General features: G+C 33.4%; 3 protein-coding genes across 9 annotated transcripts; 2 read left to right on the top strand and 1 right to left on the bottom strand.

Annotated features, from left to right (window-relative positions):
- The first annotated feature begins 5,941 nt into the window (after positions 1-5,941).
- LOC124354046 (ribosome biogenesis regulatory protein homolog) lies at positions 5,942-21,199 on the top strand. The gene is made up of 6 exons (XM_046804208.1): positions 5,942-6,236; positions 13,819-14,071; positions 16,936-17,172; positions 19,127-19,264; positions 19,424-19,539; positions 21,017-21,199. The coding sequence occupies exons 1-6, from the start codon at positions 6,088-6,090 to the stop codon at positions 21,168-21,170; spliced, it is 1,047 nt and encodes a 348-aa protein (XP_046660164.1). The 5' UTR covers positions 5,942-6,087; the 3' UTR covers positions 21,171-21,199.
- A 6,069-nt stretch (positions 21,200-27,268) lies between these two features.
- On the top strand, positions 27,269-40,409 carry LOC124354044 (serine/arginine-rich splicing factor 2). Of its 3 annotated transcripts, XR_006921653.1 has the most exons (5): positions 27,937-28,265; positions 33,785-33,925; positions 35,460-35,656; positions 37,318-37,375; positions 39,039-40,409. XR_006921653.1 is itself a non-coding variant. In XM_046804207.1 (4 exons), exons 1-3 carry the CDS (start codon positions 27,427-27,429, stop codon positions 35,650-35,652), a joined length of 516 nt encoding a protein of 171 aa, XP_046660163.1. In that variant the 5' UTR covers positions 27,269-27,426; the 3' UTR covers positions 35,653-35,656; positions 37,318-37,845. The 3 variants fall into 3 exon arrangements, 2 of the variants coding, with proteins under 2 accessions (XP_046660163.1, XP_046660162.1); XM_046804207.1 differs by lacking the exons at positions 27,937-28,265; positions 39,039-40,409 and adding an exon at positions 27,269-27,608 and having other exon boundaries at positions 37,318-37,845; XM_046804206.1 differs by lacking the exon at positions 39,039-40,409 and having other exon boundaries at positions 37,318-37,845.
- Positions 40,410-56,530: 16,121 nt separating this feature from the next.
- On the bottom strand, positions 56,531-234,654 carry LOC124354043 (protein tweety). 5 transcript variants are annotated; one of them, XM_046804202.1, is made up of 14 exons: positions 234,533-234,654; positions 146,783-146,840; positions 102,865-103,020; positions 93,491-93,651; positions 92,804-92,915; positions 84,308-84,546; positions 79,040-79,135; positions 78,712-78,784; positions 76,156-76,374; positions 73,274-73,413; positions 67,734-67,835; positions 65,647-65,739; positions 59,117-59,246; positions 56,531-58,128 (listed from the first exon to the last, which is right to left on the bottom strand). In XM_046804202.1, the coding sequence occupies exons 3-14, from the start codon at positions 103,003-103,005 to the stop codon at positions 57,964-57,966; spliced, it is 1,671 nt and encodes a 556-aa protein (XP_046660158.1). In that variant the 5' UTR covers positions 103,006-103,020; positions 146,783-146,840; positions 234,533-234,654; the 3' UTR covers positions 56,531-57,963. The 5 variants fall into 5 exon arrangements, 4 of the variants coding, with proteins under 4 accessions (XP_046660158.1, XP_046660159.1, XP_046660160.1 ...); XM_046804203.1 differs by lacking the exons at positions 146,783-146,840; positions 234,533-234,654 and adding an exon at positions 141,730-144,223; XM_046804204.1 differs by lacking the exons at positions 146,783-146,840; positions 234,533-234,654 and adding an exon at positions 111,059-111,208.
- Between the last annotated feature and the right edge of the window lie 15,998 nt (positions 234,655-250,652).

Below are 250,652 nucleotides of genomic sequence, written 5' to 3'. Positions count from 1 at the left end.
CTTTCACCCTGTATAGCTCGCTAACTAAGCGTTTCTGGACTTATGTGTATATGAACTTTTTTCGTTATTTTCACCGTAAGAACAAGTCCTGACAGTTTCTCCGTTTCTTCATGGGACACCCTGTATAGTATGTATGTATACTGTATATATCTAAAATATACTAAAACAGTTAAAAATAAATAGCTAAAATTGCAGGTGAAATAGAAGTTATGGGAACAATTAGACTAGCAAATCAGTGGAATACAACTCGGTAAGAATAATCAGTTTTAAACCCTGGATGGGGATCCATACGTCATTTTATGTTTCCTTCAGATTAAACCTATATGTAATGTAGTATGTTTGTAATCTGATGTACCTAACAGTGTACTCGAGACCCTGGTCAGATAAGAGATATACGTGGGAGCGACATGGATCACATTTTAATTCGGTCTTACCTATGTAGGAATCAAGTCCACGTAACATGTCCATTTTGATCTCGAGATATCTCTCTGAGTAATTCCATAGACGGATATGCATCATCATCCAACTCAGTCTTGCTTTTTTATAGTATTGATAGTTCTTGCCAAATTTCAAGTATATAATTTATTTCTTCTCCCAATGTATCTCACAGAGGACAGACAAACTAACTGTCTGAAGAGGACTTTTGACATACCCCTGAGTGATAGCAAAATATTAAGTCTATAGCTCTATTGTCCACATTTTTCTAGCGAAAAGATATGCGGACAGGTCGAAAGCACCTATGATGTAATATGAGGGGCTCTATTTACCATGAAACTCTATGAAACTGTAGTAGGCATATATCACATATATCAGGTAGACCTACATATTTCCCAGTAATGTTCAAGATTAAGATAGTTAAAGGTTATAAGAAATAGCTTTGGTTATATTATATTTCAAGTTTTACAATGTAGGAGTTTTAGTTCAAATTACTGTAACTATATTTCTGACTATACTATTCGACCGAGGATAAATTTAATACAGAAAAAAGAAGAATCAATGAACATGTTTATATTTTAAGGTTCCAAGCCATATCTTCGGAACATCCTATAATAATAATAAAGTGAATATAAGAACCTATACCTTCTTGACAGTAAGTGTCCTAGTTTACTAATTAGGAAAATTAGATTTCTTACTGATGGTATATAGTACAACATGTCTGATTTCTTCTATTCGCCGTATATCATGAGTAGGGAAATAATGTTGAACCTGTACAAGTTTGTAGTTTGGGAAAGTACATGAATTTTGTTTTGTCCAGAGCAGTTATTTGAAAAAAGGAAGCTCTGCTTACATCAATAAGATATGTCTTATATAATTATTTTAAAAAAAACTGCAGACTTCGATAAGGCCTTACTGGTAGTGTCATCATGGTAGAGAAAAGTCATCGCTGTGTTTTGTATTTGGTTTGGTATTGTACATATAAAACTCATGAAGGGTAATTTCCTCATGTAAAAGGTGTTTTGTAGTAGAATTAGTAACATTGGCACATATTGCATAAAATTAAACAGAGATAGCCGAGGAGGCTCATCTTCCCCTTCACCCTCATGATTCAAAACATAAAACATTTTTGTTTCTTTTTTTATGATCTATAAGCTTTGCACAGCTGCTCTTTTTACATTTTAAATTAGATGTGGACTTATCAATTTCAATTTAAGCTCTTAACATGTTGAACAAGTATCGATTTGTGGTCTGCCAAATGTTAGGCTATAATTTTTATTAAGCAACTAATTAAAGAAATTGTAGCTGCACTGCAAGTCAGGATATTTGTCTTTAAATAGGCTGTAGATTGAAGTGATAGTAGGATCTAAGTACAGTTCAGGGTTTTCAAACGAGTAGTGAGACACTTTTTTAGGAAAACTTTCGATGTGATGTTTTAAGGGTTCTCTTGTTTCAGGTAGAAGAGTAATTGTACTGTGTGCCTCGTTTATCTTCTGGGGTTTTGCCCTCCACAAGTAGTTATCTAAGCCTTTTTACTCGTGAGTCCGTTTAAGTGAACAGAAAAATAGGCTTTATAGCAAACCTCAACCCTTTTTTTTACCTCCGATAACAACAATGTAGATAAACATTTATTTAATTTTCTTGATTTATCTTTCCGAGGATAGTGCTGTTTTTCATTGTTTGCTTCAAATAACGATTGAATGTATATATAAAGTTCATTTTTTGACGGCAGACCAAGAACTTGTTGAATACATCTGTTTCCTTTTTCTCTGATATCCGTTTAAAGAAATTAAATTCTATTACGTCAGCTAATGCCAGCTGTCAATTTAGGATACACAGTCTATATAGGCCTAGCCAGAAATTATATAGACTTAAATAACTTTTATGGTTCAAATTGCAAGTCCTTGTGGGTAATACAGAAAAGTAGATTTTTCTAACCCAGCTAAATCTAACATGAACGTAACATAACTTGTTTTATTTTGTGTAATATCGTTGAAAGCTATATATCGTCGGTGAAAGCCTGAACCATATTGGTTAAAAAAACTTTCCTAAACTGAAGAAACTAATGTAAGAAGTAAATCTTTTCTATCATTTTAGCCTTACCTGCAAAGATTTAAGAAACAGGATTATTAATTCTTAGAACCAAATACCACCTCAGACTTTCCAAAACGCCAGAGAGGCGTTCACCCTACGCTTGTCTCACTGACAAATAGTAGGAGGGCTTCAGTTTGAACATTTGATTTGACTTCGTGACATGGCGAGTTATTAAAATTGTTTTGGTAATACTGGCAATTATTTCGGATTAGGAAAGAGATAGCGATCTCTGGTTTTCACCACTATTTAAGTTTTTTCATGCTCTTTAAAATGAGGGGTCACTTGATAGGGGTTTACATTTGAAATTTTCGGGTTGCCCCCAAAATTTCGCATTTTTGGGGGACAAAAAAAGATTTAAGTATCATAAAATGATACTTCCTTTCCATATTGCACCACTACCCAAAGGATATCTCCTTATATTACCTGTAGAAAAAAATAGAGGGGGGGGGTCCTGACTTTATATTCACCCTATTTAACCCGTTTCTTCCCACTGTCGACATTTGTCGACACGCAACTTAATATTTTTTGTGGGAAATTTTGATTGTCTAGGACTCTTACGATAATATCCCGCTGTTATGTTGGTATCTCTGAACTAGCAGTTGATGCGCCGCGGCAGTGGCTAGTTTGGTGCTTTTGTGTCAACAACTCTACTGATTGACTCTCAGCCTCACTATGTCACTGATAGACAGGTAAGTGTATTACAACCTTGTAAATAATAATATTATTTACCGTACGCTATTTATAGTGATATAAGATATGTGTTTGACGTATTACTGTGTTGAACGAGTAAAATATTGTTTTAGGGTATCGATTTTACAATCATAAATATTGATGTCGACAAATGTCGACAGTGGGCACCAGCGGTAGGGGTCGATGTCCATTACAACAAATTGTTTTTTTTAGGTTGACGGTAGCTGACATCGCTAATATATTGGAAGAGAGTGAAAATATTATAGATCCAACATTTTTTATTGAGCCACCAGATAATCCAGCCCTCAGTGACTGTGATTCCGATGACGATGATAGTGGCAACATAAATCATTTATCTGGCAACCAACTCAGAGCTGGTGGTGAGCTGATAGGAAGAAAATTAACTGAAGGTGGGTTAGTTACAATAAGAATTGGTGGAATACCTGAAGAAAAAAGTGACCAAGAAGAAGTGGAACAAGTAGAAGATAAGAAATTTGAGGAACCTGTGGACGAAGATGACAGTGTAGTAAGCGTAGATGTTGTTTTTGAAGAAGAAACCCAAGGAAAAGTTAGTAAAAATACGTTAGAGAGCAGAACTAAAAAAAGAAAACAAATAAAAGATGTTAGAACAAAAAATAAGGTGAAAGGAAATAAGTCAAAACGTACATGGGAAGAAAAAGACATTGCAGATGTAAGCTCTATAGAGTTTACTCGTGCGAATTTCTTGTCAAATGATTATTCTCCTGTAGAACTGTTTGAAATGTTCTTTGATGACGAGGTCGTAGAGTACATTGTTTATTGCACTAATCAATATTCCCTAGAAAAAGGAAACATAAACTTTTCTACATCAAAAAATGAAATACGTCTGTTTTTCGCCATTCTTTTTCTATCAGGATACAACACTATGGCTCGTTACAGAATGTACTGGGAAACGGCAGAGGACACACATCATGAAGCAGTTTCACGTGCAATTTCACGTAATCGTTTTCAGGATATCTTGAAAAACATTCACTTCTGTGAAAATGATAAATTAGACAAAGATGACAAGTTTGCCAAAGTTCGCTCTGTTATGTGCATGCTGAACGAGCGATGGCTTCGTTACTTCCCAGGTGACATTTACTTATCCATTGATGAATCCATGGTACCTTATTTTGGAAGGCACGGGTTGAAACAACATATCCATGGGAAGCCTATCCGATTCGGATATAAAGTTTGGATATTAGCTACAAGGTTAGGCTACGCTATTCAAGCGGAACCGTATCAGGGCAAAGCGACTGGAGCAACTATTCCTGAGCTCGGTGTGGGAGGCTCAGTTGTCATTGATCTTATATCTGAACTCCCACAGGACAGAAAATATAGTTTGTTTTTCGACAACTTCTTTACATCTTTAAAACTGCTTGAAGCGTTAAAAAACAGGGGATATCATGGTACAGGGACCATAAGGGTAGACAGAGTTGAGGATGCCCCTCTTCGTAAACCTCAAGATCTCAAGAAAGAACCAAGAGGTACTTTCCATCAAATAACTGACACAGACACCAACATAACACTTGTAAGATACATGGACAACAGTGTTTTTACTATAGCGTCGACAGCAACAGGCGTTCATCCTGAGGGGAAAGCAAAGCGTTGGTCCTCTAGCAATAAAAAACACATCGTTGTGCCACAGCCAAACTGTGTCAATTGGTACAATATGAATATGGGTGGGGTGGATAGGCTAGATGAAAATGTATCTACCTACCGTATTCATATTCGCAACAAAAAGTGGTATTGGCCAATGGTTGCATACATGCTGAATGTGAGTATGAATAATGCTTGGATTTTATACAGAATGACGCCAAAAGGAGCTGAAGAACAATTAGATCTTCTTGGATTCACCCGCTACATTGTCCGTACGTACATGAGAACATGCACAAGCCATCGATCCTCTGCAGGACGGCCAAGCCAGACAGTATCCAGTAGGGTGTTGCCTGAAATCCGATTCAGTGGAAAAGATCATCATTTAGAAACAGTTCAAAAGCAAATTCGCTGCGCACTGTGTTCCAAAGCAACAAGGAAACGGTGCAAGACTTGTCAAGTTGGATGCCATGTGCTTTGTGCGGAGGCTTTCCATACTTCCTGAGGAAGTAATCTCTTATACAATCCTTTCTGATATGTAATCTATTCATAAATACTGTAATGGAACAATAAAAGCATCATTATTTCATTTTTTTAACTTATTTTAAAACCACCCCTTTCATTCCCACTGTCGACAAATGTCTACATTAGCCTCTATTCTCTAACTGCACCCGTTCATGCCCACTGTCGACATATGTCGACATGCTATAATTTATTGTTATTATTAAATTTTACATATTTCATACTAAAACTATAGTAAATAACTGATAATAAAGCAAATAACCAAAGGCCACCAAAAAATCTGACAAAAAAATAATTTGGGCAGAAACGGGTTAACAAGATAAACCAACAACACACAATATGACTTAGATATTAATGAACATTACTAACATTTCAAAGTATAACTAATAAATGTGACTTACTAATATACTAAAACCCCTTGTTCACAGCTGTGATTAACATCAAGGCAACCACAATAATCGAAATAACAATGCGCAAAATTATAACAAGTGCGGAAAAGGTTATCAGTTATCAGAGGAGAAAAAAAAACAAAAAAAACACTTGGCATTGGCATTCGTGTTTGGTCATGTCTTAATTGCCTATGTTCTGTTTTCGTGTTCAGAAGTCATGACAAAAGTTGTGAAACCATGAGGGGAACATAACCTTACATTTGTTTCATCTTATGCGATTTAGTAGTGCAGTTGGAAAGGAACAGTTTTATATCTTAGGATTATTTATTTCAAATCTGAAACTATGGATGTTGTTGCAGAAGCCATTGAGAAAGCTGCTAAAAACAGTGATAGATACAGATCAATACAAGTTGAAAAACTCATCGAATTGGAGTATGATTTAGGTACTCTATTAGCTTCTGATACAAATGAATTAAATACGAAGGGAATCAGGTAAGTTTTAAGCCTCATTAACTTCTTATTTTTTTTTCAAAATAAATTATTGTAAATTATTGAAGTTTAGTTTTCTATGAAATCCTGGTTTTTGGCATTTGTTGAGTTTAGGGACAATCTAGACTGCAGTATAACCAGCCAGCATCACAATCAAATCATTGATTTACTAAACTACAAGGTATCAATTTAAAATATCGTGGCCATGGAACCCCTAATTCAATTCAAATTTTACAATTTTGTAGTTGGTATTTATTTACAATACTGTGACCATGGAAAATGGACTTTTTTTCATGGGTTGGGCATTTATAGCCTGGTATTATTATCACAGGTGCATATAAACTGGGGGGAAAGAATATTATTGTATTATACTAATGCCTTTCGGGCATTATTGTGTTAAGGAGCAGGGGCATCACGTGATCTGGGATTCGACTTTGGCAAGCTCGAGTTAATTTTTTTTCTAAAAGAGCAAGCAGTGCGCAGCACTGCGCAGTGGGCAGGCATCGTTGACAGGATTAACGTACTAGTCACTATAATTTCAGTAACTTATCACTTACCTTAATGTTCAGGTGGGGAATTGCTTCCACGTAAGATAACGAACATCCAACACAAAGGTGTGCCATTACCACTACTGAACTAGGAGGTTAAGAATAGACACGGAGGAACAAAATAGTTCAAAATGGCGTCCCTTCTTTATTTGAGAGAGCCGCGGAGTAATACCAAACTGTCAAATAAGGAGGTTAAGAATAGAAATGGAAGAACAAAATAGTTCAAAATGGCGTCCCTTCTTTATTTGAGAGAGCCGCGGAGTAATACCACACTGTCAAATATGGATAGGCCTAGTGTTGCCAGAGGTACTGTCAAAAACAGAGTTTTCAGAAAATTTCAAAAAATCGTAACTCCTTTGATTTTCGTTGCCGACGAATTTTTTTTCACTATTTTTTCAGGAAAAATTGTAGTTTTCAGGAAAAAAAATGAACATACCTTTCCATGGTCACGGTATTGTAAATAAATACCAACTACAAAATTGTAAAATTTGAATTGAATTAGGGGTAGGGTACGATAAGCGGACCTGGTTTTTTATATCGAAATTGGCAAACGATATTACTAAATCATAACCATCGATATAATCAATCGATACTGATTAATTATTTTTAACGATTAATTAAATAATCTATATGAATAGCTGTTAACACTTTGAAATAATACTCTTAATGTAGTATTTCAATTTTATATAACATTTGATTATTAAAAATGACGGTACTTTGGGATTATACCGACCACACCAGTATGAAGAACACAAAAATATAAATTTATAGAAACAAACATGATAGAACGAAGAAAAAACTCTTTAATTACAAACTTACAAGCATATCCAGGTATTGTGATTGGTATTGTTGTCGCTGTTATCTCATCTTTCTCGAGAATCCCGATTACAGCAGGCAGCGCGGCATCACATGATTATTTAAGTTTTTTGCACGGTACATAATTGCCTTTCCATTACAATTACAATTCAATTTATATTTCTGATCAGCCCCTCTAGAATTTGATATTTTACTGATAGGTACTATCTCGAGGGATGTTTTTCTTTCATTGACATCAGCGTGGGCTTCGGCAGCACCTTTGGCCGGAGGCACTCGCATTTTGGGTGGCGGAGTGTGATCAAAAATAAAAACAAGTTTTGAGTGTTTTTTTCAATAAAGAGTTTAGTTTTTGTTTGGTAATGTTTGTTTTTGTTGAATTTTTGCGTTTGGAGAAATGTAGGGGTAACACACGGAAGTACAACAAAGCAACGCACCAGCTGAACGGGCGGCGGGCGGTGAGACTCTGCAATCACGTTATCTACTAGACCGCTCGACTTTGACCTCTGTCTGAGGATGGGTTTGCGATAAGACAATTCCTGTTTTATATTGACGAAATATTGTTCTACGCTAATCTAGTAATCAGTAGAAGCAAAATGTCAAATAACGATTCATGTCTGGGTGTGGTCGGTATAATCCCAAAGTACCAAAATGACAGTCAATTTTAGAAAACTACGCGACATTGCTTTGGAAGATGATAAGACATGTACAACATGGAAATATTGCTCCATGCGTGAACAGTTGTTTCATTTTTTATGTTTTAGAACTTTATTATATCTCATTTCCACCCCGTCAAACCTTATATTGTTTTACTCCAATAAGTTAATAATGCGAAACTCGTGTTTTGCCGCTCCGGCCGTTAATGTGACAATAATTACCGAGAATTCTTTCCTCCATTTCACAAAAGCAGTAACTTATTAATATCAAGCTGGGCAAGTTATAAATATCGTTAGGTTTCTTTGATATCTAAGTCTAGGCCATAAGTTGTTTTGTAATGTTATTGTAAAATTTATGTTTTTAAAATTGTAATGTACGAAATTCTTCTTGTTACGGTAATTTATTTTAAGTCTTAATGTGTACAATTTTTACATACATCGAAGTTGGATAATAGCCTATATCGAATTGTTTGATAATAGCAAAAGTTAATATGATTTTATATCTTAAAAAAATAATAGTTAAATGATTAAAAGACTATTGGCTAACAAACTAAACAGTATAAGATTTAGTTACTTTTTACTATTTTGAAGGTTAAACATGTCTGACAGCTTGTGACACAAATAACACTTCGCTATTTTACTTGAGGCCATTAAAACTTAAATACCATACAAATGATAGTTTAAATTAATTTAGAAAGAAATTGTTATTCAGTACATTAAAAAGGCTGCTGCTGGTAATAATTAAGTGTAAATAACCATAATTAGAAAGTATGTGGTACCTTAGTATTATCCAGAGGTTATTTTTGGAACAGTTTTTATTACCAAGGACCTCCAACAATCAGATAGTTAGGTTAGGTGAGTTTACATTAGATTTTTTTAACCCTCCAACTGATAATAAGAAACTCCCAGAATGATGATGGGTTTTGTCTTTGTGCTGCAAATTATTTAGATATTTTTTAAAAGATATGCTAAATGCTAACTAATAAGTGTTATATATTAATCTTTTTGTTAAAAAAAATTTCTAATGATAAAATAGACAATATCTTTATTTGCATAATCTTGGAGATCAGCATGGCGTCACAACTGTTACAGAGAAATGAGCTCTGAAACCATTCTGCTGATTTCCCTACTATGCATATTGTTTGTAGCTTTTGTAGTAGGCAGTTGTGGCTGAGACGATCAAAGGCCTTGCTAAAATCCAGAAAAAGGCTGTTAACGATGCAGCCTTCCTCTAGTTTGTAGATGATGTATTCGACTAGTTGTATCAGCGCGGTTGCCGTCGATTTGCCTTTCAGGAATCCATGCTGCTGGTTGGTTAGCACATTGTTTTGGTCAAGATAGCTTGTGAGCTGTTTTAGAACAATTTTCTCCATGACTTTAAAGAAAGTTGAGATGAGCGAGATCGGTCGATAGCTGTTTATTTCATTGTTCGGGCCTTTAACATTTTTCATCGTATGCAGTTAACAGTTTTTTTTTTATTTACACATAAATTGAAACATGTGTATTGTTCATTTTTTAAAGTTTAACTTCTTGTAGCTTTCACATGACTTGTATTGTAAATGTACAAAATACTGTATACACATTTTTGTAGTAAACAAAGATTATAAAATACATACACTTATTTAAATCATAAAAAAGTTATTTTTCCAAACTTAAAGTATGTACTACTTCTTTTTTGTGCAGTACTCATCCATTGGTATTTGGTGAATTTTTTGGGCAAGAGGAATAACAGATAATGATGATTGGTGTCACTATAAATTTTGTTCATAACCAAACTCACATTCCACTGGTTCATAACCATCTAGACTACCTGACAACAAATCCGACAAAGATATATCATCATGCACTTTATTTGTCAATATATTACTTTCAGCTGAATGCCGTGGAGCCTTTGGAGTGATATCAGCTGATAACGGGTAACTTAAACGGGTTTCGTGTAATAATAGCGGAAAGTTGAACGACGGCTGTGCCGTCTTTATCAGTTTACAAGTGGTATTAATGAACGTCTGTGCCGTCAGTCATCAGTTGGAGGGTTAAATTATAATCAATGAATCCCGGGTAGGCTAGATTACTCTTGGATAGGTTGGTAGGATTGTCAGTCAGGTAATTAGGTTATGTGTGTTTGTATTAGTTTTATATTTATAAATCAACATTAAAAGCAATAAGTTATATATAAAAATTACTAATGCTGACTTAATTTTTACACACATAAACTTATATTACTATAATATGACTCACAGAGCTATAAATGTAAGGAGTGTAGCTTGGTTTGCTGCTTTAAAAAATTGTTGAACAAATTCAACAGCTTTATTTTTTCCATTAAATTGTAAACCATAAAGTAACGCTTTTCTTGTTTCCTGACAGAACATATAAATTGTATCTATAATGAAGTGATTCACAGTTTAATGAAAAAGACACATTGCACTTCTTGCATATCACTTCCGACCATATTACACTATAAAATCACAATCTGCCCATCATTCAGTTTATAAATAAAAACAACCGTAATATAATTAAATCTATGTGATTGGCACAAAATGTTTTCTATTTTTATTTCTAGAGCAGTTGGACCAGCCACAGTAAATGTATTTGATTTATTGGACATGGACACAGACTAAATTGCTTATTAAAAGGAAAAAAAACTGGATCAGTTAGTACTTAAGACATTCACTGCTGTGGCAAATTATTTGTTCAAGTAATTGTTGTAATTGTTCTTTTGGTACGTTATGAATATATAGATCTCGCTGCGTTAAGTAAATTCTGCACATTGTAGAACGTCATGAAGCACTAACAGAACACTCCAGAGTCTCTTCCAAACTGTTAGGCTGTCTGCTTCAAAGTTGCCAGTCAGGATTAAGGATTTGATTACTGTTGTTATAAATTTTACTTTGTTAGGGAATTAAATTAAATTGTGAATAAAATTTAAAAAAAAATTGATTACAAAAATTTAAAATGACCACAAAAATATATTTGGAGATGATTTGCACTTGAATAATATGATTATGGTTTTATTCCTTCATATATTGTCACATAGCAATGTTGATATGTACTTAATCTACAAATTCGATAACATTCTAGGATTTATTTGTAAATGTTGGTAAGACATATTATTTCAAAAATAAACTGGAATATAATTATGTGTATATAAATGCAGTTCTTCTAGGTAAACAGTATTAATTTAAACCTTTTTAGTGGTAGTAAGCCGTTCTAAAATTAATTTTTATATAATTTCAAACTCTGTATAGTATGCTGCATCTGATAACTCAATATCTACCTTTTTAGCACTGTTATATTCCAATACAAACTTTGGTTTGAAGACAGTTTGGTTTTTTTTTTTTTACCGGTATCAGTGATGGTTCTATTATAATCAAGAGTAGTTGCGACATACAAACAAAGTGAGATTAGTTGTCTGTGAAATGAAATCTGTAGATCTCATAGCGATCAAACAAGTTACCTTGGAAAAAATAAACTTTCTGGCAGTATAGATTATTTTTTATTCAGATAATTAGTAGCTGAAATATTGTAAATGCATATATAGAAAAAACCAAATATTTTATTCCTACATCCCTTGTAATGAGGCTCTGAGATCTCATACCGCAGTTAATATTAGTGTTGAACATAATAAAAAAATACAACACTGCAAATAATTCTCAAAAGATTAACTAGCAGCTGTTGTGTAATAATGAGATGTATGTGTGTAATGTCTGGTGTTGAACTTTATCATATACACTTCAAATTTTAACTGGAGATTAATTGACTATGCCAACATAACAGACTTAATCTTTACATCAATATAATTAAAACATGATTATATACACCGGGTGTCCCATGAAGAGGTTTTAACGTTTGATTTTATATTACTTGCCCATTTATGCAACAAACATTTTCAAAGTATACAATTCATTAAATAGGTTTTAAAAATATTCTGTACAAATTTCAGCTCTCTAGCAATTAATTGTGGATAAAGTGTGGCATTTTGAAAAATCATTCTTCATAAACAGTAAAAAAATCAGTATTTTTGGTTACGTACAATTATTTATTGTCATATTCTAGACAAATAAAGCATTTCAATCAGAACATTAAAATATAGTCTATTAAAAAACCTAAAATTAAAGTCCACAATCATTTGAACTATAATCCATCCATAGTGACTCACTGATAACAGCGCTTACAAATGAATCGTAAGCTCTTACAAAGAAATTCTGTGGTATCCAGAGAAGTAGTTCCTCTTAAATTGATTGTTTAAATTCTTCATCATTATTGAACCTTCAAGTCTAAACTTGTTCCTTTAGGTAACCCCATAGAAAGAAATCATACACAGTTAAATCTGGGGATCGGAGTGGCCAATCTAAAAAATCACTTCCAATCATGACCAATCCAACGGCCAAGAAGGTTGTCATTTAGTAATAGCTTGACAGGATTTGCGGAATCAGGAGGAGCACCATCTTGTTGGAAGATTGCTTAATCCATTTCTGGAACCGTAAAATGAGGCAAGACTTAAAAACCTGTTCATACCTATTTCCAGTCATTGTACTGTCTCAAATATCGCAAGATAGCTGATAGCCCCATTACAACTGACAGCTGCCCAAACAGTAATTCCTGTTGATTTGAGTAGAGTCTGTTCAAGAATGTGTGGATTATCAGTGTTGTAATAATTGCAATTATGCCTATTTACAATACCATTGCAGTAGAAAGTGGACTCGTATGAAAAAACTATTTGAGTACGCTAATTAGGATCTAGCTCATGAAATTCAATGATACGAGAATAAAATTCCTTTCTCCTGTCCGGTTTATCTTCAAGAAGATTATTGACTTGGTGACTTTTGTAAAGTCTATTTTGTTTTTCTTATTCTCTGTACTTAAGATTTTGGAACACCAGTTTCAAGTTCAACCTTTCTTCGTGATTTCGGTTTACCTGGAGAGTGGAGCATTGATGCGCATACTAGTACTGCTCTTTCCTCATTTGGTCCTCTAGAGTACTTTTTTACGATACTTCCAATTTCTAACAAAAGATTTTCCACTTATTTATTGTTGGATTGCTCAACTCCTAGGTAGGCAACCTGAAATTGTCTAATTGCTTTTGTAATGTTGCCAAAAGCAATTGCCCACGCCACAACACTTAACTTTTTGTTCAACATTAAAAGCCATTTCTCGAACTTCAGTATCAGTAAAACTGTAATGGAGGAGGTTAGGTTATGTTTTTATAGCACAAGCAATATTTTTCAATCAAACAGCTGTTTTCAACAATGAGCGTTATTAAACAGCTGTTTTTTAAAACTGCAACGCAGTAATCAAATCAGTTAATTCAAGAAATGAATTTTTATAGGATGCAAAATGGTAAATTTTTCAATATGTCATAATTTTGTTTCTACAATTGTTAGGGAGCTTTATTTTTTTTTTTTAACCTACTTTATTAGTTGTGTAGAGTTTGAAAATGTTCAGTGCATACATGGGCAAGTAATATAAAATCAAATTTTTAAACCTCTTCGTGGGGCATTCTGTGTATACAGTCTAGATTTGTCTGGTGAGTTCACATTGAAAAATTTTAAATTTTTGAAAATATTATAGGAGTGATAAGGAGAAGTATCTTATGTCGCTGGCTAGAGACAACACACAACTGCTCTTCAATAAGCTCTGGGAGCTGCCGACAGAGACAGTGGAAGATGCAGTGGTGGTGCGATTACCAACGCCCAGGTACGTTCTTCCTCGAGAAAAACCAGTTCCTAAGCCCAAACCACTCACCAAGTGGCAGAAATTCGCAAAGGAAAAGGGCATAAAGAAGACTAAGAAGGCAAAACTGACTTGGGATGATGTTTTGAAGGTATGTAGCCTACTTAATATTAAAAACATAATGGCAATAACATTTCCCATTGTAAATTAAACCAATATAAAATATAGGCCTATCAACTCTTACAATAATTACTTCTCTTATCAAGTGGACACTAAAAATTTATGATTTTATTGAGTAGCTTTTATTAGAAAAATGGGAATTTTTTTGTATTAAACTTGGATAAGCGAGAGATGCAATTGGTTTCACTATTAAAAATACATTTTGTCTTTTCTATTAAGTTAGTCATTAATTTAACAAAGATTTTGTTGGTTTGAGAATATATTGAACATTTTTCATCACATTTTGTTTCTATGTTATAGTTTCTGTGAACTGATATTTTAAAATGGCTGTCATTTAACCCGTTAAGTCCCGGGTTGTAGCAGTACAGGTACCCCCACTGACCTGGGAATTTCCTGGCACTTGATTGTTATTGTGCATTACAGTTATTATTTGCTCCTGGAATATTTATTCTACCTATAAGATTTATTTAGATTATATTTATGTTAATGTTATTGACGTTTCTGTATATATATTTACATAATTTTATTATATATATATATTGGTTCATCGAGATAGTCTAGATCATAGCTGAAGTCTGCATCATGAAATAGCTTGTTAAAATTGAATCATCACATCTGTCACAACTGAAAATATCCACTTCACTTTCTTTGTCACTATTAGATAAACTCACTAAAATCATGGCACAATAATTCATTGATATTTTTATCGAATAACTCACACTTTCTTCGAAGCCATATTTGTGTTTACAAACAACAGCTGCTGGCTGAAATGCCTTGACATTTGGAGTAAAAACAGGCTGCCAAGTATCGTGCAAATCGAAATAGACCTTAAGAGAAAGCCAGTATTCTGCTGTGAATCTCAGTATATTTGAACGTTATTTAATTTAGCGAGGTGTGTCCAAGGAATTGTGTTTCGTCTTAACTAATAGTGTGAATTCATAAAGTAGAAATAGTTATTGTATTTAATGAAAATAATGTTCTGACAATTTAGATGTTAAAATGGAGAATCCTCAGAGATCTGTTTAGACCCCTCCTTATTATCACTTTCAACAATAACAAGAAAAACTGCTATAATAAAACAGATTTATACTTTCTCGTGTACAATGCGTCTTTCTTATTCATCAAATCAGCTTGGTAAGAAGTTGATACTTTCATTGAGTTAAATTCCTTACTTCAGTGGCTTGTTGCAAACGGTTTGGTTTTTAACACCAGAAAAATGCATGTTTCAACTTCAAACTTACACCACCTGTTTAACGATACAGTGCAACCTCATTAAGTCGGACCCCTTTATGTCAGATCTCCAGATAACCCAAATTAGGTCAGGAAAATTTTAAATTAGTTTTTTGTTGTCCGCCCAGACTGCCGAGCGTGGGATGGCTGTTTATTATTGGACTGTTCGTAGAATTCAATTAGTCAGAAGGACAGATGACATCTTGTGGGAAAGGGGGGAATAGCGTGCTTGTTCAGTTCAGGCCACCACTCACTACTGTGTACGTGTCCCGATTCATTTCACTGAAATGTTGTGTCAGTTTAGTTTATGTGTGTTTATAACGCTAGCCTTTCTTTTCTCTGTTCTGTATGTACAGTTGTTGCGTAGTAAATTTCTGTTTTTAAACAATGGCAACATAATGCAAATATTTTGTAACAATGGAAAAATTTTACAAAGCTCAAAGCTTTATGACAAATTGAAAAAGGTGAGCCATTAAAATTAATTGCAGCTGATTATGAAGTTGGAAATTCTACCATAATGGCTTGTCGCAATGCGTCAGACAACCATAAAATTCTGCTACTTTTAATAGGAAAATAAAAAAACCCAGAGCACTGAAAAATGTAAATCGTGACTCTACCAATAATGTACTGATCCAAAAAGAGTGCGTAGATGGACAACGTGATTTTTGAAGACTGGTTTTTTTTTTAGTGTTTTGTTTCCGGTGTTACGAAATATTTAAAGTAGCCTGTCAAAGCTGTCCTGCTTATTGATAATGCCCCTACAGACCTGGCTGCTGAATCACTTGTCAAAGGGATCATCACAGTTAAATATTTACCGCCTAATGTAACTGCACTGATTCAGCCAATAGACCAAGGCGTTTTAGAAACCATCAAAGCGTATATAGGCGACATATGTTAGGGTAGCTAATTGAAGGGGAAGAACAGTGCGTGGTGGACATTCTTAAATCATTTAATGTCAAAACAATTTTGAGTCATGGGAATAAGTTGGTAGAAGCATGTTCATAACATAGTCATGGAAGAAGCAATGGTCTAATGTGTATGACTTGCCGGAGAACCAGATTAAAGCCGTGGGGAGAGAAACTGACAACAAAGTGCAGTCTCAGGAGTTATTAGGAATGTTTAAAAACTTCGATCTTTGATTTAAATTTTTTGTAAGTTAATCGAGATTTCTACAGTGTATTCAGTTCAGACACATGCAAACATTCCCAGTTTCCCATCATAACACTTCATTTTTTCAAAAATATACAATTGTATAAAATTATTCAACTCTCTGTCAGCATTTTTGACGGTAGAACTATCTTTGCACTCTTTCACCTGTTTGATAAAATAATTTGCCTTTAACAAAACATTTTACCATTTTGTCCATAATTAATTAATGATCCAATATAATTAATTTAAATACAGTGTTGTGTTTTGTTTTCAGAACATGTTTAATTTACACATGAAATAATGTATATTAGGAACTTACTAGAGTATTGTACATTGACCGTTGCAAATGCAAGATATTGTTTTGTAGCAATAAAGAGAGTTGATGTGATTTGTACCAGATCAGCATTTTCAGAAATGCCTAATTTACTGATATATTATTTTTGTATTTATTTTTAGAAATGGGTGCCGCTGTATGGTTACAAGAAAGCATCTGCACAGAGAGACAAAGACTGGGTCCTGGAAGTGCCCCAGAATGCTGATCCGTTTGTGGACAGGTTTGCTGATAAGTCAACGCTCAAGAAGGAAAAGGTAGCTAAAAATGAGTACCAACGCCTGAGGAACATAGCAGTTGCAAAGAAGATAAAGATACCTAGAGTGGGAGTTCTGCCAGCGGAGAAACCTGGGACTGATCAAGTGAGTCATTGTTCCTTGTGTGGTTTCAATAGATACATCATCCCTTACCCTAACCTGGGAACAGATATCTACAAAAATATTCGTAGTCAATGAATGGCAATAGGAGAAATCTCCTATGTCCTCACCATACCCCATGTCACTGCAATAGGCCTATATAACCTGTGTTCTCATAATAGGGATACCGTCAGAAACCTTTCTTAAAAAATACTTGTAGTGATTTTTATGCCAGGGTTCCATGACAAACATTTCTTAGGAGCATAAAAAAATCTAATTCTGATTCTAAAAATAATTATACTATTGCTATGATCCTGATGAATTTAAAACATTTGAAGACTAGTTGGTCAGAGCCCTGAGGTTACAGAATCAATTTCTTAGGGATGTTGAATAAATAAGTTTACAAAAATATGTTACATTAAATTTAATAGTCATTGAAATGAATGTTAAGTTTTTTTTTTTTAATTGTGAGCACCTTAAAAGTGACACTTTGTATCAAGTATGCAAAATGACCTTCATGGACAAGGTAGAGAATGATGCTGCTTATTTCAAACTTTGCAAGATTTTGTATTGTGTCTGTAAGCAGTTTCAGAAAACACTTATATTATTACAATAAGATGGTCACAATTTAATTGAAAATGAGCACAGAAATTATATCCACACTCCTTCCTTTTGCTTGCTAGTATAGAAATTGCTTAAACTGCTAGTACTACATTGATTGTTCATCTCGTAACAGTCCAGTGTAGTCATATAGAAACAGTAGTAATCACAGTATTTACATACTTGTGTAGTGCTCTCACTTCAAAATCTGGCCTACGAAGAGTACCAAATCACAATAAAATATTTAGTAAAAATATTAAATTGTGATGAAAGTGTCAACTTCTATGTACTCGATTGTCCAGACTTATTGTTCTCTTAAAAAAACTTAAACTGTATACTAGCTCTAGTTCAGTTATTAAGGCCTACAATGCTCTTTTTCATACCCACCTTCAGTATGGTACCCTTCTCTGGGGGAATTCTAGTTATGCTGCTGATGTCTTTCTGTGCCAAAAGAAAGCTTTACGCGTTATTTTTAATGAAAAGCCTACTGATTCATGTAAGCCTGTCTTTGTAGAACGTGGTATTCTTACACTTCCTTGTATCTTTGTTCTACAAAGCCTTATGTATGTAAAAGAGAATCTTGATGTATTTAATGTGAGAGGCCTAACTCATGATTATAATACGAGAAATAGAGATCTAATTGATTTAAAACATGTTAGGCTAAGTAAAACCCAGCGTACATATCTTTTTACTGGCGTAAAGCTGTTAAATAAATTACCATTGAGACATTTCCTGTAAACATTTTAAGACAGTTATGTTAAAATGGCTCAAAGAAAAGGCTTTTTACTCTGTTGACAAAATGTTACATTGTAGTATGGACAATTTATGTTTTTAGACTTCTGACCTGTACTTTACCGTATGCAATCTAGTACGTAAGCATAAGCCTAGGAATTATGTGCTTTGTAGTCTGTAGGTTTATTGTATTTCTACAGACAAAGGTACACCTTTGACACTGTCAATACATTGTATATGTGGGATGACAATAAACATCTTGATTCTTGATTCTAAACTTTCTCAGCCATATAAAAGTAGAGACATTTTAACAAAAACTTTTTTAAATTGCTCAGCTTGTCCAAAATCAGATATAGAAACATATAAAATTAAAGTTTTAGCACTATACTGTTTTTTTATTTTTTATTTGAATAAAGTAAGAGAGTAAAAGAGAAGAATACTTTGAATTTGAATTAAAGTCGAGTAAGTACCATTCAGGAATTGAAAACACCATAATTAAAATTCCATTTTTAATTTTTTAATTGAAGTACTGTAGAAACATATTAATAGACTAGAAAATGTTTAAAAAGAAACACCTCTAAACTTCTTTCATGTGTGTTCGTGACTGAATGATCATTTATGCCCATAGTTAAGGACAGCTGCTAATGTGGCAAGAGTTTCTACAGCCTCCATAGGAAAGTTCCAGCCTCGGTTACCTCGGGAGAAGTCTTTGGTTTCTGCTGACAGAGCCTTGCCTGGAGTTAGGAAGAGGAAGCTTCCACATATGGTAAACTTTTTTGAATATTGTTTAAATTCTGGTTCTTTAAATGTTTCTTTCTTTTAACAATGTATGAAAAAGTTTCATTATCCCTTCATGTATATTATTTTAACTGTCTTTTGGACTTACATTCTCCATAAATTAAATTTTATTTGTGATTGTTTACAGAGACCAACTGAGGAAAAAAAATCTAACATGAATATAATAGACTCAATTCTTAACAAGAGGCCCAAACTTGATGTGGAGAAAGCGGTGAATAAACAAATCTTCCGGGAACAACAAGAGTAAGTGTGCACTAGATTCATGTATGAAACAATTTCTACCCAAAATCTGTTATAAAAAAAACCTAAGAGTCTAAAAAAGAATATACTAGTTTTCAGCAGAAATATTCGTTTTAGGAACTCCCAAGACATAAATTGGTATTTGATTTGCTGTAACCAAACGAAGACACTATTTATGGCATGTAGTTTGAGTTGCCAAAATAGCACAAACTGGATCTCTGTAAAACTTGCTAAAAGATTTCATTTAAATTTTTGCAGGAAACAGCTGTAACTGGCATCTAGGTTGGTTTAATACAAGACAAAATGTATTAGTTCAAAAATTGGTTATCGTAAGGAATTAATATTTTGACTAGTAATTCTGCAACAAGTACCACCTGGTGAAATCCCAATAGCCACATGTGAAGCGCTATGGCGCTAAAGGATTCATAATAATGTTTCGTGATAAATAATCTCTCGCTTAAATATGTATACAATCTAGTAAAGTGGATAAGAAACACTTTCAAGTAGTTTCCATCGTTACCACTATATTGCAGTTGCTCTTTTGTTTATTTCTTTTTAGTTCAAATTTAACGCCATATGACAGTGTTCAATCAGTTATTCCAAGCAGCTGATTCTGTCTCTGTTTGTGTACAATTCTTTTGCTATATTATTAGATATAATTATGTTGTAATCTCATTTTTACTTTGCAGTTTGACCTGATAGTTTGTAATTTTTTTGGTTTACCATGAGTAGATAAATGTGTCTGTTAGTGCAATTAATGATTGTGTGAATGTAGTTAGTGCAGTTATTGAATTTGTAAAATGGCAATAGAAAACTTCCCGACAAAATTTTAGCTGAGATTTTAATGAACGATGAAAGTGACTCTGACAGCTGGATAAAAACTCAATTTTTAGAGCACTCTTACAGAGAAAAAAAAACCCACTAGGCAAAGGGTTAATGAAGTATAATATTTTAAAGAAGTAAATGAAATTGGTTCTCTTAAGAAGAATTACATTCTCAAATCCCTCTTGAGAAAGATGTGTTACTTAGTTCGAGGCACGCTGTATATATTAGTCTGTCAAAGCAATTAAGGCTAGTGTTCCTTTTTAACATGAACTAAACAAAAATAAATATACTGATTTACAACAGTCGATAAAATTTCCTTTGCAAAATAAACTTACATTATTGTTGTACACTTCATTTGATTGAGACATTACACCAGTAGAGTATTCCATACAATAAACAGTTATGGAAGGAACCAACTGACAAGAATAAAATGACGTGATAGACAAATTAGAACCAAAGTCAATGTTCAGATAAATTATAGTTGTTATATTTTTGGTTTAGGCTGTGTTCAGAAAGATTTGTTTACCACATACCAACAAAATTTGAATAGTTACATAATGTCCTGTAAACATAACTTGATTCATAACAAAACATTCATATATAAAATAATTATTATAGAAACAGTTTGCCTTTAATTAATATTGTTTATTTTCAGAGCATCTTCAGAGAAAAAGAAAACTCAAGGAAAGGGGAAGAAAAGGTCTACATTTGGAAATAAGAAAGGAAAAGGTGCGGGAAAACGACCAGGAGCTAAACCCGCAGCTGGGAAAGGAAAGAGAAACAAAGTAGGAGGGAGAAAAAGGAGATGATAAAAAAAAAATAAATTTGGTTTTTATTACATTGTGTTTATATATTTCCCATTTCATTCTATACATGAACTATTTTAATGTAATGTAATATTTTTATTTATTGAATCTAAAATTAGTCAGATGCTGGCATTCTTAGTATTAGTTATAGTCTAAAAATGTATAAACAAGAAAAATATTTAGCAGGAAATAAGTGTCTATATATCCCTTGAGACCCAGGTGTCACAATTGTAACATTTCTTTTGATCAAATAGCCAAACAAGCAGGGGAGCGGTCAGACCTGCCTCACATGATAGTGACTCTTTTGAACTGCTACTGTAATTTTTATTGGGATTTTTCCGTTGTGTCAGTTGGCTGCACTGTTGTCTGTTTCCTTCTGTGTCAGCTGTTTTTACACATGCTGTGACTTGTGTTTGTGTTTTTATGTGTTTCACATTAAACTTTGTGTGTTTTATAAATAAAGTATGGTGAATACAAATACATTTGTGCCGTTTCTTTTAACTAACATTTTGATGGTGAAAAGAGGGGAATATGATAAATACACAAGAGATGATAACAAGATGGCTCTAGTGATGTGGATAGACAACAAAGCTATTATGATGGGTTCCACAACTTCAGAACCCCTCATTGATGTCAAGCGTTGGGACAAAAACATGAAAAATATGTTGATGTTTGCTGTCCTTGACCAAATGATGGAATACTACAGGTCATGGATCCGTACAAAAAATGGCCATTAAAAGTTATTCTCCACTTTTTTGATCTCACAATTGTGAACTCCAGGTTTGAGTACAAACTGGCATGTCAACTACAAAAAGTTAAAAATAAAGACCAATTGGGCTTGATGGCATTTAGGATGTCAATTGCAGAGTTCCTCAATGCAGGAACAACAAGGAAGCAGTCTCTGGAACACGTCGAAAACGATGACCAACCTCAACTTCGGCTCATGAAGAAAATTAGAGCACCCGTGTCAAAACCTCCTCTGGATTTGCAGTTCGATGGGTACAACCACTGGCCATCAGTGAACAATTTGAAGAACCCACACATGTATCACCTAGAAGGGTGCAAATCTAGATCTAGAATGAGATGCAAAAAATGCAGTGTGTATCTTTGTCTATCTAAAAATGCAGACTGTTTGTGAAGTTTCACACTGTTGAAAAGAAACACTAAAAACTTTTTTGACTCAAGAACATTTAAGATTTTGTTATAATGTATTAATATAAGTTTACATTGCTACACTAACCTAATGTTCTCATAATGTATTTTAAGATCTTATTATGTGTAAATAAATTGTCATAAAACTTTCACAATTGTTACAGTTTATTTTTTGGAAGCCTTCAGACCCATCCATTTATCACAATTGTGACACTAGCACCCCCCCCTTACCTAAGGGGCAAAACATTTAAAACAAGATTTTTTTTATCAATTTAAACCATAAAAATGCTATTAAAAAAAAGTAATATTTGTTTGGCTTTAGGTCTGAAAGGGATATGTACAGAGTGTTCACAAAAGGTTGTCACAAATATCTGTGGGTAATAGTATTGATCATTTCAAACTAAAATTGTCATTTTAACATAGATTGAGAAATGTTTCGTTCACCAACTAGCTCCATTTTGTACTTTTTATTAAAAAAATTATCTCTAAAACTAGTTAAGCTAAAGAAACCAAATTTGGTAAATAGGTTTGAATAGATAAAGGTCTAAACAAATTTGTTTTATTTTCTTTAATATTAACAAAATGGTGTCTGATAAAAATCTTTAAGGTTAAATAACAAAAAAAAGTATAGTTATACAAACTTTACTAGATACCAACTATTAGTACAGACCCAGCAGGGATCACTTCTGGCTGGTTTATACCTCTCAGTTGAACCCACCATTTGGCCACAGCAAAAACCGATGTGTCACTTCAATCTGGTTAACCTTATGGATGTCCAGGAGCGGCACATCACTAACCGCAAATTTCGAGATTCTGGGGTTCATGGGCAATTTGATAGGCCTAGTCTACTGTGTGGGAGATGACTGTTGGAGTTGGTGGGGTTTGTTCCCTAACCTCAGAGGTTCTTGTTAACCTCAATAAGGGTATGTCACCCCCTGCCTGCTTTGACTGGAGAGGCTGGTCGACTGGTGCTGGCCTCCCCTTCTTCCGAGGAGACATGACTTTGTGATGTAGTGCCCTAATTCTTCCTCATGGTTCTCGATATGAGGCGGCCCCTACTCCCTAACCTTACCCATCCTGAATATCCTGTCACTCTGGAAGCAGTGCAAGGTTCTTATAGGACTAAGTGCAATTTATAAGCTTCTTGTCCTAAGAGAACAAAAAACTATTAGTTCAATTTCATTAAAATTTTAATGGTACTTAATTCAACGAAATCCGTCAGTGCATAAGCGAGCACGACCACTTTAAAGATAGGCTTGCACAAGCCAGGAACAAGAAACAACTGTTACTCCTCAAATGAGACATGTTTGGTACTCCCTGTTTTTGCAAGCATATCTTTAAAGTGGTTGTGCTCGCTTATGTGTTGATGGATTTCATTGAAAGAAAAAAAACTTTTGGAATTGTTTAAAAAAATTGAAACAGTTTGTATTTTGTAAAATTTTTGTAAACTATCAAAAACAGCTACTTACTGACTATCAAAAGAAATGTTTGCTGCTCCTGGCTTGTGCAAGTGTACCTTTAGAGTGGTCGTGCTTGCTTATGCATTGAAGGATTTCATTGAAATAAGTACCATTGGAATTGAAATTAAATTTTTCAAATAGTTGGTGTCTAGTAATGTTTGTATAACTATACTTGTATTTTTGTTATTTAACCTTGAAACTTTTTCATTATACGCCGTTTTGTTAATATTAAAGAAAATAACACAATTTTCTCTTATCTATTCAAACCTATGAGCCAAAATTGGTTTCTTTAGCGTAACTAGTTTGAGGGATGATAATTTTCTTATAAAATGGCGACTAGTGGCTTAGCAGTGAACTTTTTACTCACTGTTACAACTTTGCCCATCTCACAAAATGGGATTTTGGGGGGCAACTCAAAATTGTTAAATGTAAAGACGCATTAAGTGACATCTCATTTGAAAAGTCTTGATAAAAGAATAAAAATGGAAACTAGAGCTAATTTAACTTTTATTTGTATGCCTAATATTTGGTTTTAGTGTATTAAGCTAATAAAAAATATTCCCAGTGAGAAGATTATATTTTCTTTTGATACCTTCCCACCTTAATAAGCATCATGGCCGATGATAAATTGCTTAATACCTTTCACAAAAAGTAGGTTTCATACTTATACAATACAAATTGGCTCTTGGTCCCAAATGACTATGATGGAGCAGTAGGCTTTTAGTTAGGTCAATGTTTTAAAATTGTAGTCACAATTCTTCAGGAATCACTTTCTGAAAGCCGGAAAAATTGAATCGATAATCACTCTATTAGGAATTCTAAGCATTTGGCTGATAATAAGGATAGTTTTATAATATTTATTTGTATTACAACTTAAGGGAATGATATGTTATTAAGTGGAATTTGATTTAATAACATAGAATCAGAAATACTGTCCAAATGTAGACTATCTGATAGTGTGTAAACCCATAATTGTCAAGTGAGTAAAGGTAGTACATTTGGTCCATAGGCTAACTCTATTGTGGGGAGAGATACATTTTCCAACCAACAGACATGTTATTGTTACCTACTTTTAGCATTGTCTACCCCACTTTTGAGTGCTCAGTTGAGTGGCTTCTCACTTCCAGTACAGACAGACCTAAACCAGCCATTTTGGTTCTTATTGATGCAATTTTTTTATTAGCATTGTCATTAATAAATAAATGCATTTACACTATCACTGACACCCATACTTACGGTGACTGTGTCAACTCTTACTTGCAATACAATAATTGTGATTATGGATATTAGATCTGAGTCAATAGATGATTGGATGAAAAGTATTAAATTTTTAATTTCGTAAAACTTCTGCAGAACACCACATTCACTTATAATATAACTACAATATATTTTTAAAACAGGCTTGATATTTTTCATTAGATGTGTTTTATCAACTTATTTCTGTAATGAAAATGAGTTGTGATTAGACTTAAGTAACATTAAGTCTGGTAAGTTGAAATGTATACTTTTCTAACCTCCAGATCATATTTCAAGTCGGGTTTCAAATCTGTGTGTTTTTGAACTATAAAAGTCATATTTTAAAATATATTTTCTCTATAAATTATTCTGGATTATGAAATAATAAATCAATTTTACTTACAGACACAAAGTCAAAATTCCTACTTACACTTCACCTCTTCAATTATTACAAAAAGTATTAGAAATAAAAATTGTCATTATTACATTAACAACATAAATTAGTACAATGTAAGAATTGCTATAGGTTGAAATTTCCAAAGTAAGGATATAAAAAGCAACCAATAAAAATAGAAGTACAAATGATTTACAAAAAGCACAACCATAAAATCTCGTTCATTCTACCTGCCTGCCTTAATGAGGAAGGAATTTTGGATATTGGGCAGTAATAACAATAAAATCTGTTGTACAAAGAGTTTTATGGTTTAATTGTGTGTTTGATATGTTTAAATCTTGGAAATAAGTTTCTGAGTTTTAAGCATTTATGGAAATTATAAATTATTATTCTTTTGTGAAATAGTATGCAGATTTTATTCTCTGATATGAAGTTATACTTTTGACTGTATATAATATGTTATATGAAAAAACATGTTACATATAAAGAGAAAAAATTATTTTTTTAAATATTCAGTACCAAAGACAAGACACTGTGAGTTTGGAATTAATTGGATTACATTTTGCCAGCTGATTTTGATAAAGGCCTACAGTCCAAAAAAACTTTTAACATAGATTTTTAGTTTTAATTTGTTCAGAACTTGCTCCAACCACATCACATCTTCTTAATTTGAGTAGTTTTAAAAATGTATATAAAGTATAGTAATAAAATAGTAATAAACTTGGATTTAGATTCATAATTTTTACAAGTGTCTTGTTTCTACAAGTTGTTGCCTGTTTCTAATATTCCCATTTTTGGGAAGGTTTTTTAATCTCTTATTAAGATTCAACTCCAAAGGTTTCTCGAGGATGATGGTTTGTTCTCGGATGCCCAATATGGCTTTAGAAAAGGCCTTTTCACAGTGAGTGCAGTCTCTCACCTGGTTAGTGGTGTACTAGATGGTTTTGAGCAGTCTAAATACAGGGGTAACACTCTATGACCTCAGTAAGGCCTTTGATTGTATATCACGTGGTATATTGCTTGAAAAGTAAAGGCACTATGGTATAAATCACAATAATTTGAAATTGTTCAGGTCTTATTTGGGTGGCCGAGAGCAGATTGTCACAGTACATGGTTGCAGCTCTCGGGTAGGTGCTATACTGCACAGAGTCCCACAGGGATTGATTCTTGGACCATTACTTTTTCTTGTTATGGGAAAAGACTTATCTTGTAACACCGACTCTGATGTAATTTGTTACGCTGATGGCACCACTCTGATTGATGTTAATGCTGATATACATGACTTGGTCATATCGATGCAGGACTCACTTGACTCCTGTTAATAAAATTGTCTTGTCTATTGTCCAATTGATGCTGTAGAGTTTTTAAGGCAATGAGTATTTTGAATAAAATAAAAAATTACATGTCGCACCCTAAAAATAATGGTAACACTTATTGTTAATTATTTCTCAAGTGTCATATGCTGTAAGTTTGTGCACATTAAAATGTCAGTTGCAATCATGCTAAAATAATAAAAAATAACTCCATAGCCAAAACTATTTGAAAACCAAATATACATGCCTAGAAAGCGGTGTCTTACTTAGGTTTACTAAAAAATTAACTCATAGTAACAGATTTTCTGCATATATTAATCACTTGGTAACCATAATACCTTAATTAGAAGTGTAGCCTGTTCCTCATGGGTTAACTGCTTGTTTTTGTTAGCCGTGTTTATAAATCTGTTATTAGTCTGTTATCATTATTCTTTAATTATATTGAAAACTGAATGTTGCCGTTGATGAATAAATTAGGTCACTGTTTGAATCTGCCGCCTTCTTATCATTCCCGCTCAGCCCCTCCCCATTCATGTCGTCAGTATGCCCTACCGCCAAGATCTTGAAGTACCATCCCATCGTACCACACGCATACAGTGCTAGCTTCTCTTTTTACTTTAGGTTATTATTAAGCCATTGGCTTTCGAATGTGATAAAATAGTGTGAATATTTAAATTTGTGATTTTACATAGTAAGTTTCAACGATGAGTTATGGAAGACCTCCGCCCCGGATCGATGGCATGATATCACTGAAAGTTGGGAATTTGACCTATAGGACGACATCAGATGATTTGAGACGAGTGTTTGGTAAATTTGGTAGTGTGGGTGACGTTTATATTCCTAAAGACAGATTTTCAAGAGAAAGCAGAGGCTTTGCATTTGTTAGGTAAGTGTGCACGTAATTATATTTAACCAACTAAGTTGCACTATTTACATTACGACATATTTATCCTCTCCCCACTCCGCCATTATTTTATTTTTTATTTGACTTTGGTTAAATAATAATAATAAATGTAATATTCTCTATAAAACACGTATTTATCGTATTATAGTAGATTTGGTCACGGAAGTACACTATCGATATTTAATTTAAAAGTACAGCTAAATCTGAGGAAAGGAGGAATGAAATCGTTACAATACTGCCAGCTGTAAGAACCTGATTTGACCAATTTCCGGTTTACAAAACCAGTCACCTTAGTCACGGGTACTGTTTCCGCTTTTGCCTTCTTTCTCGTTTGGTCCTCGTCTGTCTCGCCATCTTGCGTGGACTGGTGCAGTCTGTGTAATTTTCATATTTTGTGTTGGATTTTGTGCTGAAATTAAGTAATTTTTTAAAGAGTTTAATACAATAATCAACGAGGATGAGTTACGGAAGACCTCCACCTCGTATTGAGGGAATGGTTTCTCTCAAAGTTGATAATCTTACATACCGAACAACGCCAGACGATCTTCGACGCGTTTTCGAGAGATGTGGAGAAGTTGGAGACATTTACATTCCTCGGGACAGATTTTCTAGGGAGAGCAGAGGCTTTGCCTTTGTCAGGTAACTGAATTGATTATTTTTAGAATTTGGTTACTTCCTCTAATTTAGTCTTCAACCAGACAAGGTGGACTAGGCCACTATAGCTTAGCATTTTCTAGCAATTAAGTTAATAATGTGGTAATTAGACACGACAGTTAGGAAAACCTGTATTGTGTTGAATTAATCAGTAATGTAGGCCTAGCCTATTCAACTTCTCATAATAGCCTGTGGAAGAACTTAGTTTTAGATTTTGAACCTAATAGGCTATAGGCCTAGCCTAATGGCTTTCAACCCAGTAGGGCCTATCTTCTATAGAGAGGCATCTTGTGACACATTCTTTACTGCACTGATGATTACATTATATGTTATGTTTAGTGGAAATTGTTATTCTATATTTGGCCTAGTCTACATGGGGGTAGAGTACTATATAGACCCAGATTTTTTATATTGATATTATCAAAGGATATTTAATTATTACACCCATGATATAATCAGCCAATAATAGTTAATTTGAACAAAAATAAATAATATGCACTAACTGTACCCACATTTTTATATTCTAAACACAATTTGTTTTTTAAGTAAGGCAATTATAAGGTCAAAGTCCGACCTGCAAATAATGATTTTGACATTATCAACGTATTGTGCTCATCCTCCTGAACAAAAATATATATGGTTTTAGGAGGTGCAAATGATAAATGAAACATGGTTTTAGGGGTATATTCATAAATAGTTTTTAATGCCCTCTTTGTGTATCTGTAAATATGATCTGCGGCCGGGACTGATACCGTATCTGTTATGTGAGCGTTCCAGAGCAGAAGTCAGTGCTTCACATGATATCGTGTACTGTAGTTTGGATTGAGTGACAATCATGGATCAACCATCCATTAGTTCGACGAATCTTAGTGAATTGTGTGAGCCTGAGTGTTTTCTCGAGACAGATTATGGTTTGGTGACCACGTTGTTACATTTGAAACCAGTGAGACAACGCTATATTTTGTTGAAATTTGTCTCAACCCGATAACAACTAATTAATTTGTACCTTGAAATTAAGAAAAACCTTATTCATTTGGGTCAAAATTCTGCTCATTTCAGTATTATTTTTCATTTACGTTATAAAGATGGCGCCGCATCTGATGACGTCATCGCGAGTTTGACTCACTGTCACAAAAGGTCACGAGACACCTGACGTGGCTGTACAACATGGAAATATAGCCCCATGTGTGAACAGTTGTTCCATTTTCAATGTGTTCTACAATGCTTCTGATTTGCACCCTCTCAAAGCTTAAATATTGTTTTGTTCTGTAGGACGATTCCAATAAGTTGATAATGCAAAACTTGTATTTTGCTGCTCCGGTTGTTACTTTCACTATTACCATAAGTAATTTCTTTTAATAAAACAGACAGTTAACTTAGAAAACTATAAAAAATAACATTAAAAGATGATTTACTGGGTCTTTCTCAGTTTCAAGGTGTTTGTTTTGTTGTTATGTTTTCTTTATTATTTGAATGTAATTTTTCCTATCACCTGTCTTAATTTTATCATTTAATTAATGGTTATGGTCTTTATTATTTATGATATCATGTAATTATATAACCCTCCATCAATGTTAGACGAATAGTGACTAGTTGTTAAAAGATGTTGCTTCAATGTTTAACAGCTAGTCAGTAGTCGACTTTGCAGTCATCTATTTAATAAAAGGTTTGCTATCGAAAATAAAACTTAAGTAGGCTAGGACAAATACTATACCAAATTAATTGTGATATTTCACTGATTAATGTGACGTATAGTTTAATGAATAATCATATGTAATAAGTACGCATAAAAATTATAAAGTTGCAATACAAATGTTGGTTTGCTGTGTCTAGTTGTGCACTTCGAGAGAGCGTGAAAAAACAGGACTTTTTCCCTTATATTTTTGCTGCAGGAAAATTCATTTAGGAATGAGTTCGGTTACATCACTGCGTTCAGAATTTATTTCTTAACAAGATCATCTGCTTTCAACATCTGTTTGTTGATATATGTTGCAAAGAAAGACCTTCGACATAACCGTTGTTTGCGACGTGTCTCGTAATATTATTAGAGTTGTGTTAGTATCAATCGACATCAAACTTTTCCTTGTGAAATTTGCCATTATGTGGTATAGCCTACCTATCTTCAAGGAATAAGTAAATTATAAGTGTTTATTTTATGATCAAACTTTATAAATTTGAGAGGACTATAGCCGCTATATTGATAATGGTTTATTTGTAATTTATTTATTGTACAATAGTTTAGTGACATTCACAGGTTTGTGGGCTAAATTGTGATATAAAAATCGTTATACCTAGGCATACACCTAGATTACAAATAATGTTTATTTCATTATTTTTTATTTATTATACACAATGAGTTAATTGTAATTAATTTAACTTACTTAATTTTAATACTTTCACTGCCAACAACGTCTTTTGATGGCGCCAACTTTTACAGCAAAGAAAATGCACTTCAACGTATTTAGACCACTTTGGCATTGGTAGTCATTCACCATTTCCATCTTTTTATTTCTTACTGTATGGGTTATGATCTATAAACTGTTGTTGGCAGTCATCTGGAATATCGGAAAAAAGTGATTTGTTTACAAACTCGTCAGGGCAGTTGTCGTTTTGTTATCACTCTGCTAATTCGTCTTCTTCATTGTTATTTTTTTGCTTGCTATTACTTTAATTTACAACTATTGTTTTGTGAGTAAATACAATTAATCGTGATAGCATTGAAGACAATCAAGTGCTAGAAGAGTTACACAGATTTTCAAGAGTGAAAGTGATTATTATTCGAAGATGACATAGATAATAATCCTTATTCTACTACCGATGGACTTGTTGATATTGTTTTTACTCAGAAAACAATATCAGCATACTAGTAATAAAAACATTATATTGTTGTGTTTTGTAAATAAGCTAATTGGTTTATTACAGAATTTTACAGTTTATTATTTATTGTCAGTTTTTGATGATGGCCCTGGAACAAGTAGGCTAGCCCCCATACATAAATTTAAACATAAGTGGATTTCAATTGTAGGTAAATATTTGTAGCTATAGTGCCGGTAATGAAAATACTCAATACAGCAAATAATAGTGAGAAATTACAAAAAAAAATTGATTGAAATTTTAAAACAAAACTGTTTGACAATAGTTATGCATGAGCATTAGTGTAGAAAGAGGAAGAACTCAGCTATAAAAAATATAAAACCAATGTTTATGTTACAATTGGTTAAAAAAATTATATTTATCTATAAATCATTAAAACTGGTGTCAGTGTTAGAGAGTTGTCAAAATTAGGAGGCGTCAGTGAAAGTGTTGAACATTTTCTGACGGTATTTTATGGTTTTTTCTTTACAACTTTTATTTCTTGACAAAACTCATCTTACAATTTGTAAAAAACATATTTAGATAAAAAAGTATTAAAAAATTATTAATATTTTTCAGAACTTTTATGCTCCACAACATAATAATGTCTCAAAATATACTTAGCATATAGAAAATATCCAAAAAATGTTAGAATGTGAATATTTAATTTTTTGAAAAACAAAATTTTACTATTTGCCAAAAACAATTTACAAATTTTAGGAAAGGTGGAATTTTTACGTTTTGCATTAAAAAAACCTTTATTCAAACATTTTGTATATAATTAAAGTATAAAGTAATAAATATATTTCTATTTTTTTATAAGGCTTGAGGTTTTTTTTCTCTTAGTCCTAGGTAAAACTGACTTCATAGAAACCTGGAACTCATGATGGATTTAACTAATTAAATATTCTTGCTACTCTTCAGTCTCTTCTGTGTCGCCTCATATCATAAAACAGTGAAGCATTATAAAAAATGAAAATTATTTAATTGATGTTCAGATGAGACTATTGTGGGGTAAAAGGGTCTGGCGATTTTGCTGCCACAGCCAACAGCCTTGATCCGTTGGCGTTTGGGCCAAATAATAAATAGTAAGAACTCTACAAGTGGCAAATATTATCTCCTCTTATGCTCATTATTTCAACAAATGCGGACACCGTTGGACGCTACCGCCACTTGCGGTTTGTGTCATCCCCAATACCTAAAATCGATTTCTGTTTTATAAATTCATCTGTCCATTCCTGCACGCATCATTAGTGAAATATGAAAAAGTTTTAAATAGTTTCACCATTTTTCCGGACAACAATTGCCATCGTTCAGTGAAACAAGAAATTAATTTCTCCTTTATTGTCAAATTGGGTTTTGTGAGAGGAATTTTCCTGAGTAAAAGACTGGCCTCACAATGAAACCGGTCACCCTGTTCCTCAGATAACTGTGAAACAGCTGACTCGATTCCAGTCGTTACGAAATCCAGTGCCTTTACCGATTTGTATCACAGAAAAGTTTAAACCCTTGGATAAAACTGATATTTCTGCTTCATTGAGGAGTTTTGAAGAGAGGTTGATTACATTTTTATTATTTGCATCCGTATTCACCTTGCCATCTTTAATCACATTGTTTGGGCCTAATTTTTTTAAAGTTTGGAGATTTACTTTTTCTTGTCTGTTTCAGAGACTTTTACATCTACATTTATTAGAGAGCTTGCATCTTAAGTTAACTAAACACATTAATAATTTAACCTTTTTGCATAAATGTAAGGTTGAAAACCTTATGTCTATAGGGTTAACTGTAAAAACTCCTTTTCATAGTAGGAAAGCCAGTAAAATTTTGTCTTCTGCTTCTAAATCTTTACTTAAATAAAGAAATGCATATCATCATCATCATGAAAGATGCCTCCTCCAAAATAGTATTGAGTGTAAAAGAACTGAATTAAAAACCTTGATAGGTACAGAATTCTACACCATTCTCAAAAGCATCCAAAATAGATGTAAAAAAGTTTCTGAAACACAAGAAAAAGAAAATCTCCAAACTTGAAAAAATTAGGCCCAAACAATGTGATTTGCCTAAACATGGCAAGGTGAGTTAAGACGCAATAACTTGGCAACAGATGCTAAAGTGCAGAGTCCTAGGCCAATGCACGTGTTCGTGGCGTGTATTGGCTAAAATCCGTGCGTATAAAACATCAGCCGCGAAATTGCTATTTCTGTGGTGTAAAACTGTGAAAGAGCTGTGAATTTGAAAATTAAGATTGAGAGGAAACACTGATTTACCTCTTAAAACTAAGTTATGGTCGCCTACGATTATTTCTTTAACAGACCACTTGACAATTTATATTATCTTCTAATAATTCAAATTAAGCTCAATCCAGCTTTCATCTGTGTAAATGAGTCAAATCTTACAATACATAGACTTTAGATCTAATCAAGCCTTAAATGATTCCACATACAAATTTAAAGGAATTTTGGTTGACACAAGCAATGAAATGAACTAGTGTATACAAAATACTTTCATATAATTTTTTTTTAACATTTTCAAAATTTAAGACTCATTATTATTTTTATTATACTGGCTGGCTGTAGTTAAGAGATCCATAGAAAATGTTAAAATGTTTCAAACAAAATGAAAAATGGTGGGATATATTATGTTGATTGCAGGTTTTACGACAAGCGTGATGCTGAAGATGCACTTGATGCCATGGATGGTCGTCTTCTGGATGGCAGGGAGCTGAGAGTACAGATGGCCCGCTATGGCCGGCCATCCTCGCCCTACAGACGCAGCAGTCGCCGCAGCAGACGGTAATCTTTCTAAACTGTAATATTGTGGTTACGCAAGAATAATAAGTCAATTTTTAAAATTTTCAATTCAACTTGTTTGGTTTTAAAAACTCACCCAAACATTACCAGAATGCTAAAAAGTTAAATGCATTCTAACCTGTTTATCTAGGCTTCAGGAGAAGAAGATATTTCTTTTCTCCCAGGAGGTCCATTCTTTGCTTTCAGGTGACGAAGGCTCATGATTGAATCTGTACTATGGAATTTGAAATATTTTGATGACCCCAATTTCTTTTTTCAAAATGTTTACAGCTGATGTAACTTTTACCTGGAAAGCTAATTTAATTTCAGAAGAAATGTTAATATATGCCTTTGGAGAATCTCCATGCACCACTATCGGTACAGTGTTGCTGTGACTGCCTAAACTGGCATCCTAAACACACACTTACATCTACATGTAAGTGGTTTCTTACGATCTGAAGCTTTTGGAACCTAGTCTAACATGTGTTTGCAATCTCATGGTGGTGCTCTATCCAATTTTGAAAGTAGGTACTCTATCCAATTTTGAAAGTATTGTAAGGGACCACTTAAATGCTGATTATACCCAGCAGTAGATTGAATGTGGGATAGCCTCTCCATGCATTATATACATAGTACATTACTTCTGTATTATGACACCAGATGGGATTTCCATACTTATTTTAGTCTCTGTGGACTCACAAGTTAAGATAAAACAGATAGTTTAAAAAGATGTTATAATTCCATATTTCAAGACAAATTTAATAATTTACAATGGGAGTGGGAGGGATAGAGTGTGATATACACACTTTACTAAATTATATATATCTTTCTGCATTAATTAACCTAATGCGACTGGCTGTATTTTTTGTATAAATTATCTAATACTGCAGTTAAATCGTTAAAGTAAATTTACTTTGAATGAAAAAGAAGTATATACCAATATTATTGGTTATTTAAATATCTGTAAAAATTGTCTTTTGAGACCTTATACAATGTTACTGGTCTCGCTCTAACTATATTATGTTTAGGGTCATCATACCATGAAGAATAGAAAGATCGGTAATTTGTACAGTTAATGTGTCAATTTTATTTTGTATGTATTACAAAGTGAATGTTTTTGAGACAATTTAAGATGATTATAAGTGTCAGAAAGTTAAACTTGTAATAATAATAATAAAAAATTAGAATAAAGCTAACATCCTCTGTCATATCTACTATTGTATTAGTAAAACATTTTCATTTAATTTCAAAAGTTTAGTAGAAATAATCATATTTTTTAAGTTGACTTAAATTGAAATATTCTCTTGATGTCCTTATTTTTAAGATAGTCTTGCGTAATGATGTGATGGTTCTTCTTAGAACTATTGTATCACTCAATGTATTTGGCTAGCTAAGGATTAATACTGTGTTTCATTAGTTCAGTGTTGATTGTTAAGTGTTACACACAGAAAGTTTGAAATTTAGGCCATGCCAAAGCGCAAATCACCATCAGCTTCAGGGCTGTGAGAACCCAATTTATCATTGTAATGTGTTTCAGATCACGATCTCGTTCACGTCGTCGATCCCGCTCTCGCAGTCGTTCTAGGTCTCGCTCACGCCGTCGTTCATACTCCCGCAGCCGCTCCCGCTCACGCTCTGACAGCAAGAGCTCCAGGGGCCACTCCCGCAGCCGATCCAAGTCCAAGTCCCGTGCCAAGTCCGGCAGCAAATCCCGTTCCAGGTCAAAGTGATGTGGTAAGACCAGAATTATACATTTTCACATTATAATACATTTTGTATAGAGAAGTGTTGTCTTATATACTACAAACTTGTTTTTGTCTTATCGCTACAGAAAAGAACAACAGACAATTAAATGTGGTGAAGCAGGAAAAGTTTTGAATAAGGAATTAAAAAAAAGGAACCATTTTAAAAGTTTTTATTCCATTTTGGCCATTTAACCCTTAGATACACGCACCAAACGGAACAATAACAACTTGGTGGGTGGATAATTCCATTTTATTAAAAAAACTTGATCCTATTAAGATCAATTAACGGTTATTTAGCATTTAGGATATATAAAGATATTATATTTAAATTATTTTTATTGAGATTAAATGTAACCCCAACTATACTATAGTTTTAATAGTTTTTATATCACTAAATGTCTTTGAATTCAGTAATAATTCAATCCGCAACAGTGTAAGAAAGAAGAAATTGCCAATTAACACATCTTGCTCAGACGATATCCGGTAATCCTTGTTGTTTTGGTAATTTGTGCTGGAATTTCACTATCGTGCATGTGCAACTACTTTGTCTGCCAAGTATTCATATACATAGTATGGCTTGTAATTTTAATAATTTTTTACAATTTATGAATGTTTAAATGTGTCTAAAAGTAGGCCTAATGGTTTTTATGTGCAGAATATTCGGAGCTCTTGTTGGATATTTTAGACCATCGTACAGTAGGCTCATTTTTAACTGTAGTTGGATTTTCAATTTTTTTAATCTTTTTTTTTTTATTAAAACAAGTGTTTTTTTTTCCCCCCAAGATGTTGGCTATTTAGAAATTAATGCAAAATACTTGCATTTTACAAATATTTTACAAGAGCAACTTATATTATGAACCCTATGACTTTAGTGAAGGTATATAAGCATGTGCACTCGGTAGTATTTGAGCCAGTTCTCTGCGCACCAATTTAAATTATTTTGGTGAAAAGGCTTTTCTTACCCCTTAAATTGTAGGCTAGTAGCATTCTAATTTATTTGAGTAATAAATGTGTTGTTAACCTCACTTAAATGAATTTACTGTCCTACTAAAAAACAGTGGTATCCAGCATACCCTGTACACGTTTTTCTATCCTGTCTGTCTTATCTAACATTTTTAAAATATAATGAATAATCAAATGCTTTTTTTCTAATTTAACATTCTAGACATGTTTAACAGTTTAGATTTAGACTTAAGAGTAATATAATTTCTGCAGTCTCTGAATTTGTAATGGAAGCCTTTAATAGGTCGCAGAAGACTGTTGAATTAGTTTTCAGTAAATGGCCTGAAACTAAACAGTAATAAAACACAAATCATAAAATTTAAAACTTGACATAAAAAAACAAGCAGACCAATTTGACATGTTTTATAAAGACTCTTACTTATCAATGGTAAAAAGTGCAGTAGTTGAAGATAAAACTAGTAGAGATCCTGTGGCCTACTGGATACTAAAATATTAGTTAATTAATTGGTTAAAACAAATACCAAAAACAGGATAACTATGATGTTCATTAGTATTACTCGCTTAGTTATTTGTGACATTGAGTTGTCTGCTCTATCATATACTCATATAAGGCTTAACATTGTCATTTTTGTAGTATTTTGTCTTATAAATTTAATATTTATTTATATATTGTTTTTTATTTTTCAGAGCTGTGAGATGCAGTGAATAATGAGATTTTTGGACTGTAACCACCCAAATAATAAAGGTACATCTACCGTATATATTCACTTAAGAAACATTATACTAATGTTTATTTTTATAACAATCATATGTTAATTTTAAACTTAATTTTTGTTTCAATTTATTGAAAATTTTCTTAGATAAGTTGATATTTAAATTTGTTTAGTTTTATTAATTGATGAAATTATGTTACAGTTAACATTTTTTACACAGGATGAATTTCTCTTGGAATGTAAATTAGAATTTTTATGTCTTGAGTTCTATATTCCTAAGTTCAAAATTTTCTTGATGCTCTCAGAAGTTGTACACTAGATTAAACTGACGAGACAATAATGTCTCTATGTGTGTTTATGGTAGTTCCACAATACATTATCACTTCTGCTTATGGATGTTTAATTGTTATTGATAAACTTAATTTTAGTGCTTATTTGTAATTTAGAATAAAAAATGGTTTAATATTTGTAAAAAATACACTAATGTGGAGTTCCATTTGTATCCATGTGACTTATGTTTCTACCCATTCTTCTGCCTCTATTAGCAACTACGTTTGCTCATAGCCTATCATAGTGCTCTCTTTATTCTAATGTTTTCTCACTGGTATAAGAGAGAAAGAGAGAGTAAGTATTTAGTTTTATTCTTTAGGTGAAAGTAACTTAGAAATAACGTATTGTAAATATATGTAAGTGATTTAAGTTTTGGCATTTTTGTAAGTCATAAATATTGTCATTGAAACTCTCTTTCTGTGGACTGTTCGTCAAACTTCACTTCTTTGCTTTTGTATTGATTAAATGAAATTTTATAATGATTGTGTAATTTTAAGTCATTTTGAAGCTTATGGGATTCTAGTTTTACCACTCAAATAACAAAATCTTTGTAAAATTATAAATAATAGTAAAAAGTTACAAAATTTAAAAGTTGTGGAAACTGAAGACTGACTACTAAAATAACTATTTGTTTCCAGGTTCTACCATTTGTCTAGTATACGTGTAATATGTCTTTCTATTGCAGTTTCTAAGTTGTCAAATTTTTACAGTCCACAGAACCTTAAGTTAAGGTTCGAATTGTTATAGCTGAAAGTTCAATAAAGGTGCAGAGTTATGCTGTCTTACTCTATTAGAAAAATGGGTAATTTTTTATTGAAACTTAACTTTCCTAAAGGATCAATAAACTTTTGCAAGTTTAATCCAGGTCGAATAAAGTTTAGCAGTAATCGTTGCAATTCATGTAGATAAGGTTTTTTACCTGATGGAGGAATGCAGTGGTCACAAATTGTGTTATCAGGGCTCACTAGAAAATCACTTACCATTGCAGTTGAAAATAAAGGGAAGTTCCCATTTTGTTAACATAAATTTACTTATCAGATCATTAGAAAATTGTGTGGAGTACATATAAATTTTAAGTTAGTTTCAAAAACTGTTTTAAAGAAATTAGCAACTTACAAGTAAAAAAAATTGTTTAAAATTAATAATAGACTCTTATAGGAGGTTTCAGTCAGTTAACTGTAACAATTATTGAAATTAAAATATTTAACATGTCGAAGATTTATAATTAGTAAATATAATGATGAGAGAATATATAACTCTGGGACAAAATGTAAGAACTGTTAGGCACTTTTATTGAACTCAGCTTGAAGCTCTCGTACAGTGATATGTCTGTTGGAGGACTAACTGTGTTGTCTTGGTGCCCAGGCAGGAGTGAGGGGTGCTGTGTCAGGGGGTTGGCAGAATGCTGTGGTGCTAGCGGGTTAGCGGCTGGCGGGGTTTGCTGTATGCAGTGGCTACCGATCCAGACCAGATTTTAATGAAAGCTGCCATTTACCAGTACAGTTCCCAGGCGCAGTTCCAATCGAATGTAACGTATTAAGATTCATCTCAACACCCTCCATGACGAAGTTGTTGAGATGATTCCAAAGTGATTTTTGAAACCCAGCTTTTATTGCTTGCCAAATTGATAAATCATACTCGTGGAATGATGTAAATATTAACAAAAACTTCCTCGATATTTCCCGATATACTGGTAAACTGGTCTTGGCAGAAAATGAACGAGAGATGACACCACGCAGTAACAAAAAAAATTGGGTGGGGAACAACTAGAAACGGTTATCTTTAGCCCGGAAACGTACATACTTGTTAAAATATCTTGGGCTCTTTTGTCAATTGTTGCAGGTAATAAATTATTTCCAACACCATGGAGGTAAGTAGTTTAGTTGTAGTTGTGTGACTTACATCAGCTGTAAAGCTCCTCTGAGGCGTACTCAAATTAATTCAGTAATGTCTATTAAAATTAGTAGGCTATAATTTGGAAATGTCTGGGAAAAAATTAGTGTCATAATTTGGCAAACTGTTAAAAAATTGATGTAATTGCAAATAAAGAAGTATGAGAATGAAATCTGACGTGCAGCCTTAAATTACTATGAATGTTTGGTTAAATATTCTCCCAAATGTTGATTTAATTGGGCATAGACTTTAATTATTGGTCCTTGTTGTAATGCTAACAGCCAGTGTCATTATTTGTTTTAATTGCCTAAGAAAAGTCTTCATAAAATTTGTCCTTTTGTAACAATTATTTAAGTATTTTATTATGCCTTATTTTATTGATTAAAATTTCAAAAAATATTTAGGATAAGTTTGAAAACTCTGAAGATTTTATAATAAAATACTATTAATGTAGTATGGATTCTTAAAAATAATTCAATGGTAAACTAAGTCATTGAACATTTGTATTTTAAATTAATTTTTTCACCATGAAGAACTATTTTTATACTTCAGACTTTTATATTAAAATCCCTTTTTGTCCTGAAAAAAAAAGACAGCAGTTTAGTTTAATTGAAAACCCCTAATGGCAAAAATGTTACAATGGGATGAACCTTTGTGACATCATATAAGTTGTATGATGTTAGTGTGTTGTTGTTAAGTCTTCTTTAATTGTAGATGAAATAAATGATAATAATTATAGGGGAGCACAACTTCAGTCACGAAAAGAAGAGGAGCTAGTGAATTTTGTTTGTTCATGCGCCATGAAAGAATTTAATTGCATTAATAAAGCCTTTCAAATTAAAATGTTGGCTTGTTAAATTCTTCATTCCTTCATTTTATTATTTCAGTAACTTAGAAACTGGCAGGCAATTTTTAAATGTTTTATACCCGTACTTTAAAAATGTAAAACTATACCTACATGTGTAATACATTACTTTTTCAGGGGACTGTGAAAATATATATGGTATAAAAAACTTAAGAATACATAATCAACCACAGATTTTTAACTATAATTTTTTTAAAGTGGTGGGACTGCACCTTGTGAAAGTGTTATAATATAACAAATATTAACCCTTTTAGGACCAGACCAAAATTTGACTTGTGCAAAGAAAATTTTTGCGTTTTTCTGGCCATGCTCCAAGAACTGTGCACATTAAAAATGTGCGATTTTTCAAGCGTTTGAGAGAAACATCATATCTTCAGAACTAATTACTGTACAGATTTGTTTTTAGGCTTAAAATGTTTATAATTAAATTGTTCATTGTGAAAAAATAAATTTAAGTCATTATATAGCAAAAAACAATTTGATTTATCTGTTTATAATATAAAGAAAAGAAAAAAAAAATTGAGTTTGATCTTCAATAACTACCAAAAATAAGAATAAACTATCTGTGTATTTATTAGTTCTACATATAATTCTCTATAACTGTACAGAATTTGAAAGCCCTGGAATAAAAAATAAAAAGTTTGTAAATGAATTAAATTTTTCTGTAACACTGGTTAAAACACACTTTTCAGCATTAGCCTAACATACAAAACCTTATAGGCTACTAAGGATATTATTCGGTACTTTGGGATTATACTGACCACACCAGTATGAATAACACAAAAATATACATTTATAGAAACAAACATGATAGAACGAAAAAACTCTTTAATTACAAAATTACAAACTTAAAATAACTGTTAATGGGTTCAGATTCCGTTATATGCCCCCAACGCTTAAACTTTTTTCAATGAACTTAGAACGTTATAAAACGATGTAGTTGAGTAACAGAACTAACATTCCATCAATCAACAAGCGTTTCCAGGTGTTGTGATCGGTATTGTTGTCGCTGTTATCGGTATTGTTGTCGCTGTTATCTTATCTTTCTCGAGAATCCCGATTACGGCAGGCCGCGCGGCATCACATGATTATTTAAGTTTTTTGCACGGTACATAAAAACAAGTTGTGTGTGTTTTTTTTTTCAATAAAGAGTTTAATTTTTGTGTTTTTAGAAATGTAGGGGTAAAACACGGAAGTACAACAAAGCGACGCACCAGCTGAACGGGCGGCGAGACTCTGCAATCACGTTATCTACTAGACTGTTCGACTTTGACCTCTGTCTGAGGATGGGGAGGGGTTTGCGATAAGACAATTCCTGTTTTATATTGACGAAATTTGTTCTACGCTAATCTAGTAATCAGTAGAAGCAAAATGTCAAATAACGATTCATGTCTGGGTGTGGTCGGTATAATCCCAAAGTACCCTGACAACATTACGATGCAACATGGCTGTAAAATATTTTATTTCACCAAGCTGATGATTCCAAAGGCGTTTAAAATTTGATATCATAGTAAGAAACATACAGGGAATAGAAAAATAGTATATTTATTCCATATAGAAGATTAAAATATCTCTTAAAAAATATGAAAAGTCCACCGGTGATAAATCAGACGGCTGGTCCTTTTCGCATAGTTCGCTGCCGGCGATAAATCAGACGGTTGGTCCTTAAAGGGTTAATATCTAAGATAGCTTATTTATTCTTCATTTTATCTAGTTTGAGAAAAAATATAATCCAGATGTTATAATATGCAGATCTTGACAAAAAATTAAATATATTGTAAAAACCACAAATGATATACAACAGAGTATATTTTTTTACCATGTGTATGGTTATTATCAAATATGTGCAGAAAATATAATTCTTACACTAAATGTTTCCAAAATATTCAAAAATGTAGATAATTATATGCACTACAAAATAATAAACTATTTTAATTAATCTTGTCTAGTTTCAGAAAATATATAGCCTAATGGTGTCCAGGTTTCTTCGAAGAAAAATTATAAATATATTGGAGAACCCACAATTAGTACACGATAGGCTAAATTTGTTTTAATGGACACTGTCATTAAAAAAAATTGGATTTACTCTTGATGTTTCCAAAATTTAGAGAATAATGTGCACTGCAAAATAATATATTAGTTGCTATTCATTACCTGATATTCTGCAAATGTTGTGTAGCTCTAGATGGCGACGATCTGGGCAACATATCGAGAAACTAATCATAGTTAGCATAACATTAGGAGTGTAAAAAATTTAATTCCCGAACTTGTCATGTCTCAATTCTCTTCCTCGATCTCCAAATGTGCTGTGTCTATAGGAAACTTGGGCTGATGCTGACACGGAGGCTCTGCTGCATAACGTGCCTGGCTACAGACTTGTCTCTTCCTACTCACTCAGAAGAAAAGGCAGAAGGAACCGCGATACTAGCCAAATCAAATCTAAAAACTAACTTGGTGAAGAATATGAATCGAATTAAATGTGTCAACGGCACATATGAGTGCAGCGTTGCTGAGGTTCTTAAAGGTTGTAATTCATTTGTAGCAAAGTCTTTATACAGAAATCCTGAGAACAAAGCTCTAGATTTCTTATCTAGTTTCAAGGAAGCGCTCACCCTAATCTCTAAAAAGCATAAAGACATATAGCTGCAGATTTTAATATAGACATTTTGTTACAACAATGCCAAATCTTTAAAAACCTTACCACCTCTTTTGGTCTGAAAATAAACTTGTACATGCAACGAGAATAACAAAGGTTTCATAAAAATATATAGATAATATCCTCACAAGTTGTAGCTCCAATGCAAATTGATAGTCTTCTTTGTCTGACCACCAAATGCTGTTAATAGAATATCCCTTAAAAAAAGAATCAAAACCAAACAAAAAAATTAAGTATTTAAAAAACAATTCAATAATTACAATATTAATAATTTTTAAATAACCTTTAATTACAACTGAATATTTTCAATTATTATATGACTGAATTTGATTATTTTTATTCAACATTTCTAAAACTTTTTGAACAATGTTTCCCACTGAAACTCTCAACTGTAAAAGACAAGAGGAATAGAGCACGTTGGATGACCAGGGGAATTAGAACATGATGCAAGAGAACGAGAATTGTATGTAGATCAGAAATCACTGAACTGAGTCCAGAGCTCACTAAATACTATAAGAAGTATTGTAGTATCTTAAGGAAAGTAATTGTTGCTTCCACAAAAAATTGCAAATGACAGATTTATATTGGATGTAAGGATCAGTCCCCAAGCGATGTGGGAGGTGGTTAATAGAGAAACTGGCAAGTTAAAAAATAAAGTGGATGAAGATCTTGAACTAATAGTTAATAAATCTCCTGTAGTCAATAATTTCCAAATAGCCAATTCATTTAATGATTTTTTATTAATGTAAGTAAATTAATTGTACCAATCGAAAAATTATCGATTAATTTTCTGAACAAAGATAACAACATTTATCCAACTTTGTTTTTGTACCCCACACCCTGAAAAAGTGTTTCACATCATTCAAAATTTAAAAAATTCCAAATCATGTGGATGTGAGTTCCAACTCCCATATTAAAAGTATCAGCCTCACTTACATCAAAGCCTTTAGCTCTTTTCGTTAATAATTGCTTTTCAAATGGTATTTTTCCTGAAAACTAAAATACTCACTAATTAAACCTATTCATAAAGAAAATTACAAAACTGATAGTCAAACTACCGTACTATAACCCTTCTTCCAGTAATTTTCAAATCGCAGTCAGAATTCTTAAACGCTTTGTATAAAAATCAATTTGGTTTTAAACCAAACTAATCAACAGCCTCGGCAGCTTTGAACTAATTGACACAATTTTATGTTCAACTGACAAAAAAATATCATACTGCATCTCTTTTCTGCAACCTTTCAAAGGCTTTTGACTGTGTTAAATACAGTATATTGTTAAAGAAATTAGAATTGTATGCCTCAAGAGACTCTGTTCACAGTTTATTATCTTCATATTTATCAATTAGGAAACAAAAGGTTACAATAAAAAAAAAACTCTTCGGTCAAGTTTTCTTCCCACTGGCAAGTCGGTGATCCCCAGGGCTCAGTGCTGGGTCCAATACTATTTCTCATTTATGTGAATGATTTTCCACATAACCTAACTACATCATCTGTAGTTCTGTTAGCTGACGACACCACTCTTACTATAAAAACAAATCTCTTGATGATTTAGAGAATAAAATTAATTAAGCAACTGACGAAGCAGGACAGTGGTTCTCAGCAAATGGGCTACTGCTCAAAGAAAATAAAAGCCAATTATTAATATTCTCAACACTCCAATCGGTAAGCACGTTTATTAATTTTAACCTAACTAATATTAAAGTAACATTGTCATGTAAATTTCTGGGTTTGGTTGTGGATAATTAATTCAATATCATGAAAAGAACACAGTTTTTTTAGAAAAGAAGTTACATTGAGAACTATCTCTCATGTGGCTAGTTTATATACTGTGAAAGCAGTTTTTTACTATGGTTATGTTTACTCCCATCTGAGGTATGGGGTGGTATTTTGGGGGAATTCTGTGTTATCAAAACAAATTTTTGAAACTTCATTAGAATCATGTTCAAACTTCAAAAGCGACAATACTGCAAACCACTTTTTAATAACCATAACATTCTCACTTTACCTTCTCTATATTGAAACTCCATTAATATTTAAAACGAATAACAACTCTTTTCAAAAAAATCAAGTATTGCACCATTATAACATCAGAAATCAACCCTAACATCGATTAAAACTATTCCAGCAAGGTCCTTATTATTGAGCTCTCAAAATCTATAATAAATTACCTCCAAATCTAAAGAGGGAGAATTCCATAAAGACATTTAAAACTTCTGTAAAATGCTACCTCATTAACCGGGCATACTATTCAGTTGATGAATACTTAAATGAATAACAGTTGTTTACAAGTACTTATTATTGAATTTTTAGACTACGCTTACTAAACTTTGCAGATATGTATGTAACTATTTCTTGATTGGTTTAGTTTTAAACATTTACAATTCATATGTTTATCTTTAGCTATGCTGAAAATTATAAACCTATATGAAGCTTATAATAAATAAAAAAATGTAGGGTTGTAGGTGTAACATGGTGTTGAGAGTGACAGGTTTTGATAAATCGAAAGTTTCTTCTTATGAAAATTTTGATGTGGAAATATTTTTTGGATTTATTAGCTTTACAATAAATAAATACTAATTGTGAAGTATTACCGAAATATTGGTTTAGTTTGCAGTTCCAGAAGACATGAAGAGAAACCTAATTTTTACTGTCAAGGCCAGGTTGTCATTAAGTTTTCTAAAGTCAGATGACCTATCACCAAGATTTTGAGACAATATTGAGAACTTAAAACAAACCATAAACCACACCCATGATATTTCACTAATATTGTACCTCCAAAACTAATCAAGCTTACTAATTATAACATATCGCATATAAAAACCATGATATTACTAACAAAAACTACACATCATTCGTGACTATATCTAAACACCAAAACAGTTACCGGATATAAAATAGCTAGAAGAAGGCAATCATTCTGAGCGGTAGGTAAGTTAATGATGTCACTGAGTCATCACTGCTGCCAAAAGCATAACAAATTTCACAAATTAAATCAGCAACTGTTTGAAATGGTATATAAATAGTGGTAGTGTTGAGTTAATGTATTACATGGGCTGTTGAAACGGGTGTATGCCAGATCGACATTATAATGTTGACCGCCATTACGGAATTGATTCGGATCAATATTATAATATCGATTGCCATTTTAAGAGTTAAGACTGAGAAATGTCTGATATATGTTGAGAGAAGATTATTAAACAGTTCATCATACCAAATGTTTTTACTAATTTGTATTATATATATATATATATATATATATATATATATATATATATATAATTAGAACTTGTTAATTGGATGTCTTCAGTTAGGATATGCTAAAAGTCAATATGGAATCTAATAATAAATAAAATGTATTGTTCAATATGACATTGCAGTGCATTCACTCCCAAATATTTCACAACTTTTTAAACAGCTAAATATATTAACACTGCCTCTTTGGAGTTCACCCAAGAACTGACAAAATATATTGGTCTGGGCATGCATTATGGTTAAAACTTAAAGGATACACAGCCTGTGTTTCTCGGATTTCTATACCGAACTTTTTCAAATAACAGTTCTCCGATTTTAAAGAAGGTGTGAGCATGTCAGAGAGTGAGGGCTCGTCAGACATGTGCCAGCCACATATCCGATTAACCATATCCTCCGTAATCATGGTCACATCTATTACTTTCCTACGTGTTGGCGTGCAAAACATAGGTACATTTGCAATTACTAGACTACAGGACATTATATTTCAGAAGCGACACCCTTGCTGTTTGTGTGGTACTGCCTCATGCCTCGTTTTGTGAATTGGCGTCACATCCACCCACCAACTCCAAGCCGCTCCTCCCAACATGGTCTATCAGGGGAGTTATCTCTCTGGAGGGCGTAGAATCCACATCATCATACAACAGGAGGTACAGGGTTTGTCCAGTCCCAGCCCCTATCAGTCTGACTGTGGTGAGATCCTGGCAACAAACCTCCAGGACAGTAATGCTGTTCACCTTGTTGCATTACAAGGTTAATAAGCTCTGGCATTATTAACCTGGGTGTTAACAATTTTGACCCCTGTCATGAGAAGCCCTGATATTTTACCTTTACAAATCTAAGGTTCCTGTATCAGGGTCATGTGAAAATCTTCCGACAAAGCATCTGCAGATCACTGTATACAAAATGAGATATTTTGTCCTGTAATTTTTGTATTATAAATGAAATAATATTTATGCTTCTATAAATCTGTTTACTAGTTAAAAATTAGATGGTAACAACAGAAAAGTTAAATTTGGCCACAGAGGTTCTGCCATCCATTGGGTTAATCATTCTTTACACTTTCCAATATGATTAGCCTTAAAATAAAAGTACAGGTAGGTTGAAGTATAATTTTAAATTGGCTTTACCTTTTTTTAGATACTTAAGAGTAAGTGCACTGAGATTTCACTCACACTTCACACTTTTTTTTCATATTACCATAATATTTGTCCTTATCCCTTGGGCCTGTACACTGAAACATTTCTTTGATTTCTTACAAAATTTCATCAAATAAATTCAATATACATAATTAGTTCTGTAATAATATAGAAATAACACCTGAGAAAAAAAAAACTAGAATAAAAATGTACACAGTTCTAATGTTAAATCAATATTATTACTCGTGACCAGGTCAGTTTTGGACAGAAGGGTCGGTAGTGCATGGACAGGTTTTGGCATGGGCTAACTGTCGTACCCTGAAAACTGTGACATTAGCCTTGTCAAAATTATGCGTGGAATTACATTCCTACGATTGATATTTACAGGTTTATTTTACTCTGTATATTTCATATTTGGTAGACAGCCGATATATAACTAGTAATTATGTTAAGAAAGAAATTAAGAGTTTCAAGGCTTTTATATGTTTACTAGATGATACTCATGCCTTCGTATGCAATTTTCTGTAGAATAACTGGTGGTACGTCATAGACATCTCCTTTATATCTTTTCAAAATTGGCATGCCACTTATGAAATAAATTATGGGCTTTGGACAATTTTCCAATTTTAATTTCAATGCAGCATTCAATGATCTTTTTGAAGTGATGTTCTAATGCAAATAATAATCACAATCCTTCATTTCCTATAGTACTGTTGATAATAAAAGACTTGGTCCACGTTTTAAAATAGGGTTACTTATAAAAGGAGCGACAAACCATATATGGGAAAATATTTTACATGTAATCGTTGATAACATGTAATATGAAAGTCCCGATATAAATTCTATTATACATTCTCGTGATATAACACTAATTATCATTGATACCATTACAAAAAATCGTATAATCGAGGGTACAATCCTTTACCAGAGGAATATATCTGCTAGAGGTAAAATTCAGAAGTCAACCAAATATTTTTTAGATATTAACTAGTTAGGAAGAAACCTTTGTAGATTAATATGCTCAATCCTTAGCTACCAATGTCTCATCCATCAGTTTTTGACCACAGCGTTAAGTTCATAAGCTAATAATGCATCTTTAAGTTGACAGCCTCTGTGAAATATATCTTTCTTCCTTCTTTCCATTTTGTATTTGATGTTTCTATATATTCCTTTCCTTATGAAGAATAGTTAGGCATGACTATAGAGGACATTTTACACATAAGCAATAGTAATACTTACGGACAACACTTGAAATATTTTTTTGAGTACCATTCTACAGATTTTTGTATAGCGTTGAGTCTGTTCAATGGAGTTGTTCCATTGTGCAGATGATCCACAGTACATGTAATAGTGCATTTGATACAAAATAATCTAGTTTTTTACTGCAAATAGTTACGAGTAATTATCTAAGGGCAGGTACTGAAAGAACTGTCATTCTCTTGCTTCATTTGTTTGATTCCATAAAAACTAATTTTGAAATGTAATTAAAATTAAATATGAAACAAAAGTTTTGTACTCTAATAGTGAACTCTTTTGTCTAAAATATGAGCCTAAATTGTTATTGGGAAACATAAGGAAGTAAAAAAATGATATAAATTTTTATTTGAATTAATTAAACTAAAAAAACACTCCATATTCTTGAAGCGATTAAATTAAATAAATAATTTAATTATAGCTCCATAAACAAATAACATAGTTTTAATTAGATCGAGAAAAATGATTTATTGATTTTTCACAATTGGATTAAACTTGCACTATTAATGTTCAGTGAATACCCTTGACTAGACTATCAGTAGATTTTCCATTGGTGGGGACACCCAATAAGCAATGCCTGTACAATTAAAATGACACAGCATAGATACTTGACTAATTGTGTATTAAAAACCATAATTACGTTTTACCTTCCGTAATATTTCAAAAATTCACCCAAACTAGCTTTAACTTTCATAAAAATGTACAACTGTACATACAGCAGTAAATATCTTATATTGAAGAGGTAAACTAACAAATGATGGTATTTTTATAGCATTCTTATAATTGGCATGAAAGAACTTGGTACACAATAGTAAAAATGTTATATCTCAAAAGGATGAATCCATGCATCAAAATTAAGAACTCTAATTAAAATTAAAAACAAATAAAACAGCATTTACCATTAGTCTTAATTTGCTATCTAATTACTGTATATTCGTAATTAGGAAGCTTAAAGGGGAAAGAGCCTACATGGGCTCTAATGACCTGTGCATAGACTCAAAGTTGAAAATTGTATGTTTTTTTTTTTTTAGTTAGCAGTGTGTAAATAAATTTTATAAACATTTTAACTGAAAGATAATAAATGATGGATATGATTTAATTATTTTTGTTAATTGGTGATATTTAGAAAAAATTAAGAAAGCTAAGTCGAGTGAAAAATTTTACAAAAATGACAATGCAAATAGGAGAGGGAGGAATCCTAAGGTATATTAGCCTGTTAGTCGGAGCACTTATTATGTACTATTAAGTCTATGATAATTTTGAAGAGAAAGTAGGCATATTTGAGGATTATATTATTTAATCGTTTATCGGAAATTTCAACACAATCGTAGATAGTAGCTTATGATTGACACAGCGTCACAAAAATCCAGATAACAACTATTATATTTACAATTCAATTAAATTTAAAAGACAAATATGCTAGTGTTGCTGGTTGAGTTCTAGGAGGTGCTAATTCAATAAATGCGCCATGTCCATGCGCTGAATAAGTGCCCCCTTGGAGTCAGGGGGGTGCTAATTCAGTGCCTGGTCTGTGTCCATGTGGTGAATTAGCACCCCTTGCTGTGACGTCATAGCCCGAGGGGGTGCTTATTCCAGGTGGTGCTAAAGAAGCGTCCCCCTGGAGAGGTACTGTCCCAGTTCATTGGGGATCACTTGAACTAAGGTCAGCCCATCCCCTAAATTGTGTATTGTTTACAAAATCCTAATCCCATTCAGTTACTCAAATGAATTTTGGGGAGGCTTGATATGAATACCTGTCAGTCGAACCAGATTGTTGCCATACTGAACATGTGTCCCAATGACATTTCTGCAACAGCTTTATGGTAAATCACTTATGAATTCCCATCTAAATCAGTTGATGTTATTCGTCCATACAAATGGAGTACTAGTCTCCCCTGGCACATAAATTTGCATTATATCAATCCCTTATGTGCCGGGATTATCGGAAAAAATTAAAAGAGTAGATGGAAAGTACAACATTAGAGCCGCGCTAAAAACACATGATAATTTTTGCCAAAGTCTCTTACAAACAAAACCAAAAAGTGACACAGGATTCTAAAAATTGTGTTTGCAGTATAAAATGTACTTGCATTAGGCGAGACAAAAACCATTAAATGTAAGGATAAAAGAACACAAAGAAAACATGAGAAAGGGGCTAACAGAAAATTTAAAAAATGTCACGTCATTGTGCGTCCGAAGACCATCATATGAATTGGGATGAAGCCAACATAATACATTGGGAACAATATTTGTTTTAAAAGAAATTAATCAAGGCTTAATACATTAATTCGGCAGACCAACCATCAGTCGAAATTTGGCCGTTTTGGTTACAAATTCTCAAAAATGAACCAACAAAAAAATCTAAAGTACCAATCAGACTAGAGATTTGAAATAAACCAATGCAGAGTTAAAGTATGGTTTTAAGAAGTTCATCATGTTTTATTTACTTTAACCTAGATTGTAGTTATGTGTTAAGGTTAGTTATTCACCTGAGGAAGAGATCAGGTTGTAGATCTTGTAACATAGTGTTACTGATGTTTTATTTACTTTAACCTAGATTGTAGTTATGTGTTAAGGTTAGTTATTCACCTGAGGAAGAGATCAGGTTGTAGATCTTGTAACATAGTGTTACTGATGTTTTATTTACTTTAACCTAGATTGTAGTTATGTGTTAAGGTTAGTTATTCACCTGAGGAAGAGATCAGGTTGTAGATCTTGTAACATAGTGTTACTGATGTTTTATACCACTGAACAAATGTCAAGAAAAATCTTTTCCTTCACAATCCTTCCATCTTCAAAAACGAACGATGAATAAGTGACATGGCCTTCTTAGATCTGTAATTTTGTTACTGCATGATAACGCCAAAATCCATTCCACCAATCAAATAAAAACTTTGATTACATTTTTTGAATGGGAGCATATTGAACACACACTGTATAGTCCATACTTGATGATGACCAGTTACTTTTTGGACTACCTAAAGAAGTTTCTTAACAGCAAGCATTTCATCGGAGATGACAATGTGAAAATAATTGAAGAATGGTTATTCTTACAGGTGGAAGACTACTGTAATATCCGCATAATAAAGCTTGTAGATGTTGTGACAAATGTTAAAATGGAAAAAATCTCTTGATGGTTTATAAGAAATTAGGCTTTTCGTTCCTAGGAACTCTCTAGTCAGCAAGACTAAATCTTCAAGTATATCTTGCTAACAAACATTCTTTTATGTCTATATGAATAGGTTACCTTGTGTATTAATTGATTTCATTATTAGTGTCAACAAAATATTTATTATTTGAAGCTTGTAGCTTTGTTCTTATGACTAAAAATATACAATTAATAAAAAAACAAAATTTTTGTAATCACAATTGGCTATGAACCCATTGTATATGTATTCTCCTTCTCCCTTAAATGATACTGTATATGATTATTATAAATAAAATCTTAAAATGTTTTTTCAGGGGTTGAAAATAACACAGACTAGGAAGTTATGATCACTGTAGTTTATTCAAATTCATACACACTATGGACAAATTCACATCAATAGTACAATGTAAAATAAAACAATTTACTTACATAATACATACAATAATGAAACAAAAGTAGTATTATTAGTAAAATAGGAACGTATGAAAATTGTGCCTTATCTTCTTTTTGTAAGGAATGGTCCACAGATCAAGGTTAATCACTAAAAGGGAGTTTAAACTGATAGTTGGAGGAAAGTCAGGGGATACTTTAAAAACTTATATTTAATTTCAAAACTATTATGTTTTATTGTACAATGCATATATATATAAAACCTTTTTTAAATACCTATGACATCATCAATAACAGTTTTATCACTTTAAAATTGATGTGTAAAAGAATGAAAATTACATTTAATATAATTAAATATAAAAACTTTTATATTCTTTCAAACAATTTATGAGCCCTTTCTTATTACAACCAATGTTGAACTAAGAACATAATTGATTTTTAACTAAGGTAAAATATCTGTTAAAAGCAACTATAATTAAATACAAAAAATAAACAACATAATTCCTGAATTAAATTGTGTGAAAAAAAAAAATGGTTTGATTAATATACACACTGTTTTGAGCAAGTGGGCTTGAGTTGTTAAAGCAAATCCAACATAGGGTGGCAGTGAAATTGGTTAAATGTCAAAGCATTCACACCACATACAAAAAGTTATTTACAAGTATTACAATTTCACTACTTCAAAATTTAAATTTTTTACATAGTTGGCAGCCCTGATCTTATAATATTTTGGCATCACTGTGTTCTGGAAACGCAAATAATTGTGCGTTTTCAAGAGTTGGTGCATCACACAATACAGTATATACATTATATTTAATACTTAATGTTCATGAAGTCTTCAATCAGTCAACAACCTTTTTGTGAATATCAAAACCCTATAACTAATTTATAAAGCAAATGTGTTCTGCTAATTAATGTTTCAATAAACATGTAAAAGAATTTCAATGCAACTCTACGATTCAACAGGGCTACAGTTTAATATCTCTTATGTGGTCTTTTATGAATTATGATTCATTTTCATTTAGTAGGCAGTGTAAAAATACCCTGGCATGGAAACTCATGCCATAAATTAAATATTGTTTAATTTGAATTATGTTGTTTTATATTTCTATGTAACACTTTAATTTTCTGTACATTTTTCTTCAAAGAATACTCTGTGAATTAATGCTAACTATAACAATGAAGTAGAAAACTGTACTGGAACAATAATACTACTTTGAACTAGCTAACCTATAATGATGTAAAGCTATATTACATTATTGTTCATCTCATTCTGCTGTTCTGAACATTGTCTTTGTGTATATTTGATGACAGTAAACTATTACAAACCAAACTTAAGGATACATTAAAACATTGAGAATTCGCCAGTCCCTAACAGATGGCTGTGACGATGTGGATGGATTATGGAAGTATAATTAAAATTACAGTACCACAATTAAAGAATTTAATTTAATTAAGAAAAATATGCACATGTAAAACACATTATTTTGAACTTGTTAACTTTAATTTGAATATGGTAAGATTTAGAAATACATTACAGTAAAAGACAAACCAGGTAAAAAAAATCTTATAAAATGTTGTTTTGCAGAATTGTGAACAAACTAATGTAGCAAAAATAGCTTAATTATTAGGTTTTTGTTACTTTATCAATATCCAGGAATATGAATTTTTCAATATTTGGAGAGAAAATATTATCTGATTCTTTTATGCAATATATAGCTTAAAAATCATCACAAACCGTGATGTTTCAAGTTTCATTACCGTCTATGGCCTTAGAAGGTTAACAGATACAATGTTCAAAAACCCAGAGTAGAGAACAACTGACATAAGTGTCCAGTTTAAAAATCTTATCTTAATTATAATCACAACATTTTATTACAAATTCTTAACACTTACAGAAATTCTATTTATATATTATATATATTATGGTAGCATCTTTGGCATGAATGTAAAAAAACTACTATACACAAGGATAGGTTGGGGGGATCATCGGTACGGGTCCCTAGCACACTCTTTGTGCTGGTTATGTTTGTACTTTTACAAATTGCCTGAGGAGCTTTCATCGGCAGCAAATCTCTCTTGCGCTCTGGGTCAACAGAGTGGTTTGGTGAAGCTAAATTATAAACAACAGCAAATTATGAAAGCAAGATTAAAAATGTCCGCTTAGAAGCGAGAACAAGCAAAAAAATAACTCAGGTCCCGAACGTGGGAAACAGAAACAATCACATCCCAAACTGTAGTTGAGCAAAGAACCTAAGTCGTGAACAATCATACAATTTCAAATTAGGCCTGTCCAAGAAACTGCTTGAAACGTTTTTACTAATAAATATTCAAATTGTAACACTGAGTTAAGTAGGCTTTCTGTAGAAGAGCTTAAATATACTGTTTACATACAATAAAATGGTTTATGACCTATAAAGATATAATATCAACATTAAAAAAATTATAATGCATAATATTTATATATGAACATAATATACAACATTTTGGTTATTGAAATGAGAAATGTAATATTTTTAAATTACAACTAGAATAAAAATTTATAAATACAATATTTACAAGAAAAAGTATTGACAATTCGTTGCACAAATAGGCCTATCTTGCACAACCGCAGGACTAGATTAAATTAAAATAATATTGATTTTTGGCTGTGTAATTTTTATTTTTATTGCTATTAATGCAGTTTAAGAATACAATTTCGCTTCTGATCCATAATATAGTTGCAGTTTTCTTAACTTTTTGGCACAATTTAGTTAATTTGTACTCAGTTTATACTAGTACTAATAAAAACCAATTTTCTAATTATTTATTTTTGTAATTATTAGATGATAAAGTTTTCTGAGATGCAAAACACTGGGAAACCTGAAACATCAAAATTTCTCATATTCCTGCCTAAAATTAAAAATACAGAATAGCTTCTTTAATTTTGCATGTTTGAGGCCCAAAACGAGTTTCAGAAATTGTTTAAATAATACATTTATTGGAAGGTTTATAAACTATGGATATTTTTCTGATACAGTTTATAGGTATAGATATTATCTAGGCATTGTGATATATTTAATTACCTTGCACATAGAGAGAAATAAATTTTAAGCAATAGACTAGCAAAAAAGTATGAGTAAATCTAAGGCTTAATTAAATTAATAATTCGTTCTTGAATTCTCAAAAACTAATGTTAAGTATTCTTTTACTTTTTTAAGTAAAACATACAAATAATGTACTTAATTTTGTATACAAATTTTAATTTCAACAGTCAATATTGAAAGGGTAAAAAATATTTTATTAGGTTCGCATATTTTGAATAATACTGCAATAATAAAACTAAATATTATATATTTTGTGGAGAGTTTAATTTGCTCTGTTATCAAATGATGACTAAAAATAATTATGAACTACAAGTTCCTACGACTTTTACATGCACGTAGAAGCACCTCTGCTGTTCTACAATATTAAATGTATATCTTGGATTTATTAAAACAAATTTCTTTAAAATTCTTCCGGATCCAACAATTGAGAATGAAAAATTAAAGTAATTGGAATAGAAACTAATATCAACCATAATTTTGAACTGATAGTCATAACAGTAATGTTTTATTGCACAGTAATGTGGACTATAAAACTACAACTCTGGAGTTTTACTACAATAACGTAAAACATTTGCTCCTTTGTGTTATTAATTAGAAGAATGGAATACTTAGAGGCAACTAATAGTATTAGATTTATAAAGTTATATTTTTAATAGCTTTAAGATTATAAGCACCATACAGACATTCAACTTAATAACGCAGGAATACATTTTAGGACTGCTAGTAATAGCTCTGATCAGAAATATAATTACAATTACTTTTCTTTATTATTAAAAAATTACAAGTGTATGATTAGAACTATAAAAGTAATTATTATTTAACCCATTGCGGATCACTGACGAGCTGGGCTCGTCACGCAGCGGCCGGGCCTAACGGCACGGTGACGAGCTCAGGTCGCAAAAGCGGTCTGCTTTTAAATTTCCCTCCAAATAGTTCTGTTAATGTCTGATAGATCGGGCGATCTTCTTCACTTGTCAACTAAGAGTGTTTAACAACGGTCTACGTTTAGAGTTTTCAAAAGTTTTATAAATATCCTACAGATCGCAGTTGTATGTCGAAGTTGAAAAATCATTCATATGAGTTTACTCTCTGCTTTTTAGCGCTTCTGATTGGGTGTTTTCCTCAGTTGTTATTATAATACTTTTGAGGTTAGTGACACAACTAAACGACGCAGACGTACATGTTGGTGGGTTTAGTCTAGACAATGGCCCGGATGTTGCAATCGATTCGCCCGAGCCGCTTTATTTAGACTATGATTCAGACATAATTCCTGCCACGCCGTAACCTTGCTCGCGTGTTATAGTTCCTATATCACGGATATCCCAGCAGGCCCATGTTCCATCTGAACGAATACCTTCGCAGCTGAATTTTCTAGTATACAATAGCGAGCGATACGATGTGGCGCACCATTGCTGTTCGTGCGGCCGCTGACCGTGAATTAATTCGCGCCCGCTGGTGCCCGCGCGCCAAAACAATACGATCCGCAATGGGTTAATTAGATTTTTTCCTGAAATGTGCATGTTCCCACTTTGTATACCCCAGTAGACAAAAAAAGTCTAAAAAGGAATATTCAATAATAATTATTGATGTTTTAATGTCTTTGCAATAATGACGATCACAAAGATGTGTTCTTAGCTTGAACAAAGGAATCCAAGAGTACAAACTTTAATCTGATATTACAGTAAATGAAGTAATTTATTATTATACACAGTTGTATTAATTATTGAAACAACCTGACACAAGGCTTTATTACACTACCATGTGTAGTGATTCTTATTATAAACACATATTAATTCAATACTGCAGATGGTACTAGTAAAACTATATAAAAAATAAATATTTTAAAATAGACATTAAAACCATTTCTAATGGCTGAATATGACGTTTTGCTATATTTATTTAACCTTAAAAATGTTGGTAATCATCTATATTCTTCCGGTATAGTATTCAACATGATAAACTTTCAAATAAAATTAAGAAAGATTAATATCTAAACTGCATTGAAATATTTAGTACTGAAATATGTTAAGAAATTAAGGCTTGCATTGTTTAATGTTCAATAAAAGGTACTGTAAATACATTATTTTTCTGTTCAAAGACATGGTGGTCTTTTTTGTGATTTTTTCTTCCAATTTAGCAAATTATTGGACATCAAATCTTGAGTGAACACCTTACAAAATAGCACAATTTAAAAATCCACGATTCAAGTTTTTGAAATGTAGGCAAAAACAGTCTCAATGACATTAGATAGATTTCCATTTCATTTGTTACCACAGCACACCAGAGAAATTCTATCAACATATTACTCGTGTTTTAAACCATGTCGAGGTACATTGGTAACACAAAATCAACAAGGTTGTGAAAATTCTAGTCAGCGCCTCCACTGAAAATCCTCTCTGAGGATAACCATTCTTAAATTTCCCGTAGAGCTGAGAAATCACTCCAGTACCACCAACTAATCCACAACTAAACTGCTTTTCCGCCGGCCTCACTGTTACATCTCCGTGACCATGTAGTCACTCGGAGTGGGAGTCACATTACCGTAGCCGAGACCAAAGCCTTGACTGGGCATGTGACCGGACACCGAGTAGGTCAGTGAGGCCGGCGCTCAGTAGAAGTCCGAGGACTCCAGCGTCTTGCACTTCTTGCTCAGAGTGGAGTATTGTCCTGGTCCGTCACCAAGACGTCCATCTACCGGCCGCAGCTTCTTGTGTGAGCTTCCCAGCGTGTGTGAGTTGCCGGGTTCCAAGTGGCCTGCCCTCCGTACCCCCACCTGTGTTAAAAATATGGTAAGCTGAATATAAATCAGTTATGCTAGACTAATCGAGTATTGGTCACAGTATTGATTCCTTAAGAAATAATAATCCCCAACGTCATGATACAATGATTCGGTCGGCTCTAAACTAAATCTCAAAATAATAAGACAGATACAGTTTACGAAGGGAAAAAGTCTGTCAATAAACCATGCATCCTTTAATTCTGTTATGTACTCAGAAGACGTAACAGAATACATCCTAATTATAATAATTATTGGCTAATTATTCTTAAAAAAATAAAAAGTCTGAGGATTGTTCTAGAGGGAGAAATTTCTTGTACAAGAATCGCAACTGCCTACTTTCCAAACAGTGGAAACACCGGTGGGGAAAAGTGAGTAGCTTTCCAAGGGGGAGTACTTTGAGGAGACAAATTCGAATAACTTATATGTTGTATGAATAAATGTTTACAAATTCAGTCCTGGAACCTTTTGATAACCCCTTGTATATAAAGGTTGTAACAAATTTCTGTACGTAAAATAATGTAGGACTTTGTTCTCTGGGTGAAATGGAGCAAAATATAAATTGCAAGCAATGGTGTATCTTTTTCCAATTATTGGATATGTGTGTTTTTTTTAATAATGAAAAAAAACATATAAACTGATCAAAATCTTATTTTTATTTGTATTGCCTAGTAAAAAAATCTTGTTTTAAGTGCTTTATCTGTTTAAAATTGTGACCATATAAAACGTTTAAAGTCAGGTTATAAGAAAAAGGAAAAATGCCAAGAGAAGTAAAAGTTAGTGCAAAGAAGTTACATTGATTTGCGTCCAGCCGCTCATCACTTTATGTGTTCCTTAGAATGGGACTCAGAGTGTCATAATGAAAGACGCAAATAATGAACTTTGTCACAAGAGTAATTATGGTTACATTATTTTACAAAAATCTACATTATGTAAAGTATTAACAAAAGTGCATGCAACTGAGGTCAGACGATAAGGTACTCACTGAAGGATGTTCAAGAGTTCGAAACTTTCGGTTCAGAGTCGCGTACTGGCCAGGTTCATATGGACTCCCTCGATCACCGAAACTCCTTCCACCAACTCCGCTGGTGAGGCCAGCACTGCCACGCCCATCTCTGTAACACAAGGAATGGCTCTTTCACTCTCTTAATCGCCACTGACTTGGGAAACGATGCTGGTTCGCTGCTGGCGACTCCTTTCAAATTAAAAAGGTTAATTTCCTATATTTATATGCCATATAAATATATATATATATAAAATATCCTATATTTATATGCTATATTTATAGCACAATTTAATCTTTAGCTGATGTTATAGGTGGAACACCACATACACAGCTAACTAGTGTAGCCTCCTAATTCATAAAGTTGGTCATTAAAAGAAATCAAATTTTTACATCTTTAATAAGTTTAACACAGTAGCTGAAAATCTTAGTACAAAAATCCATCATAAATAAAAATTAATTGCAGTATTTTATATTTTGTGTTTAAAAAAAGTTGTTCTATTGCATGATTTCTTCAAATGTTTAACAAATTAATTAATGCTACAAAAGTATAGCTCAAATATATGTTGAAATTAAATCATAGTTGTTCATGTTCATAATGTTGAGTTTTTAACACATTTTTAAAGTTTACTTGTTTTTTAGACTTTACCAACATTGTAAAAACATTGTTAATTTCCCTTCTTAATGGTTGGTGCTTATCTTACACCATAATTTGGGGAATAAAATAAAATCTGAAGATTACTCAGTAAAAGTTTTATCTCATTAAACTGTAAAGTATGGTGTAACATATTTTTTTGCAGTTGTGAAGTTTTAGATCACATTTATTTTGACTGTAGAACCTAGAGATAATTGTTGCTTTCTGGCATTATATTTTTAAGTGCCTTACAAAGAAAATGTTTTTAAACATCATATCTCAGCTACATATTATGTTTAAATATTTTGCTCACCCATATTACAATCAGGATACATCAGTTCCTGTACCTCATATCTAATAAGGTGTATAATTATCTGCCACATTTCTTATAGCTGGAATGTAGCTTTATTCTTTAGGCTAAGTCTTTATCTGTACTGTCACTTCACTTGTTACTCATAACTTTTCAGTTATTTGATGTAAAAAAATAAAAAAAATAAGAAGAATCTAAGAGCAAAATCTTTCATAAATTACAACACTTGGAATAAACATTAACCTATTATGTGGATTGAAAGAGGATGTCCTTGCTAGTTTTTGTTACCACTAATACTAAAATGTAAATACTTTCATAGTAACTCTTGTTCTGCTAAAGTAACATTTTTTGCTTGTTACAAATGTACAACAGATGCAGTTAAACTAATTATTGTTTTACTAAACAAAATTTAAAAGATTATCATATATTTTTAGCATATTTAAAATCAATCTCATCTAAGAAAAAAGCATGCTTCCATATTACATAAAGCAGCATATCTAAACAACTGCAAACTACAACAATTACAGTGTAACTAAAGATACCTGGTGTTGCAAATGCAAAAAATCGGTAAAAATATATATTACAGAAGAAATAAATTCTAGTGAGATTCAAATCATGCAAAAGGAAAAGTAATAAAACCAAACTACAAAAATAAGTTGTGTATTTAAATCCAAACAGAAAATGTACATTTTGCTATAGGAAAGCTGGGAAAGAACTAACACCTTGTAGCCAAAGCAAAGTCATGAGGTAAAACCAACCACCACCTTAGGGTTTGGTTACTTCATAAATTAAAGATGATTGCATTAATTGATCATTTTAGAAACTTGCAGCAATATGAGCGAGAAAAATTCGTACTATTATAAAAGTTCATAAAGTTTAATTCTTAACAATAATCTGTTTGTGATAATCTTGCTAACATTTTTGATAAAAACTACAATGTATATAAGAGAGATGACATTATGAAATATATAATTCAGAAATGATATTTTAGATTTTTGGCACATATTTAGTTAAACATTAAAATGATGCCTTAAAAATCCACAAGTAGAATTATTTAGCCTTTTTAAGGTGCTGTAAACCCTCCCCCCAATCCCTGATAGTAAGTATACTAAAGTATTTGAAAAATTCAATTCTGGTTTTGAATTATAATCAAAATCTCTTAGTATTACACTCTACAATTTCCTTCCATGGTTGTTGTTCAATTCCAAAACAAAAAATTAGGAACAGTTATCGGTATGAATTAGATGCTCAATTTCATGCCTTTTAAATTCAAGTGACTTTCACCACACTAAAGATATAAAATGATGCTTTGTCCGGAAATCTCTTGTTTACACACTTTTTGTTTTGTATCATGCATGCAGTTCTTGTCATATCGTCACTGTTATTTTTCTTACAGGCTATTTATAAAAATTTATTTCTTATGCCTTTCTGTAGCCATCATTTGAAGGTTACTGAATTGAATTAAACTGATTGTATCCCTGCAACAAATGCTGTAATTTGCTGCACTACATTGCATAAATGTGTCCAATTTCGTAAGAGTAACTAAATCAATCATCGATTCCGATGACATGTAACAAGTCGCGATAGTAGCGTTCAAACAAGGGACCTTAACCCAATAGCAGATGGGTCATCATTGTACCACTGCTCTAGCTATAGTTGTGATCAGCCATTTATCCAGTGCATCATGAATGTATAAGCATCAAATGTCAATCTTAAAGTAAATATTATGTTCATTCTTTTATATGGTACATCAGCTTATGAATTGATAATTATTCATACTTATCTTTTGGAGGGTAGGATAGTTTATTATATTAATTAACTGATTATTTTCACTAACTACAATAATTTATATTATAAATTAAAATCATGTTTAAAATGTCAATTATTTACTAAATCATCAATTAATTAGTAATTAACAATACTGAAATGATGAAAGAAATATCATGATTTCAGACTTTGCCTAAGCTACAAGGAATATAATTTTTTTAAAGCAATATATAATATCAGTATTCGTAATTTGAAATTGACAAAAATGTTCTCCATACAATGCAAAACAAATCTACTCCTAAATATTAAAAAAACTTTGGCTTAGCTACAATATAATCTATGATGTTGATCAGTAGTAGGAATATATAAAGAACTAAATCAACAAAGTGGTGTGCTAGCTAACTACACATAAAATATTATAGAAATTTATTTTTCACTATATTAACCCTTTGAGTGCCGGAGCATCGCTGTCAGCGATCCCGCATTATATGCAAGAAATGCCAGAATCGCTGTTAGCGACTTCTGCAGTAACGCTTATATTTTATATAGTATTTATCTAAATTGGCTCTATGACTATACATACGCATTCCAAAGGCTTCAACGTAACTTTTGATGTAGGTTATGTTGCATTTCGGTTAGATTCTGATTTTTACGGCGGTTGTAAAGTGAGCGCGTCAGTCGCGTTTATTTTACAAATGATATTGAAAGTTTTTAAGTGTAAATGGGTTTGTAGTGTTAGTATCTTCAAATTATTTCGTTTGTGTATGTTGTTCTAGTCTGTGTGTAAGTAGAACAATGACAGCCGCGAGTTACGGTGATCGTAAGCATCTAGTACTTTACTAAATACGTTTGTATCGATTTTATTTTTGTTCAGTGATATTTATAAACAATGAGTCGTAAAAAACATTGCTGACAATGATGACCTAGTATTGCAGGCATTAGATTTTTAAAGCATTATCAGTGTAGACAATACACAGAGTGTTAGGTTAAGTTAGAAAATGTCTAGTTTTGTAGTGGTTCATATTTTCATATTTATTTTCCAAACTTTATTTATAAGTATAAAAAAAGTTTATATGTCTTTTTGTAAAGAATTAAATGGAGTATAAGATAGAATAACTAAAAGTGAAAAAATAAAATATTTCAATAATACTAAGTTGTGTCAAAATAAAAAACTAAATGTTATTGCTCATAAAGTTTTTGTTAATGATTTTTTTTTATTTGTATAAAAACGTTAAATAAGTGATCAATGTATTATATGTATAAAGAAAATATATTTATCTAAACAAAAACAAAAACCCAAGACATTATACCAATAAATAAATTTGTTATGAATTTTTAACCAGACCCTTGCAGAACTAGGCATTTTCGCTCTGCATTTTATGCATACCATATAGCAAAACGCTGCGGCACTCAAAGGGTTAAGCCTAAATTTAATTTCATTTTATATTACAATACGATTCACCATAAACATTTCTTTGTTAACTTTATCCAAACAATAAATTAAATAAAACATGATTAAAAGTTTCAAGGTCATATTACTAAATCTATTAGGAGATTGGTATTAAAATCATTTTGAAAAAGAAAATAAATGTAGCAGTACTGTTAATACAAACTACATAAGAAGAGTATTATTCGTTCTTTGTGTTAAACTGAAATGACAAATACGACGTAAAAAAAGAAAGTGCTATCAAGTTCATTCATTATAGATATAAATATATTTGTACATTAGAACATATTGTTCTATATTTTATATATAACTTTGTTGTTCATTATTGTTAATTTTTTTTATCCCTCAAACAGTCTTACAGAATGTTTAAAACTGGTCATTTTTATGTGATTTTTTAACTACGTGTAGGAAATATGAAACCCAATGAAGCTTATTAATTGCCCATTTTGGCCTTACTATATATGAGATTTTACCCTTTTTTAGCGTTTCAATGTATTTTTTTACATTTTTACACAATTTAGAAACAAAAATAATGAGATTATACATTATTTACATACAATGTACACACTCCTGTTGCTGTGTAACAGAATAACAATAATCTGCACATGGAAATTTTGTAAGGGATGGATAGTACACTTTGTAAAATAAGACATATTGCACTGGTAGTACAGGTAGCAAGTGCATCGCTATCTCCCTAATCGTCAACTACTGACACATCATCATTATAAAACACAATATCCTGATAAACTGAAAAACTTCAGTGCGCTTAGCCTAATTTTTAAACAGAAAACTTTAGAAATATTAAAGTATTGATGTTGGTTTCATATAAAAATACACTTGCTTCAGAAATAATGTTCTAAACATAGACAAGCAATGCATTGACTACAAGCACATTGCAATTCATCAATCTTTTGCTAAGGCTTCCCATTCCAAATACAAAAATGTACTTATTAGAAGCAGAACATACTTAAACCATTTAACAGTAAATTATAAAACTAGTTACTGACACTTTGTTCAAGTTCTCTGCTATTCAGATCCAAAGTTCTTTGAAGAACTAATTAAAAATACAAGAATTTAACAAGGTTTTAAACTAAAAATGCCCCTCACAAAGCTTTTTTTGAAATAATATAATTTTTTGATTTATTTTATAACTGTGTAATCAGGTTATCAGAAGTTTAGGAGTAGTAGTATTCTACTGTAACTTAAATTATAGATAGAGGAACAATATAAATACAAATATAATTTTATTACATAAACTTATTTTATATTATATACTAATTTTATCACATATTCTTTATTTATTTTTATTCAACAAACTAAGATCATAAATTTAATACAAAGCTGGTTTCAGGTTTAACACTTGCAATAAACTATCTATTCACATATTTTATTTTCACTATTTATTATACAAAGTCCATTTTCTAAAGGTGCTTAATTTGAAGAACGTGAAACAATAACAATATAAATCTAGACTTTAAAACCTTAGAACTTTTTTGTAATAAACAAATCAATCAGTTAAAACAAATTTAATTTAAAAAATGAGCAATATTGTGTAATTTTATTACTTTAAACAAATTTTTTTACTGCCAAGAGATGTATGTAACTTAATAAAAAACAGAAATTATAGCTTTACATGCAATAAAATTAAACTACAATAAAACACAAAATAAAACGACTCATCATAATCACCTTTGATCATAATACTGAGTCACAGAGATACACATTAAACTGGATAACAAATGTGGTAATATAAACAATTGGTAGTAGCCTTTTAAAGGACAAAAACTACAAAATAAAGTAGTAACAATATTTCAATTCTCCATATGATTGGAAAACTGTGATAATTCATTCATATTTAAAACAGAAAAATTAACTACAGGAACATCTATGATTAACAAAAGTTGAACCAAACCAGAATAGAAATGAGTAGGTAAATTAGCAGTGGACAGTTCAAATAAAATTTTGAAAAGATATGAAAAATTTCCAATCAATTGTTTAAATGATGAATAGTTACAAAAAATTGTATTAATAAAGATTTAAATATATTGCTTTAAAAACTTAAGAGCTTAAAATTTTAATTCATTATTGGTAAATTAAAAAATAATAAAACATTTGATAATGTATAAAAATTTACAACATACAATAAAATTTTAATTAATATTAAAGATTTAAGAAAGTGTTGGAACATTTTATTGGAACTGTTCCAAAGATTGTCGTGTTATCGCATGCCATGCTCATGCAGAGTGTAGTGATGGGGATGATCAGGATCGTAGGTGGCTACAGGCCGAGGGGCAGGGTAAGGTGGAGGGGGGAAGTGGTGTTCATAATGCGAGTAGTACGTTGTAGTGAACGACCCTTGGTTGCGAAGCGTTCGTGCTGCGATCGCCTGCGACGCAGCTGTCGGCGGCAGAAATGGATCTTGTTCATCCACTTGTAGATAGTCCCGTCTGTAACAGAACATGCAGCGTCAGTTGCAAATCGGGGAGTGAACATTCATAGGAAGTTGTGCGGATTTTACACATTACAATTATTGGAAGATTTTACAGGTGCATTCCATTCCAAAAATCATTTTATAGTGCCAAATCTATATGTTGCATGTCATTCATTTAAAAATACAAGTGCAAACTGCAATAGTTTTTAATGCATATTTTTCATCTCTTTCCATATTCTTATCTATTATTATTATTCACTAAGTATTCAATTTAATTTAGTAAATCAAATTAATATAGTAACAGCATTTTGGATATGTTGTTGCTGAACAACACATGAAAAAACAATACAGACATCACTGTGAGAATTCTCAGGCACGTTTATCAATTTAGTATTTGTTAATTATGTTACACAATTATCCACAATAGTGGATGACATTATATATTTTTACTTAAATTAAAAACATTCCTAACCGTATTTGTTGTACTGTTTATCATTACATATAATTAAGGGCAGTTTTTCAGTAACTATTTGTCCTGATATAATATTTTTTAGTATTTCCTAATAAAAACGTGTTTTAGTAACATTTTATTTTAAAAACTTTTGTGACTTGAAAAAGACAATTCCACACACATGCCAAGTTACAATGTATTTCCCAATAATCTGAATATTGAATATCAGTTTCAGCATCACAGAGTCAAAAGTACTAATAATCAGTAATTAATATTAATTACAAGTCATGATTTCTTAAAGGTACAAAATAACTAAATTGTATCACTAAAAACCAATTAACTAAAATGAATGTTAATTTTTTCTCTTAATTTACACAACAAGCATTCCAACACCATCAAACAGGAATTTTTAGAAAATTAAACACACACACACACACACACACACACACACACACACACACACACACACACACACACACTGGATTTTGGTGTTATAGGCACAAACAAAATCATCTGCCATTAGTGAATTAATGTTGTGATTGAATTATGATTGTTTTGTTGGAAATTGGGAAGGAGTTTTTAAAGTTGAAAACTAAAATAATTGCTCACATACAATTTTTATAAAAATACATCAAAAGATAATGTTGTACTACAATACCATCTTTGTTATTTTTATTGACTTGAATACAATACTATGAAGATGGTAATAAAATAGTGTTATACCTTTAATAGTAGTAAATGTGTTAGTAAATCTCAACATTTTGTGTACATGCATTCACTGTACATTAAAACAAGGTCTACGAGCAAATTTTAATTTTATTAAAAGAAAAAGAAAAATTAAATAGAAAGAAAGGCAGTTAATTTAAAATGTAGCCTATATAAGAGTGTCCATATACGTGTTTGTGCTTCTATATGAAATCTTGTAAAAAAAATATTGTGTTGATGTAACAAACCTGAAGGCAGGAACTGATATTTTCAGAATCAAACTTAAAAGATTTGGTAGCCTTGGCCACAGCTTATTTCGATAACTGGCAAAACATACTGATACAATTGATTTTCTTTTCTAAGAACATTCCAAGGCAGGATATTGCTCAAAACCCTGAGATCACCTTTACAAAGAATGCACTGTTTTCAATTGCATTTGGTAGGTTACAAAAATATTCAAATATTTGGTAGGTCATCAACTGAACATGCATGCTCTTTGTTAGACACAGAGGTTTCTTTATTAATAGCTCTTTTGTTTTATTTGGTTTGGTTTAAATCCTCAAACAACACATTGTTACAAAACCGAGTGTTATATACAATGTTAGTGCACAGAAGAGATACAAAGCAAACAAACTTCATCGAGTAAATCTTCTTCGGAATAGACTCGGACGATCTGGGTCAATCCAAAAAATTATTCGAGGTCTGCAAAAGAAAAGAGCAGTGCAATAAGGTAACGTGCAGCAAGCAATTGAGGCAATTGTTCTGATCAAATAATTAAAATGTGTTAAATCAAAGCAAATATGTATTAAATCCAAAAAGCAATATAAAATACAAGTTAGGTGACTCGAACTTACTTCTTTCGAATGTAAATCCAGGTGTGTGAATCTAGCCAGACCAGAACGGTGAAAAAAAACCCAGCACCCACACTGGCTGCAAGCATGAATGTTAAGCCAAACCTGAAAGTAATAGAAACTTAGATTAAAATCAAAGACTTAACTTTCTAATGTGTTTAACTTATTTTAGTACTCTTATCAATTGGTTTTGTAAATTGAGTTCAATAAGTAAATAAATGAATGTCCTTGATTTTACTATGACAAGCAAGATTAATTTAAACTTGAAACTGTTGAAAAAATCACTTTCAGAAGTTTACAATGGCATATAATTGACAGTAGAAATTAGGGCTGAAGATTATAAAAGAGATTTCTTTTATGTAAGTATACCCTTAAGTTGAATTTATTTCCTGGTGAATCAAATCAGTGCATGACTACAATTGAGTAGAATGCTATGTTGCACAGCACTTTAATGGTTGTTTTTCAGACAGAAATTATCACATTTTATTTTGACATTTTCATCTATTTGAAGTTTACTGTAAAGGATTTAAGACAAATTTATTTATTTGATTTTTTTAATTGATTATTTCAATCTTTTATGTACAATATAAAAATGGGAAAATGTTCACTCCAGTTAGCTGCAGAGAAACAATAATAAACAAAAATTGTACATTGCATTTTATAGATTAAATTAAATATTTTGTGAAACAAATAATTGGGTATCCACTCACATAACCTGAGATATTCAAGCACGTTCAAGGTGATTTAATATTCATACCCTAAAAATGTAAATTTCAAACTTGAAAAAGCCCCTTATGAGGGTTCAGTTCAGGCTGATTAATACCTTTTAGTTGAACTCACACAAGGTATAGCAAGAACTGATGTTTTATTTACATGTGGCAACTCCTTAGATGTCCGTCCAAGAGTGGCACATCATTTATTGCAAATGTTGAAATATGGGTTGAAAGAGTTGATCGATAAATTTAGTTTATTATGCAGGATAACTGTCCTGATTTTGCTGGAAGAGGTTGACTATAAACCTCCCCTTCTTCTAAGCAAAATGACTGAGATCCACTCTCCCTCTTCGTGGTACATATCCAATATCATCTCACTCCATAAGCGAGCACAAGGATTCTTTCAGGACTAAGTAGAATGAGAGGTTTCTCCGCAATTTCTTGTCCTAGGTCAGCAAAAAAGCTTGAAAAAGTAAAATTGGCTTTGGAAAATATAAAATAAATCTTTGTAATAATTTCAATGCTGCAATAGAATGTTACACATTCTCTTTTTTAAATTCATCAATTTATACACGTATTGCTCGTCCTGAAATTAGCATGTTATCCATATAATTCATTTAAAAAAATCACTGCCAATAATGAAGTAAAATAGTTTATTTCAATTATTTGTAGGTAGATAAAATCATTAAATAAAAAGTTTGTGCTGAAAGAAATGGAAGAAGTAAATACAATTCTCCACTCTCAAATACTGACATGTGAAAATATTTGGAATATAAGTGGTTTTAATTTTACAAACAAAACATTTCTTTCAGAGTTTGTTTTCGTTATAAAGTAAATCTGGATTACTTCAAATTTTTGCATTATTTTGTACATTAGGATGCCAAACAGATACCTGATTTGTTTTCATACAAACTTAGTAAGAAACCAAATGGAAAATTGTTAAATAAAAAACTGTTACGATCTTGTTAATGGTTCTGCAGCTGATTGCCTTGGCACACTCCAAGTGATGAATAGAAAAACTAAGTAACATAAAAAACTACAATTGAACAAGACTTGTGGCGATGAAGCGTAGTGGCCCTGCATCACGTGAGCGCAAGTGGCACTCAGGTTCTGGGTTTACATACCTTTCACATGTTGAGCTCCCCAGTTTACACACACATGCTACTCAGATGTACAAACACTTTCTTCTTGGGAACACCATGTATCCGTAGTCCTGGCCATGCTTCATGTGTAAGCAGGAGGAAGTAATCGGACAATTACACAGAACCAAGCTACAGGGGCTTCATATGTTTTTCTAGTCGTGAGTCACGTGAAGGGCATATCCGGAGGAGATAATGGGAGGTGACTTTTTAATCACATACACCATGTTTGAATTTTGTGACAGACTGAGACAGAATAAAGCTGTAAGCATCAGTGATGACTTCCTATCAAGATTGTATGTAATAGAAATAGCGAGTCTATTAAATATAAATGTGTGAGTTGATTGTAGTCTGAAAAATAATAATGAGAAGTTTTTAAGAGGCTCCTGGCATATCCCATGGAATTAATGTGAAGTCTGGGGCAGACTTTGCAGCACTAAGCCAATAAAAATTGGAGTTCAATGCAGACTTCACTGAACTCAAAGTTCTATAATCAGATGCCACGTTGATGTGTAATTTTGCAAATTAACAACTGTAACTGCTCTGAACTTATGAATTTGGTTGCAACCCAATGGTTCTGTCACTGCAACAGTTAGACATAACCCTGGTGAGGGACAGAAAAACTAACTAACAATAACAAGTCACAAAGCGTTAATGCCTACCCTCTGTCAGGAACTTAGAGGACTCTGACTGGCAATAACTGGAGGCAGGGCGAGTCTATTACTATAAATGGGTAGTAGAATATTTAACATTAATAAATAACTCGCTTGGTTGTGTCTAACAATGCATAATAAATTACGCATAAACGTCACCATGATTTCATAGATACTTGTGAATGTGAATAACTTAAGGCCTCAGTATTGGGCCCAATGACCCATATTACAATCTATATCTATAACATACAGCACAAAATTATGATATACTTATCATAATAAACATTCTAAATAATTCAAATATAATTAAGGCCTTTTCCCGACTTCTGAAAATTCAAAGCATGTAATTCTAAATTTTCAAGGCTTGTAAACATCCTAGAAAATATGAGACCTCACAAATTTTACTTGCTTGGTAATTTGACGTTCTCACTCAAGTGCATTTATCATCTGATTGCTATTACAGTTTTCTAAATAGTATAGTTTGAAAGTGCCACAAAATCAGTCCTATTGTAAGTAATATAGTAGTGTGAATTTGTGTGTGGCCTTCGCTGCAATGGCACAACCAAGGAGGAATGGATATCATTGAAGAGCACAGCACACCAGTCTGTGAAATACATCTGGATAATAAGTTTAAACCTAAATAAATTAGATAGGCATAATTTAAAACAAAACATGTAACCCTTCGTACGCTGTAAGCGGAATATTACGCCGAGTAAATCTAACTCGAAACGTTCTAAGCGGAATAGATCGCGGAATCCTCTGACAACGCAATATATTTATGTTAGTTTTCTACAAATTGCCGCCAAAATGCTTGAGAGTGAATATTTGGTGTTCTAATACGACTCATCAAAACAGCTGGGACCAATCACAACGGAAGCTTTTGTTTGCTTTGACAGTCCGCGCCATCGCCAGTGAGTAAGTGATACGCTCTTAAGCGGAAATACTCACGCGTGACAGTCAGCTGTTGGCGGCCGCTGTGTATTGTTGTTTATTGTTTATAACCTGCTATACTGCTTTAGCTGTCTGTCGGTTATCCATATCGATAATGTGATAAACTATATATCTATGTAAAACATGTGAGGCCAAGCCTGCCCTGCACCCAGATGAGTGTTTTGAGATTTACCACATACAAGTTCAATATTAGTGTGCCTTTTTTATTTGTGTACCATTTTGTGTTCTTTATATATTCCATATTTGTGGATTTGTTCCCTTCATTATCTACTAATTTTGTATAAATAATATGAATTACTCTTGTGCTAACTTTTGCTACTTTCAGAAAAGTTTTTTGAACTTTATATATTGCGTGTATATTTACATGTATATGTACTCATATGTAAATAAAATAAAAGCAATACAAAAACTATCATGTGTTTTCATCAGTTGCAAGACCAATAAACTTAAAAAAATATATAACTTTGAAAAAATTAAAAATTTTTTTTTTATTTTTATTGAGCATTAGAGCAATTTTATACAACTTGCTTTCAGCGTACGAAGGGTTAAGTGTTGTATCTAAAACACATTTTTCATAAATCTGAATGAAGACATTTTTCATTTCATTTCATTTCCACATTGGATTGGTCTTATACTAACATTTTTGTATTTTTAGAGTTATTGGGAGTTTCTATCCCTCTAATCTCCCCATAATTATACCACTGCATCACAGGCTTTGGCAGTAAGTGACAAAAATTATAAGAACCCCCATGCATAGTGTCATTGTTAATAATTGTACTTGATCATGGCATTTTCTTGATCAACAAGGCAAACTCAACATTGGCGTTGGAAATATAATTCACTCCAACCAGCAGCGGTCATAAACGTGGAACGCCTACTAAATGATGTAGAAAGGAGCGGACAACTGCTAGCATTGCTGATATAAGAGACAATTTAGTCTAAGTTTTAGTTTACATTTAAAGACTGTTATAAAACCTAAATTAGTTTTCTTTTGCCAAAAGTAGGCTTCTTAGAGCTGTATATATATAGTTTTTTTTCTTGATCGGGAAAGAGACAAAATCAGCTATGAAACCAAAAAAACTAACATTGAAGAAAATTACAACGACCTTAAGACCATAACTATACACTTTTCAACATATTTTTTATGTTAAAAGTTTTCATAGAAGTTTTCAGATTTTTTCCCACACATTTTCTATGTGGGAAGAAGACAAACTCAACATTGGTATCGAAAATATAATTCACTCAAACTAAAAGTGTTTATGCAAGTACAAAACCTACAAAATTGTGTGCGAAGCCGCGGATAACTGTTAGTAAAAAATAAAATGTTAAAAGGCAGCTGGTTTTAGTAAATAAAATATGTCATATATTTGTAATACAACAGATATTACAATTCTAAAACGTTTATATATTTCCATTTATATACATATTGGATATAACAATACTGACAAAAATATATGTCAGTACAATACAAATTTATTATTTATTTGCCTTCTCACTAATTCTATATTGCAGGACTTTACTTAGGGCTTTAAAATTAACTTGAAAAAAAGATATTTATCATATGTGGTAAAATAAAAATTTCATAAAACACACACACACACACACACACACACACACACACACACACACACACACACACACACACAAGCTTTACTTGAAATGGTTTTGTTTTCTTGTCTGATTAACCATACTTAAAAATAGTTAAACTCCAAGAAAGAAATTCATTTAACCAATATCACTTTATGAAGAAAAGTATATTAAATAATTATATAAATAGTATGTAAATTATAAACTATCACGAGGATTAAGAAAACTGTACTGGTCAATACTACATGTTTAGCAAAACTCCACATCTTCTAAGAGGTAGCCTACTGCTAAGTGCTTCAAGGATATGTTGTGCACTTTGGAAATAAACACCGTTCTGAATTAAGAAACACATAAAAAGGCTGAGATCTGATGAAAAGATTAGTCTTCACTGTACCCTAGGTAAGGCTTTGACTCTATAACAGAAAGTTTGAATCGCAGAAATTACAAAAGAATTTAAAAATATAACACAGATTTGCCACAAGGATGGGTAAGATACTCACAGGCCCAGATCACAGATAGCATGCAGTGCATGCATGTACTCTCGGTGTATTGGAGGACAGTCCAAGAGTGCAGCGAGTCCAGAGATGAGTTTCATGGCTAAGTTGACCTCAGTGGTCAGTACATCCAACTGCGGATGGAGCTGCAACATGCCAAAACATGTTATGTACAACAACTCACAGAAGAATGATGTCCTTAACCCTTAGCGAGCCACAAATAAATAACCAAAACTACTCCTAAGAGCCATACACCTTAAAAATAAAAAAATTCCCACATACCAAAACCAATTTTTTTTATAATTCTTATAACATAAGAGGTAAAAAAATGACAAATATTTTTTTTCACTCTTTATTGTTAATTTACAGTCAAAAAATGGTAAAATCATAATTTCACTGAAAAAATTTAATTTTGACATTCTATGTGTTCATATATAAAATTAACACTAGTTGAACACAATTATTGTAATATTTTACAAAAAACAAACATATAGTAATTTTTATTTAGAGAAAATATAAAGAATATAGTAAAAATTTATATATACAAATTAAATAAAAGCAATGAAACTAAAAAAAAACTTGACAATAAAGCCCTACATCACGATAATAATACATAAACTACACTGTACATTGATTAAAAATATTGATTAACATCAAAATTGAAAAGATAAAGTACATAAAACTGAATCATTTTACTTGGACAAAGCATATAATATTTACATTCCTTTGAAATTTAGCAGGATACACAAATTTGAATACACTATTTTAATTACTTGTAAATTTCATAAGACTACAATGTATATCAAAATTATTCTTTTTAATTATTATAATATAAAAGCGTATACTGCTAAAGCCTGAATGACATACTGTGTATGAATGACATAGTTCACTAACACAGGTATTAATGTTTCATATTTATACTGTACTTATTTGGACTCAATATGAAGACTTAATTGGTGATTGCAAACTGTATAGTAAGGTAAAGTATAGTAGTAAAATTGTCAATGATAAATTTATTAATGCTACAATAGAATTCTATGCAAAACATTTTTAATATGTCCGAAACTGTTCTCAATATATATATATATATATATATATATATATATATATATATATATATATATATATATATATATATATACAGTTTCAGACATATTAAAAATATTAGGCATAGAATTCTACTGTAGCATTAATAAATTTATCATTGACAATTTTACTACTGTACTTTATAAACACTCTAGTAGCACTTGTAATCTGTAAAGAAACTACTGTGTACATGTTATTTGCTGTGTATGTGTGTGTGTGTTGTTTTATTTATAAATTAAATAAGTGCTACTAGAGTGTTACAACTCTGTATTACTTTAAAGACCGTTTATTTAAAATTGTATATTTCAATGTTTGTAACACAGGGAACAGTGATTAATGAAGTTTTGCTAGTTAGAGCCATGGTTTTTTTTTAATTTGAAAACTTATAAGATTACCGGTATCTAGAGATTGTAGCATGGGTTTAAAAAAAACCCTTAGAAGTATTTTTAAACAATTTTTTATAAAAAAACTAGTATTAAAAAGTAAATTTGGTGAACTTATTTTATATATTTTTTAATGTGATGTTGTTTTAAAACCCAATGATACACATTTTGTAGATATAGTTGTAGGCTTTCAAAATAAAAATATTATAGATGTTCCTATAGTAAAACTTTAGTTACAACTGTCTCCGTAAACTGCTTTTTTCAATAAATCTTCCCCTCCCTTTAGTGAAAGTTAAAAAGCAGGAAAATATAATATCAAAAGATTTTTTTTAATACTCTTTCAGGGTTTTGACATCAAATTTTACCTTAAAAAATATGTGTAGTTTCCTTTTATTGTTAGAATTTTTATTATTGGTTTGTCTGATCTTAAAAAAACCTGGAAATTAATGAATTTGAAATTCTAGCATGATACTTATTAAACAGCTCATGATATGAACTCAGAAAATTGAACTAGGTAATTATGGTTACAATATACATCATATGTAAAATTGTTCAGGAAGAGGTATAAAACAAATGTATACAAGAAAACATGTTCAAAAATGTTATCGTTTTTCACTGGAACTCTACTGAAATTAGTGACAAGTTTTATTAAATGTAAATTTTAGAAATAGTATGCATGGAGTTGACACAACACATGTTTGTTGCGATGCATGACCTATGTGTGTCACAATGCTTTGGGGTATGAATTGTTTATTTTAAACCAGATTGTAACTGTTTTAAGTTAGTTTTCCACTTGAGGAAGAGATCAGATACACATCTTGAAATTTAACTTAATTGATTTTTTGTATCAATGATAGCAAATGTCAGAAACAAAACATTGTTTAAATAGCTCAACCTTTTAACTAGTAATAGCTGCAGTTAAACAGGAGTGCGCCTTATGCCACCTGCGGTAATGTTGATTGCTCTATTGGATCTGCTAAACCATTAATTTATATATCCTGTATTGTTTTCTGAGTTTTTTTCACCTGAATGCATATGTGATTTAACAGAGAATTGGCTTTCATATTGGTATTTTGTTCTCAATAAAATGCTGTGACTTGTTTTTCTCCATTTCTTTTCAGTTATAATTTCCCGCTGATTCACTGTTAAATTTGGTACATACGATCATCTCGTATTTAATTCTGAAACAAATTACTGTCTCGAATGATGCACTAAAGAATCCAGGACTCAAAACCTCAACCTCAAAAACCGGAACTGTTTTGAAAAAATCGGGACGGATGGTCAGGTTGCATATAAGGATTTGCTCCATCTTTAATTATTATATATTAAATAACACCAGTTTATTGTTATATGTTTCGTCATAATCTATTTTTTATGTATATAATCAAATTAACTTATCAAACATTTTTATGAATATACCTGTGCAGGCGGGTAGAGCTGTTTGCTCAGTTTAGAGACTGCGCTGAGGCTGTAGAAGACAGCGTCAATAGCCGATGTTCCCTTACGTACAACGACACTGAATGGGTTGCTACGCCTTGTCTCACAAGTAGTGTAGTACTCGAGGATATCGGTCTGCAGTGACGATGGCGACTCGTGTTCGACAAATGCATTCGGGTTGTTGCACAGGTCGCCTATTGCCTGTAACACATGTTAATTGTTATAATAACTGATCAATACGCTACCTTGTACACATACAATTATTGAATAGTTCTTTATGTTTGTTGAACTATAATTTTAATATATCATAATAATACGAGGTATGGCTATTAAATAATGGGACTGACGCTGCAGTGGAACGAGTGTGCATGCGCCAACCAACAATGACCAACAGCTGTGTAGTTTGAGACTTCCTCATCAGAATGCAGTTAGTCTCGTTTCTGTAAACAACATCGTTGTGTCATAACCTTCATTTATGTAAGTGTTGTTATTTTGTTTTGCCGGAAAAATGGTTAGCGTAATAATAGAGCAACGAATTGTTATTAAATTTCACGTTAAACTTGGAAAAACCTCTACCGAAACCTATAATTTACTAAAAGAAGTGTATGTCAGTGAATGTTTATCGCGGACTCGTGTTTTTGAAGGGTTTAAGCGTTTTCACATTCGTGGGATTGTGCACCTTCACTGGGTTCCTGAAGGTCAAACAATTAATCAACATTACTATCTTGAGGTACTTAATAAACTACGTGAAAGAGTAAGAAAAAAACGACCCGAAATGTGGAAGGACAAATCATAAATTTTGCACCAAGACAATGCGCCAGCTCATTCCGCGTTATCTGTCAAGCGGTTCCTGACCAAGTACAGCATCCCAGTGTTAGAACATCCACCTTACTCGCCAGACCTAGCACCATGCGACTTTTTTCTTTTCCCTAAGGTGAAATCTGCATTGAAAGGTACGAGATTTGAATCCGTAGAAGTTGTTCAAGAAAAAGCGGCAAGACTCCTGAAAGAGTTGACAGAAGATGACTTTTGGCATTGTTTCCAACAATGGAAAATTCGCATGGAGCGTTGCAGGGATAGAGAAGGGGTGTATATTGAAGGTGATAATAAGTAATTATGTTTAAAATGAAAATAAATTTTTTTACAATATCAGTCCCGTTATTTAATAGCCATACCTCGTACATAAACTGATATATGTCCTGCCAACTTGATCAATCAGTAAGGAACAGCTAAATAGAGAGTACCACAGACTTTCTGGCAATATGAGATATTTTGTCTGTTTAGTGGAGATTCACTTTATGAACTTTTTGATAAAAACAGAAAGAATATACTTTACTATCAGCAAAGTTTTTAGGGTATATTAACTCTTCCCACGCCGTAGACGGATATATTAGAATGACAGACTTTGACCAAAACGCCAAATGCAGTTATATCCAATATTATAGGTAATGTCTCTTGGAGTTCACAAAAGGCCTTCCAAAATGCCTGGGCACACTTATTGCGGTTGCCAAGGAAGTATTTATAAACGACTTTAACTCAGTAGCAGGGGGACGGGAGCGCCCTTTGTCTAACTCTGACCGTCTGCTCGTCAGTTCTGTGTCTCCTACAGAGCCATAACCAAACATATCTGTGGCGTGGTTGTCACAGGCGCGTGCTTGCAGGCGTGTCTAGTACGTATCTCTTTATTATTCTTCATTGTGTGGTAGTGTTATGATTAGTTTGAAATATTTACCTTGTTTTATAGTAAAATGTAATTAAACTGAAAAGTTTAGTTACATTTTACAACAAAATTAAAATTAATTTGGAATAAATAGTTTTGTAAATAGTTCTTTTTTATTTGTATCAATGATTACACTAATTTTAAGTAAAATGTCCTGTTTTACACTTTTTTCTTTTACCTTTTATAATTTGGTTATAATAAAAATTAGCTTTGAACTTACAGAAACAAAATTCTTTTACAATCATAGATAACAATTTGAACCACAACTACACAAATAATACCACAAATTGACATTAATAAAAACATATAGTTATTTTTTATTTGCATCCCATAAAACCATATATATTTTTTATTAGGAGAGCGAACAGAATACTTAATAAAATTGAAATTTTGATTGGCTACTCCTGTTAACCGAGGTTATGAAAACTCTTTAAAAGCTATGCAAAAACATCAATTTGAAAGGTTTTTAAATTATGTTATAATACTGTAGCAAAACCGTCATATTTATGTTATTCAAGTTCAGAGCTTCAAAAATTTGAATAAAATAATAATTTGAATAATAAATATAACAATAAAATTACTTTTATAAATTTTGAATGTTTTTTTCTTTTTTTTATGTGTTTTTACATAAATCTGTAAATGTCCATAGTTATTTTTTCATTTATATATATGTTATTCAAGGAACACAAAGTATCATTAAAAATGTACAACTAGTTGTTCGTGTATAAAAATGAACAATAACAATAAAATTTTAAAATTTTAACATAGAGTTTTATATATCCTGAAATTACTAGTTGGATAAGTAATTTTTAACATACCACTGATGCTGTTAAATATATTGAAGCTAGCAGCCATGAGATAATCACTGCAAATAATCCAAACACAGAAAACCTGAAAAACACCATTATTATACGATTATGCGTTATTCATAATACTTGAAATGGGAGAAGAGGAAGAGATTCTCAATGAATATACTTTATAATATATGCATTTCTAAACTCCAAAAACATTATTGGTTCATAAAAATATTAAATATTTTTCAAAATAAAAATAACACTTTCCCAGGAGAATCAGTTTTAACATGTATTTTAGTCATAATTCATTCAAAAATAATAATTTTGGTAAGAAAGAGAACAAAGTACTAACGTGATAAGGGCACATCTAGAGTGCCTTGCCACTCCGACGAGCAGCACAACACAAAACACCAACAGTATGCTGAGCACCGCCATAGTGACTGGCCACCTAAAACAGTGACAAACAAACTTAAGTCACCATTCAGTTAACTAACCTCTTCAGAAATAATAAAAATTAAAATAAACAATTATTGGTTTACTCTAAACACCAAATATTTTATATTTTTAACAAGGTGAGATTTAAAAAATGAATTACATAAATATTAATCAAGACCTGTAATAAAACGTTCAAGAATTGAGATGGCACATAATTGCATACAATACTTTTAGCTCTAAAATATCTTTATTAACATCTAAAGATAGTTAAAGCCCATAATATTGTAGGTTTAACTAACTAAAATCTTCCTTTAAAGACAGTGGGTTTTTACACTTATTTGTCATTGAGTAAACCCCTACTAAATAATATACACATACTGTACATACTCTAAATCACATATAATTTTAAATATTATATTATAGTACACATTAGTTGTATGTTAAACTGCTCTTTGAAACTGAAAATAAGACAAAATCACATGACAAAGAAATTAGTTGAATATATGACTATCTAAATTTGTATTATTCTAAAAAAAGAATTTATTGTTGGTTTTAAAACTCAATATTTTTACCAAAAGATGCCTAATTTTCTGTGTTGATTTTTCCTAAATCTCAAATTAGTGTTTGGGTTGTGTATATAGAATTATTCTTATAACAATATGAATAATCTCAGTGAATAATTTTCTCCAAAATTAATTACTGTAATTTTATACTTCAATGAATAAAGAAACAAAAGGAAAACTATTTAAAAATTGACTTTGATTATTACACTTTAGAATTTAAAGTCAAAAATAAAAGTGAACAGATTCATATCAATGAAAATCCAATTCAATATTAGTTATGGCAAAACTATATAGTAAAAGCATTAGTGATACAAATCTACAAGAAAGTTTTATACTAAACTTGAACACAGACTTTTCAAGTTGTAAGCAAAAACCAATGAGCCAAGTCTTCAACCAATTTCTATTTCAGTAATCTCAAACAATAACAAAACGTGAACCAACCAAGATTAAGTTAATAAACAAACATTTTCTATTTTGTGTAAGTAAAATTTCACTATTCGTGTTCAACAAGAGAGTGGTTCTGGTTAAGACTCTTTATGCTTTGTCTGCACAACAAAGGGTTGACAATGTGCTTGACATGGACACAAGAAACCAGACAGCAGGGCATGAAACACGAGCAAGTATTGACAAACACTAACTGAGGGTAGTTTTAGCTAAGACTCTGTGTGTACAATGTTTTTTCTGCACAACAAAGGGTTGACAATATGTCTGACGTGGAGATAAGCAACCAGATAGCAGTGCATGAAACATGAACAAGTATTGACAAACAATAACTAGAGGGTAGTTTTAAGTAAGACTCTCTGTGCACAATGGTCTGCACAACAAAGGGTTGACAATATGTCTGACATGGAGATAACAGCAGTGCATGAAACATAAGCAAGTATGACAAACACTAGAGGGTGGTTCTGACTAAGACTCTTGTGCAAAGTTTTAGTCTGCACAACAAAGAATTGACAATGTGCTTGACAAATACACAGAATGGCCGAAATGGACACAAGAAACCAGACAGCACTGCATGAAACATGAGCAAGTATTGACAAACACTAGAGGGTGGGACAGGGAGAGGAGGTTGTCCCTCAAGGCATGGCTGTATAGTCTGTCCCTGACGGTATGCATTTTTTATTCATAACCCAACTTCAACTGCTTACATCAACACTCCCAATGTTGTGTTCCTGTTGATCATCTATATTATTAAACAAATTTCTTCATTTTTGTACAATGATGATTTTAGTTTTTTTTTTTTTTTTTAAGGAGAGGCCGATCCCCTTTTAAGCCTTATTCTGTCCGTCCTCATGGGCCACTGGCCTGTGTGAGGATCTTATCAAACAGAATAAGGGGGAGAGTCGATACAGTACGAGGGTGATTGTACTGATAAAAAGTGCAGCGGTCACAGACAGGATTTGAACCTGAGCTATCTCTAACTCAGACCCAAAGTCCAACCACTTAAACCGCTTGGCCATCAGCACTCCCACAGCTACATTAGTTATCTAAAACTAATTTTTTATATACAAATTTGATATCAATCGAAAGAAGTTACTCTCTGGATGTGCCTTTTGTAAATTTATAGGTAAAACAGCCTAACAGGCTCTGCCCAAAAGGCTTCCAAAGCTCCCATATTAATCTTACAAGAGTGTTTGTTTAGTTTGAAACAGCTGATTACTAAAAGACACTTGATGCTTAAATAATTATTCTGAATCCACTGACCAACTTTCAAACCAGTTTGGTTTTAACATCCACTAACCGTATGAAACAGCTTACTTCTTCATAACAGTTTATATTTTTTCCTAATTTATAAGGAGATAGCTGTGAACTAAATCACTGATATTCATAATTGTTTTAATAATGTTAGCCTTGTATTTATTTCCTGACAAACATATTATGAAGCACATACCAAACAGTATCTAAAGTCATTAAATGTATAACATGAGTTTTGTTTAATCCAGTAGAAAAATATTTTTTAAATTTAAACCTATTAAAGAACTTCTCATTAGAATATAGTGAAAAAGTTATGTTCTCAACCATCAAAATTGCGGAAGAATTTAATCGAATTTAAGATGTAATTAAAAAAGCAATTCTAGTTCTGTAAACCACAACATGGAGTTTAAAATTAAAGGACTTCTCTCTTTATTCAAAAGTATTTAAACAATGAAACTTTGTATTAATAAAAACCATAAAACCCATTAGAAAATTTTTTGAATAAAATATAAAAGTTTTCTTAGCATTATACCATTTTGTTATTTCTTAAACACTTCAAAATTTTAACAAACCACCTCTATAAGCATAAAGATTTGTTACTGTAAAGGTGATTCAGGATTTACAATCAGCCTAATAAAAAAGAGTATTTTTCCTTTCCCTCCAAATATAATTTCTTTTCGCCCCAAAAAAATTAATAAGACCCATATTAGTTTGTTCATGGAAGAAATTCATACAATTGAATTTTTTACAAGGAATTTCCCATTAATCATAGACAAATTCTTAGTTTTTACCCAGTTTGTAACTATTCCTTCTATCACAATGGTATTTCCACAATAACCCTAACAGTTATATCAGAATTTATAAATTCATTATAAAGTGCAATCCTATCCTAATTCTTATAATATTAAAAATTCGAAAGTGCCTTTGATTGTTTGTTTTGTTTTGGACATTCATAAAGTTCCTGGGATGGATATATGCCTATTTTTATTTCAAAATTCCCTCCAGGCTACGCCCCATTGATCTTTAAAGTAGCGAAAAATCCCAACTTGGTCTCTAAAGCTGTGTAATATTAATTACATGGACATGGACATTCATAAGGTTCCTGGGATGGATATATGCCTATTCTTATTTCAAAATTCCCTCCAGGCTACGCCCCATTGATCTTTAAAGTAGCAAAAAATCCCAACTTGGTCTCTAAAGCTGTGTAATATTAATTACATGGACATTCATAAGGTTCCTGGGATGGATATATGCCTATTCTTGCCTCCAGGCTACGCCTCATTGATCTTTAAAGTAGCGAAAAATCCAAACTTGGTCTCTAAAGCTGTGTAATATTAATTAAATGAGATTTCAGATTTCAGCAATTAGGTGAGTCCTAATCTACCTGAGAAAATGTTCTAAAACACAAGAATTTAACTCTGAAAACTCCCTTTGAAGCAGTTGACAAGAACTAAGCTAGATTCAATTTCGCTGGACTATGCTTTTGAACTAATGTACCAATTCGAGCTCTACATGTTCTAAAAGATAAAAAACTTTAAAAAACTAAAAAATAGAATGACTGATATAAACCCATCTAAGTTCTCTTTTGATAGAAGTAGGAGTCTCTGATCTGTAATATATATTTTCTTGATCGCGAATAAAAACAAAATCAACTATGGAACGATACATACTAAGAATGAAGTAAATTGCAATGGCCATAATTATAAACTTTTTGATGCATTTTTTTGATCATGGGAAATTTAACATTGGTCTCAGAAATATAATTCACTTGAACCAGCAGTGGTCATACGTGTGCAACACCTACAAAATTGCGTGCAAAGCAGTGGGTAACTGCTAGAAGTGCAGATTTAAGAGACAACGTAGTCTAACTTTTACTATACATTTAAAGACTGTTATGAAACCTATCTTTTAACAAAAGTATTTTTCTCAGAGCTGTGTATGTAAATATATTTTATTAACTGGGGGAAAGGCAAAATCAACTTTGAAACAAAAGATACTAAGACCGGAGTGAATTGAAAAGTCCACAGATAAACACTTTTTAAGATATTTTCTTGATTGTGAGAAGAAGGCAAACTTAACACTGACGTTGGACATATAATTCACTCAAACCAGAAGTGTGAAACCTAAGAAATTGTGCGCAAAACAGCAGATAACTGCTAGTACATATATAAATAAAAAGCCTTGGACTGGATTAACAATGTTAAAAGTGGAAGTATTTCTCTTGAAATATGTTAATTTGATAATGATAGCACCCATGTATTTACTGTTAAGGACTTCTGTTATTTCTACTTCGCAGTTAGTTTTCTGAATTTAATGAATGAATTAATACTCTCTCTCTCTCTCTCTCTAGAAAAACATGTGATAGATTGCATTCAAATCATAATACAAACAATGAGAGGCTGTGAATCTGTCGCTTGAGTCAGCCAGCTCAGCTGTCTGCATTTTTATCTCCTTCATGGTTAGTTTAGTTTCTGTAATTATTTATCAACATTTGATTTTAATTTTTTAATTTTTTACCTGAAGTGCAGATGATACAGGTGTACAGGATTGTCATAAATATGTATCTGGTGCAAAATTCTGGTTGTGTAATATTTTATAAAGATTATTTTTATAGATGTTTAAATGTTTATTATGTACAGACAAAAGTAATTTTTAAAGTTAAAACTATTATATAATCAGAGAAGACTTTTTTAATAGCTCAATAAAAACTATCAAACATAAAATTGAAACAGAATGAGCATTGCTTTTTAACGGTCAGATTTTTTTTAAGTGCAAGCATATGAATTTTTTACTCAATCTTGTTACAAAAGAAATCATTTCTGGAACTGAAAATGTTAAAAAGTATCAGTGTCAGACTAAACAAATAAACAAACAAAATTCAAAAGCTGTTCCTGATTTGCGAGGAGATAATTAGTTTACTGCTGTACCTGATAGCCTCTGCGATGTGCACCGCAGTAATTGTGTTGGACAGTGACACGCCCCGCAGTGGCCGCATGATGTCTTGCAGGCTATTGTGCGCAGATGTTGTGTTGCCTGTCATGGCAGCCAGGGCTGCTAAGAGCATGGCACGTGCTGTCTGGTTGGCCACAGGATCGTCAAACACATCTCCCAGCTCGGTAAGCAGTGGAGTTACCTTCAACTTCAGCGTTGATTCTATCGCACCCGTCTGCCAGGCAAATATATATATTTAAAATACAGAACTTACCTATCAAAGAACATTTTTGAGCCAGAAATACTCTTTCAGTACTGACCCAAAGAACACTAACAACACAAAACAAGTGGGGCAAAAGGAAAAATATTTAATTTAAACATTTTTAATTCACAGAAAAGCATGAAATTAATTTGTTCCAATAGCATCTTAAAACATTTAATGATTACTTCTTAATTGATTACTAACTAATATACAGGGTGACCATTAAGTCTTAGGACGACTTTATAACTTTTAAACGACAAGAGATATCGCAACCAAATTTGTTATACCGTTACTGGAAATTGTAAGCTACTTTTCTGTGTATATAGTGGTCGGATTTTACCTTTGGGGGACGGCCCGTCGGGGGTTATAACAAAATCTTTCATGACAGCCTATGTTGAGTTGTACATCATTTTAAATGTCTACTTAAACTGAAAACAATGTCGCAAACCGGACTTCAAAAGGTTGATCCAGTCGGAAGAAATCGCTGTTCAAAGATTAAAAAATGTTTAACGCTATTATTACATAAGAAATAACTAATAATGTAGCTGTTAGAAGTTAAGGGGAATACTTAGTGAACTCATTTAAAAGTAGATGTTCAAAATGTTTCATTTCACCCGTCTGACAATGTGCTACGTGTAATCAGAAAAACCTGCTGCTATAAGAAGTACAATGAAAAGTTAAAGCAGTGCCTCTAGGTCAGGGTTTCCCATCCACTAGACTTCCCCATAATGGCTGTTATCTGTCTATCAGTTCACTTATCAGTTCCACTCAAGTTACAGTACTTTTTGCCATATCCTGTTACTATAAGTTATAAGTTTTAAGAGATGTCGCTTAGTGAGCGTGAAAGAAATACACTCTTAATGATGCGCGGCTGGGGTGATAATGTAAGAACGTTTGCAGAACATATTTATTCAATGCTACTTTTCCTGATAGAGCTCCTATTTCTAAATCCACAGCACAGTACACAGTTGCTCGCTTTGTAGACACTGGTAGTGTTAATGATCGAGCCAGATCTGGGCGACCAAGTACTGTGACAGACGAAGACGGCTCATTAGACATTCTTCTGTCTTTCTTTGAAAATCCAAACGAATCAGTTAGATCAGAAGCACAATCTCATGGAATAGGTCGTGAATCAGTTCGCAAATTATTATAGAAGTCTGGTTTTAAAGCATACCGTGTTACCCTGTTGCAGGAACTAAGCGAAGATGATTTTCATCGCCGGAGGGAATTCAATGAAATTATGATAATTAAAATTGACCAAAACCAAATACTTTTAGACGGTATTGTATTCTCAGATGAGTCAACGTTTATGTTGAAAGGCCATGTTAACAGGCATAACTGCCGGTATTGGGATAATGTTAACCCACACTGGATGAGTGAGTGTCACACACAACATCCCCAAAAATTAAACGTATGGGCAGGTATCGTACATACGAGTAATTCAATTATAGGACCATTTTTCATCGATGGAAATTTAAATTCCAACAAGTATCATTATACGCTCCAAAATGAGATTGTTCCTGCTTTACAAGCTACTCTGGGCGCTGACTTCCAAACATGTTTTTTCCAACAAGACGGAGCACTGCCACACTATGGTGTTCAGGTAAGGCAATACTTAGACGCAGTATTAACCTATTAGACGCTGTAATACACCGGTGGATTGGAAGACGTGGTGCGATTGAGTGGCCGGCTTGTTCCCCTGACCTAACTCCGCTTGACTACTTCCTATGGGGCTACATCAAGGACAAAGTGTATCGAAACTCAGCCTACAGATCTGAACGAACTCAGACATAGGATATCACATGAAGCTCAAGCTATTCCACGAGAATACATACAAAATGCAGTAGCCGGCTTTTATAACCAGTTAGCACATTGCCAGACGACTGATGGTGAACATATTGAACACCTACTTTAAAAGACTTTCATTAAGTCTTTACAGCTACATTATTAGTTATTTCTTATGTAATAATAGCGTTTAACCCTTTGAGCGCCAAGCAGCTAGCGCGGGGCGAAACCCGATACGGCCAGACCAATTACACCTGGTACATACGAATATGGCCAGTCCTAAATCAGTGTTTTTTGTAGACCTTCACGGTAAATTCTATAACAATTGAGTAAATAAACATAAATGAGTTCTGTTTTTTTTTTTGCTATTGCAGGTAATAATCTGACCTATTTGCAAGTGCTATTTAAATATTTTTCATACTTTTGCAAAATATTAATTTTTTAGTTTACATTTTGTATATATTTTTTTATTAGTAAATTTTAATTTTTGCAGCTACATAATGACATTTCAACACAATTTAATTCATTTCTAATATATGCCATGTTACTTCATATCTATCTAAGAATAAAAATACAAAGTTTGAAAGAAATATCTCAAACAACATGTATGATATTAATTAATTATTCAGCATAAGTACAAAATAGTTACTTTTACATACCTTAGGCATATATGTTTTGGTGAAGCCAAATGTCTGGCCAATGAAGTGGAAATAAGCACTGAATCATAAAATGAGATACAAAAACACACACAAAAATTAACACACGAAAAAAAACACTTATTTACATATTTACAGTTTTATCCTTCAGGTTTTTTATGGGCAGTTATGTTTCATGAAACATTCAGGGTGAACACCGGCTTCACAGTTCAGACACATGTTCCGTGTTCTCCGGCGTTTCCCTTCAGGATTGTTGCGGCGCGGTACATACAGTACAACTTTTTTCCTTACCATTTTGGAAATTTTTTGTAAACCCCGTCTCCTTGGACCATCAGCTCTCTCCATTTCAGCTTCTACATTGGTCCTGGTCATCAGCCACGGGAGCGCTAAGTCGTCGACAATTGAAACTGTTAATTCAAACCGACTTAGTACATTTTCTGTCGTGTTCAATTTATATAAGTTGTAGGCGTTGAGTACCATTACGACCAAAAAATGTTGAAGATTACTTTTTTTCCATGTTTTCATATTACGTCTTTCATCCAAGTATGTGTATAACATCTGGTCGGTACCGTCTATACCACCCATACCCATGTTGTATTCATGAACTATGTCTGGCTTTCTTTTTACGAGGGCTGTTTTTTAAGTAAGGGCCGTTCTCCCGTACACGGGTAGTAGTTCGCGTTCCTGCCGTAACGAGCGTGCGCCCCGCCTCCTGGCATTCTTAGCGAACAAACTTCATGCCAGTTGCAGCTCTGTAGCTAACCTGTATGCATTACTGTGGATCTTTAAAATGTTTAAGATTATCGAATCACCCGCCCGCGTGTGAGATTTTCGGTCAGTGATACGATTTTGACTGCAAGAAACATGTCGGCTGCTGACATTCACCGTCAGCTTTGTGAGGTGTATGGTGCCAAGGCAATGAGTGAAGGTTTAAAGTGCGGAAATGGGTCCGAGAATTTAAAGATGGCCGCGAAAATGTCCACGATGAAGATCGCTCAGCCGGCCATCTGTGATCACGGGGAGATTTGATTTACTGCAGTTGACGCAAAAAATTCATGAGGACCGACGGTTCACAATAACCACTTCTCTCTATGGAATTTCCTCAAGTGTCCAGGTCAGTATGTACAAAAATTGTGTCAGAAAACCTAAACTTTAAAAATTGTGCTCAAGATGGGTACCCAAACTCCTCACTGAGGATCACAAAAAAAAGAGATTTAAGCAGTTCTTTGACTTTCTTGACCCGCTACGACGAGGAAGGAGACGACATGTTGAGTCGAATTGTTCACAGGAGATGAAACATGGGTATCCCATATTCACTCCTGAATCAAAGCAACAGTCCATGGAATGGTGGCGGCACACAACATCTCCAGTCAAAGTCAAAGCCAAGCAAACGCTGTCGCGGCGCAAAGTTATGGCAACTGTGTTCTGGGACAGGCGCGGTGTTTTGCTAGTGGACTTTATGCCGCGAGGAATGACGATTAAACTCAGAAGCCTACTGCGCAACCCTGGCCAGTCTCCGACGCGCCATTCAGAACAAAAGACGCGGCATGCTGACAAAGGGAATTCTGCTCCTCCACGACAATGCAAGGCCTCACACCGCTGCTCGGGACACAGGAAATGATCGACTCTTTTGGCTGGGAAGTTTTGAATCATCCACCGTACAACCCCGACCTTGCTCCGAGCGATTTCACCTTTTTCGTTACTTGAAAAATCATCTTGGTGGGGAAGCGCTACAATGACGACGAAGAAGTCAAGGACGGGCCGTTGAACTCCTGGTTGTCAGAGCAGGCGGCAGATTTCTTTGAAGAGGGATTTCAAAACTTAGTTTTAAGATATGATAAGTGCCTTAACAAAACAAGGCAACTATGTAGAAAAATAAAGAAAAGTATGCAGATTCTGAAAATAAATGTATTTTGAAAAAAATAATTGTTGTTTATTTACAAAAAAAAAAAACGGCCCTTACTTAAAAAACAGCCCTGTATTATAACTCTCCCCCGTCTCATGCGTGTAAATTGAACTGTTTTTGCCAAGCTTTTAGAAGAAGAACTAAAATAAACTGTGATTTATTGCTTATTTTTCTCACGCCATGCCATCTGCAATATGGGTCCTTTCCTGAGATACCTTTTTTGACCAACACCATACTTTCCAAGCAAAGGTTTTCTTACTCCCTTTCTATTTTTCCGAAATTTGTACCAGTCAACCAGGTCATTTTTGAATATAATTCTCTGGCCAGTGAAATAGTGGTAAAAAAATTGTCCAAAAAATATGGTATCCTTTGTTTAGAAGGGTTCCTTTGTTTATGTATCATTTGCAGTAGTTTCATTACTACGTAATGGCTCAAGCCACTGCGTTTCAATTTCTCTCCGTTCACTATCAGTTGCGTATTGTGCCCCTTTATAACAAAAAAAGACAAACAATAGTGTGTAACTGAGTCACACAGTACCCACAGTTTTACTCCCCAGCGATGATGTTTTTTCTTGGGCAGATATTGAGTAAGACCTGTTCGTTTTTTCGTGCCAACTAATGACTCGTCTATGGACACTTTTTGATAGGGGGTATAGTGAAACTTGAAAAGTTCGGTTGGCATGTTCAATGACGGGTTGGAGAATCTACCGCAGGGGTCATAGTTTTTGTTCACACCAATTCTGGCCAATGTGTGTTCCCATCAACAACATGAAAGCATTTCAAAATTAACTCAAATCGGTTTCGGGCTAAAACATTTTTCGAAACCAAGGTTGTAGAGTGAGCCGCATTTTTAGCCCAGTAACTTCTAATGTTAGGCTTTCTCACTATGCCCATGTTTATAATGACAGCCAAAAAACCCTTTCATTTCATCTACAGTAACCCTGACCCAATCCTTCATGCGACTTTGAGGAGATAAGACATTAGCCAACATAAATTGAGTTGCATAGCGGTTTGTCTCTGTTACCAGTGTTGCAATAAATGTAGCGGTTAAAAAAACAGATTGATATGATCTATAGGCCTGGAATTTACGGGAGGGCAATGTTTAGGGCCAGGTTGTTCCTCAAAAGTAAATTGATGGTCGAACCCACGATCACCCGAATTGAATTGAATCACCCGATTCAATTCGTCCACAATATCCAGGAAAGCAACTCGAGCCTACGCACAGGCTTTTCTGCCCATGTAGGCTCATTTTTCCTAGGCCACTTTAATTTGATGAGTGTAATATTTTCATGTTTAATGTTTTTTAAGTACACATTTAAATTATTATAGTAACAAGATAATATAGATTTGATAGTAAATGTGCTAGCATGTAAATATTTTTGGGAAATAAATTATGATTTGATTTGATTTGATTTGATCAATTTCTTCTGCTAGCTCATCCCAACTTCTACTTTCTGGTTCTGGGTGGGGTCGACATCTGCCCCCCACCTCTTCCTCGAACAGGAGCACGACCAACTCTCATTCTTGGTCTTGGACCACCTCTAGCATTCTGGCTATGTTGTGGGGCCTCATCTTCCGATGACGATTCATACAAGTTGGGGGGTTGGAGAGGGAGGTGGAAATTACCATTAGGCCTAGGCCTACCTTGTCCGATGTTGACGGGTACGGCTCAAAGTCCGGCTCATCAACACTTTCACTGTCACCATCCAAAGATGAACTACTACTGCTCGTAGTGTCATCTTGAAAACTATCATCACTGTTATCAATCAAAGCTGCATTTCCTTCACGTTGTAAACCACTTACTAATGTATTCTCACTTGCAGGAGACTGACAACGTTTCTTTTTACTGGGAGCACTCATATTTCACATCCAACAATACTAAACAGAAGAATTATACACAACAACTCACCAAAGACTCAAATAAACCTTAGCTGGTAAACAAACAATAGCGAAATGGCGCGAAAATAACAACAAGTAATGACCATGTGACGCGGGAAGCGATCAGCTGAGAGTGCCGCCACAGCCTTCTGAATCACGTAACTTCTCGCTTGTTTTGTAAACATAAAACACCGCTTCAGTACTGCATGTATAATAAATATTCTTTACAGCTATATTCAAAAGCTTTAGTTTTGTACCAATATTGATAGTATTTAGTTTGTTTATGCGATCAATAAATAAAAAAGTATTACTTGCCCATATATCGGCACTTGGCCGTATTCACGTGTACCGCCCTAGCCGATACCTCGGCAGTTGGCCATATTCGTAACTACTCTGCTTGCCGATATGTCGGCACTTGGCGCTCAAAGGGTTAAACATTTTTTAATCTTTGAACACCGATTTCTTCTGACTGGATCAACCTTTTTAAGTCCAGTTTGCGGCATTGTTTTCAGTTTAAGTAGACATTTAAAATGATGTACAACTCAACATAGGCTGTCATTAAAGATTTTGTTATAACCCCCGACGGGCCGTCCCCCAAAGGTGAAATCTGACCACCATGTACACAGAAAAGTAGCTTACAATTTCCAGTAACGGTATACCAAATTTGGTTGCGATATCTCTTGTCGTTTAAAAGTTATAAAGTCGTCCTAAGACTTAATGGTCACCCTGTATAAACATTTTATCATATTGTTTTAGATTGCGGTGAGTTTAAGCAAGCCATTGGAACACTGATTAAGGTTTATGAGATATAACTCATAGGAAACATTGGTAAGCTAAAGTACTTCGTCAGTTCTTGGACAAGCTGGAGTGTACTGAAAACCTCTCTTTTACCCATTGGGGAGTGCAAAAACCTTGAAGGATGACATGAATAGGAGTTGGGTCTGCACCGTTTGAATTGAAGAGAAGTGAAAAATTCTTGATGACACACAACAAGCATCATATCTTGGAATTTAGACGTCAGGGAAAATCAATAATAATAAGTTTTACAGAGAAATATATGAAAAAGAACAATAACAATGTTTAATGTGTCTCTACAAAAATTTTAATTCCATTTTGTGACAGAACTGTTTTATTCTTGTAGTATATGAATGTGTATAAAGTTATATAACTATATAAAAATATACAAAATTGACATTACAATTGTATCATTAAAATTTTCAATTTTATGCTGATAAAATTTATAAAAAATATTTTTTTTTTTGTTATTTATTGATTTTCGGTACAAAATTAATAAGCTAATATTTAAGTGAAACAATTAACTCATTTTTATGGATTACATGTGAAATGTTTATTTTCTAGTTACAAGTTTTAAAGTATAAGTAATCATATCATTTTGGAAAACAAAATGTTTGCTTATTACTGTAGGTGAGTCACAAGACGACCCCTGGCACAGTACACAGTGCAGCTGTGTATTGTAGTGGTATCACCTAATCTTGCAAACACTTAAGTCAGTAATTACGTCTGCAACATTAGTGCACACAATTTTAGTTTGAGTCTCCTGAGAGGTGATTGGCACCTTGAATTTGCCTATATGCTGAGACCAGGGGTCGCCTCATGACTAGACTACAGTATACTGTCTATGATAGAAGTAATTCTTTATAAATCAGGATTGTGCAAATATGACATGACATGAGGAGATTTGAAAAGCCAATAATGGTGAAGAAATGCAAATATACTATTGATATTGTAACTTGTACCAATGAACCACGAGAATGATTAGAACTTAATATTTTTGAAAAAAACACTGTTTATACACGAAGAGAGCCTGCTACCAAGTATAAATAAAGTTGAATTTGTATAGGTCTCTAACATTGGGTTCTCCTGACAGTGAAGTGTAAAAGATTCACCTATAAAATAAAACTACAGAAACTAATAACAGCAGTTTCTTGGTGTAAACTGCTTTTTCTTCTAAAAATTCAACGACAGTAAACAATATGGTAATGTACCTGGTTCTTGATGTTGCCGATAATATCATCGATGGAGCGTGCTGCTGTAAGTAGTTCCAGCATGCCGTTGTGTACATCATCGTTGCCGTAGAGACCAACTCCCACGGCACCACTGCAACAGGTAACGGTCTTACCTTGAATACAAATGATCAACTAAAACTTCTAAACAACATCTTGACTAAATTTAATATTGTTGTAACTTGGAACATTTCGGAAAGCCATCCGGAGTGACTTTAGTGTTGTAAACCGTTCAGGATCGTACTTCATGTTTTTCATAGCCCTACTGAGTGATACGGTATATATAAACTATACTATTAATTTGGATCAACTAACTAGACCAATAACATAGAAAATAAAAGCAGAATTTTACATGATAAATATTGTACATTTTATTTTAATAGTTTTGCCTTGATATATTGAATATAATGTATTATAATAACATTAAGTTATGAAAAATAACACCATACTACAATATGAAATATATTTTAGGTTTCTTATTGATAAAATATATAAATAGAAATAATCTCTAAACTGATTCTTGCAGTGCAGAAATACTACTATGATAGTTATTAAACAGTATTTGTAATTTTTTTAATTTCTCTTCTTACCTTAACTATTGACAAACTAGCAGAACACTATTACTGGAATGAATAAACATTTTGAAATGACTACAAGATTATTACTCACCAGCACAGAATTGTGAAGAAGGAAAGTGTCCATTTGAGGATGACGATGCTGTGTTTGGGCCGAGGCTTGCGATCGCAGCAGCGAGTGAGTAAATAGACCAGCAGCAGGAACAGAGTGAGGATCAGCCAGGCTGCAGGCAAGGAACCGAGGATACCCAGTGACTAGAATAGAGAGGGGATGAATCAAACTTTCACCATAACATGGTGGTAAGGCTGCAGCTGTTTATCCTATCAAGAGGCCAAAGTCACCAGTTCTTCATTTGACTCAATATAAAAAAGTGCAATGAATCAAAAATTGTATTAAAATTCAATCTCTTTTACACAATCACGTAAAAACTATTAGACCGATGTACTGAAATTTTACATGGATTAACAAATAACCCTCTTTCTAATTCAAAAATCTCTCCAGGCTACACTCCACTGGTCTCTGAAGTTTACCGCAAACAAATTGAAAGAGCTTGTACACAAATGAAGTTGCCTGATAATGGAATCATTGATTCCAAAAGGCTTTGCAATAATAAAATTAATATTGAAAAATTTGTATTCATTTACCAGTGTTTCTTTTCAACCATATTTTTAATTCATTTAACCACTATTTTGAATTGTAGTGTTGAAAACATAAAGTAAGCTTGATAGTAACTATTTCTTATTTAGATTTGTACTGGAATCACTGTTAGGCACAGAGTGTATAAAACAATTATGTTTTAAGAAAAATATATGTTAACTGTGTTTTAGCAAATATTAAGTATGCAGTCCTAACTGTAATGAGATATCAAAGACCAAGTTACTTTAAACTTTTATTAAAATTTAAAGACTGTTATATTACGCATCTGAGTTGTCTTTTGAGTGAAACAGACTTCTAAGACCTTTGTATGTATATATATTTTCTTGATCAGAGAAACGAGGCCAAATCAACAGTGGTACAATAATACTTAAAATATTTTTTTGATAGTGCCAAAAAAGGCAAACTCTAACCAGAGGTGATTAGATATCATTTAAAAAGAATATGGTGTCCTTGTTTTACAATATGGAAGTGTGGGTTAAGCCACTGGTTGCACCCCTTCAAACTGAGATAACCAGGGAATCTTTTAGTGCCCCTGTCAGTCCATGCAGCAGGCTTCCCGGGTTTCATGGGTGGAGATTACTGTATGGACAACTGAAACAAGTTCATTTGGGACATTACTAATAATGTAGTTTCCATTGTGGCCATGACTTATGGGAGGAGTACACCAACTTGGCTAAAGTTGGTACACACTTACATACATTTCAGTGTATGTATCTCTCGGTAATTAATCAAGGTTAATATAATCAAGCATGCTGATATTGAAATCTCACAGGATGAATTGAGAACTGCTTCTGCTCAATTTACCTCAATATAGACTTTAACTGCTGTGAAAAAATGTTTCATCCTCACTGGGAGAGCAGTAGATTCCAATAATAATTAATTTTGAAGATCCTCAAGTCTTTGTTTGAAGGTTATTTTTGACGATGGAAGGATTGTGAAGGAAACAGGATTTTTCCGGACATTTGCCATCGTTCAGTGAAACAAGAAAACAGTAACACTACGTTTCGAGATCTGCAATCTGATCTCTTCTTCAGGTAAAGAACTAACCTAATACATAATTACAAACTAGGTTAAAATAAACAAATCTTACTAAAGCGTTGTGGCACGCCTAAGTCAGGAATCACAACCTACATATTGTTTGTCAACTTCACTAACTCTAAAGACATGCACTTAATACAAAACTAATTTAATTTTTACTGTGGACATTTTATATTTCTTGACAGCACATGAAATGTTCCATTCACTGAAGTTTAAATCTTTCAAAGCCATACAACCAATACAAAGGCATTTTAACTATAAATTTATCAACAGATAACAGAAATAAGCAGATGACACTCAATAAATTAAAATATATTGGCTTATAATGATTGTAATGAGTTTGTTTTTCATAAGAGCATGACTACTATCAGCGACACAGATGTACTTATATAAGGGAAGGATGGACATAAGTATGTCTTTCTATTGAGTTTTGCAAGGCTCTATAGTTAGTTTAAATTACACATATCATAAGTTATGTCAATGCTTCTATTTATCTCTGTGCTGATTACAATAGAGAGGACAATGTGAGCGTTACAACGTTGGTGCTAACAGCTTTCACGGGATAACAAACTCAATCTATTATACTTAGTTTGAAATCAGTTATGGACTTCTCTTATCAATCACCTAAGCTCTAGGATGTCAAGAGCAGATTATTTATAACTTAGACTGAACTGTGGACTTGGAGATTATGCTAGAACAGCCTACTTTGGCTTAGAACAGTCTGTTATAGCTTATAGTTTATCTTTCAATAATATTTCAAACATTTATTGAACAGAAAAAATATTAAATAAGAAGACTTTATTGCCCCTTGTCCCAGATATTTCAGAACTTAAAATCATGACAATTACCTACCTTTTTTTGAACTTGTGAAACATGAATCTTATTTTATATGAAAGAATATGAGAGAAATATGAACATTATTTTAAGCTTAATTTTTATTATATATTATTTTTACTCTTGGAAACACTTAAAATTATATACAACTGGATGTTTTGATCTATGTTTACTTGCCATACCAACTCCTCAAGGATCTTTTTGAGGAAGTGAAGAGTCTCTGATTGTACAAAAAACTAGGTTTTATTTCCCATGTTTGATGAGCAACTCTTCACTCTTATGAGTTAAACAATAAACACATCACTAAGCCAGTCTGGGACTTTTGTAATACCCTGTCTAATAACATATACATTTTTCTGAATATTTATTCTGGCATTGGAACATCTACCTTGATCGTAAAGTTCTCATGTGGTTGGTTAGAATATAAAGTGAGCCTCATGATCAGAAAAGAACATCGCAAAAGAGAGCAATTGAATAAGAGTGAAATTAGTTAAGAAGTTAACACTGTGTCGTTTAGTGAAGGCTGATGCATAATTCAACCGACGCAGCAGAGGGAATTGGTTAGGTGGGGCTCTGATGAGGAAATTGTTCCGCCTGTTGTCTATTTTAACACCCATCCCGGACTAACAGCTGTTCCTTCAATTGTAGTCGCAAAACAATTATTCTCACCCATTAGCATTGCTCCATAAAGTTTCCTTTACTAGTTATTATAATACATTATATATAGTATAATAGTTACTCATATTATAGTCCATTTGATATTTATAATTTCCCTCAAAAATTATTTTTGTAATTTGCTGTAGTTTTATTTTTAATTTGCCTCACTTTAAGCAATATAATAATTAAGTTGAATGTACATATTATCAATAATAACATTATAGAAAATTGTGTTCTAATTTTTACGATATTCTTACTTGTGGAAAACGTTTACCTCACCTAATTAGGAAGAGTGTTAGCTTATATTTTTAAATTTGCAGTAACAATTTTCTATAAAGTATGTGTTGATTATTTTGGGTTTGGAAATACGATTTCAGTAGAGAAAAAGAAATGAATAATCAAATGATCATTGTGATACTACAATTTTTTTTTTGGGGGGGGGGGAGAATTGTCTCAGAGTATTATATGAATTATAATGAAAAAAAGCAAATTAGTGAGCAAAATCATCTTTCTTTCTTAAAAGTTTTATCAAAATGTATGATTTTCTACCTACCATTTAACGATTGATAGACATAGGTATTCTATACTGGATTCAGTTTATTATTTTACTGTCAAATCTACTAAATTCAAAATTACTTTTTTGTTCTTAGAAATTAATACAATGAATAAGTCAAAAATGCAATAAAAATTAAATGATTTTAATTCGATATGATTTACACAATATGATATTTATGCCATTAATTTTGCGAATTTAATTATCTAACAACAATAAAAAGAATAACAAATGTACACAAGTAATACAAATCTCACAAAATAATAACAAGCTGACAAATCAACTGACCCACATTTGACACAATAAGAGTTGTACAGAAGCCAGGACCAAATGTCAATGCAGTCCTTGACGATGCACCATTTACATGCACCCATGTGTGTTCACTTGTGCATTCAGTGAGGAGCACTTCCAGACTCTATGCTCCTGTACTGATCTCTGACTCATAATTGATTTAACAACTTTCATTTAGCTGATATAATAACAGGAACTTAAAGATACAATCTACATTTATATTATTTATGTTCACACAATAATAGTTACTATGTTGTGTTACAAAGCTGGAAAACAGATGTTTGTTGGCAAATAACATCTACAAAAAACTCTTTTCTCATGAGTAATTTACAACTTTATTTTATTATACTGCAAAAAAAATTAAAGACCCTAGTTTTAGAAAGCTGAAAATAACTAAAATAAATCATAATTCATGTGTAATTCATTAATTCTTTGTAAAACTAATATTGTTAAAAAAAAAACAACAAAAAAACAAGAGGTGAGTGGAATTTGTACAGATTTTGTAGTGAATATAAAGCTCCAATATTAGATATTCTTTTAACAAAACTGAACTTTTTATTATCAGTTGCATTTTTAATGATTTGAGGAAAAAATTGATATTGATACTATGATTAAAACTGGATAATAACTTTTAATGTCTGTTACATCACTTTTTTGTGAATTGGAATAACTTCTGTGATTTTGAGTCTTTCTAAGAATATACCAATGATTAAATTCAACTAATCTTGTTGGTACTTGTCATACCAACTTGAGCATTTATTTATGATTGACTTGATAAAGTCAATCATTTATCTATGATTGATTTGACTTGATATCAATACAACTTCAACCAAGGCTGGGCACTGGAATTGTAGGAAGGTTTGATTACTATTGACAGTATGTTCTAACTGTATTAGAAGGAGTCCATTTAATAGTTGATCCACTACACTAACAAAATAACTACCTATTAAATATATCACTCAAACAGAATGGATCCTTAAATGTCTTCGTGAATGTGATCCCATGTCTTCGTGTATAAGAAATTTAGAGCTAAGTTATATTGTATTTGTATAGAATGCTACATTTCATATTTATTTAATTACAGTATATATGTAGGGGTTACAAAATTGTTTTGTAACTTAAATACACCTAAAAAAGTTTACCAAAAATCAAATTCACAGTGGCTGTGTGGAGAAAATGTAATGTTTAACACTCCACCCTTACAGAGACAAAGATCCCTAGTGTGTTGTGCTGCCTATGAATAAAATAGCAGCACATCTCGTCGAGGCCCATTAGCCTAGCTCAGTCGAGTTTCTACAGCGGCAATGACAACATTGTCCTCCCCCATGAATAAAATAGAAGGTCATTTTAAGATACTGTCACAAAACATAAATTCCCTAGCTTTGAAAAATTACTTTTTCTATTAAAAAAAATGTTAACAGTGCTATTGCCGTTCTGTACATTATTTGCAAATAATCTGTAAATATAAACTACATAAATTAATATTTCACATAAAAAGAAAACTTACTTACAATCTCTCAATCTCTGATCTGAAACTCAGTTATCACTGTTAAAATAACCCTTTCACTCCCTACATAATATTGGACAGATGTCAAACTGGGATAGCTTTTACCAAGTGAAGTTAGGGCTAAGAAGCCCTCACTAACACTTGACATGCACCTCCAACTACAGAGACATTAGTGAATTACTAACTGATTCTAGTTATTAGTGACAAGTCTGGCTATGTATTTTGTATGACAGTGATAACAGTTCTTAAAAAAAATGTAAAAAAATAAAATAAAGACCATCTAAGTGGTCTATTAAGAGGTGGATAGAAGCAGGCTTCTCAGACTTGTGCATGTATATATCTACTTTATATGGACAACAAAGCAATCCCAACTGTGAAACCAGAAATATCTTAGATTGAAAGTAAATTGCATAACTGAAGTAGGCTTCTCAGATCTGAGTATGTATATTTATAGTTTCTTGAACAGGGAAACAAGGCAAATTCAACCTTCATGTCGGAAATATAATTAATTCGAGCCATGAATACATGCACAAAGCCTAAATTAAGAACCGTTAGCAATTATTTTGCTTAACATATGAAGCTGCTAACCATGAACACTGACATGATATGAACCTAAAATCTGCCTATTTCTGATTTTAAACTACGTACAGTCCTAACATTTATTACATCATAAGTGTGTTAAATGAAAAGCTAACAACTTTGGCTTTATGATTCCTTCACACTGGCCTAAAATAGTAATTCAATCAGACATCATACTATTTATTTTGGAGTAAATATCAAGTTATTTCAAGATTACTCATAAAAATGTTTTGCCCTCTGATTTGTGTCCCAAAACATTATTATTAAAACCTAGTCCACATGGATTAGGAGATTGGTATATCTTTTAGGGACTTATATGTCACTTAATATCTGTTATCTGGAGAACGGTTAGAATGTCATATAAAAAGAATATGTCCATGGTGTCCCTGTTTTTCAACAAGATATTGTGTGCTAAGCCGCGAGTAACTGCTAGGTGGATACTAGTTTAAGTCCTAGCTAACAATCAAAACCTGTTTAACACAACACCTTCTAATCAGTAGTCATATACTCCCACACAAATTAAATAGGCAATTTTCAACCCCTGTAGGTTTGGATTTCAGAATATGGATATATCCCAACAGAAAATTACAAATTGTGAGAAATCTTTGACAAAACAAAATTTTCTCCTAAATTTCTAAATTCATTTAAAATATTATAAACACATTATTTGTATGAAATCAATTTTACAGGTTTTTAAACTACATTGAAAAATTTGTGGGTAATTATTATAAGTGATTTTTTTCTCTATCTAAAGAAGTATTTTGTTCCATAATTATAAAGGTCTATAAGTGCTTTTATTTTGTTTTTATAACCATATCTAGCATAGTTGGTATTTTTTGTATTAATAAAAATGTTATGTAAATCCAATCTATACAGAAACAATAAAAATTAATTCTCTAAGCTACAGTGAGTAATTATAAGTATGATTCCGCCAGGTAAACAATTAATTGAGCCTCCAAATGAGTGTCATGTTTTGTGAAAGAATTCTTTGATTTCTCAGAATGTTGTACTGTTATGTTAGCTTTAATGAAATTTTAATTATTATCAAAGTTTTACAATTACCACCATTCTGCAACCGGTAGACACCTATTTTGTTTTCATCACTAAGTTACTTTCAACAAGATAAATGATTCCTATAAAAATTACCATAAATCATTTAAGACTTGTACATGTTATTATACAAGTAAAAAGTACAAAATGCAAAACATGCAGAAAAAACTGTTTAGATTCGTAAATATTTAAGTACTCTACCATGCTTCTTATTAAACCATATATAATAATTACAATATAAAAGTATTATGATATTATTCACTTCTTTTTATTCAGGGAAAATTTCCTAAAATATTCAATGGTTAAAAATGTCTTGTTTATTATAAACTCCAATTAGTTGTAGATAAATATTGAAATGATAACTAATACACAACCATGAATCAGATACATATCTGAGAAAGTCTTTCTAAAGACAGTATTTTCCTTCCACTAAAGGAATACAGAACCCTAGATCCACAAGTCTAGCACAAGTCGTGTCTCAGGGGAAATAAGACGTGGCAGGGCTTGAGACGTGGTGAGGCCTAAACCTTAGAAATGTGCAACAGTCCGGGTACAAACTGGGTTCATAAAGTTCCTTGTGTCTGATTTTGGTAATAAAACAAGAAACTATAATCATTATTATAATATGAAAATAAAATTATTGTTGGATATGAAAAATTCTCAATTAAAATGAAAAATAATATGAAAGTAAAACTAAAACTTACTTGGTTTTAATTGTCGATGAATATGACAATTAAAAACTGCAATTATTAATAAATATGTTAGCAACACAAATTTAAAAAATATTTTTGTAACAATGGTGTGGTACAACGGAATGGTTTAGAACTTATGTAAAACCTCTTAGGAGCGAGTATAAGACCTTCTAGATGAAGTGAGACATTTTATTCCTATTAATATCAGCAAGATATGCCTCTTTTCAGCAACAGATACCTGGTAGAAAGGTATACTTCTATATGCAACATTCGATTTTATTAATAAAACTTTGTGAATCTCCTTCAGAAACGGTTCAGAGGTCACCTAACTTTGAAGGGGACTGACTAACTTATAACTAAACAATTCATAAATGTTTGGAAAATCAGAAAAATCTAGATTGTGTTGCTATAAGTAATTATTACTAATGGATTATGGTATACACCTCTCAATGCTAAAAAAATGTGATTTGTCTTGTTTAAATACAAAAAAGTTTCAAAATTAAAGATTTCTTGGGTAAATTCTTCATAAGCCAGAATCTAAAGAAATATTTTAAAATAACATTTGGGCCATATGCTTTAATCTGTGCCAGAAAACATGTGGTATCAACTAAATATTTGTTACTGACCCTTAGTTGCCTCTACAACTGGAGAAACTATTAAACTTAGCTATTACATTTAACTATTAAATGTGGAGATTGTGTTTGAACTTTTCAAAAAAAGAGTTTGGGAAAATATAGAACTTTATACAACAAAAAACAGACACTGCTAATAATACATACTTCTATATTGAAATAAAAAACTAATATATATATATATATATATATATATATACTTGTAAAACCTATTTGGCTATAGATTAAATATTTGATTTTAAAATCATTTATATTTGATACCTTTTGTAAATATTATATAAACAAAATAAAAATCTATCAAACAAAAGTAGTGTATCAAACATTTTGTAACTTTGCTAAAAACTATACTACAATATAATAATACAATACAATACATACAACAACACAATATACAATACAAAACACAACAATAAACAAATTGTATTGTAATACAATATATAGTGAACAATGCAAAGACATTAGACACTTTCCAAATGATCAAATAACAATTATTTTTGTGATTACACAAATTAGCAAGCAAATTACCAAATAGCAAGCTGAAATCAGCTATGATTGGATTGAAAAACTTTGGCTTTTGTACAAGACTACAACCAATAAATTTAGTTGGATAACAAGCACATAATATTTAAAATGACAACAAGCTGGAGCTTAACAATGGTATTTTTTGCTACTACTGAAGATACAAATTGTAAACATTGTTTTATTTTGTGAATAAAATATCTATTCTTAACATATTGTATAAGCATTTATTACATTAATATTTCAATTACATTTATTATACCAAACTCTTTCAAATTCTGATAGGCAAAAAATAATAATTTTTTTACATGAAATCTTTAAAAAAATCTTTATTTAAACTTAATTCCATTACTTACGAGTATCAAAATCTCTGAGTGGCATACAATAATGTTATATAGCAAACAAACTCTGGGTGTTGTCAAATCTTGGTTTTAATAAAAAAAAGTACAAGTTCTCACCTCAAGGTAGATTTCACTGTCCGGCGCAAACGTAGAGTTGACGAGATGCAAGCTGATGTTAAGATGTGGTAGCTTGTGGAAAAACCTGGCCAGGGGTGGGGCCGTGTACCGAGGCCCTTCGAACCCACTAAGCGAGGCCATCCCTCAGGTCATTTCCTGCAACAGAGATGACAGTCAACCATTATTACTGGCCAATATCATTGATGCATTAGTTTTACAATTTCTTTCAAAATCAAACTTGAATGAAAGGAGCGGCATGGTCTTCTTAAAGGCTTATTGAGCCTTCAAAGGTTACGGATTGTTTAGATAACAAATTTAAATTGAATAAAAGGATATGTTTAAATTAATAGTATAGAATATATTTATTGTGTTGAAAAAAAAATATACATATATATATATATATATATATATATATATATATATATATATATATATATATACAGGGTGACAATTAAGTCTGGAACCTCTTTTTTAATTTTTAAACCACAATATAAAAAAATACCAAAGTTCACACGTGCTTACTGATGATAGTAACACACACATCTGCCCAATTACTGACCGAATAATCCCTTTGGGGGACAGTCCACAAGGAGTCAGACAAAATTCTTAAATAGCAGCATAGGTCAAGTTTGGTATCAAATTAAAGGTCTCACTTAGCAGAGTACAATTCCGCAAACCGGATTTCAAAAGGTGGATTCATTCATTAGTTATAGCGGTTTGAATTTTTAAAACTATTGAACAATTGTTAAATTATTAAGTATTACAAGTAAAAACCAATTTTTAAGTACCCGTGATCAAAGTAAGTGTTCGAAATGTTCCCCTCCCATCATCTGACAATGTAGTAATCGAAGCCAGGAATCAATAATTATTACCAATAACACAACTACTGTTATAATGTGAAAGTGGCACTTTGGGTTTTCCCAAAGAGTGAACTTTGACCCCCAAGTGAACTTTGACTGCAACCGTTGTTATCTGTATTTTGTTAGGAAGGCAACAGTTCAGTTGCACTGAAGCGTTCAGCGGGTTTAGTTATGCAGATGGAATAATTCTCAGTCATTAACAAGTTTTAAAATTGGTTATTAATTTGTTTATTTACTGTTATGTCACTTAGTGAGCGTGAAAGGATAACTCTTTTAATGATGCGTGGGTGGGGAGATAATGAAAGATCATATGAAGCAGTTAAAAATTTATTCAATGATACTTTTCCAGAGAGATATCCTATCTCTAAGTCCACAGTAATAAAGACAGTGGCCCGTGTTGTAGAGACTGGTAGCGTTAACGATTGTGTCAGAACTGGAAGACCAACAGTGACGGGTGAAGCCGCATCATTAGATGTTCTTCAGTCTTTCGTCGAGAATCCAAATGAATCAGTTAGACCTGCTGCAGAAACTCATGAAAAGTCTCATGAGTCAGTCAGAAAAGTGTTAAAAAAGGCAGCTTTCAAGGTGTACCGAGTACATCTGATTCAGGAACTGAACGAAGACGACTTCGATCGGCGGCTCGAATTTTGTGAAGTAATGATGGATAGAATTGACCGAAAACAAATCCTTTTGAACAATATTTTATTTTCTGATGAGGCAACATTTATGTTGAATGGCAGTGTCAATAGACATAATTGTCGGTATTGGGACAACAGCAATCCGCACTGGAAAGAAGAGAGTCATACACAGCATCCACAGAAACTTAACGTTTGGGCAGGTATTATAGAAAATAAAATTGTGGGCCCATTATTTATCAAAGGTAATTTAAATGTGACTCGTATCAAGCAATGCTCCAAAATGAGATAACTCCTGCACTACAAGCTGCTCTTGGTCGACAATTTCAAAGAATTTATTTCCAACAAGATGGCGCGCCACCACACTTTGCTCTCCTTGTTAGAGAATACTTGGATACAATATTCCCTCACAGATGGATTGGAAGACGTGGTGCAGTAGAGTGGCCTGATCGTTCCCCTGATTTATCTCCGCTGGATTTTTTTCTTTGGGGATACCTCAAAGATCAAGTTTATCGTACTAAGCCTCGAGATTTGGCGCACCTAAGAAATCTCATAGTCCAAGAAGCTCAAGATATTCCTCGTGACTACCTTCGAAATGCAGTGGATGGCTTTTACAACCGCCTAGGACATTGCCAGACGATGGGAGGGGAACATTTTGAACACTTACTTTGATCACAGGTACTTAAAAATTGGTGTTTCCTTGTAATACTTAATAATTTACATTGTTCAATTGTTTTACAATTCAAATAGCTATAACTACTGAATGAATCCACCTTTTGAAGTCCAGTTTGCGGCATTGTACTCTGCTAAGTAAGACCTTTAATTTGATACCAAACTTGACCTATGCTGCTATTTAAGAATTTTGTCTGACTCCTTGTGGACTGTCCCCCAAAGGGATTATCCGGTCGGTAATTGGGCAGATGTGTATGTTACTATCATCAGTAAGCATGTGTGAACTTTGGTATTTCTTTCTATTGTGGTTCAAAAATTAAAAAAAGAGGTTCCAGACTTAATTGTCACCCTGTATATTACATTGTACTGCAATAGTCAATAATAATAACAATTTTTCATAGCATTTATCTTACAAATTCAATCCATTAATTCGACTTTCATAAAGTTGCATGCAGGCACACATTCATATACAAACAAACATAGACCATACCTATTAAGGTAAGATTACCTTATGAAGTTATAAAGCAAATAGATTTAAAGTGAATATAGTCTTGCTAGATCTGCAGAGTGCACAATATATGTACGTAAGTACATACATTTTCTACCAATGTTTAATCATTCTATAGAGTCAAGACAAACTCTAAAAAAGTGGTAAAACTACAACATACACTGTATATTTTCTAGATCTAAACAACAATCAATAACTATTCTAAATCAGTAAAAACCAATTTAAAACCAATATTTTGTAGAACAATACTAAATTTAATTCATGTGTTTTAATTAAAAATGTAATATCCACAACTCATACTCAACTTTTAGTCTAATATTCCATATTTATTAAATTACACTAATATAAAAATAACTAACCAACAAATTTATTATTTATGATTAAAATACAAAAAGAGAGAGAGAGAGAGATTAACAATGTCTGAGAGCACTGAACGTGAAAATTAAGTTCAAAACAATTAAGAAGTTTTAAAGGGTGGGATTCAAACTTTCTTGAAGTATTTGACAAAATTTACATATTAAAGGTCTCCACCAGTACATAGCAGATTTATATCACTGCTTTCATGGAGGATGCAAGACAACGCTAGCAGATGAATATTGTAAAACATTAAAAGCCCATTAAGAACATTTAAGTTGCACTGATAAGTGTTGATGCAGAGATTGGTTTCCTGGTGTTTGGTCTCTGTTTCTGCTAAGCTTAAGTGTGCTGGTAAGCTTTTATTCTTTTGAGTAATGAAGAAAGAGGATAAGAATAAGATTTAGAGCTATATAGAATATTCAAAAAGTTTGATCTCAGTTAATTTCTAAATAGTTATAAATTAAAATTTAGGAAATGATTCCAGGTGAATAGGACCTACATTATTCATTTTTCAAAATATTAAGGATCGAGAGTTGCCCCAAACTCAAATTTTCAAATAATCATCATTCTTTAAAATAAATTGTTAAAAAGACCATAACACAATAATTTTTTGGACTTTTTAACTATTTTACTTTATTTTATGTCATGATCATATCTTCATATCTCAATACATCTTACTGTTGGGTTAAAAAAATCACTTTTGAAAACATTTCAAAATTTGTTTAAGTTGCTCTTATTATTCTTTTTCCCAAAATGAGGTACATTTTTGTAATTAGGTATATTTTCGTAATGAGTCCAATTTTACCTTAGAGCTTGATTAAAAAATATTTATGCTAAAATATTTTTATATTATATAAAGCCTTATAAATAATAAGGGAGGGGGTTACTTGAAGATTCAAATATGCCAAAATAGCTCTTAGATTAACTGCAATCATTACTAATTATCTGGGAGAGAGTATTTGATCATCATGGGTTTTCTCGGTTTAACTGTTTATTCATTTGAAAACATACCAGCCACCACTTTATATGTACCACTATCAGGAGCAGGATGAGGAGCAGGAAGTAGAAGTAATTTAATAATGAACTGAAACAAACCGCAAACAGTGAATTTTGGAAATTTGATCTCTCCATTGCATTGTGTTTCAGGATTACATTCAATAAAGCAGTCTACTGTGGTGTATACATTCTCTCAACCTTTGCTGCCATTCTACTTCTTCCCCTTCTGTAACTAGTTTTGCCATGATGTAACTAATAATCTACTTGGTTTAGAAAAAGTATTGTGATGGAAAAACATTCGATTTTCAGATTTTCAAATAATCATTTTGGAATTTGTTAAAAACAAAAAGTGGTTTTTATAACAATTTCCACCTGTGTATGAAATGTATGTGTGCAAATTTTTGGTAAATATTATTGCGGATTTTCAAAAGAAAATGAATCAACCGCTTTGATGAATTGTATTAAAATTTGCATTATTTAAAAATTAGACAAACTACAACTGTAAAAGTTTTGGTTTGCAAGGAAAATGAAGGATTGAATGTTTAACTTGAGATAAAATGGCATTTAAACCCTCATGGACGAACCCAAATTGAACAAATGATTCATTTCAAAGAAATTTACCTTGTAAATCTAATTTAAATCTAGGACCTTAACGATTCATTAAAAAGTCTGAAGAAAGACAAATTTACAATTTAGTACATCAGATGATAAAGACTCCAATGTAATAATGTAAGTAATATACACAGAGTATATTATTAATCTCTAACATGTGTGTATTTAAAAAATATTTTCTACTATCTACTTGATACTGAACATTAAATCAGGTTTAACTACATTACTTGGACTCTGATGAAATTCATATTTCTTGTATTAATGTTGTCTCTGGAATATGATATAGCGTATGTAATAAAATAATAATATGAATTAGTTGCAATATAATGCAAAAATCATAAAGAATGATCCATATATCATATATTTTATGTGGCTGAGCTAATCTACCTATGGAAAAAGAGAGGTTAATCCAGCATACTGTACAGTGGGTTTTGTCTAGCGTCTAGAATTATGAAGTACTAAACTTTATCTTCCTTAAAAGACAAAATTGAAGGAACATATTAGCTAAAGGACTATCTTGATTTTATTCTTAAACTTAATTATTAACACACTATTGAATTATATAGTACTTATGACAAAACCAAAATTAGTAAGACAATAAACATACATAATCTTTACATGTGATAAACATTTAAACCCAATGTTTGCACCAGCATCTGCTATGTCGTTAACATATCCGACCTACAATATAACATAAGGAATACAAGAAAACTAATAAAATATTATAAACTCACCTCAGCAAAATATCACAACTAAAATATCCCATATCTGAACACTTAACTAAAGAAGCAACACACAACACCACCTCACACCAAAGACATCAAAGATTCTTGACTGCACACAAGAGAAACGTTCAATACTACAACAGAATGATAACACATCCCATGATATCTGAACACCAACTCAACTAAAAGAGCAACACACAACACCCTGATGGTCATTAAAAATAACAACAAGAATGTAACATCTGAAAAAAACGTCTATTACTAACTAACAAAACCCATGATTTATGAAAGCGGGAAGGGATGTAAAGGGATAATAAATTATACTGATACAAGAAAACAACCCAGGGAAACTTATAACGGCACATAATAAAACAGTTTGTTAACAGAATGTGTAAGACAAAGGGAAGGAAATTAACTCGGTTAAGAAAACAGTGAAAAGTTAAATAGAACCTAAGCGAGCCCTGACTTGCCAAGTAACTCAAGGGGGAAGTTGGCTATGGAATTGAACAAGTTAAACGGGAAAATAAGAACTTTAATCCAACAATTTAAGGAGGCAAGGAAGAAAGGAATGAGGAATGCTTTGTAGGTTAGATTGTTAAAATAAAACATAAAATTATCAAACTTTCAAAGCAGTACAGTAATTGTTTACTGTTATACATATAAATAAGTTAATTCGTTATCATCGTTAATAGAATAGTTCTGCAGAATTAATATAGATTTCTTAAGTATGAAATGGTACAACATCTGGTTTACATGTAACAAAGTATGGTAGTTAAGATGTTGATTTTACATCAGAACCTTTAGTGGACAAGTTAGTAAAAACTATAGTTTATTTATTGTCATCTAACTTGTATTGTTGGGAAATTACTAAATATAAATTATTTTTTTAACACATGCATATAAACAAAAATTGAGTTGTTCGGATATAAATATGTTTAAACCTGTACATTGACGAACAGAAATTACAATTTATGTCAGAGAAATGTTGAATGTAACATGGGATTGACATGAAGTCATTTATACGATTATAAAAATTACATTTCAAATAATAAATTTAAACTAAAAAAAATGCAGGCAGTGAAAATTTATAATAAACATACAAATAATACCTTTATGTACAAAAATTGTCAATGAGCAAAATAATAAAGAATAACTTGTAAAACTTAGGAAATATTTTTGCTCTTTCAAAATATTGTATTTCTGTCTATCCATACGATATCTCAAAAACAAAATTACCTACCTATAGACTTGAAATTTTGCATGAAGCTTAATTTATATAATAAGCAAAACTGAGTTTGATGATGGCGTATTTTACTCTAAGAGATATGGCTGAGCAATAGTGAATATCTTTGCAAACATCTTATGGGTAAACCATGACAACAAGAAAACAGTAGAATCAATCAAATTAAAAATCATGATAATCTTCATTTAAATATTTAAAAATTGGATACTATGTTAAATTTTAAATGTTGTTATTTTCTTGTTAAGTAATAGTTTAATGTAAAAATCTTATTTATTTTGATTATGAATTATTATTCCAAGGGATATACTTTTGAAACACAACAAAAGTAATTTTACAATCGTCAGGCCATTGAATCTTTTTGAAAGGTTTTAAGAGAACTACCTGACATAATTTCTCAAAAAAAAAAATTAAGTCTAGCTTTAGAATAGTTGCACACTCGATACTAATAATAATGATGAAACCAGATGATAGGATATATTTCTATACACCATAGTGACAAGGGAACAGCCATTCATCCTAAACAGCTGCTTAGATGTCACAGTGACAGATGAGCTGTCACTAACAGTTACTCTTTGTCACTTACAGTTACCTCCTTCACTGTAACTGTGATTTACAGGTGTTTTAATCCAATCCTTGAGATACCTATCAAGTAAGTTCCATATAAAACTCAACCAGTGAACAAATCAGATAACCGAAATTGAAAACAGAGTTTTATCAAATACAAGAAAACCACACAGTTAATATATTTAAATGTGCATTATTGCCATAAGTTGAAGACAGTATTAGGACATTTAAGCACCCTTTATTGCTAATATCACAGTCGATTTCAAATATATATATATATATATATACATACAAGTCAACTAATACACAACATAAATCAACTATATATATATATTATATATATATATATATATATATATATATATATATATCTTTTATTTGTAAAAGCTTTAAAACTATTTTTCTTTATGAAAGGTTTCATCTGTAAGCTGGTGCAGTGTGTTCAAATCTTTTGCAATGACTATAAAGTTTACCTTGTCACTGTAGCCCGTATTTATATTTTTTAATGAAATAAGCTCTAATAATATATAGTATAAACTAATTATTGGTATGGCTATACTATTTTCTTGACAATACTAATATCTGCGTTATTCAAAGTGATTGTGTGTGTATATATTTATTGTCACTGTAACCCAGTAACTTAAAATAGCTTAAAGGTTTGACGTTCAATCTAGTTTTTATTAAAACCTTAATATTATATACCACTATTCTTCAATTCATTCTCAAAAAAATCATGAAATTTGGAACAAGAACCATTAGCAAACTTCTACAAGGAAAAAGAGCCTATGTGGTGGGTGTCTAGGACCACGTTAGTGCCTTTATCCCATGATAAATGTAGGTGTTATAGAAACAAATATTTAATGTCAATATATTTTGAACAACTGCTTTTTAAAAATCTTATAAGAAAATTTGAAAACAATATGCCTGTATAGCATGTATGTTTGAAAACAAGCCTCACAACATCAGCACATCTCAGCAAAAATTAAATTACTTTTAATTTTAATTTATTTTCTTTTTTTTACCTGTATATTTATTTTAATTCCATCGACAGTTTGTAGTCCTTTGTTCCAGGTGTATGCAACGATGATTAATAGCCAAATTCATCCACCCTAAGACTCCATGAACAAAGTTTTGAGCTGAGGATCCAAACGTTTGTGACAAAGCTGAGTGTACTAAGCCAACAACTGACAGACTTCACAGCAAGGACACTACGAAACAACATCAGAACTTTAACAGGATGAAACCCAATTATTTGGATCCTGACAAAGCAAAGAGCCATGTACTGTTTTAGACATTCTACAATCTACTTGTTAGTGAAGTTATACTCCTACTGAGGCAAAAAGAATCTCTCATTGTTGCTGTTGCTAACGCTGATCAAACCCATCTCGACAGAACAAAGGCTCGTAAAAGGGATTAAAGGAAGGTTTACGACAGGGACCTCACAACATAAAACACCCCATAAACTTCAAGGTTACATGTCTTCTGCTTCACTGGTGATTGATAGCTGGGCCAAACTCAGTAAAATTCAGACATAAAATATATAAAAACTTTTCATTATAACAATTTAATTGTTGAGTATTAAGTATTTAACTTAAATTAAGAATACATCATGAACAAGTGTATGCTAAATAGTTATACCCAAATATAATGGTAAATAGGATATACCTGTTAGTTTGTTTTTATCTATCACTTTAAATTATTACTATGCATCAAAGGTCTAAGATTGATTTTCTGGTAAAAAAATATTTTTACGAGAACCAGTAGCAGTCTATACTCCACCTCGTAGAAAACAAGATTGTTTTGATATGTACAAAACTGTAAATCTATGCAAGGTAACATTATTATAAGGACCTTTCACGATTTTATAATTTTTTTATTATGAAAATAAAATAAAAACCGTTTTAGTGTGTTCATTACACTACTTTAAGTTTTAATCTTGATCTTTTTTCCCAAATTAGAGAGGAACAGCTCAGACTTTTTAAATTGCAATCCTATCTTCAAATCATCATCAAAGTAAATAAAACAAAATAAAATCTAACACAATTACAAAAATCTATAATCTTGTCTCTGTACATGTGTATAAAATGATACCTTATTTATAATTGGAGTTTTGTATATCATTTAAGTCAAATAAAATTATACAATGGAATATCAAAGCGCCTCTTACCAAAATGACTGAAAGGGTAAATTTGCTACACTTTGAATTTTTGGCCCAAAATCAATAGTCTTTCCTTGGACCAAGGTTAAACCTGTGATGTATCAAGTCTCTAGAACGTTTCTACCACAAGTTAACACACAGGTGGACAGACAGTAGTGCAATTTTAAGAAGGACCTGTTGGGTCCTTAATAACCATTTTCTTACCTTAGCTTGAATAATGTTTGACTGATGAAAATAAATCAAAACTGTATGATGACTTAATAGCTGAATGGTTAGAATATCAACTTATCACCAAGGGATCACAACTTTTTTCTTCGCCTAACAATCATCTGAGATTAACTTGCTTAAACAACACCTTCATGAAACAACATAATGGGGTTTTTGAAGGTTTTTTTTATTTCATTTGTAAGCAGTACAAAACTCTTACTACGAGTAAGGGAAGGTGGGCAACTAAACAATTTGACACAACCTCCACTCATTAAACACTTAAGAGGAAAGAGTGTTACTAAATCCAATGCTGCTAACAAAACCATTTTATTTTATCTAATTTTAAGAACAGGCAAATTTTAAAAAAGCATCTGTGTACATTAAATTTTTTATGAAATTTCAATAGTTGTGATTAATTTTTAAAAGTAGTTGTTATTATTTTATCCAAAACTTAAAATTCCAAAATTAACCAAAGCTGCTATTTTGAGAGTATAGATATTTTTAATAAATAGTATTAGATTTTGTTTCTGTACTCTTTTTACCAAATGGAGTTTAATCAGAGGTTAAAGGTGATCAACAGATCTGCTGTTGGTTTACAAACTCCTGTACTTTGTTTACAAATATGACATGTATTTGAAGTGAATAATTATCTCTGTGAGTATTAGTAACCTATGTATTTATATGTCTTCACCATCTTTTTATCCCATTTCCTTGCAACTTTTTCCAATTTGTGTAAGTTTAAAACTATAAATGTACTTTGAGACACCAGCCAGAAGACTTTATAATCTGCTTGTCTGATCAAATAAATCAATCATTCCACTTGACATAAAGTGTTCACTTCTAACAATAAAAGTCTCTCTACAAGCTTCAATTGATCTTTAGTTGCAATCAATTCTGCTCTCACTGCTTTCATTTCAAGACAATCTTAGCTAAACTTCAATCTACAATCAAATTTCTGCTTACAGGGTAACTGTAAATAAAAATAAAGAAAACCTTTGTTAATCATTTAATCCTTATTAAAATAGAATACATCTACTATAAAATAATGAATACTTTATGTGTTTATTGTAAAGAAAATTGAAATTGGTTTATTTTTCTTGCCCCGTAGTTCTTGTAGTTTCCAGTCTATTATGTTTTTTGAACTAATGTCACATTTTCTCAAAAATAAAATACAATATCTTGATTTACTATTTTATTGCTCCGGTTTAGGCATATTTCACAATAATAATAAAGAGTGTTTATAAAAACTAATGTAAACTTCAAACAAATATAAAAGCTTTATTTTTCACTTACAGTAATAAAATTAAAACCAAAATATAGACACTTTTCTCAAGTTCTATGAAAAGGGTTTACTTAATTTCAATATGCACATAACTAATAAAGTCAATATTCTAGTGCAACCCCAATACAAATTCACATTTGATTACCAATCTCAGCAAATGCTTCCTTGATTCTTTATCTCGGTTCTTCTTTGGTGTTTACCTTATTGGCATACACCCCATCCATGACATAACCCTAAACAAAAAATCATACAGGATAATATCTGCAGATATACAAGGCTAAGATATTGACCCGTTATGGCTAACCCAACAGTTGGTGAATGTTTCATCCAAACAATCTAGAACAAACACTCCATCCAATGGGAGGAGGGGTGAACCATTATGTTTCTTGGGAGGAAAAGAGGGTTAATTACACTATTGTGAAAAATTCTACACCCAACATTCAATTTATCACTACCTCTGGTGTGCTCTCCATAACAATAGGATTCTTAGTCCGCCATATCCTAAAATTTGGGTGTTTACTACCTGATAAATGAAAAATTTTGGCAGAGAAAAATATTCTCTTCAGATAATTATCATAGTGGTGTCTTATCTAGCATAGATAAATCAAACTAGTTTAGGAAAATCTAGTCATTTTGGGGTAATCTTTTTGCAAAAATATTGCTGAGTGTTTCATATTTAACTAATATGCTGCAAATCTCATGGATTTTTTTTGCTGTTCATAAATGCTGTTGAACAAACTGCAAATTTCATCGCTGACATGTGAAGACCATTAGCTTTCTTGTTGTGTAAACTACAAGTGTTCAAGAATTTTTATACCAAGCTCTAATCAAAAGTCTTGAAGGAGAGTTTTTATAAAATTTCGTTTAAAATCTCCGCCGAACAGCAACCTCAAACTTTGTTTCAATAAACGACCCACACACTGTGCCATTGCGATTCTAATGCAACTTCAATTGCTTGTTTTTTTTTTTTTATCAGGGGATCAATATAAACCAATCAGTTGATTAAACTACCACCTGATTAAGACCTTTTGAGCCACTCTTTCATGTAGTATTATTAAAAAAATATTGTCTCATGTAACATGAATGGCAGATCAATAGTTGTAAAGTTTTAAACACCTTGTATATCTAATCAATCCATAACCCATAGTAAGTCTTGGGTATTTATTTACGTGGTTTCTCAACAAAAATTCACAGCATTCAGCAATGTTGCAACTATTCTGTCCTAAGATCAGGGCCGCATTTACAAATTCGGCGCCCCTAGGCCTACAGACCAAAGAGCGCCCCCCCCCCCCCCAGAGGACTCTGATTACACTGACGTAGAAATCCAGTAAATTTCTTAATTACGTAATTTTGATGAAAGATAATTACAATAGTATATATATATATATATATATATATATATATGTATATAGAGGAGTGTTTTGAATAAATAAAAGCAATAAACCAATGAATGAGTCAACGTCGCACCCCGGACCTAGTTGACCTTGGCCACCCGCCCCGCCGAGCGCCAACACCACCCGCCGCCGCAACTTTTTTCTTTTGTGTACTTTAAAATTTATGCGCCCCCTAAAATTTTGCGCCCTAGGCCTGGGCCTAGTGGGCCTATAGGGAAATGCGGCACTGCCTAAGATCCAATTCAAATAATTACAAAACTTCCCAAGATATGTTAATTGCTTCTTAAAAAAGGCACATACTGATTACTATTGAAAGTTGTACAAACCATATGAAGATAAAAATATATAAAGATTAATTTGTTTGATAAAATAAAAACTATTATACTTTAAAAGCAGAAGTTATCGAACAGACAGTACATTTAAAGAGGATCCCAAAATGTAAGGCCAAGGCAACTTTCACAAAAATACTCATAATGTATTGGACACGTCAAGAAAGTTTATTTCTTTTATTCAACTGTTTACAAAGTAATTAAGACAGTAGCAACTGGAATTATAATTGAAGAGAAAATAGGGAAAGGACAAGAAGTTTACTAGAAGAAAATTATGTACAAACTAATTTTCTAATTCTAATTACCTTTTTTTCTCTCTAGATGAAAATTTTTTGATGATATAAAACACAGAAACTTGATGCATTACCCAATTTCCAGATATGTAGACAATTAACATGTAATTCAGAATGAAAAGTAAAGTCAGAAAGGAGTATAAAGTATAATTGTAAATTAATTTGGAACTGTAGAAACTTAAAATGAGAGCTATGCTGCAGCACTCGCCAGTCTCTAATTTGTTCACTCGTCAGTCAGTTACGCACTTTGCTTGCCAAAAACTCGTTTAGTTCACTCACTAGTTCCTCACTCAGGTCACTCACCAATTCTTCCACCTGACATTATCTCATTCACTCCATACACCCAATTCCTTGCTCATTTCACTCCCTGATTCCACATTTACAACTAGCTTATCACCTTAGAAATTTGCCACACACATAAACACACATTTGCTTACCCATCCTTCACTCTGTACTCATCAATCCCTTGCCCAGTTCAATGGCCAATTCATTATTTGCTTCATCTCCATTTATTGCTACATTCACTTGACTCATTTACCAATTCCTATACTGATATTTTGCAAAGTAAAGACTTGTGATATTTTTATGACAAGAAGATTTTATAACAAAAGATAGACTTTAACAGGGAAAGATTTTAACAAAATACAGCTTTCCCTTCTTATATATAAAAAATTTTTATCACAGAGTTTGTGGTCACACTGAAACGGCTCGACCAATTTCTGTGAAATTTGTTGTGTATATTTGGAAGATACGAGAATAGATCGTAAAATATATGTTCTGTGTAAACATTGTTTTATAAATACCAAATACTATATGTTTTTGTTTACGTTTATAGTCTTGAAAGCAAAGAGTAAACTTGATACTAACATCACTTCTTATTTAAACCTTTTCTGCAACCGCTGTTTACCACAGAGTAAGAAAATATCTAGATAAAGATGTTTTGGATTTAATTGAAAGACAAGGTTACTATCTAACTGTCACTATTCCAGTCCAATAATGATAGGAATAATAAATAGCCACAGTGATTTAAACAAGCCAGCATAGCCTAAGAGAGGAGGCTTAAAAGAGAATAAAAGAAATATATAAAATACCTGTCACTATAAATTTAAAGATTGTTATAAATTCATCTTAGTTGCCTTTTAACAGAAGTATGCTTCAGATCTTTGTAGGAATATTCTTGACTGGGGAAACAAGGGAAAATCGACTGTGGTAAAAATACTAAGGCCTGAGTAAATTACAATGACCTCAATATAAACTTGTTGGCATATTTTCTTGATCGTAGCAACAAGGTAAACACAAGATTGATGTCTGAAACATTTCACTAGAACCAGAAGTGTTCATACACATACAAAACCTATAAAATTGTGTGTGAAGCCATGGGTAACTTCAAGTAAATATTATAAAATAAAAAATCTTCACTTAAAATAGAGTTATAGTAATGTTTACTAATTTTACACATATCAATAAACAGCAATTTTGGTGAGCCCTGACGTTGGTTTATATGCTTTTAGTACAAACAATTTATTTTAATGTTATTTTGATTCTACTACCTAATTTACAAAATTTATGTCTTCACAATTGACAAAGAATTTAAAATTTTTATAATGTTTATTTTTATTTGATATTTTTACTTTAACAGAAAAATTAATCTGTTTGTAAATATGTATTTAAAGATGTTGACATTTCATTCTATTTGTAAGAAATAGTTTCTGGACACAGTCAATTTGTCTGTGCAGAGAATAACTCCAATTATTAATTTTCTATTTTTTCATAAGTATATTTTTTGTTAATAATATGTTTCGTCTTTTAGTTCCAGAGAAGTAATAAAAAACCGAATATGTGTTTAAAGAAGAATACAAGACTTGATAATAAACCCAAGAAATATATTGTAAAAGCAAGGTCTAACTTCTTGTATTTTAAGTTATTAAAATACATTGATACAGCTTAATAGATAATATAACTAAAATATAAAATACTAAAATATATAGACTATGTTTGGATATTCAATGATGTAGGCAGTAAAGTTTTTTTACTGTTACACAGTTATTACACTCACTACCAAAGTATTTATGATAAAATATAAAAATAACAATTGATTAATTAACAGACTCACTCACCCATAGAAGGCAGCCATTAACCTATATTGTGTTAACTATTGCACTGTGTGAGATAAGCTTCATAATCACACTGATAAGGAAGATAGGGCAGGTTGCTAGTCATATGTAATATAGGTTTAGTACAGTTATACTAGAAGAGAGAATACACAGTACACAGAAACATATGATTAAAATCAAACTGTAGCAAACATAGTCTAGTACTACAAAATAAAATTTATTAATTTCTTTTGGTGTGGAGTGACTGAATTTCACTACAGAAAATGCCAATTTTCACAATATGAGAAATCACAAATTAAATTTAGTTGAATTATGGATCCAGTTAGTTGGATTGGCAACATTTCCTTACACGATCAAATTAAGTCTTCATACATAAGGACAGTAATGATTACACAGTTGGTTATACACTGGACGTTAGCCAGATTAAATGACATACTATTGCAAGATCTTTATTGGCCATTAAATAACATTTTCAGTTACAATAGGCTTCGTCATGAAAAAGCATTTCACATAAAAACTAATTTACTTACTTCTAATTTAGTTACATTAACCAGATGTATTTTGTAACAGATCAAACATGTTGCACTTCATGTACTTGTCAACAGAATAAAAAGCTTTTGTCTTAAGCCAAGTTGAAATCCTTAATTTAAACTTATTAATCGGTAGTTCTCTTACAGCTAATGGTAGTTTATTGAATAATCTAGTTTGTTGGGAATTGTAACTATTATAAATCCGAGTTAGTCTTACTTGAGGAACTACAAGATTATATTGAAACCTAGTGTTGTAATCATGTACTAACTCATGAGAGATAAAGGTGTTGATATTTTCTCTAACAAACACTAAATTCTGATATATATATATAAATAAAAGCAAGAGTCATTATTTTAAAATTACAAAAAGACTGTCTGCAGGACTCTTGTTTAAAAAGATCCGCCATTAACCTGATTGCCTTTTTTTGCCACAAGAAAACTTTTGGAGGCACCAGAGTTGCCCCATAGACGGGTACCATAACAAAGGTGTATATGAAACAGTCCAAAGTAGGTCATTAACAATGCTTCAAAATTAACACAGTACTTAAGTTTACGTAGGAGAAAGATTACTCTAGAAAGTTTTTTACAGATACCTTCCACATGTGGCCTCCAGCTAAGTTTACTGTCAAGTACAATCCCCAAGAGCTTAACAGGTTTAATGTAGTTATCGTCTAAATTTAAATTATTATTGTATGTAAAAATTATGTTTTGAGTCTTATTTTCATTCAATGATACAAGGACTAGGTACTTAAAATCCTTAATTACAATAAAAACAGTGAATTAGATTTTCAATTAAGGCTTTTAAATACCATGATGCTTTAGTAATGTTGTTTTATGCTAAAAGCATACTGGACGTTATGCAAGTCAAAGATAAGTAAAACAAAACATAAAAGACAATACAGGGGAAATATAGAAAACAAATAAAGAGGAAATTAGTAATGAAGGTTAAGAGAGGAAAGGGAATCAAGATAGAGAAGACAGAAGAAATTATAGGAAAGAAGATATGAATAGAAAGAAAGGATGATAATGGATGGATAGTGAAAGTGAGAGGGGGAAATGGGGAAATTTTAGAGGTGTAAAAAGAAGTGAATTAAGAGTAAAGAGAAAGATCAAGAATAAATGAATGTGGGAGCAATTAAGTAAAAATCAACACATGTTAGGGTCTTCCATTCCTTTTAATCTTGAAGAGAAGTAAATGAAAACATAAAGAGTAAGATGATGCACAGATAGAGGAAAGGTAATATATGTGAACTATTATTGTCTTAAAAGTAACACTCATGTAAATTATGACTAGAATAAACAAAAAACTAAATTAATTTTTAATTACAAAAAATTAACAGTTTTCACAAAAACATTATTTAATCACTCACCAATCGCCATCACACTGCCTATTTGTACAGGCAGTACTGTACTTAGAAAAAGTTTTCACAAAGGCCTTTTGGTAAAGTTAAGACTGACAGGTTGTTCTCTGCCGAAATATGTTGGTAATCGAAAAGAAACCTCTCTTAATTAAGGAACACTCTAAAGTTAAGAGAACTTGAGTCTTACTTGGCCCTTGAGAGGAAAACTCAACAACAAAGATGATGGCGGCGTTTTGGTAAGAGGAAAAAACCATGTCATTTAAGAGCTCATGTAATATTAAAATTAGAGAAAAGTGTTTAACTGTATACATTTTAGGTATTATAGAATATTGATTAAATTAATTACTGAAACTATATAGTAAAAGTAAATTCAATTATGTACAGTACTTTGTTGGATAAGACCAAAATAATACAGAAAATAAAGGAAAAACACAAAAAAAATCTGAATGAAAAAACAGAGACAAAGACTTGTCTAAAATAACTGTTCCTCAATTGTCACTGTGACAGATTGGATGTCACTGAGTTCCTTTGTCACTGGAACTCTTTTGGTAAGTCCTCTTCTTTCAACACAACAACCAATACTATTGAGATTGAATAATCTCTTTGTCTTTAAGTGACAAGAAAAAAAGGGGGGGGACATCATGCTAAAAATGAAAGACATTAATCTTTACAGAACAATGCCCAAAAATATTTATTTTTGCTGCAAATCCTGCATTGGTCTTTTAGTGCAAGTCTTTTATTTATTACAAAAAGTTTATATATCTGGGGAAGCAAAACTAGGAAAGAATACACCAGAGTGAAGATGTCAACTCAGCCTACAACTCATTTCACAATATCATCTAGAATAACCTAAACCTCACTTGGCCATTTGTAAATTCCAGAGAAAACACAAACCTACATATGCAATTCAAGGCTGGAGAGTGCTCAAAACTGGATAACCCCTTTACTCATACTCTTGAGCAACACTCGCACAGTCAAATAGAAGACAAACTGGAAACTGTAGCAAGGAAAAAACACTACGACCTTAAGCTAAGACATCTACGAAAACAACAAACAATCGCCTTCATCAGCGAGGCAAACAATAAAACCAAAGTCTTTCAGCAGGCAATCAATAGGATGGAACCAATATAATTATTCAATAAATTGAGGGCATAATTATTATAGTCAACAGCTGGTTGTGTTTTATTTATGTAAAAAGCTATATTAATATAAAAAATGTACGCTTAGCTTTCATAACAATATTCTACACGTCTTATCAGTGTTAATTACTAAGAAAGCAAGCAAAAAATAATATATATTTATGGATTTTTAAACTTAAGATTTTATACTTTTTTATAACAGTAAAAACTTTTGGAAAATGTTAAAAATATACTTTTTATTTTTGTAGTTTTAATATAGAAAGTAGAAACTTTTGTTGAATGTACATATATAAGAGATACAAATATTAGCTTTCATATCTCTAGGAAAATTAAAAAAATCTAAATGAGAGGAAGATTGAATCAATACTTGCTCACCTTTTTCTTGTGTTTTAATATGACTTTTTAATGTGTAAAATTAACTTTGAAAATGTATATAAATCAAGAAAGTTAAATACCTATAGTGATTTATAAAATATATTTGGACTTTTGCTTCCCCTTCATATTGTATCATAGGAGAGGATACACTTATTAGACATAGAGTTTGTTATGCTCCAAAACTTTGAACAAATACACACAAAAATAATCATGAGGTTTTTATCACGTTATAACATCAATAATCATAGTAATAATAGAAAAATAAAGGTTTGTGTAAACTTCCTCTATAAATCTATAAAAATAAGTATTAAAGAAAGATAAGACTAAGGCTAGATATTTCAACAGCATGAAATTGTAATGAATTGAAGATTTAAATGATGAAGGTCTCAAGGGGTCTCCAGAGGTTGATGGATTGTTTTATTTACTCAGCCTGGGTCAATCTATCAGACTTAGTACAGAGGCTTCAGCCCTAACAACGGAAAGCTCTTGTTCATGCTTGTATCCAACTTGTGTTTTCCTAACACTGTTTGGCCCTGCCATTATTATACTCTTTGACACTACTGATTTTAACTTAAAACTTGGTTCCTTGGAAAAATTAAGGGCAATGATAATGTTTAAGTAGGGGTATAAATACAATAAAAAAACTATAAATAGTTCATTTACATTGAATTTCTTTTAATATTATGTATCACAAGAACATATTTTACAAAACTTAAAAACCTTAAAAAATAAATATTTTGTAACAAAATTAAATGGCCAAATAAAACAATCACGGTTATATACTATATAAACATTGAAATAGGGGATATACTATTTAAATCCTGAATTTTTTTATATTTTGATTTGGTATTTTGAAATGTTTGACCATTAGTTAAAAAATATTGCATCAACTTTTTTACTAGAGTATTAAGCCCATTTACCACCAATGTTGCATTAAGTTACATTAGAAAAATGTCATAATTATAATCTACAGCAATAATACTGGATACGTTTAATTTTTAATGTTAAAACCCCATTTTAATATTCTCAATCCATGTGTTTAAATGTGAAATATGTTTCCTTTTCAAAGACGTTTAACATTATTATCTACAAAACATGACTCCACATTTAAAATCTTTCATGGTTGAGCAAAGTTTAATAATATGTTTAAATGACATATCATTTTAATAAGTATTTCGTACAGATCAAAAATTTGGTGATTTTACTACTTTATTTGTAAATTTGAAGAAAATGCAGAGTTTTATATTAAAGCCCAATTTCATAATGTTTTCCTCCTCCATTTTGAAAAGATAAAGTATTTTTTAAAACAACCGCCACTATAATGTTTCTGTTGACTACACCTTAAAAAATGCGCCATACATCATAGCCACATTTTCTACTCTTCTACATTTCAAAATTTTGAGATCCAAACGTGGTACTCCAATTTAAACACATTTTGCTACTTAAACTGGATGACTATTGTAAATACATTCCCTTTGTGTGATTTAGAGGGGCTAAATTTTGTTTCTCTGTTATAGCTCTAATTGTTCTCATATACATTTAAGACACCTTATTTGACTCACCTTGCATAACTTAAGACCTGTTAACAATGAACTAACTACCAGGTGCAAAATTATATTTTTGGGTCTTATTTACAATCTCTCACTAGCTCATAAATTCCTTAACACTTCTACTATATCGGGAACAAGAAGGAATATATTTTCTCTGACACTATATTCCTGGTGTTCTGCACTCCTCTCAACCTTGTCAACTGTATTTCTGTGACTAATTATTGATAGATTTGAATCTGTCTAGATCACTAAACCTTGAAACCAACCAGTTATTTTGTGAGCAAAATGGCAATTGTAACTTTTCTGCTGCTCTGTCATATCAGGTTACAAACAACAAGAGGTGTGTTTTTTTAATCTAGTAACCATGTGGTGATGAAGCCACTTAAGTCAAGGATAGCAAGTTTTTAAAACATTTGTTTAAATATCTTATTTTTTCAGGCTTAACCCTACTATGACTTAAGGTTTTCTGACACCTGATCAAGAATATAGATTCCAATCTTCAAAATATATTATTTTATTTTTGAAATATATAATGATGACAAAAGTCTGAAATCCTATTATCCTTTCAACTTATACATTGTCAAAGACAAACTTTAAACAAGGAAAGTATGATGGTTATCCTATTTGGATGGAGAGGGCCTGATTGTAAACCACACTGTAATAACAGTATCTAACAAGGTAGCTTAATCCAAACACAGGAGAGGGTTGTGGCAGGGGTCATTGTTATCTAGAATGGTAACTATGACTGTTAGTAAGAGGGTAGAAACAATCAAAGGTCTGAGTATAATGTTGACAAATTAATTATCTGACATATGTTTGGTCAAATTTCTTAGTTTCTATGGTAAGAACTACTGATAGATTTTACACAAGCGAAGCACACATAACATACATAAAAAATATTGGTTACAATACATTAATATAATATTAATGTTTCAAAAATAATACTGTAATAATTAATGAATTACTAAAATGTATGCTGATATAGATATAATAAATAAGTTATTCAACTAAAAGTGTAATTCTTTGAAAACACAAACATTTTTGTAAAATCTCACAACCCCACTTATCCTCCCTTTACAAACTCTACAGGGATAACACTGTCCACAGAACACTACTGCTGTTTCTCAATCCCTCTTCACCCACATCCCACCCATCACTGGACAGCCTGTTTGTGGTTACTCAGTTGGTATTTACTATCCACAAAGATATAATCACAGTTCCTCTAAGGCAGTCCATAGTTTCATTCTCCTGGGCCAGAATCAGATCTTACAACGAAATATAATTATGTGCCAACTATTTTCAGCCAAAATAATAAATGAAAATTATATATATATATATATATATATATATATATATATATATATATGAATTAGTTTTTATTATAGTACAGTTGATTTTGTATAAAGTTTTTTATTAAGTATTTTTAAGCAAACATTTTTTACTTCAATATCAATTGTAATCAATTTTACTTCAATATTTTCAAGGTGAATCTATGGCTGAATGCAATCTTGAAAAAAAGTATTTTTTATTAGGCAGTCTTGTCACTTGATTGTCATTTTTATAATGAATCTTAATTCAAAGTTGGAACACTTAACTCAAGTAAAACACAATTCAAAGACTAGTAAAAAACATTTCAAGCAATTACTTGTGATTTTAAGGGGTAGAAGGGATTAATGACCAGATTGAAGGTTATTACTAATAGATAACCTTTTACAAACTTATTTCCCAATGGAAGTCTTGGATTAAATACTGTCCTTTAGACAGTATTTACCAGTGAGGACATTATGCTACTCTTCCATTCTCTCAAAAGCATTAGTTAAAGACATTTCCCTCTAATTCACTGAAGGGCATTAGATTCAGCAGAATTATAATTCATCTCATAGCTTAGAAGCGCTGGCATTAGAAGTGGATTAAAAAAGGCTTTAAAGCTTCGTTAGTCATCCTGTTTCTGTGGAATGTGGAGTAGGAGCAATGAACAAAATCTGATAAAATTAACTTTCAACCCTTTAAATACTGCTTTGTCTTCTATAAATTGTGATTGATGTCCAATTGAATTTTAATAGTTTAAAATTGAAATTTCAATTTTATTTATGGTAGAAAGACACTTGATTACTTATGTATGTAATGTATGTGATTTTTATTTCTCAATGCAACTAAAAATAAATTACTTCTACAAAATTGTTCATTACACTACAATTTTTTTAGAAAAATTCTTCCAAACCTCTACCATACATGGATTTTACCATTTCTCGAATTCATCCTATATAATTCAGAAAGAATGGGATTGGACAAAACAAAAGAAATTAGTCTACATGTATGTAGGATATCCTCAAAAAATGATCAAAATGTAATCTAGGGCTAATGATTCAGTCCATATTTCACTTCCTCAGACTTGTTTGTTGTTAGGCAGATTACAAAATATACTCATTATTTACAGGAATTAATTTACTAACAAGAGAGAAAACCTCAATACATTGAGACACAAACAGAGTAATATTTGATCAGGTAATAGTAATATCGACAACAGGTTGAAAGACAGCCAGCAGTTCAGGACAGTTCATTTAAGTTTGATTATAGATTCAACAAATCACTGTTCCATTCAGCTATTATCTTCTAAAACAATATTGCAGACAGACAAGGCAATATTTTTACATTAGTGGATGAGTCTAACGTTATCCTTAAAAAATGTAGAGTTCTGTCTGGTAATTTAAAATTACATTTAAAAAATTAAATTTTTGTAGTGTCCATAAGGAGTAAGATTATAATTTACATGATTGAATATAGAGGTCTAAAGATGACAAATTAACATTTTAGATACATATACTTTGATAATAATTTACTCTGTTAGGCCTAATAAAACTGATTTTGAGTACCTTGATTCGAATTATTAAACGCTGATTAAGATTAATCCATTGGATTTAGTTTTTTCCAATGGGATGAAAAGGACAAAATATGTTATTTGTAATTTTAATTTGTAATGTAAATGGGTGCGAATAGAAAAAATGTGTATCCTTACAGTTTCTTATGTTATACAGTTTATAAAAAGAAGTTTTCATCTGTTTTCCGTTTCAAGTAAAGTTCTAACTGGTTTACTACACTGGATACAGCAGAACTCTGATGTGATACATCTAGGAATGGGTCGATCCGATACTCGATCGTTAAGCTTATTTGGGAGTGACAGCTGATCACTAAAACGTTTTATTGCCATACTTTGTGAATGAAAAAACGTACATAAATAAAGTAATTACCGTAGTATTTTTTAATTAATCCTATGCTTTAAGTTCATATTTTCGATATTTATTTTCGTGTGGCGCCGTGAGACTGTTGCGTCTGTTTACGGACAACTGATTGGCAGTACGTAAATTGCCGATTACAAAATCGTGTTTTGGTCGTATTTTGTGTACGAAAACACGTTAATGAACATCGAAATTAAAATATCATCACAGCTTCGTAATGAATATTTCGCTTGCAGCTAGACGCTATTTAGACTATTTAGTCTATTTCCTATGCTTATTCTGTGCCCTGTGACTCCGCGCGCGCCAGCTGCGTCTATGCGCGGACGACCGCAGTTCGGCGGTAAACAAACAGGACCTTTACTAAGTTTTCATTATCTCGTAATTTACGTAGTCGTACAAATATGTACTCTATAAGAACGACGTGTGTTTATAACACAATAATATATGGTATCATATATAAGTGTGGTTTGACATTTTTCCTGGCCGCTTTCACTGGCTAAATCTGCGTTAACGATAACAAAATAAAACTATTTAGCCTATTGTATTTTTTAATTACAAATAATACGGGTATCTTGTTTCGAATTCGGAATCTATAAACGATACCAAAACAATACTATTAAGCCTGTTGTATTCTTTATTACAATAATTCAGATATCCGTTTCGAATTCGGAATCTATAAACGACAACAAACCAAAACTATTTAGCCTATTGTATTCTTAGTTACAGGTATCGATTTCGAATTCGGAATCTATAAACGATAACAAACCAAAACTATTTAGCCTATTATATTCTTAGTTACAAATAATACAGGTATCTATTTCGAATTCGGAATATATAAACGATAACAAAACAAAACAATTTAGCCTACTGTATTCTTCGTTAAAAGTAATTCAGGTATCTGTTTCGAATTCGGAATCCATATATAATAAGAAAACAAAACTATTTACCCTCTTACATTTTTCGTTACAAATAATACAGGTTATCTGTTATAGAATCCAGAATCTATAATCGAGACCACAATTTTTGTATCGTAATCGAATTCTTTTTGTATGAGCTCATCCCTAATCACAAGTGTTATCAGTTATTAAATCCATTTGTAAAAACAATTGAAGTGTATTTGTGTGACCATATTAATAATTTTTAATTATAATATGTCGAACTATCTCAATTAAGTACAATCGCCTAAGTGTTTATTTCCGTACAATTTCTAACGTTTCTTTTTGAAAAACAGTTCGTTGAGATGATATTTAACAAGAAATGCTGTGAACTCACGGAGAGAAATAACATCGCCACCGCTCCTCGTAATGACGAAGAGCTGAGTTTATCAGCATCATTTGATGCAGCGACCACATTTTTCATTGCTCGTAACAAAAATAATGCTACGGAACCAAGTGTTTTCGTTCAGCAGCATAAACGAACAGATATTTTTAAACGGTGTTTATTATTTTGTCCCGAGCAGTAATCGTTAATTATCTGCTAATTGTAGACTTTAATATACAATTATTGTTACACTTTTAATTAATTAATGAAAATTTTAAAATAAATTAACTTAATGAATGCATACATTAATTGTTTACGTTAACCTTGCTCCGATATTAATTTATTTAAAAGATATCCTGTCTTTTTAAGGCCTAAAAATTAGTCTAAAAGAATTTTTTAACCGTCTTATTCTTTCTTTCTTAGTACAAATGACTAAATCTGAACTGGCCACACATACCTACCTACTAACTGTGCCACTGTATTTGGGGCAATTCACATCACGGCCCAACGAGAATTGTTATTCACATCAAACACTGGAATCGATACAGTTTGAAACCACACGAGGAAGAGCGCCAGAGTTCATTAAATCCCAGATGTACTCGTAACACAAAGCCGGTCTACTACGAGTCCTGCCCGCCACCACCCTCGGGATAAACTAGAGCACATCTCCTGAGTAATGGCAGCCATCCATGTTTCCCAGCACGGATAATGGCTTAGCTATGATAACGCTCTCAGGACTCCATTATGACTAAGAGATGTTTATAGAGTCGATCTTTACATCGTTATTTGTAAAATCACTGTTCAACATTCCTTTCAGCGATCATCGTTTATTCTAACAACAGAGTAAACGATGGCCTTGCTGCAACAGCAGAGACCGCCTTCAATCAAGAGAAGCTTTATTTACTGTGCCTTCAACCAATTACCAACCAAAACAAACGTTTCAACCAATAACAATGTTTTCTTTTTTAAAATTATATAAGAGACCGGTCCTCCTCTTAGCCTTACTCAGCCCGTCCTCATGCATGGAAGATCTATGAAACATAATAAGAGTTATAACCGGCACATCACGAGCTCGATAGAGAGTGTTACGATCACTCCTGCGCTATCCATAGTCCGGTGCTCGGCCTATGTCCCACGGCAGACACGTGTCCAAGTACTGGCCAAACTAACTGTTTCCCAGCAAGATAAATAATCCACCAAATGTTGTTAATAACGAAATATGTCCTCTAATTTTAAAATTGTGTGCAATTAAAAGTTCAAGATACAATTTAATCATTACTGTCATGCCAAATCAACAAAATGTAAAAAACAAACAAACTATTAATAAATAACAAAAGGAATTGCAAGGTTTTAATTGTGTTGCCAATGTTATGAACCGAAAAAAGGAACATTCATGATAGTAGTCGAGTGAGCACATGAAGTCAAGTAAACGTTTCTTCTCATCTTTATCATAATTAGGTGAATTCCCAGCAGAGGTGAATTTTTATATGAACAGTAAAACTGTATGCATCCAGTAGTTTTATCTGGTGATATTGTGACAAGAAAATGAATGCTGTTTATTGCATTCATACTTCAGAGAGCGTTAAAAAAAATTTAATAATGATTTTTATGCTGATTTTTATTTAAAAAACAATGAAAATACAGGACTGTAAACAAAACATAGCTAACACAAACAGATAGATACAATATCAGAGCTAAAATCAAGTTAGTATTCCGATCCACCGTGCTGACGGACAAAACTGATTTATTTGCCTGTGCACTGTGAAATAACACGTAACTGATACTTCAACAACAGCCAAATTCAGATTTATTGACGTTCAGTTTTGTGCGTTCTGTCTTTCGTCACACAATCCAATACACGATAACTGCGCCATTAGATTTTAATATTATTTATAAATGTCCTTTTAGGCAGAAACAAAACGCATATGAAATAGTTGCCATTTTATTATTATGGCCAGCCAAGTTATCTGGGTTCCTTTATACTAGCTGTTGGAATAGTGCATCCCACTTGACTATTCTCTAACCGAACTGAGAAACATAAATTAAGAGAATGGTCACAAGGATCAATCTACTACAAGAAGGCCAAGAACATTTGAATCCAGTAGATATTCCTTTATTCTATAGACAGTACAAGTTAATGTGTAGAGCACTCTTCTAGTCATCTAGTATGCACTTCGGTCTTTCAATCTGTGTGGAAAGAGATTTAAAAAAACTAGGAAAGAATGAGCGGGGAAATAATTTAGTGCTGTTCTACTGCAATGGTTTTGTATCTGCACCTTCTTGCAATGGTGTATCATATAAACGTACCATGACTTCTACTATGTACAAATCAAAGAGTATCAAACCCTTCACGGCTCTAAGTGATCTTAGGAATCCTTCTGTTTTTTGTCCCACGCCAAATTACTGAGTTGTTCCACCGAATAGGGTTTCATAAAGTAATATTTAAAACACTCTAATCATCGTTGATGTGTTGTATTCTCTCGATAGTTAAATATTTAAAACATTATTTATCCGAGACGTAAAAGTTGGAAAGTGAGAAAAGTTCGTAGCTAAACAATCCAATCAGCTGACGCCAGCCTTGATCAATTCCCACTCACACTGATGAGACTTCCAGTTGTGATCCCTGCTACGTCTAGACCCAAAGTTAATTAGTCTCTGTGAGAGGTGGTACGAGGTTGGTGATGGACAAGACTACACAACGTTCCAAGACTGCCCGGTCAGATCTGTTATAGGAAATCAAAACAGTTCAACTTCTTGTTCTCAGTTTATTTTTAAAACGAAAGTATTGTATACTCCTTTATTTTGGAGTGTCTTTAGGGTTGATTTCATATCTGACAGAAGTTTCTCTGTTTAAAATGATCACTAACCATTTTTTTAAAAATTACGAAGTATCGAGATCATAAATCTTAAAAAGTAACATACATTATGGAGTCTTAATGGAGTTTGCAACATCAAACTGTGTTTAAACAACAAAACCGCCAAAATAATTCATAAAAATCCTACATAAAAATAGCCAAAATCTGTTACTGCAATCATATACTGAATCTTTTCTATACTGTTTTTTTTTCTTTTCAGACACATATTATTTCCGAAATAAAAGTATGATGTATTAAAGGGTAGGATGTAATTGCTATGAAGTTAATCGAAAGATTATAATATATTCGGTTACCCAAACCCAATAGTATATGTGTTGAAGTGGTTTTCTTTCTAAATTAGTTAAAACACATTTTTCTATGAAATAGGAAGATTTGGATTTATGTAAATTATTGCATACCTAATGTAAGTGCCAGACACATTATGATTTTTTTACAAACAAACTTTTATTTATGCTTAATAATGACTGTGTTACAATACAATAAACATATTGAACATGTAATAATCCTTCACATAATTGCTTCATAACATGTATGTTGACAATTCATTGTTATGAACTTGTTGTAGATCACGCTTACTGATAAGAAGAGTAAATAGGTACCCTTAGTTCAAAATATAAAATCTTATAAAAAGCTACCCAAAAATTTTAGTCGTAAAGTAAAATTTAAAACACTACAAACCATAAGTTTCTAAAGAAACAGAGAACTCGAAAGTCTGCACTGCCGATGTTTACAATGAACGTAAAATCGGCTATGTTATAAAGCAAGCTGCGGCATACAAACGAGGGAATATGAATACGATTACGTACCAATTCACATTCACAGTTTGCTCTATCAGACTGTCGAAGCCGCATGCAACTCCTGCCGATTCTTTTAAAACTACATTCCACTGTTTTTAAATCTTTATTCCACAAAAAAAGTATTGAGTTTTGTTTGTTAGCTTCGTGAGAGGGTTTCAGCAAGAGTAACTGCAATAAGTGTGAGTGTGGGTGTTATTAGTCTTCTGACTATCCAAGATTTAATGGTCCATATAGAGGGGCATTAATCAGTAGGTAGGTAACTAGCGTAGCTATGGCAGGTGGGAAGTTTTAATACCTATGAACCGCTTACGTATTGATCTAGATAATGAGGTGCAAGGATATTGCAAATCATTGGGGTTTTTGAGACATAAATCTATAGTACATTCATATAGGCTACTCTGCTGAAAACTGTACATCGTGAGGGCAAAGACACAGGCTATCTACTATAGTACTAAACTCAACGAAATTCGTGATTAAAGCAGATAGTCCTTATTGTTTACGTCGCATTATGCATCTTATAAACGGTATATCGTGAGGGCAAAGACACAGGCTATCTACTATAGTACTAAACTCAACTACAACGAAATTCGTCGTGAGCAGATAGTCCTTATTGTTTACGTCGCATTATGCATCTTATAAACGGTATATCGTGAGGGCAAAGACACAGGCTATCTACTATAGTACTAAACTCAACGAAATTCGTGATTAAAGCAGATAGTCCTTATTGTTTACGTCGCATTATGCATCTTATAAACGGTATCTACTATATAGTACTAAACTCAACGAAATTCGTCGTGATTAAAGCAGACAGTCCTTATTGTTTTACGTCGCATTATGCATCTTATAAACGGTATATCGTGAGGGCAAAGACACAGGCTATCTACTATAGTACTAAACTCAACGAAATTCGTCGTGATTAAAGCAGATAGTCCTTATTGTTTACGTCGCATTATGCATCTTATAAACGGTATATCGTGAGGGCAAAGACACAGGCTATCTACTATAGTACTAAACTCAACGAAATTCGTCGTGATTAAAGCAGATAGTCCTTATTGTTTACGTCGCATTATACATTTTATAAACGGTATATCGTGAGGGCAAAGACACAGGCTATCTACTATAGTACTAAACTCAACGAAATTCGTCGTGATTAAAGCAGATAGTCCTTATTGTTTACGTCGCATTATGCATCTTATAAACGGTATATCGTGAGGGCAAAGACACAGGCTATCTACTATAGTACTAAACTCAACGAAATTCGTGATTAAAGCAGATAGTCCTTATTGTTTACGTCGCATTATGCATCTTATAAACGGTATATCGTGAGGGCAAAGACACAGGCTATCTACTATAGTACTAAACTCAACGAAATTCGTGATTAAAGCAGATAGTCCTTATTGTTTACGTCGCATTATACATCTTATAAACGAGCCTTTCTCTACAAGAATTTCCCTTCAAAGTTAGAAAATATAATTATTTATCTCCTACCTTATTAGGTATTTACCCCTCATAGTATTAATCAATATAGATTCATTGTTATTTTGCCAGCAATGACAACAATGATATTCACTCGTCACCTGATGAAACACGTGAATGATAAGTACTCGTATACGAGTATTCTGCCGTGAACACAATCTAGTTTACAGTACTTGCACTGTCCTGACGAATACGTATTGTATGTGTTTTAATTATGTGAAAGACAGCGACAAGTACAGTTTAATTGTTATGATGGATTATTGTAACTCACTCCATCGATTGAGTGAATTCTTATTTTGGAGGAGGAGGCAAATTTATCAAAGTTGAGAATGAGACATCTGCATCCTTAGTTAAAGGGAGAAGTGTGCCTCAGGGTAGATTTCTTGGTCCTGTACAGTAAAATCTGTACACTTTTGGTTTCACAACGTATATTCAGTAATGTATGTCGGTGACTGCCAGTTGAACTTGTACTACGATCCTAGCTCAGTTTGGGTAGCCACTGCCCGTGTTAATTTGCCTGAAAACACCAGTAAACGGCAGACAGTGGTCTGAAGCTCAATGTATGAAAGTTTACTGTCCTTCAAGTAATCACACAAAAACTGGTGAAACCATCGAGAGAAAAGAAGTGTGGGGATTGTCCTTGATGGCGGGATTTGCAGGCCAAACCTGTCGGTATTTTATTTGACCTTCTTCGATCACGTCACCCATAGTATACACGCGCTCTTGGTATACTGAGAGTCCAACATTGAAATATAATTAATTCGAACTAGCAGTGCTCACAAACGTGCAAAGCCCACGGTATTGCGTGCGAAGCAACGAATAACTGGTAGCAAGGCAGATATGAAAGACAAAGTTACTATTTAAATCTTATTATAAATTTAAAAACTGTTTAAAACTATCTTAGTTGTCTTTTGATAAAAAATAGGCTCATCAGATCTGTGTATGTATACATATTTTCTTGACGGAGAAACAAGGAAAACCAACTGTGGAACAAAAATACGAAGCCGTGGGTATCTACTAGTTAAGTATAATTTACATAATTGTACTTACATCAAGTTAGTTATATTTATTTTGGATCTATACGGGTACTTAGATATTATATTAAATTGCATTTTACTTAAAATATATAAATAATGATGTCATCAACAACAGACGGCCCATCAGTGTATTGTGAAAACTGTGTTGGAGTTAATGACGGTCATATGAATGGACTCTTTGATGTACTTTAACAACGCGGTAATAAAGTGAGTTTTTTCTCTTTCTTCTTTTTTTGTTGTTTTATAATTTTGAAATTTAATTTATATTTCGCAGTACAATTTTAATATACTGTAAATAAGTTAAAGACAACAAAACTGTAGGTATGGCATATGTATAAAATGGTGCAACTGGTTTTAGGTTGCTTTAGGGTTCTTTAAGACTTTTTATTCACAACCCAGATTCCTTTTCCTTGAAGACAAGAAAATTAGGAATGTTTTTGTTATTCCAAAAGAAACAGCAGGCATTAAATTTTATTTTGGGCATCTTTAAATTTAAATTATAAATGAAAAGTGCTAACATTAAATACGCCTTTAGAAATTACTTGCTTCCAAAAGTACAGTACTACTTTAAATGCCGACAATCCTTTTTGGGTTGATATTTTTTTTATTTGTCCTGTCTCGGAACTCTGGAAAACAAACCAAGCCATACATAACACTTTCACACCACACTAACATGTTATTGTAGTACTAATCTAGTATTATAGGAATGGGTTCAGTCTGTCCCTAATGTAATTATCCATAGAAAATTAATTAGAACTATTAAACAAAATTGAAAACTGGCACTTTGATTATACAAATATTGTTTAATTACATTATCGAGTAAGTACGCATCGCTCTTGTCCAAATACTATTGTATTTGCTGAGAGCAAACGTGAGCATCGCTGTTGTATTTATTCATCGTGTTTTCCAATGAAACTGCGGGACGGAAAAACAACCGAGCCATAAACTTGGCCAGACACACCTTACCCTCGCGAACTGAGGCCGCCTAGCCATTGGCCTCCCCTCTGTCGCGGCTTTCATTCCGTCTTTTTACTGCTTCTTCTCGTCCGCACCTCACATCCCCCATCAGTCCAGACTCTCAGTATTTCAATATATGGAGGAAACTGCGGCAGGACAATTCACCACTATAAGGTTAAACTCTGGAACTTAGGATATGTTCATCTACAATTTGTTTTGCTAAGTTAGAAATGTATATATAATAATTTATAACTTCACTTACTTGAGTCTTTAAAAAAATAATTAAATAATAATAACATCATTTAACCAAAGCTTTAATAAATAACGTAGCATGGGTTTTAATGTAGTCCTAATAATTTAATTCATCTAACATGTGAAAAATTGGAAACATTGAAGCTGTGTTAATTATTAATAAATACAAAATATCAAAATTGTAATATGTTTTTAATTAATAAATATAAAAATGTCAAAGATACAATAAAATAAAGAATCAGCATTATATAAAAACTTATTATATGGCATTATTATAAAATACCATACACAATGAATTCTGAAATTACACAGTTTCAGCATTCACTACCATAAATCTTCAAAGGGAATAAAAACGAATATTTAAGTCTGACTTTCCCTTAAATTTTATTCACGGCTTACATGGCGTTTGACATAGTGTAATATCAAATTCCATGGTCATAAAGTATGTTTTGATCTAATTTTCTGTAATCTAATATTATGTTTTGTATTATAATTTGTATCTACCTAGCAATATGGTTTTGTTCTGTTAAATGTATTACAATTTTTAAGTATTGTCATTTAAAAATTACATTATTTTCACTTAAAACAATACACATGATGCTTTATCTGAAACATTCTTAATCACACCTGAATAACTCTTTCTCCTACAACAAAAACAACTAGTGCATTGCAACTGGTATGATACTTATTTTTATTGAAGCCATTGTTTAGTAAATTAACCCAACTAAATAATATAAATGAAAATCACAACGTAACTGCTCAGAATACCTCAAAAAACGTAGCTGCTCTTACTTAAAAAAAGCATCGTAAGATTTGTTTCAGTACGAGCGATGTCTTGTTAACAAGTATTCTTAAAACTACGAGAAAAATAAATTAGTTTCGTTCCTTTTCAATTCCGCGCATCTATAATGTTTGATGCTGTGAAATGTAAAAGGGCGAATTCAAAAGTATTTGTCTCCTTTTAATTAGTTCATACAAATCATCAATCCGGGAGTTAAAATATTTTCAGCGATATGAAACTGCACTAAATGAGGAGAAAGCCAACACAAAGTTATGAATCATTAGCTAAAGTCTAATTAACGAAGGGGTTGTCGGCCTGCCTTGCAACTGCAGAAGGACCATAACGAATCCTGCTGACACAACATTTAATTGTAGACCCGGCCCTTGACAACCTTGCCTTGCACATGTCTATTATAAGCTTATTATTATTTGTGTTAATATAAACAGTATTTGACTATAGTTTCTGAGGGGAAGAAAAGTTCAACCAGTTGTTTTTTTCGTTTCACAAGGACAATAGGCATCCTAGCAAGGTGAAATTACACATAGCATAGTAGCATCTTTTAATCAGGCCCATATACAAGATAGGAATATAAAAGATTGCAATGAATGCAAAATGGCTGACGGGAATAGAATGTTTTAATTGTGAAATATATAATTTACTTCAGCACTACTTTTATGTGTAATTTTATTAATTTATAGTTAACTTTAAAATGTTATCCATGGACATGTTACTTGAAGAAAATAATAATTTATTTACAAAAAATATATATTGTTTTCTTCAACTGCTTTTCCGTGGATCTTGTTACAAAATTGCCTAAAATTCCTACTTAAATTAATAAAATAACTCATAGTCATCAATACTTGTACATTTTTATGTTTTCATGGAAGTTATCTTACAGTAACTATGAAATGTTTAAAAATAACCGAAATAAATACCACCAATTGAGCATAAAAACATGAGAACGCAAATATAGATTTCCACATTCCAGGACTCTCGCAGGTTCGGACTCATCGAAATACTGTACATCTTTGAAAGGCACGTATAATGTGAGATAGTTTGAGCCGTGTTTTGGAACAATTAACATATATAAAACATCAATTTGTATTTTTAATAACTTTTAGAAAAGAGAAAAGGTTCGAACAAAAATGTGGTGAACCGTACAGGGTTTAAGAGGAAAAGCCGAACAGTAACCTTGAGCTAGACAGAAGGATGTCTACCGCACATGTCAGAGTGTGGTTAGTTGGTAAACAGCAAGCGTACAACCACAACCACAGTGCGGTCACTGCGGCTGTAGTCCCTCCTAAACTGTCTATGATTTACCGATATGTTTTTCCTGCTTTAATCTCAATCAGATCTGATAAAGAGCATCTAATGAAATTGTGTATTAAAAATAAAAATAAAAAATATTAAAATAAAGTAACTTCATAGGCTCCCATGTCTTTTCAAACATTTTGGTGCTCAGAATTCATGCTTGCAACATTTTAAAATTATTCCTAGAGCTCAAAAAGTTCAAAATGTGTTGAAATAATTTGCATTAACAGAAAAATTATACCATTAACATTTAAATTATTGTTAAATATGAAGAAAAGACTTGAAAATTAAGTTTTTCATAAAACAATGTACGAGTAAGCCAAACCACGTAATAGACTTCGCTGAAGTTGCATGCAAAATTTCAAATGTATATCATATCATTCTTGAAAAATATGATATGACGATGATCACACAGAAAGAAACTTTTACAACAAAAGAGAAATTATGTCAGCTTACTGAGTGATAGGCTTCAATAACGCCCAGCCAGATTCCAAGGCTGGACGTGTACCATCATAAAACTCTCTTTCTTGTCTATGTAGAAATGAAGCTTCATGCAAAATTTTAAATAATTATAAAACTTAATATAAAACGATCAGACAGAAAAAGAAACTTTTACAGCCTCAAAGAAGAAACTGGTCAGGTCGTTCTCGAGATATGCGGACAGACAGTCAGATAAACAGACAGAATTGAAATTTGTCCAGCCCCACGAGTCACAAGCTTTGCTAACACTAAGCCCATTACTGTACTAAGAACCGACACATTTACTTTCAGTTTGAACTCATATACAAAAACATGAAAATACATGTGCATGGTAGTATGATTGTTTAAAAAATACTAAATATTTTGCAGCTTTTTACAAAGACCAACAAAAATAATATTGGCATGACATTTTGTAAAATATATTGTGTTGTTTGGAACTATTTCAATTTAAAAATTAAAAAAAACCTTGAAATGATAATAATTTAATGTGATTTATGAGTGTAACACATTTTTAATTCGTTAATTTATTTTCAACTAGTCACTGTGAGAGTGAACATGTTATAATAAATGTGGTTATTTTTCAAATCTATAGTATTGGTTAAACCATTGATAAGTAAAGCGTATTAAAATATTAAACACGACTAATTATTTTTGTTGAGAATTTACTAACCATTTCAACTTCGAACTGTAAACGAACTTGGAATTGAGATATCAAGTTTCGTAATTATTGTTGATAATTATTTCCATCCAGGTAATTAATTAAACAACTTTACTGTAATCAACACTCGGTTCTTCCTTCCACCGGCATCCTCCCCGTATCATTTCGGTTTGATTAAAACAATCAATCCGCCAATCAAAGGTGTTTATCCATTATTATCAGCTATAAAATGATTTCAGCAATAAATTTAACGGTACTCGTATATTATGATTTAATTAATTAATTAGATACAAGACTAAGAGGAAATACACTGGAAAAATGTAAGTAATAATCAATATAGAGTAGACCTTCAAACAGAACAAAAAGCAATAGATTAAACATTATGACAGTATGAAGAAATTTAAATCTCTAGCAGTAACAAAATAAGTATTTCAACTGCATTAAAACAGGATATTAAAACAGAAATTGTTTGCAGAAATATTGTTATCTAGATACAGAAATAATTAACAAAACACGCTTACATGAATATGAAATAATAATTTCAAAATAAAACAAAATATACAACTCTACAGTTAATCTTGTACAACTAGAACTGTGCCAAAAAGCTTTGTTTAACAAATTATGAATACAAAATGAAGGAGAACAGATTAACAAGGGCTTTAATAAACAAACAGGTGACGGTCTGTAAAAGAAATCTAATGATAGAACATTGCATAATCTATTTTGTCCTGTTATTAATTAGCGCATGGATTTTATGGTAAAGAATTATATTTCTCTGCTTATGGGACTTTTCTATTTTTTACTTTATTTACAACACACAATATGGTAGCAGATACTGTTGTCATAGTAAACATTAACATTTTAGTTTTAGGAATACCCCTTTTTGGACGGATCTCTACAAATGGCTCTATGTATGTGTGTGTTTTTTTTTTTTAACATTTTAATTATTTAAATCAGTTGATCTTAATTTTCCTAATTTAAAGAACACTAGCTTTAAAATATTCCTTATCCACGAACATTGCTTAGTTTAGACTACTGCTATTATTAACTATGAGTACACAGTATTACTTGCTATCACTGAGAATGACACTAGATTATGTAATTGCAAGTGTATGTTTGTCTATGCGTGTATGCGCACGAGAGTGCATCAAATGTGACCATTCCATTTTTTATTTACAAGCTTCTTTAATAAACTCACAAAACAGATAAGCCGACAGATAGCAACAAGTAAATGATTCCAAAAACAAGGCCTTTTCTCTATTATAATTCTTATTTTGACATCACCAAAGAATAATACAGTTTGATAAATAAAACATCACTGACAGGCCCGGTGGCTAAATAGTAAATAGTAAACAGCTAATGGTAGTGGCAGCTCAATATAATCTGTTACAGAAGTCTGGATTTAAATCATAGTTTTGCTAACACTAACATCCGTCGACGTTTAATAATCACTTGAATAACTGAGTCGTCAGTCGTGAGACAGCTAATGGTAGTGGCAGCTCAATATACTCTGTTACAGAAGTCTGGATTTAAATCATAGCCTTGCTAACACTAACATCCGTCGACGTTTAATAATCACTTGAATAACTGAGTCGTCAGTCGTGAGACAGCTAATGGTAGTGGCAGCTCAATATACTCTGTTACAGAAGTCTGGATTTAAATCATAGCCTTGCTAACACTAACATCCGTCGACGTTTAATAATCACTTGAATAACTGAGTCGTCAGTCGTGAAACAGCTAATGGTAGTGGCAGCCCAATATAATCTGTTACAGAAGTCTGGATTTAAATCATAGTTTTGCTAACACTAACATCCGTCGACGTTTAATAATCACTTGAATAACTGAGTCGTCAGTCGTGAAACAGCTAATGGTAGTGGCAGCTCAATATACTCTGTTACAGAAGTCTGGATTTAAATCATAGCCTTGCTAACACTAACATCCGTCGACGTTTAATAATCACTTGAATAACTGAGTCGTCAGTCGTGAAACAGCTAATGGTAGTGGCAGCTCAATATACTCTGTTACAGAAGTCTGGATTTAAATCATAGCCTTGCTAACACTAACATCCGTCGACGTTTAATAATCACTTGAATAACTGAGTCGTCAGTCGTGAAACAGCTAATGGTAGTGGCAGCTCAATATACTATGTTACAGAAGTCTGGATTTAAATCATAGTTTTGCTAACACTAACATCCGTCGACGTTTAATAATCACTTGAATAACTGAGTCGTCAGTCGTGAAACAGCTAATGGTAGTGGCAGCTCAATATAATCTGTTACAGAAGTCTGGATTTAAATCATAGTTTTGCTAACACTAACATCCGTTGACGTTTAATAATCACTTGAATAATAACTGAGTCGTCAGTCGTGAAACAGCTAATGGTAGTGGCAGCTCAATATACTCTGTTACAGAAGTCTGGATTTTAAATCATAGCCTTGCTAACACTAACATCCGTCGACGTTTAATAATCACTTGAATAACAGAGTCGTCAGTCGTGAGACAGCTAATGGTAGTGGCAGCCCAATATAATCTGTTACAGAAGTCTGGCTTTAAATCATAGTTTTGCTAACACTAACATTCGTCGACGTTTAATAATCACTTGAATAACTGAGTCGTCAGTCGTGAAACAGCTAATGGTAGTGGCAGCCCAATATAATCTGTTACAGAAGTCTGGCTTTTAAATCATAGTTTTGCTAACACTAATATCCGTTGACGTTTAATAATCACTTGAATAACAGAGTCGTCAGTCGTGAGACAGCTAATGGTAGTGGCAGCTCAATATACTCTGTTACAGAAGTCTGGATTTAAATCATAGTTTTGCTAACACTAACATCCGTCGACGTTTAATAATCACTTGAATAACTGAGTCGTCAGTCGTGAAAACAGCTAATGGTAGTGGCAGCTCAATATACTCTGTTACAGAAGTCTGGATTTAAATCATAGTTTTGCTAACACTAATATCCGTTGACGTTTAATAATCACTTGAATAACAGAGTCGTCAGTCGTGAGACAGCTAATTTTTTAAATGGTAGTGGCAGCTCAATATAATCTGTTAAGGAACTCTAGCTTTAAATCATAGTGTTGCTACCACTAATTGTAAATGGCAGGTTCCACCTAAACTAGCGATATAGTCCGATTAGAGTGATAAAATGTATTCTTTTTGTGATGAAAAACCGATGTAGGAGAAATGATATGCCATCAAACCTAGATGGATCCTTTGGGTGGCTACAGATGTAGTCTTTTATAGTGTGAATGACAATTTGACCTTTAAGTTTAATTCTACTTTATGAATTAATGTTAGTCGCACTGGAATCTAGAATAAAGGTTCTAATTGTCGCCGAAGAAGGATGGCTTATTTTAAGATTTAATTTTAAATATCAAAACATAACAGTTGTTTAAGACTGTAGTCTATTTCGCTTCTTTATCCTTTTGATTTTTTAAATTATTTTATTTAAAAATTGATGCCTAATAAACTGTTGAAATTGCAACATTCAACTGTTGCATGGCTATAATATGATAGTTCAAAAACTAACTTAGTTTTGTGTTCAACGTTTTTAAAACATTCTAAAAATGTTAGATTACTCTAAATAGTCCAAATATTAGGTTTTCTTGACAGTCCTGCGCGTTGTTTTACGTACGTTATGAACGAATTTGTATGAATGTTGCAGATCGTGAGGTTTTCACTGATAAAACAACATTACTGAAACATAAAATAATGTTTCAAACTTAAAAATTGTGTGGATATCCCTAAACAGTATAAATATCCAACATAGCTACTAAGTATTAATTTTAAATTTTTAAACTAAAGTACCTAAATGTACAATGGGCGTTTGAACATACCTGTACTTGACTGGATTATGACGTATCCATCCAAAAAATGAGACATATTCCAAAGGCTGCACAAAATCACGTTAGGAAACGAAATTAACTCTAAAACGAACCCGCTCTCACAGAAAATTAAGAATTAAATCTGACTTTCTGTTACAATTATAATATCAAGTAATAATATGGACGCTTATTTATCAATATTAACAGTAACATATTTATAATAGTAATGCTATTTGAACTAGTAAACTTTTATTTATAAGTTCAGATAATATGCTTAAAGATGTTTCAAGTAGCAAATATCTTTTGTAAAATATCTCGTTATAAGTTCTTCCAATTAATGATCTAAGGATATCCAGAGATTCTTACAGTTCCGAAAATAGGTTTAAATGTACAGCTTTTCGAAATTATAAAATCTCTTTCAACTCTGAGTTCCAGGTACTCATTAAAATATTCACAAACGAAAGAAACGCGACTTGGCCAAAGGTTAGATGAAAGAACTGTATACTTGTTTACAGGAACACAGTATTCCTTTTTATATCCACTGTCTCGTAATTAATTGAATACAAGCTTGAAGAGCCCGAAAAACTAATCACATTTTTAATTCTGACAGTTACGAAATTATTTTGCATTTGGTGTAAATGTTAACTTATAGAATATTACAACTAAACAAAACAATTACAGTGACACTCAGGGCAGTTATACTCGTAATTACTCATTAAATCTACAGTTAAAACTTCCACTGGCTCATTAAGTTTTAACATCTTCTTTAAAGGTACGTCCAAACTGTATCCCTCATTTTGATCAAAAAGTGGACACATTTCTACACAAGTTTGACTGCTTAAAACAAAAACATTTTCAATCACATTTAAAATAGCATTAGTAAAATTCATTTCAAGTGTTCCAAAGGAAGGCGAAATTGATTTAATCCGACAACTATAGACAACACTGTCGATAAATACATTTATGTAGACAGTATCAATCTGTCTTGGAGTGTTTCTTGATTTTCTCTTCTTCTTCCTGAACAGGCTATCATGAAAACGAAAAAGTTCCTTGCGAAAAGTCACACACGAATACTTATCCACATACACGCTACAAGACAGTATCACAGGAACAGCTATATCCAAATTTGAAGCAAGTGTGAGAGCAGATTTCTTCTCTTTCGAAAAGCGGCATTCCACATAACATTTTATCTTTTCAACCAAATTCTGAACTGAAGCCACAATAAACTCAGAAAATTTCATAATTTGAATGATAAAAATCGTCCCCAATCTCACTGCACCCCAATGAAAATATATTACAAGACAGTTTACAGTCTGCCTTAGTAAATATATCGGTGACGTTGTGACCCTGACTACAGTGTCCGTTGACCCTGGAAGAAGATTCTGTACAACGGACCATTGCTGCCCCACGAGAGTGACATGTGCACATGTCAGACTCAACTGATAAATCGCCCTGCTAAGTTGAGCAACACCTATGCTCATCTGGCGTATTTTCTTCGCCAACGATAAAATCATTCCGCACGTCGTTTTGGACATCATCTGGAGATAAATTACTCTGCACAGTTGAGAATTCAATGTGGTGAAGATACTTAAGATGGCGCTGAACTCGCCTAGTGCAACCCCTAACCCGCAGACAGCTTCACTGCACTGTCGCACCACCACACAGATCGACACCCAGGGTATCTTTCTTCCGCTTCGGAGACTCAGGACAAAAACGCCGCAAGCCCTTCCGAAATACGCCAAGGTGATACTGGTATGTCTGAACGCCACACTGAACTGCACCATGACCACACTGAACCTCTGAACTTCCTTGCTGAAGGCGCTGATACCCTCACTCAACTTCTTCAGCACTGCGCTGAACTGCAAGATCAGGCTGCTGAGTTGATTGGCCAAAAAGACGTACTGACTGACGGAGTTGCTGATCTGGCTGAAGGCGAGTATAAACTGTCCGAGAGTCACGCTGGACTGGCTGACGACCAGACTGGATTGGCTGACAGCCAAACTAACTTGGCTGATCACGACGCATAATTGGCTGAAAGCAGCCCCTGACTGGTATAGAACTACACCCACGCGAGCCAACTTCGCCCCTTTATCCATTACAGTTCGTATCAAAGATCGCTCACCACACAGAAACACATATCACAGGCTAGGAATACAGGTAAGACTTCAACAACATTAACAAAATGAATCTAAAAATATTTTCTTTACACAGTAGACATGCTAAGGATTTGATTTTACCACACATTTAACCTACGGAATTTCCACGTCTCACATATTACTCCACTGAGACTCATTAGAAGTTTAGATTGAACTATAAATACATGACAAAACAATGTGACCTTCTCTCAATTAAGAAGAGCCTTTTTAACAATATCAACAAGATCAAACATTTGTAATAACTTAACTGTAGTTCAGCAATAAATATTAATTTAAAATATTCAATAATAAATTTTAAAATCCTGATCTAGTCACAAAATTAGAAAAGAAAACCGGCCGGCCACGGACGCACTGAACTAATAATGGCTCAGATCGATTCAAGATTAAATAAACGTAACAGAAGCCACGGGGTCAATTATATTGAGATCTGATTGTGACTGCTCGACATCATCTCGACCGAAGTCATATGGGACGTTGCCATATAGATCGTGTCATGTGAGATGTCTGTGGCATTTACACGTCCGTTATATTGCTCATTCTTTGTGATTCTATAACATTCATCTGAGAAAAACACAAACTAAAATCCTAGAAACGTAGTGTTCTTTTTTTAACATATAAAGGAAACAAATCGTTTACTATCAGATTGTTTTTTTATGATAATGGAAAATGTTTACGCAACACGTGTTTTTATATTCACATTTTAAATTTGAAAATTAATGTTAAAACTTAAATATGATGGTTTGTTTGACTTAATATTACAATATAATAAACAAATGTGCGAATATAAAAGCAGATATAATTATAAATTGTTGAATAGTTTATATACCTGTAGGTTTAACAGAAGTTTGTATGTGTGATACACATTTTTTATCTCAAGAAGAGACCGGACTACAGGTCTCGAAATGTTACTGTTTCTGTACACTGTTTGTTGAATAGTTTATATACCTGTAGGTTTAACAGAAGTTTGTATGTACGATACACATTTTTTATCTCAAGAAGAGACCGGACTACACGTCTCGAAATGTTACTGTTTCTGTACACTGTTTGTTGAATAGTTTATATACCTGTTTGTTTAACAGAAGTTTGTATGTGTGATACACATTTTTTATCTCAAGAAGAGACCGGACTACAGGTCTCGAAATGTTACTGTTTCTGTACACTGTTTGTTGAATAGTTTATATACCTGTAGGTTTTAACAGAAGTTTGTATGTACGATACACATTTTTTATCTCAAGAAGAGACCGGACTACACGTCTCGAAATGTTACTGTTTCTGTACACTGTTTGTTGAATAGTTTATATACCTGTAGGTTTAACAGAAGTTTGTATGTACGATACACATTTTTTATCTCAAGAAGAGACCGGACTACAGGTCTCGAAATGTTACTGTTTCTGTACACTGTTTGTTGAATAGTTTATATACCTGTAGGTTTAACAGAAGTTTGTATGTACGATACACATTTTTTTATCTCAAGAAGAGACCGGACTACACGTCTCGAAATGTTACTGTTTCTGTACACTGTTTGTTGAATAGTTTATATACCTGTAGGTTTAACAGAAGTTTGTATGTGTGATACACATTTTTTATCTCAAGAAGAGACCGGACTACAGGTCTCGAAATGTTACTGTTTCTGTACACTGTTTGTTGAATAGTTTATATACCTGTAGGTTTAACAGAAGTTTGTATGTACGATACACATTTTTTATCTCAAGAAGAGACCGGACTACATGTCTCGAAATGTTACTGTTTCTGTACACTGCTAGGAGTAATCGAAGTTCTGTCTCAGAATTTTGTGTAATTCAAATTTTTTCTGCCCAAAGCATTTAAACCTTTTGAAGAGAGGAATAATAGAAAAATATACTTTGACCATACCACGGGGTGTGGTAGGATTTTAAGGGTAGGATGATTAAGGGCGATCTTACAATAAGTTCCAAAGAAAACGGTTGAATATAGTTCATGTATTTTTACAATACCCTATCATAACAATCTTATTTTTTATAGCTTTTCAGTAAATTTGTTAGAAAAGTGAGTTTATGTTAGTGTACCGACTTGAGCATGTGCGTTATGCAGCTAATGTTCGAGGCTTCCAGACTTAGGGCTACTGAGATTCGATTTTTATAGTAACACGCCTCCTCTTGCTCTATTCATAGAGAAAAATAAAGACATTTTAACAAACCTAAAATTTGGCAGTTAATACGTAATTTTTATGTTAAAAATTGAAGGGAAAAAAGGAATGAATACAAATTGCAGGAGCGAGTTGGATATTGTTCCAAGATTCTAATGAAACAAAGTTACATTCAGATTAAACTAACAATTGTAACAGTCACTAAAATGTCTGTTTATAAACCTAAAATTATATTTGTACAGAGATTTGGCTACTTAGATTTCCGCAAAGAGAAAAGAGATATCCATGAATATATTCTATAACATTTAATTATCGAAACCCTGAAAAAATAAATTGTTATAGGTAAAACAACCAGTAAAATTGTTATGGAAAGCCCAATTTAAGTAACAATGTATTATGTAGCCTATTGTTTCGATTATATTCAGAGAGTACACACAGTTTAACACAGGAAGACGGTTTTTATGACAAAGTAAGGCACAGCATCAATAAATAAATGTAGTTTGACATCGACTTTTATTATTTTTAACGAACAATTCTATAGTACAATGTTATCACTAATCGATGGTTATGTATCATTTGGTGCTGCCAATGTGAAATTTAACAGGGAAAAATTAAAGCCTTTTTCTAACGAAAAGTAAAGCATTCTGGTCCGGCTAGTACAACTCGCGGATCTGAATAAAACTCAAGAAGTTCACAAAACAATTCACTGCCTTTGTAAGATAGAAATTAATTAACTTAGCAAGATACATGTTACTCTGACTACTTAAAATCCATAATTACTCACCAACTCGCGTAAAGATGTGTGAATTATTATTTGGTTCAGCTGTCCATGGTGGTATCACCTGCAACACAGAGCAGAGAGTCACAACTACTTGGCAATACAAGTGGACAGGTAAACTCGGTTAATTATAGTCATGCTACTAACACAAACACACACATGTATGTTATTGAAAACTGATACGAGTGTTACACATGAATGAGGTGTAGCCTTTTGTATAAAGCTCGCCAGTTTCTCAAAGGTGTTTTTGGTGTTTTATAACAATATTTGCTTATATAATTTTTCTTTACGCCAACGCCATTTATGACACACTTTAAAGGGACGAGCCAAACACTTTCCATGAGACGAACACATGTTAAATAGGTGTAAACACCCTCTTGTTACCATAAAGTCGGCTATATTAACAGCCAATACACATTTTTTCACATTCTCAAGACAAACTAGACGCACCGGACCACCAGTGACAGCACAATAGTGTGGCACTTCCCTGGTCATACATCACCGCTCAGATAGAGAGAGCACTATGCCACAAGTGCTGGTCAATCTCTAAATTTTATGTATTGTCCTTACTTTTCTTTTAAACTAGTTAAATAGAAGTGCAAAACCACGACGACACAACCAAAACGCATGGTAACAATATTTGTTATATAACACGAATACACCAATTTTAGTACACTTTATTATATTTTTTGTGGCCAAATAGGATAAGATGGGGTTTTTTACTTCACACCCGCCAGGAGAGATGCAAAATTATAAAACATAATTTTTTTTATTAATTCATTTTTTATATTATCATACATACATATACTTATGTACATTTGTACTATACAAATTATATATTATATTTGTATATTTAAAATCGAAAAAGTGTGTTCTCTTTTCTATCTCTGTGGTTATCAAGTCGGAACGTCTAAGTATGTTTAATACAGACATTAAATTCATATTATTGGATTTATGATTCAGTAGATTCAGTAAATGATAAGTGGATTTGTGAAGGAAGTCTCTGAGTATTCATATAGTCCTGAGTTTGAAATGTCTCACATTGGGAGTTCTTCATTTAAGTATATTAATTTTATTTTTAGAGTATATATTAGAGTAGATTATATTATAAATTAAAAATTACGATCTGCACTTACTTCCCTCCGTAATATTAGTGACTGTTTAAAAGTTTTGGTGTATTAATGGAGTTTGAACTGTATAAGCGTTCACACAACCTAGTTTTGCATCAAATCTTTCGAAACATTCTCCAAAGAATTTTCACCGTCAGGCATGCTGAGTGAACAGATAAAAGTAATACTTTTCCAGACTCTCGAGTGGTAAACTTCGCTGACGCTCAGCCAATAGATTACTTCTGTTCTATAAATGAATAACGCGTGGCAAATTGGAAATCAATCGTAAATATTAAAATCAAATACGGACTCTTGAAACTGATTTTTCAAGGAGAAGAGTATAAACATAGTGTGACATAAAACGCTATTCTTATATATATTTATACATACCATAGCAGCAAACAAGTGCAGGTTACTAGGCATCACATGGCCCTTGATTGCGTAAAGTGAAGCGAAGGTAAACGGCTGAATCAAGCCGAGCGAACTGTGAAACGACCGGTAAATTCATTAAACCCTTGGAAAATCTGGAATCGATGATTCCGCCAAATACCGACCCGCGAGTACCACCAAGGAATATAAACTCGGGCTAGATTTCCACTGGGTTGAAAAGTTCCCGAACTTGGCCACTTCTGCGGGAGAGAAACTTCCACTGGATTCTCGCGAGGATGGAGTTAACTACTCTGAGGCGGACCGAGTTCCACTACTGTTATTGTGGTGAACTCAATAACAGTTAGGCCCGTTATTGGGTTATCCTCTGTCTGCTCGGGAACATTGCATTCTTAACCAACTCAGCTTAATAGAACCTTATGAAATTTTGAAATCTAATTAATTGTACGTCAGTATGTAAACATACTTTGCAAAATTTTAAATTTATATGATTTGAAAGTTTTATAATGTTTCACAGTTGTTGGCGTTGTTCAATTAATTTATTACGCCACTAGTTATTCAGTTAAAATAAATGGAAAATACACTTTGACACAGTTACTACTGTAATTGTGATGTATTAATGAATTGTATTTTACACTACACGAGTGTCACGGAGAGCTGTCATTAATTAATACTCACAGACAATTAAACGAGATTATAGGATTATGAGTTTTAATTCCAGGACATAAATATTAAATTAGTTAATTCCCAATATAAATTATTAATTTGTAAACGATAACGAATTGTATTAATACATAAGTTATTCTGTTAATATTACCTACTGATAATACAGTTTACGTAAAATGACACGGTAATCCATGGACGACGTGATAATTTAGGAGTTCGATTTTAACTGAATAAAACTCTGTACATGAATATATGATCGGTAAACTACGCGGCAGAATTGACCGTTCACTTCTTTAAGAGAACGTCCAATTAGGATCCCGAAAAAAATCGTTATGGTTCAAACAAAAGTGGTACATCATGTTAAGACAAACAACTGCGATTCGATTTGATGAGACTATAAAACATACACATTGAAACTCGGAGGATCCCTTTGAGAAAGATTCGATTCTAAAGTTGTTAAACGTTTGATATTATAAAAAACCACAAAAATTTAATTTTACCGAAAAATGGTGTTAAAAATGAATGATTTGTAGTAAGAGTCAAACCATTAGTATGCACTATATTTTTAACAATATGCTCTAACTATTTATTTACTAGACTGTATTACAATTAATAATATAAATATTATTTATAAATTGAGAACTTGTAGAATCGAATAATATACTTAAGAAGATACTATTTTATAATCGTTAAAATTTTGCTTTGTCTCCACTTTTAAAATAATAAATTTAGAATATATTTGTTCAAAACTTTTTCTAAATTCAATGTAATGTTTTTTGGGTCCTAACATGTTCTGGATATTTCAGTTACACTTTTAAATCCAGTTGTTTTAAATACGAGGCACAAGATCTCCAGCGAAGTCGACCGCAGCTTTTATTACAGAAATGATAACAAGAGTGCAATTATTGAAAAAATTATGTTTTAAATCATTAGCTGATGTAACTTCTACATTAACTATAAGTTAAACAATCCCAGACCCTATGTATGTATGTACTGTATTATAAGTAGTGGGACGACGGGACGTGCAGTATATATACTACAAGACTGTAATATAAAGACTTGTTTATTAGATGTCCAGTTGCAACCAAACCCCTGATATGAACCGAATTACAAAAAACAGGGGGATGGCCATCATCAATCCTCACAGTCGGGCGACAGCAACAAATGAAACGTCAGCAGATATGACGTCACACCCGCCCCTCGCGCCACAAAAACAAAGCCGAAATCGAACAGCTCCTGCCTTCGCGAGGAGTACGAACGCTCACCCCCTCCCCCACCCCTCAAACACACCTCCACCATACAAAACCTATTTCATTTGCCGACCCACTTCACACACCCCGAGTACTTACAACTCCTTCTCTCTAAATTAAATACGATTGGAGTAACACTCATTGATAATCTAACATGCATTTCAATACGTTTTGTCCTATCTATTATTACACATACTAGGAATAATTTGTAACAATCTCTCTGTTACAGTAATATTTTCACTTAAATTAACCCTAGTCTAACCATTCGTATCCATTCAGCACCAACGTACAATCAATCACTCGTACATGACATTCTACTGTTTTAGCCCCAAAGCCAATTAGAGTTACCAGTGACTTTCCATAAAGTCCTAACAGTAAAAATTAACAGTAGGCCTATAATACTCTAACATTTTTAGTATTTGAAGACAACTTCGGAAGTCAAGTTTCAAACTTCTTAAGAAAATAGAAAAGTTTTAAATACGTAGACTTCAATGCGAATGGTAATTATCGGAGCTGAGAGAGCGTGGTTTGGTTGGCCTAATACATATGTTCAAATACTATTAGGCTACTACCTATGTGGTTCGGAACCCACGTTAACCTGTTGATCTCTTAGTCCCCCATGGTCACTAACATCATTAATGCCTATCTGGACCTTAAATAGAAACAAGACTACACAGGACTCCTCATTCATTCCACACTCACAAAACTACACTCTCGCCCATTGTACACGATTTATTATTTAAATTATATTCGCTCACTATTTGATGCTCTTTACATTAGTTTTAAATAGCTAAATTATATTAGAATTAAGTAAACAAAATTTATTTTATTTTACAATAATAGATTTTTAACATGTCATAAACAATATAAAAACAGCAAACATATAAGGCTATTTAAGGGATACAATATTTGGTTCATTATGACGGATATAAATCCGTTTGAATTCTTTAGAATTATAATATTAAAGTGTTAGTTTTTCAATTTATAAAATGAATTAAAATCCAAAATGACGTTTATAAAGCTAAACACGTCAACCCTCTCTAAGATCTAGTTTAGTGTCTGTATAATAAATTTAAAGTATACCTTTTTATTAACATATTGTTCGCCAAAGTGTTACTGAATGTAAATGCACAGCGATGATGCACGTTGCCACAATTCTGTAATTTCATAATCTTCTGTTTAACCGGTGTTCTGTGGGGCTGGCTGATTACACGGTATTCCAAACACTACTTTATACGATTAAAGTTCTTCGTAGAATAAAAATTCGTTTTCGTCTTTTCAGAATTTGTCTGAACATTATATGTACCGCGTTCAAGTTCGTGTACGCCTACTATGGGAATAGCTCAATTGAGAACTTGCAAGTGGGAAGTGGGTAAGGCATTAGTTACTAGTAATAGAATTAGTGAAATTAAAAAACCTACCATTGCTAACGACAAGACTATTTGCTTGTTTTTGAGCAGGAAAATGAAGTCCCTGAGACAGTTAGCCCTACATGTAGAATCTGGAATGAGAACCACCCGGCCCAGGGGAGCTAGTCGACGAGACGCTCGAGTTACTGAACGCTGAAATATATTCTGAAAAAACAAGATCAACTTCTTCTAATATGAAAAATGAAAATTGGTTTACTGTTCCAAACCTAACTCGAAGACAGAGAACTCAACTTTCAGAAGTTAGAGCAAGCTTTTCAGAAGCTCGGGAAACTGAATTCTATTTAACACTCCTCATTTGCATTGTGTGTGCCATATTGTTAGCTAAAAAACTACTTCCTCAAGACTTAGGCTCGGTTCCAAACTGCCGCTGCCGTCTCGACTCGATACAAACAACGCACCCTCACCAATTCCGTAGCAGTACAATACAATATCTCAACTCTCAAGTGTTCATGAGATACTGCTCAGATAAACTTGAGAGTTTACACAAAATAACGAAGTTAAGTTAGACTGAAAATTAATCCAATTCTCCCCAAGGGTGAACTACTCGAATAATAATAAATAACATTCACAAATACAAATTTTGAATCAGATTCTACACAACAAACTTTACGGGTACATTGTACTAAATGTAGTATATTTAGTGGGATCAAGTTTTCCTACTCGATTTCAGTAAATGCGGTTGATAATAAAATTAAATCTCCTAGCACAAGTATTTCAATGTGTTAACCTAACGAGATTTCCCACCTTTAATCCAATATACAATTTACTGAACAATTCTCCTAAGCATGCATTTCAATGTGATGAACAATTCTCCTAAGCATTTTCAACCTAACGAGATTTCCCATATACAATTTACTGAAAGCATGCATTCCCTAACGAGATTTACCTTTAATCCAATATACAATTTACTGATAAGCATGCATTTCAATGTGTTAACCTAACGAGATTTCCCACCTTTAATCCAATATACAATTTACTGAACAATTCTCCTAAGCATGCATTTCAATGTGTTAACCTAACGAGATTTCCCACCTTTAATCCAATATACAATTTACTGAACAATTCTCCTAAGCATGCATTTCAATGTGTTAACCTAACGAGATTTCCCACCTTTAATCCAATATACAATTTACTGAACAATTCTCCTAAGCATGCATTTCAATGTGTTAACCTAACGAGATTTCCCACCTTTAATCCAATATACAATTTACTGAACAATTCTCCTAAGCATGCATTTCAATGTGTTAACCTAACGAGATTTCCCACCTTTAATCCAATATACAATTTACTGAACAATTCTCCTAAGCATGCATTTCAATGTGTTAACCTAACGAGATTTCCCACCTTTAATCCAATATACAATTTACTGAACAATTCTCCTAAGCATGCATTTCAATGTGTTAACCTAACGAGATTTCCCACCTTTAATCCAATATACAATTTACTGAACAATTCTCCTAAGCATGCATTTCAATGTGTTAACCTAACGAGATTTCCCACCTTTAATCCAATATACAATTTACTGAACAATTCTCCTAAGCATACCCCTCAAATTGCTCTAATAGTTTGTTTGTCTTTGTTCTTTTTGAAAATAATGGAACCTACATGCTTGCAAAATAGAAAACTCAATTTACGTTTTATTTTTGGGATTAGTGTTTCTCGAGTTAATTAAAAATTATTCCTTCAAACTTCTAGGATGCTTAGACCAAAATTTATTATAAACAATGTTTTATTTAACAAAATCGTCAAACATAAATAGATCATGACAACTTGTAGCATGATTTCAAACCCATCTTAAATTACTGACACGTGCTTATCTTTCATAATTACAGACAACGTGTATAAACAAATTGCAAGGATTAGTATCCGATCAGTTTTTATTAACTATACAAGAGATGTAACAAATCAAAAAACAAGATCCTGAAACCGAATACGGAAATTTTATACAGAACCTTTTTGTTGAGGCGCCACATTTCTTGATTTGTTCACTTTAATACATACTTAGCGATATTTTTAACTTGGAAATTGACAACTGAAAAAGATAACAGGAACCAACTCGTAATCAAGTTTTTCATTAAACCATCCAATAGCGTTGTCAGTACGAACTATGAAAAAGAACGCTAGTGATACAGTAAAATAGTATTTCAGTAAAAAAAAAACTCTGCATCAGAATAAATTCTCAAACATTAATTATCTCAAAAAATAATTGAACACTGAGGTAATTAACTAATTTTAGACGTGCTGTAATGTAGTTTAATTTATTCCGAGATCTTCAAGTTTTATCGTATATTTATTTCGACCAGAGATAGTTACTGCATTTTCTGGGAATTTTGCATATTAACCAACAAAAAACCGTTTACGCCTTGAAGGGCCGAGGCACGAAGAGTGGTAGGGGGGGAGTTGAGAGGTCGTAAGGTCTACGAGTGGTGTCTTTTGCGCTTGTTTAAACTGAAGCACACGTCCCTGTAAACGCTTTAGTAAATATTTGTATTCCACAACATGTTTTAATTCAAGGGAGAGGTGTGATTTATATCACAAATTAACCCCCAAGTAAGTCACAAGTAGTCGACAGCTATTCGTACCAACAGCCCGCCACATGCTGTTAACTTGAATAACGTTAATATTTTATGAAACAAGGATATTGGTTCCTGTTGCGATAGTGTTCGTTTATGGAACATTTTCAAATATAGTATGGGACTACTATAAAATACAGTGTAAAACACAAGAAAAAGACACAAATGCCATGAATGGTAAATGTAAAGGTGCTTCAAGTTATCTCCAAATTTTTTTGCCACTTTACTTACCATTAGAAACAATGCATTTACTTTAATATATGCATTTTACTTTAATATTATAACCTGAAATGAGATTAGGGAACATTTTATTCGTTTATACTCGTGTTAAGGTATTCGGGACTGTGATGCTTAATACATATGACACGTTTTAATAATGTTCGTTTTCCTTCATTTTTTATAGTTATATGAAGTTATAGCAAACCATCGCTCCCAATCATAGTATTTGATCGCTGATTATTATAAATACATTATTCTGACACAGTCACATTTTGGACCACAATCTTCGATGAACTTTTTTCAAATATTAACATGGTGAGTACAAACAACCTCAGACTACGACAATGTTGCGTTGCCACACATAGTTCTAGTTTGCTTTATTGTTCTCAAAATGTTGATAATATTAAAAATTTAAACAGTTTTGAGTATTTTTAACAATAAAATAAAGAATATATCGGATCATTGCGTCTTAATCATTAACGGATGTAAAATAAATGTTATCAGCCACAGTAAGCAATGATTATAAATATCTTTTTATGACTGCGAGACTAATTCTCCTCAAACCTATTACATGCGAATTGGTTGCCAAGTTAAAAAAATGTAATAGAAGGAAGAGTTTAGAAAAAATTGTTTAAATTTAGTAGATTTCTTTGAAAAAACAATCTTTATAAAATGTTTCCAAAGACAGCAAACTTGGGTTCGATTTCTTTTAAATTAATCGATATCTTAATAACGAATCAAGATGAACGGCTTGCATCAACAAAATCAAACTAAAATGTTTCATATGAAATTAATTCATTTACTCTCTCAGCTTTCGGTGGTAAAACCAAAAACCACACTAAACCGACAATAATCTCTTGAGGAAAACATACCTTTGTATTACTACTGTTTATGAAGGCGGTGGCCTTTGATAAATGTCTTAAATGTTAACATAATCTATTTGAATTTTTTATTATCAATGTTACGCCAAAACTTTTTTCCAACGCGTTTAAAAATAAATATCTTTATAGATAGGGGCAAATACGACATACCAGCCAATATGGAACTTACTACAGTCTCTGGAGATACACACATTTAGACTGTATTAAAACATGTCCAATACTATATACAGCACCAAAGCATAACACCGTGACGCAAAGGATGACATTTAGTCGTTGGAACGGAAACGATTTGCCCACCACTTTAGTAGAGAGCAGGAAAAACGACAGACATTAAAAAGAAAACAGAATGACAGTAATTTGATGTCTCCTGAACTTGACGTAGCAGCCTCATTACCAGTAAGACTTGAGGAGGAGGGGGGTGGGGGTGGGCGAGAGGGGATAACAAGGAAGTGTCTTTGTAAGTGGCTTATCTCAACTGCCACCACCTCTCCTGCTGGGATGATATCGTCGTTTGTAATAACCATGGAAAATACATATCAAATTGTTTATTATTTCTACACAATTTAATTTGGAGAATATCTCATTATTACATATAAAATCAATGTGCTGTTTTAGTTTAGTATACAATATTACTATGCTATTTTGCATGCATAATATCTAGGGCATTCATTACATTTAAAAGTGGCAGAGCTGCGGCGGGAGTGGGAGGGCAATACTGCACATGCGCTTTTATGGCAGCTATGACGTAACCTCATCTCTACGAGACACCACCACTCGCCCTGAGCCGTCTGGCGATTTGCGCGCTTAAACGATCAGGCGCCGGTCACGGTAAATTAACAAAGCTTACTCGATTAAATCTGTATTAAAAATTAAACGTTTATAATAGTGGTTTACTATATTGCATGCGCAAGATAATAGAATCATAATAACTTACTATACATAATAACATACAAAATAAGGCTTCTGTGCTTGTTAAGACATAATTCATGTTTGATGTAGTAAGTTATAAGAAAACATAGTTACTATCCAATAAAATTAACGATTAAACAATCAGTTATCACAGAAATACACAAAACATCAATTTGGTTGCACAGCTTATATCTTCAAAATATGGGCATCCCGAAGAATTGCGAAGTGAGAACTTGTATCATTAGCGCCGAAAAATATTAAATTTTTGAAAAGATTAATTTAAACCTCTTTGTAATCAAACCGTTCCTATACCGAAGTGCATACTCATGATTTAAATTATGAAAGTTGTGTTTGTTCCAATTTAAAAAATTTTCAGAGTGAAAAATAAGGAGAGAGGCTAGGTTACCGATCCCATGCAATCAGAAACGTCGTCTACAGCTTTCGTCCGGTCTCATTTTCCAGACGGTATTTAAAGTCCTTTTTTGAAAAGTAAAACTGTATTAAAATTTACGGTACCACAAAATCCCAAAACACAATCCCGTACCTTTACTTGGACTCAAATAAGCCCAATTATTCCCATTTAAGAACGTCATATGAGTCAAAAGTAGAAAAACACCATTTCAGACCATAATCGAGATAAACCCCTTTTGGAAGTAACTTTTGGACAAAAAAATTCTATTGATAGTTTTGGCATCAAACTCAAATATATTTAGTAGATTTAGTAGTTTTGCGAATTCGAGGATAGAATTCCACGACGTTTGTTTTAGAATATTTCAGAAATAACCGATCATTAACATTAAAGAAGATACAATGGAAAATTGGTTCACGATGATATAAAAATCCTTTTTTAATGGAGAATAAGCCTTGTGACATCTGAAAAAAACGTGATACTGATTGTATGGTTCCCAATATGTTTAGGCAAAACGTTTACGTAAATTAGAAAAAGAAGTGGTCAAAGGTTTTAGACCCTCCAACGGTAACAACAGAGATGTCAACAAATGATTGTTGACCGTCATTACGAATATCAACACATTGAACGCGACCCAGCATATGTGATTTAAACTATTGAAGTACTAATGATGAAATCTATACGCAAAAAGAGCTAAATAAAAAGCCAATATCAATTTTTCACTCACCCAGCCAATAATAAAAATTAAGGTGGTAATGAAATAAACACTTTTTAATATGATTCTTAAATTATTATTTAAGCATTCTCAAAAAAAGTAAAATTTTACTATCCTGTATAAACATTTAGTCTCAAACAGATTACAAAATCCTTAAGGTATGAATTTTCAAAGTTGCAGTTTGGTTAAAAAGGCGATTAAAACCGGTCTCTTTTTCGTTGTTATGGACATAAAAACTGGAAGTTACTGTTTGGCATTATTTGCATTATTATGTGCTTGTACGTAGGAATAAACTACCTACATTGTAATATGACTCCGTTATCGTAGATATACTAGTACTCGGGTATTTAAGATCGCGTATGTATACTTTTTGATCCAAGAGTTGTTATTGTGTACTAAATAAAGTCGATAGTCGGTTGGATGACCATGTACCGTGCCGGACATAATGAGCACTAATTAGGCTACTAAATCATTAACAATCGCGTACGTCACAACAGTTTATGGTCACAATAATAATTCAATTTTGTATTTTTGTAATTTGAATATTTAAATCTTTTAGATGAACAATCGAGTTATAATATTTCAAATATAGATATTTGAATTTATAGATATTTGTAAGTAGTTATCTCATGGAGAAATAACTTAAGTAACTCAAAGTTCACAGAACGTTTAAAAAATATGTATAATTCAGAAGTATGTCCAAAACCTAACTTTAAAAATCTACTTTTGTCTTAAAATTCAACAACAATGAAACTAATTAAGATGAAATTTGTGTTTCGCTATTCAATACTGTTAAAAAGCGAAAAAATAAAAAATATTTACACAAATTTTGTTTGTAGTGAATGTTGAAGTAGTACTAGTCCTCGGTCTGACTTCATTACATTTCTCGAATAGATTACCCAATTTCCTTGAAAAAATTTGTCCTTTGTGAAAGTCACTGTAAAGTACAGCTCGTGTAAGAACATCCCGAGTCGGATTTGTCTCTGTCTCCTCTGTAATATTACACCCAATCCTCCTTTACAAACAAGCAATCCTCCTGCAGACTTGTTCCACTGACCCACTTCTAGTATTGTGTATGACAATCAATGTGACTCTCTCAGAGATTCCGAGTTTTCATTTCCATTTAACTTTAAAACCGTATACTCCACTTCATATAAGTTTTATAATTAATCCTCTATCCTTGTCGACACTATTTACATAGAGTATGAGTTTATTCTACTCCACCACTTCTAAATTAAACTGCTATTTATGGGTGTTGATAGTTACGACTCCACTTCTTTAACAGAAGTGGTTGTAAACGTACAGTGGTTCGTTTTTATCTTTAATTTTTTCTGTATTGATTGGGAGACAATCAATGACTATCTATGCCTTCTTGAGATATATTTAATCTGTAAAATTTGTAGTCAATCGACCAATAACCAGAGTAGCAAACATTGCATATCATGCAATCTTTGAATCACACCTGCGGTACGGATTCGGAGTTTGGGGCAACTCATCGGCAACAAACTTGCAGCGTGTGATGGTACACCAGAAGAAAAGCTATTAGAGCGCTAGCAGAACCAACAGAGACAGCTGTCGACAGAAATTTAGAGAACTGAAGGTTCGAAAAGTGGTTTGCCTGTACATGTTAGAGGTGGCCACTTACGCTAGCACTCTACAGCTATAGAGAGGTACCGATAGACACAAATACAACAATTGACAGGCCTTAAACTTTACTCTACCGACACATCATTTGACCATCTTTGAACAGAAGCCTTCCTACCTGAGGCCCAAGTTCCTCAACCTGCTGCCCGAAGCAGCCAAAGTAGAAGGTGCACACAACATGAGAAGACGACTCATCACATCGTTACTGGGTAGACCATTCTAAACCATAGAAGAGTTCCTGAACTGATGAACATCCCATATTGACCTCTAACAAGAAATGATATAGACTCTACCATTTTATTGTTACTATGGTTAATTTTGTATTCCTCGCGATTTAGAAGGCCGCGTCGTCGGCAGGTACGTCACCAAGCAAATGTACTCGTAGCATACCCCATCACAAGTCTAGAGGTTGGCTCCATCCGCTACGAAGTCACCAAGACAATGAATTGTTTTTTTTTTACTAAACTGAGAAATTGTACGATTCACTAATTATAATAAGGATTAATTTCAAAATAATTAGGAAGTTAAAAGTTCTAATTTACTTAAACTAGCTATTATATCAATTGTTTAAGTTTTAGCATTAGGAAAATAAATATTATTTAATTTGGAAAAATTGCTAATTGGGTTCTTATTAACTATTTGAATATGCACAAATGACTTTTTAATTTAATTTTTGAATCTTAGTTTTTTTAGTACGAATTGGCTACAGGTTTATAATTCATTAATGGTTATTATTTAAGTTTCTTTTTGGCAAAATAAACGTTATTAATAAACGTAATAAACAGCAAATTATTTCAATTATAATTTAAAAACGGCTACTCACACGGTTAAAACAAATAACAAACCAAAAAAAACATTATAAGTGGTTGTTATTTACAGAATCTTAATACTGTGTATACAGGGTGTTCAGAAACTGGTGTCGCAAACCCCTGTAGCTGATAGTACTAATAATTTCAATCAAAAAGTATCCTATAAACATATGTCGAGAAATGTGTTGTTTAGTCACGAGCCGCAGTTTGGTACTTTAAAAATAAGTTCTCGTATTATTATCTCTAGGTAATATTCCTATAATAGAGATATCAATAAGAGGAAAACTAAAAAAAAAAAAATAGATTAAGATTAAAAAAATGGCGCCTGTCAAAATATTTTAAGTATTCCGAAAAATATTGTCATGGCGTATTTACGACATATCACTATTTTTCAATTTGTATTACAATTTCAACAGTACTTTTTCAACGCGACTACTTCAAAGGTATGCTTACACAAGCAATGGAGTAAGAAACATGTCAACACAGCTGGCACCTTTTATCTGATAAAAATATTTCTTGCTATGTGTACCATTATAACGAGCGAAACATTGATGATAAAGTTATTTTTGAAATATTTGACGTCACAACGCACGCAAAATATGTATCATAATGCACTTTAAAAGCTGTTATTTTGATAGTTGTAAGTTCTAAGTACAAGGAGGGCCGGCCGGCCGCCTGACAGGTGGGCGGTGTAAGAGGCTTCTTTTCCAAGAACATTGTGCTTTCCCTTCCTTCGGTATTTCTTATGACTCAAGAACTGGAATATTTACTGATTTATTCAGTTGTATTGTGGTTATATTTACATAAAATGTATTCCGTTAATTCAGATCTTTTATAAATCAAGTACAGAATTAGAGCGCGTAGGTGAGGTTAATGTTTCGTGGATGGCTAGTACAATCTCTGCCGCGCGCTCAGATCCCTTGGCCCATCCGTAGTAGCCAATGTTTAATGTTGGCAAGTCGCGCTTTAAAATCGATACATCACGTTTTATTTTATTAGATACATTTCAGAGTTACACTTAGAACTCACACACACACGTGTAATGACTGGGCGAGTAACATTCTGAGCAATTGGCGCCCGACGTGAGGACCACAAATGTTATTTATCTGAGAATGATAGATCCCAACAAACACTTCCCACTACAGAAAAGTGAGGACAACCGTCGTCACGGGCGGGGTGGCGCGGCGGCTGGAAATGATCCAACTGTTGTTTTAGAGTGGTGTCGCGCTAAAAGCTGTGCTTTATACCCGAGCTCGTCTCGCATTTACGCCCTCCAGTTGGATAAAGCACTGTTTACCTCCATCGACACTGCAATTGGAGCCCCAATCATCGCTCTGTTTACTGTTCCAGTATATATCCGATAGTCTGGAACTATCGTATCGGATGTTAACAGCATCGTCCGAGAGAAGCTGAGGCAACTACAGAATACCAATAATATATCTTTAATGGACCAGTAAAGTAATTGTTTGTTATGTACAACATTAAAAGAATTACATAGTTTACAGGCTTATCTACTCAGGTGTATATCGATACGAAGCTAACTAAATTTGTAAATCACAATAAACCTTGGTGCTTAAAGCATTTATGTGCAAATTTCTGTAAACGATGGAAACACATTCAAAACACGAAGACCACATTCACAACATGTGTGGATTTTCCGTAACGCGCGATTATGCTACAGTATATACCAACCACCGTTAAGTACTAATTATTCAAGGTAGGAGTACCGTGAGGGTACATACAATATGTCAAATCTACAGCCCATTTTATTATCGAGATGTCCTGCGGACAAATAAGAAAGACAATCACACAAAAAGTTGACATGAAAATGACGCATCATAGAACTCATTCTTGTGGAAATTAAATTTGATGCAAAATTTAGTGTATTCATAAAATATTTCTAGGAATTTATTGCCAACGGGCAGTCACATTTTTGTGCATTAAATTGGGCTTCATAGCAACGTTTAAATAATAAAATTCTACACAATAAGTCACTATAAAATTATGTATTTGATGAGATAGTTGCACTACAAGAGTCAATATGATCTTTGAATCTCTTATGGGTACATTGATCTTGTTTACAAATCTATGTATTCTGCTATTTTCTCGTTGCCTTCATAGCTACCCATAAGAACGATGTAACAATATTCGACAAATGCAATAGAGTGACAGGCAGCACAATCGAACTCAAGTCATTTTCATATATAAATGAAGCTTGCGCACAATCCCAACTGTATAGCTTAGTTAGTTTTCGACAGATATGAAAATTTTCCAGCACCACGAGTGATAGGCTTCGCTAAAGCTCAGCCGATTAATTAAAATTACCTATTTAATATCTAAATACCCTATTAACCAAAACAAATTCTAACACAAGGCGTCGATAGGAAGTGGGAGAAGTGACAAAGATGAGGACAGGAATTAACGCATCTACAATTCGCCACTTGACACAAGTGCAGTGCCAACTATCTCCATCTCTGTCACACCCACATCGAGACACGTATCTCCCTCCCCTCACACACACACTCACTCAGGTGGTAACCATGGTAACCAAGTTTCAATACTGCCACTAATGACTCGAAAACGTGCCACTCTACAAGTGCGAATCGATTTCTCGTCTTTTACCGCCAACTGAAGTAAAACGGGGTCAATACGTAGTGGGCCCCCGCTTCCTTCCTGCCGTGTCTTCGCCCGTCGCAATTTGTCTTTTTCTGCGTAGCTTGTGTATATTTCCCAGAAATGTTTGGAGCTTTCTTGATAAAACATTCCTAAGGTTAAGTGAGGAACATTTTCCGTACCTGTTTGTGCAGTTTTAGTCGTAATCGTATGTCTTGTTTGTTAGTCCACCACTCAACCAACCAAACTTATCCGTAGGTTTGTATACACTCTAACATTTGTTCGCTCTCTCAGCCATTTGAGATTAGACCCTCTATAATGTTATCCTTTTACGTCACAGGCACTATCTCGAAAGATGTGCTGCTGCACCCTGCAATGATGGCAGGAGACTGTGGATGATAAAGAAACGTTTCCCGACGTTATATAAACATAACAATTAATTCTATATGCAATTATATGCCAATTAAATATATCGTAAACTAGATACAGATACAAAAAGTCTCTTAAAAATGGGTTCCCTTTTAAATATTTAATTTATGTAATAGGCCTGAAACGATGTTCCAAGTTAGCCAAGAACTCTTGTGCAGAATTACAATTTTGAAAAACAATGTGTATTGTAAAGGACAAAAGTTGTTACCGTATGTTAGTAATAATTACCTGTTCTATTTATCAAGAATCAATTTTTGATTAGATATATCTACTCCAAAATACTTCTAGCCACGAGACAAACACTATATTAGGGGTAGAAAATGCTTTTGAAATCACAATTTGAGAAAAACGTTAAGAATTCATCTTTAGGACTTTAATGTCAAGTGACAGCTTATGTTGGTTCGATATTAAATATAAAGTTAACTTTGTAATTCAGTAAAATTTATTTAACTTAGTAAAATTACTAAACGTAATCTGCTACCGATACGTTCATTGCTTAAGAGAATGCCAGAGCGAACAACAGAGCTTAAGAGACAAAAGATCAACGCCGCGAGTTCATTACAGAGCTAAAGAATGGAAGTAAATAGAATTTGCACAATTGACGAAAAATATTCCGTCGTTGAACTGATTTATTGTGGTCTTTAGTGTGGGAGTGGGGGGAGGATTGACGGGCGGAGAGCTTGTACGGGGGGGGAGGGTTGAAAACATTTAATCTTGGGAGTAACATCGGACACAACATTCTTTTCTCGAAACGCTTTATTTAAGTCAATTTCATTCCAGCGATTTGTGAGATAATTGTCTTAAATTCGGAATATTATTCTGTAACTTTACAAAACAATATTTTATCACAGTTGGCAGCTGTTGATTCAAGTCGTTGGTGAAAGTATGTTTTTGTATTAGATTGATTATACTGCATGTCCGACATACATTTCAGTACTGAAAATTTTAAAGATAAAAATGACCAATTTGTAATGACAGTAAGTGTAGGCCAATATAACAAATAATTGAAACAAGTTACCAAGTTAGAGTTGAAACAATATAATTAATGCATTTATTATTAGAAATGACTTAGGCGATGGTATTATATGTTACCGACATATGCCGGTCGGTATATATACCGCTCAACAATACCAACTACCGGCAAGCCGATGACACTGTTAATATCACATAGTTTCAGATGGTAACATAAGTTTGCGTGCTACAAATCAAATGCAATTGCTAACAACGGCATCTGCACGCACACGTATGACCTGATAAGGTCCGTTGCCTTTAGAGGTCCACCATGAAAATATTCGCGCGAAACCATAAAAATAATAAGAAACTTGTAATGATCGGGTTTTGTTATATTTTTAAAGTTATGTATTACCACAAAGGAGACGTTAACATTTAAAGATTATGTGTTAGTAACCTTCATCATATTCGGGACAAAAGTCGATCATTTTATCGTTAATAAACCATTCAAACGTTTTTTTATTGTTTCAGAAAAAAAAACTCTTTCACTTATTAAATGCAAACAATAACAATGAAAAAGAAACTGAAAAAGCGTGTCGTATTAGATTTATCTTCAAAATCAAATATCTTAGAAATATCATTCTGCGTCCTACGTACATGTTTGTTCTTATGAGGTACATTTTAATGTCGTTTCACTACAGATGACTCTTTTAAACACTGATCAAAGACATCGTCTCTGGTAGAGATTATCAAAAATTCGAATACGTACTTTCTGTTTAGAATGATTGGCAATATTTAACAAAATCAGGCTGTTTTTATTATTATTATTGTTTCTAAGATATATGTGTGAGCCAAACTAATAAGTCATCAATTATACAATATAATTACTTAAAATACCAAACAAATAACTATAACAATAAATATCAATCGAAGAGGAAAATGTTGGTTTGAAAGCGTAAATTTCAACACAACATATTGAAATTAGAACCGAAAAGCTGGCCATAAACGACACACAAACTGAAACTAATCTGACTAATACTATCTATACTGAGTATAGCAGATCACAGGATGACGTGTAGTATTGCTTCAACTACACGAAGCAATACTACTATAAGATAATATATCGTGTCTGGCATGTAAAATGATCTAAATATAATAATTTAGGTTTGTATTTTTTTATTTGATTTACGTATACAGAACGAAAGAGCCAATTTATGATTTCGAAGACACAATTCGGACAGTAGCAATGAAATTGAATTGAATGAGAAGCGACAAGCGGAAAGAGTGAGGGAGACAAATTAGAATCGGAAAAGCAGGCAACTTATTGGACTCTCTGTGAACAACTTGGGATGAGAGGCGCAGTTTGTGTATTGTCATTTTTTAATTGGGAACATTCGATTTTATTTATATTTAGTACTTCACGGAGTAATGTAAGGTTTTTTTTCTAAATTGTTGCAGCCATATACAGATCAGTAGGAAAATAACGCTAACTGAATCGAAACCTCTAATTAAGAGTTTAAACGTAAGCAGAAAGCGAATTTTTGTGTTGAAATACTGTGGTTAGTTAATGAAGACGACGTCAATTTTCTTCTACATGAAGTAAAAATGTAAAATATGTCATTTAATATAAGGCCCCGCTCCAAATATGTGTTTAAAAGAAGCTAGTGAAATTTTACGCGGTCCGGCACGAAGCCACAGAGTTGCCTTTGGCCAGACTTTGGAGTGGACTTTACATTCTTGCTTATATGAAATGTTTGTGTCATTAAAATGTAGCAGTTGAGTACAAAGCTGAAATTACAAAAATCCGTTGGGCTTGACAATATGCATTTCTTAAACATCACAGACTCCCTTTTAAGACTTATTCTGGTCGTCCCCATGGGAACGCGGCCTGTGCGGGGTTCTGACCAAACGGAATGAGGGGGAGAGTCGATACGGTACAGGTTTGGTGGTATTGTAAGCTGAGTTTACACCGGCAAGAAGTTGCGGAAGTTTAGTGTCCGACTGTAAACATTGCTAGTCTGAGCTCGTGTGAGCGCAACCATAAAAAGAGCAACAGTCCCAGACAGGATTTGAGCCTGCGCTATCTCTAACTCACATTCAAAGTCCGACGTCTTTGACCGCTCGGCAGTCGGCACTTTTGGTTATTTTAGTCAGCATATCATTCTATTAGATATACAAGACAACGAATAATGGAATACGTACTTCATTATGAGCACTATAACACAATAAAGGGCACTAAAGATAATTGTATAAATGAAATATTTCATCACACTTGACATTTTAACTATTTTCAAACAATTAATATGCTTAAAGAACTTATTTAAGCCTAACAAAAAAGTATCAACGTTATAACCATTGTTCGGACAACGTAACATTAGGACTGGTGTTTCGAGTCTAGAAAATTACAAAGATCAATATTTAAACACTTTTGCAACAGAGGAAACTTTATGGTTAATCAAGAAATGTCTAAGATAAGTATTTCAAAAAGAGAATTGACGACGAGCCAACGTCTTAACGGCTATAATACGTATACTAAAGCTACTTTGAAGATGTGCCGAGTCCTTATTATCTGTCTTGATCTTATAATTCTTTTATGAAGAAGAAATAACACCAATCGATGTAAAACGTATCTATATAGTATCTTAAATCCAACACAAAAAATTACTAGATACTAGTTCACTAAAAGTTAGCAAAAACGTGAATGTAACTTTGTGATGAACAATCTTGAATAATTGGAGAGCATTAGAGGTGACGCAGCGCCTTCAGATAGGGCATTTGATTTTTGTACAGGTCACAGCCCTTTAGATACATTTTCCCAAGACAGGAAAAAGTAAACTTTTTTATCATTACACGAGAAGTTTTAGATATTTGAGACAGCATTTTAAAGCATTGTATGACCAGGATTAAGGAAAAATTCTTGAAATTAAGGATATGAAATGTTACAATATGTATTTAAAATATGGCAAGACAGAATAGCATATTTCTTATTTACAACGAATTTAAAAAAGTGTTTATTGAAAAACATATTTTTTTATATTAAACGACTGTTTCCCGCGGTTTCACGAGCTTTGCCCGTGTATGTGCACTTTTGGTTCAGGTGAATTATATTTCCAACGCCGATGTAGTCTGCCTTGTTGCCACGATCAAGAAAATATGTGTATGTTTATAGCCATTATACACGCACATGTACTTTATTATATAGTGGTCAAACACTCAAGCTTTAAGTTCAACCTGACATGTATCTTAAAGACAAATACTCATCATAACTCAGCGCCTTCAAATAGTGTTTGGCTTTTATACGTACCTGTCTCGTAATTGGAGTTTATAATGTGCAGGCGCTTTGAAAACTTGTATCTTTTGCAGCACCGCCTGCTGGCGAGTTACATCAATGGGCGAGTCACATACGAGTAGTAGTATAAACCTTCTCCGTAGAAAATACATACACATACAAATTTTCATAATGATCGGTCAGATTGTTTACGATTGTATAAAGGACAGTATATATATATATATATATATATATATATATATATATATATATATATATATATATATATATATATATATATAGAGAGAGAGAGAGAGAGAGAGAGAGAGAGAGAGAGATTTAATTTCAAAAGTATAACTCCTATATTCTTAATATTATTTAAAAAACATGTTACTGTCTTAAGCTACACATCACTTATGTACATACTGTAAAACATTCTCATAGTTATTTTTAGCTGTTTATACTAAAACTGCCGAACACATATATTTGTATTTTTGTTAATTTTGAGAATTTATATTAAACAGCTATAATTTTATAATAAAAAACTCCAAGACTATTACACACGTTTCTGTGTGTTGCAAATACCGATAGCTAAAGAAATACGTGCGACAAAATAAATTAATGCACTGAATTTCTCAGATATGCTTTTGAATATAAAAATACTCGGCTCCATTCATTCTAAAATACAAAGCACGAGAAAAAACGATTAGAAGACATGGAATAACAACATTACGAAGTTAAAACAGATGAAAGTAAATCTCCATGGTTGAGCAACTGAACATCCCGTTAACACAGCATTGCCCAACTGAATACTCCAGCAATCTAATTATCAATGATTTAATAAACAGAGAGTTGAACTCATTGTGGTAATTAGTAATTAACCCTGGCACTGCCTAATTTACTGTGCGTCCACTACTTACTTATTTATTGCAGTGATGATTTCAATTAGTTTACATAGTAAATTATAACTAACTAGCGGACCCGGCGCGCTTCGCTGCGCATTTCAATAAGTTTCCCGCGGCTTCGCACGCAATTTCCCGTTGAAAACAGTACAGTACACTATATTCACTTATTCATTTTCTATCACATTCTAAACATTGCTGAGATAATTGATAGTCGTTCCTTCGTGAGCTTCTTGGGCGCATTATGAAGGTATGTACCACATTCCTGATACTTCTGTCAAAAAAAAAAACAACTAAGGTTGATTTTATAACATTCTTTATATTTGTAGCCAACGTAAGATAGTAATTATGATATCTGCATTGCTCTTCTGATCAAGCATGAGCATGGTTTATATTAAATAAATATTGCAGTTAAAGGTGAATTTTTACGTCAAATTTGAATTGTATTATCTGGATAGTAAAGTCTATGTTTAACAGTGATTGCAGAAACAGTTTAAACAAAATTTGTCGTTTCTCTTAAGCTTACTCTATGCTTTAAAACTATAAGTGTAGTAATTAAATTATATATAAATATATTTTTTGTCGCATTATATATGTTTACAAAGAACAGCTGATTAAAAATTTGAAAAGACTCTTTCACTTAATAACATAATTATGTTTGCTGCAATGCATTTCTTACGGGTATTTCTGTAACCAGTGGGGCGGAATCCTGAATCGGGAAAGGGATAAAAAGTACCCTATAACCTTCTACAGATCAAGACGAACAAATTAAAAAAAAAATTAGGCGAATCCGTCCAGCCGTTTGTGAGTGATGCTGTTACACACGAACAGTTTCATTTTTATATAATAGACTAGCTGTTTCCCGCGGCTTCGCACGCGTCTCTTAAGCTTTGCCCGTATATTTCTTTGCCTTCAAATAGTGTTTGGATATTTTAATATACGTAACTACTGTGTTGTAATTGCAGTTTATAATGTGCAGGCGCTTTGATAACTTTTATATCTTGCAGTACAGCCTGGTGGTTAGTTACATCAATGGGCATTGCGTATAAACCTTCTACATAGAAAAATACAAATTTTCATAGTGATCGGTCCAATAGTTTCTGAGTCTATAAAGGACAAACACACAAACATTCATTTTTATATATTATGATTGCAGAAACAGTTTAAACAAAATTTGTCGTTTCTCTTAAGCTTACTCTATGCTTTAAAACTATAAGTGTAGTAATTAAATTATATATAAATATATTTTTTGTCGCATTATATATGTTTACAAAGAACAGCTGATTAAAAATTTGAAAAGACTCTTTCACTTAATAACATATGTTTGCTGCAATGCATTTCTTACGGGTATTTCTGTAACCAGTGGGGCGGAATCCTGAATCGGGAAAGGGATAAAAAGTATCCTATAACCTTCTACAGATCAAGACGAACAAATTTTAAAAAAAATTAGGCGAATCCGTCCAGCCGTTTGTGAGTGATGCTGTTACACACGAACAGTTTCATTTTTATATTATAGATTATTCCAAAATAACACACCTCGATTCAGAAAACTCATATCTAATTTGAAATTCCAATTGATTATATAATAGCAAGAGAACTGTAAAAGGATGTTATTATTAGTTAGTACGAGTGAGACTCGGTTATATTCTGAAATATTTTTTATAAATATGTAGATTACACAGTATGATTTATTCGCACCCTACATTAGTTAAGTAGAACCCACTCGTGTATACCCAAGTAAGGGGACAGAGTAAACTTATATTTTACATAAATTGTAAAAATATATCAGCTGAAGCGAATGTAATGACGGGCCTGACTATACAGTATTATCAATGGCAATCCTAACATATTAGGCCTAGCCGTATGATCGTGCTATTGAAACATATGGCAATACTATTGCATTAAATCTGTATAATTTTGGATCACAGTTATACTAAAAAAGGGGGATCTTGGCAGCAATAATTTTATTTATATTGATAATCTCGTAAATATTTACGAAAATAACTATCATACCTTTCATTACATGAAAAATATAGTTTAAAAGAGAACAGTAGTTTGTAAAGAGTATATTTTACAGTAGCAATTTACAAATAATCTAAAAATGTAACTTTTTTCTTTCGGCAATAATTTTGGCTTCCTGAAAACGGCTTTGGGACAAAATAAGGGTAATTTTTCCTCATATTCATAATTATTGTATACAATCGAAAACAACAAGGATTATATAATTAGTGAAATAACAGAATTAATATAGTTCTAGCCTTAGTCAAATAAATGTACAGCAATTTATAAGTGTTTTTGTACAACTCACAGTTTCTGTACTGTCAATAAATCAGCATACAACACAATTATACCTACGTTTATATTTTATAGTTCGAGGTCCACCTTCTAATCTATAACACATTCTTATGTTCCCACACACATAAAGATTCTTAGTTATGGCAAACATAAAGAGCCCATCTCCGAAACTATCTACTCCGACTACAAGACGAATTATTGTATCTTTAAAACAATATATTATATGGACTATCATATTTGAGCTAAATACTACATGTATATGTTCCCACACACATAAAGATTCTTAGTTATGGCAAACATAAAGAGCCCATTTCCGAAACTATCTACTCCGACTACAAGACGAATTATTGTATCTTTAAAACAATATATTATATGGACTATCATATTTGAGCTAAATACTACATGTATATGTTCCCACACACATAAAGATTCTTAGTTATGGCAAACATAAAGAGCCCATTTCCGAAACTATCTACTCCGACTACAAGACGAATTATTGTATCTTTAAAACAATATATTATATGGACTATCATATTTGAGCTAAATACTACATGTATATGTTCCCACACACATAAAGATTCTTAGTTATGGCAAACATAAAGAGCCCATTTCCGAAACTATCTACTCCGACTACAAGACGAATTATTGTATCTTTAAAACAATATATTATATGGACTATCATATTTGAGCTAAATACTACATGTATATGTTCCAAATGTATATAAGAATAAGAAATAAATAGATAAAAACCTCTCAGCTTGTAACGACAAGATATACGAGGAAATAAACCTCAGCTAAGGATAAGTAGGATGGAGGTTGGCTAACTTCTTCATGCTCTAATGTACACCCTGATGAGCTTCCTCATCCTCCATCTCCATTGTTTAACGTACACGACATTGTTCGTTTTGTACTGTAGTACAAACTATTGCTCCTTGTGCAGCCTTGCCAATAGCAGGTAATAATGAGACTCCCTGACATGACGGGGCCGAGCAATTAAAAACCAACAGCTGATCATTGAGCGATTGCAAAAAGAAATGTTAATATTTTTTGACAGAAGAGACCTATAGTTTGGCTTACTCAATTTGAGTACTACTCAATTTTCTACGTGTATTCTCAGGCTTTAAATTAAAGTTCAGAATTTGATTCCGGAGGCGATCAAAAAGGAGGAGGGGGAGGAGGGTAAGCCAAGCCATAATATTAGCATAGGCCACTTCCGTTTGTAGATGATCTTAACCCTTGTCATGCCCCCTTCCCCTCCCACACCCTGACACACCACAACTGTGTAAATGCTCAACAGAACATTCCCTACTTATCGACTCGACACAAAGGTACAATATTATGAAACTATAAATCAACTTTATTTATTGACATGGACTAATATATTTTAAAGTAATGCAAGGCGCCTAAGTTACGAACAAAATCTTCTTGATTCCAATTCTATAACCAAGATTAAAAGCATTTCGGTTATTTTTAACACACATTCTGAACATTTACAAGTAAATCAGTGTAAAATTTAGACAAACAGTTAAATAAGAGAAATGCAATAATTATGAACACCCCACTATTGCCCCTCTGTTACTGAATTATTTTAAATTATACACAACATGGATGGCGGGCAAACACGAAGAAGTCTTGTTCCCGAGTAAGAATAAAACCACTTCTTCATTGTACAAGACCGTAGCTACAGAGTAATAAGCTACTCTGTGCCGTAGCTGTGATAGCTCGACTTGTGTTCAATCCATCACTGGGTCAAAAATAGAAAAGTCCGTCACTGGAGAGATGTATAGATGACCTTGTTAATTTTTGTATTGCGACGTATTATGTTTGCATACTTTCACTAATAAACTGGTCAATATATTAAGCTATATATTAACGCACAGCGTATTGGTAAAACAGACGTACTCCATGGCTACACGCACTTTATAGCAATAATTGAATTATTTAAAAATGAAACCGAAGTTAGAAAAGACATATCTATTCCGTTTTAACAATGTGTAACGACAAAGTAATTATTATAGTCACGGAATTTGGCATTTTTAGACGGACAGTCATATTGATGATTGTCCGAAAGTTCAGATATTGGTCTTCTCATTGTAGTTCATGAGTTGCTCCCCATATCTTCATATTATATTATATTTAGTATTGTACAATTTACTACTGTACCCTGAAGAACATTTCATAATGTTAATCAATACCTATAAAGGGTAGAAAGGCTTACTTTTTAATCACACTGTATGGCCAACAATCCTTTGACCTTTCAGGAATATTAGAGATTGAACCAATTCATATATACAGGGTGAATTTAAGTTAGTGTCGAAAAATTTTTTGGGTGATACTACTCAGTATTATAAACCAAAATATGAAAATAAAAAATCCCTATCTCATCTATCTATCTTTTAACTACGACCAATTTCGCTATTTTGTTAAAAAATCATGTTTTGTTTCAATAAAACTCAATTTCCTCCATTATTTTTAATGTTTTTTTAATTCTGAATCCATTTTTGAAATCTACACAAAATTTTACATGGGAATAATGGAGAAAAACTGTCTTGAAAATAAGTTTGATACAAACAAATTGCTAATAAATCAAATTCTTAAGTTTTCGGCAAAAACATTAAAAAGATATTAGACCCGAGGAATTAAATGAAGTTAATTCTGAAGAGAGGCCAATACCACAAAAAACTTGCCCATTTTGTGGGCTTTAAAATGACATAATGCAACGTTACTTTTATTTTCATCTTATACTGGTTATTAAAGAATCAATATTGCAAAACAAGGTCTACTTAAAATATCACGGTGCCAAATAACCAGTCAAAATTGTGTTTGATTCAATAATAAATCAAACATAGGATAAACACATAAAGAACAGTTACAAAAAAGAATAATCATAAAAGAAAGTAATCTACAAATTGCTTTCAAATTGCCTGCCTCCGTTTCTAATGCAGGCTCTCGCACGCTTCCTCATTGCCCTAACCGTCACGTTCAAAGATAACTTGTTACGCACTATTTGGGCAGCTAACTCAATCCGGTTTCTTAAGTCTTCCTCAGAGTTTACAGTGGTCGAGTAAACTTCCTGTTTCATAGTCCCCCAAACAAAGAAGTCCATAGGAGATAGGTCAGGAGATCTGGCCGGCCAAGCTACAGTTCCAGCGCGACCTATCCATGTCGGGAAATTGTCCGTTAACCACTGACGCACTTCATTGCTGAAATGAGGAGGAGCACCGTCCTGTTGGAAAACTATGTTGTCCCTCTGATTGTGGTCCATATCAAGTCCATCCAGAAGTGTGGGCAAGGTATGCTGTAAAAAGTCCAAGTAAACTTCACTATTTAAGGTTCCTTGAAAAATGTGGGGACCCACAAGTTGGTTTCCGATGACTCCTGCCCATACGTTGAGATGAAAACGTCTTTGAAAGGAACTTTCTCTTGAAGCCCTGGGATTTTGTTCGGCCCAATGGTGCATGTTATGCGTGTTAAAAACACCAGCCCTAGTGAAGGTAGACTCATCGGTGTACAAAATGTTTCTCAAAAAATGATATTGTTCAATATCACTATTGAGCAGCCAGCGACAGAACTCTACTCTTGGACCAAAGTCATTTGGTTCTAACGCTTGAACCTTTGTAAAGTGATAGGGGTGGAAGTTATTTTCGTGTAAGATTCCTAACACTTTACTCTGAGAAACACCAACTTCTCTGGCAAGTTGTCGGCTGCTGACCTCAGGATTTTCTTGAACTAAATCTAGAACTCGTTCATCTAAGCCAACATCTCGAAGAACAGGACCTACCTCATTACGCTGCCTGTGAACTGTTCCTCTCTCCAACAAACGCTGATGTAGCCTCGTAAAAACTTTATCACTAGGAACTCTACGATCTGGGTACCGAGCGTGGTATTCTCTCTGAGCAGCCAGAGCATTCCCGCCACAAAAACCATATACAAAATGCATCTCTGCATACTCTCTCGATGTGAAATCCATGATAGCTACGGCTCAAATAACTATTTTTAAGTGGATAGAGGTAAAGTCAGCTGAAAGACAAAATAAAACCTGAAACATGGGGTATTCCTTCATACTTGTGATTGTAGAGATAAGATAGTCAGGAGTAAAAACTGATAAGATATGACAATCCGGAGGCAGGCAATTTGAAAGCAATTTGTAGATTACTTACTTTTTATGATTATTCTTTTTTGTAACTGTTCTTTATGTGTTTATCCTATATTTGATTTATTATTGAATTAAACACGATTTTGACTGGTTATTTGGCACCGTGATATTTTAAGTAGACCTTGTTTTCCAATACTGATTCTTTAATAACCAGTATAAGATGAAAATAAAAGTAACGCTGCATTATGTCATTTTAAAGCCCACAAAATGGGCAAGTTTTTTGTGGTATTGGCCTCTCTTCAGAATTAACTTCATTTAATTCCTCGGGTCTAATATCTTTTTAATGTTTTTGCCGAAAACTTAAGAATTTGATTTATTAGCAATTTGTTGTATCAAACTTATTTTCAAGACAGTTTTTCTCCATTATTCCCATGTAAAATTTTGTGTAGATTTCAAAAATGGATTCAGAATTAAAAAAACATTAAAAATAATGGAGGAAATTGAGTTTAATTGAAACAAAACATGATTTTTTAACAAAATAGCGAAATTGGTCGTAGTTAAAAGATAGATGGGATAGGGATTTTTTATTTTCATATTTTGATCTATAATACTGAGTAGTATCACCCAAAAAATTTTTCGACACTAACTTAAATTCACCCTGTATTTATGGCTGTAAAGGTACTGTCTACTGTTTTTGTTTCTTTTTTTTTAATTTAAGTAGATTTTGATAAATGGGAAATCCTTAAACGAATCCCAAATTCATCTTCCTAGACTTTGGTCTTTCAAAAAAGCTGCAAGGTCACTAAAGATGGATGAGGCAGTAATGAGCCTTATCAACGATTCATGTCGTATACAATAAAATAAACCCATTAAAACAACCTAATTTAGTGTTAGTTATTAATTTAAAGAAAAGTTTCTTGTATTTTGCGACATTTCTAAGCAAGATGATGTGCTTATGATACAGATTAAGATCATCATCAAGATTTAGATTAACTCAATCGCTTTTCGAAATTTAGTCAACCAATACTAAACAGTCTGATAATGTGAACAGTTAAAAACTGTTCGTAAAAAAATGAAAAATTAAGTTGGAATGGCTACTATAAATGTATGGATACTATGATGACACTAAAACAATGTCTAAGAAAATCTATGGAGACAATCTAAGGGCGTAAACGAACTGTTAGTTCCAAAACAGAGAATGGATAAAATTAAAATTAACTCAAAAACTTTAATAAAATAAGATGCATAATAAGTACAAAAAAGAAGTGATAGAGAAGTAAGATTATAATTATACATTATAAGAAGAACAGATTTAAAGTAATTATAATTAAAGTACTTCTATTTCAGTTGTGTTCAATTAAGTAATCAAATCCAATAAGAAAGAATCTGGACACTGTATATAATAATGATTGTGAAAAAGCCGTTCTGGTAGAGTTAGATCCCACTGAGTTCTAAACCTGATAATGGACATATTGTTATTATTCAATAGAATCAATATCGAACACGTAAGGCACTTAAGAGAAGAGTGTAAATTGTATTATTTTTTCTTGAAATGAAAAAAGTTTCCATTTGTTTGTATATTATTTTTATTTTCAAAAATTTGAGCTCTCATCTAAAACTTATTATATGCGGTAGGCTAAATTGATCCGTCATCATCTAAATTTTCCGTGTCTTAGAATTTCATGTTTCCACAGGACGCCAACATCTATTAAAATATTTAAGTTAACTACATGCACTTCTGGAAATGATGCTCGATTCTCATCTAGAATCATTTTAAACTTGCCGCACATACACAGTATACTTAGTACTTTAGTACTTAGAATTAGTACTCGAGTCTTAATTCAATATTGCCACTTGTAGGAAATACTATCAAAGTAAATTACTCAGCTAGGGCACAAATATTTAAATCGTCTAAAAATGTTGAATCAACAAGCGTTCCCTATGCGGGGGCTTATACTTAGCACGGTTTAGGTTCGGATTTGGCGAGGTCATCTGTACTGACATTTGTTCTTATTTTTTCAATCGAGAATTTCCTAAATATAGCATTCATTCTGATATCAAGTGATTTACTTGTGTTTTCATACGAAACATACATACACTACCTTGAAGCCTCTAAAAACGTCCTTCATTGGGTTAGTCTCAATACAGTGCACAAACTTCAGACCATCCCCCTGGTCTCACAGCATTAGCATACTCCGATACTTCCTGCCTATTGAGTACAAGCCCACGCATTGATCCGGAGTTGACCCCTTGCCAAAACCTTCTCACCGGCAAAGAGAGCTACTGCTGACCCCATTCAACTGTTGAGCATTATTCCTGCTAAAGGAACAAGCCACACGGGAAGTCCTTACAGGAAGCTCAAACAATGCATTCATCTTGTTCTACATGTCCAACATTTCGTGACAATCGAACAAACAAATATCCATGTAGAATTTACAACTACCCACCTACCCGATTGATTTAAACGACCCAAAAGCTTGAAAGTATTTTTTACCTCTTTTAATTGTAGAATCTACATCCTTTGTTCATTAAAAAGTATTGAGGTTGTTCAGACCATAACTAGGTATTATTGGCTGTAACAATAATGTGATGGCAGAGACGATTTTCATTAATACACAACAATACTTTTTCTCACACGCTAGACTTGTATGAAAATAAGTTATAACAACCACAGCAAAATAATGAAAAGACGGAGCAAACTAAATGTTTAAAACGTATGTTTAACTAATTGATGATTTACGATTATTTGAAAAAAGTGACAAAATTAATAGCCTGCTCTGTTATTTCAAATAAAAAATACATATTTTACTACACAACACATGAAGAAGTGGTATCTTGTGTAACCTATTTGGGACGAATATGGAAACCAACTAATGATGGAAATTAAGAAAACTTATATTCATATAAACTTTAATCTTAAATAAACGATATTCAAATTTCCCCTAGTTCAATAGATGACTGAAATAAAAAATATACTTTCGCACTTAAATTTGGCCTCGCTCACTCGCAATTCCTTGCTGAGAAAGAACATACTCCCGATTCCAATTCACATCGCTTTTGTACAAAATCACGAACCGCGTACACCCGAATACAATTACGTAGGCAGTACGTACATACACACAGACAGGCGCAAGGGATGGGGGTGACAGCACACCACGGGGGTACAGCGGCGGGGGGTAGTGAGGGGGCGCAAGGCGTGGCGATCGATAAAGCGGACCGGGCCGCTCGCTTACTGATAAGACCGGCTGTTACTGATAACACACCCTCCCCACCCCACCCACCCTTCGCTACAACCTCTCCACCCAGATTACATCTCCGCAGGCAGTTCAGCTACTAATGTTGCACCCACGCACTCGCCACAGTGTTAGATAGCTTATCCTAGTAAAAAAAAAAAAAAAAACAGTGAACACTCGATTATACGAGATTACCGAATATTGGAACTGGATACGTATTGTGAGCGCGGATAGTAAGATATCGACAGTTGAATGCCATGTATAGCAGCAGTTGACCTTGTACGGCTTCTTCATCAAAATTAATTTCAGCCTGCGAAATTGATTCCGCTAATAGTTTTTTTCCAATTTTGATTGATTAACACGGTAAACCCGGGGTGTCGGATCATCATGGCTGACTTAACCTTGAGTTAAAATTGAGTGTACTTATTTTTTCAGATTGGATGCTTCCAAGTTTTGCAATACCGGAGCTACTCCGAAAGCCTTTTACAGCGCAGCCGCTTTGTATGTGATGCGTTCTGTTAAGGACAAGGCAGTTAGAAGGTCATTTATGTAAGCAGCAGCATTGCCCGTTAGTCTCGATTATGTCGCGATAACCGCCCTACTCACGAGACAAGACCATTGGCACGGCCGTTGGTCATGGCTAGTCTTAGTAAAGAGAGACGAGAAGTGACTAACATAATATGTCCTTATGCTCCTAACCCATTAGTCTCGTGTTGTGTACGCTGCCCAGAGTGAGTGTGATTCCGAACAGCTTAACCACACATCCCACACTCGAAATTTGGATTATATGTAAGCTAATACAGAATAGTGATCTGCAAACCAGGATAAAAATTGTACGAGGGGTTAGTATATTCTTCCATGTTATGAATTAAAGTGTGTAGTAACTATGCAAAAAATTGAGTTTTTCATACTTTTTAAATGTTGCAAAACATTTACAATGCCTCGTACAAAACACTAAAACAGGACAGTCTGTGACATATTGATAAACAAATTTATACATTCCAGTTGTTAATATATGAGTGATTTGTGAAAATATTCTCTGGGTGTCAACTCCTCCTAATATAATTAACAATATGAAGCACACGTAATTGTGTTGTCTAAGACTACACAATTGCGATTACATTAAATTCGTTATCATATGGAGCAAAAATCAATATTAAAAGTGCGTGCAAGTAGGCCAATACAACAAGTCTGTTAGAATCTAAATGAGTAATTTAATTTATGAACAGAAATTATTTAACACTTTTCTTTAAAATTTTAATTAAGTTAAAAACATATATGCCATTTAAAAACTAATTTTAAGTATTTTAAAGAACGCAGATCTAATGTGTGAGTAACGACAATTAACCATAACACAGTCCAATTGCTAATAAATCCATCGACTGTGGATTGGTAAAAAATTATTACTTAAAATAAAATTGATGTAACGTTTGAATGTTACAGGGGTCTCAGTGCTAAAAACATACAGTTAACAATTATGCAGAAACCAGAAGATCTGATAATTCAATTTAGGATTTCTAGTTTCATCATCTTTTACTCCGTTTACTGCTAGGTCAATATTGAGCATTCAAAAATACTCATAGTGGACTCACTCATGTCAAAAGACCTGTACTCTGCCGTATAAAAATTGAGCAATAAAATCAACATGAAGAATTACATTCGACGGTATGAAACGGGCAACGAACAAAGCTATGAATATAAAAGAATTTTTCCCCTTTGGTGTTCTCACAAGAGCGGAGCCCGCTTCCAGTTCTCCGTTTAAATCTGGCGACGAGTGGCAGAAAACTTAACAAGCGCTTGTTATATCTTCGCTCGCAGCCGTTTGATGTTCAGGACCGGAATCTACTAGTTTTATAGAGCCGATGTCGTCTCGTAGTTGTTACAAAGACAATTAACAAGCGCTTGTTATATCTTCGCTCGCAGCCGTTTGATGTTCAGGACCGGAATCTACTAGTTTTATAGAGCCGATGTCGTCTCGTAGTTGTTACAAAGAAACTTATATCTTCGCTCGCAGCCGTTTGATGTTCAGGACCGGAATCTACTAGTTTTATAGAGCCGATGTCGTCTCGTAGTTGTTACAAAGACAATTAACAAGCGCTTGTTATATCTTCGCTCGCAGCCGTTTGATGTTCAGGACCGGAATCTACTAGTTTTATAGAGCCGATGTCGTCTCGTAGTTGTTACAAAGACAATTAACAAGCGCTTGTTATATCTTCGCTCGCAGCCGTCAGTGAAACTGCTCGCAGCCGTTTGATGTTCAGGACCGGAATCTACTAGTTTTATAGAGCCGATGTCGTCTCGTAGTTGTTACAAAGACAATTAACAAGCGCTTGTTATATCTTCGCTCGCAGCCGTTTGATGTTCAGGACCGGAATCTACTAGTTTTATAGAGCCGATGTCGTCTCGTAGTTGTTACAAAGAAACTTATATCTTCGCTCGCAGCCGTTTGATGTTCAGGACCGGAATCTACTAGTTTTATAGAGCCGATGTCGTCTCGTAGTTGTTACAAAGACAATTAACAAGCGCTTGTTATATCTTCGCTCGCAGCCGTTTGATGTTCAGGACCGGAATCTACTAGTTTTATAGAGCCGATGTCGTCTCGTAGTTGTTACAAAGACAATTAACAAGCGCTTGTTATATCTTCGCTCGCAGCCGTTTGATGTTCAGGACCGGAATCTACTAGTTTTATAGAGCCGATGTCGTCTCGTAGTTGTTACAAAGAAACTTATATCTTCGCTCGCAGCCGTTTGATGTTCAGGACCGGAATCTACTAGTTTTATAGAGCCGATGTCGTCTCGTAGTTGTTACAAAGACAATTAACAAGCGCTTGTTATATCTTCGCTCGCAGCCGTTTGATGTTCAGGACCGGAATCTACTAGTTTTATAGAGCCGATGTCGTCTCGTAGTTGTTACAAAGAAACTTATATCTTCGCTCGCAGCCGTTTGATGTTCAGGACCGGAATCTACTAGTTTTATAGAGCCGATGTCGTCTCGTAGTTGTTACAAAGAAACTTATATCTTCGCTCGCAGCCGTTTGATGTTCAGAACCGGAATCTACTAGTTTTATAGAGCCGATGTCGTCTCGTAGTTGTTACAAAGACAATTAACAAGCGCTTGTTATATCTTCGCTCGCAGCCGTTTGATGTTCAGGACCGGAATCTACTAGTTTTATAGAGCCGATGTCGTCTCGTAGTTGTTACAAAGAAACTTATATCTTCGCTCGCAGCCGTTTGATGTTCAGAACCGGAATCTACTAGTTTTATAGAGCCGATGTCGTCTCGTAGTTTGTTACAAAGAAACTTATATCTTCGCTCGCAGCTGTTTGATGTTCAGAACCGGAATCTACTAGTTTTATAGAGCCGATGTCGTCTCGTAGTTGTTACAAAGACAAATTAACAAGCGCTTTTTATATCTTCGCTTGATGCCGTTTGATGTTCAGGACCGGAATCTGTATTGTAGTTATAATAAAATGGGCTTTGAATGTAACTGATAAAAATCTGTAGCCACTTGAAACTATTGAGTACTCGATAACTAAACAATTCCTGTGACATTACAACTTGGTTTACAAACCCCTTTAAATGTTATTTACAACACTAAAGAGTTATAGTAGGGATTCTTTTTCTACCTTCGTATTGTATCGTTCCTTTCGTACGTCTCCTATACAAAATATGAAATCCAACCATGAAATTCTATATTTCATTCCCAAAACCTAAATTTATATTGTTGTGTTATATAAACAGCTTCTGTATCATTTATATATAAAATAAAACATCCTTTATTAGTATCCAACATTAAAAAAAACGAAATCCTGTCATTTTTGTCAAGCTATCTACATTTAAATGCTTCACACAATTTCTTTGTACTCAAAAATACATATGCAATGATAACATATTTAAAAAAAAAAATGATATACTATTCCTTACTGGGCCACCCATCTCGCCAAAGAAATTGATAGCATAAAAATAGCTTTTAGATCCTACATTGAAGTAATCTCATAACCTAAGTTACAACAATAAAATTGACTATGAACTAAACATTTTGCCACGACCCCTAGGCTATTAAAAAAGGGGAGACTCTCCCACTCCAGGAAGATTGTACCCAATGTACCATCGAACCATCGTAACCCACATGTTTAAACTAACAAAACAGAGTTAGGGTGTAACTTATAACTCATCAGGAGGATTTCCAAACACATCAAAGGAGACTAAACCCCCCTGCCCCCTCGTTCACACGCCCCTGGCCGTCTCCGATGCTCGTGCTGAGGAAGCATAAACAGCCACCCAGCGTGTATTGAGTTATGACCATAGTGGCACAGAATGGCGGACATGCAACCTATGCGTTGTTGGTTGTCGCGTGCACTTCCATTTCCTCGCACCAACTTGTTTTATTTCGTCCATACACAAAGTGAAGTAATATATGTCAGGTGAAGGGAGGGGGGTGCATTTTGTTTACGGCCACACAATTATTTTGAAAGTTGTTTGGAACTTTTTTTAAATCACCGGAAATCAGTAAATGAAGTTCCAACCCCATTTGGAGGTTTATGTAGACTTCAAACAACTCTACCTTAAGTTCCTAGACATGATAAGGAACCACTTTCATTTTTGCATCCCCAGTTTTGGGTCACATTCTCGCTTAATTACCTCCCCTCATCAGCAGTACTGTAGTGTTCCTCGGTACTTCTCAGGCAACAACAATACCGTTTGTGTTCCACAGCACATCTCAGGCTCACAACGGTACAGTTTGTGTTCCACAGTACTTCTCAGGCAATAACGGTACCGATTGTGTTCCACAGCACATCTCAGGTTCACAAAGGTACATTTTGTGTTCCACAGTACTTCTCAGGCAACAACAATACCGTTTGTGTTCCACAGCACATCTCAGGCTCACAACGGTACAGTTTGTGTTCCACAGTACTTCTCAGGCAACAACGGTACCGATTGTGTTCCACAGCACATCTCAGGTTCACAACGGTACATTTTGTGTTCCACAGTACTTCTCAGGCAACAACAATACCGTTTGTGTTTCACAGTACTTCTTAGGTAACAACAATACCGTTTGGGTGCCACAGCACATCTCAGGTTCACAACGGTACAGTTTGTGTTCCACAGTACTTCTCAGGCAACAACAATACCGTTTGTGTTTCACAGTACTTCTTAGGCAACAACGGTACCGTTTGTGTTCCACAGCACATCTCAGGCTCACAACCGGTACAGTTTGTGTTCCACAGTACTTCTCAGGCAACAACAATACCGTTTGGGTGCCACAATACTTCTCAGGTAACAACAGTACCGTTTGTGTTCCACAGTACTTCTCAGATAACAACAGTGCCGTTTGTGTTCCACAGTACTTCTCAGGCAACAACGGTACCGTTTGTGTTCCACAGCACATCTCAGGTTCACAACGGTACATTTTGTGTTCCACAGTACTTCTCAGGCAACAACAATACCGTTTGTGTTTCACAGTACTTCTTAGGCAACAACGGTACCGTTTGTGTTCCACAGCACATCTCAGGCTCACAACGGTACAGTTTGTGTTCCACAGTACTTCTCAGGCAACAACAATACCGTTTGGGTGCCACAATACTTCTCAGATAACAACAGTACCGTTTGTTCCACAGTACTTCTCAGGTAACAACAGGCTCACTACGGTACTGTTTGTGTTCCACAGTACTAATTCTCAGGTAACAACAACAGTACGTACCGTTTGTGTTCCATAGCACACCTCAGGCTCACAACTGTTTGTGTTCCACAGTACTTCTCAGGCAACAACAATCCGTTTGGGTTCCACAGTACGGTAACAACAGTACCGTTTGTGTTCCACAGTACGTTTCAGGCAACAGCGGTACCGTTTGTGTTCCATAGCACATCTCAGGCTCACAACGGCACCATTTGTATTCCACAGTACTTCTCAGGCTCACAACGGTACCATTTGTATTCCACAGTACTTCTCAGGTGACAACAGTACCGTTTGTGTTCCACTGTACAGTTGGAGGAATTTAGCTGTGCTCATAGGGCCCAGATACTACCCTCTCAACAAATAAACGCTATCTGTGTGGCGGGTTGCGTTTACGTGCTAGCCGCTGAGATGAAGGCGCAACAATCTCTTTAACGACTTTAAACTCACGATTTTGATTTGCAGATAAAATTGACAAATACGTTATTTTCAAAAACACGTTAAACAACACTATAACAACTGAAAAACAAGGATAAGTCCCATTATTCCTATTATTTGGTTTTATCTTATTATTTAATTCCACCACAATCAGCACTTTTACAAAACAGCCTGATTGTAGCGAGTGTGACGAGTTATTTGGGCCAATACGATTCCTGAAAGAAGGGTTTTACCCATGAGTCACAGGAAATGTTTTCGGGACGCAGCGCATAATGCTACCCCGCCACCCCTCCCGCCTATCACCACACACTCAAGGTCACGCGCACAGCTAAAGTCCTCGAACTGTACTACTCAGGTAACAACAGTGCCGTTTGTGTTCCACAGTACTTCTCAGGTAACAACAGTGCCGTTTGTATTCCACAGTACTTCTCAGGCAAGAACAGTGCCGTTTGTGTTCCACAGTACTTCTCAGGCTCACAACGGTACCATTTGTATTCCACAGTACTTCTCAGGCAACAAAAGTGCCGTTTGTGTTCCACAGTAGTTCTGAGGTAACTCACCCTTTTGGTGTGATACAAAGTTGTAACAAATGTCAATCACTTTTTAAATGGATTTTAAATTTTAAAATCCTTAATAAAATCTTAAAAGTGTGTCTATAATAATGATTTTTATTCTCTAATAAGATTAAACATAAAACATAGGGGCTTCTACGATCACATAAAAACTGTCGACCATGCAAATTCCAACAGTCTCACCATCGGTGCACAGAATAAACGAACCGGGCGATGATTTAATTTACGTAAATTATTTGTGTGAATTTAATCTGCAAGAATGTATCAACTCATTCCAGTCTAGTCCATAAGAATAACTTAAAACAAGTTTACGCCCCGAACGGTAATTCTAATTCTACCGCCGACCGGGGTGACAAAATCACACTTGTGCACAGAGCATAAAGCGTAATTCAGGATTTATGCCACTATTATCTCAGTGGTGATAAACGGTTTAGATCTCTTTACAATGACTAATGGCGTCTGCGTGCTTTACGCTAATGGCTAACTCTTCCTTAAGCATCCGATTTATTATTGGAACGCATTGCAATTTTACCCGCGCAGCAGTGTTTACGATCAGATACTGCACTAGAAATGAATCATTCTCCAAACACGAAATAAAACTCTTGTTTAGCTCCCTGATTGTATATTATTACTTTTACATTTGCAGTTAGTGAGTGAGTGCGTGTGGATATCGAAATTTCTAAACAAGTCTAAGATTTATATTTAAATATAACAATGTTACGTAATTGATTTTAATTCCAAACTAATTTAAACAAGTACACAAATTTACTTGAATGAATACATTAAATTTTAAAACTTACTTCTATAAATTCGGATGCCATTATAATTATGTAACCAAACACCGAATGGGAAAGTACAATATAAAATAATAGGCTACATAAGAATAAACTGAACTGACATCCGCGTTGTGGAGCGAACTAACCGAAATGTAACACATGAATGCACAGCAGGCACTACGCGCAACACGCACGACACCACTGTGTGGCGGTCTTTGCATACTGAACACCTGCAGGCGCTGTGAATAAATCTGTAATTTCGCCTCATACAGGTTGCCGCATTCTGCTTGCATTTGTTCAACAGTATATCCAATGTTACAAAGATGTGTTATTTTCCTTCTGTTATGAATCCAAACAGACATTTACTACTTTTATACGTCTTTTCTAATAAAAAAAGTTTATGTAACAGATAAAATTGTATTTTTCACGAAAAATTTGTCATATTTCATTTTAATAGTTTTACGATGCGAGACTAGAAAACGCACGAAAAAAGTAATGATTACAAGTTTTCCAGTTGGCAAATAAAGAACGTGGATTCTTTAACACAAAAGGTGTAAAATCGCTAATTTTCTCCACTGATGAACTTTAATAATGGATTAGGAGAAGGATACTATTTCAGTCGGTCAGAAAACTGTAGTTCGTCCAAACATACGCGTGAAAATCGAGTCAACACATCACAAGATTTGGGCGGAATCAGTATTTTGGATAAAGCACCAATTAGAAAACTTATTTTCTCTTTCTCCTATTTATATCCTTTCTCGATCGGTTCCGTTTACGATATATTAATGAAAACATGCAATAGACAAACTACTTTATTCCTCCCTTCTTGGATAGTACGCTCCATATACTCTAGATGGAGTGATATCTACTAGGGGGAAGCACGCTCAGTGTTTAATAACGGGAGAGATTTCGGCAACAAAAGGGCCCTACTGAAAGAGATTCCGGAATTTGTATTTGTCGGGAATCCGGAATCATAGTTCTACCCCTGAAATCGACCAGTTTTAACCACGATCGGTCAACTAATGCAGGAAGTCATTAATAAACAATCTGACAAGAGCCACTTATGAAGGACTCTTCAGCCCTGGAATTATGAGGGTTTCCGAGAGCCCGCATGTAACAGCAGGCCTCGGCAATTCCGGGTAAACAGTGACGACGCACCATCAGAACAGTGTGATGACGGGTGGAGGGTGAGATGGGGGCGTATCGTCTTTCTAAACAAAACTCAGCGGTGGTCGAGGAAGAAGGCACTTTAATGGAATATAACCAAAATGGTGCACAATTATCCGTCATTCAAAGATTACAATTAAACCGCAATTAGGTGTATAAAAGAACATAATTTATACACCTTAATTTGTGTTGTTCACTGTGTGTTTGAAATCTATTTGTTCACTGTGTGTTTCGATGAAGATTCAATTGTTTGAAATCTACTTGTTCACAGTGTGTTTCGATGATGATTCAATTGTTTCAAATCTACTTGTTTACTGTATGTTTGGATGAAGATTTCAATTGTTTCAATGTATACAGGGTGTCAATTAAGTCTGGAACCTCTTTTTTAATTTTTAAACCACAATATAAAAAAATACCAAAGTTCACACGTGCTTACTGGTGATAGTAACGCACATATCTGCCCAATTACCGATCAGATAATCCCTTTGGGGGACGGTCCACAAGGAGTCGGACAAAATTCTTAAATAGCAGCATAGGTCAAGTTTGGTATCAAATTAAAGTTCTTACTTAGCAGAGTACAATGCCGCAAACCGGACTTCAAAAGGTGGATTCATTCAGTAGTTATAGCTATTTGAATTTTAAAACAATTGAACAATGTAAATTATTAAGTATTACAAGTAAACACCAATTTTTAAGTACCTGTGATCAATCAAAGTAAGTGTTCAAAATGTTCCCCTACCATCGTCTGGCAATGTCCTAGGCGGTTGTAAAAGCCATCCACTGCATTTTGAAGGTAGTCACGAGGAATATCTTGAGCTTCTTGGACTATGAGATTTCTTAGGTGCGCCAAATATCGAGGCTTTGTACGATAAACTTTATCTTTGAGGTATCCCCAAAGAAAAAAATCCAGCGGAGATAAATCAGGGGAACGAGCAGGCCACTCTACTGCACCACGTCTTCCAATCCATCTGTGAAGGAATATTGTATCCAAGTATTCTCTAACAAGGAGAGCAAAGTGTGGTGGCACGCCATCTTGTTGGAAATAAATTCTTTGAAATTGTCGACCAAGAGCAGCTTGTAGTGCAGGAATTATCTCATTTTGGAGCATTGCTAGATACGAGTCACCATTTAAATTACCATTGATAAATAAATGGGCCCATAATTTGATTTCCTATAATACCTGCCCAAACGTTAAGTTTCAATGGATGCTGTGTATGACTCAATCTGCCACTTTCACATTCTAACAATAGTTGTGTTATGGGTAATAATTATTGATTCCTGGCTTCGATTACTACATTGTCAGATGATGGGAAGGGAACATTTTGAACACTTACTTTGATCACAGGTACTTAAAAATTGGTGTTTACTTGTAATACTTAATAATTTACATTGTTCAATTGTTTTAGAATTCAAATAGCTATAACTACTGAATGAATCCACCTTTTGAAGTCTGGTTTCCGGCATTGTACTCTGCTAAGTAAGACCTTTAATTTGATACCAAATTTGACCTATGCTGCTATTTAAGAATTTTGTCCGACTCCTTGTGGACCATCCCCCAAAGGGATTATCCGGTCGGTAATTGGGCAAATGTGTGCGTTACTATCACCAGTAAGCACCTGTGAACTTTGGTATTTCTTTCTATTATGGTTCAAAAATTAAAAAAGAGGTTCCAGACTTAATTGACACCCTGTATATGTTTATCTATACATTGAATCCTATATATCATAATACGGAATATACCAACGTCATTATGACAGTTATGATCTAACAAGGCTATTATTACAGAATATTCAATTATTGTCATTTTATCTGAAAATCGTATCACGTATATTCAGTCGATCCACGATTATGTATTTATTCTGTCGTTACAGTGGTAATTTATCCTAAATATCCGATCACATTGTAATTGATGAGAATATCCAGCCTCTTATATTAGCATTTGAATTTATCCTGTAATTAGCATGGTCATTATTCATAATATCCTACCATAGTCATGATCTACAGCAAGTACATCTACTTTCCACATGGCTGCATTAGTACTATTGTGTATTATTGTCTATTAATCTGTATAGTGTATAGATTCTCTCGTTCTCTGAGAGGTGTGGTTGCGTTTCATAAAACATTTTCTGCCCACTAACTTTTAATTTAGACATTTTAATTTAAATAACCAGGCATTAAACGAATTCATTAAACATTAAAAATAAATTGTTTCAATATTTAGTAAATTTGTATTACATTACATAAATATGAGATTAGCATATATAACTTGTTTGAAAATGGCTAATTTATGGTCGAAATGAGGATATAATAGCGAATTATACAAAAATTGTAAAACCAACGAACTATAGCTAAACAATAAACCTTGCAGCTAAGCGAGCACTTTGCTTAATTCAAGTACCGCATTTGTCGTTCTTTGCGCTGGTTTTCTACCGCTTAACTCCTTCCTTCGTATCCGGTTCCGGCTCTCAAGTGTTTCCTGTTGCACGAGGATTGTGATAATCACACACACGTACATAAACTCTGGAAACATTTACGATCATGTAAATTATCTTCTACATTTGTAGATTCTAGACTAACATTTGATAGCTCTGCCAATTAATTATTAACCACCGAAAATTCAGATTTTTTTATCTACGTGTAATTTTTTTCATAACTATTGAAATTAACATCTGAAACAATATTTTTGTCCAGCTTCATACAGACGATGAAAAATCTGCCATGTTTATTTCTTTTCATTGCCTAAACAAACTAAAGTCTTAATCAATCGTTTAAAATTGTAAAATGTTAATACGTCAATCAAAACTATATATCTTGGCAAAGTAGGACGCGCTATGGATGGTTCTTTCATGTCTCATTCAGGAGATAAAATCTTTACACAAACACCAAATTTGTTTATTAGCTATTAGTAATATTGGTATTCTAATTATTAGTTTTAGAGATATTTCCCATCATAAAATGTTTAAACAAACACCAAATTTGTTTATTAGCTATTAGTAATATTGGTATTCTAATTATTAGTTTTAGAGACATTTCCCATCATAAAATCTTTACACAAACACCAAATTTGTTTATTAGCTATTAGTAATATTGGTATTCTAATTATTAGTTTTAGAGATATTTCTCATCATAAAATCTTCACACAAAAAATCAAATTTGTTTATTAGCTATTAGTAATATTGGTATTCTAATTATTAGTTTTAGAGATATTTCCCATCATAAAATCTTCACACAAAAATTAAATTTGTTTATTAGCTATTAGTAATATTGGTATTTTAATTATTAGTTTTAGAGATATTTCCCATCATAAAATCTTTACACAAATACCAAATTTGTTTATTAGCTATTAGTAATATTGGTATTTTAATTATTAGTTTTAGAGATATTTCCCATCATAAAATCTTCACACAAAAATCAAATTTGTTTATTAGCTATTAGTAATATTGGTATTTTAATTATTAGTTTTAGAGATATTTCAGCCTAAAGTTAAAGTGAAAGTGTAGCCCACTATAAACCGTAATACTTACCAACCCAGGCCTTGCTCTCATGGTTTACTGAAATGTTTAATGGGTGCGATAGCTGTGTTAGTCCGTTAACCCCTAAAATAAAGTTATCCGATAGCACCGAAAAGAATTTAATGAATATTTATGGTAAACCTAATATTACAAAAACTACATAAATTAATCTCTTAAACTGATATGTAATTAGTCCCAAATAACGATTCCATGGAATTTGTATAAGTATTAAGTACACAATATATGGTACAGTTCACCAAAGGACGAAAGGTGTTAGTTTAATAATGTTCAAAATAGGTAAACATTCTGCACATAGGCCACATTTATAATATTAACAAAATGGTGCCTGTTGAAAACATTTAAAAGCAAATAACAAAAACACCTTTATAGTTATACAAATTTAGAGTATATTAACTAGTATCTTTTATAACTATTCCAACGGCACTTTCTTATACGAAACCACTTTAAAGAGGTATGATTGCACAAGCCGAGATAAAAAAAACAATTGATACCTTTGAACTGTAACAGTATCTTAACATTGGATGCTTAAATAATATGTAGCCTACCTGATATGTCTACTCCTGTTTGAAAAATGTTTACGGCTCCATCATAATCATAAATGCTTTCACTATCAACTATGCATTTCGATTTTGATAATTGCATGTGAAACTGCGGGTAAAGGAAAAGAAAAACTAACTTTCCCGGAACTCTAGAATTTGGAAAAATAATTACAGTGTTTGTTTTTCACAATACAACATATTGATTAACATTAAATAACTGTTGCACTTTTAAACCTTCTTTGGTGTTTCAGCTGACGTTCGTCAAAGAAGCCGAAAGATTTTTTTTTTACCATTGTAATTAAAAAGAAGATTACTAGAGCCGGAAGTAAACCCTTTTGGACCGAAGTAGATTTCTGAGGCCGACATTCAAACTAGTATTATAAATGAGAAAGTGAGTTTGTTTGTTACGCTTTCACGCGTAAATTACTCTGATGGATGTTCTTAAGGTCCCTGGATGTTATATAGGCCTATAATTATTGACATCAGTTGTTCAGAGCCAGTAATCAATCCACCCTCCACCTTGTAATTCCTCAAGTGAACAAAGTGCACGGCGTTTGACCAAATCCCCCGGGTACACGTAAGGCTGCCAGTTACTCTCAGGGCCGTATCTATACTGCCAATCACCCCTGGCCAAGGATAAGTTTGAAGGCCTCCTTTTCTCCATTCAACTAACATACAAGAAATAACTATCTAGCAAACATTATGGTGCAAACTACTTTATAAGTGTGGAAGGTTTTCTTATAGGAGGTATTACAACTTTTTCGAGTCTACCAAATCCCATTTCAAATTTGTGTTTGTACACATTTTAACTTTTGTCAAATTCAGCACCCATTCATAACCACATGTCGCTGCAAAATTCCATGGATAATCTGACCGTAACACAAGTTGGGTTATGTAGTGAGAGGGCTCAGGAAAGTGTCCGGGGTTGATCGAGGGTAAAGTGTTTCACATAGCAGGCTTCTGGGGTTAAACCTCTGGCTTCATTAGGGATCAGGAGAGGGGGAGAGGTATTGTCCAGTTCCACATGAACTTGCCTCAACATATTTTCTAGATACATCCCTGGGTAATCTGACCGCAGCTGAGTTATGTAGTGAGAGGGCTCAGGGAAGTGTCCGGGGTTGATCGAGGGTAAAGTGTTTCACATAGCAGGCTTCTGGGGTTAAACCTCTGGCTTCATTAGGGATCAGGAGAGGGGGAGAGGTATTGTCCAGTTCCACATGAACTTGCCTCAACATATTTTCTAGATACATCCCTGGGTAATCTGACCGCAGCTGAGTTATGTAGTGAGAGGGCTCAGGGAAGTGTCCGGGGTTGATCGAGGGTAAAGTGTTTCACATAGCAGGCTTCTGGGGGTAAACATCTGGCTTCATTAGGGATCAGGAGAGGGGGAGAGGTATTGTCCTGTTCCACATGAACTTGCCTCAACATATTTTCTAGATACATCCCTGGGTTAATATGACTGCGAAGAACTTTATTGTTAATACATCAAAGATAAACTACAGGAAAAGTCTATGATTTCCTGACACCGATATCTATTAAAGGAAACCCAGCGGGATTTTTTCATAGTCTTAACCACAGATTTAATATAGATCTTTGCGGTGTTATCAATGATTGTAAATTGTTGAATCACTTCCATGTCTAGCAGGCTTTATCACATTCCGTCAAACAGGATAACCGACTTCTACACAATAGTTTCCAATCATTCTGAAAATCACATTTTGAGTTGTGATTAAGATCTATTGCGTGTATGATGTTACATATTTATTATTAAACATAAAAATACTAAAGTTTGGGCTACTAGGGTTTTAGAGAAGGGACGTATTTCCCCACAATCACCCGAGAAGTACAAAGAATGTTTGAGGAGAACCCTCACTAACAGCCCATGTATAGGTTAAATTATGAAAATTGGCTAACCGCAACACTTTTTTCGCATGGGAATGAAAGAATATGATACAATAAATAAGCGTAACATTAAATTCGATTTTAAAATTAACTTCATCTACCAAGGATGCCGCGGCGTTACCGCTTAGGTGGGCCACTAGAGTGTAGCTACCGCGGTGTGCAGCTGTAACTATGAGATTAAACATCCGTAACCTATAATAATCTACCAAGGATGCCGCGGCGTTACCGCTTAGGTGGGCCACTAGAGTGTAGCTACCGCGGTGTGCAGCTGTAACTATGAGATTAAACATCCGTAATAATAATCTACCAAGGATGCCGCGGCGTTACCGCTTAGGTGGGCCACTAGAGTGTAGCTACCGCGGTGTGCAGCTGTAACTATGAGATTAAACATCCGTAAAAATAATCTACCAAGGATGCCGCGGCGTTACCGCTTAGGTGGGCCACTAGAGTGTAGCTACCGCGGTGTGCAGCTGTAACTATGAGATTAAACATCCGTAATAATAATCTACCAAGGATGCCGCGGCGTTACCGCTTAGGTGGGCCACTAGAGTGTAGCTACCGCGGTGTGCAGCTGTAACTATGAGATTAAACATCCGTAATAATAATCTACCAAGGATGCCGCGGCGTTACCGCTTAGGTGGGCCACTAGAGTGTAGCTACCGCGGTGTGCAGCTGTAACTATGAGATTAAACATCCGTAATAATAATCTACCAAGGATGCCGCGGCGTTACCGCTTAGGTGGGCCACTAGAGTGTAGCTACCGCGGTGTGCAGCTGTAACTATGAGATTAAACATCCGTAATAATAATCTACCAAGGATGCCGCGGCGTTACCGCTTAGGTGGGCCACTAGAGTGTAGCTACCGCGGTGTGCAGCTGTAACTATGAGATTAAACATCCGTAATAATAATCTACCAAGGATGCCGCGGCGTTACCGCTTAGGTGGGCCACTAGAGTGTAGCTACCGCGGTGTGCAGCTGTAACTATGAGATTAAACATCCGTAATAATAATCTACCAAGGATGCCGCGGCGTTACCGCTTAGGTGGGCCACTAGAGTGTAGCTACCGCGGTGTGCAGCTGTAACTATGAGATTAAACATCCGTAATAATAATCTACCAAGGATGCCGCGGCGTTACCGCTTAGGTGGGCCACTAGAGTGTAGCTACCGCGGTGTGCAGCTGTAACTATGAGATTAAATATCCGTAACAATAATAAAAGAGTTTGTAAATAAAACTTTGCCACATACCGTGGTACAAATCACAAAGTATTATAAAGTAACTAAAACTTTTTTTCTCTTCCCACTACAAGCAACTACATCAAAGTTTGCCTTGCAGCCCCAACGCTCTCTCTAACCTTGAAGCATTATTGAATGCACTACCTTTGCTCGCCAGATTAAAGATGCCATTAGTAAAACTCCAGCTTTACTGGAATATCTAACACCAGCTTCAAGATGGTCTAGCAATGCTATCACAATAGCCAACTATTGGGTCTTGGGAGTACACCCGCAACTCTGTCAACCTATTCCTCACCGACATCCAAAAGGTTAATCTCAGAAACATTATTTTTTAGTCACTTATGAATTCGAAAATTAAAACTTTTAGTAAAAATATTTTTTCCTTTAAATATAACTTATCTCTGAGTTTGGTTAAAAGATTACATTTTCTTTGGCTCTAGTGAGAAACAGAACAAAATTAAATATAATATTTCTTGTCCAATTACCACTCTTTTAAGTACTAGGATCCTGAGAAACAGTTAAAAATTATACAAAGGGAACTAAAAGACCTGAATAATAACCGTTTTATAAACTATACAGTTATGACTGCGTCTAATCCGTGGAGTAACAACTGTCAAGTAAAGAGTTTAAATTGTACTTAACTATTTTTATAATATTTCTACGAGAATGTTTATCAAGATTCCATTATATTAATTGTATGGGGATGTAAATTTCTAAAATGTTAGCGTAGACCAGTTAATTGTAAAATATGGCTTTATTCTTAACAAATTATTTTTAGGGTAGAACGTTTAAATACTAAAACAAGACTAATCTGGTATTATTATTATTATAGGTTACACCAAAATGCTAATTTTTATCAAACTTATAATACCAGTGAGTGACCTTTCTATGTGATGCAATGTTGCCAAGTACAGTTATATCAAAACCGCAGAACAGCACCATCCTCTGATCAAATGTAGGAACGACCTTAGATTCTACAACACTAGCGAATTCTGTTGACTGGCCCTAGTACTAACCTCAATGAGTCATCTAGTTTTGCATTGTCTTTGATCAAAACTGTACACCATGAAAATCAATGTTCTCCACCCACACAACTCATTCACCAAAACTAAGTAAATGAGTTATAGTGAAGGTCTCTAAGAGCTAGACGCGATGTTTCATATAATATACTCTGCATAACTGAGGTAAAGCTTCTTCGATGTAAAAGACGGCAAAAAACGTAACGTTCTTTATAAGTAATACTACAACGTAACGTACATCTACCATGAACCAATAATAATAAAAAATGCCTATTCCTGTCACCCTTCCTTTTTATTTCCGCCGTGACGATTGCCATTTGCTATTCATAGGTGGTTGGTAGACGAATGCAGACGTAGTTTGACCTGTATTCTGTAGTTCCGTTTTAATGATTAGTGTTGTGTATAGTTTTTATTAAGTGCATGTTTTAGAGTTAGTGAAGTTGACACACAACATAATGGCTGTGATTCCTGACTTAGGCGTGCCACAACGCTTTGGTATGATTTGTTTACAATTTTAATCTAGTTTGTAATTATGTATTAGGTTAGTTATTTATCTGAAGAAGATATCAGATTGCAGATCTCGAAACGTAGTGTTACTGTTTTTTGTTTAATTGAACGATGGCAAATGTCCGGAAAATCCTGTTTCCTTCACAATCTCAAAAATTCCATTTCCATCGTCAAAAACAAACTTCAAACAAAGGACAATGTAACTGTCCGCTCGGTACCTAAGCGATGAGATTTGCCAACATAGCGAGTCCGCACACTGCCTACTTTCATAGCCAAGGGTAGAGTAGAGTAGTTCAATGGCTGGACGATCGATCTTGTACCGTTGAAATATGAGTCGATACAATAATATGATTACCGCACTAGGCGAGGGGACTCTGATGAAAATTTCCTGTCATCCAACAAACAAAGGCCAGCTGTCTGTGTCAGTGTTGTGTCCAGGCAATATGGCGGCGTTTCTTCTGTTTTCAACCAATTTAATTACGAATCACGCCAAAAACATATAACACTGTCTCCACCGTGGGAAGTCCAAAAACATAGCACGCGTTAAAATCATTTTACTGGCCATTCAACAAAAAAATAGTTGTGTTCTGAATTCATGTTCAAACCCTATGTAAGGAGCGTACAAGTTTATCTAACTAACGCAGATTTGTAAGCTAGAGCCTCCTGCAGTTCGGCTTACAAGTATTGTTAGTATTTATCACAAAATATAGTAGATGAAAGTACAACTGGTAGTTACAAGCAGGCTATATTGTGAATAATCTCTTTATTGACTTGAGGTGGGAAGTTGTGTCTATAAGAGACGGGGGGTATCTTATCGGAGAATTAGGGATGAGAGTAAAAATTAAAATTTGGTCATCTTGCTTTTCTAGTTATCTTCTACGACGAAGCCAGCTAGGGGTCTGGACCCCCCCTCCCGAATTCTTTCAATTACTATTTTAGTAAACATTATTATTATTTAAATAATTCAGTACCTACTACTGACATGTAATGCTGAAATATTATTCTTCACATAGAAACGAAAAGGGTCAAGAACGTTTTTAAGGAACAAAACGGGGCCTTTCTGCCTACTACGGAAAAATATCAGTTGTATTGACTCCCCCAATTTTTTTTCTGGTTACGTTCTTGTTTATCTCCAAAATTCCAAGAACGAAAGTACTGTGACAGATAATTTATATTATTCGCTATATGTCTAGCGTTGTGACGGCCGTTTTAAATACCAAACCGGATGAAGCTGTGGAACTAGGACTAAAATGAGCGGTGTGCTACTGTGTGGTGATCACGTGACGGGCTGAGACCGTCTACTGCCTGAACGTGCAGATCCTTTATATGTGACGTAAGTGTTAACACTAGTATAATGCACCCAGTTCACCAAAATACGACCTAAACCGTATAAAGTACCAAATGAATTCACTTCAATTATCAATGCAAATTCACTACTTTTCAGGCATATATTTTAGTTTTCCAATTCAGAGTTTGTGAAAGGTTTGTAAATTTCCGCATTTTTATCATATCGTCACAAACAACTTTTTTCACAAATGATAATGGTCCATTCAAAGGGTTTTCCAATCCTATTTCTGTACGAGTTAACCTGTACCGTGTAATTCCTGATTGAACCACCGACTCTTGGCACAGTACTTTCCACCCCTTAAGAGCGAGATGAAACAGTCCACCACACACACCCTCCTCAGCTAGCCGAGGTGCGGGGCGCGAACAAGCGGTAGGCTTCCAACTTGTAGCGATAATTAATGGGCTAACTTCGCCGGTTTGCCGCAGGAGACGAGTTTTGTCTCACACTAGTTAATTAGTTACCCAGGTGCGACGTCTCCATTCACCAAGTCGAGGCGAGCCGGAGTCCAATATTGATTTATTCGTCAACACAGTAGATGTTGGATGCTGGCCAACTGTGGTGTCCGTCAGCACGTGACTGAAGGATCGTCCGTCCAAATCGAAACTAACACATTTTGACCTATGTTGTAAATATTTGGATCTCCCGACACTTTCTCTCCTTACGTCATCGGAAACACTACTGGAGTTATTGCAATCCTAATACAATCCTTGCTAAGCACACTAGACGATAATGTTATCAATCCAACCTCCATAATCAAGATCATTCAGCTAATACAGCATTCCAGTTTCAAAACCATTGATCAGAAATAAATGTGGCTAGAATAAAAGGAACAAATAACGTTCCTCACGTTTTCATAGTAAGAAGAACACTGAAATAGTTGCTTACGGTGTCAATCATAATGTCGGAACCGTGGAATCGGCGTGCCTAACGTGTATTTTATTTTATTATATTGGCACATTTGTATTTATTTATTTTAGATATAGAAAATTTCACATTTATTTGAACAACAAAATAAATATGAGCTTTTTAATAATAACGAACAAACGTACAAGCAAGTAATAAATGAAAAAGCGACAGGAAAATAATAATTTAACTAAGCTATCTCAAATGATTCAGAATGTTTTCATAAACTGTGTAGTCGAAAATAAAAAGTTAAATCAGTTAAATCTTTGCATATAATATTTTAAGATTATTTTAAGATTTAAGATATATATATAAAATCTTGATTAACCCTACTGTATGAATTTTCAGTCCCAACATCTATAAAAGATTTCTACTCTAAGGGTAGAACTTCTTCGAAAAAGCCATAACCATCTACAATACCACAAAGTTACAATACGACCAAAGGTTTTTGACTGAATTTTTATTTAAGTAAAATCCCTTTAAAAAGTCACTTAATTTTAAAGGCATAATTGATAAAGTGATGATCTTTGTTCTAGAAATTAGCCTTCTCCTTTGGTTCACATTTTTAAGGACAGGGCTGACGGAATCTGGCCTGTTGTACAACTTTGGCAAACGGAGAATACATACCTTTCCATCCACTTCTCCTTGTAACTATCAATAGAAATATTTAAATTATTTAGATTATGTTCTTCGATGCTCGTTTCAATTTTCACCATTACTTCACTCCTGAAGTGTTACTTCCCTACGGCGAATTCTTCCAGTGAATGACGTCAGTGCAGCAAAGGACTTCTCAGTATTCGTTAGTGACAGCAGGCTTCTACACATAGGTACAGTACGCGCGCTGAAGGTTACAGTACGCTGTAACACTCGGTCTATTCATATTCAGTCTTCTTGCGTCACCTACATCGACTTCGTAGGATCGATGATTGAATGTTGTTACATGATGTTCTTAAATTATAAGTTTTATTTCCGCTGTTCTATAGTTTTCAATTTACTTTTTCACGATTAAATTCGTTCTGTGTGCACTCAGTGACGAATCTGTACCAAAAATTGTTGTTTATCCCACAAATGTGACCTACAACATCGTCCATTAAGCCAGTAACCGGCGACGTAATAGCATACCGCCCTGTTAGCTGACAAAAAGAGACAGAGGGTACCTGAAGTCTGAAGGGGATGATGGCCTACTCACCGACCCCTGATCCCTACAAAGGTCAACCCCTCACTCCCTCCCGCATCAATCACCCTCACAGATCTCCGTGCTGCTCCACAATGGCCACGCAGCCTATCGTAGGATCTACCTCTATTCTATTCTTCTCTGGTTGTTGGAAATTCCTTTCCGGACACGTTCATGCACAATGAACTTCATAATCTAAACAGAGATTATTCATGCAAAATCTTAAAATTATTTTATGTTGGTATACTATATCAGTTTACATCAATGAAGGTATTGTTGAAAAATAAATAATTTGTGGGCGAAATAATAAACGAAAGTAAAATTTTGTTTGAATTCTTAGTAGATGTATGTAAGTAAGATTTTTGATCACCTGAAACAACGTCTGGGATCGAAATAAAGTCAAGCAACACAGTGAGCTCGATTTCCGGGTAAACTCAACAGCAGCAGGTTTGGCGACAGTTGCCTGACAACCGGATAAACTATCCAGATTCGCTAGTTGATAATCACATCCACATCGTACACGTCACGTGATATGACATCACGTCGCGTCGCGTCGCACCGCCCGCCGCCGCCGTCCCGGACGTGACAACGACTTGCGGTTGCGGGTGGGTCACGACGCGATAACTAATGGCGATTATCTCCGGGAGAGATCTGGAGATAACGAGGTTTCCCCGCGCTACTGTGGGATGTGGCTAGGTCCGGACCGGTTAATCTGATACTCCCGATAAACCGGCTTCCTCAGCTGTTGCCTGGATGTTGTCAATCCAGGTATTCCTTACAAACTGGAACACAATACTCTGTTTTCAGATTTGTGGAATTTATTATACTTAGCTTTCTTACAGAAAATACAGTGCCACCAAGCTTATAACACTCACCACTGCTGAATTACCACAGAGAAACAAACCTGCACGGTTTTATCTTTGATATGTGTAATATCTTTATTTGTAAAGACATTTTTCTTTGTTTTTAAAGTGTTTTTAATAGAAAAATGTATACGCTTATAAAGGGACTTACATTATTACAATACTGAATTATTTACCATAGTTAGTCTGTACTTGTTTTCCTACATTTTATTGGTTTTCCCAGTTGACCGTAGGAAATTATATATATTTCAAAGACAATTCAAAACCTTTTCTGTTTTCCCTTTTTCCAGAGGTTTACTTTTTTACAAGTACTGTCATGTAATGTAACATTTATGAACATATCAAAGAATAAAACTCACCATAAGAATGTTTTATTTTACATAACCTCTAGATACTGTGTGTGTGTATATATATATACTCGCCTTCGGCTCTACGCCCCCAGGCCCCCAAAGTAAACGCTTGCAAATTCGGGGATAAAATTCGGTGACTGGTTAAGTCCGGACATTAAGTAAATGACAAGGGATTTAAAAATTGACCTTTAAATTTGCCGGAAATGATATCATAACAACGAGATATATACATATGTACATATAAAAAACATTTTCCAGCCTATTTATTGGGGTTTTTGCATATTGTGTATATGGTCACCGCTTGGATAGTAATTAAACTTTGAAATTTTCTCAATATAAATATATATTTTCCCCTAAAAATGCAAACAAGAAGACATACAGTAAACTAAACATGGTATAACTATTCTTATGATACTGTTTTTAATTGACAAATCAAATTATAGACTTTCAATCACATTTTGGACACCCTGTACAATTGAAATGTCTATGTACACTGAAATACTTACGAGCAGATCAGCTCAATCAATAGTTGATGACATCTTTCACTTACCTGAAAAAAAAAGAAAACCTTAAATAAACTTCATGTATATTGATCTTATTTTAAATACATGTATTTCTATTACATAAAACAAATACCATTTAAAATGTATAATCGTTTGTAAAAATCTAAACATTGATAACGAGCAACATCATTAGTCACGTCTTTGTATGCATGCACATAGATTAATGTAGTTTCCAGCTTACGACGGTATTACTGTATTAGTAATAAACGAGATTATGCTCACCAGTGCGAGTTTAATTGCTTACTTACTTGACGTCAACCGTCTGACTACATTAGGTTTTGTATTAGCCGTATCTCGCGCTTAACTTATTAAACCAACCATTTAAGTTCAATACTACAAGTCAAAATAGGTTAATTTCAACTGTTGCATTTATTTAAAAAAAATCACAACAATAAAAAGAAAGTGTATTTTCTTTGGGGACAGAATATTTACGATCCTTACGTTTTTAAGGAAAGCATTAACATTGTTGAAGATTGAGTCTGTATTGGTTTTTCGCAATTTAATGACTACATTAAAAGTCACAATAAAAAATATTGATAACCTTTTATTTTGTGAGAGCTTGTTTATCTTGTTCAGACACAGCACTTCTGTGATGTGTTTGAAGAAGATAGCCTTGCTATCGAAAGGCCTCACAAAATAAGAAGTTATCAATATTGGTTATAGTGATTTTGCAAATGCAGTGATTAAAATTATTATATTAACATTGTTTCCTTTTAAAATTTTCAATATGTTTTAAAACTTCAGCAAATAAAATTTTGCTTTTATAAGTAAAACCGGATTAGCTGACTTCATACAATTTAATGGTGAATCGCTTTACTTAATATATTACATAATGTTTTCTCAATCATTGATTCATTATCATTTCATTTCATTTTCTTCGATACCTTACGGACATGTGATTTTTAGTCGGTCGTGTCGGTTACCAAAACAACGATGAGTGTAAGGATGACGCTACTCAGGTGTTTAATCATCACTTTATCGATGCTGAAGTCACCTTAGCACATTAGCACCTCTGACTCACATCCATTGTCATCTCCGGGAGTTGTGGCGTGTGACGTCACGCTCTTGTCAAAGGTTAGGAATCCATCACAAACATACAGTAACAGTAGTATCGGTTACCAAAACTACGATGAATGTAAGGATGACGCTACTCAGGTGTTTAATCGTCACTTTATCGATGCTGAAGTCACCTTAGCACATTAACATACCTGAATACCATGTGCTGTGAACGATAGTATTTCTTTATTCTGAGGAGGGACCGTATGAATAAAAACCGACCTTTCCTTTGTTTAATTGTAAATAACACTTACTGATAGTGAAGAACACATTTTTTCTGACACTACGAGATACCACGTCAAACTTCTAGGACGGATATCAAAATTATGAAAGTCAAAGTCAAGTTTAAAGAAAGTAAGAAAACCCTCTTTTGTAGTGGTTTACAGTACTGTCGATGTCACACTTTTGAACAAGCAGGTATCAAAATTTTAGATAAAGTAAAAAATCTGCGAACATCTTTTGATATTGAAAGTCAAAATTAAGAAATTTTAAATAAATAGTTTGAAACACAAGGCAAGAGCCAAAAACAGCCAAAAGTATGTATAGCAAAGATTAAGGTAATAGTTAAGAAAATATCACAGACGATAACCAAATTATGGCAGGAGCTACATAACTTACTATCCCAAGCAAGATATTATAACGAGTATTTTATAACGAGTATTAAGGAATAACGAATTTTCCTAACTGTTTAATTTTCCATACTTAAATATATTTTTAATCTAAACGCTATATAAAGTTTAGGGACATTTTAAATGGACAAAAATTTTATTAAGTAGATATTATCAGGTAATGTTGTGAAATAGAAGCAAAATAAGACTTAAACGAAAACTATATTTTTACTTCTATTTCTTCCGTACATATACAGACCTGTTTTCAGCCACTATTTTAAAAACTGCGGTTAATTATTTGTTGTTTTATTTCTTACCAAAATGTAAGGTTTTGCCGTTCAACTCTAAAATTATATAAACAACAAACATTTATGTTGAGATTTCGGGGTCGAACACGTAACTCCTTTTTTTCAAATACAGAATATATCAAGATAGAGAAGATTAACTAATTATAATTAATTTACCAATTGCCAATTTGAGGTGACTCAAGTGAAGCCGGTATAATAAAAGTACAAACACTGCCACATTCCCTAACAATACATTTTAAATTCCAATATAAACATAGGCATATCACCTCCTATTGCGGTAGGTGTTGGTCACGGCTTTCATTTATTTACTGTATATTTTACCTTTTTTAAAAATAGCTGAATATCTCAAAATATTGATGTAGTATCTCCAATCTTTGATTTTACATCTCAAAATTTATACGAAATCTTGTTTTCTGTCTTTTTTGCACGGACTTAAAATTAAAAGTGCTGAAGAGGCCTTGCAAAGCTAGTTCAACCGCTAGATATAACATATTAAAAGATCTGAAAGATTCAATATGAATGATGGAGTGAGTTCAATATACAGGTATTGCAGGTACTAGGTGAGGCTGACTCATAGTCACCGATATCGTCTGAGTCATCTGATACGCGTGACTCACGTACTTATAATGATCTATGCGTTCTGAGTTCAGAAAGCCAGTGCCAATTTGAATTGTGAAAGAACAAAATTACTTTTTTTGTAAAGTATGGCAAATTTACCCTAAAATATTATTCGACTGTCAATTACAATATTTTTGATATGCGATGGCAAAACTGTTCAAATATTAAGGAACAATGATAATATTTTTACAATAATTATTATCACAATTATTTTCACAATTTTAGTCCGAATTACTTAAAACCAACAACAATACGTCACGCAAATAAGCTAAAACCAGCGTCAGACAACGAGATTTAAGAATGTAAAACAGGCAACTTTCTCCTACAATGCAAATTGACTCTATAAAAGTATAGAGTATATGCGGCACTTGTTCCGGTCAACTCAACACCAACAGCCATTACACGAGTTCTCCTCCGTTACACGAACACAAAAATAATAATAATAATAAGTGCAGTGGTTCAAAAGAGCTTTTAAATATCAACAAATTTCAGGTTTTTACAGTTATTTACATGTTTTAAGCATTGGCATTTTCAAAGGTATTTGGAGTTTAAAATATCCCATTCGGCTCGAGGATGTTCATGTCTGATTGCATGCGTAGACATTTTCAAAATACATCGATTGCAGATTATTTATTGATTGTTTATATTAAAGCTAGTTCGTAACAATATTCTGCGACGAGTAAATAACAACTTGTTAGCATAACTTCGTGGAATATTTGGTCGTTTCATATTATGAGAATAAGGAATACACCGCCACACTACTTGTCGTGTAAGATAGACATCATCGTACTAATTCTTGCCTAAGTAGAAATGAAGTTTCATGCAAAATTTTAAGTCAAAAGATGAAATCGTCCTCAAGATATCCTGTGTATACTAACGGTATGTAAAGCTACACACCCACGGTCAAATTCGACAATGTCTATGTAGAAATAACGTTACATGTACTATTATAAGTCCATAGCTTCGTCCTCAAGATATCCTGTGTATACTAACGGTATGTAAAGCTACACACCCACGGTCAAATTCGACAATGTCTATGTAGAAATAACGTTACATGTACTATTATAAGTCCATAGCTTCGTCCTCAAGATATCCTGTGTATACTAACGGTATGTAAAGCTACACACCCACGGTCAAATTCGACACTGTCTATGTAGAAATAACGTGACATGTACTGTTATAAGTCTATAGCTTGGTCCTCAAGATATCCTGTGTATACTAACGGTATGTAAAGCTACACACCCACGGTCAAATTCGACAATGTCTATGTAGAAATAACGTTACATGTACTATTATAAGTTCCATAGCTTCGTCCTCAAGATATCCTGTGTATACTAACGGTATGTAAAGCTACACACCCACGATCACATTCGACAATGTCTATGTAGAAATAACGTTACATGTACTGTTATAAGTCCATAGCTTGGTCCTCAAGATATCCTGTGTATACTAACGGTATGTAAAGCTACACACCCACGGTCAAATTCGACAATGTCTATGTAGAAATAACGTTACATGTACTATTATAAGTCCATAGCTTCGTCCTCAAGATATCCTGTGTATACTAACGGTATGTAAAGCTACACACCCACGGTCTAAATTCGACACTGTCTATGTAGAAATAACGTTACATGTACTGTTATAAGTCCATAGCTTCGTCCTCAAGATATCCTGTGTATACTAACGGTATGTAAAGCTACACACCCACGATCAAATTCGACACTGTCTATGTAGAAATAACGTTACATGTACTATTATAAGTCCATAGCTTCGTCCTCAAGATATCCTGTGTATACTAACGGTATGTAAAGCTACACACCCACGATCAAATTCGACACTGTCTATGTAGAAATAACGTTACATGTACTGTTATAAGTCCATAGCTTCGTCCTCAAGATATCCTGTGTATACTAACGGTATGTAAAGCTACACACCCACGATCAAATTCGACAATGTCTATGTAGAAATAACGTTACATGTACTGTTATAAGTCCATAGCTTCGTCCTCAAGATATCCTGTGTATACTAACGGTATGTAAAGCTACACACCCACGGTCAAATTCGACAATGTCTATGTAGAAATAACGTTACATGTACTATTATAAGTCCATAGCTTCGTCCTCAAGATATCCTGTGTATACTAACGGTATGTAAAGCTACACACCCACGGTCAAATTCGACAATGTCTATGTAGAAATAACGTTACATGTACTATTATAAGTCCATAGCTTCGTCCTCAAGATATCCTGTGTATACTAACGGTATGTAAAGCTACACACCCACGGTCAAATTCGACAATGTCTATGTAGAAATAACGTTACATGTACTGTTATAAGTTCATAGCTTCGTCCTCAAGATATCCTGTGTATACTAACGGTATGTAAAGCTACACACCCACGGTCAAATTCGACAATGTCTATGTAGAAATAACGTTACATGTACTATTATAAGTCCATAGCTTCGTCCTCAAGATATCCTGTGTATACTAACGGTATGTAAAGCTACACACCCACGGTCAAATTCGACAATGTCTATGTAGAAATAACGTTACATGTACTATTATAAGTCCATAGCTTCGTCCTCAAGATATCCTGTGTATACTAACGGTATGTAAAGCTACACACCCACGGTCAAATTCGACAATGTCTATGTAGAAATAACGTTACATGTACTATTATAAGTCCATAGCTTCGTCCTCAAGATATCCTGTGTATACTAACGGTATGTAAAGCTACACACCCACGATCAAATTCGACACTGTCTATGTAGAAATAACGTTACATGTATTGTTATAAATAAGTCCATAGCTTCGTCCTCAAGATGTCCTGTGTATACTAACGGTATGTAAAGCTACACACCCACGATCAAATTCGACACTGTCTATGTAGAAATAACGTTCCATGTGTTATTATTATAAGTCCATAGCTTCGTACTTAAGATATCGAGTGGAAAACAGACACACTGGAACATATATAGTAAATAAATTTGCCAGAACCTATAGTGGTAGCTAAGCAAAATATATAAAATTTCAAGTTCACTAATGCGGTGAAACATTTTATTAAAAAACAATCTTGTGTCAGACTGGCTGGTATCTGCTAAGAATAATTACGGTATTTATTATAGTTACTATCCTCTATGTTTTCTGATTCTACTGTAACTGTGACAAACCATGTTCAATCTTCAGACATTGTGGCATCGTTGTGTAGTGCCAGTTTTAGTCAAGGACTTCAAACTTAATCCAGCTCAAAGAAGACAGTAAACAAAGCTAAAACAATCCAAGTCATGGGCAGGAGTTATAGTAATCGTGAACGCTTGAAGAGTTCACAAAATGTTACTTGCCAGGATATAAAATCAATCCCTGAGAGCCAGTGCGGTACAACACGAAGTCTCATGATATATTAAAACGATTATAAAACCAGCGATTATAGATCGTGACATCACGTGATTATTATCGTGACATCAGATGTAAACACAGGCCGAGGGGAAGAGACCATGCTGCGCCTATTTGCTATTAGCATTTGAAATGAACTTTCTATCAGCTACGCATACCTCATCGTGAATGTACACGTATATTTACTGACACCACTACACGTCCTGGACATACTAGACTCGGAACTCTCATTCTATTGGCCACTTTGGTCAAAACCTGTGCGTGAAAACCTCAACGCCGGAATATATCCTTGTAAATACGTTTACAACTAAGCTCCATCACTTGCTTTGGAACTCCGACAGGTGTCATAACAAGATTTTGGTAAAGAATATAAAACATTAGGACTACAAAAGTCTAATAAGTAATAAATAATACGCAGTATTTTAACTTTAAACTTCATAAAGGAATGGAATGTGCTTTAGAAGAGGTCATTCTTAGATAAAAAGGTCTTAGTAACAGAAGAACCACTGCGCAGTTTCAAGACAATAAACCTCATGGAGAGATAAGACGTTACGAAGGTTGACTTGCATAAAAAACAGGGGTCGGGGGGTCAGAGGTCGAGTGACTAGTTTTAAGAATAGCTTATGTTTTAACAATCAATCTACGTCAATGTTGTGCTTGAAAAGTCACTTGAAAGTGTACATTGTAACTAAATATAAGTTGAACTGAAACAGAAAACTCTCAACTCATTGGCATGTCAATAGTCGAAATGGGCAATCGCAAATAGTTCACACATACATTCAAGTATTTACATTATAATAATAATTATGACAATTTTTGCATTCACTTACGTAATTTTACAATTCTCAGTTATTACAATGTTTACAGGTTTATAGAACATTATTTCTGGAGGCATAAAAGACTTGTGTTCAAAGAGAGTATCAGAGTAATGCGCAGTTTTTCTGGTTAAGAGTGTTCAATGGTAAAATTGCCTTATTCAAAGTTTCCTATCCGAATAAATGGTACCAAATCTTATGTATAATCGATGTTATAACAAATTTCCTCCTTCTCTGTACAATTTATGGGGTGATAAATATATTGTCAATTATATAGAAGAATATTATTAAATTTCAAATTTTCTCTAATGTTTGTTGTGGCCGATATGAATTCTGAATTATTTAAATGAATACTTTATATGCAATCTCTTCTGCTAATTCCAAAACAAGTAGAATTTTTAAATTTTTTGGAGATTCTCAACTTGTACAATATTGTACAGTGCGAATAGAATGTTCGGCACGTGTCACGGTAACCCCAAAACGGTATCTGAATACTGGTCTAAACTATAGTCTAGAAGTTTTGCGTGTACAAACAACTGTACAGTACGGGTAGAACGTTCGGCACGTGTCACGGTAACCCCAAAACGGTATCTGAATACTGGTCTAAACTATAGTCTTGAAGTTTTGCGTGTACAAACAAATGTACAGTGCTGGTAGAATGTTCAGCACGTGTCACGGTAACCCCAAAACGGTATCTGAATACTGGTCTAAACTATAGTCTTGAAGTTTCGCGTGTACAAACAACTGTACAGTATGGGTAGAATGTTCGGCACGTGTCACGGTAACCCCAAAACGGTATCTGAATACTGGTCTAAACTATAGTCTTGAAGTTTTCGCGTGTACAGACTGTACAGTGCTGGTAGAACGTTCGGCACGTGTCACGGTAACCCCAAAATGGTATCTGAATACTGGTCTAAACTATAGTCTTGAAGTTTCGCGTGTACAGACTGTACAGTGCTGGTAGAATGTTCGGCACGTGTCACGGTAACCCCCTAACCCCTTCAACCTATTTATTTAAGGACGACAGCCGGAAATTAAACCCTTTAAGATAAAGAATGATCAGGTAGGCATCTCGAGTTTCCGGAATTGACGCGAAATCTGTTAGTGACCATTACTTTTGTTCCTGATCATTAACTACTCAAACCAAATAAATATAGTATCAACTATTTTTCTCAATACTTTTCTAGTCATATCGTAATTATTATAACGATATACTACACTATTTTATTAACAAAACTTGGTATTTATTCTGATAACCGTTGTTATCCTTATTCAACAATAAGTATAAGTATGTCGGTGCTATCATCAAGGTCAACGTTCAACTTTCAACTTGCTTCAACAATCTCAACTTTCACTAGATCTGTCTTGTATACAATACCATTACGAAACAGAGTTGAGGTTTCCAAAAAGAGCTCTCGTTTTTGTCACAGGAGATTAAAATTGAGTAATTAATAGACATATTTTGTCTCTTTCAAACCTAGCGAATTAAATTGTACTTTTGGTTATGTAATATTGTAAGTTCAAACTCAGTACACATGACACTGTCAGACGCTTAACCTTCCAAAGTTGAACTATCTTTAGGTAGGATTTTACTCAGATAACTTTTGTGTAGTTATGTGTAGAATAGCTTAGATACAATAACAACACAACGACTTTACACGATAACGCACCTCAGTTCACCTCTACATCTTGGATAACATAAACAACAGTTGCGTTAACTATTATGTAACGCTTCAGGTGAGGTAAGTGACTACTTCAGAACGGAACAACGAGTAAAGCGGGTATAGTACGTACTACTTTGTCTTCCAATTTCTAAGTAAATTATTACTTGTGAGGCTTCAATTAAGATGTCTTCTCGCACATAGACTGGCACATAGCGTTTCTTTTACTTCAGAACACAATTAAAAAACACAGAATAACGACAACAAATATTTATTAGTTACCATGTACAGTTTACCGCAATCTCGTCGATATGTATAATTTTTGTCACCTGGAAACTAGAAAATGTTTTTCCGGCCGGGTCAAGAATGAGGTTTCCGTTCCCAATTCATAAACCTACAGTGTTATGTATTTAACAATATTTGTTTGCCAAAGCTGTATAGCTTTATCTTCTTAATATATATTATTTTGGTTATTTAAACGCATGTGTGACAGAAACGGTTAAGTACAATATAATTGAATCGTAAAAATTAGGGCTCTATGGTGTAGTAGTGGTAGCAAACTCACCCGACTCTCTCTCTCTCACACACACACACACACACACACACACACACACACACACACACACACACACGCACGCACGCACGCACGCACGCACGCACGCACGCACGCACGCACACACACACACACACACACACACACACACACACACACACACACACACACACACGTACATACATACACACATAGTTGAATATATTTGAAATACAGCCTTATTTACAAACCTCACCATAATTACCAACCGAAAATTTAACAACCCTTTAATAAGACGAAAATTGAAAAGAATCATCTGGACGTATCACAGTAGACAAGGTGACGACAAACATCCCTCACGGGGTGCGGTGGGTGGGGGGTGGGGAGGACGGACATATGGTCCAGAATAACCTTCGCCCAGCTGGCGGGCAGCAAACAGCTGGCGGTACCGCAGGCAGATACAAGAACTAGGCGTACAATAGCGTGAAGGGCAATAAAGACGGGATACGTAACAAAAACTGGTCTTGAGTAAACTACAGACCAATCTCCCCCATCGATCTGTTCAGAAAAACTTGAGGGATTCCACACGCGGGTAGACTTAGGGACAATACCGTACTACCAATATATCTACGAGGACTTCATCATGACTACCATAAATTAGTATGCAAGATGACCAGTCCCTTTCCTTCATTTTTGTTACAATCAAAATATAACTAAATGGTGTAAATGACTTCTTAAGTATTACTTGACAATTGTTGACAGGTATTTTATCCTTTTCCAAAAACTGGAAACAACTCAATACAGAAACAATCAAATTTTGTCCTTACTCAAATGGCAATAAATTAAAATTACACTGTGGCGTAGAGGACCGTATACAATATCTTTTCCCAACCAAAATTCAGAAAATGGAACAGGTGCTCAACACATGTCCTAAAACGCCAACACGTGTTTTCCTGTTAAACTGATTAGTCACAGTCATGTCTGAACGAATATCGATATTTCCAAAATAGACTGTAAAGACCCTACAAATCGAAATTTCAACCACCCTATTAAAGGAAGAAAGGTGCAATTTTTAAATGTAACATACGTAACAGTCAATATGAACTAAAATGTTAGACTTTCAAAATGTAGATTTCAAAGACCTACACAGCATTCTAACGCTGCGGAACTTTCGATGTAAGGCTGTATTTATTCCCTTTTAACTAACAAGACGATCCTAAAATAAATTCAATGACCAATGAAGCGTAAGATGCTGCTTAAAGAACGTTGCTCGTCTCACTGCGATAACAAGTTATACCTTAAAATATATTTCAAAGGCCCATTCATGGAGTGATGCTACCGCAATATCTTTATTGTGACGCTGTACGTTTTCATTTTGGCAGTACCAGATCTTTGTGCACTCTTTATTTTGAACATACAAGATCCAATTTGAAAATGTCAAACAACCCTGTACAAAGACGAAGTATGCGACGCACAGAGATCTTCAGTGGTATCTGGAGGTACTGATTAGCGGCCCACTCTTAATTTAACCAATTAGTCAGACGGGCTGAAAAGGTCAGCGTGGTCTCTAACTGAAGGTCGTGACACCACTTGTTAAATATCGGAAGTGATTTTCTACCCAGAGGGCACACAGTGTGCGTTATTTATGTACGCTACACTATAAGTTGTCCGGGTGGAATTTTATGGGCCGTTAATATCCATAGAGTTACGGCACTATAATTGTATAATGTATGACATTTTCTACGCTAGCTAGGATGTTAAATCAAACATTTTATACCTCTTCGTGGTAGTATAATTTACCCTTTGATATAATAGGCCAGAACTAATTTCGTTGTATGTATGGCGTTACGATCGATTTCTTATTTATGTTGGTTTAAACTCTTACTTCGACTTTACCTCTAATTACGAGGCATTGATAAAATCTTTCTTTTCAGGAAAAGTTATAAATTATGTAGAAAGCATTAACTTTCCACAGATTTCCAGCCTCAAAATTATATTTCCAACTTGAATTTCATACTAATGTTGATGAAGTAGTGGAAGAATCGTCTTCAAATTACGTAGTTAATATAAACGGCGGAAACTGTTTAATATTGACCTCTCAATAGAGGAATTTGTACGTAAGTGGCCATATAGCACTAGGTGAAAAATACACCATGCGATCAAGCGCTTCCGGTTCACTCCATTTTGTGTCCATATCACAACGATAATTTATCACTTTACAAATACCTTCCATACAGCAATCCTAGTCAATATCAAATCCTCGAATCATCAAAACAGTCTGTAGACGACAATTACAATTATCGACAGAGTGATGTTCTCAGATCAACCTCGGAAATGAACTCTCACGAAATGAAGTTTCTTTACACATTCATTTATATTCATCTATATTCGGTTGAGACACACTCTAATCTATAGTAATGAATTATTAATTTTAATTTATTTTGTATTCAATTTCAGTAACTTTTGTTTAATTGTATTTTATATATATATTGTTTATTGATTTCAACTCAGCCCTCACACACAGGCTTAGCCCATGTGAGGGCTCTCTCTTCACATAACTTAGAAAATATTTGTGTTATATTTTAAGTTCATTTATTTTACATATTCACAAAATGTAATTAGTGATGTTTTGAGAGAAATAAAGCTATTCTATTCTATTCTATTCTATATTGCCACTATCGCTTATCTATACGACTAGTAACATTTTCCCTGGATAATTTACGAAGGAACCACACCATGTAAGTAAATATGCTGATATTTTGAGTAAATAATAGGAATCTGACTGAAAATAAGTTCATGATCTTTTCTCACAATCTTAAAAACTTTTCACTGTGTTTTAAATCTCACTTGTGCAGGAGATCTGTTTGTCTATCTGACAACTATAGGTACAAAATGCAGAGTCATGCTTCCGAGCGATCCAAGGATACAAGGACGCAAAACAGATGACGAGGCAGAATATCTCCATCTCTGACCCTGTGATCTGTGACCCTGGCCGAGGTCAGAGCGGACACGGTCGTGCAGGACTGGGAGAGACAGGACAAGTTTCGTGCGTGACGCGCGGAAAATCGCCGTGCCGAGCACTCGGTATCTCCGCGATGCGACTGGAGCACCGCGTTCTTCAGTTAGAACGCTTCTTATTTCTACTACTTTCTTATCGAATAAGATAGCAGGCATTCATCGCAAAAAGTCCAGTAAAAAATGTTATTCAAATTGCTCTAAATCTATTTCAGTTTTCTAGAAGCGGTTTTTGTTGGCATGGAAAATAAAAAACGTATCTGCTTTAAATCCTTTGAAAAATCACCAAATTATACCATATAAACAGTATAGGAAAAACTCTGACCCCTTCCACAAGTGCCTACTCCAATTTCATTTTTGAATGGATGTACATTTCTAAATCCCATATACAAAATTACCTTCCCATTCCCTTATTCTTCTGGATGTTAATTGGGGATATTTAATAATTTTACAAGAGATGGCAACCCGGACAGGACGAAACCTCAATTGTTTCGTGTTTCATAGACATAACTATGAACAGTACCAAGAAGCTAAATGGCAAAATTATTAATATCACTTTAGTTCTATTATCCTTTCCATACAAAGAAATATGTTTTATGCTTAGATTCACAATAATTGCCCAAAATACAACTTAGGGTACATAGCTAACTCTCTTTAAAACCTAGCATACTTGATGTTAACGCTTGCCATTGGCCGCTTCATAATCATTTATATCTAACCCTTAAGTCTAGTAGGTAGTTTGTGAAGTGAAAGCAACGACACAGGTGACGTGTCTCTGAAGAAACATAATTCTTTTAACACAATATTGAATAGAAGTTACGTCTTCCTAAATATCTTTGGTTTTGTCTCATCAAGGTCCTTAATTTGAAGCACCACCACAAAGTTTGCAATTACGCTGTTTCTAGCAGTTAACACCACATGAAAATAAAAAATACTCTGTTTCTGTCAACACATCCCTGTACAACTGATCCCTGTTAAAAATATTGACTTTGATTACTTGTGTTATTAATTAAGACATTTTAATTTCAAGAATCAATCGATCGAAATTCATTGAAACTAATTGATTAAATAATGTTCACTGCCAATTCTGGCGTCATTTTAAGTGTTGTCCCTTGTTAAGTGCTTGTGGGATAGAAAATAAAGAGTGATTTCGTTTAGAAAAACAAATTATACTTATTATTGTAGCGGAAACTTGTATAACTTAAACACACCAGCGAATTAAAAGTAAAAAGGAAGTTTAGAAGTAAAAGGAACCAAGTCAGTAAATCCTGACCGTAACGGTCCGCTCAGGACCATTTCATTGTAGTGTGGGATGCTCTCTTTCCACTGGACCGCGCCGGCTGCACAGGCTATAAAAGCTATAGTGGTTTCGATTTATTTCACCATCTACAATTCCTACAAGAAGAGCTGTAATTACAACTTCCGTACCAAACAACTTTATATAAAATAGCTCCATTCTGATATTGGAAATCACGATTAGCAGTCATTTTACGTGGCCTGTGTGTCTGTCGTGAACGTTATACAGATACAGTCCCAAGTGACCGGTCAGCCAAAACCCATGGACGGCCATGTACTATCATCAGACTCGGTATAGTCAATATGGAAATGAAGACACATGCAGTCTATAGCTCAATTCCTTCTCAGGATATTGTGGTGCATACAAAAGACGAAACTTAAACGAACGCTGAGTATTAGACTTCCCTATAAATCTTAAGCCAACCATGAAAATTAACTCTTAGACAAGGAAGATTGAAAAATTGGAAACAAAATTGTATAGGAATCCAGCGAATACTTACTCGTACAGCGTCAACTTATGTTCGATCTGCATTTAGTCGATGAACTGTCAGCGATACGGTTAGTAAACAACTACAATGCTAGCATGTGACGGTGCTGTGCAGCACGTAACTGCCTCTACCTCTTGTATTGTGCTGGTTGATATCTGTCTACCACTATCAGGGATACGGTTAATATACAACTACAATACAAGCCTGTGACGGTGCTGTGCAGCACGTAACTGCCTCTACCTCTTGTATTGTGCTGGTTGATATCTGTCTACCACTATCAGGGATACGGTTAGTATACAACTACAATACAAGCATGTGACGGTGCAGTGCAGCACGTAACTGCCTCTACCTCTTGTATTGTGCTGGTTGATATCTGTCTACCACTATCAGGGATACGGTTAGTATACAACTACAATACAAGCATGTGACGGTGCTGTGCAGCACGTAACTGCCTCTACCTCTTGTATTGTGCTGGTTGATATCTGTCTCTACCACTATCAGGGATACGGTTAGTATACAACTACAATACATACATGTGACGGTGCTGTGCAGCACGTAACTGCCTCTACCTCTTGTATTGTGCTGGTTGATATCTGTCTACCACTATCAGGGATACGGTTAATATACAACTACAATACAAGCATGTGACGGTGCTGTGCAGCACGTAACTGCCTCTACCTCTTGTATTGTGCTGGTTGATATCTGTCTACCACTATCAGGGATACGGTTAATAAACAACTACAATACAAGCATGTGACGGTGCTGTGCAGCACGTAACTGCCTCTACCTCTTGTATTGTGCTGGTTGGATATCTGTCTCTACCACTATCAGGGATACGGTTAATAAACAACTACAATACAAGCATGTGACGGTGCTGTGCAGCACGTAACTGCCTCTACCTCTTGTATTGTGCTGGTTGGCATCTGTCTCTACCACTATCAGGGATACGGTTAATAAACAACTACAATACACACATGTGACGGTGCTGTGCAGCACGTAACTGCCTCTACCTCTTGTATTGTGCTGGTTGGCATCTGTCTCTACCACTATCAGGGATACGGTTAATAAACAACTACAATACTAGCATGTGACGGTGCTGTGCAGCAAGTAACTGCCTCTACCTCTTGTATTGTGCTGGTGGATATCTGTCTCTACCACTATCAGGGATACGGTTAATAAACAACTACAATACACACATGTGACGGTGCTGTGCAGCACGTAACTGCCTCTACCTCTTGTATTGTGCTGGTTGGCATCTGTCTCTACCACTATCAGGGATACGGTTAATAAACAACTACAATACACACATGTGACGGTGCTGTGCAGCACGTAACTGCCTCTACCTCTTGTATTGTGCTGGTTGGCATCTGTCTCTACCACTATCAGGGATACGGTTAATAAACAACTATCAATACTAGCATGTGACGGTGCTGTGCAGCACGTAACTGCCTCTACCTCTTGTATTGTGCTGGTTGGCATCTGTCTCTACCACTATCAGGGATACGGTTAATAAACAACTACAATACACACATGTGACGGTGCTGTGCAGCACGTAACTGCCTCTACCTCTTGTATTGTGCTGGTTGGCATCTGTCTCTACCACTATCAGGGATACGGTTAATAAACAACTACAATACACACATGTGACGGTGCTGTGCAGCACGTAACTGCCTCTACCTCTTGTATTGTGCTGGTGGATATCCTCTCTACCACTATCAGGGATACGGTTAATAAACTATATCAATGCTAGCATGTGACGGTGCTGTGCAGCACGTAACTGCCTCTACCTCTTGTATTGTGCTGGTTGATATCTGTCTCTACCACTATCAGGGATACGGTTAATATACAACTACAATACAAGCATGTGACGGTGCTGTGCAGCACGTAACTGCCTCTACCTCTTGTATTGTAATGGTGGATATCTGTCTCTACCACTATCAGGGATACGGTTAATAAACTATATCAATGCTAGCATGTGACGGTGCTGTGCAGCAAGTAACTGCCTCTACCTCTTGTATTGTGCTGGTTGGCATCTGTCTCTACCACTATCAGGGATACGGTTAATAAACAACTACAATACACACATGTGACGGTGCTGTGCAGCACGTAACTGCCTCTACCTCTTGTATTGTGCTGGTTGGCATCTGTCTCTACCACTATCAGGGATACGGTTAATAAACAACTACAATACACAGCATGTGACGGTGCTGTGCAGCACGTAACTGCCTCTACCTCTTGTATTGTACTGGTGGCTATCTGTCTCTACCACTATCAGGGAAACGGTCCATAAACGTTAACAATACCAGCATTTGACTGTGATGTGCAGCACGTAACTGCCTCTACCTCTTGTATTGTACTGGTGGATATCTGTCTCTTCCACTATCAGGGATACGGTTAATAAACGATAACAATACCAGCATTTGACTGTGATGTGCAGCACGTCAATGCCTCTTGTATTGTACTGATGGATATATCTATCACTATCAAATCACTTCACTATTGAATAACCTGAGCACAGGAAGTGCGCCTGAATGCTGGCTTGGCGACCTCTGACCACCATTCAATAATGCTGCTCGTTTAACCTTTCAATTGCAGTTACTTTCTCTAGCGGAAAACTCACTACGTATCCGATTAGTAATATTTAACTCAATCCAATCTATCTAGCATTATGGATTTCAACACAATTATATACGATTTTTTAGTTATTTACGAGTCTACAATTTTTGTAATCTTTATTTAATAAGAATGAAGTTTTGATTGATTCCAAACGTCTTCAACAACCCAACGCCAAACCCTTCTGACTCTAAATTATTGAACTGAAGATCGAAAATAACACTTTTATGCTTTTAAAGTGTTACACAGTACATTAAGAACTGTAAATTAATTTAAACATGCGTGTAAATGTAAGTATTTTACAGATCGATAAATTTATGAAACCCTTCCCCACACTCGAATCTCTTCGAGATTTTTGTATTACAGCCTTTATTTTTATAGAACGGTTTCATCCCGTTAAAAGGACTTGGCGCAATTTTTTCAAAGAGGCGCATAACCAGGGTATTTGGATGAATTACCCTTACTGTGAAAGAGTGGGGACTAATTAAGTCGGGATAAAGAAAAATGAGAGAAAAATAACTTCCAGAGAGAGCGGGGCGACTGGCGCCTCCAATATATAATGGGGAGACGAGTCCCCCAGGGCAGATAGTAGATTGTATGTTGACCTTTGTGGTAGGGGGGATGACTGGGAGCAGGAGGAGCACCAGAAGGGGAAGACAGCTCTGACGTCACGGCGGTTCTCCTCACATGGCTTGTAGGTGACTGGATAACGTGCAGCTGGATCGCATTGTAGTGTCTGAGGCCGGCTGAATGGATTTGGTAACGAAATTAAGTTCATAGACGATATTTTGTCTCCGTTCGGCTTAAACAGTGTGTTGTTATTATTATTGTTACAAGTTTGTTATTATTAATCCTATAATATCTAAATTTGGATTCTTGTAAACATTTCTTTTCTAAATTTAATAAATACTATAAAATACAAGGGAAGACAAGAGTGGGTTATTACAGCAGACCATTAGATTTTGTAGAGAACGTAAAAAAAAACAAAATAAACGTGTTCAGGATCGGCTGAAGTTGTGATGATCTTGAGTTCTATTGTCACACAAGGACAATGCTCAGATATCTTAAACACTTTCACTCCTCAGATCACAGATCTTTATGTGTCCGCATTCATTTTCATGTAAAGTCCCTGATTAGTTTGTCATTAGACATGAACGCTGAAAATTTTTTTCCTAGATTATAATAATAATAGTTCTAAGCACATGAACTCAGATTTGTTAAATAACCCACAATTTAAAATAGTAATGGGAAAATAAAAATATCCGCTCCTACTCAGTCAGAAGAAAGGTAGATTGCCTTTTTTAGGTTTTTGCTATATTGATGGACTTTGCATTGCATAATCAAACAACCTAGTTTTACAAGAAATCTCTAAAAAGATTAAAATTTTCGACCGTCATCCGTGCCTGGTGAGGGTCGAAATGATAAGAGTAACAAAACTGTACAAATATCAAAGGTCATCTTTTTTCTTAGGCCTTATTTCTTTTAGATTTTCATAATTAAAACCTAGCGTTAACCAACGAGATAAATATACAAGTCTCCATTTTACACCAAATATTCTTTACTTCATTTTAACTTATTGTAACTTATATTCTCGGGTTCTTTTTAAAGGAATGGCAATTTCATCTGTTGGGTCGAAAACTCCAACTAAAATCTTATGTGTTTCGACTTATAAATTGCCCCATCGATGGTTTGTGATTCGATACATCGAAGTATCAACAAGAAGTGTTACAATCACATCCACGAGTTCAGTCACGGCAATGTTAACCACGAGACTACTTTATCTCAACCGAACAGTGAATACGTACTTATTTTAGGTTATTATAGTGCTTCTGACAACTTCGTCTCTGCCTCAGCAGATCATCGATTAGCTAATAATAAAAACGCTCGATAATTACGACTAACATTATTGCAGTTCATAATCTAGGAATATAAATTTACTAATTCCCTACATTCCATGAAAGCCTATTCTGTCAAATGTTGTCTGTACATTCACTTCGCCTATTGCGAATACCTTGGTTTGAACCCTTCGAGTGAATAAGACAACTTGACAGACAACAATAAGAAGTAAATAAGACAACAACACTGGGACAACCGAATTCCGTATTTACGACAGTGCTGTTAGCCACAAATAGTTTTAAAGAATTTGTAAGTACAAATCATCCAATTGATCTTTTAAGAAGTACGATGAAGGACTAAGCGGCGATGTGAAAGGATCTCACATTTATTTCATCTCTTCCTTTTTAAATGCCAAACCTTCCTACAGAGACGAAAAGAACTCTTAACTATGCATGAGGCAGCCACGATATAAACGCAACCACTTTGATACTTGGTGACTGTACGTTAATATAGGCAAACGCGTAGCCTCTGTAACTCAGGGCTCAATTTATAGTAAAACTGAAGAGCTACCTACATTTTACTCGGTGGCGGAGTTATCTAGTTGAAAGTCCAGGGTGACTCGGACTCGATAGCTTCTGCTTAATGTTAATAAAAAATAACATCACAATTCTGACTGTTTATATACAGTGTTACCATGTCTTAAAGGAAAAAGAAATTTCATGGATGAGGGAGAGTGCTAAAAAAAACCTTACATCATTACCACGCCAAGATTGGTTTATTGTATAACTATTGAACTATAAAACTTGTAGGTGGTAACAACAATACAAAAATGAACAGGATATAGCGCAATACAATGATAACGATTATAACACTGCCAAGTACAAATTCTCTGAACGCACAAACAAGGATCTAAGGACATTTTCGTTCCTCCACGTTGGACTGCGCCTTCTAACCGCATCCCTAGATGCATATTCATATGCCGCTGCATCCGTCATTGCTGTATTGCGCAGCGATCATTCTGCCCGTGTACCACTGCGCCATGAAGCCGCGTCTCTAGATGCATATTTATATCTAGACTTGATGTCCTGACATAGTTGTTCTGACTAATCGAATTAAGTGTTGACTTCAAAGACGCAATAGGCGATGTTACTTAATATTTCTTTAACCCTGCCCAATACACGAAAATTATAAATAATTTATCTCTACAAATGGAATTATACGAATTTGAAAACGATATTATTGGCAATTTGTAATCAAGCCCAAAGAAAACCCAGTTGATGATATGGATACGAATTTTTACAATACGTATATACCAATTAAAACTTAAGGAATAGTTTTAATAAAATACATCTTAAGGAATTATCATTTTGTAAAGTAAATTATATGTCTAAATGAAATATAATTGAAAGAAGTTACATATTTGTCATAGAAAAAATGTATCCTCCATTCAAACCTCGTATACAAAAATAATAAAATAATTTTTAGGAAAATGTATACCTAAAAAAACGGGTTGGAGGGAAATTTTAGGTTTAAATGATTTCTGCTCCCGTAAACACAGAACCCGTTCTCTGGAGCTAGTAAACTTGGAACAAATCGAATTGAAGCTTCGCCTCAAGACTCCCTCGAGGGAATGCGGCGGGACTGGTGTGGTACGAGACTAAACAATAGATGCTATTTTATGGTCCTGGGTATGAAGTCTCCGTGTTCGCACAGTTGCAATAATATACTTTATCCGAAATTCGTAATATTCGTCCAACACATCGGTTTTGCGAAATATTATTTATTAAACATTGTATCATTTATCACATGACGTTCATATCATATAACGTGTCATTTATCCGAAAAGTATTATTTACCAAACGCATAACTTTTCAAAACATTATTCATTGAATGCAAAGTGCAACTAAAATTATGTATCAAACATATTATCATCTATCTGAAATATTTATTACATTGATCAATACTGTACACCTGATAGTAAATCAATTGCACAATATGTCAGAAAGGTTCATTTAATATAAGTTTAAAACTCACTGTATAATAAAACAATAAATAGTAATATTACTTATTTCCTTAATATATTCATTCATTTGATGTTTCATTTATCCAAAACAGTATTTGTCCAACATAATACAGTTTGTTCCAAATACTGATAACTTGGATGATACTGATATTTTTTTTATCGAAAGCGTCATCCAACATCTAGTTTGTTCGAAATATTCTTTTTCTAACATATTGCATCATCACAATGTTTTCAGAAAGTGGTAATTCTCACGAATATGAAAATATGGGAGGCAGAGACAACTACAGTACTGAAAGACACAGGATGGTGGTTTATGAACACCAGCCGTCGCAGGCAGTAAATTTTTCATAGCTCAAAGCGGTAAAAACTTCGCTTACATAGTCTACTTTTTCTGTATTTTACTTTTTGCAGATACAATTAGATAATGAATGTGGATAAATTAATGGTTGTTTCTGTATACATTTGAGTATAATATTGTGAACGAACGACTAAATTTTAACTACATAATAGTGATCATGTATTATAGTACTGTATAACTACTCGCAATTAAGATTGGTGACATTTTTATTCCAACTTTAACTAAAACTTGCATAAACTTGGCTTCGAAACAACAAGGCGTCTTCCATCAGTACCGAAAACTAGGCTCTTGTACCACCAAGACTTGGAAATAGATTTAGATTTCTTTTAGTCAAAGGAAGAACCCTATTGATTTTGATGTTGAAAAGTTAAATGGCTTTTGTCCGCCTGTCCATCTATGCAAGGATAGTACGATATAAATAATGTCCTAGAGATTCGAAACTTGGTACAAAGAAAACTCCTATTGATTTTGGGGTCGCAAATTAATTGTTTCGTTGTACCAGCTTATATTATTAAGTTAGGGCGTGCCAGCCACTTTATATATTGGTCTAAACGAGTGTAATATAGGATTTAACACTTTTGTTCTCCTGTATTGGAAATTACAACTGAAATTAAAATAACCTCATAAGTACATATTGTAACATTTTAAAAATACTTAAGCTGTCTCCGTTGTTTAAAAAAATGAAAGATGGGACATAAAAAAATTGTAAAGATGCACATTTAACTGCGAGGCGCGCAAAAAGTATTGGAATTCCTTGAAAATACACAAAAACACTTCCTTATATTTTGACCCTATAACAGTTTCTATATGATGGCCACTTGTATACATAATACATTCTTAATTTGCTAATAATTTCAAAGTATACATTTACACTTCTCGTATGGAAATGGCGTGGTGAAAGTATAATTAATATCTGGTTTAACTGTTAGTTTTTTTTATCTTTGGTATCATATCTAAATTAGTTACCACTTTAAACGGAGGTCAATTGGTAAACTTTCCCAGGAAATGCAGAAGAATATATAGCTTAAAATTAGTGGTAATACACAACGTTAAGTAACGCAGAAACCTGTTTACGGCAGACAACACTACAAGTAATGTGGATCTGTAAAGCCCGGAAGTAAAGCCACACCAAATTTGGTATACAATTTGCGCTCACCTTGACTGTCCTTGTTTGTCCCGCCTTTTTCAACTAAGTGGGGGAAACAGATTAGGATAGATTTGCGCAAAATGTCCAGCGCTCAATACGTCCTGCTGTGGACAAGGAGTTATACCGTTCTCCTTGTGGAGTTATGGGGAACTTTCATCCTCTATGGGAATCATCATCGATTTCATTGAAGGAACATCGACGAGACTCCCCGCAGATCCACGGTATTCATAAATCCCACCTCCCGCCCAAGGCAAGAAATCAAACAGAGATCCCACAAAGATAAGCTTGGGACGATTACCCCTCTTCAGTGACGAGAATAGTAGAACTATGGTTTTTATTTCTTATTTGGGAGCACTTAGCAGAATATATGAACACGCCCTTTATATACGCATAAACTTTAAGTACGTTTATTTAAATTAATCAACATAACAGCGGTACAAATTTATTAATGCAGATATTAAGTGACCAAGGTAAACAAAGTTAAAAACAACGCATAACAGTTTTTACAAACAAACAAAAACCAAGCTCTACGGGAAATGAGTAAAGTGGAGGATTTTCGTGTGTACTGATCTTCGTATAATTCGTGATCTGTATCAGATTTTAAGAAATAATTGAAAAACCACTTGAAGTAAAATTTTTAATATGGCCGCCATTTTAAAACCAGAAGTGATATCTTGTACCTTGTTCATACAACTGAGTTCGGGTTATTTGAGTTTGAAACATTAAACCTATATCAAATATTTTTTTTAACATACATAAAACAAGCTAACACAGTACAGTAATACATGCATTATATACCATTTCTTCAATTTGGGTCGTAAATTAAAGTGACACGTTCGTCTTCAGTACTGATGTCGTGGCGTACTGTCCAAGTTATCTTTTTCGCCATCAGATTCATTGTTGTTATGTTGTTTCTCTTTAACGCCATCGGTTGTTTAAGCGGTATATTGACATTTAAAGTTATAGTTTCCAAAAGTTCTTCAGTACATTTTTTACATTTCTAGACCACAGATTAACCTAATAAGTGTTTTTCTTCCGAGCCATCGGATGTATTTCTTTTTGTTATGCACCTTATTATTTGTCATCTAAAAACTGTAATACTATAAATATATATATTGCCAGTTTTTGTAATAAACCCTTCAATTTAAATCACTATTTTGTCTTAAATCTATGTCATTACTGTCGCGTATATAAAGTTCTCGCAGCATGCCGCCGCCGCGGCTGCGCTAGCCGATCACAGATCAGCTGTTCCTAACAATGACGTGTGACGCGACCTTGCGAACCGGTTCGCTGATCAGCTGTTCCTGTTTGCTGTTGTTGCATTCACTATCTCCGTCTCTCTCTCTCTCCCTACAGCCTGCCTAGTCACGAGTGCGGACGTCGCGGTCCTGTTTTCAGCTCGATCCCGTTACTACAGCTAGTGATCAGGGAGTAATCGACATCCGTGTTCCACAAACCATTAACTGCTGAATCCCAAAGTTTACTCACTGTTGATATGCGCTGGTTGAATTAACTAAATTTCCATTGTCAAGGGACTACAATTTTTGTCACAATTATTTTAACCGGACACAGCTGAGTTACAACGTGACCATCAAAATTTTGTAATAAGGAATTTGAAACGAAATTATATAATACTGGTTTCAGTTAATCGAACTTTTAAGTCTCTTTCAGTTATACAAAGACAATAAAATAATTGACATTTCTCGTTTTTTATATACCTCGAGAGGGTGAGGAACAATCCAACATGTATATTTTCGCGCCTATAATATTGTGAAACGATAATAATCGTACCAGGCTACATGCCAGGCACACAAGAAGAGCCATTACATTCTTCTATATCTATTACTACATCTGCTTTAGTTTAGTTACAGGTGTATTTTTACATAATACTATGGGACACTCCTTCCCGCTTCCAATCCAACCTACTTAGTTCGTCAAGTGACCTCTAACTTTAGCTTGAGTTACTTCTAAACAAACGTCTTTTTGTATCTATAAACTACCTAACGCCCCCAAACCCAAAGTATTTAATGAGCTTCTCGAAAACATACAAAAACTTAGGTTCTTCTTGAGGATAGAGAGGAGGAACAAAACAGTATTTGTTCCATATTACATAAGCAACTTAGTTATTTGGCTTGTTCTTTACTCTTTATCGAACTCTTTACTCTTTCATGAATGGAGAGCGAACTATTCATACGTAACTAATTTATGCTAACACTAACTAAAATCCAAGTCCCATGACAAACCTCACTTTTAAACTGTCGAATAAAGAGAAAAAGAAAACCGCTCATTTAAGGTACTAAATTCACTCCTAAATCCTAAATGTGTATATCCAAATTGTGTAGAACCAGCTGCATTATTTTAATTTGTTTCTCAAATAAAAAAATTAGAATTCTTGAAGTTGTACACTTATAGGTGGTGATTCTCAATTTTGAACCAAAAGAGGCAAAGTAACAAGTTTCAAATTTTGATATTTTTTGTTTATTCATTCTTTCCTCAAAACAAAAATCAATATCAAACATTTCTCAAAAAAATATATGTAACTGGATATGCAAGTTAATTGGTAACTTTTACGGTTTTGGTATATTTAGTTTCGTTTGTATTAATTTATCATTTGTTTCAGCTGTCACTCACTATACTCATACGTGATAATCAATCCATCATTCATTTTGGTATTTATCTGTAAGCTAATGACTATTTTGGGTGAAAATATTGTTTTCCATTTTCCTTCAAAGAGCCGATTTTAAATGTTTTGTTTAGAGTTTTTGTTTATTTATACGGTTTAAAATTTGATAAAACAATGATTGTGTCAATTTGTGTAAAGAAATCAGTAACCAAAGTGGTAAAGCAGAGAACATTCTGTTACTCATGTCTTTTTTAAATTAATATATAGCTTGCAGGTACGCCAACAACGGTTTGACACTGCGAAGTATAACACTGCCTTTCATTTAAGTGTTTAGCAATTTGGCGTGTTCATAGATATACTGATAAGTACTCAAGGTAAGTCTGACAAGACAAACTTAAAGAATATTCTACAACAGGAGAAGCGGCCCGATTCTCCAGGACACATCTGGAGGCGCAAGTGTTGTGCAGCAAACCCTGTACAGATGATTCACAGCCGTCACAGACGCACGCGCGTGCGCAGCGATTGCGGCTCAATCCCGGAAGTGTCAGAAGAGGAAGCTCAGCTGTCGAGACGGCATACAAATAGCGATCCCCGCATAAACACAGATGTACGAGACTGCGACCCTCACAATACAAAGGGGTTCCACGAGTACGCAAGGTTTCCAAGCAGCTGTTTATCTCATTAACACATACATAAGTATTAATGAGCAAAACTACAACAAAATAAATTCACTTTACCTCAAAACCCTCATGGCTTTTTTACACAAAGCAATAAAAATATAATAATGAAAAAAAAAGTTTTAGGAAATTGTAATTTAATCTTCCCGAATTTATTCTCGACAAAAGATCAAGGAGCTATACAGAACTTGTGACTGTCCCATTCCAAGTAATAATAAATGAAAGCCCTATTTCATTCAAACTTCAATTATTGTGCAAAATCTTACACATTTCTAACTATTTCCTAACTTATCCAGGGGTTTCTTGTCTTAAGTTTATTATTATTGACGATGGAAGGCGTGAAAGGATAATAGGATTTTTTTTAATTTGTCACCGTTATACATTTTGTAACATATAACTTTGGCAAATGTCCAAAATCCTATTATCGAGGCTAACAATTAACACTTTGGAAGAACACTACAATATCGGCCTCAAAAAACCTTAAACCCATATATCAATATTTATATTCCAGAATACACTAATTACTGTAATTAAAAAATCGGGGAGGATGAATGAATGTACTTGACATTGACCAACATCTCCACTCTGCAGAGGTCATAACAATATTTTAAAAGTTAGTTTATAGCTAATATTCATTTTAGCTCCATAAGAATGATATTAACCCTGACACTTCTACGTCCTTATTATCAATTATAAATCACGGAAACTTGTGTCTCCCATTAAAAATAAAATTAATACACATCCAAACGCTTTTTTGTGTTTAATTTTTTTTTTTTTTTTTTTTTTTTTTTTTTTTTTTTTTTTTTTTTTTTTAATTTCAAAACTTGTACAGTTGGAGGAATTTAGCTGTGCTCGTAGGGCCCTAATACTACCCTTTCAACAAGTAAACGCTATCTGTGTGGCGTTTACGTGCCAGCCGCTGGGATGAAGGCGCAACAATCGCTTTAACGACTTTAAACTAACGATTTCGATTTGTAGATTAGTATTGAAAAATACGTTATTTTCAAAAATACGTTAAACAACACTATAACAACGGAAACACAAGGATAAGTCCTATTATTGCTATTATTTGGTATTATCTTATTATTAAATTCCACCACAATCAGCACTGTCACAAAACAGACTGATTTTAGCGAGTGTGGTGGGTTATTTGGGCCAATACGATTCCTGAAAGGAGGGTTTTATCCATGAGTCACAGGAAATGTTTTCGGGACGCAGCGCATAACGCTACCCCGCCACCCCTCCCGCCTATCACAAGGCGTGTCAAGGTCACGCGCGCAGCTAAAGTCCTCGAACTATATGTAGTTAGTTCATTGTCGAAATCAATAAGTACATACTCCTTCAAAAATTCTGAAAAGCGTTTAAAATAAGACATATACAACGATTCTATGACCAAAAATACGGGCGTACAAATTTTAAAGGTTTGACGTTATTACAGGGCTAAAAATCAAACAACAAACTGTACAACATGTACAAACTGAAAACTCGATTACCAACAGAATCCTAAGCCTATACACGACAAACTTAGTGTGAGAGTCCAGACCAATTGACTCATCTCTGCCGAGAGCATCAATCCAATTTGATAAGGACACTCAAAGATAATGGCTGACAAAGTTGGCCAATTTGAAACGCATACACACACACACACACACACACACACTTGATATGCAGTATTTTGTGACGGACAGAATGAAGTACGAACGCGTGGTAAGTGATTTGTAGACTTCTAACTGGTTAAAACCTTATTCTTAATGAATGCAAGTAATAACTCTATTTAACCGTTGCGTAGGGGTCATGAAAAATCATTCAGATTTATATACAAACCATGCAGATTCCGGTTTTAATTCTGCCGAAAGGCTGAAGTCCAGCTTCTAGAACAAAATACCGTCCCTTAAAAACGTTAAGTGTAATAAATTAAAATGTCACTGACTTAAAAATTAATTAAAATCAGTGAACGTTGCACATGTCAAAATTCTTACTCAATTTGATAACCTGTGACGGTGCAACAAAATGAACTATTAATATCTGACAACTATCACGTTTTCCAACATTTTTACATGGTAGAACGTTTAGTTTACAAAATCTCGCCTAATAGAGAATTATTCACCCACCTACTAATGCAGATTATACGTGTCTGTACATCGGAACCAAATTAATCGGAAAGTATAAAAACCGGGATTGGATGTAACACGACCTTGACGACGCCGAGTACCGGCCTACTTAAAACCGATATCTTAACTACACCGAGTCCTCGAAGCTCCCTTCAACATTTCAACATGTGTCAGACGGACATATTTGTCCATCTGTCTGAGGACGGTATATCTGGGACCCTCGTCTTCTCTCTTGACAGACCGGTATCTCAATCGTCTCCTTTGTCCTTCCGTCCCGTCATCGAACTCTCTTCCTGTAGCTGGACAAGAGCAAAACCTTCTTCCACAGTGGAATGCTATTTTCAGCTACTATTAGTATTCAATTTGTCTTCATACATTTTAATAGTGTATACAGCTATTTGTTACTTATTCACGAATATATAAATAGTTGAAAGTATTAGATAAATTTCTAATCCGTACAAATGAACAAGACCTATGTTTCTAATTCACAATTACAAACAATCATGGTACCTACTTCAGTTTTAAACAACTTCTTTAATTCCTGAAAGTTAGATTTTCAATTTAAAATTGACTAAAACAACCGGGCCTAACAACTGAATACGCATCACAGTTAACGTAATTAAAATTGTCCGTTTATCGCCACAATATGTTGCTTTTACCATAATTTTACAAATACCAATACATTTTAACATTTATGAATTTAAAATCCTGTTTTTGAACTTTTACATAGAGTAAAAATAAATAAAGTGTCTTCCCAATCTTCGCAAAAATAATATGGTGTACCAGTACCTACACAAACTGTCGGTTGTACACACCAACGTACTTTATTATATGTATTTATCTATGATGTTTCAGTTTACACAGCATTCTCTAGTGTGTCAACTGATGAATCGTCCAAAACATAATTTCAAACCTCCATGTTGGGGTTATATCTTTTCAGGCATTGTCTGTTAACACAAACATTGGGCAATATTTTCAATCGTGTATACAGGGTACATTGCAACACATTTTACATTACTCATCGGTTGTGTTTATCTGCGGAGATGTTGCACTAAAACAGATAGACCAAAGACCAAACAAACAATTTGTATTCTTCACAACTGAATCAATTTGTATTCACGAGATTGAAATATGTACTTTATTTACTTTTATATCTGAGAGATTCACGCTACGTTGTTGTATTTTACTTGAAATATCCCTTGCCAAACATTTTAAAGTAATCATGCGAAGAGAGTGCAAACTTAAGGTTTTTATATAACGTCCTACATCTCCACAGAACCTTTAAACACACAATAACACCACTACTGTTTATACAAAGAAATACATCCAAGAGTCAGAGCCAAGCTTTGATCTAATCCACAACTTCTAGTCTGGCAAATAAAATCATATTTTTGGGTGGCTAAAGACCATACAAATAGTGTAATCGGAAATGTGATCAGGTTTGGCTTCTGACACGTAAACATAGAACAGACAACAGCAGAACTGAGAGGATGAAGACAATAGCGCACATCCTGATTGTTTATCTCCTCACTTATCAGTTTAACCTTCTCTTTGCCAAACATAACCTCAATACCACCTTCACTTCTGTTGTTTCTTATCAACTCGAACTTTAAGCAAACGTCTATCAAACAGTGGTAACCAACAGTAGAATATTATATTGAAATAAAGGTAATAAATGCATTTTCTGATCACTAAATGTATTGTAGTTAATTAAGATAATTATTAACAAATATTATATTACTAACAAGTAGAAATAAGAATTTTGTGCTTTGCAAGAATTTTAATTTAGACTCCTCCTCTGGAACAAAAGTAAGGTCCCTCATATTTTTAACTCTTTTTATTTTTCAGCATTTTATACAGCACTCTTCCAAAATTCATAAACAACATGTTTACAGCATTTATAAGTATTAAATCAAACATTGGTTAAAAATAATTAGGATACTTCTTTATTTTGTTTTTAATATAATGGAATTCTAAAAAGTCTCCTAAGAGAAATGTCCAAGAATATCTGGCAGTATATCAATGAAAAAATATAGATGTCAATGTGAAAATAGAAAATTGTTGTGTCTTAATTTGGCTCTATATCTCTACAAGCCACCATAGAGAACTAATTTTAAAGAATGTGCAAATAAACATAGAGTAACACATTCTGCAGATGCATTACTTAGAAATATTCTACATTCACAATATGTTAAAGATAAAGTTATTAGAATGAACCACTGCTGGTTTCTGAAAGAATACATAATTGTTACATGATACATGTTATATTTTAAAATTTAAATTACACTTTCAATAAATTTTATGAATCAGATATCAATATGGCTAAAAAAAACTGGGCTAAGTATGGAAACACTTAGCCCAGTTTTTCACACCCATCTGGAATTCAAGTAGGTCTAATAAATTTCAGCACTTTAATTTTATTTAGGTGATATACATTTTGAAAGATAACCAAACATATTTTTGGGAAAAAAAAGATTAACCATTATATCTGAAGTTTTGATATTCATAATCTATTGAAAATAAGCAGTAAAGTTGATAAAAAAAAAACAAATAAATCTGAACGTTATGCCTGAACATGAGCTAATTTAGAGGTGGTGGTAATATCATTCATTCCAAAGCCATTGACTTTCATAAAAATAAATCAAATTAGAGTAAAACTACTTTCTAGAATGAAACTCAAGAGGCTCAGTCAACCAATGAATTAGCTCTGTAACGGAAGACTAGATACCAAGGCAACCTATAATTTGGTATCATTACCCGAGTTCAACCGTTACGTCTGATCGGCAACTGGATCGACAACTCCCAGTTCTCTATAATCGATGGCTGTACCATAGGCGATTGGTACTCTTATAGCCTATTTCCTATCCTGAGTGGGGGAGGCAAAGGAATTTGTTTTTTATTTTTCTTTGTTACAATGATTTAATGACAATTTATTTTAGTTAATAAGGACAGTTATTTGTAAAATTGGTATTACACGAAAGTAAAATGAGCTTAAGTCATATACATAAGTTCATACACAGTATAATACATACTTTTACAATTAAAAATCATTATTCTGTATAGATCTTTCATCATGCATAATCATGCAAAATTTAAAGTCTACATATGAAATTTTTCTTGTGATATCTTGCCACATGATGCATTCATCTTTTTGTTCATAAAATTTTAAGATTTCATAGTAGTGATCAAAGAATACAAGTTTTGGTGAGCTAGATAGGATATTACATCAGGCTGCGCTAAGATCAAATGTCACCAACTTTCAACATTTCGTTCTACTCTTTTTTATTCTATGAATAAAAATGAAACATGTTTAAATGTAATACTATTGTTTTAATTCTGTTTAAAATTTAATTTATTCTGCTACTTTTCTTTACCATTATGATTCTTCATAAGACCAATATAAAAATATATGATAACAGCCAAATAGCTCAGAGTGAAATGCATGCATCATCAATGAATTCAGTGTTGCTTATACAGAAAGAAGCTTTATGCATAATTTCAAGTATATAAGTAATTTCATTTTCGTGATATTGTGTGGACAGACAGACAGAAATGAAATTTGTATAGCCTTTTAAGTAATAGGTTTCACTAAAACTCAGTCAATAATCAAAAGACTCGCCACGTGTCTTTAGCCATCTAAGATGATATACTTTTCAATATATAAGCACAAAATAGAACTTTATTTTTAAAAACATAGTTTTCACATCTGATGAACCAAACCACTTTTACTATTAGACAATATATGAAAAACTTAACCACAGCAAATGTAGACTAATACTTATATGTAATACAACCAGTCCTTGCCCAATAACATTTTGTACTTCATATAAGTTATATTTGCGTTATCAAAGGATATAAAGTTAATTAATGTAGTTATGTCTAGAAATGGATAATTATCTAGAGCCCATATGTTAGCTATTAACCCTATGTAACTAAACTACTATCTACTAACATCAATTGTCAAGTTAGTTACGTTGTGTAAGTTATGTAATCAATTTATTTATTAAAACGGAAAAAAAATAAAAGCAAAGAATGGATTTAAATATCAGACCTAGCAAATAACAAAAGTTAGAAGAATTATTGGGAATTGCTAACTGCAGGAGAACTACATTCCACACGTTATGGATTTTGTCCAGCGTAATCAGTTGTTTTAAACTAGTTTAATCAGTCTTATTAGCTTCAATACCAACAGTGTCTTGCCGTACTGATTTGAGTCACATTGCTCTTTACCTTCATCATGGAGTTAAGCAAACAGGAATGTATTACATTGTTAGTGATGTGTGGTTATGGTGATAGAATTCTATCATACAATCAAGTGAGATATTTATTTAATGAAACATTTTCAGATAGAAACACAATATCAAAATATGCTGTTGTTAAAAAAAATAAAACGCTTTGAAGAAAATTGCTCAGTTAAGAATCGGCCTAAATCTGGAAGACCGAGATCAGCAAGAGGATCATTTTCTGGAAGTATTGTCGTCTATTATTGAAAACTTGCATGTGTTAATGACTACTTTGTGAAGAGAAGTGGATATTTCTCAGGGATCCATTTGGAAGATTTTACATGAAAATCAATACAAGGCATACAAAATTAATTTTGTACATGACCTGAACGAAGATGAATATTGGGGTGAAATAGATAACCAGACACTTAACAAATGATATTGTATTTAGTGACAAAGCAACCTTCATGCTTAACAGGGAGGTTAATAGATACAATTAGTTTTTTTAAATGATGTCCATACTTACTGGGTGCAAGAACACCACACTTAACATCCCAAAAAAATTAACTATTAATTAAAATTAATAGTTTGGCTAGGTGTGATGGGAGGATAAGTTATTGGACCATTCTTCATTGAAGTGAACCTTACTGGTGATGTGTACTTAAATATACTCCAACAACAGATTTATTCCAGCAATCTAAGCATCCAGAGGTAATTTTGAACAAGTTTGGTTCCAATAAGATGGAGCGCCTTCACTGCATAGCAAGTTCACCACTACTTAGATAATGTTTTCTGAAATCAATGGAAACATAGATGTGGGTTTATTGAGTGGCCTGCCAAGACCACTGGACTTGTCACCATTTGACTATTTCACAAAGGGTTATGACAAAGACAGAGTGTACAAATCGAAACCATAAGATAACGATTATCAAAAAAATCAAATTGTAAAGGAAATACAAGGGATTCCTCAACAAACATTACACCAAGTTGTGTCATGTTTACACCACACTGGCGCATTACCAAGCAGCTGAGGTGAAGTACTTTGAACATTTTGTACGTGAAACATTATGCTGGTAAGTAATGACAGCCTGCCTGCTTCAAAAATTCATAATAATGTTAGAAAATTGTTATTCGTTTTTTTTTTTCTTCATTTGTAGCATTAAAGTGTATGAGTTACAACAAAAATTTGCCCTTTATAAAAGAATAAAATACCTTAAAAATGAGAAGTCACTGAGTGAGGCTTAAAATTTATAATTTTTTGCTGCTCCAAAAGGTTACTTATGCCTAGCTTATAAGTAGTAGTTAATTCTGATTTCTAAAACTTTCAATTGGCTGCAATTTTGTACTTTATTAAGATAGACCCCTCTAGTTTACATTGTTAGTTTTCTTTTAATGACATTAATTTGCGGACTTTCAAAATTAGGGTCACTCAATGTGTTGAAATGTTTTAAAATTTTTTAGTTACCCTCAAAATCCCCCCTTTTTGGTTTTTGAATGAAGTAGTAATTATGACAAACAGTAGGCCTACTTTATAACATGGTATAAAAGTGTGCAGTTATTTTTCTAGTGTAAGCTAGATATAAATTTTATACCAGTAATATAGAATTTAAACAATTAATAGGGGTAGAGCTGTTATGAAATTACTTATAAACATAATATAGAATATTTTTTGGTATCAATTTACAATAACGTGACCATGGAAAGGTATGTTCATTTTTTTTTTCCTGAAAACTACAATTTTTCCTGAAAACAATAGTGAAGAAAAAATTCGTCGGCAACGAAAATCAAAGGAGTTACGATTTTTTTGAAATCCTCTGAAAACTCTGTTTTTGACAGTACATCTGGCAATTTTACTGAAATCTAGTACGTTAATCCTTTCAACGATGCCTGCCCGCTGCGCAGTGCTGCACACTGCTTGCTCTTTTAGAAAAAAAATTAACTCGAGCTTCCAAAAGTCGAATCCCAGATCACGTGATGCCCCTGATTCCTTAACCCTCCGTGTTGTTCGACAAAATTTTGTCGGTTATTTTCTATCCTTAACGCAATAATGCCCGAAAGGCATCAATATAATACAATAATATACTTTCCCCCCAGTTTATATGCACCTGTGATAATAATACTTGGCTATAAATGCCCAACCCATGAAAAAAAGTCCATTTTTCATGGTCACGGTATTGTAAATAAATACCTATTTTTTTAATGCATCTACTTCAAAAAATTGTTTCATCCCAGAAGAATTTTTTTAGTTTATCTCTCAGATCTAGTAAAAACATTTGAAACTCAATAAAAAGTATACATCTTTTAACCATTATGTTAATTCATTATCAGCCATGAGTTAGCAAATTAAGTAACTGGATAACTAGCAATACATATATACTATTTAACATTTCATGAACAACCAAGACATATTTTTATCACAACTAACTTAATCAGTCTGTATGTAAGCAGTCAGATATGCATGTCCATTCTGGAAGTAAAAATCAATTAACTTTGGATTTTATTAAAAATAATCTGTTTTGTAACTTTAAGAAACGTTTTCATTCATTTCAGAAATACATAATTGGGTGGTTAATTGTATAAAATATATTTTCCAGTAACATTACACAGCTATTCGATTTTTGACAGATGAAGTATTTCTGATTCTGATATCCCGAAGCCGGGGATGCTTGCAAGTTGTTACTAAACTCTTTCTACCTTGACAGGATCTCAGCATTATATTATCATTAACCTAAAATCACCAAAGATGATCCTAACATCAGAATAATCAATCAATAGGTAATAATGCATTTAGTAAAAGTTATAACTCATTCATAAATTGTAACATATAATTTAATACACACATATTTAGAGTAGATCCTAGCAGGGCACGCCCGGCGGTAGGCAATCTGCAGACATCATTATTGACGACTGCAAAGAATATTAATAAAATCTTATAATATGAGTTAAATTAATAGAGGCGAGTATGCGATACGTTTCGTCACTAATAAAATATAAATTATACTTACTCACCAAGATTTAAATCCAGCAATAACTATATACACGGAAATAACACACTTCCCCGACCTCCACACGAACACACTACTACCATCTTAGACTGACTGACAGGTTACCCAACGAAACAAGATTGAAAATATTCCATTATCATCGAGTCCATTAATTGTTGTGTCCGATTAGATATTCTTACTTAACATTGAAAATATCATATAAGTACAACGTACAACTAATACATCTTCTCAAATAAAATATAAAGAGTTTGCAGTCTATAAAAAACTAATTGAAATAGCTTGGTGTAGTGGCTGCACTGGCTAATATGCACTACTAGCGCGTGGTGAACAAATGCCAAACTTCTTGACAGATCAATGACGGCGGGAAATATTATAAAAACAAACAAGTTTGATTGCATTTGAAATTATTGACTACCACTTTAATAATACAGTTTAACTCCCAATATTAAATACAGTTTTTATAGCCATTTAGTAACAGTCCCTTTTTTGTATTTCATGAATTTTTAACACTACTACGAATGTACAGTTTACAGTTTTAAGTTAGCATAAAAACAATTAATTTGGCATAATGATTTCTTAATAGTTGCTATTCTAGATCATTAATGCTAAGAAGTGTGATGAGTGTATATGACTAAATGTGGATAAGTAGTTTTTTACATTATTTTATAACAGGTAACTCATTACGTAGCAGCCTAATTTTCTAGTACCCCACTTTTTCTGTACTGTTTAGTATAATAGCAATACTACACAAATAAGCAGCAGTGAAATAGGAACACAGTCTTGTATCTACTTTAATAAAATGGAATCATGGAATGTTCAGCTACCGATTTTATGAGAGTTTGGTTTATACATAGGTTTTGTACCGATAGAAGTACAGCTGTTTATTATTTTCAATTTACATTGTACACCTTTAGAGAAAGCAACATGTAATAGCAGCACACACCCGCGGCTTCATCCGCAATTTCTATCCAACATTCCATGTATTTGATTGAATAGCTTCCATGACTTCAGCAACACTTGAAGTATTCTATACCAATTTAGATGTACTCAAAAGTCAAAGTTCATAGCTTTCTTAGTGAAAGAACTTTTGATGTAATATGATAGGGTCCTATGTTATTTTTAAAATTAAATTAGTCATATATGCATCATGTATCCATTTTTCAGTATTCGTGATTAAGATAACCAGAGGTTAAGCAAAATTGTGATTAAATCTTATTTCAGGTTTTGCACTTCTAATTCAAATTTATTATATTTCCAATGCAAAATTGGAGTTTGCTATGTTACCTCAAGAAACAATATACTTGTATATACCTAGGCCTAGATATAATTTTGTAATGAGGTTAGGTTGTATGGATTGTAATTGTATGGATATAGATATTGTTATTGAAAATTTTTTTAAATCAACATCAATAATACTTACATTATGACAGTTGTCATCCATACCTAAAGATTATAGGCGTATCTAGAATGACCTAATGGAGGGGGGGAATTACCACTAAAACTTTTCCATGCTTCTCTGTCTAGCTGGGGAACAGAGCACCTCCTTCCCCACCCAGAATATGTTAAATGCTAATAATAATAAAAATTTCATGTTTGACAACCGTCTGAGAGCATTATCATTACTTTATGCTCTACAAAAATGGCTATAACATAAGCGAAAACTTACCCTTTTGAAGATCGCCCGATAACACAAAAGATTTCAAAACAAAAGACGCTTTATTATTGAGAATAACAGAGGCTTGGAAGAGCCTCAGTTTAAGACCATTGCCTATATATATATATATATAATATATATATATATATATATATATATATATATATATATATATTCAAAAGACAAATTGGCCTTTCCCTCTTGGAACAACAATTTTATGAAGTGGATGATTTTTTTGTGATTATTGACGAATTAAACCATTATTGTTAATCTTAGAAAATTCTTATATCAATGTTGTAAAGGGTGTTTATAATTAATTAATTTGTTTGTTTGAATTATATTTTTATTAATTTAATGTATTGCTTCTTTTAGAAGTTTGGACAAACTAGAGGAATGCATTGCTCTTATCATTGAATTGTACAATAATGTGTTTTCAATGTGACAGTGTATGCCAAATTGCCATGTAATATTTATCAGTAATAAATGATTATCACTGAGATAATGGGAATATTTTTTTCACACTGAATTCAAGACAACTTAAGCTGTCAGTAAAAATTTTCCGATTATTACTTTATACTTTAGTCCGTCAGTAAAATGTTCTTGGTACCGGTAGCTATTAATTTATTTATGGACCTGATATAGTCATATACAGTAGGCTTGGATTAGGCACTGTATACGTTAGTCTACTTTATGATTTAGTGTGTCAGTAAAATGTTCTTGGTGGCTATTGCTTTATTTATGGATGTGATGTAGTGATATAGACTTGGATTAGGAAATGGAAATATTTTCACATTGACTTCAAGATAACTAAGGATATATCTAATCTGTTTGTAAAATATTTTTATTAAGATACTCTTGGTGGCTATTACCTTATTATGGATCTCATATAGTGATACAAGATTGGATTAGGTAATGGATATCTCTTCTCACTGTCAGTAACTTCACGAGTTGATTTGTTCCAGTTGACTTCCTGTTAACTTATTCCAAAATCAAATATATCCATAGGGATATTTTACTTATTGGGCACAGATTTTGATTGTAACTCAGTTAGATGCCTCGAGGTTCCAAATATATTGCAAATAATGAGATGGAGTGTTCATGAGAGAATGGTACTCATTATTTGTCACTGACTGGTTTTGTAGGGATACTTCACTGTCAGTCAGGTTAGAATTTCCGATCATTTTGGAGATGTCAAGGTCCCTAACATATTGCTGAGGTGAGATGGTGTGTTCATGAAAGTGTTTCCTCAGTAACCATTAATGACTGACTTCAGGTTTGATAGATATACCTTACTGCCAATCAGATGCGAATTTGTAATATTGCCTCTATTATAGACCATGAGGTTCCGGATATATTACAATGAGATGAGTTCATGAGAGAGTGTTGTTAACCTTTGACTTCTTGTATAACTTCTAGAATTGTGAAGCAGTATAAGATGGGGTGAAGTTACTGGAAATCAATTCTATTAACTCAAAAAAATCTATCAACTAAACAATGGTTCAAGAAGAAAAGAGATAGCAGAAATGCAGCCATATTAAAATAGGAAGTGAGTAAGTTAATAGATAAAAATTTATTTACCACTGAAAGGAAGAGAAGGGTGATCTGAAGGCATCATTTTCAAGGTTAAGGATGGAGGTTGGCTGAATAGCATCATGATTGAGAGGGTATGAAGTAATCAGCAATCAGGGAAAGAGTGCAGAGTAAAGACTCTCAGAATAAAAGTGCGTGCAAGAATCCAGATGTTGTGAGACATGCAAGTTTTAAAAGATCATTGAAAAACTTAGAAATTAAATTATTATGTTAACTTGGTCTTTGGTAAAATCACTATAACTGCAAACAAATGTTTTAGAGAGCTATTTTGATTATATTTTGAAGTAAAGTTGTTATAAATACTTTTCTTTAAAATTTTATCACCTCGTATTAAATACAGTTAATTAAATAGTGGGCTATAGGTATATTTAACTTTGTGGACCATGATCAGTAAATACACAAAAATGTCAAATTTCCTACAGGGTAGATGCAATAAGCAGATTAAAGAAATTGATTTCAAATTGATCTAACGGTGATTGATTTCATAAAGATGCTCTGATTTTTATTGATATTCTTGATCTAAGTCTAGTATGTAAATATTTTAAAAGAATCTTTTGTTTTAAAATGTTCAATGCTTCAAATATCTATAAACTCAATGAATGACATTTTTGGTCAATTTTGTACAATAAAATATCATACAAAAATTATTATTTACAGACTAAATAAATAATAAAAGAAGTGCTTTATACATATCTGTACAAATATTAATATTAATCAAATATTTTGAAAAGGAGTTCATTTTGATATTATGTGGAATTACACTGAAATCATGGGAACAAAACCAAGACTTTTTTAACTTGTGAGTAATATTGAAATGGTGGATACAAGATTGATGTATATAATTTTTGTTAGTATTATTTATTTATTATTATTTTATATACGAGGACTCAGCTTGTTGGACAGTGTATAAGAATTATAGTAGGGGATATCCCTTAAAAGTCCATTTTAAAATTGTTCAGTCAAGGGCAAATGGGAAGGGTGGACTTATTAACTTTCAAATGGAACTAATAAAAACATCTAAGTTTAAAAATGTTTGAGAGAAAACTGTTTTAGTACAACAATTAATTTATAACGAATCTACTAATAACTAATTGCAACTATTTAATAAAGTTACTTTATCTGTTAAATATGAAAAGAATTGTTTTGTCTTAAAAAGGACAAACTAAAAAAGTTATTGTATAATTAATATCACTCGTATAAGCTTAGGCTGATATGATATTAGGTTTTTTTTTCTGCTTACGTATCCCTTTGTTAAATTTATTCCAACCTATTTTCTCTTGTTATGAGTAAGTCTTCTTCAGTCATTTTGTCTACCACCTAATATTGTCTCCTTCTTTACTTTTCAAATTAGAAATACAAAATCTAAATACATAAACTTTTATTTCCAAAATTAGAACATTATTTTCAAATTATTTTGCTAAGGAGAAATTTATGATAAAATTAAGGTGAGAAACCATAGCTCTAAATTATTCTGATCATTTGAGATAAAAAAAACTAAACATACAGTAGTATTCTTTTACTTTAGATGTTAAAGCTATTTATTTAACTGATATTGCATTAAAAAAGAGTAACCAAATTATACAAAATTCTTCATTATGTTAGGGATACTTAATTTAATTGTTATGTTGGTTAAGATTTTAATAACATTGTTGTTTAAAGTGTATTATTGTTTGTTAATATTCATAAACTTGTATTATTTTGATCTCATATTCCATTTAATTAGTATAAAATACAACCAGAAATAAATTAGGTTTGTTATATTAAATTGGTATATAGTTGATGTTTGCTAATAATTAGTATATAGATACATGTTATTTGGTATTTATACAACATTATATTGTGGCCTTGTCCAGTATAGAATTAATTTGGGGTTGAAGAACAATACAATGTTGTTGAGATTATTTGCAGGGCACAACAATTTTTATTCAGTTAGTGAGGGTTAGACTAAGTCAGCATTGGTGTCTGTGAACTCTGGGGTTCTTCCACTTCTACCTCTGATAATCAGCGAAACTGAAACAAGAATACAAAATTCAGTTTATTCATCATACACAATCACAATAGTAAATACTTTGCTCGGACAACACAAAATAATAAAAAATCACGTTATATAAGGTTAGTGTTTTAAATATCAATACTTTAGTCACTTTAATTAAACCTTCTCAATTTTAGTGCTCATCACTAGTAACATGTAGCACTGCATTAATGCAACAACTTAAGTTCAAAATCTATATTTAATTTATTTATACAGATTGTCCTGTAACTCTCTAGACAAAGGTATACCACATTATTGCTCAGATCAAGACAAATATATTATTGCACCATATGAACATGCGTTTCCGACGCTTACCTGTTTCCAATCTGTCTACCCGTATGTATTTTTTATAAAAAAATTAATATCTTAAAAAGTAATAAATTAAATTATACCAAATTTACCTCAAATGTTTATGATAACAAGGCCATTTACTGAAAAGAATAGCATTAACTTATCTTTAGAATTTTCAAAACAGTGACCATTAAAGCTTTGAATATCTTACAAGCTAGCATTTTTTTCAAGAATTCCAATAATAACATATTTTAGAGAATAAAAATCTAATGACACTAAAATTATTTAAATCAAATAATAAATCACTGATTTAGAGCAGATTTACTGTGACAAGATATGGCTCACATTCAGAGCTGCCATTTATTCAGTTTTTGTATTGTTGGCTATTCGCTGAGAACCTCAATGTGGGCCATATCTTGTCACAGTAAATTTACTCTAAATCAGTTATTGAATCATCAGCCACACTAGATTTGATGGGGTCAAATTGGGAGAGTATCATAAAGGTTAAAATATAAAATGCTAAATGTTATGGGTTATATTTTTTAGGTATACACATTAATATAACAAACCATCAAGACACATAAATCAAAGTTAAACCAGCATCAATTAAGATGTATAGCAAGTACTGCATTTAGTGCACAATGGTGAATTCTGGTATCCCTATCTTCATAGCTGATACTGGTATGTGTTTCATGGTTTGATACAAGAGAATAAAGGCTTAAAAATTTATCATTTGGTGTTTTCATACCCTCCTGTTTAGACCTCTACTAAAGTTAATGCAGCTGATGATAAATTTCTTACTTAGGAGGAATTCCACAATCAGTTTCATAACAAAAAAAAAAAAAAAACTAAATAATGTGCTCATAAAATACCAATTATCTCTAGAATCTCAGACTAGGAGGACATGCATTTATTTGGACTATTTGAGTGAACTTTGAAAAAAGAAACAACAGAAACCTTGATTTACCTGACTCAGCTAACTGGTGGAGGTAGTGTACAGTATCTGGTATATTGTGGATACAATGTATCCTTTCTGCAAATGAATCCCTGTAAATTTAATTTTTCATGAACGAGAATGTTATTTTGTTCCAGAATTGGAATTAGGAAATTTCGGGACATATTTAGGATCAAAATATTGTCATGTGGATATGTGTCTAGAAATGTATCCTCTGAAAGGTAGAGCCACCTAAAGTTAGGCAAACAAATACGATATAATTAACATTAATGCGCTAATTATTTTAATTGAATTTGACATCCAGGCTTCTTCTGATACATATAATTTGATTTTATGAAAAATAAAAATGTTAAAACTTATTGACCATTAGACAATAAATATGTCTCATCAATAACACAAAGTACTGTGAAATGAAATTGAAAATATGTTGATTAGAGGCAAAGGTAGGACTATAAGCTCCTCTCTACCACTTAACGTCAAAACTGTGCAGTCATAAATACTTGACTACTCAGTAAATGTACTTATGTGGAAAAACATTCAAGATTAACAATTAACTGTTTGCTAATGTATACAAAATATACTCAAATTCCTTACAGTCCATAAATTCTTCAGTGGAATACTTTTTTATTGGCACAGCTTTTAAAGTACGGGGGAGCTTATTAAATAAATTGAAGGGAAAATAAAGATTGTATCAATAGGCCTGTAGTAAATTTTGCTACAATGCATGAGATTATTGCTTTTAAAATTTTAGTATCCCGCAGCAGAGCTACCAGATGATTTTGCTGGCGAGCAAGTGAAGCTGACTTATACTGGTTTTGTATATTTTCTTGGTCAGTTTCATTAGTTACTCAATTTAAAACCATTAAGCTATAAATAATATAAATTTGGAGAAATCTTTGAGAGTGTGTGTTATATTAAGAAATGTTAATAAGCCTGTTTTTGTAAACCCCTACCACTAATAAAAAATGGACTATTTTATATAATACATCTTTACTATTTTTTCTTGCATCTCTTTACCGTATATTATATCTTTAAAATTTGATAATCTCATACGAAATTTAGACACTGATATAAAATGTTTCAAATGTTACCAAAAGAATAGATTAAACAGTTTCCAATTTTTGGGAGAATACCTTGAAACCAGCACTCAAAATCCAACCAGCACTCATAAAACAACACAGACCAATCTCAAAGCAAATCCCCACATCTTACCATTTGTGAATATGGTTTACTTACCAAACACTTATCAGCTGTTAGTATTCTTCCTTCAAACTCTTCCCTTTTCCTTTGATTCAATCTGTTATGTCTCTTTTATCCACTGAATACTGCTTTATTCCAAAAGTAAACTGTTACTTTGCTTGTTATAGTTTACTTAAGTAAGCATATCTCACTGCTTCTGTTGTAACCACCCGTAACTAATATGAATTGTGGCCTTAAGTAATGCTGATCATTAAATTAAACTTACTTATAATTTATACTGAAACTAGGCTTTATTGGTTTTATGAATATTTCAACATTTTTGTATCAAAAATTTGACAAAAAACGTAATAATTATTTTACCTAAAGTAGTGCTGATAGAAAATGAGTAGGACAGCAGAAGACTGCTGACAATGCAGTCAGCACACCTGCGTGTGCTGGAATGCAGTCTAGATCAAGCCTCAGACTTGGTGACATGTGATTCTCTGAAGGCCTATATTAATTTTCTCAATTCTGTATTTAAATATCATCTTCTAATCAGAAGTGTTCACCTATTTTAAAACGTGCAGAGTTGTAATACTTCCTAATTCTAACTAGTAGAATAAACAGTGTTTTCCAAGCTCAACCTTTGGTGTTATAAATTTATTCTTTCTGGAATGATGTGGTGGTGGCAGTGGTATCTAAAATTTTTAAACTATTTTTTTTGACGCTTTACAAATTTGGTGGCAGTGGTGGGACCGTGCAAGTTTGATAGTATAGTTGATTGATTTCCTGATACCAAAATGTCAGTGACCAAATAAACAGTGCAATATTCAAACCATACAAAACAGTGTTTTAACAGGAATAAAACATGTTTTCAAGTTGGGTTCTGTGAAAATTTGGAAGAAAACGTGCTAACAGAAAAGGATTAAATTTGATGAAGAGAACTACATGTGAAGACGCCATGCTGAGAAATGACGCCATGTTGTCATCTCCCGTCTTTACCAACACGTTACCAGCCAGGTGGGAGACAGAAGCAGAGCAGCCTACATTGCAAAATGACAAGCTTTGAGTGGATATTGCAAAGTGAGTGGAATGAAGCAGGTGACAGACAACCTTCAACTGTCTACAGCCTCTGGCAACCATAGCAGTGATATTTGGTAAATCTTTGTTCACATTTAGAAATTAAATTGAATAGAAAGGAGAAGCATTTACTGTAACATTAAAAACTAAACATAGAATAATTGGTAATAATTAAAACAAAGAAATAAGAGAGTATAAATGTGCTGTGATGAGTTAGTGAATACAGTATTAAATGATGACACAATTTATTATTCTTTTATTTATTAAGTAACTCTAAGTAAATTAAATTGAATTATTCTAACAGAGAGTACAAATTTGTACTTCAATATTAGGTCATCACTTCCAGAGCACCTATTTCTAATTTTAAAATCAGAACAAAAGATAACTAAACAGTAGTCAATAATAGACGTCAAAGTTTCCAGATAAATATTGTTGAACTTTAGAAACAGAAACGAGCTCTTGAAGCAAATATAACCTAGCTTTGGTAAAGTTATTTTGTGGAATTTAAATAATTCATTTCTGTTGATAAGAAAGATTGAGGTTGTATAATATTACTTTGAAATGTCTTAGTCAGTTTTAAATAAACATAATATCTTGAGATTGGAGGAAACTAATAGAAATTAAGTCATATGGTATTGGAATGTTTTAAATGTTTACTTTAAAATAGCATACATATACCGCCTAGTGTAAAATATACATATTGTTGAATACAATATCAATTGATTGCTAAATTTATTTATTGGTTGTATATACTGATTATTGGAAAATTAGATTTTTATAAAAAAAATGTTGATTTTGCTACCTTGAGTGACAGATTTAGTCGAATAGTCTGAATGTAACTTCGTAAAATTTTGTTGAATCTATTTCATTACATTATATTTTTGACAACTAGTGTATTAAATGCCACATAAACAACACATTTGAAAATCACCGATCATGAGTTCCACTGTAACGTTAGAAGGTAAAAACCATTGAGTTCCAAAAAGTTTTTGACTCTATTTCATCCAAAGTCAGGTCATTAAAAGACAGCCTGAACAAAACCATGGCGAAGAGGTTTATACAAAACAGGACAGAGATGGCACCATCTATTGTGGAGCTAGTGTCTAGTATAACTCCTTACAATGGAGAGAGAGAGAGAGCCAATGTACTCATGCCATTCTTCGACAGATTGAAGGCTTAGGAGAACTAAGTAATTAGGACGAAACACAAAAATTACAAATTGTAAAATTAAAATTAACTGTTAATGCCTTACAATTTTCTAAATGAGATGAAAAATGCATAAACACCATTAAAGTTGAAGGAAGTAAACTTGCCCAAAAAGAAAGGTTTGGATATAGTCTACCAAATCATTATTATTTTGACCAGTTAGCTAATATCAGACAAAATAAAGGAGAGAGAGTCAAGAGAATCAGCAATAAAACACAGAGAACCACCAATAACAAGGAAGAAAGTTAAAGCAAAAAGCTGACCAGAGAACCATGAAAGCCTTTGTCAGAGGACTCTATGAAGAGATTGGCAGATTAACAAGGATCCAATTTCCAAAGAATTTTAGAGAAGCAGTGATGAACGTGATTAACTTATAAAAAACCAATTCCATTTGAAGAAAAACTAAAGAAAGTCAATTGAAACAACATACAGTAAAATTCTACAACTGTGGAAAAATAGGACATGTAGCGACTGTTGAGGTAGGTACCCTACAGACAGGCAGAAAGAGAAATGTGAGTATTGCTGTAGAAAAGGGCACAGAGAATTAGAATGCAGATCAAAGGCAAACTCCACATATGCTCCTTGCAAAGTTCAGTGTCTCTTATGGAAGTATCTGAACATAAATAAAATAAAGTTTGGACAGGCGAAGAAAAAACCAAAAATTGCACACACCATTAAGCAAAAAACAACGATGACTACAAGCTGATTGGGGAATGTTAATGGGGCATAATTGATTTAGGGCACCAATCTCGATGATAGAGAAGGTCCCTCAAGGACCTATCATGCTGACAGATGTGTGTCACAGGAGCTGTAATGCACACCTACCATAAAGTAAAGAAAACTATAAAGCTAGGAAACACAGAACTGACATGTACGTTCATAAGTAGGAGACTTGCCTGACAATAATATTGCAGTTATAGGGATGATGTGCTTAGGAGGAAAAGAGCTGTCATTGATTTAGAGTGATAGGTCTTAACCATTATGCACTCGAAGGCAGTATTTATAATTTGTTCCTGGAGCTCATATGACTCTACTGGCCACTGCCATTTTGTTGAAAACGCGGATTAATTTTTGCCGTAATGTTATCTCAGCTTGTATGTCCAGCAGTACTGACAAAGATATAATACATCCATAGCTTGTAAGGCCAGTACCACTGGCCACTATTATTTTCTAATATTCTCTTTGTTTTCTAATGAATGGTGAGTGCTGATACCTATCGAGCATGTTTATTTAAAGTAATTTTTAAGTAAAGCAATACATTTTTAATTAGCTTATAATTCTTCTCTAAACATTGACTGTGCAAATAAGATAATTGGCACGTAGTGTGCCTACACTGAAGTTATAGAAAATTGTACTAGAAGAGGTGTGCTAACTATTCTTGAGTACACATAGGTATGCATTTTTAGTTTTATTTCGTAAAAAAATGTAATAACTGAGAAAAATGTCAAACAGTTCATATCTGAGTATAACACAACTGTAAAGGCATACTTTATAACATTTTATTTACATATCTTTGTTAACAATATACGTATAAGAGTTAAATTTCCAAAATGTGTGTTTATCTTTGTATTATTTAAAAAATTTTAAATTATTTTTCATTTCTTCTTTAAACATTTTAAATTACAATGCAAATAACACGAGGGAAATTGGAAAATAATTCCGATTAAGGGCAAACAACAAATATGGCCGCCGAGCTGTCAATGAAAGTAGCACAGCCATATGTATTGGCCATATAAGTTGCGAGGACAAACTACGGTAATACTAATGCGAGCTGTCTGCACCTTGGTGTGGCCAGTGCTTCTGGCCTTTCGAGCATAAAGGGTTAAATAAACTATTGTGTTTATATTTCTTCGCTCAGTTTAAAAAAAGTGAACTTGATTAATTAAAGTAAATTACATATTGAGATACAAGCTTGTACTTCATATTGGGTATTATAAGTTATGTAATATATTTTGTTTTTAAATAAAAACAGTATATTTTTACTTTTAATACTTATGTAAAATCTAATATTCTGAATATATTATGGCTCCACACAGTAGTCATTGAGTTCTATGAGTTCAAATGATTTCTAAAGTTGATGTTATAAACACCACTGCAAAATATTAAGTTTAGAAATGATGGTACAAAGGTGTGTTTGAAATTATGAGAATACTAATAAATTGTTACTAATGGGAAGATTGCATAGATTACAATAAGACCAAATAGATGGGCTATGCCTATCTTGCCAACATTGGGGCAGGTGAAGCCAGGTCCGCCATGTTTTCGTGGGATAGAAACTCAAAACTACGCTCCGATTAGTGTAAAAATTCAGTTCTCCCGTTTCAATCAACTCGTGATCTACCCTACTTAGAATAAAGAAAATACTTTGAAACTTTGTATGAGTGAAGTCAATAAGCTATGGATGCCTTTGGTATCATTCAAGTGTTCAAAAAATTTAGTTTTGCAATTTAAATAATTAAATAAAGTCGAGAATTATGTTTACATTTTAAAACTTGACATAAAAAAGTTAGTCGCCTGCTACTTTTGCCGTTTTTTGGTCAGGCAAGTTTAAAAACGGTGGAAAATGTTGTTGAATAGTTGAAGTTTTCAGAACATATTTTCTTTTTTAATTAGCTCTTATGATTTGGCCAGAAAGTTATTGTTTGTGAGACAGTTTACGAGTGCCGCACCGCTTGGAGCTCAACGCTCCGTGCGGTCCGTGCCGGGCCATCTGTTTCCTCGTATCGTACATTATAGCATATTATAAAAAGTGAGTAGAACACGCTTTATTTGTACTTGTTTACAGTAATTACTTCAAATAAAATAACATAAGTTATGTAATTAATGAAGGAATTCAATCTGAGTCAATACTCTAAACAAGTACAACACTAAGAGTTTATTTTCTATTTATTTTTTGCATATATACTATAATATGAGCAAAGTTTGTATATGCGGGTAAATTATTAGATGAGGGAAACATGACTTTAAACCTTATAATCCTTCAGCTCAAAATATCCCAAAACACAATATCTAAAGTTTATGTTTACATATTATAACAAAGTTTATAAAGGTTTAATAAAATATTTTGTTAAGTCTGTAAACATTTATTATACAATTAGTAAGGCAATAAGTAAGATTTATAGATTAATTATAATAAAGTATGGAAAATTACTTAAATGTACAATAAAATATAGTTTCAACTTTACAACTCAGTTAATTGTAACTAATCTGTAATACTCAGTTGAGAAGAGGAGGAAGTTTTAAGTCATATATTATAAATGTTAGTTTATTGACCTTTTTCAATTAAAATTGCGCTAAAAAGAAAGAAAATATAGAAATAGATTTGCTTTTAGGTGACCATTACCATTACCATACAATTGAAAAACTTGAACAGTTTAAAATTCAATGAACCAACTATTGCCCCATGAACGTTACTGTTTTCAAGAGATAATTTCTAAGTTTGGTTTTGTGTATTGATTCATTGAATTTCTTTGAAAAATTGTGTAGTCTCAACTTAAAATATTTCTTAGCTATTGCCTTTATAAGAAGTACAAAATGGCTTTGTTCGGGGCCATCGTCAAGGAAATGGTCCCCTGGAAACAAATCCATTCCTATACATTTCTTCATTACAGATGACGTCATCTTTTCAGTTAAATTTTTGATTGAAGTGATGTCTCCTTTGTTCAAATTAAACTTAACAACAGACAGGGCAATTAAACAGAGCTATTCTACAGCCTCTGACGGTTGCACTAAACCCCCCCTATTTTTACATTTAACGAAACTTTGAGAACACGAAACGTTGCCTACCAAAAGTTCCACGCACTCACAACAAACACTTTCAGTTTTAAGCTTACAACATATCCAGCAATATGTATTCTACAATATCGCAACACATGACATAGGCATTGTGTGTTTGTGAAAACAACACGATCCACAACATAAACAAGAGTAAACAACAAGATGTTTATTAACACGCCGGAAGCACACGCGTCAGTAAGCGGTAAGTGTATAGCATGTCACTACAGTAAGCTCGACAAGGGCGAAGTGAAGAGCGGGAATGCAAGGCGACGCTCCTCAGTAGGGTGACTCAAGCCCGCGCCGCCATATTGTTGAGTATTAGCCGCTCCGCAGTGGCTTCACCTGCGAGCACCCGATGTCCTATCTATTGGTCTTATTGTAATCTATGGAAGATTGGCATGATTTCTGAAAATTGCATCAATATAATCATTGCACTATATTTTGATGTATGATCACGTAATTCAGGGCCAGAGCTCTAAGGTCTTATATTCTTCCATACAGAAGAATTGTGTCAAATGAAAATTTGAAATTGGGGAAACGTGTGAGACAACAACAAAAAAATAATTGAGAACAAAGTTGTAATTACAGAACCAGCAGTTATAACGTTTCATGGAATGTAGCTAGAAGTCTAAATTAAATAAGAAATTTAATTTGTTGGATGAAAGTAGTTAATACAAGTCTAAAAGATTTAGTACTGTAAAAAAAACACTGCTCTGTAAATTTAAACAATCTTATAAAAAAACAGAGTTTGGCAGATAAAAATAGGATCAACACAATTCGGAAGAAAAGATAAAGCGTTTGAAACCAGAAGAAAAAGAAAAGATCAGACACGTATTTCATAGATATGCAAATTTGTTTAGCCTTAGAGGAATTGAAAATAAAGAAATTACACACAACAGCTTACCATCCTTTGAGTAACGGACGGATGGAGAGAGTACACCAAACCATCCCCAAAAATGCTGAACGACTTTATGAACGAAAACCCGTCAAACTGGGACAAACTGTTACACATGATCAACACAGCATATAACAGCCAAGAGCACAAGTCTACAGTATACACACTTTTTGAAATGGTTTATGGGAAGAAGATGCAAACACCTCTTAACACATTCACTGCCAAAAAAAATATTGCAACTCATCTGAGATGCTGGAAATTTGTAGCGTATGTAGTAAACAATGGTAGGTTTCCAATCGGAAGCACCCGCTGTAAGTTTGGTGTGTCTCAGATTGTAGACATTAGCAGTGAATGTTTTAAAGCTGATCTCAAAGTAGATTGTACCAGAGTTAAATGTAGTTTTCAGAACGTCAAAGTAAATGTGAACAGGGAGGGAGGTTGAAGGTCTAACAACCATAATACCAAGGCAAGCGGTAAAACAAGCTGGACCGAGTGGATTACAGCCTGTCCAAGGAAATCACAGCCCACAAAGAAGAAACAATGAAAGACCAGCCAGGAAGAAGAGGGAACCTGCTAGACTAAAATATACAAGAAAAAGAATTTAGTTTGATGACCATTCAAAGAGCCCAATTCATTGTTACAATGTCCTGATGTAAATAAACCTGTCATTGTTAGTGTGAGTATGAATGATCATTTTATTATCTTGTGTGTAGTCCTAGGTGTAAATTGTATACTGCTTGTATTTTTTATAAGTCATACAAGAGTATGCCTTATAACCAAACGGCAGCATAGACAAACTCAGAGCACAAGCTGCCCATACCAGAGTCAGCTAACAGTCAAGAGTGGAGAATGGGATTCCATTGTCAGAGATCATCCAAGAGGCTTCTTTCATTCAGATGACTCATGAATAATTTGTGAATATAAATTCAAAATTCAAAAGTAAAACACTGAAGTCTTACTGCCTTGTGTCTCTGAAAAAATGTTAATTAGTTTTAGATTCAAATCTAAATATTGTTATTTTTATTTAACTTACTTAAATTATATCATGCAATAATATTTTGGGAAATTCTTCAAAGAAAAAGGGAATTTCTAACGTTAAACTAGATTATGTGTCTTATCACACAAATGTAACATTGTAGTTTCAAGATGTGGTATTACTTAAATTTTATGACATATCTTTTCTAGAGGAGAGGATGATGTAACAAGCTCATACCTAATATGAATTAAATCTATACATTATAGCATTTCTAAACTTTGTGTAATCAACCATTTTACTGTCTCAAACATTTTTCAAAGTATCGATTACATATAAAAAAATTACATATATAATAATCCCATAAGAAATGGATTATTAATACTTCTGCTGTTAAAAAATCTAAGTACTTCTCTGTTAAAAACTTAAAGAAACACATTTGTTAATTAGGCTTATGCAGTTTTGGGGCATAAAATGCAAAAATGGAGGTGT

The sequence above is a fragment of the Homalodisca vitripennis genome, chromosome 2 (assembly GCF_021130785.1).
Source record: "Homalodisca vitripennis isolate AUS2020 chromosome 2, UT_GWSS_2.1, whole genome shotgun sequence".
Taxonomy (NCBI): domain Eukaryota; kingdom Metazoa; phylum Arthropoda; class Insecta; order Hemiptera; family Cicadellidae; genus Homalodisca; species Homalodisca vitripennis.
The sequence above is the reverse complement of the archived record's forward strand: the minus strand, read 5'-3'. Positions and strand labels throughout refer to the sequence as shown.

Excerpts from the sequence above, each read along its gene's own strand:
- LOC124354043 (XM_046804202.1), bottom strand. The coding sequence starts at position 103,005 with ATGGCCTCGCTTAGTGGGTTCGAAGGGCCTCGGTACACGGCCCCACCC. Across the intron at positions 79,136-84,307 it reads CACATCGCAGAGGCTATCAG|GTGGCCAGTCACTATGGCGG; the intron begins GTACAGCAGTAA and ends TCACTGTTTTAG. Across the intron at positions 78,785-79,039 it reads TCTAGATGTGCCCTTATCAC|GTTTTCTGTGTTTGGATTAT; the intron begins GTTAGTACTTTG and ends GGTGTTTTTCAG.
- LOC124354046 (XM_046804208.1), top strand. The coding sequence starts at position 6,088 with ATGGATGTTGTTGCAGAAGCCATTGAGAAAGCTGCTAAAAACAGTGAT. Across the intron at positions 6,237-13,818 it reads TTAAATACGAAGGGAATCAG|GAGTGATAAGGAGAAGTATC; the intron begins GTAAGTTTTAAG and ends AAAATATTATAG. Across the intron at positions 19,265-19,423 it reads AGAGGAAGCTTCCACATATG|AGACCAACTGAGGAAAAAAA; the intron begins GTAAACTTTTTT and ends GATTGTTTACAG.
- LOC124354044 (XM_046804207.1), top strand. The coding sequence starts at position 27,427 with ATGAGTTATGGAAGACCTCCGCCCCGGATCGATGGCATGATATCACTG. Across the intron at positions 27,609-33,784 it reads AGAGGCTTTGCATTTGTTAG|GTTTTACGACAAGCGTGATG; the intron begins GTAAGTGTGCAC and ends TGTTGATTGCAG. Across the intron at positions 33,926-35,459 it reads AGCAGTCGCCGCAGCAGACG|ATCACGATCTCGTTCACGTC; the intron begins GTAATCTTTCTA and ends AATGTGTTTCAG.